This window comes from Arvicola amphibius, chromosome 11 (genome assembly GCF_903992535.2).
Source record: "Arvicola amphibius chromosome 11, mArvAmp1.2, whole genome shotgun sequence".
NCBI lineage: Eukaryota > Metazoa > Chordata > Mammalia > Rodentia > Cricetidae > Arvicola > Arvicola amphibius.
The window spans coordinates 24,014,817-24,303,174 of NC_052057.2; the positions used below are offsets into that span (position 1 = coordinate 24,014,817).

The 288,358-nt window shown below is 41.5% G+C and overlaps 3 protein-coding genes across 7 annotated transcripts; 1 reads left to right on the forward strand and 2 right to left on the reverse strand.

Annotated features, from left to right (window-relative positions):
- Positions 1-18,921: 18,921 nt before the first annotated feature.
- Positions 18,922-51,035, reverse strand: Postn (periostin). 4 transcript variants are annotated; one of them, XM_038347430.2, is made up of 23 exons: positions 50,876-51,035; positions 49,387-49,485; positions 45,767-45,831; positions 44,030-44,187; positions 41,323-41,487; positions 40,329-40,475; positions 39,737-39,878; positions 38,292-38,504; positions 37,576-37,710; positions 36,581-36,729; positions 35,252-35,388; positions 33,899-34,029; positions 33,302-33,432; positions 33,109-33,211; positions 32,933-33,000; positions 32,562-32,607; positions 29,917-29,997; positions 26,894-26,983; positions 25,970-26,059; positions 25,243-25,320; positions 24,804-24,887; positions 21,105-21,149; positions 18,922-19,710 (listed from the first exon to the last, which is right to left on the reverse strand). In XM_038347430.2, exons 1-23 carry the CDS (start codon positions 51,001-51,003, stop codon positions 19,673-19,675), a joined length of 2,523 nt encoding a protein of 840 aa, XP_038203358.1. In that variant the 5' UTR covers positions 51,004-51,035; the 3' UTR covers positions 18,922-19,672. The 4 variants fall into 4 exon arrangements, with proteins under 4 accessions (XP_038203358.1, XP_038203359.1, XP_038203360.1 ...); XM_038347431.2 differs by lacking the exon at positions 29,917-29,997 and having other exon boundaries at positions 50,876-51,034; XM_038347432.2 differs by lacking the exon at positions 24,804-24,887 and having other exon boundaries at positions 50,876-51,034.
- A 28,354-nt stretch (positions 51,036-79,389) lies between these two features.
- On the reverse strand, positions 79,390-207,929 carry Trpc4 (transient receptor potential cation channel subfamily C member 4). Its single transcript, XM_038347968.2, is given in 13 exon segments — positions 79,390-79,635; positions 79,637-79,680; positions 79,683-79,718; positions 79,971-80,100; positions 81,799-81,888; positions 81,977-82,018; positions 97,349-97,543; positions 100,519-100,714; positions 108,531-108,844; positions 117,392-117,531; positions 130,504-130,840; positions 178,516-179,034; positions 207,552-207,929. Coding segments are annotated over 13 exon segments (2,667 nt in total).
- A 67,718-nt stretch (positions 207,930-275,647) lies between these two features.
- Positions 275,648-276,112, forward strand: LOC119826856 (ubiquitin-conjugating enzyme E2 L3-like). Of its 2 annotated transcripts, XM_038348370.1 has the most exons (2): positions 275,648-275,674; positions 275,771-276,112. In XM_038348370.1, exons 1-2 carry the CDS (start codon positions 275,648-275,650, stop codon positions 276,110-276,112), a joined length of 369 nt encoding a protein of 122 aa, XP_038204298.1. The 2 variants fall into 2 exon arrangements, with proteins under 2 accessions (XP_038204298.1, XP_038204296.1); XM_038348368.1 differs by having other exon boundaries at positions 275,648-276,112.
- Positions 276,113-288,358: the final 12,246 nt, after the last annotated feature.

The following is a 288,358-nucleotide window of genomic DNA, read 5'->3' on the forward strand; positions in this document are numbered from 1 at the left end:
TTGTTGACGTGTCAACTGACGTATTCCAAACAAATGGCTGCTTCACTGTCTCTGGAAGCCAGTTTTGGTTCATCTTACTCTAAACCATTGAACTGGTGTGTGACTCTGTGTGTGACAATTCAAGACAAAGGGGTTCTGAATCTGAGAGAGAGTGCAGGAACGTGGGAGGATTTGGAGTTAATGAGAGAGTAAGGTGGAAATAATGTATATGTGCTTTTAAAAATTAAGAAATTAAAACTGTTTTGCGGACATGTGTTGCCTTTATAAATGTTTTGTATTAAGCCTTTTAATTGAAGCATAGTGTCTATATACAGAAACACTTGACCATAAGTTAGTAGCTATCTACGAGCTGAGTACATCAGTGAGCACTCTTCTCAAATCGAAAAACAGATGTTTCCAATATCCTCACAGCAACTCCAGCACCCTGAAACTCACTACTTGATAATTTCTTAGCGATTTTAATGCCAGTAGTGTGTAGAGATCATACATGAACATTATGGACATTGTACTTACATATGTATCAATCATTGAGTTCTTTTGAGAACATTCTCCTATAAATGAAGTATAAGAAATTCCAGATGTTTAACTGAATAAAGTGCTTATAAATGACCTTTGCAAATAAAAACTACATCGTGGAATGCACATGTTAGCAATTATTTCGAAGTCTCTGACTCAGTGAGTGAGCCCACTCTGAATCCTCTCTGCACTCTCTCTATCTCCTTTGCTCCTCTTCCTTGCTACAAAACCATCCAGCACACCCTGAACAGAGCCTCACATAGCCGTGGCCTTGCAACCCACAGACTCTAACAGACTGTAACTCAGGGTGCCTTGTACAATGGCCCTCCCTGTCCAGCACGGTGACTGGGTTTCATCATTTTAGTTCATCCCAAGTGGTTGACTAGCTTGGGAGGTTTATAGTTTGGTTTGGACGCTCTTTCACTGCAGAGTCTGTGTTTGTCAGCTTCCCAAGCTGGTCAAGTCAGAGAGCAAATCCTCGTGAGACTGTGCACATGTGGATGAGATTTGCAAAGGCTCTCACAGTTAATGGATGTGAAAACCACAACAGCCTCTCAGCTTGGGAACTGCTTTCCGCTACGGATGTCAATTTCAACCTAGTGATTGCTCCTCTGGATTTCTCCCCATCCCTCTGAAAGCCAAGCATTTTCAAAACTGGAAGACAGCCACACATTACTGAAATCATGACTCTCAAACTTCAAATTAGTAAGGGACAATTGGTTTGATTATTCTAATTTTGAAAATGTTTTTTTCGTTATTATATTTAGTGAATTGAAAGAAAGACAGATAAGAGACTGATCATTATAAACAACTAATTTTTTTCTCTTAAATAAAAGTTCGTTTTACTTGGCCACTCCTGGTCTATGGGGTTGTGTGGAGGAGGATAGTTTACATGTACACAGCTGAGGAACCTTTAAAAGAACACAGACTCCCTGCACACACTGAAAGGAAAGATCTTCAAATGTCACTATTTTTAAAGCCCACTATAGGAAATTTGTTTAATATATTTTTGTCTATTTTATGTGTATGAGTGTTTGCCTGCATGTGTGCATATGTACTACAAGTGTGTAGTGCCTTCAGAGACCAGAAGAGGACTTTAGCTCCCCTGGAACTGGAATTACAAACAGTTGTGAGCCACCAGCTCCTTGCTGGGAGCTGAACCCTGGTCCTCCGTAAGAATAACAAGTCCTTTTAAACAATGTGCTGTTTCTCCAGCTCCTAACATAGGTTATCCTTGATGTCAAGGATGGATTGGTAGGTTTATGCACACACAATACATATTTAATTATTCTATTTTCATTGATAAACATTGTTGATATATACTTTATATAGCACAATGATTTGGTCCATGTGAACTGCATGGGATGAACAAAGCAGCACCGTTATCATTCCTATAGCCTTAAACACATTTTATTGCTCCATCTTGGAACTCTTTCGGACTCTGCTTTTTTAGTTGCTTTGAAAGATCTCATGAACTGTTTTAGACTGTGTTAACCCCAACTGTGCTATACCTTTTAAGGTAATGTAGGAATTAGAAAAGAATTGCAATGGATAAGAAGCAGATTCATTTTTTTTTAAACCCACATGGTCATCTGTTCTCTGTAGTTTATGGCAGGCATCTTCATTGTCACTATTAACATTTGGGATGAAGAAGGCAAATACTCTGGACTGTGTAACTTGGAACTCTGAGCACAAAATCAAGCCTAAATGCCCTTGTGTGAAATATTTAGATTCTCTTTCCTATTGAGATGGTTTTCTTGTCACTTCACCCAACTGACATCCTTTTGGGACTCATTTTTAATTGTTGCTCCCCCAATTTTTCTGAATGCAACTGGATTGATGTCTAGTGAGACCATTCTTGCTGCAGGGCTGCTGGAGCAAAGATGTTAATGATGCAGTGGAGAGGGAGGTGTTTAAACTCATTACAGGGTTTCATTTGTCACAAAGGATGTCAGAATTTACATGCAATACTCAGTGTGCCAATCTCATAGTTTTTCTTCATAGATACCATATTGCACAATGGGATAAATGGTATCTTCACGTCCCATGTACTTTGTTCTTGCCTTTTTTTCATGGTGAAATCTTTACTATTATTTTGGATGGTTGGAATTCTTCTTGTTTTTTTTAATAAGAAACAAACTTATTTTCAGCAAGCATTTTGTTTATCAGTTCTGACCTGTTTATAGGTGATGACTATTTCAGAGAAAGCTCATTCACCTGCAGAGTTGGTTCAACGGTTAAGAGCTGGGGGTGCTCTTATGAAGGATCAGGGTTCAGTTTCCGGGGCCATGCTGCAGCTTACCACTCTCTGTAGCTCTAGTCCAGGGGACCTGATGTCCTTTTTTGACCTCCTTGGACACTAGTGACATAAGCAGGACACATCCATGACAGCAAGGCTCATACATAGAAAATCAACATAAACAAGTCTTAAGAACAGTAATCCACTAATCAAAAAATGATAGCATTATGGTTTATGTTCCCGTCTTCCTGCATGTTTGCCCCATGAATTTCGGTTTGCTGCCACTGAGGGCTCTTTTCTCTGGCTTCTTACAGCTCTGTGGGGTCCATGATTTTACTTTTCTATCATGATTAACTTTCAGATTCCCACATTATCTCTTCTTCTGCTATCTCAGTCACTTACGTGTATCTATGAAATCCTTTCCTTCCTCTTGGCTATTAATGAGCTGATGAAAGGAGCAAGTACACCAACTTTAAGGTTGCTGCCAGCATAAACATGTGATCTCATCCGCAGAGTGTCACCGAGCCACAAGGCTCTGGGGATGCTCACGTGGGGGAGGGTACAGGAAAGCCTTGTACACTATCGCATCTATCGAATTGTGCAGAAGGCTTTAGAAGGGATGAGAAACACATGAACTAATGGTACAGGGTAGGAACTGTACATGTTCCCATGTTTTCCCTCCTGGCACCCTCTGCCCGCAGAGACATTTGCTGACTGTGTGGAGAAACTAACGATTGGGTTTAGCACTGACAACGTTTCGGGGTGGGGGGCAGAGGAAGCTAAAGTAGCAATTTTAGTGGTTGTGCTGGCCTAAAGCAACAGATTGGAAACTTGAGTCTGTTATTCAGGAGTATTTGCTGACTCGGGGCAGAAGACAAGAGTTGGAATTTCCCCTCTGTGAAGGCAGAGGGGAAGCTCTGACAGTTTCACACAGTTTAAGAAGGCCACCTCTACTAACGGTAGGGCAAGAACCTGAATTTTACTGATATTCTCCACATCAAGACATTTGCCAGCTTTTATAGCTGTGTAGGCAATTAGCGGGGGAGCTGAGTTGGGGACCATTGATGTTTCAAACTCTATCTACTGTGGTTTTGGGGAATCATGAGCTAGAAATCTGCTGGGCTTTCTATATAAAGCAAAATAGTGTGTTAAGAACAGTTAGAAGGTGATCTATCCAAATCACATCTAAAGGAGTCCAGTACTAGGCTCAACCAATAAGGCTGGAACAGGAGAAAGAAATGGATGATGCATTTAATAAAAGTTCCATAAGAAGAAGAGAAAGGAAAGGATGCAAACATTGCTGACAAATTAAATGCCCAAACTCTTAAACCGTGCAAGTAGGCAGAATACAAAAATAGCCCCACCTATCAGGGAACTTAACTACTAAACACGGGGTTGAAAAAAGCTTGAAGCCATCAGAGCAAAGCTAAATACACAGTAAAATCAAAGGAACAAAACTGGCTAACTTTTCAACAGGACTTCTGGGAATTATAGGGCAATATAACAAAACCTTTGGTTGCCAAGGAGAGACATTCCAGTTATTTCATATGCTGTCAAGATGTCTTTCAAAGCTTAAACTGAAATAAATCATTTTTGGGAAAACACAAATTAATGCAATCCAGTAAATGAAGAGAACATTTTGGGATCAAGGCTGAACTAAAGAAAACAACCAAGGAACTTTAGTTTGTTTTATGTGGGCTATAAAGAAAAAGGTTAAGGAGAAAAGGCAGGAGAGGATAAAGAACCAGGTGAGAAGAAATATGCTGGGAAGTATAAATAAATATTCATACAAACAGTCACTATTTTATTTAGAATTAAATGATTAGATCGAAATTAGATGTAGAACTAAAACCTCACAACAACTATAATGTGAAAATGAAATATGGAGAAATAGCGCTTAAAGGTCAGAATATTTATCAGCATTGGGAAATCAATGACTCCTTCTGTAATTATTCCTGTGGCCCTTCTAAATCTGTACAGCTAATTTCCATCACTAAAGCCCTTCTAAGAGATGAGCTTGGTTTGCATTGACAAGTGCCGTGGTTCTTTTCATCTCGTAGTTACTCTGAAAGAGCAGACAGGGGCGTCTGCTAGTCCTCAGATGTGGCAGAGGGAAAAGAATGGCCCTCTCCACAGAAGGCAGCTATGAGGTGTGTGCTCAGAGAAACGACCAGTGTTGGATCCAGACCTGTCCACAGCTGACGCTGGCATTCCCGACGCACTTTCCAGACTCTTCTTGTTTGTTTTTCATATCTGCGTGTTACCACAGCGTGGATAGTTGTTGATGTCAGCTGTCATACATTCTCAGAGTGGCTTGAGTGGGCTGCTCCAACCTGAGAGTGATTAATAGGTGACCCCGAACACATGACCTCAGCAATGCTTAGGTTGTTTTCATCCCAAAGGGAACATGCCAAATTTCCTGGTGATGGTCCATCTAACTTTGTCGACGTTCCTATGTTTTGCTTTTTCCATCTATCTGGAACTTAAGGGTCTAGATATTTCCTGTGAATACTGAAAAACAAATCAGAGAGGGAGGATATTTCACAGAGCTTCTCCAGCCCAGTAATCAGGCAGATGAGGCCACTCGCCACTATCTCGTGAATTCTCTTTTGATGTCACTTCTAGTCATCCCACGTGCACTTTTTTAAATGTTCATTATTATTTTGTTGTGCATGGGTCTGTGTGCATGTGTGTGTGTGTGTGTGTGTGTGTGTGTGTGTGTGCGCGCATGCACATGCGTGCATGCACATGCCATGGTCATAGCTGGTGGTTGGAGGAGGAGTTGGTTTCCTTCTATTATGCAAGTTCTAACTTAGGTCAACAGGCTTGGTGACAACTATTTTCACCCACTGGAATATCTCACTGGCTCTCCTCTTACACTTTTAAAAAATTTTAATTTTTAAAACTTTAAACATTTTTTTGAGAATTTCATACACGAGTACTGTGTTTATATTATCATTCCCGGTCCTCCTTCTCCCTCCTCCCATACCCCTCTATACCCTCTCAAATTATTGACATATATATGTATATATATACATATATATGTCAATATGCCTTTCTTAGTTCATTTAGCATTGTTAGCATGTACATGCATTTTGGGATTGGATAATCTGTCTGAGGGCTCATCCCTGGATAAGACTGACTTTCCCTCTCCCATCGGTCATTGATTGTAGATTGTCATGTATGGATGGGAAGCTCATGAGATTTCCCTCACCTGCTTTAGCAGGTTGACTGGTGTTGTTATCTCGGGTCATGTTTAGGTGGCCATGCTGTTCAGAGGACCTGGGCGAAACTGCATCTTCCGTAAAAGACAGGGAAGTTCTTGTACATTCTATAGCACTGGAACAGGAGCTGGCTTGACTTTATTTCGTAATATCATTATCCCAGGAATCAAGTATATCTCACTTCATTAGATAGTGGTGTGCTTTAATTTTGATTAGGAAAAAAAAACAGTATTTATAAGGAGTCAGGATGTCTGGATAGCATAGTTTAAAAACTCTGAGTTTGAGCAAGGCATGGTGGTACATGCCTGTAATCCCAGGGGATTTAGGGCTTTGGGTCAGTTTGGGTTATAAAGTGAGATCTTGTCCCAAGCAAATAAAAAAAAAACTTGTTTGGATTGTCAAATGAAGATCTTGTTTGTCTCAGATGGTCCTGACCATAAATAAAAACAAACTGTTTTAATGTTATAAACACAACTCTAAAACCAGAACTACAAAACTAATTGCAATATGACCAGAGGCAACGAAACTTTAGGAAAATAATTTTAATAATTAAGTTCTTGATTTTTAATTCTGCTCCAGTAATAAGAAAATAATTTTCCATATATTTAGTTTTCTTTCTATAAATGAAAATTACATTATTCAGTGCTGTTTATGACATATACATCTCACAGTGCTGACACTTGAGTCTATGTCTTGGATGTGACAAATGACACCCAGCGTTTTCAGCATCATCTGTTGTGAGTGTCTCCAGTGTGTTTCTTAGTAAACTCTAAGTCTGGCTTAAGCAACGGCAGTGGGGCTGAGTGTGTGACCTGAGACTGGGCTGAGGTGCAAGAAGACTTCTTTATCCTTGAAAGAGAAGGGTGAAAAAGAGAGGTTTGGACCAATGAGTTTCGTGACCCCAAAGGGAGATGAGAATTAGTTTCAGATTCATCAACACATGTTCAGAATGAGAATGCTGGGAAAATCAAAACCCACTGACTTCACTTAAAAATGGCAGCTGCAAAATTCTGTTCTTTGGTACTTAATACAGGATCTCGCTGTGTAGACAAGACTGGGCTCAAACTCACAGAAATCTGCCCATTTCTGCCTCCAGAGGGCTGGGATTAAAGGCCATGTGTCCTGGAATGAGAGGGACATGTTCTTTCAAGAACTAACCATTTAATGAATATACAGTCATGATGAATAATTCTAACAATGACTTATAAACTCGTGAACAACCAGAAGCAGTAGCAGTAGATTGAGAGGCGAGTTCTCCTTCTTCTGCTTCTTCTTCTTCTTCTTCTTCTTCTTCTTCTTCTTCTTCTTCTTCTTCTTCTTCTTCTTCTTCTTCTTCTTCTTCTTCTTCTTCTCTTCTTCTCTTCCTCCTCCTCCTCATCTTCCTTCTTTTAAAGGGTTCCCTTTTCCTGATGTTTGGACGCATCTGCAGCAGACAGGTTGGTCTGTGACCTGATATTTGTTTGACGAGGAACACAGAAGGTCTGCAGATGAAAACAGGGAAGCACTGTGTTAAACAGAGGTGGGCAGATTGCAAGTTTTTTCAATAGTCAGTCAATCTAAAACTATGCACGCAGGACCATGCCAAATAAGCCCCAGTTTTTATTTTCATGCACTATTCAATTGGTAAAGTTTCTCATCCCCCTGTTTCCTTTAGTTTTAGTAAAGAAATCAAATCACGTGGATTAGCAAACCATATGGAAGTAACAGTTTTCTTCAAAAAAATGTGTGGCTCATTTTGAAGAAAATGTTTGCCATTAATGCTAATTTTTCCCCTCTAATGTTCTATCTGGTTCAAGTAGTGAATTTTTTTTTTGTTTGGTAAGTTTATTTCAGCTGTGCCAAAATCTGACATCTGCAGTTCTGAGTATATGCTAAATTGAGAAAAACCAAGTGTTCTTCTAATTAAGGGTGACTTCAGACCTATAAACACAACAGTGAAGTCAGTTTTCTCCTTCTTCCCAGGAATGGATGCTCACTCAAGCCAGTAGTAGTTCATGAGTTCGAATGTGGCAACTGGGATTTACTGGGTGTCTTCCAACACTTAGAAATCTCTGTTCCCTCCCCAGTATCCTCTCTCACTCCACTCCAGATATTTTTATCTGTCTTATGCCAAACCTTGTAAGAAGTCACTATCCGGATCTGTAAGAGTCGTGAAGCATTATCTGTCACCCGACAAATCTTTTAGTGTCTTCCAGTTGTGATAGGAAAATCAATTAATAGGTGAGATCATGGGTAAAATGTGCTTTTGGAATAAGAAGATCAAAGAAATTGAGGAATGATGGAAAACATGCTAAGGAAGGCGGCTCCTTGGCTGGCACTTAAAAGAGATGTTAGTCACATGAAAAGGGGGAGTTCTCTGTGAGGTGTACAGATGCGGGTGGTGGTGTGAGGTTGGGTATTGTTGAATAGGGTTTTCTAAGTGAATGTTCATCTTAAACACAATATAGAAGACACAAGGCGAAGACTATCTTAAGCTCTTCACTGTAGTTTTGGAAGAACTAAATAGATGGAGTGGAAAATGTTCAAGAGATAGGACTGATGAGGAGGGGCCAAAATAATAGTTTGGCTTTAATCTTGAAGTTGTGGGGTGACTTTAAGTGACTTTAAGAGTAACATTACATTACTCTTAAATAATAAACTGATAGCAGGGAACAAAAGGTAGAGACCTGGGGTATACACAGTAATTCATGTAAGAAATTATGGTGGGAAAATATCATGAGATAAGTGTTGCAGAACACTTTCACTGATAGTTTCTAAGACAAAATGCACTGTTTTTTTTTGTAACACATAATTTAGATTCCTCTTCACCCAAACATCCTAGGAAACCAACTTAATCCTTGTACTCTTCATTGAACCCATGTAGCCATTCTTGGCTTCTGTTCTGAATATGCCCACTGGAACTCGCCATGACATCTGCGCTGCAGTAGTCAGTAAGCATTCTTCCACCACCATGGCTGTTCTTCTTGTCCCATCTTTGGTTGACACATTCAACCCCTCTGCTCTTCTTGAGCTTATGTGTATCTCTCTACTGTCACCTCTGCAGCAATGGCCACCCTATCTCCATTCTAGTTGACCTGCTAAGGTGATTCTTATTCTCATCTAATAAAGTGTTCATGTGGCAATATGCATATAAGAGAAATTTTCTACTCTAGTTGAAATACCTTCTATACTGCTATCCTACTGTGTTCAAAGGTTTATCTGATGGATCCATCCGCACAATAGTAAATATTCCCTGAGTTCATAAGGGCATGAGTCCTACTCATGAGGACGCTATTCTCACAAGCTAATTACCTTCCCAGGGTTCTTATTGTCACTTCACTGAAGATTAGGATTATTTATGAATCTGGGACAAAAGCATTCAAAATAAGGTAAGAAACAATAGTGCCCTATGCCCTATGTATGAACATGCTTATGTATATTCCAGCTTTTGATAATATAGATTTAGCCATTTGAAAATGTGATTGCCTGCAGTAATTGGGTCAAAGTGCAAACATGTGACTCATAAACAATCAATCACTTTCTTTCTCTTTCTTAGCATTCAGCTTCCCTTCTGCCTGGGTAACGTATAGATTGTCAGTAGCCACCATATTATGTAGACACCCAAACAAGGGTAACAACCTCCTGCCAAAATCCCAAAACAACAATACAAAACTAATACAGCAGAATAGACATTTTTATATAGTCCTGAGCCACATCCCTAAATTGTGGTTTGTGGTTAATTCTTGAAATGTGCAAGTTACTTGATTTATTTGCTAGTATATAAACAAAGCATTGAATTATTCTTTTCCCAAGCTTAATAAGATTTAGTTTTGTGTTGCTTGCAGACTAATAGATTCTGGCTAATAAACACATGACTAGAAAAACAGGAAAATATAGCTAAAAATAATGAGTCATAGTCAGTTATTGATGTGCGCATATAACATTTGAAACGCTTCCTCCGGCCTATTCCCATCTATTCATTACGCTGAGAGAAATGCTATACTGAGTTATGTTGTAGCATTCTACACTCTGTGTCTATTCATTTGTCAGTACTCTGCATGGATCTGGCAAGCCTGCTCTAGGATAAATGGTAATTGCCACATTTGGATAATAAAACCCAGCAGGTTTACGAGTTATCCATGGCCTGCCTGTCTTTGTAAGTGGTGCTGTTATAGTGAAGTCAGCTACACAACGAGACAATCCTTTTTGTCAAGCACAATTGTTCATTAGCGATAGGCCCCAAAGAGCTAAATAACCATTAGCATGACAAAGAGAGGAGCAACCTGCAGTGACTTCTAGCCAACATTCTTGTTAAGTGGGAAGGCCCCAGAGAATACTTAAAACCACGTTCAATCCAATCAATGTCATTATGGCAGGAAGCAAAGCCTGTATTATTTACATTTCTGATGGATCTTTACAAAATAGCTGACAAGCGCAAGGGACGGACGGATGGGAGGAAGGATTCAGTCCCGCTAGTCATAGCGGCAAGGCAGGGCAGAGTCGCTCCATCCATAATGGCGGTGCACACAGCTGTTGCTGTTACATTCTGGTGGAATTAGAGGCAGCCATAGCTTCATGTCCTGTCTTTAGTAATCTTATCAGCAGCTGGGTCACTTCCTAAAAGTTCCACAGCCTTTAAAATAGCAGCAAACCCAGGGAAGGGATCTTTAAACTTGAGTCTATGGAAGGCATTTGCTATTCAGACCATGGGAGAGCTAGTGAAGTCAGCATCCGACAGTGGCTGGCCAACAGGGAGAAACTTTGAAGGAAGGAGAGCATAATGTTAACTCTCAGGCATTCTCTTGTGACTAATAACCACCAACAGATGTGCACAGATGAACAGCAGCTTGGGAGGTTTCTCAAGCTGTCTTTCCCTCCAAATGGGTTGTTTATAGCCTTATTGTTCTAGAATGACTCTTGAAGATGACAAGGAGCATTGCTGCCTGAGCAACTGGAAACTGCCATCTTGTTTTGGAAAAGCAGTTCAAAGCATTTAATAAACTTGTCGGAGAAGCAAATGAATGTGTTCCAACTACCCTTTGTCAAATACGATCTAGCTGAACTATGTTTTATTGGGAACTACAAAAATAGAAATTAAAAAGTATGGCATTTAAAAACCTTTAATTTCATAGAAACAGTGGGCAGGAATGTGTAGTTTTGTGTTTACTGAGGAGTAAATTCAGGAGCTAGGCGTGGTTGACTACAGTGTGCTGACAAGCGCTGCCAGGAAACACTGTCAGGTAAGAAGAGTGTGAAATTGGAACTGAGGCATACAAGCTGACAGACCAATATGAGACAAGAAGAAGCCTGGTAACTTGCTTTGAGGCACAGTCAAGAGATCAGGAGTGATGTAGGCTGTGCCGCACACACATCTTGAGGCTTGACATGGGGCTAGTTTAAAATCACAAAGATACAAAGCACCGTAATTAGTGAGAGCAAAGGGTAGCTTCACAGAGAATCAGGGAAGGAGATTAAGTGGGTTGGAGGTGTTGAGAACCAGACAGATCCAAGGCTCTCTCAGAGGCCCTGATGAAAGGCCAGAAAGGCACAGGGTTGTGTCCCCGGCTCAGGAGCAGACTTGGCAAGGCCAGGCGGGGCCTGGAGCCAGAGCTTCAAAGGAATGAAGCTTTCAGTTCCTGGGAACTTGGCCTTTCTCTGTGAAGAGGCTGGGGTTATCATTCCCAAGGCTGCTGTGTTGCTTGGTCTGTAATGCTCTTGAGATCTCACGGGTTCCCTTAGTGCAACACAGCTTGACAAGCCTACTGCAGACAGTCTCATCGTATGGTAGCTGCTGCTGACTCTGCCCCACTTCAACCCTGGAAATAGAACAGAAGATGCTGTACTTCTTAATAAATGTGCTTGGTGTAAGACAGCTTGTGCAAGGCCTCCTGATCTCAAGAATTTCTATCTTCTTACCTTCTGGGCTGGTCCTCTCTCTCAGGACTTGTCACTGAAGAAAGACCTGCTGGTCTCGGTCATGGAGTTGAAAACCTTTGATGTTAATGGTACCCAAGTGTTCATTACCATGCCAGACTTTTCTATCAGGTTGACGTAACATTAGACAAAACACATTAATAGTAAAAATCAACATTTATCTACCAGGATAAAGCAAGTGGAAAATGTGTCTTTCTTTTATATTGCCAGGTCAGTCGTTTCATTGAGATGACTTTGTTTCCATGTGTCTACATTGTCCATATGTGTCACACGGACCCTGAAGATTCATGAAAATAGATGCATAAGGTGTCATAAAAAATCACCAATCAACAGGCTCTAGAAACTACAGGGAAACCCTGTCTCGAAAAAACCAAAAAAAAAAAAAAAAAAAAAATCACCAATCAGGGCTCTAGAGATAGCTCAGTGGTTCAAAGAACAGACTGTTCCTTCAGAGTACCTGGTTTCAAATCCCAGCACCAACATGGGAACTCATGTAGTGGGGAGCTGCGGGCCTGCTTTTCGTCCTGCCCGGATCCCACATGGTTAGCTTATGCCCCGAAATAACAACAGACAAATTGTATTCTTTTAAATACTGCCTGGCCCATTATTTTCAGCCTCTTACTCATATCTTGACTAACCCATATCTAATAATCTGTGTAACACCACGAGTGTTGTCTTACCAGGAAAGATTCAGCATGTCTGACCTGGCGGCTGGCTTCATTGCATCTCGTTGTAGAGGCAGGGCAATTGTCTGAGCAATCTACCTATTAATTAACCAATGAAATCAACAGATTGATAGAAGACCCGCCTCCATCAAACTCACAACTGTCTGTCACTCCAGTTCCAGGGGATCCAGCACCTGCATACAGACATACATGCAGGCAAAAACACCAGTGCACATGAAATACAAACAACTTTTCAAAAATCACCAATCAAGACATTCACTTTAAAACGCTATCTGTGTAGCATCAAACCCAACAGCTGTGCTCAGTGTGATGAAATTCTTGGAGAGCGTAGCTGCCTGAAGCCCTTGGTTTTGCTTAGCTTGTCCACAGGAGTTGATTAACCTCTACATCTTCAGCAACTGATCTTATTGACTCAAAAAAGAGATGAGTTTGCATTTCCCAAAACTGCATCCTCCTTTCCAGATACTTCAAGACTGCTTCTCCTGGTTCACATTTGCATTCGCTATAGGTCTGTGATGCTGGCGGGGTACATCAATGCTGGAGCGAAGTCCTCTGGGCTTCTGAACCAAGGTCACATCAGTATGGAGATCTCCGTGGTGTGTTATGATGTTCAAAGCAGCATAGGAGGAAGTGGATGACCCAGCAGAGTGTCTTTCCTATTCAGATTTTGCTCTTTTGTCATGGCAGTGGCCTGCCTGACCCATGAGGATACCTCTTCCAATTTCTATTGTCACAATCTGGTCCCCTTTGGCAAAGCACGACTTCCCTGTGCCAGCATGTGCAGAAGGAGCTCAAACTCCAAAGCCATGTGCTATGTATTCAAATTTGGTTTCTTTTCTCTGCCAATCTGGATAAAAAATGTCTTTGGACAATGTCCTCTTCTCCCAAATGTAGATAAAAATTGCAGCTAACTTGAAGAATTATCAGGGGGATTCATGCAAGGTGCTTGGCAAGTCCCGTATCATCAATGTCCAAAAGATGGCATCTCTTCAGTGTTGTGATGTCTCTCTGGCTTCTGGTGCAAATGTGAATGGAGCTGAGTGAAGACTGATGGGTGGTGTGGGGAGGAGAGCCACACACAGTCTAGGATTCTGTGTTTGTTGATGGAGCAGAAGCAACAACCAAACCCAGACCTTCATGTGATGTGCCAGGAGGCTGCAAATGCTGGGTAGCAGAAAATGAAGGCCACAGTGACTGACTAACCAGGGAAATCGGAAAAAAATGAAATGGGATTTTTCTAGGGCAAATGATGTAGGAGGTTGGTGAAAAGAAATTCAAGAATGAGGCCCAGAATTGAAGCTGTCCCCTTTCTGAACTTGCAGTGAGCAAAGGCATGTTAACATCAAAAAAAAGATAGATTGCTAATAAATTCTTATCTCATCTAATCCAATCCAATGGCAGTCTTCCTTCCCTCCACTTCTCCCAGCATTGTCCCCCCTCCTTCTCCTGCAGATCCACTCAGAAGGAACACTAGCTCACTGGAGCATGGCTCTGGCAGGCCTTGCCCTTCTCCCTAATTTCCCCTTCCTTGCTAAAAGCTGTTAGATTACATTCCTAAAGCTAGCCCCCAAAGTCTGTTCCGTTATCTGGCCACTTCCTTCTCCTGAGGTTGACTACTAAGGTCCAGTTATCGAAGTACTGAAGTCCAACAATCAAAAGCCCTCTTTGGCTCACCTTAACTAGCATTCCCAATTAAAATTACACACCTCATTCTAACATGGGGTTTCCCCCTTTATCTTTATAAACTGCCAGTTTCCCCTGTGCCACATCTGTCTCCTCTCTGTTCCTCTGGGACAAATAGCCCTTCTCCCTCATCCTCTATCTCCTGTTTTTACCTCTTATTCTCTGCATAATGTCTGGCTATGGGTCGCTGCACCCAGCTCCCATCCGCTGCCAGAGGTAGCCTCTCAGATGAATCTATGAATCTATGAGTGTAGCAGGAATCGCTTTATTTATTTATTTATTTATTTATTTATTTATTTATTTATTTATTTATTGCCAGTTGTGTTTTGCTCTGCCCTAGGTCCCTGGGCTGCCCATTCTCCTGTTCTTGGCCATCCAGGTAGGGTAGGGCATTGGGTCCTTCTCATGGTGTGGGTCTCAAGTTAAATCAAACTTTGGTTGGCTGCTCTCACAAGTTCTGCACCCCAGCACATCTTGCAGGTAGGACAGATGATAAGTATAGGGTTTTGTGGCTGTGTTGGTGTTCAGGTTTCTCTTTCCATAGCCTGCAGAGTACTTTCTCACGCCAAAAAGACTAGAACATAGGGGTGAAGAATCCATGCCCTCACCAACTTGACCTCGTTACATTCAATGAGCTGTGTGGATGTTGTCTTCAGCAATGGGGTCCCACTGTCAATTTTGAGGAGTGACCCTCTTGCTTACCATCGGCCTGCATTGTTTGGGGATCTCAACAGGACTTCCTCAGCCAGCAACTCAACCGAATGTAACCTGGCTACAAAAGATGACCAGTTCAGACTCTATACCCTCCGTTACTAGGAATCCTCACTAGGGTCACCATTATAGATTCCAAGAAGTTTCTGCTGCACTAGGTGTCCTGACCACCTCCCAAACGTCCTCCAATTCCATCTATATCTCCCTGCACTCTTTCCCTCCATTCTCCTCATCTTATTCCTCCCACTTCTGTACCCACCCCAGTCCGCCACCAAATCTATTGTATGGCCCTTTCCCAGGAAGATCTATACTTCCCTCCATACACCTCCTCTTTACCTAACCTCTCTGGGTCTGTAGACTGTAGCTTGACTATCATTTGCCTTACCCATAATATCCACTTAGAAGTGAATACATACCATATTTGTCTTTCTGAGTCAAGGTTACCTCACTCAGGGTGATTTTTTTCTAGTTGCATCTATTTGCCTGCAAATATAATGATGTTACTTTTTTAATAGCAGAGTAATACTCCTTTGTATAAATGCACCACATTTTGCTTAACTATTCATTCGTTAAGGGACATCTAGGTTGTTTCCATTTTCTGGCTATTATGAAAAAAAGTCACAAAGAACATAGTTGAACAAATGTTCTTGTGGTAGAATGGGATGTCCTTTGGCTATATGCACAAGAGTGGTACAGCTGGGTCTTGAAATAGATCAATTCCCAATTTTCTGAGTAACCATATTGATTGCCACGTGGCTGTGTAAGTTTGCACTTCCACCAGCAATGGAGGAGTGTTCTCTTTGCTTCACATCTCCCCTCAAATGTCCCATGTGTTACTGATCTTAATCATTCTGTCAGGTATAAGATGGAATCTCAGAGTAGTTTTGATTTGCTTTTCCTGACGACTAAGGGCATTGAACATTTCTTTGTTTCTCAGCCACTTGAGATTCCTCTATTGAGAATTCTCTGTTTAGATATGTACTCCAGCCAGGCGGTGGTGGCCCACGCCTTTAATCCCAGCACTCGGGAGGCAGAGGCAGGCGGATCTCTGTGGGTTCGAGGCCAGCCTGGTCTACAAGAGCTAGTTCCAGGACAGGCTCTAAAAAAGCTGCAGAGAAACCCTGTCTCGAAAAACCAAAAAAAGAAAAAAAAAGAAAATAGATATGTACTCCATTTTTAAATTGGATTATTTGGGGCTTTTTGATGTACAGATTATTGAGTTATTTATATATTTTGAATTAATGAGATGTAGACTTGATGAAGATCTTTTCCCGTTCTGTAAGCTGGTGTTTTGTCCTATTGACAGTGTCTTCTGCTTTATAGACGCTTTCCAGTTTCATGAGGCCCCGTTTATTTATTGTTGGTCTTAGTGCCTGCACTATCGGTATTCTCTTCAGAAAGTTGTCTCCTGTGCCAATGGGTTCAAGGCTGTTCCCCACTTTCTCTTCTATCAGGTTTGGTGTATCTGGATTTATGATGAGGTCTTTGATCCACTCGGACTTTTGTGCAGGGTGATAAGTCGATATCTATTTAGATTCTTCTACATGCTGACATCCAGCTTGGCCAACACTGTTGAAGATGTTGTCCTTTTTCCAGTGTGTATCTCTGGATTTTTTTAAAATGAAAAATCAGGTCCATAGTTGTGTGAATTTATGTCTAGTTCTTCAATTCTGTTCCATTGATCAATGTGTCTGATACCTTGTGGTTTTTATTGCTATAGCCCTGTAGTAACAACTTGCAATCGGGGATGGTGAGACCTCCAGCAGTTCCTTCATTGGTGAGGACTGCTTAAGGTTTTTTCCCATATGAAGCTGAGAACTGTCCTGTTAAGATCTGTAAAGAGTTGTTGGAATTCTGATGGAGTTTTTGTTGAAGCTGTAGATTGCTTTTGGTAGGAAGCCCATTTTTTACTATGCTAATCTTACTGATCCATGAGAGGGGGAGATCTTTCCATTTGATATCCCTTTCAATTTCTTTTTTTAAAGACCTGAAGTTTTTTTTTATTATAAAAGTCTCTCACTTACTTATTTAGTTACCCAAAGACATTTTATGTTATTTGACACTATTTTGAAGGGTATTGTTTCTTTGATTTCTTTCTCAGTCCATTTATCATTTATACATAGGAGAGTTACTGATATTTTTGAGCTAATCTTGTATCCAGTCACTTTGCTGCAAGTGTTCATCAGCTACAGAAGTTCCTTGGTGGAACTTATAGGGTCACTTGTGTATACTATCGTATCATCTGAAAATAATGATACTTTGACTTCTTCTTTTCTAATTTGTATCTCTTGATCTCCTTCAGTTGTCTGTATTGAATTTACTAGTAGTGTGTGTGTGTGTGTGTGTGTGTGTGTGTGTGTGTGTGTGTGTGTGCCCACACAAGCACACAATGGTGCATATGGAAGTCAGAGGACAATCTTCAAGAGCTGGCTCTCTCTTTCCACCGTATGGGTCCTGGAGATTGTACTCAGGCCCTCAGACTTGCTGACAGGTGGCTTTAACTACTGAGCTCTCTTGCTGCTCCATACTCTTGTTAAGGAGGATGACACAGGTTCTTACAGTCAGGTTCACATTCGCTGCAGAGTTTGTCCTGACCTGGGCTCTCTATTCATAGGCTGTGTTGTTTGATCCAGGTAGTCCAGAGTCTGGGTAAAGCATAGATTTCAGTTCAGCTTTTTCTGTTGGGAATTTTTTTTAACACAATGTTAATTTTGTTGGCTATTATGGGTATGTGTAAATTGTTTATGTGTTCTTGATTTTATTTTAATATGTCATATATGTCTAGGAATTTATCAGTTTCACCTATTTTTTTTTAAAAAAATTAGAGTATATGTTTCCAAAGTGCTAACAAATGATTCTCTGTGTTTCATTAGGATTTATATTAACTACCCATTCTATCTCCAATTTTATTAATTTGGGTCTCTTTACTGTGATAACTAGAGATTTTTCAGTCTTGTTTATTAAAAGTAAGATCTCTATTTCCTCAATTCTGTGCATTGTCTTGTTGGCCCTTGATTCCCTTGAATTTCTTTGTTGATCTTTGATGATCCTTACTGCCTACTGCACTGGATCTTAGCTTGTTTTTGTTTACTTAGGACTTGGATGTCCATTGCTTTTTATTTCAGGTATTTCTGATTAATATAAATACTTGTAGCCTCTGAACTTCCCTCTCAGAACTACCTTGGCTATGTCCCAATAGTTCTGGGGAGATGTGTTCTTTTCATTATTATTTAGGAGCTGTTAAATTCCCTCTCTAATTTCCTCAATGACCCATTTTCCGACAATGTTCGTTCTCCATTTCTTGGTGCAGTTTCTGTAGTATTTTTTTAAATCCTGGTTTTGTTGTACTAGCCATGACTTATTAAAATAAGGGAGAGTATTTTGATGTATTGTTTTGATAAATTAAGGAAAATTCTGGATTAATTTTTAATTTAGAATTTCTTAATGCTTTCTATATTTTATGTGTATGAATGTAGACAGAGGCTGCTTGTTCATTCCCAGATGCCCAGATCCAAAATAATCATTCCTGTGTATTTGCATGCAGTGAGCACAGGCATATGTGCACAGATGCACACACATGACTAAAAACTGTTTTTTAGATGCTGGTGTCAGGTTCTGCATAAACCAGTGGGTTCCTCTTCTATGATACTCAGTTGATGCTCTGGTTACTTTCAGTTTTTTGAAGGGCATCTGGGACTCACATTACACCAAGCTCAGGAACTGTTAATTGATGTCATGTGTACTATGGCCTGTTTCTTTCATCTCGGCCTATTTTATATTATGAGTAACTGGTTGACTTTTTGCCTTTGAGGAGGATAACTTTCTAAATTTTAACAACTTAACACAGGTTTAGGGTTATAGTAGACACATTATTGATAATTCACGATTATCCCATTGTGTAACGATCTTTCATATCACATAATACCTTGAGAATTTTGAGCAACACTAATTTTATTTGATTTCCTTTATTGAGTACTTGTTAACAATAAAAAGGTAAAGAGTCCTATTCCAAAGTCGAAACTCATTTTTTAACTTAAACCTTGAGTTTTCTGAATTACCCAGTTTGAAGTAACTCTCTTTATACCTGAAAAATGGTTTTATTGAAATGTTTGAGACAAAACATGTGTATTGCAAGAAGCATATGACAAACATCTCGAGAGTATAAATCAAATGTAAAAATAACAAAATTTAGCAGGAAACCCACATTGCATGAGAAATATGTAACGCCACAGGTTGGAACGTGGTTGGTTGGTTTGCTTGTTGTGTACTGAACACCCCTTTTGACAGCCTAGCCTTCCATGGAGAGTCAACTGTATGCTTTGGGATTTTCCGTGAAGTGCGTTCCGCCTCTCTCTTCTCAAGGAGGTAAGAGCTCACAGAGCAGAGACAGCCGTAATGGTTCCGGCCACTAGGTTGATCTTCGGTTGATTCCCAAGTCAATCAGAACTCTTCTCATTGAGATAATAAAAGCCCTGCATGGTCCTATGTGTCTTTCAGTTCCTACCCCACTGGAGACTAACTACTGTTTCCCTTATGTTTCTCTTTCAGAAACAAAGGAATTATATCTGCGTTCAGACTTGCTTGATGAATCTTTTCTGCTTGTTGGCATTTCAGATTCTGAAATCAGTGTGGCTCTTACAATTCCCCCTTTAAAATCAGGTTGTTGGTTACATAAACTCTGCTGTCTGAACTCCGGATTGTCACTGAGAACGGTCTTCCCTCGATCGTCTTCTAGATCCTGAGTAGAAGGAAATGACAGCAGTTAAATAGGAGTGTGACAAAACCTCACTGGTAAGAACGGGCTGCCCGGTGCACAAATCTGTCCAAAGCCATCCTTGTTCCTTGTAATAAGATTTATTTAGATCACATTGTCTGAATACTATCTTCACTTTATTGTGAGAAAAAACATGCCTTAATTAAAGGTGTATGAAAGTATAAAACTGCTGATTTTAAGTCTCTAGAAGATTGAAGTGTGCCCGTAAGAAATTCATGATAAATCTTTTCTTTAAAAACATACAATTCAGAGGTGCAGTTGAGCCAGCCTTGAGGGCATGAGAGAAAGAGAGCTGGTGCCCCCGCATAGCCCCTGCATCAGTTGGAAGGGAGGGCCCTGCACCTCGCCTGGACCAAACGGTAGAACTGGCCCTGCTGGTTTGAGTGAGCAGTCCGGGTCTGAGGACCGGAGAGCAGGAGAACTGGCCCTGCTCCTTTCTGCAGGCTGCATTGGGTGAGTTATCCGAGGCAGTGCGGAGGAGCTCACCTGGGCAATCATGAAGAGCATAAACTGGTGGACCGATCAACCCATCTCCCGTCTAGACCCAGTACCAGAGCTATTAGTTGGTCCACCCCAACATCCACCTCATCTATGAACTGTTGGAGCAAGCGAAGGGGATGAACCTACAGATCTAAAACAGCAGTATCTCTGCTGGGTTAGAACAACAGCGGGATACCCAAGAGGAGCTCCGGAGAGAGCCCATTATATTAGTAAAGAAGCCACCAGAGGCCTTGAACCAGACCAAAGACTCATAGGAATGAACACTTACAAGTAAACATGGATGGACTAAACGGTACACTAAGTGACTCAATGGGCCACACTACAGCTTCCACACAAGATTCTTCTTTTGTTGTTTGGTTTGTTTTCAGGTTTTCTTTTAAATTTTGTTTTTTTGGGGGAGGAGGTTGCATGGGCCGAAGGCAGAAGCAAGGGGACAGAGAGATAAGCGGAACCATGATGCGTGATGTGAAATCCACAGAAAATCAATAAAAGTTGGAAATAAAAGAAATGGAAAAATATAAAAATAAAATAAAAAATGGAAAACAAAAACATACGCAATTACTTAGTGTCAATATTCTTTTTTTGTTTTGTTTTTTGGTTTTTTGAGACAGGGTTTCTCTGTAGCTTTGGAGCCTGTCCTGGAACTAGCTCTTGTAGACAAGGCTGGCCTCAAACTCAACAGAGATCCACCTGCCTCTGCCTCCCGAGTGCTGGGATTAAAGGTGTGCACCACCACCGCCCGGCTAGTGCCAATGTTCTATATACTTGGTTGGCTTACAGTCAAAGTTTCATATACTATATGACTTACACAACAGCAAAATAAGTCAAACATGTATTAGTATATTTGATACACTTACCTTGAACCCTTCTGGTGCTGCTTTGTATCTTCTTTGCAGGTGTGTCTAAAATTAAAGATCCGTAGTTAGAATCATTTTGTGATTTCAGGTAAAAATCAGGAGTCCATCGCCAAAGACAAATGTATAAAGTATAAGTAGCCATTGCTTAAATGTGTGGGTTCTGGAGGATTAAACTTACTGGTCCTAAGAATCTGACTCTGACCGAGAGGTTATCTGCTCCCACACATCATCATGAATGCACACAAAAGCACAGTGCTGTGTTGTGTCTTCGGAGTCCCTTCATTTGTGCAGTTTTTGCATGGAATAAATGATTTTCATACGACTGACTTTTTGGTAAAATGTGTCACTACCTTCTAAGAAAGCTACCAATATTTCAGTTGTTGTATGTCTTATGTATTCCTCTGTACAATTCTCATTATTGACCGATAAGCAATTTAGAAGTATTTCAATGTTCATTCTCCCTAATTCTATGACCCATTCTATGAAATCATTACGAAATTAAATAGCTACAAATAATAAAACTTTTCATTTTTTCTTTAATTTTTTTCTTTATGTATAGGGGTTCTTTACCTGCATGGATGTCTATGCACCACATGTATGCCTAGGGTCTGAAGAGCTGAGAGTGCAGAACCCACTAAACTAGAGTTCAGTTGTTCAGCCTACAACAGACCATTGTAGGCTGCCTTGTATGTGCTCAGTCTCAAACCCAGATCCTCTGGAAGAGCAGTCAGGGCCCTTAGACACTGAGCCCTCTCTCTAGCCCTGGCATTTTCATATTTAAGAGTTCCACATGTTTGTACAACTTCTGTTTTATAGTTGAAAAGTAATTCTCTAATCCTTTGAGTATAACTCCTGCTATCTATCTATCTAGTAAGCCTAAAGTTACATTTTATCTTCATTTTGTGGGTATTTGGGATTGAAGACTGATTGGTTCCTGTGGTGACTTCATTTTTCTGATTACCTTCATCTTTTCTTTAAAATATTATTTGCTTTCTATACAGTATCAATATTCAGCAAGAAAGACGATGTTCTTTATTGGGGATTTTTTTCAATTTTGTAAACTGATGCAAGCATCGTGTAAGATGCACAACAGCGAGCAAATGAGAAAACCTACAGTTTAGAGAATTTATGAGCATTTCTCCAGTCTTAGTACATTCCCAACCTGTCAGTTCTCCATGTCACTATTTGCTGTACCATGTTAGCACTCTAGTTAAACACAGAACCACAGAGAACCTTTTGAGATTGGATGACAGAGGGGAAATGTCCTTGAATAGCAAAGCCTATGTCATTCCACGTCAAATAGAGATTTTCTTTAGCTACAGGTTTATTTGATAACAAAATAATTGTTTATGAAGTCTCATCACAATGAGATGGATATAACCTTAAATACCTAGTAAAAAGGTATGGTTTGTAGTTAGTGAGCTTATTAAGTCTTCTTAATTGCAAATTGATTTCAGGATGAAGAAGAATCCCTAGGCTCCCCTTTTCAAATGAACAACTGCTTTCGGGTTCCCTTACGTACATTTGGTGGTGTCCGACAATGAGATTTGCCAATTATCATTATTCTGCCATGGCAGCATCCAAATCAGCAATATTCTGTTAGGTTCAGAAACATCTCAGGAGGAAATTATAATAAAGTGAAAAGCCTAGGTTTGCTCTCTAGGCCCTCAGATATCTCAAAATGAAAGAGCTTTAGGAAGCGACTCAGAGAGGTAAACAGATACCTGAAGTCAAGGGGCTGGTTGTGATTCAGAGGCAACTTGATGTTTAGAGCTAGAAAAGGACTAACTTTTCCAGCTAAGGGCCATATACTAGGAACTATATTGCAAGTTGTGAATCTCTACAAAGATTCATTTATTTATTATTTATGTGTATGTATGTGTGTGAGTTTATATGCATCACGTGTGTGCAATGACAGTGGAAACCAGAAGAGGGTGCCAGAGTCCCTGGAACTGGAGTTACAGGCAGTTGAAGGCTACTTTGTGGGTGCTGAGAACTGAATCCCAGTAGTTTGAGAGAGCAATACTTGTTCTTTACATCTGAGTCATCTCCCCAGGTCTACGCCCTCCTTTTTAAGGAAAGAAAAATCCTCAGAAACACTTTGCTAAGCTTTCTAAAGTGGCACGCTTTGAAAACCATGCCTTATAGATCTGTGGGTAGTTCACATCCTGAGAAGTGAAAGGAAATTCTGAGAGAAACAGAAATAGAAATAGCTCTCTTAAATTAAAGAGAAAACAGCATTTTCTTGAAAGGTAGTACATATATTCTGGTAGGGAAAACCAATTATCTACTGTTTAAGTGCTATTTCAAAGAAAACTTTGGAAGTATTATTAATTAAAGGAGGGGAAACATACTTACCCACAGTTTAAGCCTATGGGAATGAAACAATATAAGTAGGGGAAGATTCTAATTAATTCTCTAAGAAGCATTGCCATTCTATGAAGCTGCTGACTATGGCAAGGGTTAAAAGAAAAACAAAGAATTCAATTTACATTTCACAATCCATGCCCTCTCGTTTCAAGGTCTTTTATGTTTTTATGGCCGAGAGTTACTCAGTGAGCCCTGCACTCTGTTGTCAAGGACTGTTTGGTTTCGCTATGACTTAGGAATATGCCATCAGCTCCCGGCCTTCTGGAGGAAAATCTTGTATTTTTCAGAAATACTGAATATATACTGAAAAGAAGATACATTGTTGGTGGAGCAAAGAATCACTGTTGCAAATCCAGAAATGTCATCTATATTCAAACAAGCAAATATCACTTCCAGAAACACACACGATCTTCAGAGGGGCTATATTTTTGTAGACATAGCGATAAATTTTTTTTTAAAAAAAATTATAAGCAGAAAGCCATCTGAACTGGATTTTAGATTAACATCAAATTTCAGGTGTCTTTTTTGATTCATAATATACTGCAAAGAGCATATTTGTTGTAGACATCTCTTTACTGCTATTCTGAATCATATTTAGTCTTATGTTTTGTTTTTAGTAAATTGAACTAAAATTGCCTTTACTTAGGTGTCAGTGAGCCAAACAACTTTAAAACCCTTTCTAATTTTTGTTTGTTTGAATAACCATCACTGAGAGAGCATTTGTATATTTTGAATCCTTTCTTTTTCTTTTGAAAGTCAGTCCACAGACCAAGAACATTCCATATTTCAAAGATTAATTTTATATGCTGAAGAATATATAATCCTGAGGACAGATTATCACTGAAACAGTAAGCAGAAACGCATATTCATTCGTAAGAATGCAGTTTTGGAAATGCAAGTCGCTAAAAGCACTGTTACCCTTAACTGTGCACCTACAAACTTCCCAGTCATGCCTGTCTTTGTCACGGGGACATTGAATACGTTTTTTTTTTTTTTTTTTGGAAATATGAAACGCATTTTCAAATTTAGGCTTCTCTGCCAGCAAAATCATTCATCTTTTACATAGTCAAAAATATCTGCCCAATTTTCTGTGTCAAGGCAAAACAGTATTCATTGCTCCCCAGTGGATACCATGAAACTTTTTAAAGACTGTTTAACCAGCAATCACTTTGGGGAAGGACCACCTACGTGCACCAGTCAACACGCTGAAGACAGCTCACCGCGCCGTCTTTTTCATCTAATCAAAGGAACGGCCTGCACACCCAGTCTTTAAAAAGCCGAAGCCCTCCTCCACCGCCTGTTACGGGTTAGTTGTTGGTGTTTACTAACCTCCCTGGAGCAGCCTTTTAATATCCTCGTCTTCAAATAAGTGACCATCGCCACCTTCAATGAACTTTGTGACTTTGGAGACCTCTGAGAGGACACACGTTCACAGCAGAAATTGGTTCACTCAATGAAAAGGAATTTGACACGATACATCCTGCCATCTGCTCAGTAGAGAACTCCAGACCACCTCTCAGCCCCTTTTAAGGTTTTGGTGTTGGCTTTTGGTAGTGTTTTCGCCAGCTGTTAATCAGTGTACCAGCAAACGATCTGCATGGTTACCGTTTTGGCCTTGTCCCCCGTTTTGGACAAACACCTTATGCTGGTGTGGAATATGAACACTGGAGCAAGGTGGTGTGGACAGCGTGCTCAAGGCCTTGAAGCTGGCTGTAGCCAATGGGACAAGTGCTGAACGCCACACTCTTGCGTTCCCAGACCTACTGACCTTTCTGGAGGAATTTCTGCAGCGACTCGCCTGTTTCATCGCCTCCTGTAGAAATCCTGGTGTATTTTACCTCAGGACCTAAAGGACAGAAACAAGAGTGCTCAAACTCGTTTTGTAAAGGCTGAGAAGACTCCGGGCCACGTGGTGTGTGCTGCAGCCACGCCGCAACCTAGGAAGCGCAGGCAGAGGTGCTACGCCAATGATGGTCGTGGCTATGCCCCAGTGAAGTTTATTTTAAAATATGAGGCACAGACTGCGTCTGCAGAATGTCTAAGTATGAAATATATAAGGTGTTAAATTTAAAATTTTAGGTTCATTCATAGACGCGAGTCTCGTATAAAAGTTACTGAATTTGTCAATTCTTTTAGATAGACTCATACATCTTGGTATGTAGATGTATAGAATTTAACATTTATGGAACCTCAAAGAAAATTCCTTTTAGTACCCAATAACTCAGTAACAAGCTGTAAGCTAGAGGCAGAATATCATAAGGCGTACATGTAAACAGTATAGAAATGCATGTTTATGGACATATCTAACAAAAAGTCTTAGAGTTAAAAAATAGGTAACATATTTGGAATATTATATTTTTTGCAGAAAGAAAATGGGAAACAGTAATTTTAATAGTCACTATGACAAAGATTAAGCTTATATAATGCACATATTTTAGGGTTTGTATAACTTGTGTTTATAGCGAGTTCAGCGCACATATGGAATTAAAAATTACCTGTAATGATCCGCTCTTCCCGGGTCTGCTTTTCGGTTATTTCAACAGGAACCCCATCTATGATTTTGGTGTACTTTTTAATGACTGGTTCTGAAGGCAGAGAAAGAAAACCACACGTGATTTACCCTCTTATGGTGTTTATACCTAGGAGAGCTAGAGATTTTAATCAAAGACACGCTTCTTACAACACTCATATTTGAGAGTCAATTGTAGCCATTGTCGGAACAGACTATGAATTCGTTCCAACCAGTCTGAGTAACTCTTGGGACTCAGGTGAGTGGTGGGGGTAGTTGGCAAGGTGAGTCTGCCATTGGAAAAGAAACCTTACAATAAAACCGTCCCTGAAAAGTTTATTACATTTTTGTTTTGTTTTAGTGTGTGTGTGTGTGTGTGTGTGTGTGTGTGTGTGTGAGAGAGAGAGAGAGAGAGAGAGAGAGAGAGAGAGAGAGAGAGAGAAGCTATGATGTGCCTATGGAGGTCAGAAAACAGCTTGCTCCTTTTACCATGTGGAACCCAGGGATGGAACTCAGACTCAGACGTCAGGTTTGGGAGAAGCTGTCTTTTCCTACCGACCCACGGCACCAGCCCCTATTACCAGAGTCTCACAAAGAAACCACCAGTTCTCTTCTGTCCTGAGAAATGTCGTTTTGTGTTTACATAATTGTAATCATTATACTTCATGATTACTGTTTGCATATCCGTAAGAAGTAGTCCAGGGGCTTCACTGTTAAACTATGACTGAACCCACTTAAAAATAAGCTGCACTATATCCTTGATAAGGTAGCAAGAACTCAGACCTAGTAAAAAAAAAAATGCCTAGGTAAAATGAAAATCAAGAGAAAAATCAGCTCTTTGACAATTCTAAACTCTCTTTTCGAATGTCACAGGATGCCACCTAGATAGAAGAAAGGGCACAAGGCATACCTCCATGGATGACTTCTGTCACCGTCTCTCCCTCTTGAATCAGTCTGAATTCAGGTTCACCTTCAATGTGGATCTTTGTCATGGCAGGTCCTGAGACATTATTTTAGGGGACAGGTTAGTTCCTGAAAGCAGCCCCTTACATTGCCCCAATAAGAAGTTTGTCTCCACATTTCTTGTTGCTCAGACTTTGGTGTTTTTGGTTTTATGAAACTAGTTTTGAACATTTCCCGTTGTCTTTAGGTTAGACATACATTTAAGAGAACAAACACCTCAGCTGCATCTGTTAACACTGCCACCCCAACCCACCTTACAGTGATGCACCAGCAAGCTGTGCACACTGTCGTCTGTGTTAGTGCATGTAAGGAATGATTACGCCAAGTATTTTATGTGGCTTTCTCTGGGAATCAGACAGCATTACAGTTTGGAGTCACTCGGATGACAATTGTTTTAAATTACACTTTGCCATAGGATATCCTTTGCCAATCTTTACTGAAATATTTAATTTAAATTTTTTATCACTTATGACCTTGTATTTTTTTATCTAAGAGCACATGACTGGACATTTAAAAAAATCTAATATACTTACCCTGAAGATGCTGTGTTTTAGACTTTCTAGGAAAACTGACTTGAGTACTTACCTTGGCTAAGAGAAAGATGCACACAGCTATAGCGACTAAGTTACACAGCCCTTCAAATGCACAGCGGGCTGGTTGCATTTGACTTACAGAATGATTTTGTTCCCAGAGAAAATCAGCTGGAATGTTAGGAAGCTGACTGCTACATTAGTCGATGAGGGATGTTTTATAGAGGAAGGAGAATTATTCCGTTCAGTACATTTAACTTGCAACTTCTCGCCAGCTGAATGGAGCTATAATCGATTATCTTTGAGAAAATTGATTTGTTTGCTGAGAAATCATCAAAGCACACCACTACCCAGAGCTAAGTAATAAGTAATAAATAATGAGAGAGAGAAAACCGTAAGAATTTCAAGCTGTGATATTTTGTATGTGAGCCCCTTAGGGATGCCAACATGAAGGGTAAATCCTCAAAAGGAAGTATATACAATGACTCACGACAAGGAAATGAGTTAGCATTATGCCTAAGGGTTTTTTTTTTTTCTTTAGAAAAGTTGAATTGAAATTCTGGAAGCACCTTTGATTATTAACTATTACTACAAAGGAGGGAATTTCACTAAACTTCTTTTTTGTGTATTCAGATGATAGCTTGGGAGAACATCCAGCACAGGGACCTATTGCTCAATTTTAGTGGACTTATTCTTCATTCTGAATTTTGGTTTGGTGTCTTTTTGATAAAAAAAAATATTCTAAAATTATGTCTTGGACTCTCCTGCATTTAGTAAATGCTCATAAAGCATCAATGAATTCACGAAGTTCAAACCCTGGGAAGGGACTGAGAGTAGTGAATGGGGAGCTGTGGGTGTTGCCAAGAGGCTGCTGGCTTCTCCACTTGTGCTACCCGGGAGTAGGTGTCACTTTCTGGTTTCACATCAAAGAGTATTTACAGATGAGATGACCCCATCTTCATCCAGATAATAATGAGGAAGAACCTAAGTAGCCTGACTCAAGGATGCTCCCAACTAAGGTAATCATGACATCAAACCAGCTGACAAAGACTGAGAGGATTCATGAGTCGAATGAAGAAACAGGGAAGGAGAAGAGTCCTTGAAAATGGGAACACGGCACACGTGAATGGCTTTAGTTTTGGAAGCCGTGTATCAGAGTGACATTTTAGTGACTCTATTTTTTTTTAAATCTAATATCTTTGGTTAAAATCATCTGATCATTTTTTTACTGACATGATCAATATATACTGTAGTAAAACCTTTTACATTTAATTTCTACTTAAAATCTCAGTTTTTCCTCATCAACAGCTAGAAAATAAAATGGTTGGAACTGGGCTTTTGTTGTTGCTTTTTTTTTTTTTTTTAAAGCGAAGCACAGATTTTTAAAGGCTAACTCAACTGTAGACCTAAGAATGAATATATCTATAGCTAGCCAGGCAGAGAATTAACCTCTTGCTTTCAGTGAGTTTAAGTCAGGGTTACTTTAAAGGGAAGAAACATATATAAATTTGTCACAGAATAAAAATCAAACCCAAATCCAAGAATAATGAAAACAATGGTGTTCCCAAGATTCAATTAAACCCAGAATCTGCCTCTCTTGGGAAAGACTGTTTTCATCTTTCTAATGGAAGAAAGATGACAGCAGGTATGTTCTTTGTGCAAATTACTGCTGCAACATGCCAAAACAAGGACACCGGTACTTAGTTTTGATCTTAGAGATAATGAAAAAGCTTGAAACAAGCTAATATCTAAGAGATCAACATCAGCTAGCATAGTAAATATAGAGAGAAAGTGACGTTTGAAATATGAGAGGCATATATTTGATACATATGTATATAAAATATGTCCAGAGTTAAAGTGTAGGCTCCCGGGTTTGACTCACTAAACTGCGCTATTTCTTTTTCTGTCTTGGCAATCTAAGTTTTAATGTATATCATGCCTGTTTGGAATTTTTAAGGCTTTTGTTAACGTACATTGTCTATACTCTCTTAGGTTGCTCACTGGGAAAAAATGCATGCATATATTTGAAAATTTTTCTTTCAATAGCATAAAAGAGATGTGTGTGTGTGTGTGTATGTGTGTGTGTGTGTGTGTTGGTCGGAAAAAGAGCTACAAAAAAGTGTATTTTTTTGAAGGAATCTGCAGCAAAAATGTTTAAGGTTAATTTATGAAGTGATTATCTGGGTACTAGTGTCGACACAACCTCAATTAAATGAAAATAAATACAAGCAAATGTACTGAAAATATTAGGGATGCACCATCTACTTAGCTTTAAAAACATATTGCACTCCACAATCTGCAATTACACAAGCATGCCGATTGTAAAGGAATATTTAGCATGTTAGTTTCAAAAAGAATGTAGGTATATTCAGAGAAATGAATTGATTACATGGCACTTTCTTTCAGAGTGGAAGGAACCACGGAGGATGTTGGTTTTTACCTTCAATTTTGGTAATAGGCTGAAGACTGCCTTGAATGACTTTAATTTTTGGTTCCACGACTTTGGTTATAATTCTAGTTGCTGAAAATAAAAGTGGAGCATGAACGAAGCTTACACAGAAACAACTCAAAGGAAGTTGTCCTTTTTGGTCTTTCTGTGGTGGTGCTAAGTTATCAGCTATGGGATTGGGTTCAGGCAATCACCGGAAATATTCACAGTGCATTAATGTCTTCTCGTGTCCAGATGCTGAATCCTGCAGGCCAGTGGCTTGACTATGTTCCAGAGGGGGGAAGCGCTAACTAAATGACACATCCTACCTAGAAATCTACCACTACGACCCGCAGCACTAATGCACTGACTTTCCATTGTGCTTCTTGAAAACTGGCTGCATAGCAACAGAAGACAAATAAACATGATTAATTTCATGCAATTCACGATAACTCAAATTGCATTGTCAGATTTTCTCTCTCAGTGAAAAGAAGGCTATGGGAAGAAAAAGGCCCTTGGAGTACTCCCATGCATTTGGCACAGAGAAGAAAATACAGAAGATCAGTCACGATTCTAGAGGAGAATAAATTTCAGCCAGGAAGTCATGAGCTTTCTGCAACAAATAGGACATGGTCACTATTTAATTTTCAGCCTTGTTAGGATAGTTTTAAGGTGGTTTCCACACAAGGGTTTTGTGGTGAATGTTTACCACCTCCTCCTGAGTGAGGTTTCAGTGGTGCAGTTTGCCACATGCGCCAGTTCATCAGAGCTACGGGTCTCTTGATATTTTGTCACAATTGTGACCAAGAGTCAGTAGCCCAGTGTGCCTTCCCACCAGTCTCAACCATGGCTCTCACATGCCAAGCTGTGTCGACCTTCTGAACTGGGGTGTGTGCTAGGCCTTTAGGGGAACTACTTTCCAATCATAGGTTCTCTCTTGAAAACTCAAAGTATAAAACTCTACAATGTATTAAATCCATGTTTTTCTTGATCTCTCAAGTGGTTCTGCCAAACAGGACTCTTCCCCTGGAGCACACAGATTTCTCTGTTGCTATTGTTCAAGTGGAATAATTAAGGTGATGCATGGTTTCAAGGAATCTGAACGTCAGAATCTTGACATGGTCGGCAGTTTTGCTTTTGTGAAGGCTTAACTCATTTGAGCAGGTCTAACAATTTCCTGATTTTTTTTTTGGTCCTTCTCTACATGAAATATCTTGTATTGACAACTTATACCAAAGTGTACTCTCCAATAAAAAATGTAAAATGTGTGGTATTTTGGGGGAGAAGAAAAATGAGCACCAACAAAACTGAAGAAATAGTAGAGACAAGGTAACAAATGAACCCCAAAGTGGAGACTTTGCTTCAGTCAGCCTGCCCCTCTATGTGGAACAGCCCATCAAGGGCTGTAAACCCAGAGCTACTTAACAGCGCACGAGTGGGCTAGCAAGTTACTAGGGTTGCATAATTCTGAAAACATAATTCACGTCATACTGTAACAGCATTTTGGTTCATAATAGGCAAAATACTGTGTTGTCATGTACAGCCCATAGTGGAACCTATACAGATAAATTGGGAAAGACAAACAAGATTTTTGTAAAGATTTATAGCATGGGAGAGTCTCATATCTGATGAATGTAGGCCATGAGGACCCTGCTATTTTTATACAGAGTGTTTTTTTTCCATGGCTGGAATTTAGAACATGCTAAATCATCATGATCCAATGGAAAGAAATCCCTAAGGCATCTCTGAGAGCCCGGCCCCCGGATTGCAGAGGTATTATCAGGAAGAGAAGCAGACATTTTGTTTTGCTCCAGATATTGACTTTTTTCCTTTCTCATGTCTATCATTAATATTAAGGGAAATGTCCATAAATAGATAACTGAATGTTCACAATAGAAAGTAGAATAAATTTCTAGTCGGAATAAAGGTGAGTAAAGTAATGCTTTAGCATACTTGGTTGTTTCGTGGTAGAGTCAAAACAAAATGAAAAGAACTTCAGCTTTAAAAGCTGTAGCGAAAGAAATGGGGGGAGGGACCATAATGAAGAAGTTATCGGACGACTGACAGCAGAATTTACGATGAGAGAGAAACGTCTTTTGCCACTGTTTAGTAGTTGAGCTTTGATCTTGATAATCTGGTAGCATAGGGGATTACAAACAATCATTGGGGTTCCTTTGCCCGGTTTTGGATGTGGTTGCTTTTGAACCAAAATCTCCTAAGAATTAGGACTTGTCTGCACATCTTCCTGCGCACGGCTTAGGTCCAGGGCAGGATGAGTGACAATCCTTTACCATGCTATCCTGTGCCCACTTGTTAACATTTCCGGATAGCTCTGGGGTGTCTTCTAGCAGTCTGTCCTTGTGTATACCCTTTTTGTTTATTTTCCCTCATTCTAGAGCATGCCTTTACTCTCTGATAATGCATCTTTCTTGTTTCCAATTAGTAGAGAAGCAGTTACACAGAATTGGAGGGTGTGACCAAGCCTGTGCGGCCTCTTTCAGATCTCAAGCCCTGTTTGACGAACAATGAGTTTTACAGGATTTGGAATTCTAAATACCAGATTATCAGCAGTCTTTGTACATACAAAGAGATAATATTCTTTTTTTTTTTGCTTGCACATCATCCCCATTTGTAGCCCAAACTTTTCTTATACTTACTGTAGACAGTCATGGGGATCTCTTTGAAGGTGCTGCCACGAACAAACTAAAAACAAATGTTTATGTTTAGTAACATACAATGTATTGTACACCAGGGACACTATAATTCTACTTAAAATAAAAACAGCTAAGGTCACTCAGCAGAAATGAAGTCAGGTTAGGTTCTTTAATAACTATCAGGTTTGTTACTAAATATTTTAAGATTATAAAACAGTTCACAGCTAAGTATATGGGCTATGCTATATTTTCCATGTTTTCTACATTATACTAAAGGTATACTACTACTATGCTATACTAATTTCTAGTTTTTTATATTAGCCCTACAACATCTGCTCAACAAACTAGAAGTAAATTCCAACAGCATTCTGTACCTTGATTTGGATGTATTTTATCAGTTTGTTCAGTATTTCCAAGAGCCGATCATTGCCAACTGGGATGTCTACGGAGATAAATATTCAGTGGATTTGGTAAGGAAATGAATGGGTGATCAAAACTCAGTTCATGTCAAATGGTATCCCATCCATCAATACATTCAGTCAGTACAGACCTGCTGGGTAGAGGAGTTTGTCTACGACGTGAATGACACCGTTTGTTGTCATGATGTCAGATTCTTTGGACTTCAACTCATTCACCAGAAGCGTCTCATTCACCTTTCAAAAGAAGGGGTGATGTTAAGGAGAAACTATATGGAAACCACTTAATAATGATAAGTACATTGTAAATCCCTTGTAGTAACTTACTCCTTTCAGGTAGATTTTGCTTCCCTGTGTGGTCTTCAGGATGTTAGTGACTCCAGGCTCAAAGCCCTTTCCAATATAAACTCCTGGGGTCAGGTGATAAAGAATGATGTTTTGAAGAGCATTTTTATCTCCTGCAGGAAAAGACAGGTGTTGATTTAATAATACGCTGCTTTTCTGACATTTTGATACAAGACTGAGAGATAAAACACCCCGTTGTTTCTGTTTTCCCAGTTCTCTGTTTTCTCACAATGTCAAAAATTTTTTGAGTAGATACCAATGCTTTATCAAAATATTAGTCATTTCAATCAACTCAAGCTATGCCAATTAGTCTTGAAACTATGACAGTTCCCTTTTATACCATACAATTGTGAGTCTTTCGACAAATTATGGTATGGCAATGAGCAGTTTGTGAATAAACATTAACAAATGGCTCTCCGCACGTCCCAGCCACAGTAAAGGAAACCAAAGTTTGTTAAGGAAACCAGGGGGTGGGTTGGGGGGATTTCTTTTATTTTCTTAAATATGGGCAGAAAACCTGGAGGAAGAGCCAAGATTCTTAATATGAGGGGTGAATATCTGGCACCCGCCGCTACTCACTAATCAGAATCTCCTTCTCTTCGTTTGTCATCCCCTTGAAAGCATCGTTGGTTGGTGCAAACAAGGTCCAGTCTCCGGGCTGTGTCAGGAGATCTTTCAGATCCGCAGCTTCCAGGAGGCTCAGGAAGATGCTGAGAGAGAGCAGAGAATTGCGTTTAATTCGCTACGCGTCAGATGTAGGTTCACTCAACTGCACGGTACAGAGTAGGGTGGAATCCACGCGGTCTGGAAACTGAGAAACCACCTCACACATTTTCGTGGGATTAAATGTAATGTCCCTGTAAAGTAAGATGTCTAATGGGGAAATGACTAAAATAATTTATAAATTTCTCCACCTCTGTTTTTCTTGTAAAATCACATTATCAAAGTCACATTTTATGTGACATAAAATTTTGTTTCATTTGATACTTTATTGAAGAGGTCTTTTTATATATTACCATTTTTAAACAAACAATTAAAAGAAAAATCTCAAGGAGTAAGTCAGACTTTAAGGTTTTTTTTCTGCCCACGAAATCATACTTTGAATCCCCAGGAACAGACCAAATAGCTCTGAAAACATGTATTGATTTTAAAACATTTGTATGTATTTTTTCACTTTAATTTTTTAGATTCCTTTTAGAATTTCCTCTCTGAGAGTTGTGTTTACATCATTGTCCCCTCTTCATTGCCCCCTCCTGTGTTCTGTGTTGCCACCTCCCCTGGTTCTTCAAACCCAGTGTTCCTTAATTATTCTCTCTCTCTCTCTCTCTCTCTCTCTCTCTCTCTCTCCCTCCCTCCCTCCCTCCCTCCCTCCCCCCCTCTCTCTCTGTCTTTCTCTCTCTCTCTGTCTTTCTCTCTCTCACACACACACACACACACGCACACACACACACACACACACACACACACACACACACACAGTCTGATGAGCCCCTTTAGTGTTGCTGATCTATACACAGGTTTAGGGCTGGTGGAGAGTTGGAAAGCCTATTAGGTGACTCCCCACAGCAGAAAGTTGATTCTTCCTCTCATTGGCCATAGATGCCTGTAATTCCCAATCTAGGGGTGTGACCTCATGAAATGTCCCTCATTCATACTGATGTGTCACTTGGCATTGTCACTGTGAAGGTCTTATTTAGGTGGCCATGTTGTTGTTGAGTGAACTTCCCTGTCATATATAGACACCATTGTCTCACAGCAAAGATCCAGCTCCTACAACCTTTCCTTCCTTCTTCCATGATGTTTGTGGAGCCTTGGGTGTTGGGGTTGGGTTGCCAATGTATCACCGGAGTTAGCAATACTATGAGCCGGATGCTTCTTTGGATGGCTGCAATAGCACTTATTCTTTTGTGCAGGTACAGCTGGGAGACTTACCTAAAGCGCTTATCCTGCCTCAGTTTCTCATGCAGGGATTTCTCTGCTGGTTGGATGATCTCTCGGAATATGTGAATGGCACCATTCCTTCCCTGCTTGCTTCCTCTCACCATGCAGGAGTTCTCAATGCAGATAGCCTGGCCGAGGGAAGGAAGAAAGATGATGCCCTTTCCTGTGCTCCACCTGAGCTAGCCCTTCCAAGAGGCCAGTAGACTGATGAGGGCCAGAGAAGAGAGCTTCTTTCTTGTTTGTAATGTTATATAATTTTCCTGTGCACCTCTCATCCATTCCTACCACTAGCCAAGCTGCCTTATGCCTCAGGCCTGTGCATTCTGTCAGCAGAACACAGACTACATAAAATTCCACTTCCGTTTATTTTCCCTTGTCCTGTCTCATGTTTAGCGTCTCTGTAACTCTTGATGTTAATGTTGGCTATAAATATTCCGAAGTTCAGTACTTCTTGTAATCCTCATATCTAGTACGTTTTCTTGGCAGTAAGACATATGTCTTATATGTCTAGACCTTAATTTATTTCCAGTTTAAAAATTTAATAAATGCATAAGCTTAACTTAATATATGTGCATATGCAATTTACCGTAAGCAGAAGTCTTATTTAATGTGTGTGCGTGTATAATTTGCTGTATGCATATGTAGGATTCAATGTGTGTATATGTGTAACTTAATATATGTACATGAAGTGATTTTCTTAACTATTTAAAATGTGTGCCTTGCCATGGCAAAGCCTTAGTGAAGAGTCACCACGGGCCACATCGGTCTGTAGGTAATGCTTTCCTCCCCGGAAAGCCTTTTGGCTGCGTTGTCATACTGACAGTCAATGTTTCTAGGAAATTTGCCGCAGGATATAATACTTCCAATTCATTTCATGGGGTCCAGAACTCCGTATGGGCCTTTATAAATTCATTTTGAAAATCACTCAAATGATACCCCATGGTTGAATGGAGATACCATAATATGGATACCCTACATGTTTGACTCAGCATAAAATCTGCCCTTTAAACTACAAAGTACTCTACAAGGCAAAGATTGACTTTATAAGGACTTTTCTAAAATCTAAATGAATATTTCAGAACATAGTTTCTTGTTCGTGGAAACAAAGGCTGATTATCTGTCACACACAGCACATCGGCGTGCTCTCCTCATTGTCTTTCTCCGAGCTGTCCTCAACTCTGATCAGGTGGGCATTCAATTTTCTAATCAGCTTTACCAAAGTCTGAGGAGGAACATTCCCTGTGGCTCTTGGACCAGCACATGCCAGGTGACGCTCAAACCAGTGTAGAGACGCAGTAGACCCTGGTCCAACCCACTTACCGTGCGATACACAAAGACTCGGAGCTGTTTGCCTCCGATGGTCTCCAGTATCTGCCCGTTGTAGAGATCGCTAAGGCCGACTTTTACTTTCAATATGTGGTTCTGCAGAATTAGCTTAAGGAGGCGCTGATCCATGCTCAGAGTGTCGTCTGTGAAGAAAATTGGGAAGGAACATTGGGTCTGAGCAACATGGCTGGAGGAGAAACCTGAAAGTGGGCATCTCTCATGTTCTTCATGTGTGTCCCTTGCTCACATCATAAAAATGAGCTAAATACCCGAGGCTAGCAAGGCCATCTGACAGTACAAGCTGACCTGTCACCCTAAACTATGACCACGAAGCTCTTATTGAACAAACAATGGCTCCATCTACATAGGAGACTTTATTTTCATGATGGCCATCGGCAAAATCCAAATCTTTATAGTGGCCAAGGTTTTTCTTTGTTTGTTTTGTTTCTTCTTTCTTTTTTTCCCCTGACAATTAGGTGTCCATTAGTCATGTGGGTGGCTATGATGAGCCATTTGTAAGGTCATGCTTATTGCTGGTCAATGGGTCACAGCACACAGACTCCAAAACGCGGCTTTAAGCCAAAACATGCGCACAGTATTAATCTAAGGGAGATTCAGTATTTCTAGAAATTCTTATTTCTTTAATTAATAATGTCATATACTGCAACTTGACTTTAACACGTTTGACTTTTGGTCACTAAACTTTTCCTCAAAATTTATATATTTTCCTGTGAAGTAAGTTTCTAGAACAGACCTCAGCATGTGTTCTAAATATCGTCAGTGAGTAGCAATACCTAGGTGAAAAATGTACTTCCCATCATGATCCGGAAGCAACTGTCTCTTGTTTATCTTTTATGCGTTAACAATTTGACACCTGCATCTTCCAGACTGCAAAAGCCTCATTAATATTTTCTAAACTATCTATGACTTCGTATTCAGAATAATCACGGTCCCCCAGGGAGGAAGAAGCAGCAGAGCTCAGTGCTTACCAGAGAAGGCGTTGTTCACAGGTGCTAACAAAGTATACTCCCCATCTGGCTTCAGGGAGGATGCCAAGCCTAGCTGGGCCACCAGGTCTGTGAAAGTGGTTTGCTGCTTCCCAGCCAGCTCAATGACTTGTTTGGCTGTAAAATAAACCATTGCCATCTCAACAATTTCGTCATTGTTATGATCCGCACCCCAGGGGTCGTAAATCAATGCCTGGCTCTTTTCTACTCTTGTAAGCTATTTACTGGAGCGTCAATCTAGTAAAACATCCTTCGCCGCCTTAGTATGAAGAGCCTAGCTTCCAAGTGACGGACTTGATCAGCACAAGTAACTTTAGAGGGAATTTTTCTCTCCATCTTTATCGCTTTATAGTGTAGTTTTCTTTAACCCCCAATACTCACCTTTCAGCTCTTTCTATATTGTGAGTCACACACCCGTTCCTTTACCAGAAGTCTACCACCACTATCTCTCTTTTTATTGCCAAGAAACACACTAGCAGTGTGAAAACCTTTCATAAAGACGAGATTCCAGGCCAAGGTCCTGCTCGGGCTGCCCATGACTCCTGCAGGCCTCGGAGTTGGCACTCGTGAGCACATGGCCACTTTGCTAGGTGTACTTTTATAGACCTCTCACTAGCTCTTCATGGACTTACTCTCCAAACACCTTAACTGGCAACAGTTAACAGGTAACAGGGTGGCGGTTGGGAGGCCTTGCTCACCGGAATCAGGAATGAGGACTTCGTCAATCAGGTGGATGACACCATTCTTTGTCACAATGTCTTTCTTGTTCACCATCTTGATTCCATTGACGGAGATGCTATCCCCTTCACAGCCTATCTCAACCGTGTTTCCTTCCATGGTTTCAAACACAGCTCCTCCCGTGATAGCCTCGGAACACTGCACAGTGTTTAGGATGTGATACTTCAAGAGAGCTGGGGAGAAAAGGGAGAAGGGCAGTTAACTTCTGGTCAAGGGAAACAACATTTGATCCTTATATTATGCATCCGCCAAGGGTATATGACACAGATGTAAGACTTGAAATTCTAAAGTCTTAACTATACAGTTTCTAGGAAAGTGGGCGTTTTAAATCATTGCCTCAGTAGGAACAGATTTACTTATTAAAAAGGAGGAGAAGAGAATATGAGCTTCCAGAATTATTTTTTGCAGCACCAGGAGAACAAAAGAAAAGAGAAAAAGAAAAGTCTTTTAGACAGTCTCTGAACTTATCTGTTAGCATGACTGCTGGAAACCACTCAAACAGAGTGCTGCGCTCACCACCTTCCAAAAGATCATTCATGATCGGCAAACTAGTTTGAGAGCCTGAGGGCAAGGCAAGCCATTCCCCCCAAACAACACCTAGAAAATCCAGAAGAGCATCTGGAAGGAACTGCCTCTTAAGTCTATGATATCGAGACTTATATTCTCAAAGTCTGTCAGCTGTATTTGAATAAACATATTTGGAGACTGAGTATATAGAAGTAGTTAGCACAGTGCAAAACCCATCTGGCTGTTGAAAGGGAGGCAAGAAAGGGCTCAAATACATTTGTGAAGCAATGTGTGCTGGCCAAGGGGAGCCATATAAGTTCCTCTGCTCAGTTAGAACTTGCGGCATATATCTGGAGTCGAAAGTATTGCATAATATCATTCCATATTAAAATCAAGCCCAATATTACTCTGCCACACTTGATTAATCTTTCTTTTTCATTTGTAAAAAGATCTATTTATTTTGTCTTATTAGTATGAGTGTTTGCCTACATGTCTGCTCATGCACCACACGCATGTCTGGGGCCTACAGAGGCCAGAAGAGGAAATCATGTCCTCTGGAATCGTGGGGTCCTGGGAATTGATGGCAGGTTCTTCTCCGGAGCAGCCAGAGCTCTTAACTGCTGAGACATCTCTCCAGCCCTTATTAACCTTTAATACTTTAATAACCTCTGTAACTTGGAAACAGCATGAAAGGCTGCAACCTTGCAGCTGTTTTTTTTTTTTTTTTTTTTTTTTTTATCAAGAATGATACTTGGGTATTTTTCCCATCTTTTAAATGATGTTTTCTAGAGCACCCCACGTTTTTGTCTTTCCTATCACAACTGCCATTATTGGCCATAACTGCTCTTTTTCCATGGCCTCCATCCTAGGTCTCCATGAGAGGAAGACATTTTCCTACCTTCAGAAGCCACTTTGTCTCCCATGATCCTTTCTAGGACTCCCCGTGGGAGTTTCTCAAATGCTTCATTGGTGGGCGCAAAGAGCGTGAAGTGACCATCTCTTCCAAGGGTCTCCAGTAGGTCAGAGGTGATGGCAGCAGCCTGAAACACAAATGGCCTAGGGTATCAGGAGGGAGGTGACAGCCTCACCAGAGACATTTCCGCGTGTTAGATTGTTAAACTATTACTTTTTGGTCCAACCGATGAAGTCTTCCCCAGGTTTTATCAAACCATTGGCTAGAAAGGAAAGTCTGCCAGTATTTATCCAACTTTAGTAAAATCCAGCACCATGTTCAGTCACTGAATCAATGTGTTCTATAGACCCCAAACACTGTACTTACCCACCAAGAATATTAACCATCATATCCAAACATGTATTATTACTATATATGGGATGGTATCTCCTTTATGAAGTGGAAATGGTTATTTCGTGGAATATATTGTTGCACTTTGCCAGATTTGTTGACTAGCACTTTTGCAGTCTGCAGATCTTGCCAGAAAAGGAACCTTCCTTCTCTTTCAGAGAATCAGGGGAACCTGCCGGGTTCTTACTCTGAAGGATGAAAGGTCGTCTTCTGCATCGAGGAAGTCTTGGATGGAGGTACCAATTTGCGTCAGGACACGATCAATGACGTGGACCACTCCATTCGTGGCAATCTGGTTCCCGTGGATGACTCGGGCGCAATTTACAGTGACAACCTGCAGTCATTCGAGAAACAAAAAAAAAATCAGATCCAGCGCTGATGGCTAAGACAGCAGGGCGATTTTTGCACCCCCATGCACTAGCAATACGGTGTAAAGTGTCTATGTGCTAAGCGCATAATCTGGGGACCTAGTTGGTATAGTATACAGACTCTATATGCGGAGGGCCGTAGCTGTGGATTAAGACCTGAGTATTGTCAAACAGAAAGAACTCTTCAGAACCCCAATCAATTAAAAGCATTTCTGGACATTCAAGGCCAATAATTTCCTTCATTTGAGTTATTGATTTTATTTTTATTCTTTACTATAGTTATAAACTATTTCTAATGATGGTCAAAGAACTGTGTACATAGTTCTAATTATTTCTGAAATAAATTCTGAGAGAGGAATAAAAATTTCCGTTGCAAAACTGTCATGCGGCCTACTGAACAATAAGTAGCATTGCCTCATCAATGGGATTTTTTTCTCCTCTGGAAATTTGAATGTTGAAAAAAACCTTGAGACGACAGTTTGCCATAGTCTAACTAACTCAAAAACTCAAGACTCTCAAACAGCATAGCGTCCAGAGAGTGACCAGGGCAGTCACCACACTCTTAAGTGTGCATTTCACCATTTGTAAGAAACCGTTTAATGCACAGTGACTCCCAGCTGCCAACCATTCAGTCCTTAGGAGGAGCCAATTGGATTGAAGTTTCACAAGGGCCAAGTTGTTTTCTTTTAACTAATGCAAGTATTTACATTATAGTGACAAACACTATTATTTCTGTGAAGGTCCAATGATAGGGAACAGTTAGATTTAGGAAAAACATGCCTTAGAAGTGTGAAGTTGATGAATGAAACTCACCCCATTGGGATAATGGTTAATGAAAAGGCCCAGATTGTTGTACATTGATGGAATCACCATGCCGTGCTTCAGGTCCTTGGTTAACATTCTCTTGTTAACCATGTGGCTGTGTAAAGCATTCAGCAACTCGACATTGACATTGTTCTCCAGTCCTCTGCGAATGTCCTAGGAGGAATTTTAAAAAGTTCATTTGTTTTAGTTTACTTCTGAAGTTCTCCCCTTAAAAAAAAACCTATTATTTGTGTGTGTGTGTGTGTGTATGCATGTGCGTGAGTGCATGCATGTATTCCTGCCTGCCTGCCTGTGCACGTGTGTGTATGTGTGTCTGTGTGTATATATGTGTATGTGTTTGTATGTGTGCACTCACCATATGTATGAGAGTGCCCAAAGGTGTCTGGAGCTCAAGTTACAAGTGGTTGTGACCAGCCTGATGTGGGTGCTGGCAATGAACTTGGGTCTTCTACAGCATTCTTAACTGTCATCTCTCTAGCCCCATTTCTATTCTTTTGTGGCTTTCTGATTCAGTTATCAGTTGATCGTAGATGACACAAATAACAGAATTTTATTATTCCAAACGATTGAGGACTTTTGAAATTTCACATAGCTGGTGAAGGGCCTTAATTCTGAATGCTTGTACATTTTTAGGAATAAAATTTTCAAGACAATCTTCAGATAGGTTAACAACCAGGAATGTAACATCATCAGACAGTTACAATGTCAGTAGATTGTGATATCAGGTTCTCAATATGCTATTATATTTGCATACAACACTTGAGGCTTTTGTAGTTTTTATGCTTGTCTTTTGGAGACTGTATCTCATCATGTAGTCCAGCTTGGCTCCAAACTCATGGCAATGCTCCTAACTGGGCTTCCTGAATGCTAGAATTAATCCCAGGCATGCTCCACCACCCTTGTGATCACCTGAGCTTTTGCAAGGGTTTTATACTTGTTCCTAACCATCACCCTGTCTCTTCCCAAGCCTGTGCCTCACACCTTGCTGTGCTCGTACGATAGTGAGCGCAGTGATGGAAAGGAGAACATTCTGGCACTTGTCACGTCACACTAGATAAGGTGCAGATACAAAGAGCCTAGAAGGACAGCGGGCTTTACGGACTCCAGTGACGGACGCAGCTACTTTATCAGAGTGATTTGGAGGTGCATGCGCAGAAGCAGGTAAGACTAAAGCAGGTGAGGATAGTGTGATGTCATCCTGCACGCTGACAGAGAAACTGCTGGGCGAGCAGCTCATAACCATTCCATTGGGACATATTTCCATATCCTTGGGGCAATGATCGAAATTCGCTCTGCACGGCACAATTCTGTGAAAAGTGGGGAAGGAGTAAATCAAATCAACAATTAAACTGAAGCGTGTGCGGGGCTGGGACTCAGAGATCGGGCTTGGCTTCGGGAAAGCCAAACAAGGGGTAAGATTCTTCAGGAGCAAAAGCACAAGGAGGCTTACCACAGACAAACATGATAATCTTCTGGTTAGGTAATGTTTAAGGAATTGAGATGGGAGAGGCGGGGTCGCTTACAGTTTTTTAAATCTGAATGTTGACATTGATTCTGCCTATTATGGGAGAAAGGGTTAGAGAAATGCAGGGATTTATGGAGATAAGAAATGACTGACATTTTTGGTATCCTTTATTTACGTAGCCACATCATTTTTGGAGAGGAAACATTAATGTGGAGATTAGAATCGCTGGGGTCCTAAGGGAAATCAGGACAAACCCTACAGATTTTATGACTGTACACCTTAGAGTGAGAGGCAAAGTCAGCAAGGTGCAGGCAAAGGACTGGGTGCATTGCCAGGAGAAAACATCTAACCTTTGCTGCTAAGGCGAGGAAGCCCAGGTGTGCTGAAAAGGAATCAGGAGGGAACTGAGGTGTAGGGAAGCCAAGAACGTGACTCGGCACTAACACAGAGGGTGTGCTCAGAGGAACAGGGAGTGCGCTGAGGTGGAGGGAAAGACAAGAGTCCAGCCCCTGACTCAGCAGTAACAGCTCTGCCTGAGATGCTGCATTGAGTCCCTGTAGGATTTTTCAGTTCATCTCCACAGGAGCGGGAAGTAGGAATGTGGTTTTCTGCTAGTTGTATAAAATTGGAAATTGAAGAACATTTTATGAATTAATCTGTCCTAGGTTAGTCTGTTCACAAAATCAAATATTGTTTATAACGCTTGGTTTAACTATCCATACATATTTACTATTCTGGTAGCTCAGGAATAGCAATCTATATGGCATGTAGTTATACATCTATACACAAGTATAAACTATTTATATAGCTTTTCTTTCAGCAATAACTATGTCGTTTATAAACATAATAAAATATTGCTATATAATGTAATATAGCTTAGAGTAGATTTTTTAAAATAATGCTAGACTTTTTGACTTACCTTTCTAATGGGTATGTTATCTGAAATTACATGTATTTTTTCATACCCAAGAAGGTGAGAGGAAAGAAATAAAATATAATAATAATTACTCTTTTAGCTCATTCTCCTTCCCTTTAAAATATTATCTTCTGGGGAGTCCCACTATGGCAGTGTGTGCATACGCCACTGCCCAATAACTTGTCTTTATATATTCTCACATGTATGATAGAAAGATATAGCATGTTCTCTGGTTTATATATAAGTTGATCAACTAAAATGAAAACGGCTGTATTCCACAATAAATGTTTCAGATAACGAGAAAGGTTAATTACAGAGTCCAGGTTCTCCCAAGCCTCGTTACTCGGTGCGAAGTAGGTGTATGACCCCTTTCCTTCGATCTCTTCTCTCAGTTTTGAGACATCAGAATAGTGCTGAGTGGTAGTGGCTCCCACAATGCCCAGCGTGCCATAAACATGGTCAATAGGCATCACTGAAACAACCAAGAAATGAACAAATGCTTAGTACTTGATCTCCAGAATATATTTTTGCAATCATTCAAACTTTGCCCTATTCCCCAACATAGTGAACTAATCAATTTAAGCAATAACACCCCATGTATCACCCACTTTAAACAAAAATTGAACTTTGAGTGCATTATATAATAGCAGATCACTCAAACTCTTATTTCTTAGACTCTTGGTGTTAAAGAAGTGAGTTTTCAAAGACCAATCTGAAGTAACAGTCAGAAAATCCTATCACATCACTAATAGTTCAATCGGAATTTCCAGAAAATAAATCTGATTATTTTACCTAAAGACGAGCTGCTTGCTCCTTGCCACTCATTGGGACTAGCAAGGATAACAGTGCTGCGGTGCTGAATCTCCAAGCAGGATATTATGTTTACAGCTATAACTTTATGATTCGTGGCCACTAAGGCAATATATGGACACAGTTCTCTCCATTTTAATTTAAGGAAAATCTATCTAATACTTTCAGAATATTCTCTGGTCTGAATGTCAACCTGAAAAGGTATTTCTAGCTGTCTGTAGACAACTTGCTTTCCTGACCTTGTTGATTTGAAAATTGGTATCATTTACATATAATAATCATAAAGTAAATGACTACTTTGGTGGATTCCCCAAGACAGTTATTAAATTAAATCACAAAGTCCGCAAAAGAATCCTCAATATGACACAGCTGGGTAAAAGTGGAAAAGGTTAATGTTTCGTGGCAAGCCCATGCCTAGATTGAACAAAACACATCCCACACCAAACCCGACTCCACAGTTTCATTTGAGAAAACCTGTAACATAACTGGCTGCAGATGTGATGAGCTAGTCACAGGGCATCGTCACCACCAGCATTAACCAGTCACCAGGTTGCAGCAAGTAAGGCTCTTGATAGTCTCTCAGCTGCTCAGACCTAAGTGCTTTGGAGACATCAGCCTAGCATGTCATTCTGAACACAGTATTATACCAGGACTGTCTATGGGTTGGTATCCATCAGAGTCTGTGCTCTGGAGTCCACACCCACTTCGAGGCCTGGAGGACTTGTGTCCCAGAAGAAGAACCTTCTATTGAGATACGGGAGCCTGGGGAAGGGTGATAATTGGCATTGCATATCCAGAGGAAATGAAAACGACTTCTTTTTTTTTTTTTTTGTTGGCAAAATTATGGGCAGCCACATTTCAAAGTGAGCACATTTCAGAGCAAGGGCCATTACAAGCCCAGAGCTGGTCAACTGTAGATGTTGCCTTCTTAAAGGAGGCACCGTGCTTCTTAACAAGTTCAAAGATGGGGACTTAAGAGGAGGGGGAGCAGAGCTACTTCTAATTAAGCGTCTCATTTAGTGTCTAGAGCAATCAGCTTCCAGTGCTTATGAGAAGAGAGGTCTGCTATTCCAGCATTAGGGTAGGTAAGCATGAGATTAAGACAAAAATATGGAGAATTTGCTTGGATTTATGATTTGCTACGTATACGTATGCACACCCTATTGGCTTCCCCACAAGCTGTCTACCTCTTTCTTCACAAAGGAAATGTTCCCCAGTTAGTCTTGAAATGTAGATCTTACCTGCCGGGCAGCCTTTCATTCCTTCCATCTTCATATAGCCAGGACAGCATTCATATAACACAGTGCTGCATAGACGGGGCGGGGGGGGGGGAAGTCTCAATATTAAACCAGGAAAGTGCAAAAAGTGCACCTGTACATAAACCTAACAGAACATAACACTTATGCCCATGATTTGCTAAGACTGTTGAAGCCAGCTTTTGTTCCTGCCCTTCAGATACCAGACATTTTTCTCTGTACCCTCGTGGTATTGGGGGAAGGTTCCTGCATCTTCATCCTGAAGGACAGTTGATTAAGCAGGCTCACTGTGCAGTAGACAGCCTTAAAGAAGCCACTTGGTATATTAGAATTCAGTCTTCCCAACATTTTAGCATGGGAAGAGCAGTGGTAACAAATGGCTGTGAATCTCAAAAGAGTGGTTTTAGAATAACTTCGTTAGGTATGTGCAGAAAAAGAATACTCATTGGGATATGCTACCTTGCAACAACAGAAATACATTAACCCATTCTAATTTATATAATCCTGTCTCATGTGAAATTATTGGCATGGATTAATTATACAAAATAAAATATTTCTTCAATGTTTTTATGGACATATATATACCCGATATACTTGAATCACATTTTACTGTTTGAGCCTCTCTTGCCTATTGTTTCATTTTTTCCCCATGAGATAGTATCTCCTGCACCCGGGTTGGCCTTGAACTCCCTCTGAAGTTGAGGATGTCTCCAGACTGATCCTCTTGAGCACATCCTCTAAATGCTAGGATGCTGGGGATCGAACCCAGGGCTTTGTGTATTTAAGGCAAGCAGTCAGCCCAGTGAACTAAACTTCTAAGACACAGTTACTTAGGTTTTAAATTGTCAGTAGTTTTTACTAGTTAATTATTTATTATTATTATTATTATTAATTTAAGTATGATATACAAGTTAAAATTTTCCTATTCTATTTTAACTTTATCTGTAGTTCCAAGAGTTGGTTGCACCTGGAACAGGGAAACTTCATTTGACCTTAATACAAATCTTAATTTCCCCTTTGGTGACAATTTTACTTACACAGGTCTCCACAGAAATAAATAGACTATGTAGGAATTAATTAAATGTCCTCATAAATTTGATGTATGCACATTATAAGTAATAAATTGAGGTATGTCTAGCTATAGTTAATCTAGAGGCTAGAGGATAAATGAGAAGAGGACATGTCATTGTGAGACAAAGGTAATGACACACTAGTATAATAATAATGACACCGCTAATATAATCTGAGGCTCAGCTCTAAAGTAGGGAAGTCATGCAGCAGAGGAGTGAGCTTGTACCACAGTGGTCTGTGATTTCAACGGATAAGTGGACAATGTGTTTAACTGAGTTAGCGCTTCCAATACAACTAAAGCGTTTTGTCCCCGGACACCATGTATGCTACACAAAAATCCATTTTCCCATGTGACCAAGAAGTAGAGCAAAGCAAGAAGAAGGTACAGTCCTTGCTCTGCACAGCTTAGATAGTTCCTCAGTATCTGAGCAGTACCAGAAACATCATTGAAAACCAGCTGTAGCCGGGCGGTGGTGGCGCACGCCTTTAATCCCAGCACTCGGGAGGCAGAGGCAGGCGGATCTCTGTGAGTTCGAGACCAGCCTGGTCTACAAGAGCTAGCTCCAGGACAGGCTCCAAAGCTACAGAGAAACCCTGTCTCGAAAAACCAAAAAAAAAAAAAAAAAAAAAAAAAAAAAAAAAAAAAAAAAAAAAAAAAAAAAAAAAAAAAGAAAAGAAAACCAGCTGTAAACACCACTGGCATCACACAGGGAGCCTGCAGAACACTTTATGGAATGGATTCTCCATTATTCTAGACAATACCTTAAGCTAAGGCCCAGGAATGCTTGTGCTTTTCCTGAGACCTGGTCTGTTCCTTCTGGTAAACTCCCAAAGCAGCTCTTTAACCCGAAGCCAAGTTGAAAGCTGCCAGAACCCAGAAGGCGCTGGCAACTTGAGCAGAAGGGAAGGGAGGGCAAGCCAGGCTTCCTCCCTATCCATAGTATTGGTTCTTTGGTTATTCGAGATTAGCATTTGCATTTATTTCAGTGAAGAGATGTAAACCTGATTTGAAATGGAAGATACTGGAGGAAATTTTACTAAGGGGGGCATGGTTACAGCTTTGGTAAAATGTCTGGCTACAAGCAGAACTTTTGTTTAATGGAAAACAAGAGTCTTTTTTGTTGCGTGACAACTTTGGCATCTCTAATATAATTACATAGTGGAAATAAGACTGCCTTAATTTCCAGAAAGATCATAGAAACATTTTCCCTTCATACTCAGCGTGGGAAGATCACTGACTTCCCCAGATTCAATAGTTTTGAGTGTTTGGACCAGTAGCCCAAGGCTAGAAATAACATACATACATATATATACATATATACATATACGTGTGTATATATGTATATTTGTTTACATTAATTTTGAGTGTGTCTCATTTTGGAGCTCAAGTTGTCCTAGAATTTGGGGTCATTTTCCTGCCTCAGCCTTCTGTGTGCTGAGATTATAGACATGAGCTACCACGCCTGGCTGAAATAAGTTGTAGACCAATGTTTCCACTTTTTGGTGGGTCCCTGAGGTTCATCATGGTGTGACAGCAGATCATCAGACCCTGCTGCCCTCAAGACTACTGCTTAGAGGATGCAGCTCAGGTTGATGGAGTGAGAAGCTCTTGCCATGGTTTTCATCACTTCAAAGACAAGGCCACCCTGTCTGGTTTACTAAACTGCCCCCACCTTGGAGACAGTGCCCTCCTTGTAAAATAATGAGCTGGCATTAAGTGATTCCTAACCTTTATAGATCCATGGATTTTAGTTTTCCTACCAATGATGATGGTCAAATAAATCAATAAGGTTGTCTAATACATAGGCAATAATGCTTTCTAGCTTTAAGCTGATCAGTCAAAGATAAAACTAAGCCATAGTTGGATCACTAAAATAAAAGAAATCATCCGTTTAGTCACTGGGATATTCAATAGAGTGATGGGCTTCTGCTGCCTACTTCACGGTCCCCCGGGGATCAGGCAGTTTGTGAAAGACATCAAGGGTTATGAAGAAGTGGAAAACACAATTTATTTCTCACTTTATGCTTCAGAGAAAATTCAGGACTGATGTGGAACCTTTTCCATAACTTCTAAATGACTGGAGAAACATTGATTTGGGATTTAAAATTCTTATGTTTCAGATCAATTTGTTCTCCCTGATCTTGTGTGTGTGTGTGTGTGTGTGTGTGTGTGTGTGTGTGTAGATGTGAGAAGGGCAAATGACACACAGAGTTTAACTGACTCTCTTAAGACAAAGGAAGACCAAACAACAAAGAGGGCAAACGGGTAGAAACCATGTTTGTTCTAATGATTCAGGCCATATCTTTTGTTGTCCTGGGACTGGCTTTGGCCCCTCCAGCTGATGGACTTGAAGAGAAATCCACTCCTGTAATGGTGGAGATGAGAGCAGTTTCTCTGTCCATGCAGATGAACCTCTCTTTAAACACTCAGGAGATTGGACAGGATTTTCAGACTGGGTCGTGTGCCCAAGAAGAGGCTTAGTGAAATCCCTGCTCATCATGAAACTATCAATGAAGAAAAGAGTGGGACTCACGTTTTCTTCCCGCAGATAGCACCTTGATACCAGTTCTTACATGAGCTGAAGTACTTCTTTTTGGTGCCCAGAATCTGCTGGAGGGCACAGACATTGGGGCTGGGAAGGAAAGGGGAGGCAAAAAGAGTTAATCCGCATGGGCATGGCTACCATCTCTTCGCAGTTTCAGGTCAGGAGGCTGAAGAGAGAGGTTAGGACTTGACATTCCAAGATGGGATTTTAACTTTGTGTCATTTTAACTCCTGAGCCAGTCCTACTGAGTCTCAGGAAATGCAAAAGTCTAAGGGAGATAGGGAGGGAGGGAGGAGAAGAGGAATGGGGGAAGAGGGGGAGGAGGGAGGAAAGAAGAAAGGGAGGAGGAAGGGGAAGAGAGGGTGAAGGAGGGAAGACGCATTGTATATTTCAGAACAATATCAGCATTTTAAAAAGTTAACCAGATAGGAATATTCACACAGAATTTTATTTAGCTAAGTTTGGATTTATGTACACACTAATGTTAATAGTGACCTTACACACACACACACACACACACACACACACACACACTTGTTTTTAAACTAAGCATGTACTCATTGGAGGATGGGAGGCTTTAGGGTTCACCTAAACATGGGAGACTGACAGCCAAGGACACCCACCTTCTAACTCACTCTGCTCTGTGGTCCCCTTGGTACTTTAGGGAAGCAGATTAGTGTCCAAAGTAAGTTTGGAGCAATGCCTTTACAGAAATGAAACTTGTTTCTTTGGCTAGGGCAAATAAACGTGTTCCTTTATTGCAATTTCAAGTTTGCTTTCTCTTACAAGCTGGCAATCCTGATCCACTGTGGGGAGAGTGCTCTGAGAATTAAGAAAACCCTCCAAGGTTTGGGCATGACGCCAAAAGACACATGTAAAAAGTACAGATGTTTGCTCTAGTTGCTAAGTTGTTTCTCATAGCTTTTAAAATCCTACATTTCTCCTAAAAGATAAAAATACATCAAAGAATTCAGAGAACCAATTATTCAGATCAGAGTTTAATTTTCATATATAAATCAAGTAAAATTTGTGCTGAGATCCTGTGAGGCATTTCAAAGCCTTTAACATGACAACATCTAACAGCAGACTTTTAGAGGGAAAAAAAGCAGAGTTTTAGAAGGAAATAAAAACTCAAGAGAACTGAATGATAAAGGATTAGCCTATTGTATTTTGTTAATTACATTAAAATTAGTAATCCACATAAAGTAATAATAATTATGCTGACAGCAATTCTTATGCATTTAAAACATATATGTTGTAGTAGCCATATATATATATATACACACATACATATGTACACACTCACACACACACATATTTGCAGGAATACTCATTTCTCCTTCTCCTGTCACCTTGCAATAAGTAAAACAGCAACAAAAACCCAACAACTATCCTGAGGTACGTTTATAAAGAACTTCATACATATTTCTAGAAAAGGCTAAGTGGAAAAATAAACTGAAACAAGCCAGGGACTCACCCCTGATCTCGACCCCTGATGCGGCTGTGAGCCAGGACCTTGTCATAGTAATTGTTGGCGTTCGCAGGGCTGAGATCACACAGCAGCAGCAGCAGAGCCAATAAGGACAGGAGAGGAACCATCTTCATCCCTGAGCTCCGTCCGGGAAGAGAACTGGCCTGGGCTCTGGAGAGCTGAGTTTATATACCTCTGGGCGGTGGGAGGGAGCATGGGGCTGTGGGAGGGGGCGCTGGAGCAACCTGAGACTTCCAGACGCTGTCCAGAAGCACCAACTGCTCCGGGCTGCCAGTGAAAGTGTACTGGGTTCTGAGCATACGGAGCTTCTATTGGCGTTCATAGAATGCCTGGCTTTAGTCTATATAGGTTTTGTTTATGAACGGAGCCGTAACGGAGTTGTGAGTGGGGAACTCTGCCGTCTGCCGCTTTCCCACGGCGTCTCGGAGCTCAGTTGCTTTGCTGGTGTGATCTTATCACAACCATTCCACAACAGAACCCTGAGGTTATTTTTCACCAGAAAAGACATCACAAAGGGAATTTAACACAAATGCTGGTTAGATTTACAACACATATAAAGTATGGTTTCTACAATTAATATGCACGTTCCTTGCACACCTATAAAACTTGGGCTATGTCATTTTACATCTCAATAAACAGAGGGAGTTTCCCTAACTTTTGAAACACACACACACACACACACACACACATCTATATATGTATATAATAAAATTCTGCTTTTTATTGCTTTTTTATTACACACAGGCTGCGTATCCTGATAAGCCCTGGAAGCAAGTATTACTAACCCAGAAGTAATGTGGTAATTAAATGCATATTAAGAAACAGGGCTGCTGCCAAGTCTATCCTTGCGATTTTTTGAAAGAACAACTGAGCTCTCTTGGCGTTGGGCTTCAGCATCCCCAGCTGAGGGAAGGCGCTTTTTTTTTTTTTAACCTCTTCACACATGATGGCTGTGTCAGATGTGGAAGATCCTTTTGATGAAGAAGCCAGAGGACCAGAAGGGCCATTAGGCTGGGAATGATAACGGCCAGTAGTCTCTGGATGCATGCACAGTGTCTTCTGTGCTGTGTTGTTACGAATACCAGTATTGTTTTCCCACGAGCAAGATACGCGCTCTTTATGTTTTCCAGCTGGAAAAGTTTAAGGGGAATGAGTGCGCATTAGGCCAGAGAGAACTCCTTATCTAGAGAGATGTGCCTAGGCCTCCTGCGGGAAGCGCCTTGGAGTCTTCTGCCACAAGCGGCTGATTTATTATGGACATGATCGAGCAGCACAGTTTGAGCATGAGTCAGAGGCCTCTGTCACTTCTGAAGTCTTGGTATTAAAAGGGTTGAAAGTCCACAAAACAATCCGGGGAGAAGCTGGGGAGAGAAGGCATCGTGAAAACTAAACTGTGTTCCTTCCAGACTACTTGTGTGATGAATAACGCTAATCTCTTATTTATGCTAATCGAAATGAAATGATTCTAACTTTATATGCTTTTTGGTCTCGTTCGCTTTTACGATAGCGTTTCATTCCTCTTAGACTGGGCAAATGGTGGACTGTTGCAAACCGCTTCATGGATAGACAGACCTATCTCGTGCATAGAAGGTCTATATAATATTAATCAACTGGCGATTAGTAAGCTTTTGGTAACATGTAAGAGGTTACCGTGCCATATACAAACAATACAGGTTTAACTTCTTTGCACAAGGCAAAGCATATTCTCATATAACAAAAGGCATTCTGAAGCCCTTGTTAGAGTTTCCAGTAATAGAAATCTGAAATCTTTCCACCCCAAGCCTCATGTATGAGACTGACAAAACTCCCACGGAGGTCAACAAATGCCAGCCCCCCCCCCCCCCCAGATATTCACGATTCGGATCAGTGATGACATCAGGGAGGGTCTTGCAAATGAGATCCAGAAGACACACAATCCACCGGCAAATCCAGAGAACAAGGAGAGCCAAACTGAGGCCAGGCCAGAAAAGCGGTGCTGCATTTAATTAGCGGGAGAAAGTCCAAGGCTAAAGACGGGATTCTGAGCCGCAGCTGACAGTTCAAGGAAGGGTGAGGGGAGAGGGGGTGATTCTGAATCTGACGACGGATGTTGATTCACGTTGTGGAAAAGACTGGGGGGAAAAATCTGTGGAGGGTCACATTCTGTTCCGGGGTCCTCATTAGAAGTCACTCTCTCCACACAGGGCCCTTTCTCTTCTGCTCCACGACAGGACCCTGACCCTAGTGGACCTTGCAATGTTCCTAGCAGTTGGGAAGATGACGGAAATCAGGAAAATGAAGTCTGACTTTCCAGGGATGCAAAGTCTGACCCAGGGATCTAAGTCATTAGTGAGAAAGAATGGTTTATTATGTAACTGAAGAGCGATAGTGTGTCTGAGAGACAGGGCCACTTGTCTCTAGGCATGAGAAGCAGATTTATAGGCAGTTCTCTGTGGTCTAGCCTCCGGAGACCAAGAGGTCACCACACTGCCATGCTTATTCACCAGTGAGTAATCAGCCTCAAACTCCTGCACTTCCGGGGGCTCCTCGTGGACTCCGCTCTCCGTAAACCTGCGTGCTTTAGCCCAGAGAGCTCTGTCCACGGTCTCGCTTGTATCATGTGCATTTTTAAACGCTTCCTCTTCAAGGTATGATATGGTTCACGGGTTGTCATGACACTTGAGCTCCAAGTGGCTTGCGTGTAGATTACACAGCACAACTCACACTTAAAGTTTAGCCAAAACTTGAAGTTACCTCTGCACCCTGTTAGGGAAAGCTCCACCCTCAGCACTTAGGCACCTAAGCTAAGGGACTGCTAGCCTTATCTAATGCCTAGACTATAGCCCTGCAAAGGGAAATGCTGGGCACAACTCTGTGGTCTTTGGGTTCCTTGAGAAGACCAAAATTTTTCTTTAAAATTATTAGGTTGAAAGAATTTAAATTAAGTAAGAATCTTTTTTTGTTTTTTGTTTTATTTTTTATTAAGTAAGACTCTTATATTGATTTTCCATCTTTAAAATATGTGTATAAGTGAAATAAAATTGAACATCAGTGGTCATTCTGGAGCAGTTAAGAAGACAAGCTATAGGCTTGGTTATTCATATTCACACATTGCAAAGGCTGGCTATGCGAAGTGGGGCTCCGAAAATCTTCTTTTTAGTATGCTATTTTCATGGATTTCCACAAGAGCCCGCAAACACAGTCTGTTGTGACACAGGGAAGGCACTGGAACCATATTCAGCCTCAGAGCTAACTGCACACAAAAGAAAGAATCATAGTCTCTTGATTGCTAACTATGTTGGGCAGAAGCCTTTGGGGATGATGGGGAATGGGATGCTGTCTCCTTGCCTGCCTCCTTAAACTCTGCCTTTGAAAGCCCTTTATGTGGTGGATTCACTCTTCCATTAAGTAGCCAGCCATGTAAACTTCACCCTCACTGAATCGGATGAGTTTGTACATTTACTACTGAATATATTTTGTATCAGCATCATCTACTTTGTATTTCTCTGGAGACATCTAGTGGAGAAAATACAATGTGCAACTGTGTTTAGAAACGTATCTAGTATGTTCTGATTAAATTGATAAAATGAAATTCATAGAAAATAACCTAAGTTCAAAATGCCAGTCAAGTAGGAATTAATAACCCCTTCCAAGAAATCTTTTTTCAGTTCTTATTTTACATAATTTATTTTAAAATTCATTACTTTTTATTCAGCCAACAGTTATAACAGTTCAGATAACAACTATAGTAGTTTTTATGTATGCTTTCTTTTTCTTTGTCTATTCATTTTACATACCAAACACAGGTTCCCCTCCCTCCACTCCTTCCACTCCCTCTCACAACTTCCCTTCAACATGCTCCCCCCACAACCATTCCTCTTCTGTCTCCATTCAGAAGGTGTAAGGCTTCTCATGGGAGTCAATGAAGCATGGAGTATCAAGTTGATATAGAATCTGCATTAAGGCTGGGCAAGGCATCCTACCATGGGCAAAGAGGCAGTTCATATGTCAAGGATGTGTCCTGGTCACAATGCTGGGGGGCCCACAAAGGACCAAGCTACACAACTGTCACCCACAGGCAGAGGGCTTAGGATGGTTCCAGGCTGACTCCCTAACTGTTGCTCCAGAGTCTGTGAGCTCCCAGAAGCTCGGGTCAGCTGTCTCTGTGGGTTTCCCCCTCATGATCTTGAGCCTCCTTGCTCATATAACCCATCCTCCCTCTCTTGTACCGAACTGCCAGAGCTCGGCCCAGGGCTTAGCTGTGCATCTCTGCATCTGCTTCCATCAGTTACTGAGTGAAGGCTTTATTATTCTTTGGGAATTTCACACATATATACAATGCATTTTGATCATATTCCAGCTATCATCCAACTCTTCTCGGATCCCCCTCCCCTTCTCAAGGTCATGTCCTTCTGTCTGTTTGTTTACTTATTTTAAACTACTGAGTCAAAAATTGGCGCTACCTAACTGTGCATGTGTGTGAATCCTCCCACCAGCATGTCAGCTATTGCTTCCGTAGGCACATCTTGCCAGGACAATCATTACTGTAGCTCAGAAGCTTCACAGTTGGGATAAGCCTCTTGGCTTTTCTCTTCCAGTAGCCTGCATAGCAGCTTCCTGTACCGTGAAGGCTCCAAGAAGCGAAGACGCTTCAGTCCAGTGGGTTGTGGGCACTGCCCACTAGGGCTGTAGATGTGAATCACCACGCCGGGCCCTTTGCATTGTTTTGGAGCTCAAACTCGGGTTCTCACACTTACACAGCCAGTGCTTTCCCTCTTTATGTTTTTATTCAACTCCAAGAACCATTTTCTCCTAACTCCTTCAGTAGCCTGCAAGAGCATGTTGTGCAATATTTTATTATTTTACACCCCACTATGATCCTATAAACTAGCTATAAGAAATTGTTTTATTTATTTTTATTTATTTGTTTGTTTATTTATTTATCTATCTACCTATTTATTATTTATTTATTTATTTATTTATTTTTTGTGAGACAGGGTTTCTCTGTAACTTTGGAGCCTGTCCTGGAACTAGCTCTTGTAGACCAAGCTGGCCTCGAACTCACAGAGGTCTGCCTGCTTCTGCCTCCCGAGTGCTGGGATTAAAAGTGTGCGCCACCACCCCCAGGCTAATTGTTTCCATTTTTAAAGACATACTAATGGTACAAAGTATTTTAGAGAAAGTTCCGTAGGTTTCTGAGAAGACCTTCTGTTTCTCGGGTGTTTGATGAGTTACACTTTGGATGTCTATGGTTGGTCTACTTGATGAAATTTTTTTGCTGGTTTCTGTTGGGTGATTTATACACGGACGAGTGTGGGATTCTGAAGTCGCATATAATTATCGTCGTTGACCTGTTTGCCATTTTACTTCCAGTAGCATTTCCTTTGGGAAGCTAGTGTCCAAATATTTTTAAGATAGGGGAGGGACGTTCATTCAGTTGAAGCTGGAGTCTCTTGCCTTTCTTATCTTTTAGGCTGCTGTTGAAAACAGAACAGGGAACCATCAGAGGTCTTCCAGAACCATCGGTTCAGCAGTTTTCTTTCCTTTCGTGCCAGCACCCTCTGCTGGCCACACTCGGCTCTGCAGCCTATGGGCTAAGGCTGGATCCTCCAGCTCCTTGCTTATTAGACTTTTTACTTTGTAGAACTTGATAAGGCAAGTTATCGCAGAGGAAGGCTGTTTCCCAGGGTGAGGTACGCAAGCAGAGAACTCTCTGAAGTTAAAATTATGTGGGATACAATTGCAAATAGTAAGTTAAACAAAGGAAAGGGGTAGAGGAGTAGAAAAAAGTAAAGTTAAATAAAGACAAGGTCTGAACTGGAAGGAGAGTCTCTGTGTTTTTAAAACTCATGCAACATTAAATACCACACCAGTTCTTGTAACTCAAACTAGCTCATTTATTTTAATCTACATCTTGTCACGTGGTTCATTACCTCATCTCTCTCTCTACTGCTCATGTTGCTTTCTCCATGGCTGGCTGGCGACTCCACCTTCTGTGTCTCCTGGCATCTCTGCTGTACCTAGATTCATCTCCTCTTCCTTTCTTTCCCCAGAAATCTCGCCTATACCTCCTGCCTGGCTATTGGCCCTTCAACTTTCTACTACACAAATCATAGCAAATATGTCTTCACAAATATCCCACATCAGGGAGCGGTGGCAGAGTCTTTGGGAATGGAGCCTATTGGGAGGTATTTGACCTCTGGGGGCCACCCCATTCTCTTTGGTTCCTGGTAGTCAGATGAGCTGTCTGCGTACTCACATGTTTTGCACTGATGCCATCCGGCATACCTGCCAGCAGAGTCTAAACAATGAGCTTGTCTCACCACAGGCTGAAGTCTCTTAAGACCTAACCAAAAGCAAACCGTCATTTGTCTCAGGGTTTTGTTATTGTGATAGCAAACTGGCTTAGCGTGTGTGCTCTCTCTCTCTCTCTCACACACACACACACACACACACACACCTTTCTGCAGTATCATGGGTAACACTTGAATATTTTCGGCTAGATTTTTCTTTTTACTTCCACGTTGAAGATTAAATCCAGGGCTGTGCAGAATTTCAAGGTGATCTTTGCTATTTGAGCTTAGAGTCTGCCAGCATAGCTCAGGGTAAATCCTAAGTAAATCTTACCGCAAAAAGATTAGTGCCATGTCTCTCCCCAAACAAAGATCATTTTCTCTACCTCTTTTCTTTCTCAAAAACAGACGCATTACTTTAAGGCTGAAGGAGGTATCTGAATACTAATAGAAGCTAAAAGCTTAGAACAAATAAATTAAAACTAAGAACCTAAGGCCAAGGAAAAGACAGCACTATATACTTGAAAGAGGCTGTGATTTTGAAAGTCAATGACCTAGGCTGACACCTAAACTTTCCAGCCATTAGCTGCGTGTTCATCAGGGCAATAACTTATCCCTCTGTCTCAATTTCTTAAGCTAAATAATCAGCTAATAATAGCCATCCGTTCAGCCCCTTAGAGATGCTTTGAATTATTTCTGAAGCAGGAGACATGTTTTAAGGAAATTTCCAGATAATTCTTGGGTGCTGTTGAGTTTTTACAGAGGAGGCCATCATTCTCCAAACTGTCAGCCATGAACTCCCATCAGGTGAACCGCAGTGGTGACCGGACAAGTGTCTGTTTTTCAGCTTTGTCAGGCGTGGTGATCGGCCTGAAGCAGCCGCCACCTGAAAGCACCAAAAATAACAGTTAGAATGTCTCGGGTTATGTCTTGTTAAAGATGGAGTGAGTTGTGTATAAAAGCTGGTCTTAAATTGGGAGGCAGATAGATAATAGTTTAGCTATTGGGTTAGAGCAGCTATGTGGACAGGACAGCAGAGAGGTACCGTGTTCTAGGATGGTTCTGAAAGTCTAAAGCTGTAGAGGAGAAAAGGCAAGCTGAATGAAGGAAGAGACAAAATGCTTGCTAAATAATTTTATTCAAAGGGTTGACTATTAGGCTATTTTATTGTATCTTATTTAAGAGAAAAATACCTCTATGTTGATGTGAATATTGTGCAAATGTATTAAGATACGAGGCCCTAATGTTCCCAGTCTATTTATAAATACAGGAAAATTAAAATCGTAGGGGCTGGAGAGATGATAGCTTGGGTTAAGAGCACAGGCTGCTCTTGCAGAGGATCTGGATTTGGTTCCCAGCTCCCATATTAGATGGCTTACAACTGCCTCCAGGGCATCAAACACCCTCTCTCTGTGGACACACACACATGCACACACACACACACACACACACACACACACACACGTGCATATACATATGCACATACCAAGAAGTAAATCCTACAATTTTTAATGCCTTCTACTATTTTTCTCTATAAGGTATTAGATATTAATATTTTACTGCTTGTTTATTTTTGTTTAGTTTTGACGTTTTATGTTCAGCTACCTCAAGACTTAGATATGTGCTCCTCACTTAAAAGAACAAGCCGGGCAGTGGTGGCACACGCCTTTAATCCCAGCACTCGGGAGTCAGGGGCAGGTGGATCTTTGTGAGTTCGAGGCCAGCCTGGTCTACAAGAGCTAGTTCCAGGACAGGCTCCAAAGCTACAGAGAAACCCTGTCTTGAAAAAAAAAAAAAAAAAAAGAACAAGAGTCTGACAACCTGTTCTTCTGGGTATCCCGAAGAGCAGGTGTACCTTATCAAGGTGGAATACACAGTCAGATGGCAGAGTCTGATCTCTTTGTCTGATGGCTTTCCGGGTCAGGGTTCACACAGCCTCATAGTGAGTTCATGCTGAATCCTATTGATATTTGCCCTTAAAGTCTTTACAGGTTTTGTCTGTTTGCCATGTTGGCTTATCAGGAAGGAATCCTGGGTCAACATCAGCGTTGCTATTTTTGTTGATCGCGTTGCCATGGTAACACATTCCCGGTGGTTTAGAAAAGCCATCTTTTTTTTTTTTTTTTTTTTTTTTTTTTTTTTTTTTTTTTTTTTTTTGGCTCAAGTGCTATTTTTATTTTATTCAAAATGAAACAGGATAAAAACGCAATATTTACAGATCTAATGATAATGCCAGGCAGAAGGACTGAGATAGCCAATGCATGTTGCCTTTCTGCATCTTTTCCATGCTCTGGATCCTCAGGATTGCGGTGCTGTTAGAATGGCCAAGGGAGAAAATGAGTATCTGTCTGTTTTATTTCCAATTTGCGGTGACCTCTGGGTTGGATAAAATCCACTCATCAATATCTGCTCTGAGGTCATAACTTAGCCACACATGCCTCAAGAGGAATAGAAATTTATGGCCGACACACTGCGGCTTCTCTGGAGAGCAGGGAGGCTTCCAGGGAGCTTCAGCCGTGGCTGAGGAGAGTGGGAAGATAGGGGTTGACTTGGTTATTGGAGTTAATTGGTAATTAGCCTTCTGGATCACAGTGCATACGCTTGCAGGAGGTGTGGCTGTGCATGGCTTTAGCCTCGTGAGCTTTCTAAGGGGCAGGTCCAGGGGCCAGGCAGCAAGGGAATGAGAAGCGTGGTCTATTAGTAATCATGCATCAAAGATGGAGTCAAACTGTGAATAGTTGTGTTTTTAAATCATATTTTCTCATCTAAGCAGAGACTATAAATACGTGAAGTAAAATTCTATTTAATGAATTATATATTTATTTTTGATACGTGCGCGTGTGCGCATTTATAACATTTCTTTCTCCCAAAGCTCAAGGATCATTATGGAAGTGGGTCTGAGATACTATTGAGAACCAGAAGAGAAAGATGGCTACAAGGAAACAATGTCTTCCAGACACAGCACAGCAATTGCACATGTTCAGTTGTGACATCATGCAAAGCCATGACAAATGCTCAAGCCAGACCAAGTCCCAGCATGGAGATGGGAAGTGGGCACAAAGTCCCACTCCTGGCTGAGATGCTATTGCCTAAACTGCTAAGAGAGAGAGTCAATTTTCTCTAAGAGCGTAGCCTCCACTGTGGAAGACCGGAGAATATATGGGCAACACAAATTGAACTTTATGGGTTTTATTTTTAAAGATACAAAGCTGGGTGAGTGGAAAAGAGGGTTGGATAGGGGAGGAGTTGGGGGGAAAGGTGAGTATCACCAAAATACCTTGTACAAAATTCTCAGAGGACTAATAAAAATTTGCATGGACAGTGAACATTTTGTAATATAAAAACTCTAAACTCTCAGTAGCTGTGCTTTCTTACAGAAGTCTCCATAGTAGGGAGGGGCAGTGATGATTGGTACTGACTTTGCTGTAAGTGTTGAGTGATACTCTTGAGTAAGTTTGAGGACCCAGAAAGGCGTCTCTACTGAACCCGCAGAGGAAGAGGGAATATGTGCCAAACCCTTTATGGGATTTACATTTCATTGTGCTGGGGTTATTGCCTCATTTAAACTCTAGATTTCCATGGGCAAACATGGACAGAAGAGGGCCAGACTGAAGATGAGGGAGTGTGCAGTCTATTAAAAGAAATGACAGAGTTTATTATTAATATACCAGAGGATGTGATATTACAGGTATTCAAGAATCTATTGACTTTATATATTGTTCATTTTCTCATTATAACAAGCATAAGTTCCCCTAAAAAACTTCCTGGCCAGGACAAACTGGAAGCAGAGGAAGCTTTTAATTCCACTATAAGACGTTTATATCAACAACTATGTTTATTGCTATTGATGAGTTTTCTCCAGCCAGAAGAACTTCCTGAGAAGAATCCGTGTCAATGTGACAGGTGTCTATTTGAAGTAGGTTGTGTTTTCTCCCAGCTATGACAGGCACATGCATGAACCTGGGTACTGTCTATGCAGAGAAGTGTTTTCAAAGGTTGAAATCAGCGTGAAGATGTCCCCAGGGTTCTTTGTCCCCCACTGAAGATCATAATGCACCTTCCCTTTCTCATACACAAAGGGCTTGAGAGTTAGGCTTGTCACAGTTTCCATGACTCCTGAGCTCATCTATAGAGCAATTTTCACACAGATGCCAGTTGCCACTTCACAGACAGCGAAAGGCTGAAAGACTTGACCAGGGACACAGCTTTTTTTCTGGGATAGTGAGTGTTGTGGAAGTTGTTATATTTCTGTTGGAGTCAAGTCAAAGAGCATTCTGGTAAGAAGAAAATGCTACCATTATCCCACAGAACCAGTGGCTTAAATTGGGAGGTAGAAAGAAGACACTAACAGAGGGAGATTGAAAAAGAACATGTGTGTCCTTTTCTGTTCTTGCTTTCATTAGCCAGTTCTGTTCAATAACTGCTATGATGAGAATACAACTATTGTCATATCTCAGACAGACGAAAACAGCACGTCAAAAATTTCACGACATAAATTCTCTAAAATAAGATACTCTAAAGATTATCACTTGTTTGTTGTTCGTTAAATATATTCAATTAACCCTGTTAAATCTCATGTTGTGACAGCAGGTGATGTTTTGACTCTATATTGCTACAGTCTCTTCCCCCACGTGCTGTTTCTCCCTTTTACCCTCTCTCTCTATCCCTCTCCCTCTCTCTTCTCTCCACCTCTGTTATTCTGCACACAAAACTAATTTTGGTTGCTGTAGCTTTTGGCTTTCCATTTGCTTCAATTGTATGCATCACTAACCCAATAACAAAATGATAGAAATCTTTATCCTTGTCTGCAATGATTACTGTTGGTAGTGACATGAATCAAGGGGTCACAGATGAGAACCGTTTCAGTAAGCACAGCCGGTTAAAATCATTTTCCTATAATTAACTGAAGATACAAGAATTCAAATGAATCATTAATGAAAAATGCACTCATTGTCAGAGTTTACACATTTTCTACCCTATGAGTCTCAAGATACTGTTCATCCATTTATCCAGCCAGGACAGAGATCTAGGAATCTTTGAAATCTTTGTTATTCCCAGCTACATTCTTGGATTAGTCCTTAACATTATCTGTAAGTTTTCTTAGCATATATACTTTGTTTTAACTCTGCAGGTTTCAGAACCTAGCCTGAGCCCAAGTATTTGGTATTTGTGATCTTTTTAATTGCTGTGTTTAGGCAGGTGTGAGATGTGTTAGGGCTGGAGATTTGGCTTGGAGGTTAACATCCCTTTCTGCTCTTGCAGAGGACCCAGATGTGGTATCCAGTACCCACACTGTGGCTCAAAGCTAACTCCAGTACCAGGGTATTTCATGCCCTCTTCTGAGCACCAGGGGTATTACGTGCCTGTGGTGTATATAAGCTTCATGTAGGCAAATACTCATACACATACTAGAGGAAGAAATTAGCTTCAAAAACGTGATTTGACAGTGACAATTAGTATTTGAAGAGTAAAGGTCCCTGCATCCCTCAGGAAAACCACCTGGTTGTTTCCTAAGAGACCATGCAGGCTCCTTCTGCTGCCCTGAGGTGAATTATAGTTTCATTTTATTGAAGTTGTATTATGAGAAGGAAATTCTACACTACTTAGTCTCAGTTAATGGGCTTTCTCATTCTTACCCTCAGGCTGGCTTACTTGGATAAATGGGCCTTAACAAATTTTTTTTTTTGCATACAGACTCTGAATTCCAACTTTGTCGACACATGAAGCATGTTTCCATCCTGACACTTAGCTCAGTTCAGAAGTTTTCATCTTCCATCAAGATGCTTTCCTCCTGTTTCCATGGTTACAACCACCACAAAAACACCCCTAGCACATGTGTTTGATGAGTAAAGCTATACTGGAAGTCACTAGATTTAAACAGTGTTTAACAGAGGACCGCATGTATCTGCCTTCACTCCTTCATCCACACAGGTAGGTCAGCACTGTCTATTGGAGCCAGCGAAAATCCTTCTTCCTCCAGGAAGGGCGGGAAGGGGCCGTTCTTCTAAAACCCTTCCCTTCATCTGCTGACGTTTCTCTAGACTCTGGCTGTCATTCATTTTGACAGACACTTTCTTTTCTATCTAGATTAATACAGTAGATTAGTTTGAGCCTGTGGCTCATTTTGCTTTCTTATGATGAGTTATGGTTTTATTTGATTCAAGTTGTATGGGAGAATTTATTTAACACTTGATTCTTATTTCTTTAGGACTTCTCATTTTTATTCTCAAATAATGGGGACAAAATGTCATGATACACAGGCCCTTGAAAAGTCTTCTAATACACTTTCCATCTTTAGTCGTGCTGACACCTGGGTGACTCAGTCCAGAGGAATATAATGTGTCAGGAATGTATTAGTGTAAAACTGTAAATTGAATTGCTTATATCCAAGCCTGAGAACCAAAGAAGGAAGTTCTGACATAAATTTTAGATGGGTCTCCTTAATTACTATTATCCATTACACAAGATTATATCTAACTTCATTTCAGTTTAGAAATATCAGATTAGTAACGTGAAATCATGAAGGCTTGTTTAAAGCATCATCGTCTCCATGGAAACAGGAAAGAAGCATGTAGACCATACATACTGAGCTTCTGAACTTAGTTTACTTGAGTCTGTGGGTGCATAGGAACATGCTACAGATGCCGACAGAGTCAGACTGTGGAGTGTATCTGCATTTGTGATAAATCAGTCTGGTTTCCCCAGTGACAACTGGAAATTGCTTTGTCTTTAAGTGGCTGTGAATATGGCCCAGAAGAGCAAACTGGTGAGACGCGGGCTTCATCCATCTTCCTCCGAGGGACCTGTACAACTTACTTGACAACACTGACCTTCTCTTAGTTCCCAGTGGCTTCTTTGTTGTCAGCTGTCACGGACCTCACGTTCTCACACAGTCCAGCTCCCTTTTCCTTTCAATACCACGTTTTCAGTGAAAAGAGCCAATTAGTCTGATAATGACCTTTTCTAAAGAAGTAATTTGAACACTAATCCTCCAAAATGACAAGATTTAGCCTCTTCCTGTCTAATATAATAAGCTGGAATAATTTAATTTTAAAAGCTGGCAAATTCACGAATTCCCCACAGGCCTACTTTCCATATCAGTTAAAAGCCTGTTACTAAATAAGGTAAAACTTAAAGTGTGGAAATTGCAATCAGTATTTCAATCCACTTGTCGGTCCCTTGCTCCTCGCTGAACGGGAAGACTGTAATTTAATATTCATGTGAGGTACTATGTTGTAGGGTTATGTAATATGGATCAGCATTAAAAGACTGTAGCGTGTGCGTAGAAAAACACAGATTGAAAGGTCCTTCCTCAGAAGGATTCACGAGAGCTCTGGGTTTAGAGATGGCATGAGGCTGGTGATGTTGGCTTCTCTTGTAAATGCCAACTCCATATTATCACTCATGCAGAGATCCACAATAACGATTTTAGATTGACAAGATTTATTAAAATACTCTACGAGGTAACTGATCTTCTTAACTAAGTTGAACCTGTTAGCTAGAAATCTGAAGAGAGGGCCGAAGAGATGACTTAGGAGATAAAGGTGCTAATGGCCCAGCCTGCTGATGATGGAGGAGGGTCATGTCTATGTGTTACTTTCATTGGTTAATAAAGAAACTGCCTTGGCCCTTTGATAGGACAGAAAATTAGGTAGGCAGAGTAAACAGAACAGGATGCTGGGTAGAAGGCAGTGAGGCAGTTGCCACAAAGCTCTGGCCCAAGAAAGACATAGGTTAGAATATCTCCTGTAAGCCACCACCTCATGGTGCTACACACATTAATAGAAATGGGTTAATCAAGATGTGAGAGTTGGCCAGTAAGAGGCTAGAGCTAATAGGCCAGGCAGTGTTTAAATGAATACAATTTGTGTGTTGTTATTTCAGGTGTAAAGCTAGCCATGTGGTAGCCGGGTGGGACGAAAAGCAGGCATGCACATCTCCTCACTACATGATGATGTCCCCAAAATTACTCTGTGAAAAGAGAACCAAACCTGGTCATAGTCTTCTGAGGACCACAAGTACCTATGTGCCCACACATGTGCATGCACACATGCCATAGATAAATGCAAGGTAATAAAAGAAAAAATATATTTTATCTAATTTTAACTGACATATAATAGTGTTGGTGAATTGATTTATAGGTATATATTTACACAATTTAGAATTTTGAGGACTCTTAAAATATAGTTGTTATTCCGCTCACAATATCATGAAAATGATAAAATTTACGAAAATCTAAATAAACAGGAAATGTCATGTTTGTAGACAAGAAATTAGTATTCTCTTTCTTTAACAGATTATTTTGATTTTATAGGTGAATGTTTGTGCAGGTATGAATGTGCACCACATGCGTGTACTGGCCTTGGAGGCAAGAAGAGTCCATTGCAATCCCTGGAGCTGGAGTTACAGATTGCTGTGAGCTGCTTTGTGGTGCTGGGCACCAAATTCCAGTCCTCTACAGGAACATTCACCTATAATGTAGTTCCTATGGGTCTGATGCCTCCTTATGACCTCTTTGGCTACCTGCCTGTACATGGTGCACATATATACCCTTGGGCATAAACACACACACACACACACACACACACACACAACCCTTAAAAAGAAAGCCCGGTTCCTTTAAATAAATGATACGTGGTCAACATTTGGTGAGATTTCTTGAATTCATTCTTCCTGACTGATATTTTGTGCCATTTGACAGGATCAACTGACTTTCAAGAAACATGTCAAGACCACTCGATAGGTAAATAGCAGCCTTTTGTAAAAATGATGCTGTGACAGCACAGTTAATTGGATACAGACAGAAGACCTAAATGTAAGGGCAAACACGATTAAACCATAAAAATTAAAGGAAGAAAATACTCAGGTAAATACGTTCATGACTTTGGCAGAATATGAGCAACAATGCTAAAATGAGAAAACTGGACTCTGTAAATATTGTTTTAAATTTTCCAAGCTTCACAGGAGTGGTGGTTTGAATGAAAATGGCCCCCACGGGCTCACAGGGAGGGACACTGTTAGGTGGTGTCACCTTGTTGGAGTAAATGTGATGTTCTTAGAGGAAATGTGTCTCTGGGGGTGGGCTTTGGGGCTTCAAATGTTCATGCCTGGCCCAGTCTCTCTCTCTCTCTCTCTCTCTCTCTCTCTCTCTGTCTGTCTCTCTCCCTCTCTTCCTCTCCCTCTCCCTCTCTCTCCTCTCTCTCTCTCCCTTCTTCCCTCCCTCCCCCTCTCTCCTTCCCTCCCTCTCTCTCTCTTTCCCTCTCCCTCCCCCTCTCCCTCCCTTTCTTCCTCTCTCTCTCTCTCTCTCTCTCTCTCTCTCTCTCTCTCTCTCTCTCTCTCTCTCTCTCTCTCTCTCCCTCTCCCTACCGCCCTCTGATTCAGATGTAGGACTCTAGGTTCCTTCTCCAGCACCAGATCTGCCTGTGTACCACTGTGCTTCTCACCGTGATGATAATGGACTCAACCTCAGAAGCTGTAAACAAGCCCCAATTAAATGCTTTTCTTTATGAGAGTTGCCATGGTCATGGTCTCTTCACAGCAATAGGACATTGACTAAGACAACAGGGTGCCATCAAGAAGCTCCAAAGTCAATATGTATTCTATTTTATAGCTGGAGAAATTTACCAGTGATCTTTCAGAGGGGACCCAGCTGTGATGTATAGAAAACTCTTCAAATTCAATAATAAAAGCAAAATAACTCATGATTACAGTTCTTTAATATAGGATCTTAAATTTTATTTTTATAGAGAAATTATAGAAATGGCCAATGAAAAGGTTCTTGATATTATTGGCTATCTGGGAAATGTCAATCAAAGGCATATTAGCTGTCACTTCACACCCACTAGGATGGCTAATGGGCAACCTTGAAGAATAGCAATAGCCTGGACCGCTTTCTGGGAGATGTATGACCAATATCTTAAGGGGAGTTTTGAGTGTTTGAATAATAATGGCCTCCATAGACTCGTATATTCAAATGTTTAGGGACTAGGGACTGGTACTATTTGAGAAAACCAGAAAGATTCAGATTTGGCCTTGCGGAGGAAGTATGTCATTGGAGGTGTGCTTTGAAGTTCCAAAACCCCTATGCTAAGTTCAGAGTCTCTCCCTCTCCCTTCCCCCTTCCCCCTCTCGTGTGTGTGTGTGTGTGTGTGTGTGTGTGTGTGTGTGTGTGTGTGCGCCTACAGATCAGGATGAAGCTCCCAGCTGCTTCTTCAGCTACTACTCCAGTGCCATGCTCTCAGGTATGGTGACAATGGACTAAACCTCTGAAACTATAAGTCCCCAATTAAATGCTTTCTTTGAAAAGAGTTGTCTTGGTCTTTGTGTATTGTCCTAGCAATAGAACAGTGACTAAGAGAGGAGGTAGCCTACACCTAACGGTGGGCTTCTGTTTGGCAATTTAAAGGTCTTTGGTGGAGCATTATTTCCTGTGTAGGGTGACTATGATCTGGCTATAGCACCCGTGAGCATATTCCCAAATGACTCTCTATCCTACTATAGCGACACTTGCTCATTCATGTTTACGGCCGCTCTATTCACAATAGCCACAACATGAAAACAGCCAAATAAACGCCCATCAACTAAAAGATGGATAATGCAAGCAAGCATGGTGCTTATACACAATGAAACTTTATTGAGTTCTAAGAAAATAAAATCATAAATTTGCAGGTAAATTGATGGAACAGGCAATATTATCCCGAGTGAATTAATGCAGATGCAGAGAAAACAGCATCACTAATGTGATGAACAGTTCTCCGTAACATGGATTCTACACCTTTAGATGTGTGTGTTTAATGTGGGGAATCTAGAAGCCTGGAAACTAGGAAGGGGGCCGTGGAAGTGGGAGAAAGAGAGATCATACAACATGGCATGCTACATGACTATTGGGGGACCATGGAGATGGAGTTTAGACAGGACAGGGCTGCGAGGGTGGGACAGAGGAAAGGATAGCAGAGGAATAACTAACATCAAGGGTGTTTGAAAAGGCCATACGAAAACCCATTTTATAAGCATCCTAAATATTTATTTATCTGTGTGTGTATTCATGTAAAAGAATTTCAGAATGGGAAGAATTTCTTTTAACTTCATATTCAAATGTGATGACTGCTTTTCTATCTCCTTCCTTCTGGTCTTTAAGTGGGTTTTGTCATGACAAACTCCTATGTAAGACTGCCTAATGACAGAGCTTATAGCTGGGATAAAGATCAACTTTGGAGGAACTCTTACCCATCTTTTAAGCTCACTATAAAGGGCTTTAGCTTCTTTTTATCTAATCCTGGGCTGGATTTTCCATTTTCTCTCAATTTTCCATTTTCTTTCCATGCCTATGATATAAAACTGCAACCATTACATCCAGAGATTATTAACCTCATTTTAGATCAATGATAATTATTTCATTCTCAACTTGTCTTAGAATGCCTGTTGAAAGTGCATGCGTAGGGCTGGTCAGGTTGCTCAGGGGTTAAGGGATTTTCCTGGAAGCTGGATAATCTGAGTCCCACCCCTGGTGTTCATATAGGAGAAGGAGACAACCGACTCTGCCTGTCCTCTGAGCTCCACGTATGTGACATGGCATTTCCTCGACAGACACAAAGTAAACAAAGGTAATAAAAAAAAAAAAAAAACCTTTGTAAGCACATGGTTAGTCAATGTGAGTAAACACTGAGGAAATGAAAAGGCAATGTCTCATTGGACACAATATTCTTATTTTCCATGGCTTAACATGTAAGGACGAAAATGGAGGCACTCTTCAGACTCTAGTAAGCCCTAGCTGTTTGACGAACAGCACTACCATTAGATTCTGCTACAGTACGCGTAAGATTTTTCCAGATTTGACCTTGGGACCTCCCTAGAAGGGACTCTTCCACTTGCTGTCTCTACTGTACCACACAGCATACACTAACTCAGGGATGTTGCACGGCTTCCTCTGGAGATGTGTGAAAAACACGTGTTTGCCCCAGACAGGACAAAGACAGATCAAAGAACAGATCCGCGCAAGTCCAGGTGAGTCAAGGAGTTCCCTGGACCGACTTAGAGGAGCCGGTGACTCAGAACAGCGGTGTCACTGAAGCTCCTGTCCTCAGGATGTACCACGATACGGCGGGTGCTGCCCAGGGAGTCCCATCCTCAGCCAGCTTTTTGTCTGTTGTCTACCATCTGCCAAGAACGTGTGTAACTCAGGGGAGGGTGGGCAGGAGAGGAGTCAGGCTGGCATCTCAGGTGAGAGTCTTGTGACTCTCACTCCTTTTCTTAACAAGGGATTTGATTAATCTCCCAGCTCAAGCCATCACTACTGTGCTTTACTTTTTTGTTGCCATGACTACAGACCATGGTTGTCTATGCTTCAGGATGGCAAAGGATTATATGGCTATGCTGTGCCCCGAGGAAAAGGCTATGTGGCTACAGAGAGAGTGGGGGGACGACACGAAGTTAAAGAAAATTAGAGATCAAGAAAATCCTTATACATTGACTTAATATTTACAGCCTTGTACTTTGCAAAACTTAACAAATGTATTTTTGGAGAGCGCCATCCATATTCCTATCAGAGTAATAAAATACGGTGATACAATGTCTCTTAATGTACTGCTCCAAATCATAGTCTATATTTTACAGATGTGAGATATGGTTGTCTTTGCTAAGCTCAGAAGTGTTCCAGATGAGCATGAGAACTTTATAACTTTCATGGTGCAGGTGTGATTTTTATTCTGCACTAAATTGCTTTGTTCAATGATTCGTCCATATTGTGATTGTCTAGGTGGAATCTCCACCTCAGCTCCCACTCCTCCCATTCCAGACCCTGCCCCTCAGAAAGACTACCAAGCCTCAGCTCCTCCCCAGGAGCTGCTTAAACCCATGCCAACATGATATTTAAGACCTGGTCACCAGACCTACCTGTGATTCCTCTTCTGCCTTCCCGAGGGTCACCCAGGAGTGCTCTGGCTTGCTTTGCTCTGATTATTAAATCTGGTCTTATTAATGCAGTCTGATTTGGCTTATTGCATCAGTAAAAGAACCCAATAACTGGGAATCCAATACTTATTAATGATTATAAATCTATTATTCTAGCTTGGTCAAGTTTATATCAGAAAACTACATTGGTGTTCTTTCTTAGATACTTATTTTTTTGTTATGTTTGTATAACTGTCAAAGGCAAAGAGAAGTATTTTTAATCAAATGACTGATCATTTCCAGGACACCCATGCAATACCTTGAAAGTCAGAGGTGTGATTAAAAATGCAGGCACCATGTAATATCAAAAAGATTATTGTGGTAACTAGCTTTTCCTGGCTGGAATAAAATACCCGAGATCACCTTACAGGAAAACGGCTTTTGGCTCACGGTTTCATTCCTTGCTCAGGAGGTTTTGCTCTTTGGGGTCTGTAGTGAGACAGGGGACATAGCAGGGGGCACACGATAGAGGGGGCTGCTCACCTCAAGCGATGTAGAAGACAGAGAGGAAGGGGCTTGACCCCACATCGGGAGCACACACTCAACCCGACTCTTCTCCAGCCCCTACTTCCCATTGCTACAGGCTAGCAGGCAATCCTATTAGACCCCAGGCCTTTGATGACATGCAAGATTTAAATGATAATGCTGCATTTCGGACATATATTTATTTTTATTCTTAATATTCTTTTATTTCACTCTCATGGGATTGGTTTTACTCATCTTTATTGATTCTATGCTTTAAGAAGAACCAGGAGGGAACTGACAACCACTTGAGGTTTTTCATTTTGTAATTTCACCAAAGTCTAGCTGTACTTGGTAATAGGATCAGTCTTAGCTCATTAGAATAATTTCCTTTACTTTGTCACCTTTATTTCTCCCGTCTATGTTCTTCTTCCCAAAGCCAAGTTTTCTTCTGTTAATCTGTGTATGTGCTACTTAAAACATTTGGAGGAAAGGGAAGCAAACAGACTATGATGAAATACAAAGCCTAAGAGTGAGCCCTTACAGAGAAAAATGATCGCAGTGGAAATGCAGAGCTCGCTGGGTTCCCACACAAAGCGTAATTGGAATCAGGGGGGATGGCTCAGCTGGTGGAAGTGCTCGCTGAACAAGCCCTGCGTGACCTGAGACGGGACTCCAGAAGTTACACACAGGAGGAAGCAAAGAACTGACTCCATAAAGTGTCCTTTCCCGTTCACACGCACACTGCGGAACAGGACACACACATGTCATACAAGCGCGCACACAAAGATAATAATACGTTTGAGAAACTTTATTTAAGGATTTATTTTTATCGGTGTGCATGTGAGTGTGGGTGCTCTCATAGCCAGAAGAGGGCGACAGATCCCCTGGAACTGGAGTTCCAGGTGTGAGCTGCCCCGATTTGGGCGCTGGGAAGTTAACACCAGTCCTCATACAGAGGAAGAAATGCTCTTAACTCAGTCATCTCTCCACAGCCAGTAATCAATATGTTTTACGAGTGAGAAATTAGACCAATAAAAGTCAACGATCTTGCCTTGTGAAAGAGCATGAAAAGAGAAGCTATGAACTGGATTATGTTTGGAATCCAGGTACATAGCAGCTACCATCTGGGAGCTAACTTTCAAAAGCTGGTATTTAAAGTAAATACATGAAAAGTCTAATAAAAATTCCCAAACACATGGTGAGACATTTCCTCATGAAGCATTTAAATCATTATCCACCAGGAACACAAATTAAACCTCAAATGGGTTGTCATGCAACTATCACAGTGGCTAAAAATAACACCAGAGATGAACAAAAAGCAGGGAAAGCAAGTCATTTGTACGTTGTATGTAAAATGTTAGAGCGTGTACTAGAATACATATTGATCTTTCTCCCACTCAAAAAATAAAAACATGCTAATATTCAACTAACATACTACCTAGCTATTCTCATGCTGGGAGTTTACCTCAGAGAAGTAGATCTCATGCTCACAGAGTGACCTGTTCATGCATGCTCACAGCAGATTCATTGGTCACTGCCACAGCCTGGGAATGTTCTGGATATCTTGTGGTAGGTAAGGAGTCCAAACCATGGAATGAGACTGTAGTGAATGGCAAATGATAGAGAAGGGCTGTGGGAAGGCTTGGCTGACCTCCGGGAGTTTTCTGCAGTGAAAACCACTACTCTCTAAGGGATTTCTACTGTAACTTCATGAACACAACGTTGGGAAATATTCTGCCTTGAAAGAACTACATAAAACAAACAGAGGACAGGTTAGTGCTTAAGTTGGGGAGGGGTTGGGGATTTTAAAAATGTAGATATGACCAGGAAATCTGGATGAGGGGATTTTCTGCCTCTTGCCTGCAGTTCTGGCTTCATACAGATACATTTTATCCAATGTGCAGAACCCAGCGCCTTCCACTCCACACCCCAGCATAAGTAGAGCACTGAGGAAGAAAGGAGCACTGTGATTTTATACAACCTGGATAGCTGCATAAGGGGAAAGAGGTAAAGGCTACATAAAATGCCTCTGACTTATTTTTGTTGAAGGCAGATGCATAATGACCTCCAGTTTTTAAGATGTTTAATTAGCGGCTAATCGGAGGAAATACCTTAGGGTGTTTTTACTTGACTTATCTAATCAGTCGGAGCTGCCAGTTTCGGATGTTGTTTTGCTCTAGTTCTGTGGTTGTGGAGGTAAAGGGGACATATTCAGGCGGAAAATTTAAATACCAGCAGTTGAGGTCTAACAGACATGGAGCACCCTGCAGAGCTCCTGCCTTTCCCTGGTGCTTCGGGCAGTCTGCATTCCCGATACAGAATCAGTCCAGCAAGTTGTTTCCTGGGAGTAAATTAAATTGGTGCCCTCAAAGGACCTCAGTGCAGACTGCCTCTTACTCCTAGGAGGTAGGGAAACTTCCATTATTGACAGGCCCAGAATATCTCTAAGGGAAAAAGATTTCTCTAAAGGCAAAAAAAAAAAAAAGATTAAAACAATTGGGCCTAAAGGAGAATGTAAAAAGTCCATTACAATGACTAAATTACTACATCAGGGCAAATTTAAGCATGACATTAGCACAACACTTTTACTTAAGGCTGGGGGGAAAGAGAATAAAAACTGCAAGGTAGTTAATAAGAATTTGAGAACTGCCAGAGTTTAGCTTGAGAGAGAAGCATGCTCATACCACAGTCAGGCCACTGGGGGCGCTGACACTCACAACTGGGGAGGTGGGGACCCCAGAGGGCTGGAAACATAGGACAGAAATCAATGCATTTGCCTTTCAGAAGTGCCTGGTGTCTGTCCCCCAGGAAACTGTATGTGTACTTGCTGCAGTCGGGAAAACAGTCAAGCAAAGGATGTGTGAGTGGATTCAGATGCTCTGCCGTATCATAAGGGACCACAGATGGATTCAGTAACACCGTTGATGAAGGATAGCTACTATGTGCTGCAGAGAGGAGTAACTCATCCTTACAAAGCAACCGACCGTAACCAAACCAGGTGCATCCCTACATGTATTGATGTACTTGTACTTTTGAAAAGCCAGTGCAGAGACTTCTGGAAAACTACAAAAATCTCCAGTCTTTCCAAAAGATTAAGAACCTAGGAGAAGCTCTCGATTTCAATGGACCACACTGTGTTTTGTTTCTTGTTTGTTTGTTTGTGTTGAGTTGTTCAAATATATAAACTCACCCTTGTAATGCAGATTTGGGACTGAAGTGAGCCGAGTGAACAGACACAAATGTTTTGTTACACACGCTTGCCATATATGTTTTTACCTTGCTAGCAGCCACAATGAAAAGTAAAAAAGCAACCTAAAATTTAATTACTCATCAGTCACACCAAGCAAAATATGTTAAGATATCGCCAACAGGGTAATTTACATTGTTATCACACTGGATATCTCTGATGGGGGAGTGGGTTTTTAAATTTATTTTTCTATTGTTTTTACTGAACTGTACAGAAAGTGCTTTCAGGCTAATGGCCTACCTTGGTTCACGGCACTCTTAGCTCATTCCAAGGTCTTGAAGCCCTATCAGACTGTTTTTAAAATCCTGTTATTGGTTTGGTCCCTGTCCCTTTTAAGAGACAAGCCACACCCACTCCCTCCCCCATCCACTGAGGCAGGCTGATCTTCAGCTTCTGGCCTGAGCTCACTCTCTTTTTCATCTTCCCTTTTCTGTTTTCTCTCTCCTCTCTCATCTCTCTCCTCTCCTCCTCTCTCTCTCTCTCTCTCTCTCATCTCTCTCTCTCTCATCATCTCTCTCTCTCTCGGTCGTCTCTCTCTCTCTCCTCTCTGTCTCCCTCTCCCTCTCTTCTTAATAAAGCTTTATGTCTATTTCTGTGTCTGTGCCGTTAACCCACCGCTGCACCGCCTGTTCACGCGCAGCCCTGGTCACACGTGTTCCGCGAGTCTCTGCGCAGCTACGCGCAGCTGCCCCAGCTGCTAGCTTTTTAAGAACAAAATCCCCATCGCCAGTTCTAGGGATGGAGAAGGTTTGAATCTGGTTTCCCTTCAGACACCTCCAGTGTGGGGTCAGGCCAGCCATTGCCTGCCTGCACCCCACCCTGGCCCTGGTCTCAAGACCTCATCTTGGCTCAGCTTTCATCCCCAGCCCTGTCCTTTCCAGCAGAGTGGGTACACTTCAGACTGGGTACACTTCAGTGACACCAGGTGCCTTGAGGCTCATCACAAAAATCTACATTCAAAGTGAACCAAACTAGGTATGTTTCCAAACTCTAAGAAGGGGGGCTTTTAAAAAACCCGCTAAAGCGATTTTGTATGAAAGCGAAGGCTAAGTCTCTTTAGTTTTGCTCCTCACTGTGGAAAGCTTGGAAAACCGCAGGTGTCCTTCCTTCTACTTAAGGAACTGGAATAAGTAATTCTCCTGAAGGAAATTCCAGCTGCCCAAAGAATCTGATGTCTTCCCCCCCACCAACACCTGATAGGAAGTTGTAAGCTTAGTTGCTGTTTAAATTCTGATTTAAGCTTCAACTCAGCTCAGGCCACTGAGCATCAAGATAAGTTTAGTGTTTTCATAAAATCTCAAGAGCCTTTGTTTCTTCTTCTTCGGTTATCTATGGAGAATTTGTTTAAGACAGTTTAAATATTTAAATGTAAAATTCAAATAAACAACGCATGATAAACCGCCCGAGGAAACCGCCACCTAAGACTGTAAAAATCAACCGAAATTTGTGGTAGCTAAGGGAACTTGCCAGCGATGTACATTGCAATTTTGAGTTTACTAGTAGCTCTGCTGTCCTTAAAACCTTAACAAAACAAACAAAAAAAAAAAAAAAAACAAAAAAAAAAAAAAAAACAAAAAAACAAAAAAAAAAAAAAACAAAAAACAGAAGTGATTTTCAGCACGATACCTAGAGTCAGACAGGTGGTCCTTTAAAATCTGGACCTGTGCAACATATTCACACAGATTCTCAAGTGGTTTTGATCAGGCTGGCGTTGAAGGAGGTTGAAGGGTGGGAGGAGCCACCCACCCTGTTGCTAACAGGGCTTTGTGCCTAGGAATGGGCCTGCTTGGAGAGGGGTCACAGAAGGACTGGCCATGGACAACCATTTGCTCAGCTAAGGCCCTGTCTATCACGGACTAGTTAGTATCACAGGAGGAAGGCATTTCATGCCATGGTCCACCTATGGTCGCTATAAGCTGCTAGGAAAACCAACTGTGCTTTTTGAGAACGCTGTCTTGAAAATTTTCACCAACTTCTGTTATCCCTAGCATTTCTTTCTAGTATTTTCCTTCACAACCCCAGAGTTATTCAGCAGAGCGCTAGTGGATCTTGCAGGGATCCCTGAGGTAAGGCTGCTATTCATGCCACGGCGCGAGATGACTTTTTTTCTTTGCACGCTTTTAATCACCAGCCAGCAAAATATATATACATACCATACACACACACACACACACACACACACACACACACACACCACACACATATATAGATAATTTAAGAAGATTTTGATAGACCACATAGGAAACTCATGAAACATAATTTCTCCCAGGATTATAAACACTCTGAAAAATAAGAAAACATTTTACAGAAAAAAACTACCAGTTTTCAATAGCCAGTTCTCACTAAAGCTAATACAGATTTATCTATATGGAGACCATCAGGATTGCACCTCTGGTCCACAGGTGTGTGTGTGGTGTGGGGTGTGTGTGTGTGTCCTCATCACACCACACTTCATAGACAGGAGAAGGCAATCTGTGTTATTTCATCTCAGATCTTTTAATGTTCAGTTGGACTTTCCATAAAATACTCTATTAATCCAGCCTCACCCTCCCCTCCAATGTATATTTTTTAAGATCAAGAGGGAATAAACCCTATATATACATATATATACACTACTTAGATATTTATATCTTATTAACACAAATGGAAGGTGAGTTTTAAACTTCTCTTGAGTAGTGGGAATTTCTATGTATAGGCAATGGAACAATGAGGGAAAACCAAGTTGCTTACTTAGAGGCCCTGAGAGCAGCTTCCTTCGCCTGAGAGCCCAACGTCACTTTCCTATTCTTACTCTGGGACAGTCTGTTCTCCTTGTTAATGCTGCATAGTGATCAGAGCATAAATACCTTCAAGGGCATTGGACACCAAGGGACAATACTTCATCCTCCTACTCATAGGGGCACCTATCAGCGACTCCCAGAGCTGTGAGCGCACCATTTCCAGGACACTGAGAAGCAGATGAATCCACACACACACACTCGCCAGTCACCAGGTTTCAGGAAAAATGTTAGCTCTCCTACCCAATACGGAAAAGCTACCAGACGGGAAAAAGGATAAAGGGTTGCATTGGTTTTATTACCTTTGGTGTTGTTTGAAGCGTAGAGAGGATTTGAAATTCAGTTCTGCTAAAACATGCAGAATGGCATATACAGATCATTATTTAAAAAGCACACAAGATTAAAATTAGCCTGCAGAACTCCTATTACTGCGTAACTGGAATATTTTGATAGAACTATAGTTTTACGCTGTGCCTGATACACTGGAGATAAGGTCACATGAAACATTGCCCAAGTTCACCAGCTTGCGTTCTCCAAACACCCCCAGTCTGCTCTTAAATCCTCAGACAAAACAGATCGAGGGGTGATGCTCAATGTCTTGGCTTTCTAATACTTCAAGTCATAGCCGAGACACTATGCTGCTGGTTACTGAGACCCCACAATCATACTGCTGGGGACCCCACATTGCATACTGTTTACCAAGACCACCACGCTGTATACTGTTTACTGAAACCCCACAATCATACTGCTGAGACCCCACCACTGCATACTGTTTACCGAGACCCCCACGCTTCATAGTGCTTACAGAGACCCACAATCATACTCTGAACCCCACAATCATACTGCTGAGCCCCACACTGCATACTGTTTACTGAGAACCCCACGCGGCATACTCTTTACTGAGACCCCACAATCATACTGCTGAGACCCCACACTGCACACTGTTTACTGAGACCCCACGCTGCATAGTGCTTGCTGAGACACCCCACACTGGCATACTGCTTAAATTCCTCTAACTCCTGTGATGGTGATTTGGTCTAACAAGATTTAAATTTTGTGCATGATTCTTATTGTTGCAAGAGAAGGGACACACACTTGTGGAGTTTTACCTAACTAACTGTCAAACAGACAAACAAACAACAGAAAACAAGGCTTCAGAAGCGAAATCCCTCGGTGCAAGACATTGCTTTCCTCATGTTTATGTTTGGGGCGCTGTAGTGACCAGAATGGCCCCTAAGGGTATGGAAAAGCTCCTTTCACGAATGAGTTATCTTAGGTTATGGCTTGACTGGATTTCCTCATCTGGACATGAGATAAATATCTCTACCCATATTGCATACACAGAAGAGTGACTGACACCATTCCAGTTGCAACTTCTTACTTTCACCGGTCATATTACAGCTTGATCAGCCCTTAATTATATAATTCCTGGAGTCTACAGAGACAAACCCTACAGTGAAAACAGACTCAACAATTTTCACTGATTGAAGGAAAAGTTAATTGCATGTGGTGAGGGAACTTCCTGTGGCGGCTTAAAAGAGACAGGAGTAATTAATTTAAACTTTAAGAACTGCCAGTGCCATCTTTAGACTATGTGTGAATGTTTTCCTTTTGAAAATCTGGGAAAGGAACGCCACATAAGGAAAATTATCTTGTAAACAACAAAAGGGGCAGGGATCAGCCACTTCCCATAAGGGAAACTATACACCGTATTGATTCTGCTGATGAAGGTTTTGAGTCCTTTTCTTTGTAAAGAAGTATCTACCTGTCATTCGGGAAAGTGGGAGCTGACAGGCTTTCATTCCCCTGCTAACGCGATGATAACACTGAGTGCTCAGACACTGAGTGCTCAGAGCATCAGAAAACAACTTTCCTTGGCTTTGGGCTCTAGTGCGATATTACTTTGACCTGGATGTGCTCATTCTCTTGAACAACCAGAGTTTATTGTTGTTTTATTACTGAGAGCCCTGCAAAGAGCTGCATTTCCAAACTGGGGACAAAGACAAAGATCTACGTCTGTCTGGATGTCTGGAGAAGCAGTTGAACCTGAAACTCACAACTGGGTTTTTTTTTTTTTTTTAAGTTGGAGGTATGAACTTGAGGACAAATTGCCAACACAAATCATCAACCATCAAGACAAACCTTCTTCTTCGACTCTTGAAAATAGAGCCTAGAAGACTTGCAAACCGCCTCAGACTTTCTTGGTACCAAAGGGTTGGGATGTAGAACTCACGGGCAGATGGTAGCTTGTTTATTAACTGTGTCCTGATACGTATGTACAGGCTCATAAGAAGTAATTTGGTAATGGTTGCCTATTAGAGACAAGCTGTAGTGTTGCATGGAGTTCTTCAGTGAATAACCATCTCTAGCAATTCCCCCCCAGCAGCTGTGAAAATGTCCAGCCTTGAATATTTCCCTATACTCCGTTTTGCATATAAAAATGTCTATTGTAGGAGTCACTTACCACATGTAATCAATTGCATTGGTTTAATTGAAAAGATAGCTAGAAAATTTTCTATGGGTGGTTTACAGTACAAGGAGTACAAGGTGCTTTTATTTAACAGAAACATTTGTAAAATAAACTGTGAAAGCAAAAGCAGGCTACAAAAGAGGGGGGAGGGGTCCAGGTTGCCTCTGCTTTGTTCAAACATGGTACAGGTTGCTATGCCACAATGGATAAACACTAGAAAGTGCCAATTAGCATTTGATAATGGAATTTCAAACATTTTCCCCCACCCAGAGCACTATGGAAAATATGTATAGGTATGGTAAACATTCCCCCTCCGACTGTCACAATCTTGTGGTCACGTAGTCTTCGTGGGCTGCTGTGTCCGTGGGGCTTAAGTCATAGTCTATGCTCGAGTCCTCCTCGTGGGCATGCTTCTCCTTTGGTATGATAGGGACAGTGTCTTCCACCACCACCTTCTCTGACTTGAAGGGGCACACTCTCTTGCCTACCTGTAAACTCAAAGTGTCCGTATTCCTTTCTCTATGGTCTACTAGTACACACTGTTCATTGAGCCCAGGAATGCCTGAGGTCACCCCGTGAAGCTAATCCTTGGGATTCCAGTTGGATATTCTCTCAAGTGGTCCTGCCGCCTGTTGACGAGTAATTTCTTCTGAAACAGAGAAGATTTGGTTGGCGTTTTGCTCAGCAGCATTTTGTTTTGACCGTCTATGAAATAACCCGAAGTTTTTGATATCAGCCACAAAATTCACTTTTCTCTGCTTCTCCCTGGGTGGCTCCTGCACCACCAGGGCGGAACCATTGCTTATGGTATGTCTCTCGGAGGCAATGGCTGCTGACCTCGGGTGGATCAGAGTGGTTAAATCAAAGAGGCTGAGATTCTTTTTCTTGTCCTTGCTATTACCTTCACTGTGGCTCTTTTCGTCAGCGTCTGCTGAACTCGCCGCGTTGCCTGACTGGATTGTGGAGAGCTTGCTTCCTCGGAGCAATCCCAGAACTTCAAAGCGGAAGCTAGAAATGTCTTGCTTTAGTTCCTGAGTGAAATTTAAATGACAGATTAGGTGGTCACTTCTGGAAACATTGTATCCTAATGTCATATATCTATCTGAAATGGCCCTGCACCTTTGAAGACCTAGGGCTCTGCTCTCCTGGGACTCTACTTAGCAAGCCAGGCTCTTTCTGTGTCACCTAATGTCACTTTGATGTAACTTCCCTGTTGGCATTTTATGTCCTAGTATGACGGTTAGTCTTCACTGCCAACATGACTGAGCAGAGAGATCCCCAAAGCATGCTTCTGGGTGTGTCTGCGATGCTGAAGATACAAGCCCCACTCAATGGATAATACCATGGCACTTAGGGCTAGGTGGGACCTGCTGGGTAAAGGAGATCACAGTGACCATGTCCAGGGGAGTACATAGTGCCTTTGGCCCCATTCCACTCCTGGCAGCCATGGTGGGAACTATTCCACCTTACACCTTACCCTCTCTGCCAGGCAGATCAACACTTCTAAAACCATGACCCGAATACACACTTTCTCTTTTAAGATGCCTCTCTCTAGGGTTTTGTCACAATGAGGAGAAAAATGGCTAAGGCACAAACAGAAATCTTCTAAGGGTGACAGAAAGGAAATAGAAAGGATTGTACTCTCTGCCACTGTACAGCGGGTTTTTTGTTTTTTTTTTTTTTATTTTCTTTGAGATGGTGGTTTCAAATTATTTGCTCTCTGGAGTCTGCATCTAACTGTCAGGCCACTTCATGCTCTTGGGTTCACATGTCTTAAAACATTTTTTTTCTATGCAAAAGAGTATCCAAAGCAAAATAACATGGAGCCTACCCTTCCGAGAAACTTCCAAGTCTCGGTACCTTGGGGAGTGTCTTACGCCAACCACTGTGTCCTTAAGGCCTGGTTCCAATTCACATGAGACTCCTAGATCTTTTTCCTATATCTTTGGAAAACTTCTTTGCTCCCACCCTAACCTCCCCCCCCCCCACTGCCCTCCCGGGCAAAGAAAATCACTTAGCCTCATCATTGAGATTTACAGTAAAATATTCTGGAATTTAGGTAATTGACAATCTGTGCTATAGGCTTGCCAGTTCCTTGACTTGCTGACCTCAATGAGTGCCTAGCTGTAAAAGTATAATGCTTTGGTGTGTTTGATTTTGCCTGTCAAATCTTATTCACCTTAAACATTCCTCTAACGTTTCTAGACAGTCATGTGGAATAAAAGAATCACTTAACATTTAATCTGAAACTTCTCATTTTCCTGTCTTCACTCACTGCCAGTCACATGACTTTAAAATTAGAAAATCAAGTTCAAAGACTAAGCTTAAAATGAAAGCAAACCTTAAATCCCTGCCCCAAAGAGCGACCCAGGAAGTTTGTGCTATTGTTAGTGGGCTGGTTCATAAATGCTTCCAAATAAGAAATCAGGCTGACATACAGATGGAAGGCTTACCCAGTAGTAGGGATTGGGGTCATGGGTCAGCATGCTAGCAGACTAGGATTTCCCTTCCCACTAAGTTAAGTCCCCTTGACAATGAGTTAAGTATGCTTCAAGGCAATTTGGGAACTATCTCTACTTTGCTGTTGTCTTTCTGTCTGTCTTCCCTCACTCTAAACTCCATAGATGTTTAATTTAAGACACAGAAGGCATGACACGGATGTCTGTAAGAACACATAGGGTTGTGTTTGCAGCTCTGGTTTTAAAGGCTGCCTCCAGGTGAGGCCTTACCTTGACGTTCTCCTCTGTCAGGCCTTCTTCGGTTTTTGCCTCTCTGATCATGGCCGCCACGTACCGCTTCACCAGATTCCTCATGACCTCCTGAGAGACAGGATTGACATTCAGTTCAGGAGTTCAGTTGCTGCCCATTTTAATAGCAATCTGGGGACTGAAAACCAGCGTTACTTACTTGATATTGGTGGTGTCTCCTCAGGTTGTCAGCAGCCCGCCGCTGAAAGGGAAAAGATATTCCTGTGAGGTTATACAGGTCCGTTATTATCCGAAACATTACTGCTTCTGTAGATAAGGCTGTTCTTGTTGTCTTTGGTCACCAAAGTAGGAGGGGGGGGAATGAGCCATAGTTACAGAGAGGCATCACACACATCCAAAGAACCATTGGACAAAAGTAAAAAAGCACACATATTTAATCTACAGGACTCTTCAAACACAATCACAGTGATAGGAGCTTGGTTCTGGGGCAGGCCATGAAAGAATGAGCTAATCGCACTGGATACGCACTCTGAAACCCTGCAAATACCCCAAGATGGAGAGAGGAAATAACCAGGGAGGGACAACAGAGTTAATGCTTTTTTTCATAAATATCAACACAGAAATATATAGAGATCAGTCATCGTAGGTGGCGATACATACAGGGCAGTGAACTTGCAATCATATGTCTATTGAAGGGAATTCCCATTTTAGCTAGATGAGCTTTCATAAGATCAATGAATGAAGAATTATTCATCCACACCACTAATTAATCTTATGATTTTTAAGGCAGCAAGTGTGACTCTCAGCCACCTTTAACCATGAAGTTTTGGAGGCAGCACCCAGGGAAGCCAGGGCTGATGACCTGAGTCCTCCAGTAAGTCCTTCACCACTGAGTCACGCCCACTGTGCTTCCTAGGTCAGTTAGCTCTTCAAAGGCATTGTGATGTTTCAGGAGAGAGGTAGGTGTGTGCGCAATGATGGGACGGAAAGAGTGGAAAGAAGACGATGATGGGAAAGGTCCATTAAGAGCTGAGTTAAATAACAAATGAGATTAAAATTTTATCTTTTCGTCTTTCCCAAGTATTCTAAAAGTACAAGCAAAAACCTGACTATGGTGACCCCACATAATGCATTTTAATAAACTATAGCATTAAACCTGAGGGATGAACACTGAAAACAATCTAAATAAAAACACTTATGCGATAAAGGAATTAGTTTGGTATATTTTGAGAAGCAAAGGGAATAATAGTTCTGGGTGTCTAATAAGGCTTTGATCTTCTTGTTCCTTGGTCAATATTTAGTCACAGGCTGATAAAATAGAATTTTAGAAAGAGCTGTGCATGCATATAAAACGATCATCAGAAAATATATTTTAAAAGTCAAAATTCCATTCTACTGGTCCTAAGCAGTGTCTCTGTTTCAACACAAGCAGCGGGGTTTACAGAAAGGGGGGAGATAGGGCTCCGATTCCTAAAGCCACCAATCACTGTGAACATTGCTCAATGCCTGGGAATTGGATTCTCTCTATGATTAAGGCATTTGCCTCCAAACTAGATTAGACCATCTTGAAGAGTGTAATGTGGAGTTTTATGCCTAGGCTGCCAGATGGGGGTGGTGTCTGCCTCTTGTTGAGACAACGCTCAAGATAAAATCCAAGCGAAAAAGCACTTCCAGAAGGAAGCAGTGGCCTTCCAAGCTCTGTGGACCTGCTTCAGCTTAAGAAAAGTAAAATACTGTTATACGCCAATTTCTTAAAATATACCGAACAGATGACTTCCAGGATGCTTCAAGTATACACACCCTTAATTTGATACAAAGCCAATTCAGTTGGTTTGACTTCCCTGGTTTCTAGACTCGTTTTAAATTCAAAAAGACCATGCCAGAATAAGTCTGAGGTCATGGTTGAACTTTACAGAGCTCAAGACCAAGCTTAACGTTGATAGAGTTATGAATGATAAGCGAAGATATCACGGTGGGCTTAAATATTAAAACAGGCACGGTTTCTTTCAGGTTCTAGAACCTTCCCTAATAACTACAGCCAACAATTTACATTAAAATGTGAAAAGGAATGAAGAACATAGTTTTAAGTGGACCATAAATATATTTGGCTTGAGAAAACATTTAAAAAGCTTTTGTTTTTGTGTTTTGTTTTTTTTTTTTTTTTTTTTTTTTTTTTTTAAGAAGGGCATAGGAAAAGCTTACTCAGTTGACTGAGGATTTAAATTCCACTGGCTGGGTTTAAGGCTAACTTAAGGCGGTTCATATTTGTTCGACTGATTATTTCTGTCTCCTGGGTCATTACATAATACCCTTTAGTCTTGCAAGGGCCATGCAGGCTGCACCTCTCATCTCTTCCCTTCCCTTCTCTGGTGTCTCAGCAGAGATCCCAGTTTTTGTCTCTGCTTTTGCCTACCTGTCCCTCTTGTCTGCATTAGAAGTCGGTGGTGGTGGCAGTGCCTTGTGACTGAAATGAAACCAGGCTAGACACGGAGATGAGCTGATTGCACCTCAGACGGAGAGACTTCAAAGATTCACAGTGGTGACAAACTCATCGGGGAATTTGAAATATTAAACAAAAGATTTGATTCACAGCAGCTGTCATTGGGGTCAGCTTCCTTCACCTGTCCACTTCCTCAGGGTTTAATTGTGGGCAGACACAAATTAAAAATATTCCTGAACCCTCCAGCTTCATCAACTGACCAATCCTCTGGATTCCTTCTGTGGAAACACAATCGGAATGCATTTGCTTCTCTTTGTGGGGCCTTTATGGATTTCATCCTTGTCCCAGAACTTTGTTCAGCTAGATCATGAGGTAATGAGAGGTGGTAATGGGAAATTTGCTTTTAAGTGGCACAGCAAGAGAAAAGACGGTCAAACTCGGAAGTCAGCCGTCTTCTGTGGGAGCCCAGGATTTATGAAGTTCTCTGCACGGCATTGCACATCTTCCAGTCCCTGTGAATTGTCTTTTGTCTCTGCAGCACAGCTATTTGCTTGTACAGCCAACATAAGATACATTTATTAGGTGACGACATACATGTTCATATATAAAATTATTCTTTCAGAGGCAAGAAACCTTTGAGTATGTTGAATGAAACATACTTAAATGGCTTGTGTTCTGTAAGACAGAGAAGTGAGAGAGACACAGAAATGGAAAATATACCACTAAACACACACAGCAGGGAGACCTGTGAGTGGCCTGTGAGCACAGGGGAGAAAGAGGAAAGGATTAGGGACTAGGAAGGAGGTTTCCATCTAAACATGAGGCATCAAGATTTTGACAAGTCAAGAGAGATTGGCAACGTTGGTCTGGATTCTTCATGAGAAACCTTCCATGGCATAGTTCAGACCATGGCTCTTAGTGTCTGGATTTTTAATTAACCAAGTGTCCTGGGAAGGAAGTGTGACCTTTGTCTGGCATCAGGCAAGAAAGACCTTCACAGCTTCTGACCGTGGCCGTAGACCCTTGGTGTTCTTGGTCTGGAAGCTGCATCATTCAAGATCTCTGGATGCAGCTTTACACAGTGTCTGTGTCTGCACATGGCTGGGATCAAAGCTGGGCCTCAGTCTGCATGCAACTACAGTGAGCTCACACTCTGGGGGTACCGGGGGGCTTTGGGTTTCTAATTCACAAATCAAGGTGAGGAGAGCAGGACCTTTAAACTTAGGATTACTCTCTGCAACATACATAAAATTGTTGCCAGTTAGCAATATTGTTAAATGTTATAACAGACGCAGCATCAATGATACTTGGAGTATTTGTAACCTTTCTAGTGGGGAACCATCTTCGGGCTTTAGTTGGTCTTGATCTTCAGGGAAGGGATCACACCCTAATTACCACTGAAACAGAGCAACACTAGAGGTGACTGAAGTGTTTATGGCAATAATGTAATCAGGGGTATTTGATTTAAAGGCACTAAGTGAATACGGATAATCAGATTTCTGCAAGCTTGTGCGGGGCTGAGAGTTGCAGTTTGTAACTTTTAATTTTAATTCAAATGGTTGTCAATTCTGCCTGACAGGAAAGTGGGCTGAGATCAAAGACTTTGTTTAGCATTTGTCTAGGGAAGACATGCATGTGATGTTGCGGTTCTCTTTGTCAGTTATACCATATGTACCTGGATTACATGTGGACTACTTCCTGGAAGGATGGCAATTCAAGACGGAGGCTGAAGGCATACCTGCCTGTCACCTCAGTATAAGCCACAGCTCCACATGGTGTGCTAGGCTTGGCTGTGGCATTGGAATCATAGAACTAAGGGAGAGAAAACAACGAAGCAGCGAGAAGCCTTGACGGCTGCAAGGGAAGCTGAGGTTCCAACAGCTGCACCAGGCTCTCTCAAGCAGAGAGGGCTTTGCAGCCGGAGAGGTGCCCTGGGGAAGGCAGTGTAACATTTGCCGGCTTTTTAGCTTCTCTTCTTTCCAGGTCTACCGTGTGGAATAATGTCAGAGGCAATTCCCTGCAGTCAGCTCTCAGGGTCATTTTCTTTCATTTCCACTATGGTTTCTGTCTGCCACTGAGCTTCCGGCCCATGAATTATGCCGTTTAGCCTTTCCTCTGCTTAGTGAATCCCTGTAAGGATGCAACCTGCTGTGTTGGCAAAACGCCAACGCAGGACGGGCTCTTTACTCCAAAAATTGCGGTTTGACCCTGAGATGGATTGACTTAGTGTTCTCTCTCATGCACTTTCTTGTCATTACCGAATGCAGCTGTGAATTCTTCTCAGCAATCACACTTTGTACGTCTATGAAACACAGGTCCAGCGTTCCTGGGTATCATATTGTCAGACCGAGCACTCAGGACTTTACTCCTCAATTTCCGGGAGTACCAAGCCCTTTCTATACTATCTGCCATTTGGAAAAGTAAATTGAATACAAACTTCCTTGCAGCAAACCTTACAGTGGAAACTCAGGGGAAGCCAGGGTTTGCGTGGATGGCTGCTATCCCTTCTGCAAGACCCGGTCAAGCGTACCGGGAGGGGCGCAGCTCGATCTGTGCATTTTGACAAATCACCTCTAAAGATGAAGTGCAGGCGTGGACTACTAACTTCCTTCTTTTAAAATGCTACGCGGGGCAAGTGCACAGACTCTAATTCTCTTGCCCCGACTTACTTAATTATATTTCCGTGACAACTCATTAGACTTTCATAGCTCATCTACATCGCAGGGCTGAATGACACTCAATGGCCATGAGACTAGGCTTCATGTTTTACTACACACTAAAGAGAAAATTATCCAGTGGAAAATATGAAACTCAAGAAATGCTACGGTTTTATCAAAGATTGGGTAGTTTGGGAGTTAGTACGCGGCCCTTTAATTTAAGCATTCCAGTTAGAAACGCACCTGGGGCCTATAGCGTGAAGAACATTTCGCTTTAATTAAATGCTTTGGGGGAGCCATTGCCTTAGCTTCTTTGGACTTTAATTAAATGTAGCTGAACCTTTCCAGCAAGAAGCACAGAGGCTGGTTTTTATCTTATAAAGCTGAGCTAGGTCTTAGTGCTTTCCCAGAATAGGGATTCCTCATTAAAGTCTCAATCTGAAAAAAAAAAAAAAAACAATTCTAGATGATTCTGGTATAAGCAAGAGTCTGAGGACTAAAGCTTTAGTGCCAATGAAGGCAGGGGCAAGGCATTTGACAAGGGGCTGTAGAGACACAGCTTTGTGGTGAAGGGTACTGCATGCTCTTGCAGAGGACCCAGGCTTGGTTCCCAGTACCCAGGTGACAACTCACAACCATCTGTAACTCTATTCTAGAGGACTCAGCACCTTCTTCTGAGCTCCAGGAGGTCATAGACATAAAATTAAAAAAACATACTCTGACTCATTATTTTTTGATGTTATTATTTGATTAGTAGAATCTCCATAACTGTCCCTTGAGTGGGATTTTCATGATTGCCTAGGGAGAAGCCACCTGCTGGTAATGGGTTACTTCCATTATAAAAGTTTTGCTCAATAAAACATCGGTACTTCATTTTTGTTTTCCAGCAGAAAGTGGTCAAGTGAGAGGCTGATTTACCTGAAAATACCAATCATCCATCAGAGGAAGTCTGAGGTTAAGACAAACATGAACATTCATGGCTATTGAATTACGATTGCCAGGAAGCATGAACAACAAGATGAGATCAGCAATAATGGGCTCCCGGAGGGTGATAGGGCAGCTGCTCCCAAGCAAAGCTGGGGTTCTAGGCTCTTTCCGAGAGCGTGCACAGAATGACCCACAGTGTGAAGTCACACAACTTATGAACATCGAGAAGCTCTAAATGAACCACAGTAGGAAAGTTAGAGAGAATGCCTTGAAGAATATAATAACCTCTGGCTAAATTTACAGTTTTATGTTTCAAAAGCATGACATAAACGTACACACCTTGCTGGGCAGAGCAGAAAGCAAGGCAGCCTGTTCAGACCTTTGAGACATAGTCAGCTGAGATCTCCAAAGGCTTCAGAGAAAAATCAAAAGCTGAGTACACAACTTGGCAACCAGCCTCGGAATGGGGAGTGAGGGAGGGTGATGGGAAGCCAGGCGCACAGAGAAACAAAGAACCTATTTGTACCCCACCCTCCAGCTCCTGTCCCCAAGAAGCAAGGAATCCTGAGAAACTGGATAAATAAACAGGTTTTTTTTTTTTTTTTTAATAAAGTGGTTGGCCTGGTGACGGTAGCACACACCTTTAATCAAAAACAAAAAGGAAGAGAGAGAGAGCGGCAGAGAGAGAGAGAGAGAGAGAGAGAGAGAGAGCGAGAGAGAGAGAGAGAGAGAGAGAGAGAGAGAGAGAGAGGAGAGAGAGAGGAGAGGAGAGAGAGAGAGAGAGAGAGAGAGAGAGAGAGAGAGAGAGAGAGAGAGGAAAATGGTTGGATTGGATGATCTCTAAGTTCTCTTTGGAGGGTGATACAAACATAGTTTAAGATTTGATTTGGTTTTGCAAAGTGCATGTCCCCAGTCCTCTAGTGTGTGGCCTTTTCATAATGGATATGTGTATATGCAATGAACTGTCACAAAGGCTAGCCAAGTATGAGTGCCCTCACAGCAACACCAATGTCTTTTAACCTTCTTTCCTCATTTAAAATCTTCTATGGTTTCACAACCATCTTTAAAAAAAAATAAACTACATGCATTTATTCTGTGTGTGTGTGTGTGTGTGTGTGTGTACACATACACCATGGCATGTGTACAGAGGTTGGAGGGCAGCTTTTAGGAGTTGGTTCTCTCCTTCCACCCCATGGGCCCTGGTCTTCAGGCTAGGCAGAAAGAACCTTTCATCACTGAACCATCTTTTTGGTCCAGCTTCACAATAATCATTTTATTTTCTTTCATTTTGAAGATAAGAGCGTCTATATAAATTAAACATATATATTACACACATAGTATATTTTCTATAATATACACATATATATTCACAACTAAGAGCTCATAGTATATTTTCTATAACACACACACACATATATATATATACATACATATTCACAACTAAGAGCTCATAAGCCAATCAATTATGCCTTTAGAAAGCAGAGAAACAGTAGATTCCAACAGGGCTGAGTTGGGCTGGGACAGGCTTATTCAAAACCCTGAACGGAAGAAAACTGGAGCCATTTGGTGCTACAAAGAGTTATGAAGAGGAAGGTATGACTCAGAATATTTGGTTTGGCATAAATTCTCAAGTCACTAAGGTATGTACAATCAAAGGTCAGAAAAATGTATATTGCAAAGGAAAAAATGAATGGTTTGTGGTCAATTAGCTTAAATTAACTTTCCGTGAATCAGATTAGAGCCAAAGACGCAAATTTAAAAATAGAGACATCAGAAGAATTTTGTGTTTTGAGAACAGTAATCTCAGACAAAAAACTCTGTAACTCACATTATTTAAGGTCTCATGCTTAAAATTAGGAATTGTTCCTTTGATAGAAAACTGAATTTCATATGTAGCCATGCATCATCTGTGGCCACGTAATACCTGTGGTCATAAATCTGTGACTATGCATGTCTGGCCACGCATCTGTGGCCATGCATCTGTGACCACGCATGTCTGGGCATGGAGATGTGACCATGCATCTGAGGCCCTGAGTAAACTAAGTTTTTCTGACTTCAGAAGCAATGCAGGGTTTGTGCTCCTCAGCACTTAGACTGGGAGGAAGCCCAGATGAACTTCCAGAGCCTCCTTTCATCTGAGAACTGGAGATGCCACAGACTAAAGACTGTCACTAGTGGCTTTGGAGGCAGTTCTTATAATGATCCTCCAGCCTTGGTGTGCACAGAAAAGGAGGATGTAGTATTAGAGCAGAGTGTGGTAGGTTGTAACAAGCTTCACAAGCACCTTACAACTCAAGATTTCCTCTGCTTTCCATAAAATTGGAATATAAAAAAGACATTTCCATGAGTTGGCTTTCCCCTTTCAACATAAAAGCACTTGTGCTGGAGGCAATGTACTAAGAGGCATCTCTGTGGATTCCAGACCAGCCTGGGCTACATAGTAAGACTCCAAAAAAAAAAAAAAATTCTTAGACTAAAATACAGTAAATAGATTTTGATCCAGAAGGGAGTAATCTGGATTTCTGCATCCCAGAAACTATTTTGCTTTTACTTGACGGACAATGACAGTAATTGTAATTTCATGCATTGTTTATATAGCTTTTTGTGTGTGAATGCATTAGAATCTTGACTAGCTTGTTTAACAGATGCTATCATAATGCCATCACGGCTACATCTTTTTCCCACAGATGCCATCAATGATGAGGCCACATCTTTGCACCTCCTCTATGCCTCAGACTCTAGCTGAGTTTCTGGCCTGTGGAACAGCATGCCATTATTGCTTACTGAGCTTTATAAGACTTATTCTGTTCAAACCATTTATTCTACAATGTTTTTTTTTAAATGATTTGAATTTAACATGGTTTAGTGGACAAATCAAACATTTGGAGTAAAAGGATGCCACTCCTTTCTAAGGCCACTGATAGAGACGGTGAGTTAGTAGGAGGTTTTCTACGACATTTTCCTAATCCAGCTATGATTTGTAAGCTCAAATATATTCTCCAACTACAATTTCTCATGCACAGGAGTTGTAGTATATAGGAGCAAATATAACCACATCCCCTGAGCAACAATTCTTCCATGCCAATCAATTTCAATTTCCCTTTAGAATAGAACTGATCCTGGGTTGAAGGAACAATTCATGACACTCAAAGTAGGAAAGAGCCCCATGAGAGTCAATCACAAAGCCTTGTGAATGTCAAGTTAAGGGCAGGCAGGAAGAACCCCACATGTCAGCGCCGTAATTCAAGCCCTGGTTCTGGCTTCCCAGCTTCTGCACACTTTTCCTGGCGAGTTCCCCCTAAACTCAACATGTCCATGATATCTACCCATTCCCAGGGCGAGTTCTAGATATGCAGCTCCCACACTGGCCCAACCTGACACAGGCAAGACTCTCAGATCAGACACCATGAAGAAAACCACATGTCCAGGTCACATAGCAAAAACAAAAACAATAGGAAGGGCCAAGATACTATATCCCTGCCTCTAACCAAGGACTCCTGTAAAAATGGTCTCCAATGGGAAGGATCTGGATGAATCCCAGGACACAAATTTAAAAGAACAACCAGAAACTCCAAAGAACTCAAGAAGTTTTTAAAAAGACAAGAACAAACGCCCCAGTGAACTCAAAGAAGGTGGCAAGAAATGCTTGAGCAAAGTTCAGGAAAACATAGCATACAGCGGAAAGGAAATGACAAAGTCAACTGAGGATTTGAAAACTGATTTCAGTAAAGACATAGAAATACTGAAGAGAAAGCTCCAACAGAAATGAAGCTGGACTTGAAAAGCCCAACAGAAAGCCTTTCCTAGTACAATGGTCAAGTGGACGCTTTTAGAATACCAGAACTTGCAGTGGTTTTGAAGAGACAGGACTAAAGCCTTTTGAAACCTAGGCCCTATCCTTGTGAGAGTCTAACCTAGCAGGCACCCCACCCCAGGCACCCTAACCATGTACCTGTGAATTCGGAGAAAAGCCACAACCGTCTCAAAACTGCCTGGCTGCCCAGAGACTTAAGGACAGCCAATCAGAAGCTAGACAAACAAGAATTTTTACAGTTACCAGGTAGTTTTTTGGAAAGTTACAAAAATTCCCTCTCAACTTTTAGAGCCAACCATCCCCCTACCCAATCTGTTAAGGCCAAGGCACATAACTCCCCGCTTGTGGGTTTTTCCCTTTACAGACCCCCTGCACTCAGGGCCTTTCTCCCCCATCCGCTGCATCAGTATGTGGGACAGGTGCTCCTGATAGCAAACCTGTACAATAAAGAAACCTTGTACAATTGCATGGGAAGTCAGCTCTGTGGAGGTCTTGCTGGGGCTCTTGTGACTCAGGCATGATAGGTTGAGGAGTAATGGCACCAGGGGTTCATAGATTTGAATGCTGGGTTGTTAGGAAGTGGCACTGCTTGATAGGGATTAGGAGGAGTGGCCTTGATGGAGTAGGTGTGTGTGTGTGTGTGTGTGTGTGTTTTAACAAGAGCCTTTGGGGTCCAGCCCAATGGCCCTCTCAGGGTACAGAGAAGAAGCAACAGTCAGTGAAGGTCTGAGGGTGAATGAATTTCTCACTTTGTGTTTTCCAATTCAGTATCTTTATTTTTCTGCTTCTATTCTAATTTTTCTGTCCTACCTCTAATTCCTCCTAGCTTCTTCTTCTAGCTTCTCCTCTCTTGCCTTAAAACTCTTTTTTTTTAAACAAGAGGCTTGAAGAGATAAAAAATAAAAATTGCAAGAGTTGACTCTTATTGGTCAGAGTTTTTTTCCACAAAATAGAATACCGACTAAGAGAGGACCAGAAGAAAAAGTAGAAGAATTTGAACACTCAAACCAAGAGTATCAAAGGTTTTAAAAATACATGAAAGAAACATGTATAAAGTTTGGTATGCCTTGAAAGACAAGATATTCTAATTATAGGCACAGATGAAAGAGAGGAACCATGGGTCAATGGCATAAACTAGATCTTCAACAAGATCAAAGAAGAAAGCATGAACAGATTAAGGAAAGGCTTATCCATGCAAGAACACACAAAAAGCACACAGAACACCAAATAGAAAGGACCAGAAAAAGAAACTCAACTCCCATGCCCTATTATAGCTAAAACATTAAATATACATAATAAAGAGAAATGGTTGAAAGCTTCAAGGGAAAAAATTATAAGTCCTGTAGAGGAAAACCCATCAGAATAACAGCTGATTTCTCAATGGAAACTTTAAAATCCAGAATAGTCTGGAGCAAAGGACAACAAGTTCTAAAACACCACAGATGTTATCCCAGACTGCTGCACCCAGAAAAATTACCTGCCATAGTTGAAAGAGAAAAAAATAAATTTCCCCGGGCATAGGAACCAAAAGGCTATGTCTACAAAGTCAGCCCTACAGAGAACACTGGTGGGAATACCTGAACTGAAGATAAGAGTACACTTAGCCAAGAGACCATAAAACAAATGATGACAGAATTGCTAAAATACAAACCAGGACTTAGAACACAAACAGCAAAATCCCCTCAGAATGACAGCCTGACATCAATTCACCCCTTCCAATAATAACTTTAAGTCATAATGACCTCAACTTCCTAATCAAAAGACACAGGCTCATTGAATGGATTAAGGAAAAATCTGGGAGTGGAGAGGTGATTAAGCAGTTAAGAGCACTCGCTGCTCTCCCAGAAGACCAGAGTTTGGTTCCCAGCACCCATGTCAGGCAGGTGGCTCACAACTCTGTGTAATTTCAACTCCAGGGGATGTGGTACCTCTAGTCTGTGCAGGTACCTGGACTCATCTACACATACATACATGAGATGAGACATCATCCTCACCATCACCACCACCATCATCATCGTCAAGTTCATCTTTCTGTTTCCTACAAGAAACTCACTTTGTCTTCTTCTTTAAACAAACAAAAACAATTCCAAGGAAATGGAGTCAAAAAGTGAGCAAGTATTGTTATCCTAATATTTGAAAAAATATATATCAAATTTTGAGAGATAATAAAGGGCATTTCATTACAAACAAAGTAATGATTCCTAGAAATGACATTATAATTCTATACAATTATGCACCAAACTGTGGTAAACTGAATTTCATAAAAAATTACTAAAATTCATGATGGAAATAAACCCCAACTCAGTAACAGTTATTTCAATAGTCCTCTTACTCCAATGGACAGGCCCATCTTGATGCAAGACAAACAGATAACTAAGAATTAAATGACATCATACATCAAATGAACTAGACAGATATCTACAAAACATTTGTCCCAAACACCAGTGAATATATATTTTACTCTGCAGTCCATGGAAGCTTCTCTAAATTAGACTACATCCTGGAACACAAAACAAATATTAGCAATTTCAGAAAAATTAAAATCATTCCATGTAACCTCTTTGACCACAATGCAATAAGGCTTAAAATCAACAATAAATAAATTCCTAACAAATAACAAACTCATGGAGATATAACAATATATTACTGAATAATATATGGGCTGAAGAAGAAATAAAGTATTCCACAAATGAATGAAAACACATAAAAAAAACCCTCTGAGGCATGTTAAAAATACTTCTAAGAGGGAAATTTATAGCTCTAAGAAAGACAGAAAGAACATATATAAATTACTTAGTAACAAAACTCAAGATTCTGAACAAACCAAACTCAAATCCAGTAGACTGTAAGAAATGCTAAAAATCAGGGCACAACTTAATCAATAGATTTATTGATCCTTTGTATTGTTTTGTTACTAAAAACTTTTTATTTTTTAAGAACTTGTTCTTTGGGGCTGGAGAGATGGCTCAGCGGTTAAGAGCATTGCCTGCTCTTCCAAAGGTCCTGTGTTCAATTCCCAGTAACCACATGGTGGCTCACAACCATCTGTAATGGGGTCTGGTGCCCTCTTCTGGCCTGAAGGCATACACAAAGACAGACTATTGTATACATAATAATAAATAAATATTTTTAAAAAAGAACTTGTTCTTTGAGATTTTTTTTTAAACAATACTGACAAACTATTGACCCAATTAACCAAAATAAAACAAAACAAACAGAAAAAGAAATCAACAGTGCAGCATCAAAAGAGGCAGTGAAGATATTCAGAATATTAAGTGATTACTTTTCAACCTGCATTCTATTATTACTCAGACTTAAAAAATGAAATCATAAAATTTTCAGTTAATGGCTAGAACTAGAAAAAAAATCATTCCGACTGAAGTAACCTCGACCCAGAAAGACAAATCTGGTATGTATTCACTTATATGTGGATATTAGCTGTTAAGTCAAGAACAATTAGTCTATGATCTGTAGAACCACAGAGGTTAGGTATAGAGTAAGAAAAGGGAAATAGAATAGTTTTGGATGGGAGGGGGTTGGAATGGGAATATCAATTGGGGTGAAGGGGGATGAAGGAGGGAATGTTGAGAGAAATAGCTAAAATTAAGGGTCATTTGAAGTGTAGTATGAAAACCTAATATGGTAGAAGCTTTCATATATATATATGAAATGAAGCTTCCATTGGGTTACATCTAACTGAGTTGTTGGCCAAAGGGGTCAGATGGAAACCATAAACAGCCCAGGCTGTTGCCAAGACTGTAGACTGCTCTCCACAAACTGACCGTAAGGCCTCACTGCTGGAGACAACACCGCCACAACTCACTGCATATGGAGAAATCAAGCCAGTGTCTACATAGAGCCTTCACTGTTATGTTCTATCATCTTTGGTACGGGAAGGCACTCTGTATGCTACCAAAAGAGAAATGGAATCACCAAGCCAGCTACAAACCCTGTGATCTACAATGATGCCCTGCCTGCAAGACATGCTGGTGCAACGCTAGCCCAAAGCATGTGAAAGCAGCCAATCAATAACTGGTTTGACTTAAGGCTACTCCATGAAATGGAATCCACACTCAACACTGCTTGGGTGACCAAGAACCTGGGACTAGATATGCCAGGGGTCTGGTATATCTACTGTTCTTTCAATAGAGTACCAATAAAATGATTTCTAATGATAGTCTGCTATACTTATAGGCGAGTGACTTGCTCAGCCGTCATCAGAGAAGCTTCTTTCTGCAACAGTTGGGAACAAATACAGAGACTCACAGCTAGACCTTATGTAGAAAGTTAGATTCTTTGGAACTCTAAACCCTATACAGAATGTTTCCACCAAATTCTTCCAGTTGGGCTTAGGGAATCCTGCCGAAGAGGAGGCAGAAAAAAAATGTAAGAGCCAGAGGGATGGAGGACACCAGGAGAACAAGGCCCTCTGCGTCAACATGATCAAAGCTCCTACGACTCACAGGGACTAAAGCCACATGCACAGGGCCTGCATGGATCTGTACCAGGCCCTGTGCATAAATCATATAGTTTTCAGTTTACTGTTTTTATGGAATTTTTGAGTGTGCAATAAGTGGGCATCTCTTGTTAGTAGTTTTTTTGTGTCTAGTTCCATTGTGTTATTTTTATTTTATCTTATTATATTTTACTTTTAAAAAGCCTACAAGTTTTTATAATACAGTTAGAAAATCTAAATCAAATGATAGATTTCCAGGTTTTTCAAACCACCAATGCTGAACTAAGAAGAGATCTTCAACTTAAGCCATAACAAATAAAGAGATCAGAACAATAATAAAAAGCCTTCCAGGTTAAAAGAAAAAAAAGCCCAGGCCCAGTTGTATTTATAGTAGAATTCTACCAGACTCTCAAAGAAGATCTTCAAGAAGTACTTCTTAAATCATCCAAAAATTAGAAGCTAAATTTCCAAACTCCCATATTATTCTAAGCTTAAAACTATGTAAAGACACAACAAGAAAGAAAACTACAGGCACCAATATCCCCAATGAACACAGGTGCAAAAATTCTCAAAAAAATGCTTTCATGCCAAATTTAGGTACTTATCAAAAAGATCATCCACTTATCAAAAAAGATAGCTCTCACTATCCTGGCTATATAGGGAAGGCTGAGCATGTGTAAATCAATAAAGGTAAATAAATAAATAAAATAGATGTCTAAAAATTTTTCACAAGATCTTCTCAATAGATGCAGAAAATGCCTTTGACAAAGGTCCTAGAGCAGTAGGTCTAGAGGGAACAAACGTCAGTTTACTAAAGGCTATACTTGACAAACCATAGCCAGCGTCATCCTAAATGATGGAACCAGCTTTGGACACCAGGACTTGAACACTAAAGCATGCTTCATTTCTCACGGACTCAATAGTTCAGAGGGAGCATGCCAGATAAGTCGCCGCTGTAATTGCAGAAGAGCTTGATATCAGGGTACAAGAGATGGCTGTGTCCCCAAGACTAGGCTAACGGAATGAGGAGGCCTCTTTCAAGAGAGTCGATCCCATTACAACAGGCGTGATGTCTTTCACTCAGGAAATGGCCTTGTGAAGAGTCCTAGCTACCCTGATGGAGCACTAAACCTGAGTGACGTACAGTAAAACTTCACTGTGTATGATCAGCGAGAACAGAAAGTCAAAAGATCAGCCCATGTTCGGCAACGATTCAACTCTAGTCAGACAACTCATGGTTGACAATGTGATATGATCCTAACAGGACGTGAGCTTACCCCGATTGTCCCGAAGCTTTCTGGCTTCCTTCTCATCTTTTTCTTACACAGGTGCGTCCAGATCCACTTGACCAAGTACCACAGGGATTTGGGGCTTGGGATGACGTTGAAAGGCGTAGGCAGGGTACCTCCTTCTTCAAAGTAGCTCATCCAGAGCTTCGTTCGAGCAAATTTCCATTCTATGTCTGCATGGTCCTGAGCAAGAGAACATGACAAGCGCCGACAGTTTCGCTAATTAACAATGTAAGATCAGCCTCGCAGACGGAACCCGAACCTGACACAGCGGGGTTGTTGGAACATTAATTAGATGGCTTGGAAAAGCGCCACTAACTCCCAGAGACGGTGGCTTGCCCTGTACGGACCCACGTCATTGTCACTTAGTTCAACCCTCCTTCTTTAGGGAACCAGAGATCCACAATTGTGTGTTAAAGAGGCTGTGGTGATTCGTTCTGGCTGGAAAGCAATGCCGCAGCTCTGTCCCTGAAGACTGTACCGTTTGGTTTCATTAGGTGCTAGCCAGAGGCATGGCTTTACATCCTATGCCACCTGCATGAACGCTTACAGATGAGCTTTGATGCTGCAGGGGATGTCTGAGTGGAAATGTTTCCGCACGGGTAGTCCTCTCTTACCCTCAGACAAGAGATGCACGTTTACAGAGAGATCCCACCAACCCACAATGCAGCACAGCACCTCCATCACAGCCCTGAGCCTTGGTGTGATTGCACAGGAGCTATTAATCAGGGCATTTGTGTCCCAGAATGGTGACTAAATATCACCTGCTAGTCCAGCACAATCCTGAGACCACATGCTTCATAAACCATGGCTCAAGGAAACCTGGAGCAGTGGAGGACTCATTCACAGCATTCTCTACTCTCTTCCTAATACTGAAATGATTTGTGAATCTCTTTTGTTCCTATTATATGTTTTGAGACAAAGGACTTTTAAGAAATCAAGTATGTGACTAATGTACAGTAGATGCATAAGAAAATTTGGGACCTATGGAAAAGTACAAGAAGGCTTTAGTCATGGCTTGTGTTATTGATTCAGCTCAGCAACTGCTGACTTCCCGACATTGCTGTGATTTGCCCTACAGCTCTGAGGTGTCGGGAGCAGGAACTGAAAAGAGATCTCTGAGTTCATTCAGAGATTTTGGGGGGACACGAGGGTTAGATGCTCGACATGCAAACAGCCCAAGGAGCTTCCCTCACAGGACATCTGTCCTGATGTCTGCCTGTCTTACAACAGCTTCAGCATCTGGGCTAAATAAAAGGGGAGAATTGAGAAATGTTTTCTGTTCATTGCCTAGAAAAACAATATCCACAAAAAACGTGACGAGACAGCATCATGCTACTTCAGAGCAATGTTTTCTTCTGGACAAAGCTGGGGCATCTAGTGTCTCACAGGACCCAAAATGTTGGAGCGTCTTTGTCCTTAACATGATGGTTATGGTTTTCTGGGGTTTTGTTTGTTTGTCGGTGTGGTTTGTTTGTTTTTGTTTTGTATGCATGTGTTTCTGTTGCTCTGGATATATGTGGAATCTATCTATACAACTTCAGGCTCTAGGATGTTACTTGAAGTTCTAAATAACCACAAATTCTGATGCTCATTCCCAGGTCGGTAGAGCCAGAGGAATTCTTACACGCAGTCTCTGAACTAGTAACACGGATGCTGTAGTCTAATGTATTGCACTTTTTTTTTTCCACTGACGGGCATGAGAAAAATTTACCTCTGTAAAGGAAATTTAACTAAAGTGCAGAGTGTTACTTGACAAAAGTCATGGTAACGGCTCAGAAGTTCTGCTACAGATTCAAGGGCACGGCACAACTGCTGCTATGTGTGACACAAAGGACAACCTGTAGTAGGCGCCGCACACTAAGGTCTGACTGTGAAGGGCCCCGCACGCATGCTTGGTGCCCTGGTTTTTAGTTTGTCTCTCTAGCTGTTCTCAGTGGACTTAGCCCACTAGTCTGTAAGTTCCTGTGGATAAAGCATTTCATCTCAGTTGCTGGAGTGTTTCTATAACAGCCCTTGGTAACAAAGCACTTATGTATTCAACCATAATCCATCAGTTGGTAAGACATTTTGGTTGCTGATCTTGGGCTTCTCGACCCAGGCTCTCAGGTTTTAGCCCAGGTTGGACTGGAAATCACAATGTAGCTTCAGGCTAGCTTTGAATTCAAAATGGTCTACCCACCTCAGCCTTCCAAATGCTGGGGTTACAGATGTAAGCAACCGTGTCTAGGTAGAGGTTTTGAAATTTTGAGTAAATAAATGATGCTAAGTTGTTTGAAAGCCAGCATTTTAAATAATATATATTGTACCACAAACTTGTCTGGAGAATTCAAGATCATTTCTATATTTGTTGCTTTTACTAAGCTTTCAAAATTTTTATTTCATGTGCATGGCTATTTTTGCCTCTCTCTCTCTCTCTCTCTCTCTCTCTCTCTCTCTCTCTCTCTCTCTCTCTCTCCCTCCCTCTCTCTCTCTCTCTGTGTATGTGTGTGTGTGTGTGATATGTGTGTCTGGTACCAAATGAGGCCAGAAGAGGGGCCACTAAATGCCCTGAGACTGCAGTACAGACTAATGATAGCTCCATGTGGGTCCTGGGAATTGAACCTGGGACCTGCAGACGAGCAGCAAGTGTTCTTAACTGCTGAGCCATCTCTCCAGCCCCTGTTTTTCCTAAGCTTACAAGAGCTAGTTCCAGGACAGACTCCAAAGCTTCAGAGAAGCCCTGTCTCAAAATACAAACAAACAAACAAACAAACAAAAAACCAAAAAACGGAATATCTACGGCTTTCCTTTTACCAGATTTATCTCTGGGATTTCTTTTCAACTTCATAGCCTGGCATGAGTTTTGTTTATGATGAATTAGCTGATGGGCTGCTTAGAGATGAGCGACCTCTTTCTAGATTGTTTCATGGCAATGGCTCCCTGGCAATATGGGCTGACTTAACTGTCCGTGTTACTCTGCCTAGAAAATAGAATAATATACAGTCATTTATGCTACACTGTTGTTTATATACATCACCACTGATCATTAACTATTCTGATCTCTCTCATCAATATCAGATTATAGACTTTATTTACTATGATGATAAGGTAGAATATAGCTGAGAACAACACGCTGAAGAAAGGATATGGAATTAAAAGTAGTGTTGTCAACTTACGGCAATTAGTTGGTAAGAATTATTCATCATAGCAATTAACATGTTCAGTAGGACAACCAGAGAGATGACATTGTATGTCCCAAACATGGTGGCCCCAACAAACTCGGTGAACTCATGCTGGGCATTGACGTTAGTAACATACAAATTGATGAGTCCAAATATTGACCAAAACAGGGACTGTAGAGTTTCAAATAACCTGGAATAAAACATAAAAGTAGTGAGGTTATCTTATTTTATATATGCACACATATATGTTGTTAATTTTAACCAAAAATTACAATAATTAAACTTAATAAAATAATTTAAAATATTTTTATCAAATGAATACAAAAATTATACTTATTTTTCCTTTGTATCTTATTATCCAAAGAGCATTGATAGCTACATTTTGTTTGTTGGAGCAAAGTGGGTAAAGGAGAATTCAGACCCTGGAAGAACATGATTGCAGGGTTAAAAATAATTTTTAATTTCTCAAATGGTTAAGGGAAAATAAAAGGATCAGGATATAAATTTGTGATACATGTAAATTATGTATAATTTATATCTTAATATCTGTAAATCAAACTTTATGAGACATAGCCACCCTTATTTATTTTGCATTGTCTATGTTTTCTGCTGGTCACGTTGGCCAAAAAAAGCAATTACATCAGAGAACAATTGACTCGTGGTTTCTAAAATATTTGCTATTTGCTCCTGTTCATAGAAAGCTTGTTGATTCCCATCCTCAGTATCTGAAGCGTACTAAGCCTAAAGCTTACTAGTCCATGAAATTCAGTCATGCTTTTCTCTGCTTTGCTTTCAGTTATGGAAGGATTAAAACAAATTACAAATTTTGTGTTTAGATTTTTGCATTTGTAATTGGACCCACACATAGTATATTGCTTCAGAACAAATTGTCTCAAAATGCTTAGACATTATAGATTTGTTTGTTTGCTTTTTAGTTTCAAGGCCCATTTTACTCACTCAAGGTAATAAGTGAATTTCCTTTACTTAAACAAAGAAAACATAATAATCTTACAACCACCTGTAATCAAATTAAGAAATGTTTGTTTCATTGTACTATAGAACACAAATATGGTTGGTATATAGCAAAAGATGATAGAGCTTCTAGAGTCTTAGAAATGATTAAAATAAGACTATATTTACATCATATTAGAAAGATGAAGGCAAAACCCTTTGGGCACCTGGCACAGAGAGTGAGGAGGTGGGATTTCAGTCTTTAGAGGGACAAGGACTAGACTGGAATCCCATTAGGAGGACAGGTCACTAACATTCCAGTAGCAGGGCTCCATGACGCTCTCCTAAACTGCCTACCTAGTGTCTGAGTGTTGAGTCAGCCCTGGTCAAATGACCCAAGAAGATATAATTCATATGAGGCCTGCAGCCTGGAGAGAACATGAGCAGACATACTCAGTGCAGGAAATACCAAGGTGAGGTAGTTGTCAAAAGAGCCTGAAATAGAGTTTAGGAGGCTCACTGGGAACAAGGTGTGCCAGCGGTTTGCCACAGCATATACCAAGATGCAGAAACAAAGGAAGAATAAACCATGGGACAAGGGAAGGGAATGCATGGGGAAACACAGGATCATGCCGAGACTGAGCTAAGCCTCCTTGCCCAGCTCTGCATCAATTCCCTAAAGCTGGGCGTGTCCTCCTTGCTCAGAGGATCCGAGAGCTATAGTTCTGTGTCTTGTTCTTACGGCAGAATGTCTGGTACTGACACAATTCATTTCTAGCCGTCATGTTCAAAGCAGTCTAACTAAATATGTCTAAGCTGCCACTTAGACCTTTACTTCCACAAATCTATTGCTTTTCACAAGGGAAAACTTCATATTTTTAGTTGAAAAGCTGATTCTAGGTGTAAAATTTAATTTTATTTATATTTTATAATAGTTAAATGCTGTGACAGATAATAGTAACAAAGATGCTGTTTTGACCAAATTTAGCCAAAATGAGAGGTGTTCTGTTATGTGAGAAGGTGAAGATGTCTTCACATGAAAGAGACCAGTGGGTCTCCAAACTGTCAGCGAGACTGAAATGAATTCTTTGACTCTAGAAAAGTTCATGAAAATGTTTTTTTTGTTGTTGTTGTTGTTATTTTGAGACAGAGTTCCTGAAGTTTTAGAACCTGTCTTGGAACTAGCTCTTGTAGACCAGACTAGCCTTGAACTCAGAAGCAGAGATCCATCTGCCTCTGCCTACTGAGTGTTGGGATTAAACGCGTGCACCACCACCACCCAGCTGAGATATTTTAATTTGATTTATGGGTCAAATTTCTTATGTTTTAGTAACTTGTAGGCATCCTTTGAATCTAATGTGAGTTAACTGTGTCCTTTCGTTCCTGACAGTGATGACCCCTCACAGGAACATATTAATATACTTCAGTTGGGTTTGTCCTGGCATGAGGGAGCAACTCAGGAAAAGTTCTACACGACATAGCTAAGATTTGATTCGGTAGATCAAGCACCTGCTGCGGAAGCCATCACCTGGCGTCTGAATCCTTGGCACCCACACCAAAGCTGGGCAGGTGTGACTTTTGCCCATATCCTGTCTTTAGGAGGTGAGACTGGATGCTTGGGGGCTCAGTGGGAAGCTCCACCTCAGTGAAGCAGAGAATTATGGAGGAAGACACAAGACTTTAACTTCTGCCCTCCACATGCATATGCACACATGTGTACATACATACATATATACATGCATGCATGCATGCATACATACATCACACAGGAAAGAAAAGGAAAATTTACATGTTGCATAGCACATTTAATAAAATACTAACAAATAGATGACATTACAAGTGCCTTTCCATTATGGTTGCTTCCTCAAGCATTCTAATGAAGCAGCCATGCAAATCAAAGTTCTTCCGTGGTTGACAGTCCCTATTGGCTTCTATGTAAAAGAACCATTTTTCCATTTTTTCAAAGAACCTTCATTAATCATTCGGTGAATATCTACAGACATTTAAGAATTAAGATTTAGCATAAGAAAATGCAAAATGGTTTTCTTTTCTTTCTTTTTTTTTTTTTTTTTTTTTGGTTTTTCGAGACAGGGTTTCCCTGTAGTTTCTAGAGCCTGTCCTGGAACTAGCTCTTGTAGACCATGCTGGCCTCGAACTCAGAGATTCGCCTGCCTCTGCCTCCCGAGTGCTGGGATTAAAGGCGTGCGCCACCACCGCCCGGCGCAAAATGGTTTTCATGATCAACTATAGAGTTTTCTTTTCTTTTGGTGGGATGACTCAGTGGTGGAATTCACAGGACATTTTCCCTAGCTAAAATATATTTGCTTCACGGATGAACTAAGCGCCTGGTATTCAGGCATCCCTCAATGAGTTGTTCCCTCATTGGACTGTGATGTAGGTTAATATTTCGAAGCCAATGCTTCCAGGAAGGACTATTACTGCTTCTCAAATCCACTGAGACCCACATTGTCCATAAATTTCAGATTCATTAGCTGGATCACATCTCAGAAGACCTTTATGTAGCTAATATTTTCCATATTGTGTGAGCGAAAAGAAGTTATTTTTTTAAGGAAATGCTTATTAATTTCCCAAGGTAATACAACGACCTAATTAACTCACATGACATAATATCTGTGTTGATGTCTAAACTGAAGACCCACTTTATATGGGTCAGAGTTTTGCTTTTCTGAAAATAACATTTTATTAATTTCCCTGCGAATGTATTTTTCCAGTTGTTACTTTTTGAATGATCCTGTCCCTTCTTGGCTAAATATTTACGGCTAGAGACATGGAATAAGCAAGGAAAATAATATGTTCTGAGGCTGAGATTTCCTCTTGTCCTACGAGACTAAAATGATGATTGAACAAATTCATGACAAGATGCAACTCAACATTTGATTGTCTTCTACCCAAAAAATGTCATATTAAAATATGTAAAATATGACCTTAATTAGCCGGTACAAGACATTATGAATTGAGCTCCAGAACACTCAAATGAGCTTTGCTTAATCAGACAATGTCATAAGGTTCATGACTCCCACTTCCTGGGCAAATCCCTTGCCAGGGAAGTTAGCTAAAGCTTCTGAATAGATTTATTTCAGTCACCAAATAGTTCATTCCCCTCACCCCCTAGACCAGGTTTCTTTGTAGCTTTGGAGCCTTTCCTGGAACTAGCTCTTATAGACCAGGCTAGCCCAAAACTCACAGAGGTCCACAGCCTCTGCCTCCCGAGGGCTGGGATTAAAGGCGTGCACCACCACCGCCCAAATAGTTGAGATTCTTAAGGATGGAGTAGTTTTTCACATGTCCATAAGGAAACTACAAAACACAAAGGGAGTGGGAGATGTATCCATTTGCTCATGGAAAATGCAGTCTTAGCAGACCAATGTTGTGGCATAGTACTTTAACTAGGTAAAGGTGTGTTACATTGTTTCTGTGGTGGGATATTACTTTAACTGTGTCAAGGTGTGTTACATTTGTTTATGTTGCATTTGTTTAACTATGTAAAGATGTGTTGCATTTTTTTCACCTTGCCTGTCTAAGGCACCTGATTGGCCTAATAAAGAGCTGAGTGGTCAACAGCTGGGGGGGGAGGGACAGGTATGGCAGCAGGTGGGGAGAATAAATGGGAGGAGAAATCTAGCCTAGAGAAGAACAAGGGGAAGAAGGAGATAGGAAAGAACAAGGGATAAAGAGAAGGAGATTTCCAGGGCCAGCCAGCCAGCAGCCAGCAGATACAGAAAGAAGGGTAAAAAGCCCTGAGGCAAAACAGATAAAGAGAAACATCTTAAATTATAAGGGCTAGCCAGAAATAAGCATAAGCTAAGGCCAAACGTTCATAACTAATAATAAGTCTCCATGTCCCGATTTGGGAGTTGGTTGGTGGCCCAAAAGAAAAAGCCTGCTACAGACTTGGGTCATGGTCTGTGCTCACTGTGAGCCCACAGCAGGTAGGCATCAAGGAAGGAATCCTGGAAAAAAGTATCTCTGAAAAGATTAGAAGATTGAGAAGTGCAAAGGCAAAATAAAGGACCATGAAAAGGAAAAAGAGAATTATATACCGGGGATTCATAATCAATTTGTTAGGAAAGAGTAAAATAATGTTAAGAACTTGGGGGAAAAAATTGGGAATAGAAGCTAAGGTCAGATCACTGAAGGACTGGAGAGGTCCAGCAAGGTTAAAAGTGAATCTGGTAAGAGATAGGTATCCATTATGAACTTAAATGGTGGAGCCTCTAATCTTGGTCTAGAAAGGGCTTATGGACAGATGGCAGACAGACAGAACAAACTCAGAGACCAGAGGAAGTAGACTTGAGTCAGGGCAGCAAACAAGGAAAGATATTGGCAAGATGCTGCTGCTGAGGACGAGGGCATATAGAGTGGAGGGGGAGGGAAGCACAGCGACAAAGCCAAGGTTTTACTTCCCTAAAAGTAAGCAAAAGAGATCTGTGGCTAAGAGATCTAGGAACGAGGAAGGGGAGGTTTGGAAAGAGACTAGGGAGTGGTCCGTAACCTAAGCTTTTCTTCGGGCCTCCCACTGAATATGCTCTAAAGAGGAGAAATACTCACTAGAAGCAGTGTTGACAAAGCCCTACATCGCACGCAGGAGCTAAATGAGGAACGACTGAGAGGTGGAGGGAGATGTTGATACTGGGTGGCACTGAGGAGCGGAAGGGACACGAGCTTGTGCTGCTATCAGACAGACAGCTGCCGTCCAGGAGGGAGGGCTGAGAGGTTAACGAAATAAATGAGAAATGGCAGTGCACCAAACATAATACGGTTCAGGACGTGCTACTGTCTTTGAGGACCCACGAGGCTAGCACAGGCCCTGTGTGAGGCATGAACTGAGTTTATGTCATATGGACTCTAATCTCTGCAGTAATGGGTAGCAAAACAGTGAAAAAAAAATGTGGCAGAAAGACTGAAAGTGAAAACGCAGCTATGAAGGGGTAGATAACAAGAGACGCCAAGTGTCACCATATGTCCCTTTTAGGACGAGAGACATCTGTTACATCACAGCAGAGTCAGCTAGGGATAAGCTTAAGCCTAACACACCCTACTTACTAATATTCAGGGTTAGTTGTATCGTTTAGCTTTTCATATCACTGAGAAAAACATAATTGTCATTTGCCGGAAAAAAGTAATTTAGATGAAACAGCTGATCGTTGGGGGAGGGTGTCAAAAGATTTAGTCCTACAATATCTGGGATATGCAATTGTTTATTGCCTCTCAAGTCATGGAAGAAATCGTGGGTGCAGATCAATTAAAACCATACTGAGGTTGAAAGAATCTAATGTTTATTTTTGGAATAAATCTATGTCAGAATTTTATATTGGACATCTAACTATAGCGCTTTTTGGTCTCATAGTATGTTAATCATGTACTAATAAACCAACATTAGGAACAAGGGGATGACTGGGAATTTGGGGGTATCACAAACAAAGACAGTGTGACAGTATCCTTACTACTGGCCGGGGAGTCAGGCAGGTACCAAGGGTTCGGTTGTGAGTGAGATCTTTTCCGTTAAATTAAGAATGATGAGGGAGGGAGGTGACTCTGCTGTAGGTTCTGTATAGAAGCTCCTCCAGGGATGCAGCACACAGGAAGGACTTAGCAGCACACACAGGAGGAGGACCCAGCAAAGAACTTCTAATGAGATTGCACGAAGGAAGCAGCAAAGGTTTTAGGAGAGGTGGAGCCTGGGGCAGTGCACTCTGTCACAAAGCCACAGAGACAATCGTCCCCAGACAAAGTCCAGGAAGATTCTGACAGGTACAAGGGGAGGGTGGTGGGATCTGGGTCCTCCTGATTCTCTTGTCCTCACTGCCTTCGGCCAAGTCACAAGGAATAAACCACATACGGTCAGGAAATGGCCAGCCATCTAAGGTTATAGCAAACAAGGAGGAAGGAGATTTCACCACCTCCCTTCAAACCAAGCTGAAAGACAATCAAGGAGGAGGGCCAAGTTAACTGTCTGGGTCCAAGGATGATGAAGGTGAGACAAAGGGAGTCAGGGTCACATGGTTTCTTACAGCTGGGAGTTTGCATCAAATCTAAAAGGGAGAGATGGAAATCCTCTGTGCACACAAGCAGATGTTGGTTAATTAAAATGGAGTTTTAAATATCAGGATAAAAACAAACAGATGCAGGATTAAAGCAACTAGAGCATCCTAGCTCCGAGTGATGTAGGTTATGTGAAACGCGTTCAGGTTGGAACCTTGCTGTCTCTTTGGCAGTGTGTATAGTTCTATGAGGGCCCATGAAAGAGGCTGCTTATTAAAGTTACAAAACAAGCACGTGTCCAAACTGGTGCGGCTGTGTGCAGAGAAGTCACCCAGGGTCTTAACCTGCTAACCTTTTGTTTCTCACAGTGGGAAGGAAACAGACACAGGTAGAAAAGCCTGTGAGACGGTAGCAGGGCACACGAGTCTCTCTCCTGAGCATGGGCTGCCATCAGTTCTGCTTATGAGAGTCACCCGCATTTGACAGTGGCTGTGTATAACTGCTCATCCTCATGTAAGCTTACAGGAAACGTTTCCTAGGTAATTATAACGGGCAGACTTGAGTATCCGTTTTGGATAATATTTGCACGTTTATGGTTTTGCATACCACACTAAGAGTCAAAAGAAACGCGGAAAGGGCCACGTGGAAATGCGGAAAAACACTTGGACTTTCCAACAAGACTGACTGCACATGCATACGTGTAAGACGTCAATAATACATAGGCTTCCTTTTTGAATTCTACATTTTCAAACAGGATAGATAGTCTTTCCTTTTCCCGAGGTCATTTAAAAGAAAAGACCATTTACTAAAACTTAAAATAAATGTACCCGGTATTTTTTTTTCTCTGAATGCCAGAAGTTTACATTTCTATTCAAAGCCATGCTAATTCCATTTCCTGCATTATTCATAGCTTTAATTCTCCATTTCCTTTGTAACCACGGGGTGGATTTTTTCAAATCTGTGAAGGCAGGTACGCTTCACTCCGCCCAGTGTTTAACTCCGCCCAGCGTTTACCAAGAGGACCGCCTCTCCGATTTACGACTTAGACTTACGTGGAAAAGGCATTGTTCTGCTTCTCGCACCGGATGCCTTTGCAGTTTAACCCCTTTGTTTCTTCATAGTAGAAGTACAGCTGATTTAGGCCATTCGCAAAGGCGAGCAGCACGAGGCAGTAGATGAAGAGGAATTTTAGGATGTCCAGAAGCATCCGTCCCAGCGATATCTGCAGAGGTCCCAGGTGCGAATTGGCAGTGAACAGTGAGATCAGCCGCAGGGAACTGAAGATGTTTGCAATAGCAAATAGAGCCTCTGCCACCAGGGTGGGGTGCCACATGTCCCACGAGTCCCGTGGGTTCAGAGCACTGTACTGGGGAAAGAGAAAGGAAGGGGAAGTAAACACACACGCTGACAGAATCAAGTTCAGGTCTGTGGTGCTTTCCTGGGTCCACCTCTGGCACTGTTTGGAAGGTATATCCTTTACGATGGCAGTAGCTGGAGCAGTAATTCTCAACCTGTGAGTCATGACCCCTTTTGGAGGTTGAATGGCCCTTTCACAGGGGTCAAAAAGAATCATCAAAAACATATCATCAAAAACATGTATATTTACATTATAATTCATAACAGTAGCAAAATAAGTTATGAAGTAGCAGTGAAAATAAATTTTTGGTTGGGGTGTCTCTACAACCAAGGAACTGTATTAAAGGGTCACAGCTTTAGGAAGGTTGAGAACCACTGGGCTAGGGTAAGCTATACAAAGACAGAAATTCATTGACTTATAACTCCCATGAGCTTTAATTCACATGGTTGTACAGGTCTGTCCTTATTTTTAATTTATGTCCATGTGCTAAAATCTTATTATGCTAATCAATTCACTCTTGATTGTTATATTGTATTTTAAAATCTTGCAAAGGACACAACTCCTCAGCTTATTCAACTGACCAGATTCAACTTGTAGACTCTTGCTTGAGGGACATTATAAAACAATCAAGTCTGAACAAGAAAAAAATGATTATTTTTTAAAATCCTAGTCAGTGCTCTTGAGTCACAAACAATATACAGTGTGACAGAGGAAGTATATTGATAATGAAGGAAGCACTTTTCAAAACGTCTTGAAATGATCAGTACTCTACACTGCATACCACGAATGCTTAGGAGAGATTTTACCCATAACATCGTCATAGACTAGGACACAGACAGATACCACTAATTATAGCAGAAACACTTAAGGATGTTAGCGCAAGGCATTGTGGGAGTAGGGGAGAAGAGGTTAGAGATGTATAGGGTCTATATGTAGTCGAGGCTTTTAGAGTCCCAATAGAGAGGAGAGGCTTTGCCTTAACAGCAGTGCTACAGCAGCTGGAGACAACCTGCTGAACAAGACATCAGAATACTCTCACACAGTGATGGACATGGAACCTTTGTAGTGGGTGATCTTGGCTGTAACTGAAAGAATCCTAAGGGGAAATCTTCTAAAGCATGAGACTCTCGCCCGGCCCTAATATCAGCATCCATACTGGATTCAGAGTCTAGTAGGGTGGATAGCTGTTAGGAAGTGATGCCTTACCGACAATATCATGCCAGACATTGCCTTCTTGAGCAAACATGGATGCGATTTGGGTTTAATCGTGTTGTAATGGCGAATCCCCACTCAAAGTCACAAAGGCTCCTGAGGGACTCACAGATATCTTCCCTGGAGCCACAGACTTCCATTCTCTGGATAATAAACCCAGGGACCTTGTTCTCAAGAGAATATTTATTTACTTAAGAAAGTTCAGATCTCTCTGTCCCCAGGGGAAAGATGAGCAGCTAGCTCAGCTGTATCCCGTAAATTCTGAGATTCATAATTTCCGATTTCCTTTCCTGTTGTATAAATCCCTTGTGCACAGGGCACATCTGGCTCTCAACGCACACATCCGCATTGGGGAATTGGAACACGGGGGTGGATGTTCAGATCAAAGTGTAAATCAATACTTCATCTGCTTCCTGATGCAGACACCTTGGTTCTTGTCAGAGAGCAGAGACATGAGCAATAAGAGGTGCGTCAGCTCATTCATTTCCTCTCTGTTTTAATCCTGCCACACGCATGCATGCACATTTTCTTAGGCTTCTACAGAGGTCACTGAGTCAGACAGAGCAGCGTACACCTGTAATCCCAGCACCCAAGACCCAAGAGAGGATTGTGACTTATAGGGCGCATACGCTATATGACGAGTTCAAAGTCAGCCTGGACTGCACACTGAGATAAAGTGAATAAGCCGTTGCTTTAGGAAGCAATTAAAAAGCTTTGCAAACCACAATGGTCTTTTAATCCATAAAGTATAAAGTATTTGCCCACTGGATATATTCTCTAAACCTATTGTTGGATATCAACATGATAATTTGGAAATTGGATTTTGGTCCCAGCTCCTCCTCCTAGCCTACCTCCATCCCCTTGGGTCTCACTTTCCTGGTGCTGTGGGTCCAAGGTTCTTCCTTGCTGATCAATTCAGCCAATCTTCCAAGCCCCCAATATTTTTGCCACTTCCAGACAACCTGGAGGGACCCCACAGCCACCACATGTGGCTGGGGCTCATGAAGACCACCCCTATTTTTCCTCATTTGTTCTTTCTAGGGAATCCATACTCTAGCCTCCTTACAACCACCTTCATCACCGTAAGATATGCTGCCATTCCTGACAACTTTAGGGCACCTCTAGCTCTGCTTCCACCTCCCTTAGTGGAGGTGGACCTGTGGCAGTTTGGATGAGGATGGTTCTCAAAGGCTCTTAAATTTGAATGCTTGGTCACCAGGGAGTGACACTATTTGAAAAGATTAGGAGATAGAGTATTTTGGAGAAAGTGTGTCACTGGGGGTGGGCTTTGAGGTTTTAAAAGCCCAAGCCAGGCCCAGAGTCTCTCTCTCTCTCTCTCTCTCTCTCTCTCTCTCTCTCTCTCTCTCTCTCTCTCTCTCTCTCTCTCTCTTTCTCTCTTTCTCTTTCAGCCAGCCAACTGATCAGGATGCGGCTGTCAGCTACTTCTCCAGCACCATTTCTGCCTGTGTGCCACCATGCCTTCTTCCACGACAATAAAGGGCTAAAACTGTAAAACTTGTTTACATGTGAAGCTGTAAACAAGCCCTCAGTTTAATGCTTTCTTTTACGAGTTGCTGTGGTCATGGTGTCTCTTTGCAGCACCAGAACATTGATTAAGACAGGACCCAAGTCACAAAAGAGACCTTCAGAGTAGCATGCCACCCACTCCACCTACTGCATCATCATTGAGCTCATCAGTACTGCCTGGAGTCTGAAACCAGAGTTCTAGCCAGAACTTCAAATCTTGGAACAGTCAGAGTCTGAACCCTAAGACAAAGAATGGCCCCTACTGAAAAACAAGCACCATTCTTCTGGCCTATGACCTGTAAGGGTGTGGTAACAGCAACCAAAGAACTGAGCACATGCCCAGATAGCTACACCAAGAAACACTACAAATACCATAACTCCAGAGGTCTAGTTCCCAGCACAAAAATACAACCGCCAACAGCCAAGACAGTATGCTTCCACCAGAAGCCAGCATTCCTACAGAAAATCATTCCCCAAGAAAATCAGTTTAGCTAAATCGTAAGACAAGGACTTCAAAATAGCAATTATGAGCATGTTACCTCGGAAGGAGATAAGTGGACATTAGGATCCCAAAGGCCCAAGATGGTAGCCTAGTTTTGTAGAGTAATCTGTGAGGGAGCCAGCAGCAGGTGTTCTACACACCTCCTCCCTCTCCGAGGCCATCATGTGCACTGGCCACTCCACCACCGGTTTTCACTGGACTCCTCCTGTGACACAATTTTGCCTAAAGCCTCCCTTTCTGCTGAGAGTAACCTTTCTGAGAGAACTCCTCTTTGTTGTAGACATAACCAGCCATGTGTTGTGGGTTCCTAATGTCTCCTGAGTGGAGAACTGTCTCCTGAAGTTCTTTCCTTTTGAAGCTCTAAAATCACAAGAGAAAAGTCAGACATGCCGAAGGACAAGGAGCCCTGGAAGGTGAATCACTGGTAGGAATGTGGGCTTCTAGATGAAGCTGGGGGTTAGAAAACAGTGAGAGGAATAGATTGGACTTGAGTCATGAAGACCTTGGCAGGAGTGTTAGGAGCTGATGATGGAGTGAATCATAACATTGGATCATATATCCCTAGATTATAGGAAAATATGTGACTTTGTCTTCATGCCATTTATAAGCTGGTGAATATTCATAAAAGCCCAGCTGTCAATCAAAATGAGTTAAACTTTTAGGTAGATATATTATGAAAATGGCTGTTGCCGTAGATGGATCTAGAATGTCTTCTTAAGGCTGATTTGCTAAAAGCGTGACCTTCAGTTCTATGCTAAAGGGAGATGGTAAACCCTTTCAGATGCTGTGCCACCTAGGGAGATGCCCAAAGAGGAGATTAGGAGGCCCTGTTCTCTTCCTCATTCCTTTTGTCTCACTTATAGGTGGCTAATTTGCTCTGTCATACATTTTCTAACATAGTACAGAAGTGCCAAGTGACCATGGATAACCACACTCAGTCTGTGAACCAAAGAAGACCTTTGCTCTTTATAGGTTGATGGTCTCAGGTATTTGCTATAGTGTTGAAATATGACACACACATTCATCACACAAGGTTACAGAAAAAAGTATATTAATTTTAATGACTATGTTACGAGATGAAAATGTTTCTCCGTGTGCTAATAAAGTAGAAAAAGAAGAGAGAAAGGCTTAAGAATTTCTTCCCTAGCAGATAATTCTAGAACAAACAAGCAGGATTCAATTGTCTATAATAGCTCCTTGTTGCAAAACTGAAGAACCTTACAGAAAACACTGTATCCGAGGAGCTGACTCTGGTGTGAGATCCTCATAAGACAGAAGCAACACTCCTTGTAATTCTAACTGGTAAGAGGGAGATTCAGTGAAGTCATCCAGTCAAAACCGTTTATCAAAATGATGTAAAAACTCTACCATGGCTCAAAATCAATTGCTTGTATAATATTATTCATAATAATTTTGATGGTTGAAATTACATGTTACACAGTCAAGAGGTATAGAGATTTACTCATACCTGTCAAATGACTGAAGATAAACTTGCGAGACAAGCTTTGCTTGTGGAAATGGGCTGGGTGAAAAGTAGTTCTGAACCAGTCTCAATGATGCCAAAATAAGATTTAAATGGTGTTCTGGAGATCAACAAGCGATTGTACATTAGAAGACAAAATTTAAAAACAACCATCCCATAAGTACAAAAAGCACCAAAGCTCATACTCAAAGAGAAAAGTCAAGTCCTCTGTGTCTGTATGCCCAGTAACACCATTACTTTATATGTACGTGTGGGTTAGTTTATGTCAACCGGATACAAGTGACAGGCGTCTACAAACAGGCAAAAAGTGGTGTCATCTGAAGAATTTCCTTCCTCAGAATGGCCTGTAGGTCCGTCTCCGGGGCGTTTTTTTGATTAATGACTGACAAAGGCTGGTGCCGTCCACTGTGGGCAGTGCCACCTCTGTGCTGGTGGCCCTGGGTTGTGTAAGAAAACAACCTGAACAAGTTTTGGAAAGAAAGCAGGTAAGAAGCAGTCCTGCATGATCTCTGCTTCAGTGCGTGCCTCCAGGTTCCTGCCTGGACATCCTTTCCAAATGCCTTGTAAGTTCCAAGAGGAAATAAACCCTTTCTTTCCCCAAGTTGCTTTCAGTCTTGGTGATTATCACAGCAACAGAAACCAAACCAGGGCACTTTACAGAGTCAGAGTAAATACTTAATTTTTATATTAGCTCCTCACATTGAGTCTGATGATTCTTGCTGCTTTCCAGAAAAGGTGTTTGAGATATTGAGTAGCTTGCTTCAAGCAGTACAAGCAGGAAGTGGTGGATAAGCTGCAGTCACATCATAAGCAGCCTTGGTTTCAAAGGCTGTGCTGTCATTTGGATCTGCAATGTCCCTCAAAGGACCCACAGCTTGTGGTAACATTGGGGGAGGGGTCACAGTCTGTGGGAGATGGGTCTGCAGGGGTGTATACTGGGAACACATCCGAAACACTCTCCCTGTCTGTCTTTCGGTCTCCCCCCCATTCTCTCCATACTCTCCCCCATATAAAGGCTCAACTCATCTATTAAATATACAATAACACTTGAATTCTTACATATGAAAAGTGACCTGCATCAAAAATAGTATCGTAATAATGTGAATGGAAATTATCTTGCTTGAAGTGTTTTTGAAGGTAATTGTATTTAAAGAGATCTTGGCTGATTTAATCTTCAAAGTATCTTCCCTCAATCACACACACACAAAAAACCCCTCAGCAACAAAACCCAAGTAGCTCAGTTTCAAAAGTGGGTCAATGATCTGACTGGACATTTCTCAGAAAACGAAAACACAAATAGCCAGCGAGCGCATGAAGTAAAGTCCAGTGTCATAAATGATCACGAAAATGTAAGTCAAAATCAAAAGAAGACGCCATTTCTCCAAGCCAGAATAGTTATTAGTAAATAGGTCAAAAGATAACCACATGTGGTAAATACACAGATGAAAGGCAACTCAAAACTGCTGGTGGGAATATAAACAAATGCATCCGTCAGGTAGCAAAATATCTAAGGAACCTCCCTAAACTAAAAACAGAATACCATAAAGATTCAGGGCAGTCAGCTTCAGGGTAGGAAATGGTGTCAAAATATCAAAGTGGTGTGTTTGTTAAACTGACTCCTAATAATGTATCATTACACCCTTAGACAAATGCACATCTCAGTCCTCATTAGAGATGTTCCTTTTTGCAGAGACACAAGCCATAGATAGTGATTGGAATTGTCTGCCCTAAACGGGACCTCTATATTCTACTCTTCCTCCCTAAGGTTCAGGAGATGTTGTGGAAGAAGGCACAGGGAGATTGAAAACAAGAGGTGGCAGGTGACAATAATGGAATAGTATTTTCCAGGCATGGCAGGTCACTCGTACATACGAGCTCACAGTGTTTGTGACAGCATCCACAAGGCCTGCCCCAGTTCAAGCCAGACAAATCCTTTCATGGAGAAGGGAGGTCAGACTTCAATGGACAGGAAATCCTACCCCTAGCTGAGGAGCTATTGGCAACTTACAGCTTCTAAAAGAGGGATGGCCAGTTGTCTTTAAAGCTGTGGTTCCTGATCAACCAGTTACATTACAGTGGAAGACCATAACCTAAGAGGACTAGGCAGCATATATTAGGAAGAAGAGAGAACACAAAGTTGGGCTGGTAAGGAAGTGTCGGGTAGGGAGGGATCCTGGAAGGCACTGGGGAGGGAATGAATAGGCTCAAAATACAAAATTCTCAATGAATTAATTCGTAAAAATGAAAAATAATATCAAAAGGGTCCCTGTACTCATGGCACCATTGATTACAATAGGCAATGCCAGAGTCAACCGATTGATTAATTTATTAGAGAATGGAGAGATAAATAAAATACGGCACTCATAGAAGAGAATATTAATCAGCTGCGAAACGGAGTCATCTCATTTACAGGATGGAATCATGAATCTCTGCTGAGGGCAACGAGCCAGGCACAGGGAGGTCAGCAGTGCCCTGTTCTCACTTATGCACGGGGTTAAACACCAGTCTGAGAGATGAACACCGGGGACCAGAGGTCATGAGAGGAGGCTAGAAGCCAGTAGAGGGCAACGGAGATATGTAAGAGCAGTAATTAAAGAAGAAGTCATGAATTTTCAAGGAAGTGGGGGGCACAGGAGGAGGTGGAAAGGGGAGAAGCAGGATAGACATAGACATGATGCAGATACAGTAAGCATGTATGAGATCCTCAAAAAACCTTAGATTTAAAATTAAGAAAAGATAGAAGAGGAGCTGGGGAGATTAATAATGGTAAATGTGTTTCTTTTCTGATCCGGTATTGAAGGGTTAACTCTTAGAACTACTGTAATGCCAAAACCAAGATATGAGATATTTTATCTTTAATTATATATGGTTATATAATATATATATATATCTAAAATTCAAATTGTCATATATTAGATCATGTGAGTGTGATTGTAGCTTATAATGACAAACACACACATACACACACGCTGGAAACCATATCAAAACCATTATATTCTCAATTGGGGCAGTTTTGCTCTTATGATATATGAGTATTCACAGAGAATCAGAACACTGTTTAGAGCATCACTGAGTGAGTAAGGACCTTAGTGTGTGCATTTTTTAGTTGGGATCATAAATTGCATGCATTATTCATGTGACATCAATCAGAATCTCTCTTGCCCAAATCAGCAATTCACTAATCATTTTGTAATAATTATATTTTAAAGGAGGCAAGAAGGAGGAGACAAAACGAAGGCAGTCAAAGGGGCAATTCAACACTTGAGCCTGAAACAAATCCCTCCAAGTACGAAAGTAATGGTAGTTGTCACCGTAGAGCTAAATGCTCTGTGTGAACTAGGTGGCTGTAGCTGGGGCCGGTGCACAAACCCCGCAGGTGATTTCAGTCGGTGTCATGACGAACGGGGCAAGGACAAAGAAGTTCTAATTCATTCCAATCACGTCAAACTGTTACGTCAAGTATAAACAACCACATCAAGGCTTTCGAAGAGCGACCTTTTGATTTGCCAATGAAAATGTATCTATTTGTTATACTTGCAAAAATAAATTTGGGCTGACAAAATTTAAGCAGTATTTGAAGTAGAATTTCAGTGGGATTAGGAAGAACTAGCATTAGAAGGCTATTTCCTATGAGGCAGTCATCTTAATTGGCAGAAAGGTGATACCGTAGCAGCTCTGCCATGCTTACAATAACAACGAAAGGGCAAGCATTGTTCCTGTACTAGCAGGCTAGTAAATACCACACAAAGGTCTCTTAATAAAATTAGTACAACCAAAGATGCATCTTTAAGAACTAGATGAGTGCATTCTCCACAATGTAAAGAGCAATTACCTTTACGAATGCAACGATCTTCAGGGAGATTGTGGCCAAATACAAGGAGTTCATCACGAAGTCCATTAGATTCCACCAGTCGTGGATGTAATCCTGAAGCCCGCCGTCCCACATCTGCTTAATCTCTCCCCAGATAAAACCTGCAATTACAGAGACGTTCACTCTAAGTGTGACTTCCAGTCACATCACTAACAAAGGAGAGATGTAATGAAGTTACCACAGAGAGTGAAGCCACAAGAGACTGTGCGATTATCTTAGACACAGTAACTCTTTTATAGACAATAAGGAATCTCAAACAACATTTAGGACTGGAGACACTAAGCTAACTCTAGAAGATATTTTTAGCTCATTGCTTAATGTATTCATTTGACACATAAAATTTTACAAGTGTGATGTTTGGGGCTGTAGAGATAGACCAGCAGTTAAGAGCACTTAACGCTCTTGCGAAAGGATCCACCTGGAGGCTCACAACAATCTTTTCTCTTCATGTTTTCCTTTTCTTTTAAAGATTAAAATATAATTACATCATTTCTCCCTTTCCTTGTCTCTACCCAAACCTTCCCATATACCCTTTTGCTCTTTCAAATTCACAACCTCTTTATTCATTAATTATTCTAACATGAATATATATGAATGTATCACATATATATTCCTAAATATAACCTGCTCAGCCTATATAATGTGTGTTGCCAGCACTAGCTATTTGATATTAGACAACTAATAGGAAGACTATTTCTTCCATTCCCAGCATCCCTCAGGTGGCTGTAATTCTTTGTGTAGTGCCTTATGGGCTTTCCCATGTCCACTTAAGCATAACCATTGGTGCCATCCTCTCAGCTCATGTGTCCTTAAACCCACAGACACGTTTAGTCCTCAACCCTCATCAAGGAAACTTCTCTTTGAAACACATGGATCCCATTCCAGAAAACCACAACTAAGCAAAATTCAGAGTTGTGGAGCCCAGTCTCAATGACTCTGTCTACAAAGCACCCGACACATAGACTCAGGGGACATTACAGAAGAGGGGGCAGAGAGATTGCAAGATCCAGAGGATGAAGGAGTTTGCTGTAAGACTGTGTCTTCTGGTAATTGGAAGTTACACCCATAAAATCTCACAAATATCTTTCTCCACTTCTAGGGGATCCACCGCCCTCTTCTGGCCTCTGAGGACACTGCAGGTACATGGTGCACTTACACACACACACAGACAAAATGCCCATCCACATAAGGTAAAAATAATAGAAATAAGGTCTTTTAAAAAGCTCAAGTTTTTAATGTCTCTATAATCATATTTTTTCATGGAAATGTCGTGAAAGGTTCTTGTAAGCACGATTTGAACTATTATTTTCTCCTAAGTCAAATGATTTTAAAAATGGATGGAAAATAGTTTATCTGAAAAAACAAGCCAAATACTTGGCTTCAGTCAAGTGATCAAGGTATCTCACTTTGATTCTGTTGGTAATTGGTGCTTTCGGTGGTCTACTGTCAACCTTGAAGAAAGGATGCTTACAGCACTCATGTCATGTTGCTAAGTGACCTAGGGATGCCACACTAAGCAGTAACTTCAGTACCACATCCAGGGTTGAGATGAGTTATCTTCTCCTTTCTAACATTATGTAATCCTCTGGAATATTTATAATGTGTTTATAAAGGTCATTATTTTATTTCCATAATCTTATTAAAATTATAACTATTTTAGATCCTAATGAGAGCTTTCAAATGATCTACCATTATGAAATATTAAAGAGATAAATTCATTTATTATAACTGCGCTCATCAAAATAAATGAGACTCCTGTGTAATAATGATAGACAGAAATGCCACATGCAAAATACCAAGCTCGATAGCTGCTGAGAATACAGGAAGTTGAAAAGATCATAATTGCTTTTTACTAAATGCAAGAAAAAGTCAGATCAACTATAAACACCGTAGATTGTCACATCCTCATAAGAAATGTAGGAAAAGAAGAGGTGTCAAGTTCTTGGAAAAGTAAGCCACTCTTCCAGTCCCCTGTGAAGAACAAGAAGAGGGGCCAGGGAGATGGCTCAGTGGGTAAGAGGCCTCGCAAGCCTGACGACCTGGGTTCAGTTCCTGTAACCCATGTAAATACTGCGATGTGGTAGATTATGTCTGTAATTCCAGGGGCCCCATGGCAAGGTGAGAGTCAGAGATGGATTCCTCAGAAGATCCCAGGACAGCTCCTCTAGAGAATGGAGCCCCATGGCAATAAACAATAAGAGTGACCCTGCAGCAGAAATGAGATAGAAGGCAGAAACTGACACCTTCGTGTGCCTTCTCCACATGACCTACTCATACTCAAGAGGAAGATTAAACTGTGAGCCAGGAAGTGCAAAGGTTTCTCGTGTGGGAAAGACACAGGCCTGATCCAGGCATCTCTCATATAAGGGGCAAAATGCTCACCCTGAGGAAGAGGCCAGGCAGTGCCAGGAATCAGGTTCCTAAGAACACTCAGTGTTGTGGATGATATCACTAGGCGGGGAGCAGGAAACCACCCCCTCTATGACCTGCAGGGTCTGAGTGCAATAGCCTGAAGGGCATCACCACAGACCTCTCCATCCCTAGAGCTCATGCACAGGCCCCACTGTGACTCTGGATTAGAACAACAGGGTTCTTTGGTCCCTATGTCAGCATGACATCCTAACTTGATCACCCTCTGAGACCTTATTCATGAACAGATCCCCTGAGCTTTCACTCAGGGTTGGGACCATTGCTGAAGCCTTTGAAGAAAGGAGAAACCCAGAACTGGAAAAGATACAGTTCTTACACTGGATGTCAGAGCTGGTGGGAAATTACAATTTACCCCACATGATGAGGAAAAACACTTGGTACACATGACAAGACTTGCCTCTTGTACACAGGAGGTGTTTCTCTCAGATCCCCTGGGCAGGCTCTTGGGATCCAGCCCATCACCACAACCTACATGGAAAACCACAGCATATGGAGGCCGTGCAACTACTGCTGAGCTTGTGATTAATGGGGACACTGGGGTCTGAATCTCCAAATACAGTGGCCAGGACAACACGTTCTTACCAGGCAGATCTCTCAACACCTATTATTTATTTTGTTTTATGTAAAATTTTGCCAATCCCCAGAGATCAGAGATACGTGTTTGAAAGCGGAGGTTGGCAGATGTGTTTCTGGTTAGCCCGCAGTAGAGCACACAGAGTTGAGAACTGGACTGTGCCAGTCAGATGGGGTGGTGCCAGGCTGCACTGTAGGGATCAGCTTTATCGCATTAGCTATAGCGTTAGCCAACTCACCACCTGAAAGAACTCAGAGAGGATGCAATGATAGGCATTTCGATTCAAAGATTCTATCACCACTGTGAAAGATTCCCAAGCATCATTTCTTACTACTGATACTATTGCAATGTTTGACTATTAAAATATCTGACATGAGATTAAGATCTGTCATCTACAAGTAGACAAAGACCTGATTGGCCTGCCCCAGAACACACAAATCATATGACTGACTGGTAAAGTTGGAAGATAACATCCTGCCAAGTGTAAAGATTTCTCTGGAAACTGTGTTTCTATAAACTTGATAGCGGTAGACATTCTAACCTGGAGTCTAGAATCCCTTTCAATGTGCAGCTTCAGAAACCATTTAGTCAAGGTATGGAAACCCAGTCTATGTATATCTCTAGAGATCAGCATGTACTCACAACTCAGTCATCTCAAATCTATGTGTATTTTCACATGTAACAGATCTTAAAGCACCTGCGGAGTAATCAGGACACTGGTGCACTGAGGGCAGAGGAGGCCCTTGTCAGGTCTGAGAGATGCAGTTGCAAACCCACTGCACGGTAATATTTTTTAGCTTGAGAGTTCTTTAGGGTCCAAGGAAGGGAAGCTTCAACTGGAAGCTAGCACTGGATGATACCCACGGTTTCCTAAGACTAAAAGTTCTGAGGCTTCCATGGAGTCGAGACGGATTTCACATGATCTTCCCGACTGCCCAGCCTCTTACCTCACTTCTGACACAAAACTGAAAAAGGATCCAGATTAAACCGGTAACTCACGCCAGCACTCTTCAAGGGCTACATCAGCACATCAGCTTAGCTTTAGCTATAGATAACATTATCGATTAATGCTTGCTGGCTAATGAGTTGAAATATTTTTAAAAGACTTTTTTTAAAAAAAGATTCATTCATTTTTCTTTGTATGAGCATTTTAACTGTTTGTATGTATATATGAGCAGTATGTGAAGGCAGTGTCCACAGAGGCCAGAAGAAGGCATTGGATACCTTTTAACTGGAGTTACAGAGGACTGTGTGCGTTTTGGGAACTGAACCTGGGTCTTGGGAGTCAGCCCTCAGCCCTAGAACCTTTTTCTTTGTCAACCACCATGTTGGAGCATCGTCTCATAATGGCCTCCTCATGACATACCTGTTTGATGGCTGTTGCTTTTTAGCCTGCTGTAATCGTGCTAGTGAAATGCCAAGTTTTCTCTCCCCTGGCAACAGTCACCGCGTTTTTGAACAAACAAGCCATTAGAAAAATGAGAGGGTGCTAGCACAAACGGAGACGCATCCAGCGAGCTGAGTATTCATGGGAACTGAAAACAAAACGGGAGGGAACAAAGCTTCGGGGAGCTTCTGTCACAGTGTGTTTGTCCTGTCCCCGTGATGGAACATTTCAACATCTCGACTCTCTGTTTATAAATAGATGGCACAGTTTCATAGAACTGCTCTAGAAGCCTTATTATAGGCCTTGAAGTCAAGAGTGCGGACCCAGGATGGAAAGAGCAAAGGGGAATGAGTCCGAGAAAGAAATCCAGTACCCTGGATTTTTTTCTTTATTCTCTCTCTCTCTCTCTCTCTCTCTCGCTCTCTCTCTCTCTCTCTCTCTCTCTCCCTCCCTCCCTCTCTTTCTTTCTTTTTTTTCTTTCTTTCTTAGCTCTCCTATGGCATTTTCACGGAGAAACTTGAGAACTCTATCCTGAACATGGCTGTGAGGATTCCAGGGAGCAGGGAGAGTCTCTGATTTCACACTCAACCATACAGATTTCAAGCTCTGGGGAGTAACTGTGTTAGAGGGAAGGATCCTTGTCCTAGCCCTCTCTTGCTGTGGGTGGGGACACAGGTAGACAGCAACATCCCTAAACAAAGAGTGAGGTACCTCTTCATCAAAGTAACCCCCAGGGGCCTGCTGCTCAAGGGCAGAAGCTGCCGAGTTCTTTAGTGAAGACAGAAGCCTCTGGAGAGACATCAAATCAACAGAGATAAAAAGAACACAAAGAATTCCTCACTACTGGAATTTTCCTTTGCCTTTCAAATCATGGAATAGAAATGTGTCTCCAGGATCAGATGTCTGTCTCTGTGGAAGAATAATTGTATTACTAGAAGTTATTTTCCGTAATGGGGACTGACGTGATACCAGACCCCGAGAGACACTAAATTAAGGGCCACTCCTAAGGCCTCAAGATATATTTAAAATTTCAACAAAGTGGAAGACAAAAACCTATGACATCCGTTTTCTGAAGGCAGCTTTCAGAATACTATCTATAACCTTCTTCGGTAGATTACTGAAAGATCCGAGGGCACATTCTGCTAGCCCACACTTGCCCCCTCCATTGCCATAGTCCAAAAAGAAAAAACCCTGGAAAAGGGGTGGCAAGAAATACACATAGTACTGACAGTGCAGTCTTGTGCAATGAGGGAATAAATAGCAGAGAAGACCCAAGGGTGATTTTCCTTTCATACTTCCTTAGTTCAAGTGAAGGGATCCAAGAAAATCCCTCAAGCCTGAGGCTTATACAGCAAAGAGAAACTAGTACTCCCTACTGGGATGTCTTCTTGACAGTCAACTGGTGTGTCTCTCTCTTGGTCCAGTCCATCATGGACAAGGGGAAATTATGCAGCTTGTCAGTGGGGCGCTGGTAGCAGCCTGAACTCATATTGTTCCACATGCCTAGGCCTTCAGTAGAAGGTTGAGCGTGTGTCTCTTCTTGCCAAACTCAAGAGAAGTTTTAGGGACCACAGGAGACCACACAGGCTGACTTCAAGCTACGGGGGTTGAGGGACTGCAAGATGTCAGAGGGAGGCGCATCTGATCCTAAGAACCTTGCAGTGTGTGGGCACAACAGGAGCATCTAGAGAGAACAGCAATTTCCCCAGAAGGTCAGCATTCTCGTGTCTGGCACAGGTACTCAGTGATTCCCAGAAAGCAGGGTATTCAGGAAGAGGTATGGCCAGGGCACCAGTTGGTTAGTGAAGAGTTAACTTATGCTGCCATCTAACTTCCCTGAGGCAATGAGACTGGAAAGAGACTGTGCATTCTGGGGTTGGAGTTGAAGCATGAACCAGACGTAGATGAACACATCTAGGTCCTTCAAGACATGAACCAGCCTTTTCCTGAGAAGAGGAAGTCTGTAAAGTGGTTATAAGTTTAAAGTTTTTAAAACAGACCAGTCCTTTGCTGAATGAATTTAAGGCCTACTCCACAGAAGAAAACATGAACCTGGTATTGTAAACCTGACCAAGAACCCATAACTGGGGAGCTCAAAGGCACTGTGGGTGAACCTAGGACTGTTACTTTCCTAAATTGATACATAATATCAAACTGTCCTCTAAATTTTTACCTCTAAATTTTATCTCTAATACCCATGCATTAGTGCAGCTCTCAGGCCTTTGCAGAGAAGAAGGACCTTTATGTAACTGTTAACACGGAGACTCAAAACAGGTCAAAGTGAAGAGAATGCCACTGAAGTTACTAACCACAAATGGGGCATCTCTAGCACTATTCCTCCTAGGGCTCAGGGACCACAATGGAGGAGGGGGAGGAAGGAGCATGATAACCAGAAAAAACAGTGTTGTCTGGACATGACAGGACTTCTGTGCTCAGGAACTCACCGCAGCTGTGGGTATCTGCTCAAGACCTGCACAAGATGAAGCCAGTCGGAATTCTAGACAAGATCAGGAAGAAACTCTTGAGGTCTCTTCCTTCCTGAGGAGCTGTGGGCAGTGGATCTCCTCTTCTTGGGGAGGGAGAGTCGATTTTAATAAAGGATGTGGCTTTTGGTAGGTCAACCATGCCCCAGTGGATGGGCCCATGCACAGGAGTACATGACCAGCATAAATGGGACTTGATTGCTTATTTAAAAAGAGGATAAAAAGTTGGGGTGGGGGTTGAGAGGTAGAGACTAGATCTGGGAGAAGATTGGGGTGGATCTGGGAGAAGCTGTGAGAGAAGTGGGGGTGAATATGATGAAAATATATTGTATGGAATTCTCAAAGAATTAGTTCAAAATGTCACAATAAAATAAATGCTCTTACATTTTAATAATTCAAAGTTTCAGGAAATCAATACCTAAGAGCAATCTTATTCAAAAATAGAGAAAAGCTATCTGATTTAGGGGACAGGACAGAATGGCTGGAAAGGGTAAAGTAACTTTGCCTTAGAACCTAAGGAGCAGAGTTTCTCACAACTGTCATCTGAGAACTAAATCTATATGAAAATTTCTTCCATGATTATTTCTCAGTCTTGAGTGTGTTTAAGGACCTCGGCAATTTCTGAATCAACTAAGCAAGATGATCACTCAGAATCTCGATTTGCTCAAAAATAATTCCCAGTGGTTCTGACTATAGTCAGCAGACCATCAAGAATGCTGGATGTGATGCAAATGGCAATGAGTCTTCTGCATTTGAAGACATCTGAAAACCCTTATATCACTGTGGTTTTGACATCACTTCTTTATCATTGGGGGAAAGAGAAAGAAAACAACATGCAGGAAGCCCATAATTTTAGTTTAGTAAAAGGAATGTTATGTCAGATGGAAGTTAGAATGTTCATACTTAAGTATAATTATTTAATAGTCAATTAGAGAGTTTGAGCAATGTAGTAGTATTCTTTTCATAGGATCTTCTTTAATTTAAACACTTCCATGAATATTACAGAATATATTGAAACTGACGGGAAGACAAATGCTTCTTTGCTCCGGGCACCCTTTCAATGATTAGTAGAAGCTGCACAAAGCACATTTCAAAAATGAGCAGATTCATTATTTTCATTATGAAGATCATCATTTCCACTTAAGATACGCTCTCAGTATTTTTAAAAACAGTTGACTGAAACACCTTTTTAAAATGCATCTCCCTCAACAGAAGGGTAAATATTAATAATATTCTAAGAAACAAGGGAACTTAACTTTGTTCCAGAAAGTGATTCTTTGAATATAAAAATAAAATGTGTACATATTCTAGTACTTCCCTCCTTCCCTCCCTTCTTCCTTCTGTCCCTCCCTCCCTCCCTCTCTTCTTCTCTTTGTCCTCATTTTCTTTTCTCCCTTCCATTGCTTCTTCTCCTTCCTTTCTTTTCTCCTTCCACCCCTCCTCCATCCTCCACCCCTCCCTTCCTTCATATCTCCAAGATATTGCTTATTCCAGCACTAGAGAGTCACATAGACTGTTCTAGACCACGGGAAGGGAGGGGGGATGGCAGTGGCAGTGTGGTGGGGTGGTACAAAGGATTTATTGTGCACAGATGTGCTATTCAATACTGTTATAACCAAGGTGCCTCCTGGAATGCATCACCTCTCTGATGAAGCCCATGCGCTGCCCAGTTCCCTGCACCTGTGTAAAGGTGTAAGGAGACTGGGGGAACAGTGCATATGTAGAGGCCTGGCTGGTGCTTCCTGCCATCCTGGGTCTCCCACTCCTGGCTCAGTGTCTCATAGAGAATCGAGGTTCTTTGCTCGGGAGTTCTGGGATTTGTTCTACTAGCACGCACCTGCTGGCGCCTTGATTTTAGACAAGGAATTGAGCTTCTCAAAGCCTGCTCCATCGTTTACTCCTGCCAGATGGGACAGAGCTGCTGTGACATTCACAGGAGGATGTGCATCTAAACTGTTCAGCCTCTACAGCTTCTAATATTGTTATGCAACCATAGCTGTTGTAATTTCAAGCCAAGGAGAACTAATTCAAATGCCCATCCAACTCTTTGACCTTTTTATATTTTGCTCTCTGGCTTGCTTTTCCCATATGCTCCCCTCTTCCTGTCTCCACTAGGCACCACCATTCTTGGGAGCCCTGTAGCTTCCAGTCTTTGAGTCTTAAATCTGACCTACACTGTCACAGCCTGATAGAATTCAGTTTTTCCCCAGTAAAGAATTCAGTTACTGTGAGTTAGTAGCATAGACAACAATTTGAATATTTCTAAATATTGCATGTCTTAATGATTTACCATGTATAACTACATAAAAATAGCTTCTAAATAGCCCCACCAGCACAAATGGATAAACAGAAAGATGAGGGAAAAGTGTCATACTGCAATGGTTGTCTGGGTTTTTTTTTTGTTTTAATATTACAACAGTCCTTTAAAGTACCAAATGGATGTTTTGCCTGTACTTGAATCTGTACATGACTGGAGCTAGTCTGTTGAATTTACTTGAGGAGGAAGAGTAGAAGAAAGCTAAAGGGTAGTTCTTATCATTGTAACACTGCTGGGAGCTGACTGAGGTCCTAGGAGCTTTAGAAGTAAGGCTGAAATAATGAGTCATTGAAAGCCATATGATCTTAGTGATTATTTGAAAAAAAATGGGTCATTGAGGTATGGCTCAGTGGTAGAGCACATGCATAGTGTGCAAGAGACCCTGGGTTTACTCCCTAGCACCAAAAGATGGAAAATAAAAATGGTCACAAGAACAAAAATTATGTATGTATCTGTGTGTATATATACATACACAAATTATAGATGTATATATATATATATATATATATATATATATATATATATATATATAAAATGGTCCCAGTAATATGCTTGTTGGTTCCTATGAGTGTTGAGGTGAGAATAAGATCAACATTATTCGTTCCACGTTGCCTACTTGGCCGACTCAGTTGAAGATTTTCAGACTTGTTAATATCAACGTTCTAAGCTATAAATTACACAGCAAAGGATGGAAACGAGAAGCCAGTGTTGCTAAAGAAAAAGTGCTAAGGAAGCCTGCAATGCAGGCAAGCTGGGCACCGCGGATATTATGAGCACTTCTTGCTTTGTGGCTAGCAATTCCACAGGCTCTATTTTTAACAGAACTGAGATGCCTTTCTCCGCGCCATCATTGCCTCAGTTCACCCTTCGCCTCAAGCTCACGGTGCATAGATTCGCATGCTGCCTGACGGTGGCATATTCTCAGGCATGGGTTACTGCCAATCACTGCACAGACATCTTACTCCCCCTGAGGAGCAAAGCATTATTTCACATATGACAACTTTTACTGAAGAGCTACTTTTATTATAAGATATTATTGTCATAATTTTTATGACAAAAATTGTCACCATTTTTTTGCTAAGTTGATTATATAAGTGTATGTATGCATATATACGTGTATATATATTTATTTTTATGCCGTATAAAAAGCTATGGCATATGTTTACCAATCATAATGCATCTTGAGGAAAAGCTCAAAATGGCTTTTGAGAAAGTCTGAAAACTAGTATCCCAAGGAATTTTTATTTTCCTTAATTTTAATATATATAATATATAATATATATAATATATATTATATATATATATGTTTGCTGGCATGTGTATATGTGCACCATATGTATGCATTGCCTGCAAAGGCCAGAAGAGGGCATCAGATCCTCCTGGAACTGGAGTTACAGATAGTTGTGAGCTGCCATGGTGGTGAACCCTAGTCTTCTGCAAAAGGAGCCAGGGCTCTTCATCGCTAAGCCATCTCTCCAGCCTCAAGTCATTCTACCTTACGGCTATAAGGCTATAATTTAGAACCTTACGATGCATGAGCCAGGAAATGTTTGGATAAGGAAATGAAGCTAAAGATGTCTCACTCAGTCATCTAGCAGGGTAATATAATAGCAGGGTATAATCTTGAGCAAGGTAACATAGATGATCCACTGGTCCAGCCATCAGATCTGACCACACCCTTGTAATCTGTATCACATTTGTAGAGTCTAAGCAGCGCTCCCTCCCCAATGCCGTCTTCTACCCCTCTGTGAGAACAGTGATTCTCTCTCCCTAATGAGGGAAGCTCAGTAGATTCAATGGCATGCTAAATGTCATCAGGTGAAAATCCTTTCCCTTTATTGATAAAGGCACCGAAAACCCTGAGGGTTTAAATCCCAGAGATACAGCCTCTTCACAGCTTCCCAGCAACAGTTTACAGCCCTTTATAAGCCCGGATCCTCTAGAGCTCTTCAGACTCAGCCTTAGCAGTGAGGCTTTTCTCGATTCAACAGTATAACTATTTTGAGAGGTCTACCTGATACATAAACACCATTGATCCCATGCCCTGTTGCTGAAACGAGAGAATCATTCACGTACGGCTTTAATTCTATGAGATACCATTTACTCTACAAGTACCCAGATCCATTAGCTCCCTGCAGTCATATTACCCTGGAAATGTTGCCTCTAGCAGACACTCCCGACTGCTGGAATTATAGTACAGTTAAGCCTATCCACTAAGCACTGAGCAGTGACCATGGTGTCATCTCATTCATCGACATGTCAAGGAACATTCTGCCGCACATCTAACGTTATACCAGACAGTCAAAGGCAGTTTTAGCCACAAATGTTGCTCAAAGTTAAATGTTTCTATTTTTATAATATTTACCATTTTCTGCAGTTCTGATCATTAATTCATTATCCATTCCATCCAGTGAAATTTAAGCTCCACCTGGCCAAGTGCCTTTAGCTCCTTATGCAGCAGTCATACCCTTTGGCTCTTTGAAGGTATCCAGCATACACTCATTGGCTGTACAGAGTCTAGAGCTGCTACCTGTGCTTAAGACACACTGCCTCTGAGCATTTTCCTAAGGTAGGTGTGCCTTCCATTTGGCATGTCAGGATTTTCAGATAGATATTCAGTGAGTTATGAATGCTTATATACGACCTCTTAAGTGTTTTCCTAAGAATTATTCTAGAAAGCATTTTTATGAACAAAATTAACATAAATTATGTCCCTTATGTGAGATAATTTGGTGGAGAGCAATAATTTCATCTTACTATCAACTCCAAGGCTGTAGTGATTTTTTGAAAACTTACAGATCTAAGCTTTCCTTTTGGCCTAAATGAGGGCCTAGTGCATGCGTATCAGGCAAGTCAGAACTGATGCTGGGATGTACTTGAGGTGGTATTTATAGAAAAGAGTTAACATGTAAATACTATCAGGTCACTGTCCTTCTTTCTTAGCTGCTATTTAGGCTGCTCGTAAGTTTCAGGACTGAGGGCTAGTCTTCTTTCTCCCTGCTGGTTCTTAGCTTTAGTGACCGCTCAGCTCTGAAGTGAACCCAAGCAGATCTGAGATGTTGAGTCATGAAATCTGTCATGTTTCCTAACGATCTCGGTCCAGTACCACAGGGATCTCAAGCGAAGAGCTAAGCTGAGAAAATGTGATTTCTCCGCAAACCACAGTAGGATACAGAAAAGGGAAATTAAAATGCAAATTCTAAGCATGGCCACAGTAACAGGAAGGAAAAAAGAAAACACAGTTGTAATATTAATAAATAAGGTTTCTACTCTGATTTGTGGCAGTTCTAAAATGATTATCTATCTCTGGCAACATGGAGGTTGAAATTTTTCTATTGTTTAATATCCAAATTTCCTAACTACCACATGTTCAAAGAAAAATAAGTAGATAAAGTTTTTAAAATATTATGTATATATGTGTATGTGCATATATTGCATATATATATATATATATATTTCTTTAGAGAGACACATACTGATCTGTGGAGGACTTCTAAGAAAACTGGGGGCTGGGGCTGCAGCTCAGTCAGAGGTAGAGCATCTGCTTCCCCCTAAAAAGCCTGGGGTTCAGATGTCAGCACAGGAGAAAAATAGGTTATGTGTGGCTAATGAGGCCTGAGTCCTTTGTGGGACATGGAGTCATCAACACCTGTCATCCTGTATGTAACCTAACATTGCCTTTCCCTGGCTGCATTTTGGAGCAAGCCCACCATAGTTTGGCAAAATATCTTTGGTTTTGAGGATTAGGTCTCAGAGCAACCACGGTCAGAGCCCATGTGTCATTTCCCTGTGCTCCAAACATTCGTGAATATTCTTTCCAAGCAACAGAATTCCATGGCAGAAACACGTTTGGTATGATATTTTCTATAGTAACACATTTACCCAGGACCCACGGTAATATCATCCACTCCACGATGGTTGGTGGTGGACCTTGTCTGTTCAAGTCTGACCTGTCGATGTGCTGAGAGGCCAGCAGCAGCAGGAACAAAAAGGTCAAATAGGAGGCAGTGTGGCAGATAAACTTGATAAATGGCTTTCTGATGAACAGTCCAAGTGGGCTTTTAGGGGCTATCAGGTAGCACACGGAGAAGACGGGGAAAAGCAGTCCTATTATGAAACACGTCACCATCTTCACGGCCCAGTGTCTTCTCCTCCAGCCGGGGAACTCGTCGTACCAGCGGGAGGCGAGCAGCTGCTGGCAGTTGGGCTGGGCAACGAACTAGGAGGAAAAGGACAAAGAAAACTCAGTCCCTGTTAGAGGTCATGACCACAGTGCATCAGGAAGAACGCAGACTCGACTTTATCCTTAGTTTCAGGAAAAGATAATGACAACCTTTAATATATTCCTTAGTTCATACTTAAATGAAATTCATATAAATCAGATATTCTATGGTAAAAGCAATATTAGAATTCAAAGACACAAGCTGCAGCTCACTTGATAGTAAAGTAAAACAGCCCGGCACTGAGTCCTGCTGAGAAAGGCCATCACTCAGGGCACAGTGCTGAGGGGGAACGTAAGTGGAGCCAAAACCGGGTACCAGCACTTGGAGTGAAGACAGAGGGAAGGCATAAGGATATACACAGTGTCCTAGTTTTATCCTCGCTGCTGTGATGAGACACTGACCACAGAAGCAGTCTGGGGAGGAGGTGATTTATTTAGCTTACAGGTTAGAGTCCATTACGCAGGGAAGCCAAGGCAGAAACCTGGAGGCGGTAACTCAAGGAGAGACCATTGTGGAACGCTATTTATTGGCTTGCTCATCTGTCTTTCTTACAGTGTCCACGGACCCCTGCCCAGAGACGGTTTGCATAGCAGGCTGGGTCCACCTACATCCGATGTGGGATGTCCTTCTGTATATGTGTTGCTTTTATTTGTTACTGAATAAGGCTGTCTCAGCCAATGGCTTAGCAGAGTACAGCCAAGCAGGAAATCTAAACAGAGATATATAGAGAGAGTATGTGGATTCAAGGGGATGCCATGTAGCTGCCAAAGAAGTTTCGCTGGAACATTAATGGTAGGCCACAGCCTCGTGGTGATACACAGATCAATAGTAATGGGTTAATTTAAGATGTAAGAGTTAGCTAGAAATATGCCTAAGCTATTGGCCAAACAGTGTTGTAAATAATATAGCTTCTGTGTGATTACTTGAGGCTGGGTGGCTGGGAAATGAATGAGCAGTCTCTTACTACACACGCTAATTAGCAATTTAGAAAATGCCCCCATAGACATTCCCACAGACTAACCTGATGGAGGTAACTCTTCATTTGACATTCCCTCTTCCCTGGTTTGTGTCAAGTTCACACACACACACACACAAAACCTAAAAAACAATAACAAAAAACCAAAACAAAACAAAAACAACTATCCAACAGACAAAGGATACACAGCATAAAAAATATGGCCAGATAGTTAAGAAGACTCGCAGGGCAGGATGCAACGTTTTGTTGCTGTTGTTTGAATCAGGGTCTCTCCAGCAGCTCCGGCCACCCTGGAATACCTGGCTGCCAGAGGAAATCCTGAGCAGCTTCCATTCTGGGGACTCGGGACCAAAAGTGTCCCTGGCTGGAAAATTTCAGTGACTTGCATCTTGTTCTGCTTGGGCTGTTGCTCTGCCCCTTCCCACTGGGTGGGAAGGAGACTTTTTATGTGTGTGTGTGTGTGGGGGGGTGGTAATCAGTCATACTTCCTAAGTCATTAGGTGGGTATCCTAGCACCCTCAGGAGAAAGGGGACCTAAGGTGACAGGTCTTTCCTGTTCAGTGTCCTTGGGAGGAAAGTTTGACCCTGACCTCTTAACCTTGGACCTAAAGGTTCTGAGAGGATGAGCTGGGAGGCCACTGGCTCGGGGTGCATGGGACAGCACTCAGGCACCCTGCACCTAGACACGAAGGATATGAAATTCATTTGTTAACATCACAACGTCTTGGTTATTTATCAATTACGCATGCTTTTCATTTTACTTCTTCATTTAATATTTTCCGTCATAAACATGTATGGATTTTGCTATCATAAAAGATAAATTTACATTTAATTGGGTTGAGTTAATAGGCAAGTAAGTATAAAATATTACAAAACAGACAATGAAAGTCATCATAGCTGAATTTAGTAGAATCAATGAACCACATTAACATATACACCAATTATCACGTACAAGCTATTTCACAAACACTTTACCCCAGTAACATGCTCAGATGCAGCGCAGCTCCTGCATTCTGCTTTCAAATTAGGAGGCAGGAAAGCTATACGAAGTATCTATAATTAGACAATGCTTCAGACCAAGAGAGAGTGTTTAAACACACTGTCCAGATTTTCTACCACACGTTTCTTCACTGCGGCTGACACCTCAGCATCACGTGAATGGGGAGGAAGTTACATCTTCCGGGTGCAGTGGTCAGGGACGCCTTTCTGAGAGAAGAAAGCTGTCCACGGCGAGACATGGCAGGGGGGGTAACAGCTACACTGGTGTGTAAAGTGTAGCATGTGTTTGAGAAATGGCTGTGTAGTTCTGAGGCAGACATTAGCTTCCTTGAGAAGGACTCCGTAGGCTTCACAACTAGTTTGCATATACAGAAAGCTAGACCCCTGTCCCTTCGGAGTTCTTTCAACCCTTCCCCACAGTCTTCGGGTTTCTTATTCAGCTCTTTGCCGTAGGGATCTCCTGTAGGTGAGACTTAGCCCCACCTCTTTATTGATGGTGTGTAAGCAAACAATCCCTGGGTAACCAGAAATGATGCTTCCTTAAGAACAAAAAAGAACATTAGGCCAAGCTCTGGGAATCCTGCTGAAGAGAGGGAGGAAGGATTGTAGGAGCCAGATGGGTCAAGGACATCACAAGAAAACCCACAGAATCAGTTAACTTGGGCTCATAGGGGCTCAGAGAGACTGAACTGACAATGAGCGAGCCTGCACGGGACTGACCTGAGCCCTCTGCATACATGTGACAGTTGTGTAGGTTGGTCTTCTTGTGGGACTCCTAACACTGAGAGCAGGGGTTGTGTCTAACTCTTTTGCCTGATTTTGGGGCTCTACTCATACTGGATCACCTTGTCCAACCTTAACACAAGGGGAGATGCTTAGTCTGACTGCAACTTGATCCACCATGTCTTGTCAATTACCGAAACAGGAGTGGAGCAGATTGTGGGGGTGCACAGAGGAGAGGTTGGGGAGGGGGAGCTGGGGTAGAGGAGGGAAGGAAACAATGTTCCAGATGTAAAATAGATTTAATTTAAAAAGAAGAGCAATTCAGCATCAGGTGTTCAGTCACGCTGATTAGATGAATGATAGTTGGTCTTCTCGTCCAGCACACTTACTAATCAAAACATACAGTGGGCGGAGCGACATAAAACAAATCCGATTTTTATGATTATGGGCTGAGTAAATACAGATAAAAAGAGACTTTGCCTCCAGGCCGGGGTGAGGAGGGTGTTCTGTTTGCGTGGGGAGTAATTTAAGTGACTTTAAGGTGCTGTAGAAAGCAACGCTAAAATTTACATCAAGGAGACTTCCTTCCTTCCTTCCTTCCTTCCTTCCTTCCTTCCTTCCTTCCTTCCTTCCTTTCTTCTCTTTTTTTAAATCGTTTTTTGTTGTTGGTTTTGCTGACCAAGGCCAGGCTTTCAAAGCTTAAACAGATTTCTGTTGTGTTGGTTGCATCTGAGTTCTCACCAAGCGCATGACGAGCTCTTAAGAGGCTCTGTTCCTTCTCGACCCCCACTTGCCCCCCATGATCCTTCCCACGTAAACAAACAGTGTAAGGTTTATTCCATGTCCCATGACAAAACACTCTCGAAGAATTAGAATTTGGCCCAGGCTAAGAGATTCTTTTTGCTTAAATTGTTAAAAAAAGATTTGTTTGTTTTATGTATACGTGTTTTGTTTGCATGTGTGTATGTGCACCCTGTGTGTATTTGGTGACCACAGAGGCCAGAAGAGGTTAACGGATCCCCTAAGAAATGGAGTTACTGATGGCCTTGAAACCACAATGTGAATTCTGGGTCCTCTAGAAGCACAAAAAGTTCTCTTAACTACTGAGCTCTCTCTCTCTCTCCAGCCTGTTTAAAAAAATCTTAACAGGGCACAACTGAACCCAGTGAAGATAAAAAAACCATGGCTTTAAATGGCTATGATCTCCTCATCAGTCTTCACACATGAATAGACCAGTGGAGAGTGTATACAATAACACGTTTCCACACTCAAGAAAAGGGAACGAAAGGCATTGAGATGGGTCAACACAGTCTAAATGAAGTAAAGGACTCACAACTCTCCCGCTTCTGATCCAAGTTTCATGAGAGAACAGGGGACACCATCTTTATCTTGGCTTTTTCAGACCACCATCAGTTGGCTACCTTCCCTTCATTTGATGGCAAGATTATCTGCCATGGCGGAAGAGAATGAATGTCCCACCTTCCCCTTTGCTACCCAGTAGGTATCAGGGATAATCCACTGATACCCTGAGGATCCCCTTCCAACAGAAACAAGCTAGGGGCCAAGTCTTAAACACATGGGCCCTTAGTAAAGCTATAATGTTCACTTGAGATTTATTTTTTATTTTATGTGTATGCCTACATGCATGTAAGTGCACACCACTTATGTGTACCTGATATGTGCAGAAGCCAGAAGAATCTATTGGGTCCCCTAGAACTGGGGTTTCAGACAATTGTGAGCTGCCATGTGGGTGCTGGGACTAAGTAAGACATAACCTATTCCAAGCACTGGAAGTTTTACTTGGTGGCGTAAGATATCTAGCTGGGACACTGTCTCCCCTATCTTGTTGGTGACTCCATTATACATTTTTTGCATAGGTATATAAGTTAGGAAGCTTCTATAGTTGTAGGTTTCCACGTGGCTCTTCCAAAGATCTGTAATGTTGTTGCCCCTCCCCACATTCCCTCCTCTACTCCCCCTCATCCTATTTGGTCTTCCTGTTCCACTTTTCCCTTCATCTCTCTATAACACTCAATTCTAATTGTCTTCCTGGACGATCCTCTAGTCCCCTCTGCTCCTTCACTAAGTGCCTAATCTTTGTGGATGTTTGGATTGTAGCATACCTATCAAAAGCTGAAAGTTAACATCCATATACATATAATGAAAATCATATAATATTTGCCTTTTGTGTTCAGGACTCTACATTGTATTACAGGGAATTTGCTCATCAGTGTTCATTGATGCTCTGTTCATAATAGCCCATAGCTGTTATGGATAGCCTAGATGTCCATAAACTAAAGAATGACTAATTAAAATGTAGTACATTTACATAATGGAATACTATTTAGCTGTCAAGAAAATGAAATTATGAAATTTGCAAGTAAAATGAAAGGAGCTAGAAAAAAAACTCATCTGGAGTAGGGTAACTGAGAACCCAAGAGACACGGATTACAGGATTTTTTTGTATTAAAAACTTCTAATTGCTAACGTAGATGACCCCATCCTCTTCTCCACCCCCCACCCTCGTCTTTGGCTTCATCCTTCCTTCTTACCTCCCTTACTTCTTCTCTGGGTCTTTTTCTACCTCTTGTCAATGTGCTCAGCTTTTTCCAGTTCCTTCTGAAGGACTCTTTCAGAGAACTGACATTCTCGTTGACTGAGATGCTGCTCCATCCAGGGAAGCCCCAGTTCCAGACACCTTAACATTGCTCATGGGAAGCTTGAGGCCTGCAGCCTGGGCTCCTGACACAGGGACCACCACCCTCTGCACCCTCCTGGTCCAGGAGAAAGGGGCTTTTCACCACAGGTCCGTGCTTCTGCCTCTAGACAACCCCTATAGGAAGAGGCTTGCCAGCACCCCTCCAGCCACTGCTAGCATTCATAAGGAAACATTATAAGCATTCAGATTTACAATGGTTCCATACGCTTACAAAAGAGGCACTGACAATTTGCATTCAATAACCTTTAAGACATTTCCAAAGCCCGATCCTCGAGTATTTATAGAACTACTGAGACACAGGATTCTAATCACGGAAGACACTGAACATGACTGAATCTAATCTTGTTTTTACAAATAAATTGTGATCCAGTGTGAATGAATTATAAACAACCACACAAACACTAAAATCCCAAAACATAAAGAAAAATGATAAAATTGGAAAGTATATTTTAAAAAGTACTTGAACAATGCCCTACCGCCTAGAAGGGAACGGAAACAGTAAACAGTAACTGCAGATAACGCAAGCTGAGAGGAAGCCAGCAATGAGTGAAGCGCTGTAAACGTTCCGGCCTGATGTGGTTGATTTCATATTTTCAGCTTTGCATTATATATTTTTTTTCTAGCTTAAGAAACTGCACCTAAAATGTACATTAGAGCCACACTCTCAAGAAGAGCAGAATACGGTACATTCTAGAGGCCTCCATCCTGCCCAGGTTTTTGTTTCATTTTGGTTTTTACAAAACTGCGTTTTATAATTCTGATAACAGGGGATCAGGGCTCACTGGACACAGAGCGCTCCCAGGAACCATGGTCTCCATACTTGAAAAAAAAAAAATCTTTCTGTTCTATCGGCCGTTTACTATCCCTTCAAAGCTGCCCGTGACCTTCAACTCTGGCTCTTTTCAGAGGGACTCCCAGTCCATGATGAAGACAGTTCCTCTAGTCTGTCGTCTGCCTGTGCACATTCAGATCTGCTCCCGGCTCAATCTATTCACTTCATTAATCAAAGCCCCGTGTCCCCTGCTGCTTCCTGATGTGATGATAAAAGTCAGCACTCTCTGTCTATCAGACACTGGCTGGGAGTAAAGGAGACCACAGTCTCCTGGAACTAGTCAGTCCATTTCTGGGAACTCGCTGTCCGCCGAAGGTGGGCGGTGCTGTAGATAACCTCAGCCAGCCTTCTGAAACAGGGAGGTCCATGAAGCAGGGGAGATGATATGCAATGGAAATTGATCACCGGAAACAAAAGGCAGCAAGTTAAGCCTGGAACAACAGGCAGGATTTTGACAGATGCAAGCTGGCTGGTGCATATACCTTAGCTTCTGCTTAGAAAAGACCGTACTGAAAATTGTAAGTTGAAATCCACGGGCTAGGCTGTGATTTACTGCGGATTTAGCAGAGACAAAATAGAAATGGATGCTGTCACCATCTCTTAGCATCTATGTGGAAATATTGCTTCAGGAAACTCCTGAGTCCATGTCCTTGCTATTTTCAGGGTGGGCTGAGACTGGTAACATTAGCATTATCTGGGAACAAGTCAGTGATGCAGGGTATTGGACCCAACTTTAGACTCAATGAGCAACCATATGCATTGCATGACTCCTGTGGCTGCTAACTGTAAACACTGGATTAATGTGCTTTATGCCCAATGAAGCTATTTATAGTTCTAGTGTATAGCACTATAGTTCTATAGTGTATAGAAGGCTAGCTAGAATTCATTGCAAATATCCATTCTAGTGATTATAACAATATCAGGTCATGACCACTGAGAGAGAGAGAATTTGATAACCATATTTTAATTAAGATGTTGTAAAAAGAATAATTAGTAGAAAAGGATTTCTATGAGAAAAAGAACATCCATAATAATAATAGTAACTCAAGAATGAGGAAATGTTCATAAAATAACTACTTTTCAAATATCCAGTTTTCAAATTGTTTTCAGTAGCTTTCTTCAAATTAAAACAAAACAAAAAAACGAATGAATCTTTTATCAGATCTGAGAAGACAATGAAAAAAGTCTTAAGACTGATCAGAAAGACTAACTGAGAAACTTGAGAGCCGGTCCTCCACTGTTAGCAAGGAGAACTTTTTTTTTTTTTTTTTTGGTTTTTTCGAGACAGGGTTTCCCTGTAGTTTCTAGAGCCTGTCCTGGAACTAGCTCTTGTAGACCAGGCTGGCCTCGAACTCAGAGATCCGCCTGCCTCTGCCTCCCGAGTGCTGGGATTAAAGGTGTGCGCCACCACCGCCCGGCAGCAAGGAGAACTTTGAAAGCTGTCTAGCTGGCCATCAGGTTGTCTACTCATTGTCCTTCAGCATGCACAATACACTAGCCTTTCAGAACAGGATTCAAGGATGCCCGATCGCTTGGATACCACGTCTGTGTCAGTGAGGGAGAGCCAAACTCTCACTAATCGTGTTAGTCCGACAAGCACAGGATTGCATTTCCTAAAATACTTTGGGTCTATGTTCAAAATTGGTTTAGAAGGTGATCTGCAATGACTAGGAATAGTAACAGGAGGCTGGAAACGCCAAGCAGTCTTACAAAGGAGGGCCATGATGGCTCAACACTGAATACATTAAACTATTGAACTTCATATGGGCATGGTCATTTGTGCCTTCAAGCCCAGCATTCAGGAATCTGAAACAAGAAAACCAAGCGTTTGAGGCTAGCCTGGTCTGCACAGTGAGAAACTGTCTCAACACGCAAACAAAAACTAAAGAAACAAATAAGTCGAACCTAGAAAACAAAGCCAGCTAAGTGGCCAGAAACTATAATCGCTAGATAATGACATCCTTTGAAAAATCACAAAGAGAAATAGTTGGTACAATCTCCACACCTGTTTGCCATCACCCATCCGAGAGCACAAGCAAACGATGGAAATAATTTGTGAAAATGGCAGCTATTTTTGGAATACTACCTAAAGTTTTCTTAAAATGAATAGACATGGGGAGGAGGGAATTTATTGGCTGCTATTGATGGGACCATGCCTGGGTATTCAACTTCATGTGTTGAATAACCTAGGACTGTTACTAGGGGGTAACAGAGTGAGGTGTGGCTCACAGCTGGGTATTCAGGATTGATTCTCAATCACAGTCTCCCAAGAGCAAACCAGAGTTCCCGCACAGAGACAAGGCATATCCAGAAAAGGTATTTTAATCTCCATTAAAGGCAAAGATGGGATAGTGGTTCTATCCAGGGCAAGAATCCAGAGCAGACATGAGCGGATGGGCACTCATGTTCTTAGTAGACAAAGGGTCTAGTCAGTGTTCTGTTCACTGCCCTGCACGATTCCACATAACAGCCTATTTCTTTTAACAACTTTATTATAAAAACGTGGAAATAAAAAAAAATCACACACCACAATTAAGCAGATCGGTATCTATGCACTTCTGTGAACCTCTGTGCAGTTGGAATGGTCCTCCAGAACGGAAGCTGTGTAGCTTCACAGCGGAGTTTGCACTTTCATTGTCTTATATATTTTATTCACTTACCCACCGCCAAGAAAACGAGAAAGGCAGGGCAGGGTTAGAGGTGGAAAACCAATTCACTTTCTGTCCTCTTGCAGAACTCATGCCCCTCTCTTTCGGTCAGTTCTTCCTCATCTCCTACCACTTAGCCTTGCTTGTTCTCTTTCCACGTAACGCACTGTACCCATGAGCACATTCGCTTTCACTTTATACATATATTACTGGCTAGATGCTGCATCTGAGGAAGAATATGCAAGGTTTTTTTCTTCTGGGATTGTGTGACCTCAGTTAATATTACACACTCCAAGTCCATCCATTTTTCTGCAGATTTTTATGATTACATTTTTCTTTAGAGCAGAATAACATTCATATATATATATAAATGTGTGTATATATACAAATACATCACACACATATATGTGTGTATGTGTTTTGTTATCCATTTGTCTGTTGATTGACAACTAGGTTGATTCCAATTCTTTGCTATAGTGAATAAAGCACCAATAAACACAACGGGTGCAAAAATCTCTCTTAGACTATTGAGTTGTCTTGGTAGATGCCCAGAGTGAAATAGCTGGGTCACATGGTATACTTCCTATGCCTAAGAGGATGAAATTGCATAAGCCTTTGGAAAGCAAAGGACCAATTTCGCTCTTTCTAGCCACAATTAAAGTCATTTCCAGTGTAAAAATCCCTTTCTGCCTATCTAAACATTTCAGTAAAGCAGACCTCGTGTATTTGAAATGTATACACATGAGCTCATAAGCAGACTTTTGAGACAGGGTCTCTCTAGGTATCCCTGGCTAGTCTAGAACTTGATACGTAGATCAAGCTGGTCTTGAACTCGCAGATATCTACCTACTTATATGGCCTGAAAGCTGAGATTAAAGGTATGCACCACCACACGGTGCCTAAACAGACACTAACTTTTATCTAGGATCAAACTAAGATCAACTGGAAGACAGCCCCAAGAAACCACTGTCCTTATCAGGTAGACCTGCAGGCATGGCTGTGGGGGGGTTGCCTTGATTGTCTTAGTCTATGTGGGAAGAACATGGCTGGCACTGGCATCTTTTGGCAGGAGCCCATATAAAAAGGACATTGCAGAAGGCAAATTACTCATTTTTACATAGGCTTGGCTTTCACTTTCGCTGGGCGGGGGGTCCATTTACTCTGCTGCTGCCACTGCTGATTCCTTCCTGAGTATTAGGGATAGCCAGGTGGTAGTGCCCCACACCTTTAATCCCAGCACTTGGGGGGCAGAGACAGGCAAATCTCTGAATTCGAGACTGACTTGGTCTACAGAGTGAGTTCCAGGAGAGCTAGGGCTACAAAGAGAAGTGCTGTCTTGAAAAAAAAAATACAAAAAAAAGAAGAAAGAAAGGAAGGGGGTAAGAAAGGAAGGAGGGAAGGAAGGAGGAAGGAAGAGAGAAAGAAAGAAAGAAAGACAAGAAGGAAGAAAGAAAGGAAAGAAGAAAGAGAAACTTTCTTCTAACACAAACTGAAGTCCAGGAATCTTCTAAGGTCTTGGCACCAGATTGGGACTAGCAAGCTACCCTGTCTCCTGAATTGAGCAACTACTGGGTTCTTGGATTCTTCAGTGTGAGACAACCATTTTTGGATGACTCTAGTTGGGTAAGGCAATCTAATAAATCTAACTTTTAATATACATTCGTGCTGCCTGTTCTGTTCATCTAGAGGACCCAGACTAACACATTCTGTGATGTTTCTCCCTTCACTGAATTCCTGGCTGTTGACAATGCATAGCTTCGAAAACTACCTTGGCTATCCTGGGAAAAACAATAACTGCAATCCTTTATTACACTGCTAAGTTATCTGCTGACTGAAGCTGGAATCAAATTCTCTAGTTTGCAACACAGACAAAATAATGTGTTTTGGAGACAGCAGGGTTCACAGAGTTACTGGCACCTAGAGCGTTCTGTCTGTTCTCACTAGAACAGCCACAAAGGGGACATATGGACAAAACTGTACATAATGATTAGGGTGGCCACTCTACATCCCTTGCAGGAGGCAGAGAATGAGGGACAATGTGTTTTTAGAGGAGATGGTGCTTTGTCTTCACCGTTCAGTCTCTCTCCTGACTGTCACCAATGCCAGCAGCCTCAGCATCTGCATTAAACCTCAGTCCTTGCCAGTGCATCTCTCCAGCCTCCTGTGGTAGCAATTGCTGGAGAAGCAGAGACAGGCAGACTCCTGAGGTTTGCTGGCCAGTTAGTCTCTCACCTAAGTAGCAGACACTAGACCAATGAGACAATCTCATCTCAAACAAAACAAAACAAAACAAAACAGAAAACAGATTCTCACTAGGATTGTTGACTACAGGCTTAACACATTTTTGATTCTTTTTTTGTTTCTTTATAATGATCCAAATCATGCTCCTAAAAACAATCAATACACCATTTCCTCTCACTTAATCTTTTCAGGACTTCTGCTTGAAATGAACACAAACTCCGCTTGTTCAAGCCCTGGCTGGCACAACTTTCATCAGGGCATCCCAAGGCAATAATCGTCTGCAGTGCAAAGACATCGCTGAGACTGTGGCACTAGTTCCTGGCAGCTTAGACCATCAGGTCCTGCAGCTGAGGATTGGAGGTAGGGATAAGAACTTCACCGATAACTGACCTGGCTTACTAGCAAATTTGTTATTATAAAAATTTACATACATTGTATCATTTTCAGCTGTATGTGATATTGTTACAATGAACTTTCTTGTATTGTTTTTGAGAATGTTGTCTTATAAAGGTCCATACACTGGGCAGCTGAAAATGACTCACAATTCTTTCTCCTGGTTCTGGAGGCTCACAGCCTAATATCTAGGTGCTGATGAGAGCAACCTTCCCCTTGCCTCTTCCCACTGTCTGCTACATGTCTGTCAGTTCTTGGCATTCCTTGGCATGCAGGGACCTCATTCCAGCCTCTGCCTGTGTCATCACAACACAGTGATGCCTGGGTACCTCACTTTGCACCAACTACCATCTCATATAAGGAAAGCAATCGTAGCCACACAGGAGCATGGAGCCCGATGACCTCATCTTCCGATGTCTCATGTAGACCAATCCTATATCCAAATTAGGATGTGTTCTTTAGCACTAGGGCTAAGTTGCTAAAATACCAACTGAAACATTCATAATCATACATTTTCTGATAGTTGCCTAATATGTAGCTTTGACATGATAGGTTACATTGCAGCTACCAGTTCATATGCTCCCAAAAATATCAACTCCATGAATCATTTTAAAACTCCAATAACTCTATAAAACACTGTTAACTAGCTGTCACTACTAACTTAAATCCATATTCTTTTAAAACAAGGTATATATATATATATATATATATATATATATATATATATATATGAGTGTTAAATCTGCATGTACACATGTGCCCATGGAGGCCAGAAGAGGGTGTCATATTCCCTGGAACTGGAGTTACAGATGGATATGAGCCACCACGTGCATGCTTGGAACATATAATGTATACACACACACACACACACACACACACACACACACACTGTAAGAGCAGTCAGTGCTCTTAACCACTGACCAATCATTCCAGCCTCTAAAATCTCATCTTTTAATACACCGAATGAATCCACAGGGGCAAACTGTCACTCCCAATCTTTCTCTTCTTTTTGATGTTGAATCCCCTCCCCTTTCCTGTCTTTGTTGCTTTCTGTTTTATTATTCGGAGATAATCTATAATAATAAATGTTCAGGCTAACCCAGTCATAAATTTAAAGCTACCCCATGTCATTCCGCAGCTGTGGTTCAATCTTTCTAAGGGTTTTCAGGAGATTTACCTAATTCTAACTGGTATAAAATGCTACATTGTTTACACAGGTGAAATATTTACCAATCAATTCTTTATCATGTGAGTTAGGCTACCATGCAATGGAATTGGGAAAAAAAATCCATTTTGGTCGTTTGAAATGAGGGGTGTGGAACATTAACCTGGTCCAGAACTGTGCCTTTAACTGAAGACTCTCAGGGACACACATGAAGGCTGGGTTTTGGGTTTTATCTCACAGAAGATGAGGCCGTTTTATGAGAAACTGCCAATTTAAGCAAAGCCTCGACAGCTCCTGCTTTGCCTGGTTGGATGAGGCTTTTAAGTATAAATTACAAGCAAGGCTTTTTTTTTTCTGAAAAATTATTACTTAAAAGTCACAGACACTCAAAATTCAACACAATTCACACTTTAAATTATGTTCCATCATGTTGCTTATATAAGTGTGCAGATTACATTGGTTACCTCTAAACCATCCATGCAGATGAGACAGGAGCTATCAACTCTTTTCCTTCCCCATACAACATCAAGCAGCGTCTCTGTGAAGCTAAACTTCCCCTCCGCTGGGTATCATTCAAGCCAAATACAATAGCGAGAAAGCAGACAACACCCAAAGTGGGTGCAAAGTTTGCTCGGGCATCACCAGAAGGCACAAAGAAAAAGATGGCTAAGCCATGAGATGTAGAGTCCGTGCTACTATGTGTACTATGGTCCTATGGCGCCTGGACTACATGTACTACGATACTACACCTGTAGCACATAGCCTGCCACTAAGGGAAGGTTCCCTAGCTGGGCAAGGGGCTAGAGATTGAAACACACACACACACACACACACACACACACACACACACACACACCAGGGAACCAGAGAGAGACAGAAAGAGAGAGACAGAGAGAGACAGAGAGACAGAGAGAGACAGAGAGACAGAGAGAGACAGAGAGACAGAGACATGGGTCATCCTTGAATTCCCCAAGAATGCCTCCTTTATTGTGCTCAGGGGCAGCTTATATAGGGCTCTGGCCACGCCCCAGCTCTCATACTCTTTCAGCTGTAGACCCATCAGAACCCACGCCCCTGCCATCAGGGTCTCAGCTCAGAGCAGCTGCTGCAGGCTGCTCAGAGCAGAGGAAAACAAGTTGTTTACAGGAAATTCAGGGTCTGGTGGTCTGCAGTCCCCAACAATGAGACCCCAGCAATACACAAAGCTAAGCCGCATGGAACGGACTGTAGTAGAGAATGACAAATGTCACCCATAGGCTCTGGCATTTGAACACTTGGTTTCCACTTGGTGGTTGTGTCTGGGCAGCTATAGGAGGTGTGACCTTTGCGGGAGGAAGTACACCATTGGGAGCAGGCACTAAAGTTTCAATAGCCTAGTGCCAGTCCCTGTCTCTGTCTCTCTCTCTCGGTCCTCCTTCATCCCTTCTCCCCTCTCTCTGCTTTATGAGATGTGAGCCATGCCGGCTGCCACCTTCAGTTGCCATGCTGGCTGCCGTCATGCTGTTTCCATTATTGTGAACTTGAATCCTCTGAAACCACAAGCCAAAATAAAACTCTTCCAAAAGAGTTTATTATAGCCGGGCGGTGGTGGCGCACGCCTTTAATCCCAGCACTCGGGAGGCAGAGGCAGGTGGATCTCTGTGAGTTCGAGGCCAGCCTGGTCTACAAGAGCTAGTTCCAGGACAGGCTCTAAAAAAGCTTCAGAGAAACCCTGTCTCGAAAAAACCAAAAAAAAAAAAAAAAAAAAGAGTTTATTATAGAAATAAATAGTCTTGATCATGGTGTTTTATCACAGGAACAACAAGGCAAGTGATACACAGATTAGCTATATGTGTGGGAGTATTTGATGGAAACGAACTACAATTTTCATACACTGCCCATCAAATATAAATTGTTAGCAACCTTGGAAAATAGTGAAGAGTCTTAATTTTTAACTAAATATGTATTACTGATAATGAAGTTGTTCTAACCCTCACCAGATAGCCTCAGAAAAATGAAGAGTGTACCCATACGAACGTCTGCATCAAGACATGATTGATTTTTAAGAACTTCACAGTAGGACAGCTGAGCATCCATTAACCCATGAAAGGGCGAACAAAGGTCCACAAATGTCAGATTGCTCTTCAACAAAAAGAAGGAAGTGTTATAATTGACTATCACTGGATCTTAAAATAGTTATACTGGCTGTGTATGCTGGCACAAGTCTTTAATCTCAGCACTTGGAGGGAGGGGGTGGCAGAGACAAGGGGAGTTCTGTGAGTTCAAGGGCAGCTTGCTCTACACGGTGAGTTCTAGGTCAACTACGGCTATATAGCGAGACTCTGTCTCAAAAACCAGTTATGCCGAATGACAGAACGGAGGAGCTAAAACCAACCAGTGCTGTATAACCCCATTCATAAATGCCCTAGAAAACGCAAACTGATTCGGAACAACTAAAACCAGATCTTCAGGTGCTTGAGGGGTGGTGCAATTATTAATAAAGAACAAAAGGAGGCTTGCGAGAAAGGTGGATATATGTTCGCACTGAACCATAACAATGTTCTTGTGATGTTTGCACACATCCAAAAACTTACCAACTGTTCGGCTCAAATATGTGCAGTGGGTCAGTTGCCAGTTTTCCTGTGATACTATGCTATGAAAAACAAGCCTGTCCCTGTCTGCTGGGGCCACGGGAACCTTGAGGGTCACTGCTCTCTTACGTTGTGCTGGTTGGGGTTTTTGTCAACTGGACACAAGCTAGGGTCATCTGGAAAGAGGGGACTGGCCTGTGGGGCATTTTTTGGGTCAACGATTAGTGTGGGATAGCCCACTGGGCAGGTGGTCCCAGGTTCTATAAAATGCAAGCTGAGCAAACCATGTTGAGCAAGTCAGTAAGCTGATTCCTCCATGGCCTCTGCATCAACTCCCACCTTGACTTCTCCTTCCCTGACTCCTCTCAGCTGGAAGCTGAACTAAAAGTTCCTCCCTGGTTTGCTTTTGGTGATGGTGTTTCTCACAGCCATAGAAAGCGAACAAGGGCCCTCAGCAAAGCAGACTCTTAAATGTTCTTCTGTTTCCATCTCTCTGTTTCCCTTCAATACACACTCCAGTTCATCTCATCTCGAGATAACTTCATAATCTGACACAGGCATTACTTGAGATCTAAGTTCAGAAAATTAGTTGGTTCACACCTAACCCTAGTATCTTCTAAATTCTCTAACCCTCCTGATGATGCCTTAGCAGACCATACTAAAGCATTCTTTCTTCTCTCCTATTGATTAACATAAGCAGACCTATGCACACATATTGGAAGATATAATTAGAAAGACAAACGATGAATAAATAACCTTTTCTGTAATATAAATGTATCAACTATGTCGATGCACTGAGACGAAAAGAGCGATATTGGAATTTTATGCAAGACACATCGGTGTTCAAGCCATATATGAGAACAAATTAATTTTATAATGTTTAGTCTCTGGAGGATGGGTAGTTCTCGCTACTCATGGAAAATTGAAACACTAAATATAGCAACAATGATTTGTACCTCCATGTTACCGGGCATAACATGAAATAGAATATAGACAGCTTTAAGCAGCTTGCTTTTTTTTTTCATGGAATATTCAATACTTGATACACATGTCCTCAAACTTTATCACTGCTTCAGAAGAATGTAACACAAATTGGGGATTATCTCTAAATTTATCATCTCTAAAAGATTCATACTGGTTGCCTTTAAATATCAAAAAAAAATAATGTGTGAATGTGTGACTCTATAATCCCAGCTCTTGGGAGGCAGAGGCAGGAGGAACAAGAGTTCAAGGCCCGCTTAGGATACATAGTGAATTCATGTCTATCATGGGCAACACTGTGAGACCCTGTTTCATGAACCAAGGGCTGGGCAAGGGGAAGACTGCATGTCTAGCGTGCACAGGGCCCTTGGTTCAGTTCTCAACAAGACAATTAAATGATAAAAGCAGAGCAGAAGGCATAGGAGTTGTGTATATAAAACCACAAAGCTCACAGCAAAACTTAAAACAAGGCTAATGTAAAGGAAGAACTTAATATTGGTGATTTCCTTAAGATAACACTATGTCTGCTCCAGCCCTCCTCTTCCCACCTTGCCCACCACTGTGTTTCAATTAGCCTGATGGAAAGCAACCCAAACGCTCTTGATCCCTCTTCTAAGCAACGACCTCAGAACTGGTTATTCTAGATGGGAAGGGGCTGATTATCAGACAGAAGAATTCACGCAAACTTGATTCTCTGTAATTCCTAATTTGCTTACAAGAAATCCTAGGAATTCTGTTTTGTTCGACCCCATTGTTCACCTGTATTTTTGTTGCCGTTGTTATATCTCTATATCACAGACCCTAAAGACTTTTTCCCACTCTGTATGTTGCCTCTTCCTTTGAATGATCGTATCCTTTGCTATGCAGAAGCTATTTAGTTTCATGAGGTCTCAATTATTAATTGTTGATTTTAATGCCCGGGTTATCCAGGTCATTCAGAAAGGTTGTTTTCGCTCGTCTATCAGATTCAGGCTATTAGGTCCTACGCTGAGGTCCCTGATCCATTTGAAGCTGGGATTTGTTGTGGGTGAGAGAAGGCGCTACTTCATTTTCGACCTGTCATTGTTCCCCTGGACCACTATCTGTTAAAGATGCGGTCTTCTCTCCTATGTGTATTCTTTGTCCCTTGATACCAACAAAATTAGGTGGCTATGGGTATGTGAGCTTATGTGTGGATCCTCAGTTCTAGTTCATCTGTCTGTGAGTCTGGGGTGAAATAAATGACAGATACAGACAGGTGGGCAGACAGGAATCACACTCAAGAGTAAATGTCCTGAAGCTAGATTTCAGAGTATAAGGAATTGTTATTTATTTATTTATTTTGCAAGCTAAGCTTTCCTGTCAAGCTATCTCAGACTTTTTTTTTCTGATCTCTGGATCTATTGCTACCAGGAAAGAGGAAGCAAGAACAGATGCCATGTCCCTATAATCCGTGCCAGCATCCACTCTCCCCCAACATATGACTCAACAAACTGAAAAGGGGCTTTCACACTCAGTAAAATCTTAGCAGTATTGAAGGTGACTCAATGACACAGAATCTTCCTCTTCCCACATCTGGACTTTCAGAAATGCCCCACATTTCTCGCCAAATTCTCTGGCAGTGAAAAGTCCACTTGATGGCAAGCAGAACCTCCCTGCTTCCTGCCACACAGATATATCATTGCTAAGTGTGAGTGACTATCTCACCTTCTTTTAAATATTTACAATGCAGGTTTTGGTGGATACATCTGAGAAGGGTCATCAAAAATATTTACCTGTGTTTCTGTTAGCAATAATTTCCTTTATCAAAAGTATTGTATAAAGTGGAAGATTGTTCGAACCTTTTCTTTTTCCTAAATTCAGTTAAGACTGTCATTTATAGCCACGATTCTTTGTGGGTACCGCATTACTTGATTCAAAAGCATTTCAAACATTCCAGCAAGAATTTTCATACATCCTAGAGATTTAGAATAGCGTATTACAAACACTATTTAAATTATAAGTCCTCACTCTCAGGAAGCTGCATATTCAATAGTTGCAAGTCAAAACGACAACACTCCTATGAGAGGTGCAGGAACGCCGCTATGTTTTTCTGGAGAACAAACACTTCAGGCATAACACCTCAGGAGGCTGAAGGAGGATCGTTCCCATAGCGAACAGTGAAGACAACCTTTGTTTTTTTTTTTTTTTTTCCTGCTGTTGATATGGTCTCACTATTTAATTTTTACAACAGTGATCTCCGCCATGTCGAGTTAATCTTCCTGAGGAAGGGAACGTTCTCCTGTACCGGGACAAACTTTTCCACTCTGGGGAGGCGTGAAGGCAGCAAAACACCAGATGCAGACAGAGGTGGTTCCTCATAGTTGAAGGTGAGGACGGACCTTAAAAGGGTGGACGTTAAACCAGAGTAAATTTTGACTGGAGGACTTGAAACACTCACTAACTAGGAGGTGACTGGCTTCTGGCACAGAGGGCTAACTGCAGCCTGGTGCCCACATTGACAGGCATTCAGACATCACGCCTGTCTGCTAATCTCCCTGGAGATATGTGACATGAATATGAAATGGCAATAGTGATGCCCTGTAAGGGGTATGGAATTAAGATTTGATAATGAGGTTATAGACCATTAGTTTTAATTGGTAAGATTACCAACTAAATGGGGAAGGCAAAATTTAGTATAGCAAAAAGAAGAGGTTGGGAAATGATATGCTTCCACTGTCAATCTTTCTTCTTTCTCCATGTACACACTCAGAGTTCAGGAGCTGGGATGCAGCTCAGGGGCAGGTGCACTGAGCACAGGACTCACGCCCAAGTACCTTAGGAAGACTGAACACCTATGGTATTGGTCCCAGTCCCTCCTCCTCCCCCTTCAGTCATCTTCACTCTGTGTTCTTTGGCTGGCTTTCATCCTTTAGAATAACCTCCCTGGTTCTACAAAGTAGCTTCCTGCCTTTCTTTCCACGTATTTCACCTTAAAATCTTAGCATTATTATTTTGCCTAATAATATATATACATATTTATATATACACACACATACACACACATATATATTTAAAATAGAGCCTTGAAGTTCCAAGAAATACAATATGGGCCCTTTTATCTTATTTTCATTTTTAGATAATTATTTAAAGAAATTCATTTATTCAGTTTGAGATGTAGGCTCACAATGTGCACAGGCTGGCTTTGAACTTACAACCCTCCAGCCTCTGCCTCTCAGGTGCTGGATTGTAAGACTATGCCATCATGCTTGGTCTAAACTGCAGTATTTGAAAGGTGAACAAGACTAACAGAATTAAATAATGGATTTACTTTAATTAGGCATTTCCAAAAATTTATTTTGGGGTATAAATATTTGACCTTCTCTCCTCTAACCCCTTCTCTCTCTTCTTTTTGTACTAAGATTTTGAAATCACTCTGTATTTATGAATTTCCAGCATTCTTCGCTGTGGACAGACTATCCATCAAGCATCCAACCATTTCAGGAGCCAGAGGGTACTGCGTTTTACAGCACAGGTTTTCACAAGTCAGAGGGCAATGCCTGCCTTGTGGAATTTCAAAATTGGTTTCTATGTGGGAGGCTTAGTTCTGAACACAGACAGCAAATTTGGTGTCTGAGTGGCTGTTGATCAATAGCTCAATCCAAAAGACAGTGAGTGTGCCCATTTCTCCGGCAGCCTTTCCTTGCTTCCAAGTCAGGGCAGAGTGGGCACGTTCTTTCAATACCCTTCAGGTCTTTCCCCTTCACCTGCCATGGTGCATATGGCAGGAGCCTAGCTTCTGTCTTACTGATCTGAGAGGAGATTAGGCTATGAGGATCAGTAATACACCAGGATGAACTGTCTGGTCACAGCCTTCTGTGGTCACGATGCTCCTTAGAGGCAGCTCCCTGTCTAGGAAACAAAGCCTGACCATACACATCTGCATCGTCATTCACCAAATAAGCACTCAATGGCACTGGCAATTCCTGTTGTGCATGAGTGGTTCCGGCTCTCAGCTGAAGGCTGAAGGCACTCAGACCAGCTTCCGTTTTGTTAAGATGATCTAGCTACAGGACGAACAGCTGGCTGTTCAGTGTGTTGTGTGTCATTGGTTGGTTCTAAAAGAGGTTCTGCCAAAGGGTTCTTTGAAGCCTGGAAGAGGTGTCCTGGAATGCGTTAGAGCCTGAGTCGGATGAGAAGGTAAAAGATGTGGCTTCATTAGCAAATCTTTCAAGTATCTGGACTCAGTTTCACAAACACCTCAGATTCTTCATCCAGTTTCATTTCCCCGAAGAGAAAGAAACCCATGAGATTTGTTCCTAAGCCCGAAGGTGTCTGAGTTGGATACAGCAAGCACAGGAATGTTCAAGGATAAAAAAATGCCACAACAGACTCACTAAACGTTCTCTTCCCTTCGAAGTTCCAGGTGGAAGCTACTCCAGAACTCATCAGGTCCCAGCTTTTACAACTGGGAAACTGAAGCCCACAGAGCCCAGCTGGGTTTCCTAGGGACATCGGATGTTATCGCCTGATGGGACATACTGCTGATGAGGAGATTGGGGTTTGATGTAGGAGCTCAAGATTGAAGAAGACACCCAAATCAGGTCAGGGTCACAGAGACAACGTCTCAACTCAGCAATTACGGATTGTGAGAGCTACCTGCATGATGTGGGAGAGTCTTCTGTTTGAGTTGATTTCATTGGCTAATAAAGAAACTGCCTGGCCCATTTGATAGACCGCCCCTTAGGTGGGTGGAGTAGACAGAACAGGAAGAGGAGGTGAGGTAGAAGGATCAGTAAGATGCCACACCTCTCCTAAGTGAGACAGACCACTGTGCCTCTCCTGAGAGAGAGGCCAGACGCAATGAAGCTCCAGCCCAAGATGGATGTACGCTAGAAACTTCCTGGTAAGGCACCACTTTGTGGTGCTACACAGATTATTAGATATGGGTTAGTCAAGACGTGATTAAGAGGCTGGAATTAATGGGCCAGGCAGTGTTTAAAAGAATACAATTTGTGTGTTGTTATTTCGGGGTATAAGCTAGCTGGTGGCCGGGAGCAGGGCGGCCAGGAGCCAAGTGGTGGGATGCAGCCCGCAGCTCCACACTACACCTGCACGAGTCCCATGAATAGGGAGCATTTTGCATCTGTTTGCATACACAATAAAAGGTATAAGATAAGTAGTACTGACTTCACAAGCTCCAGAGGGGGAATAAGCTAGATATTCAGTTGCAAAGCATGGGCAGTTTCACCAAAACATTTTCCTTTTCTTTCTCTTATTTTATGAGTCTCTGAAAACTCTGCCAACCATCCCGTGTGCTCATCAGCCAGCACAGTCCCTTCAAAGAGAAAAGAACATGCTTGTCACCAGTCCTCTGGGTTTTATAAGAATGTATAAACCAAGCCCAGCAGCTCACATGTGTAATTCTAGCTATTTGCAAGGCTAAGTGACCTCAAATCAAGGTCTGTCTGAGCACAGAATGAGTTCAGAGCCAGCATGGGTAACTTAGTGTGACCCCCTATCCCGTCTTCAAATATTAAGTTAAAAGACTTGCACAGTATCCACAAGACTCCCATTCCTCCACACTGCCAGATAAGCCTGGTCCAAACTTCTCATCCCATTGGCTCTCTCAGCTTCTCTAGGACTCTATTTCTTGCGTTTCCCAGCATGCCCTGCTCCTTCTCACCCCATCACACAGATTCTGCACCATCCTCTAGGACTGCCCACCACGTCCATCAGGAAGGCTGTGTTTCTTCCCACACTGTCCACAGTCCAATCTGCTCTGTAGTCAACTTCCTTAGGCTTCTGGGTGGGCATCTCTGTGGCTCGCTTCATATTCCTGCTGGATCCTCTGGTGTCACCTCCTCTCAAAGTGTGCTAGACTGAGTGCTCTAAGATCTCCTGTCTCTATGTCTCAAACCATCCTTCACACAGATGCCACTTACTAGGGCTCCTAGGTAAGCCCTGCCTCTCCCAACCCCATCATGCTCCTGCGTGTGCCCTCAGGCTACACACTCAGTTTCTCAAGCTCTTCGGACTGCTGAACTTACACAGGGTACAATAGCAAGACCTGGGACTCTGCACCAGAGGACAGCAGAGGAAAGGACCAGCAGGGGTGTGCTGACCCTTGGATAGTGACCTTTAGTCTAGGCAGTGGTAGACTCTCCAGAGAAGCCTAGGAATAGAAACTAAAGTCCTCAATACCAGTGTCCCATGAGAAAGCAACATCACAAACAGCCTGCATCTCTCTCAAGCTCTGTGCGCACCTCCACTGAGAAAAGAAGGGATAAATAAAAATACAAAAGACTCAACCAACACGATTCACAAAATCCAGTGCAGAAAAATAAATAAAATTCAACACAAAAATCTATAACATGTCCCTTTCAAAGATTACTAACTTCATTTAAATGGCCCCCAAGTGAATGATCTGCAAAAATGTCCAGATAAATAATTCAAAACAGAAATTATAACTATGGTCAATCAACTCAAAGAGGATATGAATATACTCCAGGGAAACAAAAGCAGAGTGGAATGACGTAAGGAAGTAAATACAAACTGCATCATTAAAGGTCAATAAAGAGACAGAATTGCTAAAGAAAGCCCAAGATGGAATGATATTGAAAATGAAAAACTCAGTAAGTCAAAAAAATATCAAGGACCTCAATATAAACCCCAATATCCCTAACCCATTAGAGGAGAAAGCTTCAGCTTACAGGTACAGGAAAGGATTTTCTGCAGAGGGTCCCAAGTAGCACAGGCTTCAAGATCAACAAATCACAAATGGGACCTCATGAAACTGAAAAGCTTCTGTCCAGTGAAGGACATTGTCATTCAAGAGAAGAAACAGTCAACAGAACAGGAAAATAATCTTTACCAGATATATATCTGACAGATGATTGGGGTACAGAATAAGAATTATAAAAAAAAACCTTAAAAGAATGGCATAAACAAAACAATTGAATTTAAAAACAGATTATAGAACTGAACAGAAAGTTTCCAGAAAGCAAATGACTGAGAAATACCTTTCAGAAATGTTCAGCATTCATAACTACCAGGGAGTAAAAATGAAAACACATTGAAATTTCATCTTATCCAAGTAAAAATGTCTAAGACCACCCCCCAAAAGCCAACGAATGTTAGTGTGACTGTGGGGGAGGGAACACTTATTCACGGCCGGTGGGTGTACAAACCGGTGCAGTCACTGAAAACAATCAAGTAGATTCCTAGAGAAGCTGGAAATAGATCCACCACATGATCCGGCTATACTACAACTGGGCATACGCCCAAAAGCCTACATCTCCTAAAGAGATGCTTGTTCATTCATGTTCTTTGCTGCTCTATTCTCAATAGCTAGGAAATAGAAACAGCCTAGATGCCCATCACCGATGAATGGATAATAAATACGTGGAATATATGGAATGTTATTCAGTTGCAAAGAAACCCAAAATGATGAAATTTGCAGAAATATGGATGGGGGTGGAAATTATCATTCAGGGTGCAGTTACCCAGACTCAGAAATACAAATGTCATGTGTGGATGCTAGCTGTGAATCTTTAAATATGTATGTGTTTAAAGTGCAGTTCCTACAGGAGTCAGGAAATTAGTAAGAGACAATGGGGATGAATTTCAAGGGAAAGGGGATACCACATGAATGGTGTTAAGGAGGGTGAAGGAATAATGGAGCAGAAAATGATAGGTAGTATTGGGGAGGGCAAGGTAGATGAGGGACCGTGGAGAGAGAGAACTAACACTGAAGGCCTTTGAAAAAGACATATGGCTGGGCGGTGGTGGCACATGCCTTAAATCCCAGCACTTGGGAGGCAGAGGCAGGCAGGTCTCTGTGAGTTCGAGGCCAGCCTTGTCTACAAGAGCTAGTTCCAGGACAGGCACCAAAAACTCCAGAGAAACCCTGTCTCGAAAATAAAAAAAAAAAAGAAAAAGACATATTGGAAACCTAGTACTGTAAGAAGATTCTAAAATATGTACATATACTACATGCATAAATGCAGTTACTCTATTATACAGGGCTAATAATTACCCAGGCACCACAGCCCATTGAATAAAAATCTTATTGGTAGGTATGGACTACCCATTTTTGATACGCTAGTAGGTTGGGTCCCTTAGATAACCCTAAACATTACATGCTATTGCCATTGCCCTTGAGTACTCTAGAACTTGATGCTAAAACCCCATTGCTGAAGACACCACATACGTAGTCATAGGATATGAAAAATCTAAACTGGTATCAACTTGGAGGCTTCATCCTATCTGGATAGCTTCCATACTAGAAATATCTATGCATGCTACTTAGGGAGAAAAGTAATTAACAGTCTTACCCAACTGTGAACCATGAAAGATAAAATAACCAATGTCCAATCAAGCATTTCCCCTGGTGGAATAGTGGCACAGATGCTTTGGCAGTAACCAACCATTTTATGATTGGATTGAAAACCCGCTTCATGAGCTGGAACTCATGCCTGGGCCAAAAACCCATGGCTGGCTAGGCCACCAGGGAGAACCTAGTATCGCTATTCTCTAAATGGACATAGTCTAAAACTGCCCCCAATTTCTCATGTTCACACAAGACATTAGTGAGTCTTCAGCACTGGCTACAGAGGCTTCTCTCTGCAGCAGATGGTGATTAGAACATGGGTTCACAACTGGCCAGTGTGCAGAGAATAAGAGACCACGGAGTGCTCAGCTCTCAATGGTACAGCTGTAATCCACTCCTTTCCCCAAGAAGTGGAATCATCATGGAAGTGGGCTAGGAAGACTGTAAGAGCCAGACACAGTGGATGTTTCAGCAAAACAGTATTTGCTTGTCATGAGAGAGCCACCGCACACATGAACACACATCAGCAGCTGGGACAGCATGTACAAGGTCCACACAAGCTCAGGCCAGACAAAAATCACAGCATGGAAGGGGAGGGCTCATGAAGCTCCCAACCTTAGCTGAGGCACTGTTATCACCTGATGGCTCCCGGGGTAGAAAGGATATGGCAAACTCAAGCGTCATTAGATAAGGTGCTGTGCCCTAAACCAATAGGATGTGGAATCTGGGAAGGGGGCTGTGTTAGAAAAGCACCGAAGACTGTCTCCATCTGAGCTCCAGCCTGTGGGGAAAAGAGAGCAGGCATTTCTTGTAACCAGGGACTTTAAACACCTGAGTCTCGTGTCAAAATACCGCGTCAGCTCTTTGAGCCTTCACTTTATGCTGGTGCCCCTTTCTGAAAAATAGTATATTAAAACTATTTCCTAAATGTGATTGTAAAGTACAGGTCTTGTTCTTATACTCACTTCTATTTTAGTTGCTAGGAAGGGAGATGCCAGCCCGTGGACTCCTTTTCTGCAGCCCACATGTTCAAACAAGAGTTATCCAATGGGGCTCTACCTAGAGTTTTCAATCCTTCTCTTTCTTGTAACTGTGGGAAGAGGTGTTGCCATTTCCCACCTACCTCATTGCAAAGCTCAGCTTCACTCTGTCCTAAACAAAGTATCCAAACTGGTCTTTCAAAACACACACTTTGGCCTGGAATTTTCTCTGTTGAACATTTTTGAAGCTTCGTGTAGGGGGTGGAGGGATGGCTCAGCAATTAAGAACACTGGCTGCTCTTGTAGAAGTCCTGAATTCAGTTCCCAGCACCCACTTGGTGGCTCGCTACAATTTCTAACAATTCCAGGGCATCTGGCACCCTCTCCTGACATCTGTGGGCACCATGCGCAAATGGACACCTAAACTAAATTAAATGAATCTTTAAAAGGTTAAAAGCTTTGTGTTGCTTTTAGAGTAAATGAGGAAAAACTCCAGAAAGTCATCTAGGTCCTGGACCTAATGCTGCCCATCACCTGTCAGGGTTAGCCTATGCTGTTGCCCTGGCAACTGGCTTTGTGGTCCCTGGTCCACTCACTTCACATAATAGCTATATTGCCATAAATTCTCTATAACCCCCAACATGTCTTTCCTTCTCTAACTCCATGTCCTCAGTTGGCCATCTGATCTATTCTGGTACTGTTAATCTCATAATCCAATTTTAAAAACTGATTCTTCATGCTGTACTCATGCACTAAGCAAGAAATTCTTTAGTTTATCAATGTCTAAGATAGTTGGGAATAAATGGCTGCAAGTAGTATTTTTTTTTTCAGTGAGGGATAAACAAGTAAAGACATCCAAGAACAAATACATGGATCCAAGTGGTATGAATCTTATCTCTCTTCTCCTCAAACGTGTCAGTTCTGGGGATGGTTCATGCACACCGTCAACTTGACAGCATCTAGAATCGCCAAAAGACAAGCCTCTGGGTGTGTCTGTGACAGAGTTTTTGTTTGTTTGTTTGTTTTTCCGATTGGGTCAGTTGGTTGGGAGGATTCACCCTAAACGTGGGTGGCATCATTCTGTGGGCAAGGGTCAAGCAAGCTGAGTAGAAACTTTCACCTTCTTCTGTGTCCTAATTACAGAGGCAAGGTGGCTAATGGCCTCCACGCCTTCTCCACCAAAACAGACTACACTCAAACTGTGAACCGGACTAAGAACTCCTTCTCCTGAGTCGTTCTCATCAGGTATTCTGACAGGAGAGGAGTGACTAATCCGATTCCTGAAAGAATTTGCAGGTGTCTTGTGGTCGAGATCCAGAAGTACTTGTCGAGGCTCAACTTTGAGATGTGTTGACATTTTTTTTTTCTGGTATCTTGGCCTGGATGCAACTGATGGGCACAGCATGAGCCAACTGATGTCAAAGCTGCGAGTGACACTTTAGTACCAGCTTAGACCTCTCCTGTGTCAACATGCAGAGCTAGAAGAAAATCTGCAAAGAAGCGTGTATTAGTTTGGGCTGGTTTGCAGGAAAAAAAAAATAACGAGGTGTCATGTCGAAATGTCCAGGCTCCAGAACTGGAAAGGCCTCTCTCTGAAATGCAGATGATGGGTACAGCTGCCTTGAATTTTGAAAATAATAATAAAATAAGATCGTTGTGAAGTGCTTATCACAGTACCAGGTAAAAGCCACCATTCCTTTCCTTCTGTCCTCAGGCACATGCCCACACATGGGACATTGCATAGTAAAGAGCAACTGACAAAGAGTTTGGCATCTGCTCACAACTTTGGAGAAATGCCGGCTCACCAGGTTCAGTCAGATGTTGCTTCCTCCTGGCACGGTATCTAGCCTCCAAGGACGCTGCTATGCATTGGATTGTGACAACACAGGCCGGCTGTCAGCTGAGATAAAGGGAGCTCTGCTGGCCGCAATGTCATCTAGTCTTCACAAAGACTAGTAGCTCCCAGAAGTCACCCTTCTCTCCTCTCCCGTCAATGCCTATGGGGGTTTGAGTTCCTGGCTGGGAAAGATACCTTCTAACCTGTGACATACAGGAGAGCATGAGAACCCCTGGGAATGTGTTCGGGAACCCCTCTAACCACAAGAGCCTTGGTTGCCTGTATCATCTTTATTTTCCAGATATTACCTTTTTGCATGCCTGGTGTGTGCGTGTGTGTGTGTTCAAATTTTCCTGTATCTGTGCATTAGAGGGAGAGAAGTTTAGAAGTTGCCTTGGTTTCTGCATAGTCTTACATGGACTAATGCTTGGGTGACACTTTACCCCCCAAGGACCCAAGATCCAAGGGGTCTAATGATCAAATCATCTAAGGATTCTAAAGTACAAGAATGAACTCCTTCATTCAAGATCAGCTAACTTCAGGAGTGAGGAAAAGTGCCCAGGATGCACTGAAATAAGTGATGGACAGCTTTCTTAGCATAGTTACTACGCTACTAAAATTTCAAGTCTTACTGGTTATATAAATTAATTAGAAATTAATTTGAATGTAATGTTGTATAAGCATCAACTTTAGAGGCACTTGTTTGAATTTCCACTTGATTCATACCAAGACAGCATGTGGAAGATCAAGGGCTACTCCACATCATCAGAAGACTTTAAATGTCTGAGTTATTATCTTTTGAAATCAAATCGCCTTTGGAGCCACATAGAGACTTCGGGAGGCGGTTGACACTGGGTACTCTAGGAAGGGGGGTTACTCTGAGGGCTTGCGAGACACTGTTGTTGAAATATGAACACCGATTCTTAAATGTTCTTGACATAAAATGTCTGATAAACAGATCTTAGAAAAACATGACCTCTCTACTTATGAGCTATTTTTAATCATTACAAGTCTCAACACGGGTGGTATTTTTAAACTAGGAAGCTGGAAAAAAAACATTTTTATTTTTAAGTCGCCCTTTGTGAGTTTGTTTTCCTCATAGCTGCTTCTCTTGGGTATGTCCAACTTTTGTATATATTTTCATCTTCTAGATTGTTACAGGAGACTAAGTCTGAGGCAGGGAGAACATTGAAATGTCTACCTGAACACATGTCCACAGAGGCACCGGAGACACGGGGAGGGTGTGACATTGTCTGAAGATGAACTTGATGAACAAGACTTGAGGGGTTTGACACCTGAGAGTGTGTGGCTTATTTCCCAATGATCTTTTGTATTCATAAGATAGAGAAATATTCAACACTATTTTTTAAAGTTAGTAATAATTTATTTCTTACCTAGGTTTAAGGATTTAAGAGGTTAGAGTTTTTTTACCCTTAAAAGTAAACAGCCATTAAATGGAGATGTTAGAAAATGCTTTGAGAGGAAGCAGAGCAGGTAGCATTAGAAATGGAGTTTCTTTTCTGTTTTATCAGCTAACAGTGTGTAAATCAGATGGTCTCAACCTAGGAGTCGTAACCCCTCTGGCAAACCTCTATCTCCAAAAACATTTACATTCATGTTCATCACAGTAGCAAAATTGCAGTTATGAAGTAGTAATGAAAATAGTTTTATGGTTGGTGTCACCACAACAATGAAGAACTGTATTAAAGAGTCACACCATTGGGAAGGTTGAGAACCTCTGCTCTAAATCTACATTTCAAATGCTATTCATCCAAAAGATGTCCAAATAGTTTCAGTATAAAATCTTGTTTGTAACAACAAAATCCCAATAGCATCACTAATCTAAAGAACCATACATATTGGAAGAATGTTTCTTGCCATATGATTCATGATCTATGAAAAGAATGATTCACATCTCGGCGTTTGTTGTGATATTTTTCTGGGTTACTCATTTTCAAGAAGAGAATCCTGGCCTCTTGCTTTGATTAATTCAACAGCTTTGTGTTACTCATCCGCCAGGGTACAGCTGTGTGTTAGACACCGCAGATCTGGCCATGAACAGATGAGGGAAGGCATCTTATAGTTTGCCTTCTAACTGTAGAAGCTGGGCAGAAAAGCAAAACAAACCAGAAATAGCACACATTATGACAATATGTCATATACCTAACAGAAAATGAGAGCTATGGCGGCATTGTGAAGGCCATGGCTATCCTCAGAGTGAAACCCAGAGCCACTATACACCATGGCAGGGACCCCAGCATGTGACAGACCCCAGAGATGAAAGGAAAAATAAACTCAGCAGAAGCCATCATCAGTCATTAAGAATAAAGCAGGTATTTCCAAAGTAACACCCATGTTTGTGGTGTTGGTATTTTCCATTACGGTACAGGGTATGTAGAGACTGATATACACTTAGAATGTGGGCATTGTCACCACAGCTGATAGTGTAGACGGTGTAGCTTATAGGGATGGGAGCACATTTATCTTATATAGTAACATGAGTTCTTTGGGAATGGGGGCACAGAATATATACTGAATAGGTATAGACAAGTTTCTGTCTCGCCCTGTCCCACAGTCATTCAGTCCCAAATAAACAGACAGCAGCCTATATTAATTATAAACTGTTTGGCCTCTTGCTCAGGCTTGTTACTAACTACCTCGTACAACTTAAGGTAAGCCATAATTCCTATCTACGTATCTCCATATGACTTGGTATGTCTTACTAACTACCTCGTACAACTTAAGGTAAGCCATAATTCCTATCTACGTATCTCCATATGACTTGGTATGTCTTCTCAGTGAGGTTTTTTTTTTTTTTTTTTGCTTCCTCTGCCTTCTGACTGATGACTGCATCTCTGCCTTTCCTCTTTCCAGAATTCTCCTAGTCCGGTTGTCCCACCTATACTTCTTGCCTGGCTACTGGCCAATTAGTGTTTTATTAAACCAATACAACTGACAAATCTTCACAGTGCACAAGAGAATTACCCCACAGCAAATAGGAACCCTGGAGATTCAACTAGGACTCGGGAAATTCCTGTCCGGTCCAACATCTCTGCCTGTCGTGGTATCCTAGAACCTCCTTGTTGGTCCTGTGGCTTCAGGAGCGTGAGTTCTGAATTCCTGAATGTCCAGATGTGATTGCAGTCAGACCAGAGGTAGGCATGCGAAAAGAAGTAGGGAGCTAAGAATGGGAGCCTTACGAGGAAGGACTACCCATTAGCCACAAGGAGCAAACTCTGAGGAGTAAAAGACAGAAAACAAGAAACAAAAACATCTACACTGTGATCTGTTACTTCCAGCCTCTCTTGGCAGTTTTAAGAAAGTAATTACTAGTCTTTAAAATATCCAGCATGTGCCATCTTGTTATGGAGGCCCTAGCAGATCGACATGCTAGTACACTAGACCACGCTTTGCTTCTGAAGAGTAAGAACTGGACTCTGTATAAAACAAAATGAAAACAACCACGGGTCTGTAAATTAATAAAGACCAGGAAGATTCTCATGAAAGAACTAACGTGTGGAGCAATAGGTTTCCCTTCTTTCACTGTTGTTGTTAACGATGGTGTCTGAGATGGTTGTCAGCTTGAGAATGGTCTATATGTGTTCTATAACATAGAACAAGGAGATCTGAAATCCAGAACAATTCTGACCTATAGAAACAGAGGCCAGGATTCGGGCAGGTGGATCTGCTGGGAAACAGGGAGAAAATTCCATGGTAAGAGGCAAGTTTGTGAGGGCTCTTGAATTTTGCGTGTACAGAGCAGAGTCTGCAAGTACAAGGCTAAAGAGAGGCTGAGGAATCGAGCTGAGATTATTATAAGCCACCTTCAAAAATGAGAAGCAAAACCAAGATCACTTCAGAAGCAAATGGGAAAGTTCAGGGCAATCTGCCTGGGGTGGCTCAGAATGAACTTAGCAGATGAGGACTCCAGAGAGCATTAATGTCTTCACAGGGCTCAAAAAAGCAAAGGGAAAAAGTAACATATCAACAAATTCCAACAGATATATAAAAACTGTACAAGAGATATGCAGGCAGTTAGGAACTGAAAACTGAAATATCAAAAGTTTAAGAATATTACTAAATGAGTTCTAACAGCACAATGCGGGCGACAGGGGAGAACAAATCAATGTGAACACAGATGGACAGACATGATCCCATCTGAGGAAGAAAGAAAAATGCTAAACAAATATTAGTGTGTGGGGGCGATGTCAAAAGCCTCAGAACAAGAAAGAGCTGGGTAGAGTGGTGCCTACCCACGATCACAATGACCCCAGCATGCAGGGCTGAGGCAGGAAGATTGTGGATGCCGGGACAGTTTTGGCTACATTCTAAAACCTTTTTTCAAAACTCAAACCAATGGTAAACAGCAAGAAAGATAGAAAAAAGGAAGGGAGAGAGGGAGGAAGGAAGGAAGGGAGAGAGGGAGGAAGGAAGGGAGGAAGAGAGGGAAGGAGAAAGGGAGGGAGAGAGGGAGGGAAGAAGGAATGAAGAAAGGAAGGAAAACGGGAGGAAGGAAGGGAAGGGAGAAGGGGAGGAATATCAGAGGAATAACTAATTTGAATAATGTCTTAAAGTTTTCTAAAGTGGTGATAGACACAAAATCAAAGTTTTAGAAAAATCTAAAGCTTTAAAACAGAAAATTATGCCAAGACACTTTGATGGGGGAAGCCTTGTTAACCAATCACCTCTAAGAAGTGAAACCTGATTAAGCCGTGGCTACCTGGAGCCCAGGAAGAGAAACTGGGATGGACCAGGTGCTTGCTCTCTCTGGGTGATTCCCACGGGACACCGCAGAGCTTGGACTTCCCATTCTCGTGGCGTGAGTTTCCCCTTATAATAAGTAAAAATATCATTGTTTATCTTCAAGCTGGCCTGGTTATTTCACAAATCGAGTTAACATTTACAACACTTTATAGTAAAATTTCTGAAAACCAAAGAACAAAGAGAAAATAGTGACCCCAGTCTGAGAAGGATGCCATTTCAGAATGACCTCGGATTACTACTGAGGGCAGAAGTGAATGGTTTCAAACATCTACAGAAGGCTTAAAAGGAAACGAATAAAAACAATTGATTCTATCTTTCTGTGCCCTTCCCACAAATACACCCACCAACTCCAAAACCTTGTTCATATGTCATACCACATGGGGAATGAGAGTGAAGCTGGAGAAGCCATCTGACCTGAAAATGGGATTGTCCTGGGTTTCATGTAAGCTCAGTGTCATCACAAGGGAGAGGGGGTCAGAGTAGGAGGCTTTGCAGAGCTCTTGGTCACTCAGTTTGCTTCAGGATGTCTAGACTACAGGAAGGGCCATGGAAACAGGAACATGGGCACCCTGCGGGAGGCCAGAAAGACCAGGATGTCCCTGGCCATCCCAAGAATGGTTTGCTCCTTAAACATCTCAATTTTCACTCAGTGATCATGTCATACTTAGGTGCTTAAACCTAAAAAGAGCCATTTCCCTTTTATTCACCATGCAAGATAAATACTAGAGGAATATGGACCTACTTTTTCCAGTGATGGGACCCAACCACAGTATGGGGCGGCTGAGGCCAGTTCTGTAACATTGAGCCCAGCTCCCATCCCCACACGTGACAACCCTCATTCTGGGAACATTCACTAGATACAGAGAGGTACTGCTGCTTGGTGCAGACCCAAAGGGATGGGGTAGCAGACATCTTCTTATTTCTAGTTATAATACCCACATCTGCCCTTTAGCTGACTCGGAGAGACAAGCAGCTGGGCTGTTTTCCCCCTGAAACTGCATTTTCTTCACAGAAATAACTTTCTGGATGGTTTAATGAGTACATACTTACATGCTATTGTGTAATGAACATTTTTTATAAGAAATATTACCTATGTAGCCTAAAGTTTGCAAATTTTATAAAATAAGTATAATTAGTATTTAAGAAATGGTACAAATAAATGTCTATATGCCAACAGGCCAGATAGTAAGAGACATACTAATGTATTGAAATTAATATTTTATATTTTAATCCAGAAGTAGGTTGCTTGCCAAGTTTTATTTGAATACATTTGCCATATTAATAAAGAAATTTTTACTCACGTACATTCTTAATATATTCTTTTTCAATCCATTAGTATTAGGCATTTTCTTTTATATTTATTCTATTAGTGTTTGAGTTTTTGCCTTCATGCACGTATGCGTACCAGGTGTATGCCTGGCATCCGTGGGAGCCAGAAAAGGGCCTCTGATTTCCCAGAACCAGCATTTCAGATGTTTGTAAGCTATCACATGGGTGCTGGGAATCAAACCCATATCCTCCAGGAGCAGGACATGCTCTTAACCCATAAGATGCTCTTAATCCATCTCTCCAGCCTCAGGGTTGGGCATTTTATATTAAGAACAGATGCAGGTGAATTCCATCACTGGTGAGGCCTAATCTATAAACACATGAGCTTGTCGGACAAGTACAAAAAGATACACAGGACAATGTAAAAAGCTGCTGGCCGCTGCCTGGCAAAATATTTATTGTGAGTATTTGGAAGATTTTGAAGAATGGCCCACTAGGAGAGTCTCCCAAACAAAGAAGTGCCTTTCTCCACTCCACAGACTAAACACGGAGCTTGCCAAGAGACAGATGGAGGACAGTTTCTCATGACTGAAAACACAGCCTGCACATTCTTGGTTTACACAGTGCCAATATAGGGGCCAGTTGCTTATGGCTGACGAAGACAGAGCTCCACATAGGAGCACTGGACTGAGCTCCCAAGGTCCTGATGAGGAGCAAAAGGAGGGAGATCATGAGCAAGGAAGTCAGGACCGTGAGGAGTGCGTTTACCCATTGAGACGGTGGGACAGAGCTAACGGGAGACCACCAAGTCCAGTTGGAATGGGACTGATGGAACAGGGGACCAAACCGGACTCTCTGAATGTGGCTGTCGGTGGAGGAGGACTGAGAAACCAAGGACAACAGCAATGAACATGAACTCTACAGCATGGATAGGCTCACTGTGAGCCTTGTCAGTTTGGTTGCTCACCTTCCTGGACTTAGGGGGAGCTGGGAGGACCTTGGACTTAACATAGTGAAGGGAACCCTGGTGGCTCTTTGTCTTGGAGAGGGGTGGAGTGGGGGTATGGGTGGAAGGGAGGGGAGGGAAGGGGGAGGAGGAGGGGAGGAGATGGAAATCTTTAATAAAAAAAATGAGAAAAAAAAGCCAAACTATATTATGAATAAAGCTAGGTGTCAGCAAATATGATTGATTTTACTTAATCTTATATGTAGTAGTTACCTGATTTATTCATTATTAGAATTTACGCTAACATAAAATAACTATATTTTCATATATTATTTGCTTACTCAGTGTTTATGTAGCGCCTTACCCCAAATTCGTGGGAACCGTCCACTCTTGCTGTTGCCCTATCCACAGATCTACTAGTGTTATAGACACAGGGTACAGTCGAGAAAATGACACACACACTTTGCTGTTTTTTTCTCCAGTGGTCCAGTGATAAAATGCCTGCAGTGACTGTCACCAGGCATTGTAAAAATAGATTTTGACTTGAAGAAAGAAAAGAATCACCCAGAAAATGTTTTTGAGCTTATAGTAGTATCAGGGATATTGCAATTTTTTAAATATAACCACATCAAAATTCTAGTTTTGGTCATCATGGGGTCCACATTTTCATGAGGAGTACAGACCTGAAGTACAATGATCATAAAGTATGGGCAGTGCATTTACTTCTGAAATGGAGGGGGAATTACAAAACTAGCTCCAGAGAGGAAAAGCGGGGCTTGATCACCTGGGCTCCAAAATTCAGTGCCATCAGACAAAATCCATAGTAGCGCACAATCTTGTGGGGCAGAAATCTGAATAGGGCTGTCTCTGCTCCACAGGACTGTCACAAAAATGACTGAGCAACAACCCAGTAGCAAAGCTGAGCTTGGAAGAGCTGTGGAGAAGGGTGAAGAATTGCGTGACGTCATGCCGAGAGCACTGACATCCAGCTAGGGAAGAAGGGAGAGCCCTGAAGATGCAGTTGTTGGTAATGGATGCACAGCCTTGCCAACGGACTAGATCAACTGGACCACACACGGCAAAGATTTTGAGAGGCCCTGAGGTGAGAGTGCGAATAGAATGGGCCCCCTGGAAGGTGTCCCCCACAGAGAGCTGAAGAGTGTTTCTTCTTCACAATGTCCTTTCTAACGTCTTTCCTACAGAATGGCAATGGAGGCTTCTTCTGGTAGCTTCCCATAAAAGCTCTAGGCAAAGTTAGGAACCACTTTCCTGGGCTCTAGGGAGGTATCTTCAGGACACATCATCATATAATTTTAGTGAGAATAAGACTCAAGATTCTAGGAAAGTTCTGGAAGAAACTCAAGCTTGGCCCAGTGCCTACTAGCTTGTTTTTCTGTTCCTGGACTTTGGCACAGGGTAGACACTTTAAGTGTCATGAAATGTGTGCACAGGAAGACAGGACCCATCCCTTGACTCTCCAGTAGTTCCTGGCCGGAGCTCTACATGCTTCCTTTTCCACTGTGTTCTTTGCCACGGCAGCTACTGACAGGCTTCCCAGGTTCACTTCAGGGGGACCTGCAAAAGAGGCTCCAGGCTAGGTGTCCCCAGATCTAACTGGGAAAAGCACTGTGAACTGAGAAAGCCACAGAGAATGACAACAGTATCCAGCATTTAACGTTAAACTAAGGCTGCAGGCAATGAGAAGCAGGCTTTTGCAAACAAACAGGAGCTAGCTAGCACCTGAGCGGAGGCAGGTGGGGTCCCCGGACTTCTGCTACAGAGGACATACGCTGTCCTGATTGTTCCCCAGAGCTGACAAAGAAAGGGCATCATACAAACAACAAAAGCATGTCACTCTGGTGTGCCTCCTAGGAGCCATCTGTGAACAACAGCTTTGGAGTGTGGTGTCAGAATGACAAGGCACAAAATTATCACACAGGCATTATCAGTCCTAGGGACTTTTACCGGGGAGCTGGGCTTCCAATAATAACAACGCTAAATAACTTCTATTTAGAATGAACTCTCCTGGTGCAATCAAAGGGGAATGAGGGAGAGGGATAATTTGAAAACATTCTTGCCTGCATGACCTGGGAGAAAACTCAGGTGTTCGAGTCACAGAGAATTCATTAGGATTTGTATTTGTGTTTTAGCAATTGCCAAAGGAAACCCCTATTTTCTTCTTTTCCAGGGGGCCCAGAATACGGTAAGTTCATATGAAAAAAAGTAAGTCCTTAGTTCCACTTAGTGACGAGTGACAATGAAAACACACGTCACTAACCACGGACACTGAAATCTCAATGTGCACGTGTGTGCGGAAGAAAGGGCTGCGTGGTTCACAACCACTGACAGAGGAGACAAATGTGTCTCCAGAATGCAAACCACCTGCAAGCTCTTGCTTGTCAATCATCATGAAGCCTTAAGGATCAGGTTATGCACGAAAGCAATTCACCTGAGGAGCAAGAGAAGGCATCAAACACACAATGCAAGTTTTCAAGATCCTCATCATCAGCCTAGAGTTTGCTATGGGAAACTCTTTCTTACACACATATACCGTTTTAAAAATAAATCTTTAATCATTTTCCTATTTATGCGAAGCGATATTAAATATAAGCCAACTACTGTTTCTAATTTAAAGATAAGATTTGCTGCTTTATGCTTTTGGGGGTGTGGAATTGTGATTTCTTAATGGGTGCAGTTGAAAAGACTGAATCAACATTTATAGAGTATTGTAGATACACACAGTCACAAATTTAATGTGGAAGGAATAAAAAAAAGTAATTATGTTCAGATAAGAATTAGGAGAAAGTGTGAGCTGTCATTTAATTAGCTTCAAAGAAACCCACAGGGACTGAGTTCCAAGCTCTAAAAATCTAGTGTTAAATTAAATGCCTAATGACCTGTCATAGTCTGTCGGCTGCCTGACAAGCCCCGAACAGGCATTTGCTTCCTCCATGACTCGGTGGCAGGCACAGAAATGTGCAAATGTGTGATGCTCAGAAAGAAGCTGAGGGAATGCATCTGGGAGTTTGAGATCCATAGCAACAGAAGGTATGTGCAAACACATGGAGCAAGGAAGCTGGGCCCTGGAATTTGGTCCAGGAGCATCCACTACAGAGCAGCAGCAGAGAACGGGCAGCTAGAAGAAGGCTGATCCCTTCCACACATTTTCTATGAGTTACTGTGGTTTTGTAAACACACTAACTCCTGCCTAGTCTACTTCATTATTCACACTCAGGGGAAAGGACCATCGCTCACCAAGCCACCAACCACACTTAGAAAATTGCCAGAAGTGAGGTGATCACCGATTTCTCTATGACTTTATTTTGGGGGTAACATTAGATAGTGACACTTCCTCAAGGTAAGATATAGATGGATGGTGGATAGATGATAGATACGTAGATAGATGATAGATAGATAGATAGATAATAGATAGATAGATAGATAGATAGATAGATGGATAGATCGATAGATGATAGATAGATGATTGATAGATAGATGATAGATAGATAGATGATAGATAGACAGATAGATAGATAGATAGATAGATGATAGATAGATGATAGATAGATAGATAGATGATTGATAGATAAATAGATGATTGATAGATAGATAGATAGATAGATAGATGGATGGATAGATAGATAGATGGATAGATAGATAGATAGACAGACAGATGATAGAGAAATAGGAAGATGGAAACACAGACACAGAGGTGGTAATGTCCTCCACTATCTATCAAAAGCACTTGGTGACCTTTTGAGGAATCTTGGTGAGTTAGATTTTTGTTATAGAATATAGTGGCATTTGGGGTTTATTTTTAATAAGTTCATTGATGAAACTATCATTAGCAGTAAGTAGTTTATAAAATGATAAGTAAAGGCCTTATGTCCAAACTCTGGCTGCTTTCTGCTCTGTTCTCAGTGTATCAGGGTTCATCACCACGTGTCTGCAGATACACTCGCCATGGGTGGCCTTAGGGCTACAGACTTTTGTCCTTGGTCCCTCATGCTTCCTTTAAAATCAATATTATTTCTTGATCATGAAAGTTTAAATACATCCAGAAATATGAAGTCATAACTCTTAGATGCAAAGGTACTATCAAGGGTTGGGATCAGCTCAGTTCCCACACAGCAGACTCGTCTAACTGATAGGAATCTTCATATTTTCTTATTCATTTTAATAAAGGCTAGATGAAGTGGAAACTGAGGACTTAACAAACAGGGTGATCAAAACTTGGTTTCTGAAGCATTTACCTAAATTGTTCTATTATTAATAAACCTCAGAAGTCAGATATTGGGTTAAAATTCTGATAGAGCAAGAAAGTGGCAGAGGAATGACCAACTGACCTTATCTTCAGGCTTCCCAGATCAAAAGGGCCAGCGAATCCTTCCAAGCCCCTCCCTATTACATCCTGTGTCCCTCTATCGAATCCTGGATCCTCCAAAACCTTTATGGCCGATTCTGGTCAACTATTCACTGACTCCGCCTACCCTATTCAAGGTTAACTTTATTAATAGTCTTGGAGTGTCACAATGCAATCAAATATCCTGCAACAGGTTTTTCCCCTTTTACCAACCTTATTAACTTATTAACTCACAAGACCACGGGCCAGGTTATTCCGAAGGTATTCTACACCACTCTGATGCTGATGTCAAGGAAAAGGTAAATTAAACATAGGTGCCCATGCCATTCACTCTGCAGGGATTATTCTTCAGCAGAGTTTGCAGTCACGAAGAAGTTAATCGGTGATGCTTTTCCTCAGGAGGATGCATTTCTCTGCTTTCCATCATCCAACATCTAGGGTACTCGCTGGCTAAATTAGTTCTTCACAATGTTGCCAATGATGTGTGACTGAACCTAAGTAAGATTTTTGCTATATACACACTTAGAGAATCTGTCAAGCTCTCCACACATATTCAGGGATGTTATGAACAGGAGTGACAACATAGAAATAATTTTAACCTTCACGAATTCTACAACCATAAAGATCATGCCAGGGAGTGACAGGTTTCCTAAGACATGTCTCCAGTCACGCCCCTCTCTCCTACCTACTACATGGGAGGAGTCAGTCTGGCTATGGAGTCTGTGGTTCTGACTTTGCTCCAGCTGTGGGGCTGTTCATTCTGAGCGGCACTGGGATGCAGATGCCGGGTTCTAGCCCTCTCTCTGTCACAGCTGAGGGAGACGAAAGGGATTATTGTTTGACCCACATAATATGCAAACAGGAGATATATGTTTTGCCATTAGGATCTGGATTTGCACCCAGAGCTCAACATTTAATAACACTTGACACCATTTAATTCTCTGTAGTGGGAAATTTATATAATAAGATAAAACAAAACCCAAACAGTTCACACTGCTTGCTTGTTTTAAGATTCGTGTATAGCAACTACTGCAGTAAAGTGACCCATGACGGTGCAAGGTAACGTTTTTTTTTGTTTGTTTGTTTTTTTTTTTTTTCCAAAGGCATGGTTCTATGCCTCTGACATCTTTAGTTTAATTCACAGAAATGGACAGATTTCTGGCATGCAAGATAATAGACATCCAGATACTTGATATCTAGAAAAGCATTTGAACAAATCTTCAATCCAGCATAAATGATATTAAGGTATATGTTGCTTACTTCTTGCCAAGCTGACACAGGCTAGAGCTGTCAAGGAAGAGAGACTCTCAGCTAAGAAAATGCCTTGATAAGACTGGCGTTGGGCAAGTCAGATGGGAATTTTCTTGACTGATTATTGATGTGGGGCATCTCAATTCACTGGGCAGATGATCTTGGGGGGCATATATATATATATATATATATATATATATATATATATATATATATATATCTCAAAAGGCAAGATTAGCAAGCCAGCAAGCAGCCCCCCTCCACGGTCTCTACTTTAGTTCCTGCCTTGAAGCTCCTTGTCCTGACTTCCCTCAGTGATTGGACTACCACTTGGAAGTGTGAGATGAAATAAGCCCTTTCTTCCCCATGCTGCTTTTGGTCAAGGTTTTATCAAACAAATAGTAAGTAAACTAAGACAACGCATGCACTTGTAGGATGACTATTCATGAGGTTCCTGTAAACACTGCTGTTTAATCAGGCAAAACAAACAAACATACAAGAAAACAGGCTCAGAACTGTCCAGATCTGAGAGGTTCTTCACCTCACTCAGTTGTCTATGTTGCTGAGCTGCTACAGAGGCAGTTGAACATGGTGAGCAAGACAGGAGCACTCCTAACATAGCCTAAGAGAGAAGGAGATTCAGGAACACAATGCCATGTCAGATGTACATAATAAGGGTGTTTTTAGGGGAGCAAGCTATGCTTTTACAGTAATAAATTCCTCATCCAATTATCAATACATTAACTCCTTGAAAGGTTTTTAAATTGATATCTTAGATTAACATTCAACATAATGACGATCTTGAAACAAAACCCATTACTTTGAATACAGTTAGGATGTTCACCCCAGAGAAAGAATGCATTCCATGGGAAGTGGGCTGTGAGGTGAGAATTCAAGAATAAGGACTTAGCCAGCCTGAAGATGAATGGGAAATAATGAAACATAGACCTGAGGCTGACCTCAAATTTGTTTAGGCTAAACCAAGGAAAACCTATAAAAAAACAAAGAAGGCAAGGCATTCCACCAAAGCAGAGTTGTATTTAAGACATGTGGTCTTGCTCAAAAATTTAAAATCAAATATTTTGAAGGCAATACCTTCTGGATAATCTAGAATTATGTTTCATCAAATCCAATTTCTGATTTTAAAGGGTATACACTAGAGTAATATTTATTATGGATATTTTTATGCTGCTATCAGGCAAACAATATAACTCTGCCTCTCACAGTCCATCTGAGAAAAATCTGCTCCTTGAGACCGAATGAAGGATTTCATAAACTACCATATAAACATTATTTTTGCTCTCCTTCTGCAATGAAATATCTAGAGATGAAAGGAGAAAATGGAAATGTGATGTTTTTCAGAAACATTCATCTGAAAGGCCATTCCTAATTCTTACATTCTTATTACAGGTTCTATTTGGTCCATCTTTCATCTTGGTGTACTTACGGGTCCCATTACCTCCAACATCACAGCTGCGTATTAGCAGAGTAACATGGGAATCTAGAAAGGATGTTGGGAATGATCAGTCACCTTGATGGTGGCATGCCTAACAAGGAACTCAAACTGTGACTTTTGTTCCCCAGACTTTGAAGGTGAGTTCACTTTGTGAAGTCATGAAATATTCAAAGACCCAAGTTAAAGAAACAGATATTAAGTAAGCAATTTGCTTACTGTCTCTCTTAATTTAGTATAAGGTGTGTGGAAGAGCTGAGCTGTGTCACCACCAGGACCAGTACCTTGAACTCTCCCTGGAATCTATATAAAATGCATTCAAAAGGTTTAATAAATGAAGAAATTGATGAATGATTAAGCCGCATAAAACTGAGTTGTAAGCCAACATGCACAAGCAGATGTGTGTAAGAAATTCACATTAAAATACTTGTCTTGAACATTTTTTTAAAACTAGAATTCAGTAGCCTAAAGGATTAAGTCTCACTAAAGGCATCCTGTCATGAGGATACTGTAAAGTAGTTTATCAAAAGGTGTTCCTTCCTGGGCTTTCAAAAAGTCACTGGGGCCGAAGGCAAAGTAAAAACAGAAGGGCCAAGATCAGTGTAGGAAAATGATGATGATGATGATGATGATGATGATGATGATGATACTGATGGTGATGATGATGGTGATGATGATGGTGGTGATGATGGTGATGATGATGGTGATGATGATGGTGGTGGTGGTGATGATGATGGTGATGGTGATGATGGTTATGATGGTGGTGATGATGATGATGTTGATGGTGGTGGTGATGGTGATGGTGATGATGGTGGTGGTGATGGTGGTGGTGATGATGGTGATGATGATGATGGTGGTGGTGATGGTGGTGATGATAAATAAATGTGAGCTGATTTAAGGCTGCTAAGATGAACATGGGAGCCAAGCAGACTGCCTCTTTGGTTTCTGTTTTGTGATGTGAACATTTGGATGATTTTATGACACTTATAGTATAAAGGGAAAAACCGGCACTGCACAGATGACCTTGACAATCATAAGTCAGTCCTATAAACCTCCCACTCCTAAATAAACCAAAGAAAGGCAACCATGAGCTATGCAAACAAGGAATCTTGAGACCTGCCCCGAAATATGATTCCCATCATCATCTCACCCCATGCCACAAGCTATAATGTGCAGAATGGAGCTCCAGATTTCACGGTGGTACTAAGAACTTTCAAAATCATGTAAATTTCTCATCACTTCATTGAACTTCAGCACATTAAAATTGCTTTAGTCGATTATTACTATTTAGTTTATTATTATTTAGATATAGGCCCTTAATTCTAAAACATAAGCACCCCAAGACTCAAGTCAAAACAAAGACAGTGGCTTTCCAGTCAGAGGGAATGAGCAGAACCCCTCCTCCTATCTCTCTCACGGTGGGGGGAAGGGGTGGGGATGGATAACTTCGGTTAGTCTCTGGGGCCTTGAGAATCAGACAATAGTCAAAACTCAAGCAAGCAACTTCAGGTATCCTGAATCTGAAACATCTAGCAAATAGCAATAGGAAAGTTTTGAGGCTGATAGGAAACAGACAATGCCCAGCATAAAAGCAACTGGGCATTTTAAAACGGAGTCAGTTCAGGGCTGGAGCGACTGCTCAGCAATTAAGAGCGTTGGCTCCTTCTGTAGAATGCTCAGTTCTCAGCACCCACATGGCACATGGTGGCTCACAACCAGCTTCTGGGGGCTCTGACTCTGACTCTGCTTTCAGGCCTCTGCAGGCTTGGCATGCATATGGTTCACATATATTCAGGCAAACATGCATATGCATTAAATAAAAATAAATCTTAATAAAACTAAAATAAGATTGAATAGTTTCTTTTCCTCCATCTATCACTTCCATATTATGTAGTTTTCCTACATTTTGTTTATGAATAGATAATTATTTTCATGCAAGAGTGAAAGAAAACCAATATTGTATGGAGATTTAAAAAAATCTTGAGAACTGCATGTCAAAAGAATGTGTGACTGAGACAGATGTGAGTGGTCTAGGTACATATGTTGATGGAGGAGAGTTATCTGTCTATGTTTCTTTCATTGGTTAATTAATAAAGAAAACTGCCTTGGCCCTTTAAGAACAGAAAATTAGGTAGGTGGAGTAGACAGAACAGAATTGTGGGAACAAGGAAGTAGAGTTGGAGAGACGCTTCAGGCATTCGCCATAGTGAGTCTCCATGCTGCTCCTCTCCGAGATGGACGCAGGTTAAGATCTCTCCTGGTAAGCCACAACTCGTGGTGCTACCCAAATTACTAAATATGGGTTAAAGGAAGATGTGAGAATTAACTAATAAGAGGCTACAGATAATGGGCCAGGCAGTGTTTAAAAGAATACAGTTTCTGTGTAATTATTTCGGGTGTAAAGCTAGCCGGTTGCTGGGAACTGGGCGGCGGGAAAGCAGCCCCGCCGCTTCCCACTACAGATTGGCGCTCCAACGTGGTGACTAAATCCACTTAAAAACCTTGCCCGCTTGGTATCGGAAAGAAAGTACTCTGAGACCATGCCAATGGCTCCCTGCTCCCTGCCTGCACCTGGGCAGATGGCGGAATCAGGCTTAGGCGAGCGGGACAGTATTTGCGGATTCCTGCTGCCATAGAGAGAGAGGTGTTTTCAGACTGCGCCGTGCTCTGCGTGTCAGATTCGGCTGTGACTTGGATTAAAAGAGTTTCTGTGCTGCACGCTCAGTCTCAGAATTAAACTGCTGAGTGCGGCTCCAATGTCGACTGCTGTGTGCCTGGAACTGTGTGCGGCCCAGGGGCACCAAATGACTGAGGCAGGAGCGGCTTTGGCTCTGCTCCGCCATGCTGAACTGTACTGAGCTCAGGCAGGATCTATCGTAATTACCATGATAACAGCGCAGTTAAGGTTTAGACTTGGCTGGAAACAGGCAGTACGGTATTACCTATAAGTGGCGCAACTTAAGTTTTTAAGAAGTGCTTAACATTTTAAGAAATGCTCCTGGATAGTAAAAAATTACAGATTCACAATAGGACAGATTCAGACATATAAGACCCCCATATGGGTCACAATGTTGGATGACTGTACGTAGGCTTGAGAGAGAGAAAAAAATAAATATATAGAGAATAAAGTTAATGCCTTAAAAAAAAAAAGGTTAAAGTCTTTAAAGAGACAGAGTACAGATAGTTATAGATTAAAAGAAGTAAAGTGATAGAGTAAAAATAAGCCACGTAAAAATGGAAAATTCACAGAGAGTCTGGATTATGTATTTTGTTGTGTTTTCTTTGATTTTTTTGACTGTAAAGGAGCTAAGTACAGAGAGACATTTCATCATATGGGCTGCCAGGCTAGATCAGAATGGACATCTTAACGGTATGACTTCAGGATTTGGATCTAAGAACATGATGCTTTGGAAAAGAGTTTCTTCTTTTGTTTTCACAGAGGACGAGACTCTGTGGATTGCTTCTATCCCAATATGGTATGATAGACCACGCCCTCCTGAAAGGTTGCTGTGAACATCTTCAAAAAATTACTTCACTCAACTGCCAACTGAGAGGAACCTAGCACACAGGTTACACCATGAAAGACCTAAATAACAGCGCCCCCATTCAGCAGGAAGCAGTTTGGAGAGAAAAACTGCGCCCATTTTCCCAAATATTGCTTATAAATGTTCTTTTACATTTAAAGGGGGAGATGATATAGATATGAATTTGCATTGGTATAGATCTTAAGGTCAATTTTGTTATATGTATATGTATTTCTGATCTTGATTAAGCTATTGTGATTGTAGTTCATTTTAAAAACTGTAATGTATAATTAGGAAATATAGGTTGTTAATGGATAATCATTGATAATAGTTAAGCTTGTAGTCATGTTATTAGATGTTCTAGATATGTAGAGATATATTTCAGTTAGATAGACATTCTTCATATCTTTCAAAGACTGCAGAATATGGCATTTAATGTTTTAATAACTTAGGGTTTTTCATGACAATGAGACACGTCTGCTCCTGGCAGCACCAATCTACTTCGAGAGGAAGATGGGCATCGAAGAGGCTACTTATGGAGTTTGCTAGCAATTTGGGCAAGAAACTGCTCTTGGCTGGACTGTTGCATAAACTGGACACAAAAAACCCGCAGAGAGAGGACTGCTGAACTTGCCTAAAGGTGAGATGGTCTTTCGGGGTTCCTGATTCATGAAAGAGTCTGCGAGACGTTCTGCAGGACACAGTAGAAAGTGACTGAACTATCTTTGGAATTTTCTGCTTCATGGAAATGTCTGCTGGATACTGTGGGCCTGTAGGCTGAAGATGGATGCCCCAACAGTACAGAGGAACTTTGGGTGACTGTCCAGGCAGCGAGTTGTCTCTGTCATTTCTAGAGTTTTATAAGTTACTTATTTCTTGTTTACTTAGGTAGCATTATATCCTTCTGGAGTCTTTGATGGAGTTGAAGAATAAATAGATAGTTATAGCTTTCCTTAGTTATGATAAAAGATAAAATAGATTTAAATATTGTAACTGTAATACTTGCTTGATAACTGTTTTGTTAATTTTGCTATGTTAAAGTTGAAGCCTTTCTTTTTTGTTTAAACAGAAAAAGGGGAAATGATGGAGGAGAGTTATCTGTCTATGTTTCTTTCATTGGTTAATTAATAAAGAAAACTGCCTTGGCCCTTTAAGAACAGAAAATTAGGTAGGTGGAGTAGACAGAACAGAATTGTGGGAACAAGGAAGTAGAGTTGGAGAGACGCTTCAGGCATTCGCCATAGTGAGTCTCCATGCTGCTCCTCTCCGAGATGGACGCAGGTTAAGATCTCTCCTGGTAAGCCACAACTCGTGGTGCTACCCAAATTACTAAATATGGGTTAAAGGAAGATGTGAGAATTAACTAATAAGAGGCTACAGATAATGGGCCAGGCAGTGTTTAAAAGAATACAGTTTCTGTGTAATTATTTCGGGTGTAAAGCTAGCCGGTTGCTGGGAACTGGGCGGCGGGAAAGCAGCCCCGCCGCTTCCCACTACAATATGTGAGTGGTGTAAGTTGCCGATGTGAGGGGTCTAGGTGCAGATGTGAGGGGTCTAGGTGCAGATGTTAGGGGTCTAGGTACAGTTATGAGTGGTCTAGGTACAGATGTGAGTGGTCTAGGTACAGATGTGAGTGGTCTAGGTGTAGATGTGAGGGATCTAGGTGCAGATGTGAGGGGTCTAGGTGCAGATGTGAGGGATCTAGGTGCAGATGTGAGGGGTCTAGGTGTAGATGTATCTAGGTGCAGATATGAGTGGTCTAGGTGCAGATGTGGGGGGTCTAGGTGTAGATGCGAGGGATCTAGGTGCAGATGTGAGGGGTCTAGGTGCAGATGTGAGGGGTCTAGGTGCAGATGTGAGGGGTCTAGGTGCAGATGTGAGAGGTAAAGGTGCAGATGTGAGGGGTCCAGGTGCAGTTGTGAGAGGTCCAGGTGCAGATATGAGGGGTCTAGGTGCAGATGTGAGGGATCTAGGTGCAGATGTGAGGGGTCCAGGTGCAGATGTGAGGTGTCTAGGTGCAGATGTGAGGGGTCTAGGTTCAGATGTGAGTGGTCTAGGTGCAGATGTGAGGGGTCTAGGGTACAGATGTGAGGGGTTTAGTTTTTTTCCCTGGAAACACCAAAATCTGCCAAAATTCCATTTGGAAAGTTAGTTACCACCACTGAGTCTTTAGCCTCCTATACCTGACAGATCATGAAGGCAAGAAAACAGAAGAACAAAACACTTTTCTTATATTAATTCCTAATAATACATTCAAGTATAATAGTTTACAACTAATTAATAGTCCTCACCCCCACCCCCATGTTTATTCCTCCTATGAATCTGTAAGGAAAATATTTCAAATATATATATATATATATATATATAATAAAATAAATTTTATTAAGTAAATGAGAAAATTCAACAAGCTCCATAAGCGACCATCAAGTTTCTAGATTGACAAGACTTGTCAATGTCAGAGTCAAAATTCTCCCCCTGGTCTGGGAAAATCCAAAATTTGTTAGCTTTTCATCTTATTCCAAGTGAGCGCACGTGCCTTCCCACAGGAGCCAGAAGCAACTTCCAATTATTGAGCCACTTACCACTATTCTCCATTGTGGAGATAATTATAACTCTGGCCATCATGAAATGCCACCTGCTTACAAGGGAATTAAAATGCCGTTAAATGTAACACTACTTGGGAGTAGCGCTGGCTTGTCAGGGATGAGATTCTATCTCATTGATGGACCGTGTCTGGCAACACTCACCTCTTTTTGACGGTACTTAATGGCTAATTTTAGCCTCGCAAGATCATTTCCGCTCTGTTCTTCGATCAGACTATTGTCATCGCGGTAATTAAGAATGATCTCCAGCTCTCTGGAACTCCGAGTCTGATCTAGGAGGTCCTTAGCGAATTGTTTGCATTGTCTCGAAAGCTCCTCATATTCCGACTTGAATTCATTCTCCACCTTGCTCAGTTCCTGCAGCTCCCAGCTTAGCTGAAAGGCGGTGAGAAAAGGGTCTTCGCTTGACAGGGCGATGAGCGAGGGACTGGCCAACGCCTTGTAGATGTTGAGCCTGGACCGTGAGTGCCTGAGGCTGTCCACGTCCGAGCTGGAGACACACTCCACACAGTTACAGCGGACCTCGTGAGGTCTGGGCACTGAGACACCTTTCTGGACCAAAAGTTTGATTATCTCATAGTTATTTGTATGTGCGGCCAAGATGATAGGTGTTATGTCTGGAGTGAATTCCGAGAACTGCTTATCCAGGAGAATGGGCGGCACCTGGGAAGAGAGCAGAGCAGAGGGGTGGGTTTGTGCTCGTTCCTTAAAGCCTCTGACTTTCAAACAGCGCCGGGCAGCTGCGCTGGGCAAGGATCACAAACCATTGTCATGCTTCCTTGCAGGACAGACTTTTTTACAAAAAAAAAAAAAAAAAAAAAAAGAAAGAAAAGAAAAAAGAAAAAAAAACCAAAAAATTCAAGAAAAAATTTAACTCTAATATAATAAAATATCCTCCCTACAAAATAAATCGGGGTCGTTTTTTGAAATATTAAAATAAGTGGCTAATTATTTTTTTTCAACTCCTAATTTATTTTTCAACAGATAATCTTATCCATAGACACTAGCTTGCTAATCAAGAAATAAACTTAAAAAAATATAGAGATGTTTTTAAACCAAGATCCTGGGGCTGGAGAGATGGTTCATGCACCAGCTCATCTTTCAGAAGACCTGGATTCAGTTCCCAGTACCAACACAGTGGCTCACAACCATCTGTAAGTCCAGTTCCAGGGGATCCAGAGCCTCTTTCAGGCCCCTGGGAGCATGAAACACATGGTGCACATACAAACCTGCAGGTGAACACTCATGCAGAGTTTAATGTTTCCTTTAGTCTTACTGGAAATGTTTATGTTAGATGTTTCTGAGTTGTTTTAACATCACAGAGACCTGGAGTCACTGACACACACAGACTCCATTCCCTCAGAGGACAACGGCCATTCATAGAAGTCATTCATGTGCTTCACGGTGAAGCCACTTGGCTCCAACTTGAGGCACACAGAACTTTGCAAATCTATATGGGATACTTTACCCAAATTTAGAAATATCTGTCATAACAATATGCATTTTGTACACTAAAAATGCAATATACAATTTTAAGAGTGAAGTCCATCAAAATGTGACATCTATCCAGTCTAAGTCTGTGCCCCTTTACATGCAGATTTTGTTAGAATACGTCATACTTACAGAAAAAAATGTGCACATAGTATTATTTTGTGTATCATAGATGTTAAAAATAACATCCATATTCTTTGCTTGTTTGTTTATTTTTAAGACAGGATCTCACTATGTAGCTCCGGCTACCCTGTAACTCACTATGTAAACCAGCCTGTCCTTGAACTCACAGATATCCACCCTGCCTCTGCCTCTGGGATTAAAGACGTGTGCCACCACACCAGGCAAGTATCCATATTCTAATATGGATGTTTTTCTTAATTGAGGAAATAACAGGTGAACAGGTTTCTAACTCTGTTTCATGTAGAATAATTAGTCTAATAACATGAAGTTTCCATGATTCAAGAATCTTCTGCATGCTCTAGCAGACAGTACAAGAATGGAAGCTTTATAAAAACAGGCACTTTTTCTAAATAGTTTAATCAAAACTGCCTGGGTTTTGCAATTTCATTTTGTTTTCAGGTAGACTCTTACAAAGTAATATACTAACATATTTTTTTAAAAGTCAGAATATACTTTTTTCTCCCTCATACACGCAGATTTCTTTGACTTTCTAATTCAAATCAATTTAAAGTTAATTTTAAAATTCAAGTAATAGATGTTATTTAGAATCTGAAAATTCATAACACACCCAATTTTACAAGGCATATTTCTACATGAGCTACTTAGACAAAAACAAGTGGCATTTACATTAATGAATCAATTAGTGAAGGGATGGATGGGTGGGTGGGTGGATAGATGAATCACTTATGTTACAACATTATCCAATCAAATTCAACTATATCATTTCAGGACTAACCTACTGCTCCAACAGAGTAATCGATGTGCAATTGCCATGCAACAATCCAACTCTGGTTTCAGTGTAAGGTTAAGGATTTACCTGCATGCCCACAGTCAGTCCCTGAAGCAAAGATGACTGGGCCATCTGCATGGCTACAACTTTAAATGCACCAGCAGTTTGATCTGACATAGGTTGAACGTTTGATCTAGGAACAGGTATGAAAGACAGCTGAAAGAGAACTGACCACCGACAGCTAGCTCTAAATGCAGAGCTCTTTCATGTGTGTGGCATGAACTCACAAAATCTGAGGCTGCTTGTGGAGCCTAGTGCAGAAAGAACACCATTTCGAATAAGGGAATCTGCACACTGTGTAGGCGAAAGTATTTAAACACACCCACAACATGTAAAATGTACGTGCAAACATATGTACATATACTTCTCTCCTAATATCTTCAATGGATATAGTGAAAGGCAATTAAACTGATTGTGAATTAGTGATCAGCATATCAAGAACATAATATAATAATAATGCCAGCAAAATTGATTTTTGGCCTATATTCATAATTTAAGGGAACTGCATATGTCACTTAGGAGTTAGAAAAACTAAAATATCATATATCTCTTCCTAGTTTATATATGTATTTTTTAATCTATATTATTCTAAGTTGAATGACTTACACACAGGATGCACTCAGTGGGTTTAAAACAACACATGCAATTGGGAGATTCAAATGGTGGGAGGAGTCAGAGAGGAGGGAGTGGGTGTGGATTTCAAGACACGTTACACACATGTATGAAATTCCGAAACAATAAAAAAGCCTTAAGTCGCATTGAATCAAAGTCGGAAGACTCAAGGGAGGGTTTTGATTGCAAAGCACCGATCGAAGAAGAGCTGTCATTTAGAAAAGGACCTGAAAAACCAGACTTTCAGAAAAGGAAAGAATGTAGCACATTTAATTGCCGAAACAATGCAGTTATCTTTACTGAGGGGAAGAATGTCTACCCTTATGACTGTCAGAGACTAGCAGGAAGAAAAGTAGACCACAAGAGATAAGCCGGCTTTCTTCATAAAGAGCAACAACGTCTCATGTAAGTAAGAGACATTTAAGGAGGATCCAAAGGCAAAGGCAGCATAACATCAAGGAAGATTCCTATTCCTAAGACACGATCAGCCTGTGGAGGACTGACTGGACCTCTGGAGTGAGGAAACAACAGCACGGGCTTCGAGATGCCTGCGAAGACCCTGTGCTCCCAAGGTATAAAAACCAACGCAGCTCCGTCACCAGAGCTGCAGAATAGGTGAGAAAAGGAGCGACCGTTTTGAGCATCCTCAAGGCAAGAAAACCACAAAGGACTCAGGTGCCGGGTCTACTTAGTGTGCACACACGCTCCCTAAACTTGAATAATTACACATGTCAGAACTAAATTTTAAGAAGGAAATGAGGCCAATCTGTCTCTGCCAGCTCACAAGGTCCTGTGCTCGGTAAAGCTAGCAGACCCTGTGTTTGTCCCACACTCACAAGGTCCCATGCAAGGTTCCTAGAGTAAAAGGTAATGAGTTTCTCTAAATTTGCAATATGTAAAACAGAGCATACTACACAGGGAGCATTTAAAATGGAAATTATTAATAACAGCATATATAACAATGATGAATGAGGTAAAGAAAATGAAAAACCAGAAGAAAAAGTAAAATCGTATTATCTGGAATAAGATCTAAATATGGGAGAAATCTATTGGCAGTAGATGATAGTGAACAGACAGACCCACAAATGGCCACTGCACAAAAACCAGCATGGCAAAATGCCCAGCCTTAAATGGGAATATATACCTCAGCCCCCCTCCCAAGGCTCAGAGTTCCTTGAGGAAGAGGAAGTGGAAAGAAAGGCTGAAGAGCCAGAGGTAGTGTATGAACATAGGAGAGAGTGTCTGCAGGTCACAGCAAGGCGGGCGCACATGGGAATTCAATGCAGCTGCAAAGGCACGCACGGGACCCATGCAAGCCCAAGTCAGACCAAATCTCAGCATGGAGAGGGGTGGGAGGAGCCAAATACCCATCCTTCCCCCAGCCTAGGAACCATTAGCAGTTAAGTGCTGAGAGAGGAAGCCTCAGTTTTCTCTAGGAGTTAGCCTCTGGTAAGCAGCCACAGTCCAGTGGAAAACTCCATACATAGGAACACTTGGGCAGCACAAATTTATCTTGATAGGCTTTTTATTTTTCTCTCATATATTATTACATCTAGATCATAGTTTCCCTTCCCTCCTCCCCTGCCGGTCCCTCCTCCCACCTCACCCCGTCCACTCCTCCTCCTTCCCCCTTCTGAAAAGGCCAGGTGCTCCTGCGGATGTTCTTGAAAGGTTTCTAAACAAAAAACACAAAGTTGTATGGATGGTAAAGGGGGCATGGGGAGAGTTGGGAAAGGGGTTAACTATGATCGAAACGCATTGTACAAAATTCTCAAAGAATTAATGTAAAATTAATGGGTTTAACCAATAGAATTGAGAAAAATATAAACATTTCTGATCTTTAAAATATGAGAAAAATCATAAAATCATCATTATGTTAAGTACCATAAAATATACGTATTTGATACCATTTTGTTGGGATCTTCTTATATTAGAAATTGATAAAATGATAAACACCAGCTAATATGGAAGAAATATCTAAGAGTAATGAAAATGGTACAGAATATGCTACAAGAATATAGGAAAAAATATGAATCGCTTGAACAGCTAGTTTACCAGAATGATCCCTGAGGGTTATCTATAATATGTTTCCATGTGAATAATGGAGCTTGTACTCCTAAGGAAAAGTAGATCATTTATTAAATGACACAAGCAATTTTTCCACCCAAACTAAATTAGGTCTTTAATTCAGTTTATAACAGTAAATGTGATATGAAGTAAATATTTGAACATTAAAACAAGAAAGCAACATAGTTTTAGAAAAATAATAAATATTTACGTAGCTCTGGGGTTAAGGAGAACTCTCCCAGAAAAATGCAAACATGGAATTGAACCCTGAATATTTTATTATTCAATCCTTGCATGCAGTGTTGAAAAACACCAAGTTTAAGCTCAGAAAATGAACTGGTAAACAACAGTAAAGGACATGTACAACACAGGAAACACATTTCCTGTCCCCACTACCTAGAGTGGCAGAGAACCTAGAAGAAAGTTCTGTGTCATGGAAGATGCAAATGGATAGCTCTGAATTTCTTCCTCACAGAAGAAACATAAAAGCATCTGAAATAAAGAGTTACACAAAGGGAAATTAGAAGAATATCAAAATGGACTCTGCTCCTACCATGTTGCCAAATTTGAAATGCTATGGAGACAAATTCTGCCACTGACAGAATACGAATAGTTTCTGTAGTCTTGTTAGACAGTACCTGCTGCTTGTGTGAGTTCTGAAACCCACACTTTCTTGCCTGAGAACACTTCACCCAGACAAGCATGCTGACAATACTTCTCTACTCACAATCTTCCTTATTCCCATGTTCTATATCCAGATTCAACAAAGCACACACCAAAAGCTTTTGAAAAAAATGTTTCTACTGGGGATGGAGAGATGGGCTCAGGGCCTAAGAGCACTTAAGAGGACCTGGGTTCAACTTCCACCTTTTACATGGTGGCTCATAATCATCTCTAATCCCAGTTCCAGGAGATCTGATACCCTCTTCTAGCCTATACATGCCCTAAACACACTTGTGCACAGACACATATGCAGGTAAAACATTTATACACATAAAAATAATAAACAAATAAACAGATCAATCAATAAGTGCATCTACACTGAATATATACAGACTTTTTTGTTTTGTTTTCTTGCTCCCAAAGTAAAAATTCTAACCAATTGTGGATCACTTACACTACATTAGGTATCATAAACAATCAGAGTTAATTTGAAGGAGCGCGTGTAAATGCCGTACCCTTTTATATAAAGGACTGAAGCATCCTAGGGTCACACATGGCTAGGAGAATCCAGTCTCCCATGGATAGCAAAATGAAGCTGTATCACTGGTTGTCAGGAGCGAAACTGTGGAATCACTTGCATGTTTTTCGAAAAACAGACATTTGAGGAAGGCCCAGCTTTTCTATAATAAATATTACAACAGTAGATATTTGAAGTAGAAAAAGAAATATTGTCTGTTCTGGGGATACTCCCGACATCTCATGCTGTAACACTGGAGAACTGTAACATAGTTGTTTATTAAAAGCTCCCTCCCCCTTTTTAAAATCCTTCCTTAAACATTAGTTGAGCATCTACACTGTACCAGACACGTGCATCATCTTACCCTGTTGGACCATAATAGCTCCCTTGGTGAGCAAAGACGCCAATCATCAGGGGACCTTGCATGTCAGCATTTTCCCCAAATCACACTTCAGTGGCCAGGTCCTCGCAGCTCCACACGTCTGCTCCTAGTTTCCTCGTTAAGTTTTCCTTCTCTTTCCTCTTAACCCAACTGTATCAAACACCCAGAACACAGTCCAAACATTCTCACTGCGAGGATGGGTGTGGCAGAGGTTGACTCCATTTGCCCTTAATGTGATCAGGTGAAGGGAACATCATTAACTATCCATGAGAAGAGAGAAATAAGCACTTTAAGAAGCTGGTGGGAACAGAAGCACATACTATGCACAATTCCATTTTCCTTGTCTCCTAAAAGGCTCTTTAAAAACTGCTGTGGGCCACCCACGCTATGGTAAGCGACACACCTAACTTAAGCATTAAGGACAATATCCACGTGTGTCCATTTTCACCTTCGCAAATAATTTTAATTACTAACCTGAATATGTTTATTTTCAATGATATTAAACATACTATTTATGGTAAGTTTACATAAAGTCCTGTTTCAACTAAAAAAAAAAAATACTGACCAAGAGAAATGCCATTGACTTGGGGGAGTTCAGGGTGCACGTGGGGACACAGCACTGTGAGAACCTGGATGGCAGACATTAGAGGCAGGAATGCTTGTATCGAGTGAAGTAGGTTATGGACAAATAGGCCTTAGCTAGTTGACAGTATCTTGTAAATGTGCCTGGAACTGAAGGTAATGATATAAGTAACAGCTAACACACATGAAACACCATGGGCTGTGGCCTGTGCTAAGAACTTGGGTCTCATCTTGGTCAATCTTCAGGATTATTGTTTCGAGATAAATGTTCTGTTTTATACAAATGAGAATGGCAAGGCTCAGTAAAATCAATAAAATTCCTTTACCACGGTCACACAGAAATCCATAAAGCCTGACACTAGACTCTGAATTCTTAACAAATTATTCATTTCTGGTTTCAAATTTAGTGTGTGTACACACGCACATGAGTACAGGTATTGCTGGAGGCCAAAAGGGGCCACTGGTCCCCAGAGTTTTAGTCATAAGTAATTGTGAGCTGCTGGGCATGGGTGCTGGGAGCTAAACTCTGGTTCTTTAGAAGTGTAGCAAGTGTTCCTAACCTTTGAGCAATCCAGCCCTGAAACTATGCTTATTCTGGCTAAGGCAACTCTTGACAGCCTGAGAATTGCTCCAACACCAAGATAAGATGATACACATTAAATCCTGCCTCAGCCACTTTTAGCTGAATGAAAATGGCAAAACCAGCACGTATCTTTTTGCTTCTACTCTCCTGCTTTCTAACATAGACATTATTTAAAATCTTTCTCATTATAGATTAAGATTTGGAGAAACATACATTGAAGGTGGCTCTGAGTTTCTTCCCACAGGGCTGTGGTAAAGATGAAAGGTGAAAGCCTGTTGATTTCTACAAATCACTGAACAGCGGGAGGTATGTATGACAACCCTGGGACTGTTTGGAGAAAGAGCAGGAACTGTCTTGTTCAGTTTCTCCAGATTCATTTGCTTCTCCTCAGATAAACACAGCCCCAATTATAGTGCTGAATTCATCTGCAAGGTAGACCTGCCATTTCCTGGCGGGCAGTTTCATAAGCATGTATGTCAAGGTGTAGAAAGTTTTCTGTTGCTAGAATTGTAACCCATCTCCCCCAAAGCATGCAGGTCTTTGTGATGAACTGCTATGCCCGTGTTCAAAATAATAAGCTTGAATATCCTCTGTCTGTATAGGTACCGTAAGTTACAGTGAAGGAGAATCGATTAAATGACCTTTAACAAGATGTTAACAAGCTGAGTTTAAATGTAACTTCCTAGGAATTAGCAATTATACAGACTCTGGCCTATTATTTGAGTTTCCACTTATCTTGACTGTGTTTTGCCATCTCCTTTTTGAAACTCCCTGGCCCTTAGCCACGACGATTTTTTATCGGGATGGTAGTGTGTGGGCACAGGTATTGTTCCACTAACTGCAGCTTGTAGAATGTGACCTAAAGGAAACACCTGTTAACTCTTTGATTTTCTCATCAGCAAAATGCTGAGTATAGTCTTGACTTTAGGTTCTTTTAGGGACTAAAGTCAAATTTAGACAGAAAAGCACTCTGGGCATAGCCTATTCTCATGATTGTAGTTGGTATCCCCCCATCACTGCCATTTCTGTGGTAGCTCTCTTAGTCTCACCAGATGATATGACTCCATCATATCATCATATCATATCATATCATCATATCATATCATATCATCATATCATATCATCATATCATATCATCATATCATATCATCATATCATATCATCATACCATATCATATCATATCATATCAGCGTGTTCCTTCTAAGGATCAACAAACCCCTGTCTTTATTTTTCACACGTGTGTTCTCTTCACAGCGTTAGCTGTCCTGCTTGCATTAACTGTGGTTTGTATGGGTGAAATTCCATCCTTCCAGCCACTCACTAACTGCAAGGTGCAGTTGGGGCTCTTGCCACTCATTCTGTCAGCTTTCGGGCATCTAGCAATGAGACAATGTCCTTGTCTTCATTCAGAGAAATAATAAAGACACCGTCCCTGAGTAAACAAGTTGAGGGATGTATTAAGAATGGAAGAACGTCAAATTATAGGGTTCACAAAGAAAGCCACAGTGGAGGAAGAAGAAAAAAACCATAGAAGAGAGATTAATTGCCCCTTTTTATTGACAAAGAGAAATGAGGTTGGGATGTTGAAGGGTGAGAGGGTCAAGCACTCTTGGAAGAGGGGATGGTGGCTCTAAAGATGACAAAGCCTACTTAGAGAATTAATCCACTGAATAGCAGGACGGTTTGTGGTAGAAGAGCGCAGACGCCAGCATTGGGAGAAAGTAGGCAATGACACACATGCAATGTGACTCATTTTCAGAACTGTGGCTGTTACTTCATGGAGAACTGAGAAGGCATTGGGACAATTTGAGCAGAGAGACAACTGACATAGGCACCTGAAGCAGAACCGCTCTAGCATTTGCATTGAGAACGGACTAAAGGGATGCAGGACACACTAAAGAGGAGGAAGGCAGGCATCAAGGGAAGAGAAAATCACGGTGGAGAAATTGACAGGTGGGGTAGAACTGGATAGGTTACAAAAGTGAAGCCATTGGGATTTGGTAATGGAATACTATGGGATGTGAAATTGAAATTCCACACAGCGAGATCAAGGATGATAGAATTCCCAGACCTGAGAAGAGCGCAGGCTAACTTCTTGTGAGCATTCTCAGAGCAGAGGTTTAGAGACACAAAAGAGTTCATGTTATAGTCTTTTCACATTAATCTTGAAATGACACATGGACCTCCACATCTGACAGTTATCAACATACAAGTAGTATTTAAAGCCATAAGGCTGAATGCCATTTTGCAAGCGAGAAGTGAGCGCAGGGAGAAAAATAGTAGTTAGAGGTTTGAACTCGCTGACATTTCAAAATTTAGATTTCGAGAAGATGAGCAAGGAGCTGTAAAGGGCATTGAGAAAACAGACCGCCGAGCCGACGACCGTGCGGTGTGAGCTGCAGGATGCTGAGAGCGGTACAGCGGAACAAGGACTTGAAGCTCCTCTCAACAACCCATGCTATTAATATGAGAAGAGATGAGAGCTATTATGTGAGGGAGTAGGAAACATGTCTCACGGTCTTGCTGCATGTCTGGGAAAAGAAGGAAAAAGAGCTAATCATGAAGACAAGTGGGAACCACACACACTCACTCGCAATGAATCATCATGCCTACAGAACCAAACATAGTCCAGATGGCTGCATACCTGTCTTCAGCCCTCTCTCGGTTCCTGGTTATAAGACAGAGAAGGTGGAGACTGGGATTTTGCCAGATAATATTATAAAGGGAGTATGCCCATCAACTATCTGTTACTGTACCGAAAACTTGGGATAATCGGCTTAAAAAGACAAAGGGTTGCCTTTGGCTTGGGTTTAGAAGATTCAGTCCATGACAGATTTCCTGATGCTTGGGCCTGTGGGGCACATCATGACTGTCTTAGAGGCTCACTAACCTTATGGTATATTACCCGTGACGTAGCTCCTCTCAATGACTCCACATAGTAAAGGTCCTGGCCTTCCCACTAGCACTATGAGAGCGTGCCTAGACCTTGAACACATGTTTCAGATACATGCTACAGTCAGGCACAAGGGAAAGCCTGGGTGCTGATGAGAGGCCACGGTGATGAACTACTGAGTCTGTGAAGCCACAGCAAGTAGAAAGAAGTGGAATGTGAGTTCTAGAAAAAAAGGAAGAGGGACAAAATCATGAGCCTACATAATTCTGCCAATAATCAATGTCAGTTCTGTGTAGGGACCTGGGAGTGTGGTGAAGTCCAGGATGGTATTTGGCAAGCAAAGCAAACTGTAACTGGGGCAGAGTGTTAGGAAAAGATGAGCAAAGTGACGGGGAGAGGTGATGAAGACCATGCCAAGTGAGTGACAGGCGCCTGGCAAGAGAGGCTCAGACTTCAGATGAGCAACCACCTCCAATAACAAATAAGGGGAAGAAAATGACAATATCTAATAACTCCAGATATGATCAAGAAGCATAAGCAGAAGAAACCGCTGAGATAAACATGAAAGGCATAAGAAATTAAATAAAGCTAAGGTAGAAAATTACCTGGACTAGAAACAGGTAATCAAACACAACAGGTATTCAGAAACTCAGAGACAGGACTTGACAATCTCTTTAGGAGGTGCAACAAGAGAGACTTGTTGTGGGGCGTTATAGGCAGGAGGGCAAAACTACAAGGAAAGAAACAGTATTCAAAGCTGCAAGGGGTTGAAGAGACAGCTCCACTGTCCTCAGAACCCACATTAACAAAATAAAGACATGGTGACCTACATTTGTAAGCCCAGTACTGGAGAGGGAGAAAAAGTGCATTCCTGGAACTTGCTGACCATTGGCTTATCCTAATTGCCGGACACCAGGTCAATCAAAGAAAATAAAGAGGAAGATAACTGAGGAATGACATCAAAGGGTTACCTTTTGCATCTACACATATGGGCACACCCACATATATGTACTCAAATGAACATGCACCTAAAAATAAACATCATGCGTACAGACACACACATGCATGTGTGCATGCATGACACACACACACACACACACACACACACAGGCTATAAGTGGAAAATATCAAGTCACTAACATAAGCACAATTACCAATATAGGATCAGATCTCTGGTTGACAGCCAAAAATTCAAACCCAGAAAGTAAATAACAGTCAACTAAGATGTGGATATCCTACAAAACTATCTTTTTTTAATTAATAGGGAAATTCAAGTGAAGCTCATGACCACCAAGCAGCATACTGAAGTCTTAATAGAATATAATATACAGAAAATAATGATAGTGCCAATCACAAGGGCCCAGGAAAGAAAAATCTAGAATAAATGAAAGGGATAGCAAATAGTAATTCATCAGTTCTAACAAGCCAACCAAGTCTGATACTAACAGGAAAGAAAGTGAGGAATGGTAGTCTAAGCCACCAGAAAAAAATTCAACAAGAATTAGCAAATATGTGTCAATAATAAACTCAAGTGTAAATGCCTCAACTCACTAATAGAAAGATCCACAATGTCTGACTGCATTATAAAACTGTATCCAACCATATGTTGTCTCTAAGAATTGTACCCATTGCAAGAGGCATCCACAAATTGAAAGTCCAAGGATAGATTCAATCTTAGAAATGAACAAAACTCAAACATAAACCACTTTAGCTATTCTGATAGCTGGTATTGCAGACTTTGAGTCAAAATTATTATCAAAAGATTGCAAAGGCTATTAATAAAAAGAGTCATTCATCAGGAAGATAAAACAATTATGAAAATATATGCACCAAACATTAGTATTTCAAATTTCATAAAACAATAAGAGACATAAAATTTCAAATACATCCTCATACAACAAAAGTGAATGAATTCATTGTACCCTGTTCTCCTCTTTCAATAGAGCATTCAAAATAAAAAATACACAAAATAAAAAAAGTCAGAGTTAAACAACACCACAGATCAAGTGGACCCAACAGATATCTGTAGAATATCACATTTAAAAGAAACAAGATATATGCTCTTCACTGTAGCCAATGGAAATCTAGAAAATAATGGGTACTTTCCTAGACAAATACGACCTACTAAAATTAAATCAAGAATATAGAAATAATATAAATAATGACAAAAATTAAAGTATAGTTAGAATTTTCTTTGGGCCACCAACCAGCTCTCAAATAAAGACACAGAGACTCATTATTAATTATAAATATTCGGCTTTAACTTGGCCTTGTCCTACTAGCTCTTTTAACCTACTTTAATGTGTTTCTATTTATTACATTTTGCCTCAGGGATTTTTACCTTTCTCTCATTCTTTATGTCATACTTTCCTGCTTCTTCTGTGTCTGGGTGACTGGCTCCTGGCATCTCCTTGGTGTCTCTCTTTCTTTCTTCCTTTTCTTTCTTCTTTGAGCATAATTCCTCCTCCTATTTGTTCTCTCTGCCTGGAAGCACTGATTATATTTCCTCCATTGCTATTGGCCTTTCAGCTTTTTATTAAACCAATCAGGTGCCTTAGGCAGGCAAGGTAAAACAGGAACACATCTTTACATAATTAAACAAATGCAACACATCTTTACAAGGTTAAACAAATACTCCATAACATTAAAGCAATGATTAAAATGTTTCCCAATAAAGAAAGACTCAAGACTAGATGAATTCAACACTGGATTGTTGTAAGCATTTCAAGAAGAGCCAGTGCTCCTCAAACTGTCCCATAAAACACAAAGAAACAGAACTTTACCAAGCTCATTCTACAAATTTGGCATTATCCTGAAATGGAAAATGGAAAATACCATAACTAGAAATGGAAAAGACCAAACAACAAAAACTGTAAGTGAATTTCCTTGATGAATATATGTGTAAATTTTCACAATATAATTCCTCAAATTTAAAGAACACCATTGATAAGATCATACATCATCATCAACTTGGTTTCATTTGAGGAATGCAAGATTGGTTCAATATATATAAATCAATGAGTGTAATTCAGGACAAAAATATAGTTAAGGACAGAAATTAATGATCATTTTTATCAATGCAGAAAAGACACTCAACAAAATTCAATGCTTGTTAATGATAAAAATACCAAAGAAACTAGGAGTACAAAAAACATACCTCAATATGACAAAGATTATAAATGCTAAATCCACAGTCAGTATTATTCCAAACTCTTAAAACCTAAATTCATTTCCTCTAGGCCCTTGTAACAGCTTTATTCATTCTTATTTGGTGTAATGTTCATGTCTTTTGCTAGAACAACAAGAGAATAGAATAAAGTAGATTAAAAGATGAAATAGAAAAATCAATTTATTTTTATTTGTAGATGATATAACCCTGTATATTAAATAACCTAAACATTCTACCAGGACACTCTCTGACCTAATAAAGCCTTCAGTAGAGTTACAGGCCATAATATCAACTTATAAAATTAGTAGCTTCTATAGGTGTGAATAATAAACCCAAATAATGAAATAAATGAAGGGGAAACTTTCATTTATACTAAGGAAAACCTCAGTAGTAGGACTAAGAGGAAAAATATACTGAAGATACTAGGGCATGTGAAGAATTATTAAGGTCATAACTTGGTAGAATGAATATTGTGAAAATGTCTTTGCTGACATAGTTAATCTACAGACTCGATATAATCACCACCAACATTCTAATTCGATGCCTCACAGAACGAGAAGAAATAGTTTCAAAGTTCAAGTGAAAGCAGAACAGATAGCTGAAGCAACCCTTCGTGTAAGTGCGATGCTCAGGATATCACAACACTTGATAATAAAGTAGGTCACAGAGCCATGACAACAGCATAAGACGACACAAAGCATAGACACAGGACCAATAATGAGGACACAGAATAGAGATATATAGTTAGATTATAGATATAGATATATAGTTAGATTATAGATATAGATATATAGTTAGATTATAGATATAGATATATAGTTAGATTATAGATATAGATATATAGTTAGCTTATAGATATAGATATAGATATATAGTTAGATTATAGATATAGATATATAGTTAGATTATAGATATAGATATAGATATATAGTTAGATTATAGATATATAGTTAGCTTATAGATATAGATATAGATATATAGTTAGATTATAGATATAGATATAGATATATAGTTAGATTATAGATATATATATAGATATATAGTTAGATTATAGATATAGATATATAGTTAGATTATAGCTATAGATATAGATATATAGTTAGATTATAGATATAGATATAGATATATAATTAGATTATAGATATAGATATAGATATATAGTTAGATTATAGATATAGATATATAGTTAGATTATAGATATAGATATATAGTTAGATTTAACTGATTTTTGACAGACTTGTCAAAAACATGCACTGGACAAGCAACAGCCTCTTTAACAAATGGCTCTGAGGTCAAAGACCTTAGCATAGACCTGAAAATTTCTAAAGGGAAACAACCCAAACACATACAACAAAAACAACACATACAGGGGTTTCTGATACAGACTCTGACAGCACAGGAGATAATTCCATCCCTAGAACTGACTAATGGGATTGAAAGAAATTAAAAAAGCTCCTTCTCAGCAAAAAGGAGACTCTATGACAGTGGGAAAGAATGTACAGAACTGGAAAAATAATCTTTGCAAACTACATTTCAGACAGGAGATCTATATCTAGGATACATAAAGAACTGTAAATATTAAGCAGTAAAAATCGAATCACCCAATCAATTAATGTACAATTGACTGTATAGGAAGTCTCAAGTAAAGAAATATAATCAATTAAGACTGAAAAGATGTTCAACATACTTACCCATAGGCAAATTCAAATTAAAACCACCTTGAGATTGGATCTCATCAAGAAAACAAATGGTTAAAAAAATTCTGACGAAGGCATTAGGAATGAGAAAGACTAATTCACCATTGATGGGAATGTGAAATTATGCAGCAGCTAAGAAATTCAGTGTGGAAGTTCCTGAAACGAATGGAAGACCTCCCATATCATCCACTATATCATGCTTAGTTATATGCCAAGAGGCCTCAAGTCAATACACTATAGAAATATCTGTGCGCGCGCACATGCGCACACACAGAGACACACACACACACACACACACACATAGTGAGTTCTCTATTCAAAACAACCAGGAAATGGAACCAGACTGAATGCCCATTGACGTGAATAGATGAAGAACATGTGCACTCAAACAATAGACTTGCATGTAGTCACAGAGAGACAAAATAAAGGTATTTTCAGGCACATGGAGGTGAATGAAGCCACCGTTAACCAAAAAATAAACATAGTCCGATAGTGCATATTTTCTTTCAGCTTGTTAAGCTCGATTCAAAATGATATACTTGTGCACACAGAAATGGATGTACAGATAAGGATAATAATTGCCTTTGGCATTTCCTTCACTAAGTATAACTAACATTTTTTGTTTTTTGGGAAAAGATTCACTTCTGAGGTAGGGGTGTTTGCTTCACTGTGTTGGTGGAGTGCCCCCTATAAAGAGTGCAGAACTAGCTGATGCATTGTGACGCTTGCCATTCCGTGCTAAACAGAATTACTCTGGTCAGTTTTGTCCTATGAATTGTAGATTTCCTTTTCCAACTTACAATTCTATTTTAAATATACAAAGACACACATTCTATAAACTTAGTGTAGAGTTAGTTCACTTTAGAAAAACACATTTTAAGACCTCTGTTAGGGCTTAGAAATCTTTCCAAATTATTTTTTCCCAATTCATAGCTTCTTTATTAGATTTGTGGAAACTGAAGGAATGCAGATATACATTCATAAAGATTGATAGTGTTATGCCAAGTCCTATTATCTGAGATTTCAATGAAACCTCAAAACAAAAATATGGAACAAAGTACAATTTATGTTCATTTTTAATGTATATTACAAAGTTTCTCTATTAAAATCACATAGCTTGAGTCTCTTAAGTTGGTCACAACCATTACACTGGAGAACTGGAGAGATGACTCGGCAGTTAAGAGCACTGGCTGCTCTTGCAGAGAACTTGGGTGCCTGGCACCCAAATGGCAGCTCACGAACATCTGTGATTCCAATTCCAGGGGATCCGATGCCCTCTTATGACCTCCATGAACACTGAACATGTGTGATGCACACACACACACACACACACACACACACACACACATATATATATATATGCATGCAAAAGGCCCATACACAAAAATAAATAAATCTACATGGATTGTTCTATACAATGCAGGATAGTCAGTGGCAAGAAGTTAGGGACAAAATGTCATGAATCTTCACATTATAATGCTCCGTGATAGAGGAACTCTCTCAACATGGATGCAAACAGAATGAGACCTTGCTGATATAATATGGTGTTATACTACTGCATACTTTTACCAATAGCTTAATCTCTTTGAAGAAATGCATGATAAATATAGACGATTCACTCAAAAATTTTCTCAGTCACAGAAGATGTAAAACATAATGAATAACAATTACAATTAAAAAAAAAACCTATGGACCCTCTCTCTGACATCCAAAGGTACATCAATGTCTTCTAACGATAAAATGTCTAGAATTCAAATGATAAGGTTAGGAACAGAATGGTCCTGGGATATGCAGCGGAAAACTGATGGAGAGGCTCACACAGGACAAGGGCCAACTACCTGGCTATAAACTGGCTAACTGGGTATGTGATTGAGTCAGTTACCTTAAATGTGCTTGAGGGGTTAAGGGTGGGGCTGTTGCCTGTGTCTGCCTGCGGGTTGCCATGAGTTAAACCATTTTCTCTTCAACTCATTTCCACTACTGTACACTGCTTCACCTCAGGTTCCAGAGCAGCTGAGCCCACCCACCATGAACAGAAGACTGCTCTCTGAACAGGAGATTGAAAGCTTACGGAGAGGAAAAGGTGTGTTTTAACTCAGACGCTTTGCCACAGAGGTGGAGAGCGGACTAACACTGTATCACTTTCCAGGCGACACACCACAGGGAACAAATGAAGAAACCCACAATTCATATTGAGCCTTTGTTCGTTCTGCTTGCCCACTTTTTGTCACCGACAAGATGACAAGGCAGCTTAAAGGGAAGTCCCCTCCTGCTTCGAAACATTGGTGAGGTAATACCACCATGCCAGAAAATGCGGAGTAGAGCAAAGCTGCTCACCTCATGGTGCCCAGAAGCAGAGAGTAAACAAAAGGTCAGGGTATAGCCATAGTGATCCTCTAAAGATGGCACAGGCATAAGCTTGAGCTGAGGACCGAGCTTTCCACACCCTGCCCCTAGGAGAGTGCTTAGGATCCAAACCACAGCCTCACCCAGAACCCGTCATCTCCTTTAGTGTTTATCTCTCCACCTTTAGCTATTTCCCTCCCTGTTGATCAGATGCGGTGGAGGGTAAGGGAGAAACAGCGAAAACCAGGTATGTGTAATAATAATGCCCCGTGCTCCATCTCTAGGATCCGTTCCAATCTCACTAAGTCATCTATGCTTTTAGGGGAAGGATTTCCATTTCTGTTATTTTTATTATGAAGGCATATGCAAGTAACGCAGCAGTTCATGTTTTCATTGAAACACTTGAGGTGTACAGAAAAGGACAGAGACAAAGGGGGCGGGGCTTTAACCCCAATCTTAAAGGCAAATGAGGGAAAAGTCTGTGTTGACTGGTGGAAAATCCTCCTCCAGCAAGATGGGCAGTGTCTGTCCCTGGCAGAGGCTCAGCCATCAAAGATCAGCTCAGAAACAAGCTGCTGGCAGAAGCCCTGCCTTCCACCAGAGCGCTGATGTATGCTTGGCCTGACATTCATCACCCACACTCCCGCTAATGTGCCGTTCTCACCTCCCTCTTCCCAGCAATTCCTCAATGTGCCAGCAGCGGCTCCTTTATGACTGCCAGTCTCTTCCTGCAACCGTCTAGGAGGAAATCGGGCAAGTTCCGTGAATCCCGAGATTTAACGTTATCGAGAGATGCCAGGAGCCTCTCTGGCTGAATGGGTTTCAGGATAGCTTCTGCAGAGCCACGGTGCTCAAGATTACCAGGTTTTATTTCCAGGCTGTGGCATGCTCTCAATTGCCGAGGCAACGTATGAGATGACCAAAGAAGGAGTTTAATAAAGCCAGTGCAAGCAATCAAACCTGCGCTCAGCTCCCTCTCTGCATATCCCCTAACAGTTAAACGCTGACCTCTGACCCAGACTTTCTCCACTTAGTACCCATTGTCCCTGCATTTGTTCCTAGTTGTTGACCTCTACTACTTAACAGAGACTGCTTGCATGAAGTTTGTACAGCTCCCGTAAAGAGCCAGTAAGAATGAACTCTTAATTCAATGCTGTCATTCAGGAAGCTGAAAAAGGAGCCAGTTAAGTCCAGTTGGCCTCCTGTGTCAGTGGATCCAGCCAACCACAGTGGATTGAAAACAGTTGCAAAAATTAAAAATGGCCTCTGAATTGAATATAGTTTTTTTTCTTGATTTTCTCCAGACAATCCAAGAATTTATTAGACATGAAAATTACAGTAAGCATGGGGGCTGGGTTTCTGTTTCAGTAGCACTCACCTGACATACCAACCTGCAAAGAAATAAGTTCCTCTGGGCTCACAAGTTGGGAGAGCCAGTGGCTTGCACTCATTTGGAGCTGGGGTTGACGGCACAGCATGGCGCCATGATAGGAGCGTGCATGTACACTGGAGTTAGCCATTCCCCTCACCCAGAGCCAGGGAGAGAACAGATGAGGAAGGGCGTGTCCTCAGCAACCTAAAGACGGGTCACTGGGCTCCATCTCTCAGTTCCCTCCACCCCCAGATAGCTATGCAGGCTGAGGACCACACTTTTAACATACAGGTCTTCGGGAAGTTACAGCAAGTATTGTCTGTAACTTACAGATGATTCCCTACACACAGGTTCTATGCAAATATAAACTTCTGTCTATAAAAAACTTGAGCACGCACAGGCTGTGGTAGGTGAGAGAATCCTGACACCAGTCCCTTTAGATAACTGTAGTTAGCTACTCAGATTGACTCAATCAAGTTAGTCACTCTTAATCAAATGCCAAGGTCCAGTTGAAGAGCAGAAGGAGGGAGAAGATGAGCAAGGAAGTCAAGACCCGAGGGGTTGGTCCACCCACTGAGACAGTGTGCCTGAGTTAATGGGAGCTCACCAAAGCCAGCTGGACTGGGACTGAATGAGCATGTGATCAAATCAGACTCTCTGAATGTGGCTGGTAATGGGGGCTGACTGAGAAGCCAATGATAATGGCACTGGGATTTGTCTCTACTGCATGTACTGGCTTTTTGGGATGCTAGTCTGTTCGGATGCACACCTTCCTAAGTCTGGATGGAGTGGGGAGGGCCTTGGACTTCCCACAGGGCAGGGTACCCTGCCCTCTATTAGGACTGGAAGGGGGGTGAGTGGGGGAGTGGGAGGGAAATGGGAGGAGGGGAGGAAGTGGAAAATTTTGAATGGTATTATTTATAAAGCAATAAAAAAATTTAAAAAAGAAAAGAAATGCAAAAATAAAAGAACTGTCCATGAAGCTTCCTCTGGAGCTCACATGAGATAATAAGTGGTCACAGATATGTTCTAGATCTGCTGTGGGGTGCCAGTATCAGTTTAAAATGTGTTCTGAGGCTGAAGGGATGGCTGAGGGGTGAAGAGCACTTGTTGCTCTTGCAGAGGACCTGCGTTCAGTTCTCAGCGCCCACATGGTGGTGCACACCAGCCAGAACTCCAGTTCTAGGGGAATCAATCGCTCTGCAGACACCAGGCACACATGTGCATATATGCAGACCAAACAGTCACAGACAGAAAAAAATAAAATCCAGAGTATAAACTCTAAATAAATAGTTATGTCTATTTCATTTCCTTATGCTTGATGTTACTATGCACAAGTACGGTTATACTAGTGTTCCCTACTGATAAAACGTAATCGCCATCTCAAACAAACCCATGTACATTCTGTAAGGAGCCAAGAAGAAATACTGTAAGTCAGTTATCACGAGACAGAGTGAGAACTGTGCAGAGCAAAAGCAATCAGTCACCTGTTGTCACTTCATTTAGGCAAGAAGAGATTACACACCAAGTAATACATTTGCTGTTATCAACTTTTCTCAGCCTCCAATCTACAATTCGTGAGATAGTTTGAACCTTCTCTTAGCTGTGCTTGCTAAGCTCTGGCGTGCTAAGCTCAGAGCTCACAACTGGGCATATCTGCCCAGGGCTTTTAATAAATGATTCAAACAGTGCTGATGGAAAAACACGGACATCTAGACCTTCATTGATCCAGAAAATGAATCCATCAAAACAAATGTTGACAATGAAAATGAGAACACTTCCTGAAAGCTAAGAAAAGTGCTTCAAATCCTCCTCTCCTTGTGCCTCTCATATTAAAGCAGTAAGTTCATTCTGCCCATGAAGACGGAAGGGCAACAAGGCAAGTTGGAAAGGGGCATGTTCAAATTAGTGCCCGCTCCTCCTGGCCACAGCATAGACCTTTCTAGTTCCCACTTCTTCTTGTGCTAAATGTACTCAATTGCATCCAATGACTCAGTTTTAGTTTATTATTAGTTTAGAAATCAATGAACAAATTCTCTCAGAAGTCTATTTGTAGATTCAAATACAGGTTTTAGAATGATTTTATTTTTTATTTGTGTATTTTTATGTGTGTCTGCATGTATGTTTGCAATGTACATGAAGGTACCTGGGGAGGCTAGAAGAGGACATCAGAACCCATGTGAGCTACGTGTTACATGTAGAGTTACATGTGGTTATCAACCATCTGGCATATTTGTTGGGAATGGAACATGAGGTCACGTTAAGTCTGGTGAATGCTCTTAACCACTGAGCCATTTCTCCAGCCTTAATCACAACATTTCTTAATATGTTGGAGATCTTAATAATAAATAACCTCTCCAAATCTTTTCGTCAGAGGCCGTGTTGAAAGGCTCTGCTCTAGGTAACCACTTAGCATCTTGATGGACATAGACATTTTAATTAAAATTTCAGTATAGTAAGTCTAAAGTGATTTGAGTGTGAGAATATAGTAAACTTCAAATGATGTGTCCAAGTGAAGGGGCTTCCTTGTCTGTTTTCTTTAACTTTCAAATCTCTAGAGCGATTGAAACAGTGGGGCTGTCCACTTCTTCCTTCTTCATTATGAGAAAGTTAGAGCTTAGATGATTATATGACTTTTCTGACATTTGGAAACAGGATTTATATCCAGGCCATTCTCTTCTGAACTCTTGTGTCATGTTCTTATGCCCTCTTTTCCAAGAGTGACTCAGTTTCTCTGCCAGGACTCAGGCTTCTGTGCCAACAGGCAGGTGTTGTTTCTCTAGAAACTACAGCACCAGGTAAAAGAGAAGGATCTAACATACTGGAGACTTTTTCTTGCTGGAACCTGTGTGGACTTTTCACCTGATGTTTTTCACATGATGTAAAAATCACTCTGTGGGCCCCTGACATGTCTGGCAGGTTTTGCTTTAATATGTGAGCTGTGTGGTACTGTGTTGACAAGACAGAGCAAGGAAGGCACACGCAAGGGACTATGGGTAACTGTCGGCTTTCCCATGACCAGGGAAGTTGTCCACACATAAGCTGCAACTAATTATTGACGCTAGCTTATTATATTAACCGTGTTTCAGGAGTGGCGCATTCACGTGATTCCATTTAGACCTACTTAGTTCTTTCATGACTGCCATCTGCCAGCTGACTAAACACAGTCTATGCTCTGTGCTTTCAAGGTCCCTCTTGTGGAAAAACAAAACTCACTCTCTTTTTCAGACCTTCAAAGTACGTGCTCATATTGACCACACGGAGTTATAAGACACCAACCAAAAAAAAAAAAAAAAAATCCAAAGTGGAGAAGATTTTAGCTATTTAACTCTAGAGTCAGATTAAGAAAATACAAGGCAGTATTTTTATTGACAAACCTTACACGAAGATTTCAATAAAGCAGAATTGTTGATGTTACTATATCAGAAAGTGGGAAGAAACATTTTGAAGAGGTAAGAAATAGCACTGTTACATGTATTTTTGAGACAGGGTCTCACTCTGTAACCCAGGCTAAACCCGAAGCCACAGTGATCTTCCTGCCTCTGCTTCCCAAGTGCTGGGATTACCAGAGTATGTCAATTGCAATGGCTGGCTTCAGAAATGACATCTTTACTCCACATTATTTATGTGTGTTATGATATCTCATTCTCTTGCCTCCTGTGATGGTAGCTGATTATGGGGTCATGGATCTTCAGGCTCATTTCCTTTCCTGACAGCAGGCAGATTAACACTGTGTGCATACTGTTGCTAGCCCAGGCTACACCTAAGGCAGGTTGTCATGAGAACAATCAGGAGAAGCCGCCATAGGTGAGCCATGAAGGACAGCCCCAGAGTTTTCATTACACCAATGAATCCATGCGCCAACTAAACTAGACTGGCTACATCTTAGTCTACACGTAATTTAATAATCCCTGGATGAAAGTTAGGAGTGTGAACTGTAAATGGCTTTTGCTGAAGCCTAGTTAAAAACAAGTAAATAGACTTCTTCAGTGTCTGATTCTTGAAACAGAAAGAATATGGAGGCAACAGAAATATTTATTTGTTTAACTAACAGGTCTCCTCCCAGCACCCAGGAATTTACTTACTAAGCATCCACAGTCAGTGAGAAGGGTCCTATATTTCTAGTTATTGGTATTTTTGCTTGGACACGTGTTTTGAATTAACATGCCAATGCCAGGATTCCACTTCACAGTCTTGTTTTTTTTTCTGATTTCATAATAGTTAATGTTTCTAAAGCCACAGAATTGCAGTGGAAAGACTGCTGAGACTGTAAACCCATCCTATGTGCACTGGCGTGAAAAGGAAAGAGCAAACTGATTCCTCTGTGCTCACCCCGAACTCGGTTCCAATTGGGCAAAGACTATATTTTCAAATGAACAGAGAAGCCATGTGGTCTCTGAGGGTAAACTGGCAATGCTCAACTTAGCTCTCAGGACATCCTGGGTTATTAGTCTGTGTGGGTCTGCAGGAAGGGAGAGGTAATGCCATGGTCCGATTATGGCAGCCTTATTATGTTGGCCTCGCATCTAAATCTATAAAAGTGACTTTACAAAATGTAAGCTTTGAAACGCTGGTGGGCAGCCGCTGAACCACAGTCCGGGGAGATGTGGAATTCTCCACAATCAGAAGTGGAGAAGAGGTCCGAGGTCAGCCTTCTATCAATTCACCCTGCCGTTCCCTAATACTTCACAGCTCCTAATGACTATCTTTCAGATGCCATGGTTATGGCAAAAGAGCATTGAGGGCGCCACAATATTTATCAAGCAAGCAGACTTAAAATAGCATTGTAATATCAAGGACAAACATACAAACAGACCAGAGCATCTTTTTAATATGTCTCCTTTGTCCCTTAAATTAGAACAATTAACAATTCAAATATCTCCTATTCAAATTGGCACTTCGGCTAAAGCCAGGCCAAGTGAATGAGTACTTATTTCCAAGGGCCCAGTAGTTCCAAGGCTGATGATTCTTGGCTTTGCCACCTGGAAAATGTCACTCAAAGCACAGCCTTTCATTTCCTCGCCTATTAAGGGCGGTGGTGGCGCACGCCTTTAATCCCAGCACTCGGGAGGCAGAGGCAGGCGGATCTCTGAGTTTGAGGCCAGCCTAGTCTACAAGAGCTAGTTCCAGGACAGGCTCTAGAAACTACAGGGAAACCCTGTCTCGAAAAACAAAAAAAAACAAAACAAAAAAAAAAAAAAAAAAAAAAAGAGGATAACAGGAGGCTTACCTTCATAAGATGGAGTAGATATTTCAAAGAGATAACAGAAGTAAAACGATTAGTTTAGCTACTAACAATGCCGCATGTTACTGTCACTAACACCATCATTAGCATCTTCATTGTCACCATTATGACTATATCAAGCTTGGTAGGTAGCTATGGCATTACAAATGCTCCAAATCCCAGGCACTCTTTTCATCTTTCTGAAGTAAAAAAAACTAGATTATATTTCTTTATGATCTGTCCTGGTTATAGAGCCCTTGACTGGTTTGTAGTCGAGCTGTGGGATCAATGTATCTTCAACTGAACGACTCTAGGATCCCACGGTTGAAACTAATCAATAATATCATTCTAACAGGATTTCAAGGCATTAGTGGGAATCTCCTGGAAACCAGGTTAGCACCATATAGTTTAACATCCAACACAGAGAAGTGCGTGTGTTCTACCAGTTTCAGCATCCCCTAAGTCACAGCTTCTCTTAGTCTTATGTCAAGACAAGCACGAGCCTCTTCTGGGAACTTCTTAGAAGTGTAAATTTCAGAGCGTCATTCCAAAGTTGCTGTGTCAGGCCCACCCTGTGATTCTGAGGATGCTGAAGTCAAAGAACCACTGATGTGAATGAAGCGTGGGAAAGCCCGCTAGGCTTCCTGATACAGCTATACTGGGGCAAAGGTCACTGTCATTGATCTGGCCTCTGAAGACATCTATAACGGATGTCAGCTGGAAACAGTTCAAAGCTGAGTAACCAATCAACTGAGAAGACTGAGAAATCATCCCTGGCCACTGTCTCTAGGGAAGTGAGGTTCTAAGAAGGGTAGAGAAAAGTTCAGAAAACCGAAACATACCCGAGGAGTCTAGTGTAAGGTTGCTAGCAAGAGGGCTGTCCCAGTAAGAGGACACAGTGAACCATCTTCACACAGCGGTCGAGAATCATAGACTTGCTGTGCTCTCTCACGGTACCAAAAAAAAATCAACTATTGTTCTTTTCATCATTATGCCAATAGTTTAAAAAAGCTTGACATGCCAAAACCCAATTTATGAAGAGCGACACTTAATACAGAATGGGTTACGTGGCCATCTTCCACTTAACTAGGAAAACTAAACCTTTTCATTAAAAGCCACACTGAGAAACGTTACTTGATATGCTAAAGACCCATAAGTATATCAGTGCAGACTAAGAGTAAAAGGTGAAAAGCTGCATTAGGAGCTACAGAGATAGATCCGAGTCACTTATTTACTTTGCTGTCCTTATTTTTTTAATCTATCTACTTATCCAATTCCATTTTGACCTACAATTCTAATTAACTCTGAGTTTATCAATATCCGTTAAAAGCTAAATATATCCAATCCGGTCCCCTAGGCCTTTTCTCATAGAGTCTACTTCAGCCAATGCATTTTCTTATAATTTCCCAAGGTATTAAACCAAACATCGCTATTCTTTCCCTTTTATCTGTCTCCTGCCCTCACACCCCCTACCCTGTAACAGAGTATGTTCATCAAATTCAGTTATTTTCACTTCATAAAGATTACAGAATTTTTTTTCCTGCTATCTTTTCTGTTGTGACCACTTTTATTCTTAATTCCATAGTGGATTTTTTTTTCCATTTCTTTCTTCATAACTAGAGCTTAACACTCTTGAGACTAGGAACGCTTGTCTGTTTTTGGGCTCCAGCACAAGGCCTAGCAGGCTGAGGCAGAAATTGCTCCCCGGTGGGTGTAATTAAGAAGTACCCCAATTCATTTGATGTCTCCCAGCGCTGATGATTTTAGCATGCCACCAAACACTGCGTCTTTTCCAGAGGGGAAAAAATGTAGCCCATGACAAATTTGTAAAATAATAATATATCTATAACGCACAACATATTTCAGGATCTTAATTTTAGTGGTTTTATATTAGAACCACATCTTGGCCTCGCTTCAAATTACATTTACCAAACCTAGTAGATTATTACTGTCTTCGTGTTTAATAAACCAGCGACCTCAACATTAGTATTGGTGTATGTCAGAATATTTCAGGATGAATATGTATCTATACACCTAGAATTGGGTGTAGTACCCCAACACACAAGATAATTTCAATAAATGTAAGCCTTACTTAAAAAGTTAAACTTTATTGGGGGGGAAGTCCAGTAAAAATATACTTGTTTCCTACATCACATAATGTATGGAAAAGTGACATTCCAAGAGATGTTGTGTGTGTCTAAAAGATGTATTGTATAATGAAATAACCCATGCACAGCCAAACACTAACAATCAATGCGGCTCTCAACACATTGTTTATAGACTTTTATGGGTTAACTTTGTACATTCAAGATGCCGACACCTCATTTCCATGTGGACCACCCCAGGAACTCTGAGGTAGCCTAGTTCTTCAGAAATGATCAAGTTCAAATCAAAAAGGGCAGTGTTCCTTTATTATCCTTCCCCAGGGTGGAATTCTAAAACACACAAATAGAAAAGGAATTCTTGGCCAGAAGACTCATGTGAGAGACATCTTCCAGAAACACGCAGCCTGGGAAGCATCAGCGCCCTGGCAGACTGCAAACCTTTACTACTTTCTATTAATAATCTGGGTCCAAGTGCCTGTAAGGAGCCAGGACCTACTTGTGAGATGAGGACTTAGCTCAAAAGTTGAACACTTTCCAACAAACACTCTCATAATAGCGGGTACCTTCTCCAGACACCAGATTTCTTTGGTTAGCGCAAATGTCATTGTCTAAAGGAACACTGGAGAACCCTCTACAAAGCAGAATTGATGAGTTCCTTCAGTAACACATGAAAATCACATTTACTGGCTATTTGGTTCCAGAGACTTCTAGGCTACTGATGGTCTACATGGAAGACCTAACCCCTGGCCTATGGCTACCTACATGAAGTTAAACAAGAAGAAATATAATATAGTATGTTGCTACTAAACATGTAGATAGATGCTTTAGGGGTATGATGACATACATAAATTTAAAGCCGTAAGTTGACTTAGGGGTAACAGCTTGGGTCTTCAATGTTCACTAGAAGCTCCTGTGTTGAAGCCTTGGTCCCAGGGCAGGGTTAAAAGGCAGAGCTTTCAGGAAGCGATTGAGGTCTTTCTCCTCATGAATACATTATGTCTAGATTAGTGGGCTACTGGAAAATGACAGAAACTCTTGCAAGGAAGAGGAAAGAGATCATGGAAGCTGTGTCCTTGAAAGGTTTTCTCTGACCCCTCTGTCCTTTCTCTTGAGTCTTGTGAGGAGGTGAGCAGTTCTCTCTGTCATATCCTTTCCACCATGTTGTTGTGTCTCACAGCGCAGCCCACAGTGAGAAAACGGTGCAACCACGAGCTGAAATCTCTGAAACCGTGAGACTCTACCTTTGCCCCCCTGAGCTGGTTACTCTTCAATGTCGTGTCACACAATGCGGCTCTAACACTAAGAGTAGAACCTTATCTTTAAACCAGATTCCTCCTCTTTCCATCGGGGTGTTTGAAACCCCTTAGTGGTGAAACCCTGGGATCTAACAGTGAGCATGTCTCTAGGTGTGGCTACATCTTGTATGCCCCAATGTAGGCTAGCTCAAGTTTCCAAGGGCCAACGATCCTATCCGTGAAGTTTAACAGTGTAATAAGAAGACCCGCAACTGTATCTGAAACAAACAACAACCAAGACGGCAAAGCAATAAGCAGAGAACTATGATTCCTTTAGAGTGTTAGTTTATAAATATTTTGATTCAGGGAAGAAGCAGGAGTGAATGAGGATGAGATTTGAGAATGCACCATGAGACACAAGGTATCTCAGAACTGAAGAGATGCTCAGCTATGGCTGTCAACCCATAAACTGTGAAGATATTGATAAAAATGCTTCAGAGAAGCAAAGACAAGAGTAGACAGAGCACAGATTGGCTATGTGACTCCACACACACTGTCAATTTTCAGACACAGAAAACCATGTGATGTCAAAAGGGCAGAAGTTGCTAGAACTATTTAGACACATCTTTAAAAGATTTTGGGAGCCACAGTAGCATCTGCAACTAATGCATCATTAGCCTTGATGCAGGGAAGTCAAGGGGTCAAGGTCTAGGAAACAGGATCAAACAGGCCTTTCTGACACAGCGGTGGGCAGCGACAAAGCAAAAGATCCAGGCAGATGAAAGCATCCCTTTCTTGTTCCCATCTATCGTTGCTCTGTTTCTATAGTGATAAACACGCGGAGAGTAAGCATAACGGTCTGCGCTGTACCTACATTCATCTCTTTTCAGAGAAGAAAGCGTTGCTAAACTTCTGCCACTAATAAATGTCTTGTAATCCTCCTACAGGCAGAGATGAGCTTCTTTCTAGCAATCACTTCTTATTTAAGGATGAATTTACAAAGAAGCCTTGAGAGTGTGTAAATTTAGATGTGGGTATCCACTTTTTCCAGAAGACGCAGAGACCCACAACAGGCAAGGAGGTTAAACAGAAAAATAATCTAACAAATTACAGTTTGATAGCCCAGATTCTTGAAATGAAATGAAAGACCAAAAGGAAAACCACACACACACACACACACACACACACACACACACACTCAGGGTGTTTGCAAATCTAAAATGCCTTTCTACAGGCATAATAACCAGATACACCACTTTCATGCCTACCTGCTTCTCTCCACTTGGCTTTTTGTGGTTCAGCAGCAGCTCCACGGCTCCCACCACCTCTTTCCTAATAGCATGAAGCAGCGCATCGCCAACGTAGACGTTGAAACTCAGCAACAGTTCAATCAGCTCCAGGTTCTCGTTCTCAATGGCGATGAGAAGAGCAGTCCTCCCAAGGGGGTCGATGCAGTTGATGTTGATCTTAAAGTAAATCTCAGCTTCCTCAAGAGACTTCTTGACACTCGCATAGTCCCCCTTCTCCACTGCATTCAAGTAGGCTTTTTCAGACGGTGAGAGTTCAGACTCTGCTCTGACAATCCTCAGGGGGATGCGGTCTCTGTAGGGGGCGTTGACATTCCTTTTGTAATAGAACTGAGCCATGCTTCAGGCCATGCTAGTCCATCATCTCTGGAAAACACACAGAGAAAGCAAACTGTGAGCATCAGGATGGGTCCCAGGCGTCACACATGCTGTCAGACCCAATCATTAATGACAATAGTGTCCCCACTGATGAGTCAAAGATGCCTCTCCTTGGCAAGGGAAATAGATATTTACTTGGTTGCCTAGAAAGCAGAAGTTAACAGTTCTTTTTTTAAAAAATGTCATTGTGTGTATGCATGTGTGCACCTGTGAGAGTGAATGTATGTGCACCACACACGTGCAGATGTTCACAGAGGGCAGAAGAGGGCATCAGATTCTCTGGAACTAAAGGAATTACAAGCTGTTAGGAGCTGCCACGTGGGTGCTGGAAACTAAACTCAGGTCTTCTTCAAGGGCAGTCAGTTTTCTTTTTCTTTTTTTTTGTTTTTTTTTGTTTGTTTTTTTTTTTTTGTTTTGTTTTTTGAGACAGGGTTTCCCTGTAGTTTCTAGAGTCTGTCTTGGAACTAGCTCTTGTAGGCGAGGCTGGCCTCGAACTCAGAGATCCGCCTGCCTCTGCCTCCTGAGTGCTGGGATTAAAGGTGTGCGCCACTACCGCCCGGCTCAGTCAGTTTTCTTAACCACGGAGTCATCTCTCCTGGCCCAACAACCTCTAATCTAATAGGAGAAAGTTATCTGAAAAATTTAAAGTAACATTTAGCAGAGATTTCAGGTGAAGACTTTGAGAAATTATTTGCAAATATATGTATAAATATACATATATATATTTACATACACATGTATATTTGTGTATATGTGCATATATACCCATATGTATGTATGTGCCTGTACACACAAGTGCAAAGCACTTTAAAAATTAGCAGTCATACCTTTGGGTTCCCTTCAGGAGCATTCAAATGTACCATTCACAATGAATTCTGCAGATCATGAAGCTGCTGCTACGGTTGTAGAGAGTCTTTGTGTTAGAAAAAAGTCTTCTCATTTGTCATGTAGTCTGTTCTTAACACATCACATGTATTCACATCAATGTTAGCATGAATTACTGGAACTACTGTCAGTGAGATAACATTGAGTCTCATGAATATAACTTTATTTTTCTGTTTGTGAGCAAATTCAGTAAAGGAGAAAGAATGATACCGATGACATTAATTATCAAGATGAGACTGTGCAAGTCAACATGGAAAAAAGAGACAAAGCAGAGAAAGAATGTACTATGAAATGTAGTTTTCAATTCTACCCCTTCTATGAGATGACCCTGTGTGCAATGCAGAGATAGGTTCATTTGAAAATTTACTTTTATTTGGAACTCACAGTAAAGATATAGCTGAAGCTGACAAACTGAATTTAAAATACTTAACTGGAAAAAGCCACTGGAAGCAGTTACTGTATCAGCATAACCCTGGTCTCAGGAAAATGAATTCTATTAGACATATAAGTTCTTTTGTTGTTTTGGTTTGGTTTTTCGAGACAGGGTTTCTTTGTGTGACAGTCATCTGTAGCTTTCCTAGAACTTGCCCTGTAGACCAGGCTGGCCTCAAACTCACAGAGATCTGCCTGCCTCTGCTCCACATTTCTGGGATTAAAGGCATGCCCCCCCCCCCACTTCTTACATATAAATTCTTTGCTGAAGTTTTCTGCATCTCATACCTGTTATTTTATCTTCTGAAGACATATGTGTTTATATATATATATATGTATATATATAGTATAAAATTAAAATAAGTGGGTCATTTGAACCATTTGCATATTTCTGTTGATTGGTGTTTGTAGGTTAATCAGTGTATGAGTAAATTAATCTGATTTGAATATCAGTGCTTTAACTGTAGATTAAACAGACTTTGCACTTATAAATATGACCATATTTTCCGAAATTTATCTTTGTATTTTTAGTTCTATATGTAAATGTGTTGTGTAAGCAAAGACTGCTTGTTTGTTTTGCGGCTGCCCACACCTGAATAATCACAGAAACTATATTAATTACAACACTACTTGGACTATTAGCTCAGGCTTCTTATTAATAACTCTTACATCTTAAATTAATCCATTTCTATTATTCTGTGTTTGGCATGAGGCTGTGGTTTAATGGTAAGGGTATGGTGTCTGCCTCCTCTAATAGTTACATGGCATCTCCTTAACTCTGCCTACTTTCTCTCTACATCTCTGTTCAGATTTCCTGCCTGGCTTTGCTCTGCTAAGCCATTGGCCAAAACAGCTTTATTCATCAACCAATAAAAGCAAAACATATATAGGAGGACATGGCACATCATGTGTGTGTGTATATGTGTAGTTACGTGCACAAGACTAAAGGTGTCCACAGAGGGCATTTATAAAAGAGGGCATTGGATCCCCTGAACCTATTTGTGTGTCATCCAGCATTCAGATCCTCTGGAATAGCAAGAAGTAATCTTAACTGCTGAGCCATCTCTCAAGCCCCAAATACTCGCACACTTAACAGTTTTAAACTTGAGGAACTGAGTTGTTTTTTGCATCTAGCTTCATTCTATTGGTGATCCAAACAATCATGTAATTAAGTTTCCACGCTTGGCTTCCAGATTATTTATCATGAATTTTCTAATATCTAGGTAGAGGATAGTACCTAAGACCATTATTTCAGAACCCGTAGCTATCTAGCACATTAAAATTGGCATTTTCTTCTTTTCAGATATCTTCATAGACTATGTATGAATGAGTGTGTCACATTTATTAATATTACACACACAAATTAGTTAAGGAAAGCCTGAATATAATTTAATTATTCTGAGGCTGTTTTGACTTATTGTGAAATAAGAGAAGAATAATTTTCATTATATAAGGGCAAGAAGGTGTCAATATTCATCTAATATATTAAAAACATCTACAAATTAAAGCCTTTATGATCCCATCTCTATCTCTCTCATTCTGAGGATCTGATCTTGAAACCCCACTTTGCACTAGTGTCCCTATTAAAATCTTTGTCTTTAAGGGAGGGGTGAGTCATTTCCTTGGGGCCTCTTTCAGAGCCTGAAGTTTGTATCCGAAAAACTTAGGATCAGTGCCACAGACCTCACATGCTAGTTCCGCCTGGACCAGTCTGCACGTGTCCTGTTGGTGACAATCAGCATTTCTGTTCTATTCCCATGGTGTACAAACTTCTATTATTGCAACTTGTTCTCATATTTTTGTGTTTAAAGTTTCTTACCAAATCATATATTTTTGCTAAGAAAGTAAACACAGGTGAAATTAAACTACAAGTAAATTACACACACGTATGTCATATGGAAAATCTGTACAAATAATAATTCATCAAGATTTGGAACTGGTCAAAGGAATGGCAAACAACACCATTCCATTTCTTCTTCTATTAGTAGTAGCATTAACTACTAATAATGCCATAAATAAAAAATGAGGACCTACTTTTTTCTTCCCATTTACAAAATACAAATAAGATGCCAGTGGAAAGAACATTAGGTGTTGGAGAACTGGGAGAAAGAAGGGAGGCAGAAGAAGAGAAATTAGTTTAAATAAAATTTGTTTCATCGAGTCCAGTTAACTTCCACAAACAGAACCCATTCAAGAACATTTTAAAGTAATACTATCCTGAGAGAAAGATACTGTATTTCAGAGATAAAGTGAGTTTAAGATATCTAAGAAAACCTCTTTGAATATCCATAGTAGGTGAAAACCAACATAGAACAAAAAATAAGTGAGAAAATAAGAATCAAACTGAGTGCCTTGAAAGGTCTCTATCATCTTTCAAACTGTTGGATTTAAGAAAGTATATATAATAACTTCCATGAAACGTTCTGGACATATTTGAAAGACAATTAAAGTTTACATACACTAGATAAAAATCCAAATATTTAAGGAGAGGTATTAAAACCTAGAAGCAGAAGTGAGGCACAAGTCTGCCGCTAAAACCTTCAGGAACACGGGAAGGGTGTGCTGCCGTAGCACTGAACTCGGCCTTGTTGTTGCTGGAAATGCATTGTGTGCACGCAGGAGCAGGGGAGGCAGCAGATAAGGCGGATGGGCTCCTGAGAAAACACACTTATCAGCACCTGCAGACCTGCCACTCAAGGATGGGAAGAGCAGGGCGCTGAGAGCAGAAAATACCTTGACCAAAAATGTTGATAAAAGCCTGGTACTGTCCTCCATCTTTGTGATGAGCTTTCTGGTGCAAAACAAAAGAATCTTCCCCTCAAGATTACAGAACTTCGAGGTCCTCCCCCTTTTTAATGTCCCTTTATAAATGAAACAATTCTTCATCATGTCAAGCTTCAAAGAAGTAGATAGCAGATGAGGATTAACAGGTAAGAACTTAAATCCTGCAAAATGACTTTTGACAGAACCTAAAATTCATTTTTTCTTAAGTAGGTTAGGAGATTTAAGAACAAAATTAGAGATGGCTGGGATTTGACATCAACCTGAAAAGAATTTACAGCCATAATTAAACACCATAAACGTGCACAAAGAAACAAATTCTGGATATTCATGGTTCTGAATGTATATTCCCTGAAGGACCCGCATCGTTCCGCAGTGGCATGAACAGGCAATGTGAGTTTCAAATAAGACTAAGGAAATGCATAGATATCTCCATTTTCAATAAATATTGGAAAGCGCAACATGAATATTCACCGTCTAGCTACATGCTATGATCCCATGCTGTGAGAAGGCCGGCTTGAGTCTATGGGGATGGGCTACTACACATACTTGGGAAGTTGTTATAAAATAGTAACAGCAATAAAAAAAAAAACCACTTTACTAACTAAAATATTATGACACCCTAGGATTTTAAAGAGAGAAATAAAAATTATACTTATTTTTAAATACGAAGACTCTTGGGATTTAATAGGGACCAAACTTGAAGCCAAAAATTGGATGCAATTTTATTACATGCACGGAGAAACATGGCCTGCAATGACAGTTATTTTAGCTGGCTCTTTATCCTAGGGATGTATTTCAGAAATATATGCAGCAAAGGTTAGAATGCCACCCTGAGAGTTAAAACACATGCAGCAATTTCTCTTTTTCCTCAAGTTACCAAGCTCTTCTCTCTTGCATTACTTCAGCAATAAATCCTGCTGGTTCCATGCATTTTCCTTTTTGTAAATCGTCCCCTTCTTCACACCCTGCTGCATTGCATGCTGGACCACACTTCTCTAATGCTCCATCTTCTTCATCAACATGACCTCTCCCACTGGGCTCTCCTCTATTTGTACAAAGTTAAATGTTGATGTTGCCATGGCTGTTCTTCCCTCTGTGAATCCCTTTATACTTATCCCATAACACTCATTTAAAAATTTCCAGGAACTATAAACTTATGCTATAATATACTAATACACTATAAAATCTACACAACCATGCCACAGCTGTCCATTATTTTCTGAACCTGAGTTGCCCAGTGGGTAGCCAGTAGTCTGTCATTTGTAGCCTTCTGCTTATCAATTATATTAAATAGCTTTAAGAGTCATTCGTTCTTATTGGCCACGTGTCAACTCTTGGTAGCATTCCTTCTCTGTCATGTCAGCTTACTTTATTATGTTATCTCCTTGTCACCTTTTAGATGGACCTTACTAATAATCTCACTGATGCCCGCAATATCACAGGCCTACTCTGCCTAAGATGCCTATCTGATTACATTATTCTACCATTGATAATCTCTGGAAGGTAGACTTCATTAACAGAAAAGCCCTAATTTATTATAGTCAACACCCCCACCCTCGACTCAGATTTGAAGACTGTCCACGGTAAACCCTATTTTTGCACTAACAAGAATGCCAAACTACTTGGCTATGGTAACCCATGTTGCTTTTCCTAAGGTAACCATTGTAATTCCCTTTGAGCCCCTTGCAACTCCTGCCAAGTTCAAAAATGTTAACCAGAGCAGCTCAGCCTCTGAGAATTGTCCTTTTCTCTCTCTTCAAGCAGGACAATGTGGTCCTCTCTTTGAAAGTGTGCTTCACATTCAAAGGGGTCCCTGAGACTTAGGACCGTTCCAACGGAAGAGCATACAGATGGCCCATAGCTTTGCGTCAGTGCCCATTTGTTGAATCAATAGCATGCCCGGTAGGGTTTTAAAGCTATCCTTCTGCCATTTTAAATAGTGGAATGTAATTAAACGGTCAAATGACTTTAACCATGTGCCCACAGCTGGTTTAGCACTGTCAGGCAACAGCTAGGAAGCAGTCTGCACGAAATACTTTCTTGTTTTAATATATTGTTCTTCTCTGCATATTTTACTCCCAAGCCCTTATTAGTTAGATTCAGAATTATAATTGTGCCACATAAATTAAGATGTGTGTAATTCTTAAATCTGGAAGATTCAGTTCATCTCAATGACCTAACAACCTCTTCAAGAGGGAATCAGACTTTTGTCATTTGTTGGTCCTGGAAGAGGAATATGAGGACAGAGGGAGAAAGATAAAATATTTTTATCTTTATTTATTAAATAATAATAAATATTTAAATAATTATTTATTATTTATTCTACATCACATATAGGAGTAGAATTAATGCACCAAATAATAGGAAACTAAGACATGTGTGTTAATCTATAAAAAAAAGTGCAAGAAGATAAGAGAAAAACTTTGGGAATAACAAATCATTAAGAAGTAATTAAACTGAAAGAAAGAAACAGTTCTACCATGGAGAACAGAGCAAGTCAGGGATTGGGTCTTGGAAGTCTCCCAGTTTGTAAGAGATAAAAGTTAATGGGACATGAGATAAGAAATCAAGCGACAACTTGTACAGAGGGGATGCAGAAGGAAGAACTGAAAAAATGGAGAGCATCCGGGGTACTAACGGCAGATACTTTCATAATTATTACAAAGGTCGCTCATATTAAAATAAGACCCAAGAAGATAAGAATCCACACACAGGGTACATAAGTACAATTCAAAGTAAACAGAGGAGTTTAAAAGGAAAAACAGGTCCCTGTAAGAACTAGAGCTACCTCCTACCTGACTAGGAATAGATGTGCCAATACTAATTAGCTCTTTGAGCAGAGAAATACTGCTCAAACAAATACCAGTAAACAAAGATTATAAAACGATAAATGATCAGTGTTCCATTGCTCACGCTAATAAGTTCCTGCATATCTGTGCATCTAAGATGGAATTCTCCTCAACCATGCAAGCAGCTGTGCTGCTAAATAGCCATTTACTTCTCGAAACTCTTTCAATATCATCATCTTGTTAAATACTGAACCCTAAACCATGATGTCACGAAATTCCAGTCTCAATCACTGCCTGCCCTATGTAGTTAATTTTTTTTTTATCAATTTGACACAAACTGGAGCTATCTAAGAAGAGGGAACCATAACTGAGAAAATATGTCACTGTAAGATTGGCCTGTAGGCAAGTCAATAGGGGCATTTTCTTGACTGATGATTGAGAACCCAGATTGTTGTGGGGGGTGCCATCCCAAGGCAGGTGGTCCTGGGTTGTATAAAAAAAAAAGCAGAATGAGCAGGTTGTATTAAAGCTATTGAAATGTGGAAAGATAAAATTATTCTCATGCATATGGAGATTGGTCAACTTTTCCATTCAAAGACCAGAGAAACGAGCCCACTTCAGGGGAGGGGTAGGTCAGGAAAGGTAAGACAGTATCCTGCTATTAGTCAGGATATTTCAGTGTAGTGTAACCATGGATACAGTCATCATGCTAAGAAGATGTCTGCTCTGAGATTGCACCTTCTATATATAACAGGAGGGTTGCACTCATGAATTCTCAACAGCATGGTCACCTGGACAAGACTTGCACAATGAATATACCACATGACTTGCCAACATGGATGAGGGAAATTTCACAAAGCCCCACCCTTAGATGAAGAGCTACAGACAATCCATGGCTACTAAGAAAGGGAGACCCCGTCTTCTCCAGGGACAAGTGGTTGGTAGGTTAGTCAGTGCCAAGCAGTAAGGCCTGAATCCATACTAACAGAACTAACATGACTCTATGGTCATGGTTATAACTCATGATGAGTCTTTGGTCCGACACAGGAAAAAATAAATCCTTATAGCAAGGGAGGAGTAACATAAAATGCCTGCATTTGAATGCACACACACAATTTGTATAAATATACATTTCTGTAAAAGAGCAGCACTCGGGCCGTTTAGGTGATGCTTGGAGATTGATGCCATGTGGCTTTAGCTGTCACTGGTAGCAGAGGTAGTGTGCATCTCAGTAAAAAGACTGATGTGGAAAGAGGAAGTATCTGTCTGACGATGTAAACATAACAATGATGCTGGAATAAGTGGTCAGCAGTTTGGGGAACTGTTAATCTGTGTCTCTACTGAAAACGTGTTCCGAATTGGCCTGAAGTTTAATGCTGGGAAGAACGAAGTGATAGGCTAGGCAAACAGCAGTCTCTCCTGTTGATATGAGAGGGCTTTGTACAGCACAGCAAGAGAAAGAAGATTCTCAGAGACTCATGAGAGGCATGTATGAAATCTAAAAATCCTTACTACTGTATTAAAATTAACACGTAAAGTTAAAACTTAAAAATAAGGAATTACTTAAAATGAATTTGACAGACAAATTTTACTCAATAGAAAAGGAAGTTTGGCCATCTTGCCTGCTTTCAATTTCCAGGAGGATCTATATAATTTTTTCTTTGGGTTCACCTTATTACTTAGCTTCTCTAGAATCACAAACTATAGGCTCAATGTCCTTTGTTTATGGCTAGAATCCACTAATGAGTGAGTACATACCATATTCATATTTTGGGGTCTGGGTTATCTCACTCAGGATAGTATTTTCTATTTCCATCCATTTGCATGCAAAATTCAAGATATCATTGTTCTGTACCACTTTGTAGTACTCTAATGTGTAGATGTGCCACACTTTCTTTATCCATTCTTCCATTGAGGGGCATCTAGGTTGTTTCTAGGTTCTGGCTATTACAAATAATGTTGCTATGAACTTAGTTGAACAAATGCTTTTGTAGTATGATTGGCATCTCTTGGGTATATTCCCAAAAGTGGAATTGCTGGATCCTGAGGTAGGTTGACTCCTCATTTTCTGAGAAACTGCCACACTAATTTCCAAAGTGTTTGTAAAAGTTTGCATTCCCACCAGCAATGGATGAGTGTTCCCCTTACTCCACATCCTCTCCAGCATAGGCTATCATTGGTGTTTTTGATTTTAGCCATTTTGACAGGTGTAAGATGGTATTTTGTTTGGTATTATTATAAAATAATAATAATAATAATAAATAAAACATCATATCATTTTGATTTATACCATAAAACAAAATAGTTATAAATCCATCAAGATACATACAACACTTTTTAAAAGTTATTTAAACTTTTTTATTTAAAATAAGTTATTTATTTTAAAAAGTGTTGTATGTATCTTGATGGATTTATAACTAATTTAAAAATTATTTGTTTTAACTATGTTGGAGAAACCCACAGAAACATCTGACCCATGCAAGTGGGAGCTCACTAACTCTGGACTGACAGCTGGGGTACCTGCATAGGATCAAACTAGGCTCTCTGAATTTGGGAGACAGTTGTGTGTCTTGGGCAGTTTGTAGTCCACTAGCAGTGGAGCCATTATTTATCCCCAAAGAATGAACTGGCTCTTTGGAGCCCCTTTCCTATGAAGGGATGCCTTACTCAGCCTGGTTACAGTGGGAGGGCTTTGGCCCTACCTCAAGTGATGTGACAGACTTTGTTGACTCCCCATGGGAGACCCCACCCTCTCTGAAGAGTAAATAGGGGGGTAGGTGGGGGAAGAGGGAACTGGGATTGGCATATAAATAAAATTGATTTAAAAAAAAAGAAAGAAAAGAAAGTCACCGACTCAAATAGCAAAATTAATAGCTCCCTCAGAGAAAAGACAAATGCAAATAGAAAATGTCATTTGAAAAGTCTTTCAGCTTCACTGATCTCCAGAGTCTGGGAAGTTTATCAATAAGGTAAAACACAGTGCACATGAAATGCACTAGATTATAGACAAAAGAACACCCAGTGCCAGGAAGAATGCAGCGAACACCCTTCTCTCGTAAACACCGACAAGGCTTGCCACTGAAAAAGAAATAGAAATGCCTGTATGGTCTTTTGAAAGGTTCAAGTTGTTTACCAAGAATCCTTTGCTTCCACGAACCTGCTCTAGAGTCTCATTTTACAAGGCCGGCATTAAATAAATGGTGATGCTATTTACTGTTGGGAAAAAACAGAGACTCAGAAGTCTAAATCACCAGTTAGTCCAACTGTGTAATGAATACAGACTTAATGAAACGTCTTCACATACGGTCTGGAGAGATGCCCAGTTGGTAAGAATGTGCGGCTCTTGCAGAGGGCCGGTGTTAAATCAGGAGCACCCACATCTGGTGGCATAACTGTCTTCTTCTGAGGGCACCTGCACTCGTGCCCATAGACCACATGGAGACCCATGCCCATGTATACAACCTAATGCAAAAGTAAATGTTGGAAAAGGATCTTGAGATATTAAAATAATGTGTGCTGCATATTTTTACTGTCACGGGAAAACAATTCCACCATGATGAATGGTAACTGGGGATCAAATTTTAAATACATCTGTGACACGAACAACAAAAATCCTGTAATAAGAAGGCTGTAACTATGTTACTAATTCAGAATGATTACTTTCCTACGGGTAATTAGTGATATTGGTTTTTTTATGTTTAAATATTATAATGAGAATATAATAAATTTCAGTAAACACTTTTGAGCTACAAAAGTCTGCTTTGTAAAACAAAACTCTCATCTATTCTTAATATTCAGCAACACTCTTGTGTTAAATGATATTTATTTTTTATGGTATTAGAAACTACAGGCCAGATAAATGCATCGCAAATGTAAAGCTAAGCATTCTTTCCAACAAAACAAGTGAGGAAAAGAGAAATGCCTTTTTTTTTCTTAAAAAGAAAACCTATCAGAATAATAGCCGTCTATCTGACTAAAACGTTTAAAGAATTAAAGGAAGAATAAAACAAGCCAGGGAGTGGTGAACACACCTTTATTCCCAGCACTCGGTAGGCAGAAGCAGGTAGATCTCTATGAGTTCGAGGCCAGCCTGTTCTACACAGTGAGTTCCAGGACAGCCAGGGCTACACAGAGAAAGAAACCCTGTCTGGAAAAACCAAAAATCAAAAACAAGACAAAGCATTAAACATTAATGAAAAATTAGGAGGATCTACTAAATGATATTTATCAATCTCTGAAAGATCATAATTGTCAATCCAGACTATGATACTCAGCAAAATTATCTATTAAAGCTGAAGGAGAAATAAAATTTTCTCATGTTATCAACAATATCTCACATTAAGTACACACACTCGTTCTCTTGGGAACTAAGCAATACACCTCTGATTGATAAGTGGGTCAAAGAAGGAAATCAGGGAGGAAATTAAACACTCCTAGAACTGAATGAAAATCGAAATACAACATACCCAAACTGAAGAGGCACAAAGAAGATAGTTCTAACAGAGAAGTTTACAGCGATAAGTGCTTACATCAAAATTTATTTTGTTTTATTGGGGGGATAGTTGCAGGGGCAGAGGGGTGGATTTGAGGTGATGGGAGATGGGTGGGATCGGATGCATGATGTGAAAGACACAAAGAATCAATAAAAAAGAAAGTTTAGAAAAAAATGAGAAATTGAAAGATATAATCAGAATCAGTTCTGGAACTAATGGAATAGAAATGAAAAATGCAAAGAATCCAGAACCTGAGGATTTGGTTCTTTGAAAGATGAATATGATCAACAAACTTTTATTCAAATTGATGAAAATCAAGAATGAATATCGTCCTAATGAAACAGAAATGAAAAGGGAGAGATGACTGCAGGTAACAGTGAAATTCAAAAGATCTTAAGAATACATTTTTAAAACTTCTATTTGGCTAACCTGAAAAAGTTTAAGAAAATTAATTAATTTTTAGGTTCCTAAAATATACCAAAAATTAAACAAAGATAAATTAATAACTTTTAGTAAATAATAAACAGATCTAGAACCAGCAATGAGATTGATGTTCTACTAAAAAGTTTTTCAACTCTCAATATCCCAGGACCAGAAGGATACACTGCAGAATTATACCAAAACTTCAAAGAACTCATGCTAATGCTATCTAAATTATTCTAAAAAATTATAAAGGTTTCCAGCTACTTTTATGAAACCAGTATTACTCTGACACCAAAACCAGATAAAGACATAACAGAATAAAGAAATTACACATTGGCCTCTCTGATGATTAAAAAATGCAAAAATAAATGGCAAACAAACCAAATTCAAGATCATATCAAACAGATCATTCATCATGACCAAATTGTCTTCATTCTAGAGATGTGGGGATGATTCAATATAAATAAATCAAATAAGAGTTACCAATCACATAAACTGACTCAAAGAAAGAAACTACAGGACGATCTCACATGGTCCAAAAACAAAAACAAACCCTTTGATGAAATCCATAGAGCATCAAGAGATGGAAGAATCTAACCCTGCATAGTAAAGCCATGCTACATTGTTACATGTGTCAAAATTGAAGTCAACATCATGATTAAGGGGAAAAACACTGAGTGTTCCTACTAAGATTGGGAACACGTCAAGAGTATCCACTCCTACTCAAAACAGTACTTAAAGTCTTAGCCAAAGCAAAAACAAGAGATGGAAATAAGACATATACAAATAGGAAAGGAATAAAGGAAAGTGTTTATATATGATGTGATTCTATGTGTAAGAGACACTAATGACACCAGCAAAAACTCTTAGAGCCAATAAATGCTTTCCGCCTGGATACAAAATTAATACGCACAAAATGGTAGTTAGGTACTTACTCTTAGGTAAGGAAGCATTCTTAATTTGTAACATAGTTACAGCCTCCTTAATAAATATTGGAAAAGTGTTTCAGATGCTAAAATAACACATGTTGTATATTTTTACCATCACCGGAGAACAATTCTGTCATGATAAATGGTAATGGTGGATCCAAGTTTAAACACAGCTGTGACAACAAAAAATATAAAATACAAATGACAACAAAGGCTGCCACGGATGTAAGGAAAGAAGGACACTCACACACGGCTGATGGGAATCAGTCTAGAGTTTCCCTGAAAAGCTGGAGCTAAAACTGCCACAGAACAAGCTGCACCACCCCTGAGGAACGGCACATGCACTCGCTGCTGCCTAATTCTCATAATGCTGAAAGGCTAATTCTCATAAATAGCTCTCATGTGCTCTTCAGGTTGTTAAAAGACATCAGTAGTCTTCTCCAGCCCTGGACCCCTTCATGCTACAATACCAAACTGTCAAGACAAGATGTGTCTACTGGTGTCATAGTGGTGACACCACTTCAACCTTTCAATCTCAGTCAGTCAACACTGAGGAAGATGGGGACAGAAAGGAAAGGATCCAGGGGATGGGGAAGATGCTATAACATGCGGTCCTTGGGACATGACACGGATGTTGCACACATGAATTCACGGCAGCTGGTACTGCTTGCACAAAGCCCTCTCAAGGTCAACTTGGTTAAGATTTTCAGCATGGTGGTGGTGGGGCTCCCAAAGCCTCACGCCTCAATCCTCCTGGTCGGAGCTTCTCTCTTCTCCCCCTCTCCTTACAGGCTCCAGCTCAGTCCATGCCCAATCTGGACTCTGGAGATGTCTCTGCCTCTGGCTATGCTCTCCCATATACCTACAACAAACTTTCTCCTCCACCAAGCCTAGGAACAGGCAGGTCATTTTCTTTTTTCTTCTTTTCCCTTCCTTCCTTTCTTCCTTCCTTCCTTCCTTCCTTCCTTCCTTCCTTCCTTCCTTCCTTCCTTCTTTCTTTTCTTTTCTTTCTTTTCATCTGGTTTTGAAAACTGGGAGTTGTTGTTGCCTATTTTAACATTTTGGGCTCTTTTACTCGTTGCTCAGGAGTCAGGGGAGGCTGCTACCCAGCTCGCAAATAAACCACAGAGGCCCTATTCTTTCTCATAAATGCCTGACCTTAGCTTGGCTGTCTAACCAGCTTTTCTTAACTTAAATGATCCCATCTACCTTTCGCCTCTGGGCTTTTTCCTTTTCTCACTTCTTACTTTCACTTTTACTCCAAGGCTGGCTTGGTGCCTGGGTGCCTGGCCCCTTCTTTTCTTTCTCCTTGATCTCTCTTGCTTCCTGTTGCCTCTTTCTTTCTATTTATTCGCTTTGCCTGCCAGCCCCGCCTATCCTATCTCCTGCCTCACTATTGGCTGTTCAGCTCCTTATTAGACCAATCAATCAGGGGTTTTAGATAGGCAAAGTAACACAGCTTCACAGAGTTAAACAAATGCAACATAAAAGAAAGAACACAACATATCTTTGCATCATTAAAAGAAATGTTTCACAACATAAACAAATGGAACACATCTTAAAATACTAGTTTACAACAGGAAGTGGCATAAATATATTCCCTCTCATGGAACCTGGTTGCTCTGAACCAAGCTGCTGATCTGACTCTCCTAAGGGATGTACAGATCATCTGCGTCTGCTGGCTTTTGCCACCCACCAAATTTGAGGCTAGAGTCTGCCTCTTCAACCACTTCTTCCCTCCGTCTTAACTAACCATCAGTCTCTCCTCACCTGTTAGGTAAGTGCCCTTCCTTCCTCTGGCTCCTGGAGCCTACTACTCCCTAAGGTGCTCACCACCACCTGGACAACTTTCTCTTAGCTCTGGTCTCCTACACCTGTGTGGGTCTCCCTACTGAAGGTGATTACCATCTCCTTTCCCCCTGCTCTCTCCTGGCTTTCACCCTCCGCTAGGAACTTTAGTACTCCTGCAGCCCCACTAGGCTACATCTCTCTTGTGCCCCAGCCTGCAGTCCCACTGAGTTCTATCTTACCCCAGACTGCAGTCTAGAAGCTTCTGCTCTCAGCTCCCCCTTGGGGCTTATAAGAATAGCCGCTGCCCTGTGTGCAGTGTTCCATTTTGTGGCTCTCTCTCTGTCTGCATGGACTCAGATTTTATTAGCACAGCAGGGCCTCAGTACAGATCGATGGCCAAAAATTAGCACACTTGTTTTCTAGATTTTCACACACTGTAACAACTGCCACAGCACAAACGATTCCCCAAATCTCCTAGATCTAAACCTCCTGTGCTCAATATGTTCCAAAGTCTCATTTCTAAGGTTCTACATCCCACTGTTAAAAATCTTTTATCTCTATGATTTCGGTGCACTATGCACTCAAAAAAAAAATTCTCTTGAGACTATACTGTAAACTCTATCTCAAAATTTGTAAGGATGTTGGGTATGGTTAAAAAAATCTATAAAGTCTAACAGAATTTGGTTTAAAACTTGTAACAAAAGGCTTATAGTCAATACTTATGCATAAGTAATTTTAATTTGCTACAACATACTATATATGTGATTGAACTCTAGTTTTAAAATATACTGTATATGGAACTTGGATTCAACTCTTTTTTAGAAACTAGATGTTTTAAACACCAGCCACATAACTGGTAGCCATCTTTACTGAGATTAAAGGGTGAATGCCACGTGACTTCACTATCTTAAAATAACCTCATGGCATAAAATAACGATTATAAAACCTATCAGTCTTACTGAGTTCTCTGCTTATTTCTGTATCCTCTTTTAGACCAAAAAAACCACAGCAAGTCTCCAAAAATGCTTTGAATTGATATGGATTTTTATGATTAAATATAATCAAAGTTTATAAATTTGTAAGGTTATAAAAGTCCACCCAGATTAACAAATGCTGACTTAGAGATTTTCATCTAACTACTTCTATGTCTTTCCAACTGTTCAACGCAAGGCTTCCAAAAAGTTTAGATAAGTAACAATGTATGTTTGATAATAAGGTATATTTTATAAATTCCTAAGGCCTACTCAGGTTCACAGTAGTATTTGTCTAGCTTCTTTGTCTTTTCTTACTTTGTTAAGCTTTAGCTATTTGAATAGGTTAAGCTATACAAAAAACTGTGATATTCTACATTGGTACACCATAAAAAGATGAGGAAAGTTTCCTGTTTCCCTATGGACTACATGTATGTTTTAAAGTTTATTGCATTTATGGTTTATTTTGATGCTAAAGGATCTTCAATTAAATATGAAACTCAAATTTTAAGGACCAAACCTAACAGGAATAAAGCAATAAAAATTATAATCTTATAAAAACTACTGACATCATAAACTGTTAAAGGTAATTAAAACATACAAGTTAATGGTAAGTTAAATTCTTTAATGTTTTCAGAACTATACTTACAGTCATGTTAAATACTAATGTAATGAATTACAGAAGTAAGCCTTATTTAGTTTCCTGTATGTGTTTTCGAAGTTAAGCCTAAAACAAGTAAATAAGGTATACTTAATATATAGATGGTCCTTGGACTCTTTAGAGATCTGTTGAATATAGCATTTAAAATGTTTAATAATTATAGAGACAAATGCACCACTCCTAACAGGAGCCCAGCGGTCTCCAAAGAAGACATATGGGGCAGAAGGACTCCATCTGAATTGCTGTGACACTAGCCACTGGGAAAATCTGCCCCCACACCTCACCTGCCTCCAGGGCTCTACTTAAATGGTGGACTGCTTGGGGTTGCTGTCCCACTCTGTCTGTAAGGTCAGTCCCCCAAGTTCCTCTACAGGAAAACTCTCTCAGACCTGGGTCTGACGACCCAAGGCCCACTGCCCTGTATGGTAGCTGAAGATTGAATGTTGTCCTACACAACAACCGGAGACCTAAGTCCCAAGGAAGCCATGGAAATTAGAGCTTAGGGCAACCATTTTGGTAATGGGAAGGAAAGTCTGTGTTATTTTCATTGCTAACAGGCTATTTGGATTATACCCCCTAAAGTAAAGTATCCTTCTCAGACCTCAGATGACATTGACAGCTAACTGTAGCTTTAACTGCTACAAGCATGCTAGCTCCTCCCCTGGGGCTACAACTGCCTTCTCCTCCTAAGTAATAAAACAGGCCTAGGCCTTGGGCCTCAGGGACAGTCTCCAGCTGAGAAAGACAGTTTCCCTTTCCCCCCCCCCCATACTCTGAAAAGAGATAAAACTCACAAAATAACTTTTTAGTATTCTTCCTCCTCCCCCCACCCCAGAAAAGAACTTGCTTTACAATGGCTGCTCTTGGCAATCAGCCACCTGTGTCTCATAGTCAATGACTGGATAAAAAGGTTTAAAGTCTATTTTAGTTCTGAGAGTCTAAGAAAGTGCTCAAAGACATAAAATACAAGCTAAACAGGTCTGATAACATGAAAGATGAGGTAAGTTGTGAAGGTCTAAAAAGGTGTTTTAGGATATGTAAATACAAGTGGTCAATGTCTAAGAGAGTGATTTAAGGTATATTTTTAAAAATGAAAAATATTTCAGATATCTTTCCCTCTCTACACTATTGCTATCTATGTTAAGACTTCAAAAGTTTAGAATTTTAGCAATCAATGGAGTTTTAATAAGCTATTAATCTAGCCTGATTAAAGTACTCCCACTATCATTGTAGTCACAAGCTGAAAATTTTTAATTTCCTTTGCTCGTCTTCTAAGTCCTTGGGTTATCTTCTAAGTATAGACACTAAAGTGCTTCATATTGTGTTAAAAAAAATCTGCCCAATCCATATCCACCCAGTCTTCTGGAGAGAGGAATGCGTGTTCATGTTTTTAACCCCAAATCATTCTTGGGTTCCGAAGCTTTTACTATGACTCAAAGGCGTGAGACTTTTCTACAATGTAGATTTCAGTACAGATTGCAGATAGTGGCAATGCCAGCATATGGAAAACTTTTATCCCTTTTTGTAAAGCAAATTCTTGTAAACTTCAGGAATCCACCTCTCACAGGTCAAACAAACATGTTCTGTCAATCAACAGCCTAAGTTTTCCTGCCTCCTGTCTTTTGCTGAAGCCAGACTTCTTTTTTTTCCCTGGTCTCGGGACTCCTCTCCCCCAGCTATGGAGACCATGAGCCTAAAAGTTTCAAGTGGACATCCCAGATAAAATTTCCCCCCAAATTCCTTTATCTTCTCTTTCTACTCTGTCTGTCTCAGTAGACTTCAACTGCAGACTGCCCCAGTAACTCCCCCAGCCCCAGGTTTTCCCTTAAAATCTGCATCCTGGACGGCCTCAGAGTGTCTAGTCCCACTCAGGTGGTCCAGCATCACACACTGCTCCAGGGCTGCCTGCACTTACTTCCCAAGCCCCAGATGGTCCTGTAGCGCTTGGACAGCCAGTGGAATAGCCTGCTCTTCCTGGGCTCCGCCAGCATTCCAGCTTTCCCCAATGACACCCCCAAGTCAACAGGATCTAGGCACAGAAGATTATGTAGCCCCTTACCATTTATTATGAATAACGAGGCTGGGGTGTTAGGTCTCAAGCCAGGAACAAATGAGATTTGCCTACTAACATATCAAAACAGAGACTGATCACCAGGTTCTCCCTGTATCCCTCAATTCCTACCTGTTACAGGGTGCTCCTGCCCTTTACCCTGAACTCTCCAGCCTAGGGTCTTGCCTGCCCTTCCCCCAGCTGCCCTTCCTTGTATATTCCAGCCATTTTAGTTATGCCAGTCTCCTGGCCAGGCTGCCCCTCTTGGTTGGCAGTTCCTCTCCCTCTCCCCTCCTCCATCTCCTCACATGGTCCAGCTCAGTCTGGTCATGTTCAGACTCTCCCAGATGTCCCTGTCTCTGGCTGCCCTTTTCCTCATTTATCTACAGTAAATTTTCTCTTTTATCATACGTAGGAGCAGTCGTGCCCTTTTCTTTTTCCAAGTCATTTATGCCCTCAGAATTATTACTTTAAGAATAATTGTGAAATAAATCAAAATCAATTTCTTAAACCAGAATATAATTTCTATTTTATACATATTTTACATATACATTATATATAATACAATGTATATTTTAGATGTACATATAAGGTAGATTTTACATCATATGTATGTATACATATATATGATATAAGCTGTAAAATCCAGTTTCCAGAAGCTGTGATAAATGGTGTGGCATATACCTGTAATTCTAGCACTTGGAAGGCAAAAGTCAGAAGATCAGAAATTCAAGGACTTCCTCAACTACACAGTGAATTTGATGTCAGCCTGGGATTTGTAAGATGCTGTTTAAAAAATACACACACACACACACACACACACACACACACACATATTAAGAATATTCTGGTTTAAGAAATTTCTTTGATTTATTTCATAATTGATACCTTGTCTCTGCCATGCTGTAGACTGAACCCAGGGCTTCATGCAGGCTAGCATATTTTCAACCAAATTCCATTCCCACTAGCAGAACATTGTCTTAGGATGTTTTATTATAGGGAATTAGTATCTCCTAGAAACGCAAGGTTTACACTGTCTTGGCAGAGCCACTGTCATAGGGTCCTAGTCTTCTATAGATAGATGTGGTGGCTATATGAGATAGTAAAAGGGATTAAAAAGTTTGATAGATTGTCAAAAAGATAATTCAGACTTTCTCAGAAACACTATCTTTTGTAATCCGTATTTGATAAAGGCCTTTGTGAGGGAGCTACACATCATAGGAGCATGAAGGAGGAAAAAACAAAAATACATTTTCCCGCAAAAGTGAGGGTTACCAAATAGGAAAAAGAGAAAAAATATAATACATAGATGGCATTCAACCTTCTATTGGAAGTAAACAAATTAGGCCTGGAGAGATGGCTCAGAGGTTAAGAGCACTGGCTGCTCTTCCAGAGGACCTGAGTTCAATTCCCAGTAACCACAGGGTGGCTCACTGCCATCTGTAATCATATCTGGTGCTCTCTTCTGCCCTGCAGGCATACATGCAGGCAGAATACTCTATACTTAATACATTTAAAAACAAAAGGAAACAGGTCTTTATTTACTTGATCAATGAATGCACATTGAGCAGTTAGCAGGTGTCTGGCCTTATAAAATTCTTGAAAGACTATATAGTAAGCAGACATGTCATCTGCTTTAAGGAAACTTGTGCCTTGCAGTGTGGGGGCAGGGAGTAACAAGAAATTTAACAGGACCCCAACGAACCCCATTGCTCTGTAGCAGCAGAAGGGCTAACAGGACTGACTGTCTTGTAGGAAAAGTTTGAGCCCCCAAAGGACCACAGCTCAGGCATGGCAAGCTGGTCAATCTAAGGGTCTGGAGTTAACAGGAAGCCTGGCAGAAACACCTAGGGATGTGCGCAAAGGCACTGTGAGGACCATCCTCACGTTTATCCTATCCGCCTTGGATTTCAGCATCTTCTAGCTGAGTGCCACTCTCTCTCAAGGATACAAACTAAAAGCCAAACATGTCATAACTATGTGGAACGTGTGAACACAAACCGTAGCATTCGTGATGGCCCAGATGTTGTAGGTACACTTAACACAGGCAGGAATGGGCTTAGTTCCTCTTTATTATTTTTTTTTTTTAATTTTATGTACAGGAGTGTTCTGCCTACAGTGTCTGTCAGTTCACTACCTGCATGCGGTGCCATCAAAGTCCCCTGGAGCTACAGATGGTTGCGAGCCACCATGTCAGTTCTGGGGATTGAAGCCAGGTCCTGCGGAAGAGCAACCAGTGTTCTGAACCACTGAACTATCCTTGCAGCCCCCAACAGGATCAGTTTTTGAGGGAATAGATGAGAAACCTCCCAAGAAACACAACAGTGACTGCGAACACTTGCTAGATTTTCGTGTGTGCTGGGCACGCTGCCAGGCTCTTTACATAGATCATCTTCTGCTACTCCCTCCACAAGCGGCAGAAGTGTTTAAGTACCACACAGATGCAGAGACACACACTGTTAGACTCAAGTGTTTCCCTGAAGCCATAGAAATGGTAAGGTGGAGCTGGCCTGGAACCAAGGTAGGGTAGCTCCAGGCCCTGTGTACTTCACCCCTGCTCTCTGCTGCTCTAGAGAGTCTGGAAGACGCTGCTGCTGTCGTGGGGAGTACTTCACACAGTGTGATTCCCATCTGTTCACATCGATATCAGATCAAGCCGCCAAGTAGCTTCCAGCATAGAACGAGATGATTACTGCATCTTAGATGAAAGAATGGACGTATGTACGGATGTTTGTCACTGTGCTCCAGAGTTTCTACCAGGCTTCAAGTCACCCTCATTAATAGAGAAATTCAAATAAACTGGATGACGTGGTGTGTGGCCTTTAAACCCAGCAGTCAGGAGGCAGAAGCAAGTGGATCTCTAAGTTCAGGGCCAGCCTGGTCTACACAGCAAGTTCCAAGCCAGTCAGTAATATGCAGTGAGACCTCAAAAAGGAGAGAAAAGCACAAATGCATGCAACAGAAAACATAAATCCTAGGAGTTTAAAACACAATAATTAACTCCTTGGGTAACTTAGGACACTAATTTACCTGTGTTAGTTTCTCGTCACTGTGGCAAAGTACCTGGGGCCAATAGCATAACCTACAGGAATGAAATGTTTGTTTTGGCTCAGTTTCAGAGGTTTCCATCTGCAGTAGATGGGTCCAGCGGCTCTGGGTATCTAGAGAGGCGCAGAACCATGGAGACGCAGCAGGGGGACCATCTCAGGTAGGGCAGGAGGAGGCGAGGAGACGGAAAGTGAAGTTTGAAGTCCAACATGCACGCCAAAGGCACAGTCACCTCCCACGAGGCCCAACATCATTAAATTCTGTCTCATGCAAGCTGTGCCATGGGCTGGGACCAAGTCTTTCTTTCAAGGCATTTGGGAGGCATTCAAGATTCTACATCTGACATATCTCAAATGTTCTTCCCCTTAAGCCATCTTGTGAGTGCAGCTCTTGTGTAAAGGGGGAAGTACTTGTGTTTGGGCATACGGAACCCTTAACTTGGGAGGAGCCATCTCCCCAGCAATGATGAAAGCTCAACAGGATAACTGTGACCATTGCTTTCCTCAAAGGAATCTAAAAAATGGGGAGAGAGAACACTCTGAGCACCACGTGTCAAAAGATCCTGGTCAACCTCTCCTCATAAAGCTCCAGGGACTCTGGCCCTTCTCTGTTAGCCTCTTGGGCTCTGAGACACAGAGCAAGACAGGCCATAGCCTATTCTTCAGAGGGCTGGGGTTTAAGGTTCTAGTCTCAGAGAATGAACTGTCCAATGAATTCCTCCAGCGATACCCATAAACACAGTAGCAGACCACTTCAAGAAGGACAGGGACAGGGACTTCAGGGACACTACTTTGCTTCTCTGCTGCTGTGAGGAAACACTGACCAAAAGCAACTTTAGGGAAGGGTTTACTGGGCTTACAGATCACAATCTACCAACAAGCAAGCAAAGTCAAGACAGGAACCTGGAGGCAGGAACTGAAGTAGAGACCATGGAGCAATGTGCTCACTGGCTTGTTCTCAGTGACTATCTCAGAGGGCTTTCTGATAGCACGCAGGACCACCTGCCTAGGGTTACTGCTGTATCTCCAAAGGTAATGAAAATTTCATAATCTAAACACCTATCTTGTCTCTCCCCATGCCCACGCTAATAGCGTACAGTAATTCTGCTTAAGTTTCAGGCCCGTTCCTGCCTGCCCGCAATGCTCAGAACTGGAGATGTAGCTACAGAGGAGTTACTGATTCCTGTTCAAGCATTTCAGATTTAAAAAGTAAGAACAAGTAACACCCTAAAATACAGATGTTTAAAAGTATCACATCTGGGACTAAAGAGATTGATCAGTGGCTAAAGAACCCTTGCTTCACAATTATGACGACCTGAGATTGCACCTCGGCACCCACCTAACAGACCCACCTCGTCTCCTATGCCTGAGCCTGCACCCCAGCATTGTGGTGACTATAAGGACGACAGGGGTATTGCTGGGGTGTGATGGCTAACAACCAAGCTGAACAAACTGAACTCCAAGTTCAGGGACAGAACTTGCCTCAAAGGAATAAGGTGGAGATGGAAAGAGGAGATGCGCCATGTCCTCCTCTGGCTTACACACACATGGAGAGGTACACACACACACACACACACACAGAGTCACATCCATTTTGCAGCCCCAGTGAAACAGTAATGACGAGCTGGGAAATTGAGAACTTAGAACTCACACTTGAGTCACAATCATAAACTTTAGTTTATATTTAGCAAATATATTAGCGCTCTGAAACCCACCAGACCCCCTGAGGACTTGTTTCTCTCCCTCTGCCGCCAGCATTTCACTAGGGAAAGGGCTTTGGCTTGTAACTATCCTAATGCACAAAGGGAGCAGTCCATTCCCTTAGGCTAGCTCAGTAGATTCTCAGCACGCTGCCGTCAAAGGAAAGGGAAGAGAGGAAAGAGAGGGAAGAGAGGGAAGCGTTTCACCTTCCATCCAGGATGGGCCAGGAGCCCTCGTTGCCTTTATTTTGGTAAATTCTGTTCCTGAAATAAGTGGGAAATTGTTTTACAGGAGAAAAAACCAGTGCCTAAAACAAGGCGATCAATGAAAAACTTTAACAGCTCAAACATTATATTAAGAGAGTGTCAGTTAATTAAAATTCTCAAATTGTTGATTTCATTTTTTTTTTTTGTATTTTTGCTTATTTGTCAAAAGGCACTCTTGATGCTCTGGTCACAGAGCCCTTCCTCCCTCCCACACCCAGGGGAAAACAGCCATATTTTTCTCACACCTCTCTCCTTTGTTCTCCTCTGACGGATTTCTCCTTCTTCAGAACCGAAAGAAAGCAACAAACACAGTTCCAGAGGAAACAATGGTTTTCATAGTCAAAGCTTTGTTTCCAAATTACAGCCTTAGTGTTTGATTGAGCTGATTCCATGAAGTAGCAAAAGGGCCAGGGCCCTTTGAAAAGCATCTGTAATGAAGCTGAGAAGGAAAGGAAAGCATTGGCAGATCTGCCGCAGGGCGCACAGGTAGATGCTGTGTGAATCATTAGGAGCGGGCATAGGGTACCTACTGCAGTAGCCAACGCACAAAGGGGCACAGCGCATTAATGAACCAACAGCCCTGCTGAGCTCAGGGTAAGTAAGTGAAGTTAATGGCTTGGGGAGGACATTCTGGTGGACCTCCAATGCATCCAGATCTCGTTCAATGACGCTTTACGGCATTAGTTCCGGGCTAGAGACAACCCTGAGCTGTCAGCTTCTTCAGACATCGCCTCAGCTGTGGAGATCCGTCCATGCAGTTCTTACTGCGGTTTCTAGTCCAGGTACCACGTTCTGGGTCCAGAGGACCCATGGGTTACACTGCCGTCAGCTCCAGGGCTCAGCTAATTGCTTCTGCCAATCTGCTTCCGACTCCCCTTTCCTCACGTGTAGACATCAGAACCTCCCTTCCCCCCAGCAACAATTTACTCTAAGCCTCCTGCTCAGTTCCTCAAGGAGAACGCTGCCTGCAAGCGCCGTCCTAGTGATGGAAGAATCAGGATATCACGTGGTTATTTTTTTTTAAAGTTGACATAACATTTTGCAATTTATATAATTTTCTGTTAACAGAAAAAAAAAGGCTTAGGGAAAACTTATACATTTCCAATAGGAAGTCTTGGTATGGATTTTAGTGCTTGAACACTGACCTTCCTGTAACTGGAAAAGGTGAACTGATAAAATTGTGCTTGCAGGGTAGAGACTGGGGAGTAAGGGCAACATAGGAAGAGCTGTCTGTCCTTGAAAGACTCGGAGTAAGCCCTTAGCAACCTAAGTAAATAACAATGTCAGAATATTGGAAATGTGATAACACTGTATAACTTAGCTAAAAGACAAAGATCTTTCCTTAAGTTAATTTATTCTATTAAAACTATTTACTGGTCCTTTTGTTCTAATAACAAATCTTTTAGATTTCATATTTGAGTATGAAGAAATAACAAAGGACTTAATTTATTCACGATAAAGTTCTCAAGATTTCTTTGAACAAGTGACTGGTTTATATGCTATGAAAATGCTACCATAATCATTTCCGACGCACCCCTACAACGCAACCGTACCACCCCAGGAGAAGTAACACTATCTCAAGGAAGTGGAGACACAGCACACACCACCTAGATTATATCTTGCTCCGTTCATAGCTCACATGGGATCCCATTAAAAGTCCATAGTAACAAAAATTAAGCACCATCTCTTCATAAGGTTGGCAGACTCCCTTAGTGAGAATAAGAGAGAGAATTTGGGGGAGAGCAAGAAATAGGCTGGAGGTCACAGGCTATTGCACCAGGAGGGAGGGGGACATGCAGAAGGAAAGCGGGCACAGCCCTTACTGTCCAGCACAGTTCCTGCCAGTGTAGAGATAACCAAAACAGGATTATGAGGAATTATCCGAGGCCAGGGGTGGAATTGTCTGAGAGTATTTGAAGGAGCAGTATTCAGCATTCATACAGGGCCGGGGATGGTGTGTGCTCCTTCTTGCAAGGGTGGAAAAACACAGTAATCCATTGGTTGGTTGAAGGTAAATTGCAGAGATGTTGGTAGAGTAGTGGCATGTGGTTAGCCTTTGCCCCCAAGTGTGTGTCAAATCAAATCAAAATCAAGACCCAGCGAGGTCCAGTTTGCTCGTTGTAATTTAAGTACATTGTAGAACGAAATTCAAAATTACTTACAAGGGTATAAAAATGCGGAGCATCCAAGAAAATAAAATTTTCAATGATTATCATCTAATCAAAGTCGAAAATAACCAAAAGATATCAAAATTGCTACAGCTTTATCGCAGACAGTGGAAATGAAAGAACAGGTGAACAGAATCACAGAAGAGTTCAGAAAGGATGGAACCAAAACCCTGGGCATGGAAAACACATATGTGAGAAGCAGCATATACTGGAATTTCTGGCAGATGGGAGCTTAAAGAAATTACCTAAATACAGAGTAACAGAATTTATGCCAATCAGGGAGCAGAAGAGATGGCTCAGCAGTTAAGATGTACAGTCTTCCAGGGGGCCCAAGTCCATATCCACCACCCAGGACCTGCCTCAGGTGGCTCATAACTACCTGCAACTCCAGCTCCAGGGGGCCCAACGGCTCTGGTCCCCATGGGCACCATTACGCGCACACACACACACACACAATTATAAGTAAGTACTTTAAAAGAAATTACACAAATCAGCATAGGTGAAAATAATTTTAAAATAAAAAACCAATAGTGAGTTAGGGAACACAGCCAATCACCCAAATATATTTTTAATTAAAGTCTCTGAAAGGAAGAGGAAGAAAGCTAGAAATATATTTTTTTAAAAAAAATGCTTTTGTCTAGTTTTGATAGAATTTTTTTTCGGTTAGGTTCATTCTATGACAATTTCATATGTGTATATAATGCATTCTGATTCCTCTTCCCCTACCCTCGTGTCCCTCCTTAACAGAACTTCTTTAAAATTTGTCTTAATATTTATTTATAGTTTATGTGTATAGGTGTTTTCTCCGCACGTATGTCTGTGGACCACATGCATGGAGTGCGTTGGACCTGAGGGTACAGTTCTTCACGGTGGCAGGCACTGCAAAGGTCCCGGTGACAGGACATATGGGTGAGCATACACCTGAGACTCCTCACATCTCAGTGAACCAAGAAGCAGAGAGCTAGTGGTTATTGGGCTCTTTCCTTTTAATGTAGTCTGGAATCCCAGCCTGTGGAGCGATACCAACTCCAGTCAGGATGGGTCTTCCTTCTTCCGTGAATCCCTCCTGGAAACTTCCTCCCAAACACACCCAGAACCATGGCAGCCTTCTAAAGTCTTCTAAATTAACAGTGACGAGCAGCCACTGAGGCATGTAAGGGCACCGCCACGTTGCTCAGATGTCACTAACCAAAGTGGTTACGTCTGAGTCCAAAATATGATACTTTTATTAGTTAAGTCTAAATGATGATTTTTTTCAGACCTTCATTTTACCTTACACAGAATTTATACCACAAGAAGATAAGATCATCTTCCTTTGTGTTGATGTTTATGTTTTCTTCTGCAACTCTGTAGCTGGAATATGTCAGGGAAACCCCGAGATGATAAAAATTGAATAAAATACAGGCTGTTTCTAGAAGAAATGTATCAATTATTTAATCCTGCTTCTTTATCATTACTGTCAGGTACTTGGTATGACAATGTGTGTGTGTGTGTGTGAGTGTGTGTGTGTGTGTGTGTGTGTGTGAACATGTATATAGTAAACATATATAGTACCTGGTACTATAAGGATGTGTGTATGCATATATACATATATATAGTAAATGTATACTTTAGAGTGAAATATGTGTATATATATAGATATAATTTTATGAGAAACCTTATGTCAACAGAAGTAAATGTATCTCGGTGGTAAAGCATTTGCCTCACCTAGTGAATCCAAGGTTTAAAGGTCAATCCCAAGAACTGAAGAAAAGGGGGGAAAAGAAAAAGAAAAAGAAGATGATACATGTGGAAAAATGGTAAGATGGATTTCATCGAAACTAATACACTTCCCAGGGTCTTAGGATGAGAAATGACAATCTACATACTTGGAAATATTTGCTAGATGGTATCTGGTAGACAATTAGTACATGGAATATATAAAAACGTTAGGGAATAGACAAAAGACAAAAGTGGACACTGAGCTGAAGACGGGATCTATATGGCAAGGAGGTTGATAGAAAGGTGTTTAGCATCATTAGCCATTGGAGAAATGCACATTAATGCCACACTGAAGGAGCACTGGTTGAATGTTTGAAACTAAAAATAATTTTAAAAGCCCAAGGCTGTGGTAAGAGCTGGGAATCTCAGCTCCTTCAGGCTTACATGGTAGTCTCTGAAGAGGAGAGACACTTGGGGAAATGTCACTTTATTAAAGACACAAACATGATGAGTTAACATTTACACACTGGGCAGGTAGCCCAGATAAACGAAGATATTCCCCCACACAGATGGTTACACCAACTTTATTGGTGAGAGGAGGGGAAAAAAAGACCTGGAGGGAAGCCAACGCCAATGTCTTTCAGTGGGCGAGTGGTTAAATATAAGCTGGTCCACCTATACCGGTCATAAAATAGACACCAATCTTCAATACCCGAGATGCCCTGAGGTGACTCTCACAGGCACTATGCTGAGGAAACAAGCCTCAAAAGAATACATATCATATGATTTTTCTCATACGATAATCACTAACTAAAAAAAAAATACACATATAAGCGTGGAAAACTGATTGGTGATTTCTCACTGTTGGAAGTGGTGCCCAGGCAAAATTTAAACAAGAAAGCAAACCTTATCTGAATCAAGTTTAAAACATCTGAATATGAAAGAGATAAAGAGCTGATTATGGATATAACACGGAGTAGATGGTTTGAAAGTGACAGAATTCGTTTCTCCTGTTTTGTATGTATCTGTAACGGAGGGTGGGAAGTTCTGAAGGCTGAGGGGAAAAGCGTCTGCTAAGGCGAACTTCCTAGTTCATAGAAGGCACCGTACCATCTCTTAGGAAGTAGGCTTATCTCCCTCCAAATATATCAGGAAGGTGGCTGAGATGTCACCACAGACCATTGCCAGGACCTAGATGAAACTTGTAAATCCCCTGGAAGCTGTGTGTGTCACCGTGAGACTCAGGATGTTACCAGAGAAGCGCAAGAGTTAAGTCTTCTGATTGATGTGACTTCCAACTTGCCCATGTTGTATCACAACTGTGGAACTGGACTTTTCCCCCACCAAAGAGATTGAAATTATTAGTCCCGATGCCACTGTATGCTTGATCTGTGAGGCACTGGAGATAGCCTATGTTCTTTTTGGCACAATATTGTTTGATTAGCTTAGTGTTGACTTCATCCCATTATAGACGAGCTTTCTGCTGACTCTGAAAACTGCATATAAGATGCTGTAGTTCTTAATAGACTTCTTTGCACGAGCCATCAGCTTGTGCAAGATCTCCTGATCCCAATCTTTCTTAGCTTCTTCACTTTCTCATGGCTGGTCCTCTTTTGCTCTCTCAAGAACCAGTCACTGAAGAATGACTTGGAAGTCCAGGTCAATCAGCAATTGCACACAGCTGGGATGGATATCTGAGCTGATGACCAGGGTTTCCCTCTGGAAAGGAAGCCTTGTATCTATGCTGGGTTCTCCAAGGTTTATGCTACTGACAATGCAATGAGCTCTATTGTGTGGTGGTACCCATGGTTCCGAATGGTTACGAATCATTCTCAATCAAGACCCCACGTTGTGGGCTGATGATAAGTTAAGAACATTATAGACACGATCAACCAGCGATGAGTCTAAGATCTAACTCCACATGGACCATCTAGAAGAGTTTCATTGAACTTGACGTATATTAAATTGGAAGGGAGAGGGGTAGCCCTTAGTATACCCAGGTCTAGAATATTAAGACTCCCACCCTAACTCTAGCTGCATCACTTTGAGCTGAGGCCATGCAGAGCAAAATGTAATCATAGCAAAGTGTGTTTTAGGAAGACAGTATCCCCAGTTACATGATATTATATCTCTTTGTCACAGATTGTAACTATACTTTATATTTAAAACCATCAGCCAATGAACAAACATGTCAATGACAATCCACATTGCACACAGTATAAACAGGATCTTATTCATTCAAGTCATATTGCGTATACATAGTATATATATATATATATATATATATATATTAATAATGATATTGTTGGTACAGACAGGATGGATGGCTGATAGGGAGGTTTGTAGAGTATCATTTAGTCTGCCTTCAAAACAGTGTTTGGTCTATCTGTAGAAACACTTTGAGGAAATACGTCAAGCTTTAACCATCACGCCTCGAAGAATAGCGGTTCCTAGTACATTCCCATGCTTTCGTACTTACTTCCAATGAAGCTCACTCACTGGATAACAGGCCTCTCAAATCTCAACTCAGTGACAAAGAGACCCAATTGCCACTGTTTTCATATTGCCGCTGCTTTTTGTCCAGTCAATGGTGTGTTTGCTTTCCGAAAGAAAGAGCTATTACTTAAAACTTAGAACTTATTTGTGCTAGATTAATAGGGATTCACTTGGAACTTAATTCAAAATATTACAAATGGTTGTTCAGTTATCAATGTCAAAGAGTGGGTGACTTTTTATATAGGACATTCCTTTCAGTGGCAATTAAACTAAAATGACAGATTAATGATCCCAAAATTATGTTGTTGTCATAGTCATCTCTATGGGTTGGGATTACAAATTATTATTTTCATTTGAATATTTTTCTTTTAGCCATTTTAACTTAAGGTTTTTCCAGTGATGGTGGTGCATGCACTCGGGAGGCAGAGGTAGATGGATTTCTGTAAGTTCAAGGCCAGCCTGGTCTACAAGAGCTAGTTCCAGGACAGTCTCCAAAATTACAGAGAAACCCTCTCTCAAACTTATTTGAGATCCACCTGCCTGTGCCTTCCAAGTTCTGGGATTAAAGGCGTGCACCACCACTGCCCAGTTCATGCTTCTGACTGTGCTGGGGTGATGAAATAATTCTTTTTCCTGAAAACATGATGAAAAACAACTTAGCTAAAAGCAGGGCTAGTTTCTGACTTACCTGGGACTTTTAATTCTAACATCTTAGAAGGAGGAAAGCCTCCGAGAGAGAAGGACTTTCTGCAAGAATCCCCCATGTCTCTGTGAGATGCTAAATAAACAGGAGTGAGTGCTAGGTTCGGGAGGTTTGGCTTAAAACACTAATTTAAATTTTTAAGATTTTCGGCAAAAGGAGGACAGAAAACTGAAAAAAGTTAGGAGAGCAGTTGGTGATCAGTTTCACCTGCAGTAAGTTAGGCTTCCCACATCTATCCTCAATCAAGAAAACACACCCTAGGCTTGCCCACAAGCTAGGCAAGTGGGGGAATTTTCTCAACTGGGGTTCCCTCTTCCAAAATGGACTATAGTCTGTATCAAGTTGACGTATAACTTGCCAGCACAGTATGCCTGTGTACTGTGTGTGTGCAGTGTTCAAGGAGGCCAAAAGAGGGCACTGCATCCCCTGGAACCGGAGGTCCAGATGGTTGTGAACCTCCATATGGGTTCTGGGAACTGAACCTAAGTCCTCTAGAAGAGCAGCAAGTGTTCTCAACTACTGAGTCATCTCTCCAGTGCCCCACCATATTCATTGATCTTAAAATTAAAAAGAAAGAAGGGTCCCTTGAAAATATATCTGTGTGTAACTTTGTCACTGGAGGAGTCCATACTCATTTGAAAGCACAGCTGAGGCTGATGGGTAGTCATAAGGTAAGGGGAAACGCATGAAGGCTGCAAAGTATGAGTAACCAAATGAAAACCTTGAAGTAAAAACTCAGCAATGAATTGAAAGACACACAGAACTCGTTTAACAGAAGGTACAATAGAGTGTGAGGAACTGCCATTTGGGAACACAGGGCTATAAAAACGCTCAGAGGAAGACAGAAAGAGCTGAAATGGTTGGGAAACACATTAAAAAGAAGAATTAAAGAATATTAGTAACTCGTCGTGGAGTACAAAAGTCTGGACATCGGCATTTTGTTACTTTAATGGAGAAAGAAATAATGATAGAAAATTATATATGAAGACATAATAGCCCTGAGTTTTAAAATACACGGAAACATATCAAATCACACTATAAAGTGTTCTATGAATTACGTGGGAGAAATACAAGACATATTATTTTATAATAGAAATAAAATGTTGGGAGCTGGAGAGAATGCTCAGCAGTTAAAGGGACTGGCTGTTCTTGCAGAGACCTGGGTTCAGTTCCAGCACGTACATGATGGATTGCTCGCAACTGTTCGTAATTCCAGTTCCAGGGGCATCTGGTGCCCTCTTCTGGCCTCGGAGGGTACTACATGCACATGATGCTCAGATATACGCGCAGCAAACACAGGCATAAAACCTTTTTAAAAACTAAATAAAATTAGGCTGGGTATGGTGGTCCAAGCCTTTACTCCCAGCCCTTGGGAGACAGAGGTAAACAGATCTCTCTCTGTGTGACTTGGAAGCCAGCCTGACCTACATAATGAGTTCCCAAATAGTGGGAACTACATAGTGGGACCCTGCCTCAAAAAACAACAACAAACAAAAATATACTAAAGAAAACATTTAAAACGACAAAGTAAAGATAAAAACAACTAAAAATAGATAATTCAAAAATTACAGCTGGCTTCTCAACAGAAATGACTGAATTAAGTATGAATTGAATTCCATAAAAGTGTGAAAAAGAAATGAGTTTCCAATCCATGACATTCTAGCAGATTGAAATAACTTTCAACATGAGAGAAAATATTTTAAAAAGTCAGCCATCAAAACCAGAAAGTTCATTGCCAGCATATACTAAAAGATGCACAAGAGAGAACACTTGAATCCCCAGCAGGGCCAGATAAAGCAAGGAGCAACCAGTGTCCAGAAGGAAGGAACGAAGCCATCACAACAACCAAAAACAAAATCAAAATAGCAAGCAAAATACATTAATAATTGCTTTTTCTTTTTAAATATTCATTTATTCATTTTATGTGTGTGTGCAATTCTGAATGTGTTTTGCACAGCATACATGTAGGAGCCTATAGAGGTCAGAAGAGGGCGCCAGAGCACCCGGGTCTGGAGTTACAGGCAGTTCCGCTGCTAATGTAGGTGCTGGGAACTGAGACTGGACCCTTGGCAAGAACAGCCAGTGCTCTAACCACTGTGCCATCTCTCTGGCACCCATAATTGTTTTTCAAAAACTAAAACAAACCTGTCAAATTCAGCCTTTGTCCACCATATAAAATACACATGGATTCTCAACATAAAAAAAAAAATGTATTCTCCAAAGGATAAACATACTATTCTTCTAATTTATTTTGTCTATTCTGGAATGATGGTAAAGAGAAAATAGCTCATTAAACAGATATATATCCTAGATTGGTTAATCTTACATTTACACTTCAAATAATTACCAAACACTCAAAGTGTTGCTAAGGGTGTCAAGGGAATAAGTTAAATTATTTATTGGATTTGTAGAAATTAAACTTTTAAGCTTGTAAAAATAAGATATCACCTATGATCAATGGCATCAACAATACGTTACCATCAGTAATCTCTCAGGATGACCTTACAAAAATTTCCCGAGTGTTCAAGTGCATAAAGCTGTACCTCATCACTATACATGGAAAGGCCTGACGTGGTGGGGGGAGGGAGCAGGGAGTAGCAGCTATGCTGGCAGCTCTGCCTGCTGCTCTCTAAGCAACTGAATCACAGGACCTCCCCATCTATAGGCAGAGGGCACACAGAGATTATCCAACAGTGTCCAACGTTACCGACAAATCAACCCTTTCAACGGCATAATCTCTGATTCATTGCATGCTTATTTCACTATTATTAAAATTGTCCACCTGAATTCCACACAACCCAAGAGATATTACACGAGGAAAAGATTGCAAATCTGCTTCGTTAATAGAACTAATTAACCACTTTCAATATTTGACACATAATCTCATTCTATGTGTAAGGTGGGAGGAGTTTATCCTGCCTCTAAACCTATCTAAGAAAGTAACCCACACCCTGAAAAACTTCCTTTAAAGAGATGGGAACAAGTACTGCTCTGGTTCCATATATATCTATGTTCCCCAATAATGGATCATTTCAAACACTCAATTTCTTTAGGATTTTCTCAATGGGTTGCACGTTTTCTTTGCAGATTTTTTTTTAATCAGAGACTAAGACACTATAATTTGCAATGAGTCTTCTGTATTTTGTGAGTAGTAATGGCCATTAACCCAAAAGGGAGCAACTTTTTACATATAATTGTGCAGAACTTTCAACCACAGCGATGCAAAACCCAAAAGGAAAGCACTTGAATGTTTTATCCAATGATGTTTTAAGTTCTGGCTTAGTATTTGGTTCACTGCAAAGTCCAAGCAGAAAGCAAGGTGGCTCTTCCTTTTCAGGCTGAAGCTACTGATGTTTTCACACGACGGAAAGATATTTATCATAAGCACCATCATAATGAAATGCTTTTTCATTATAGCGTCTTTTATTCCTGAAAGGGCACAATCATTTGCTGGCTCACTTTGTTCCAGGAACATGCTGGAGGAGTGCTAACTGAAAACGTAGCTCAGCTCTCCAAGCGCCAGCGCACTGCAAATCAAAATGTTAAGCTGTGAGGTTAAAATGAACCTGATAAACAAATAAGCCCTTCCTCTCTGCCAACATTTCCATTTTACGCAGCGCAGACAGAGAGGTCTAGCTGTAAGTGTTCCCTCTCCTTAATTTTAGAGGTCCTCAGAGCCTTCCTTACAGGTGACACTCTGATCACGCTGTATAAATCACAAAGGAGAAAAATTCTGGCAAAGTATGAGCAGGCTCCTATCCTTCATTACTTAAAAAAATCCATTCAGTATATTCTTTTTAATGTTTTATTCAATAAATTTATTGTGTGCGTTTATGTGTGTTTCTTAGCACACACACCACGACACGTATGTAGAAGTCAGAGGGTAGCTACTGGAGCCGGCTCTCTCCTCCTACCATGTGGGTCCCAGGGAGATAACGGGGGTCATCACCTTGATGACAAGCGCCTTGGTCTGCAGAGCCTATCTCCCCAACATTGCTTATTTAACAATACACATACATGTGTATGCACACAAATGCATTAATATACGGTATGTGCATACATGTCTGTATGTATTGGGCGAGAGGTGAAATTCAGCGTGACCCAGATGTGCTTGTCTAACTACTATGGCTACAGAAAAGCATTCAATGTGTGGCTTTCAAAGAAGTCCTTGGGGTATCATCTCTTCTCTTCAGCATGAACAATGCTTTTGCCTGGTAGGATGCTCACCGTGGCGACAATAGGTAAGTCACAATGAGTTCTCCCCCCCTGTGGCTGCCGTGCAAACACTAAGCCTCTTGCCTCATCTTTCCGTTGTATTTTTGAGAATTCATACTGGTATTGTGACCAGTTACTAAAGACAAATGCTTTAAAAGAAAGAGGTTGAGTAGAGCAACAAAGACAAAAATCAATCCTTACATACTGATTTATTTGACTCATCAAAAAAATAAATCCTAATCCACTGATTCTGAAGGAAATAACCTTTGATTTGTAGTTTCCAAAGTTCAATGATACACAGTAAAAAAAAAAAAAAAAAAAAAAGACCAAAAGCAAAACAGAACTCATGCCACCTACAATGGATCATCATGGTCTGTCAAATTTGGTCATGAACTTTCGACTTAATTTGCTAAATATAATCATGGACAGAGGCTAGGGCTTCTTTTGGTTCAGCATGCGTTCCTGGGAAAGAGCTGTGTCTGGGCTCTCTCACGTCTGACTTCTCCCTTCAGAGCACAGTGGACGGAAAAGGTTCGGAATGCCAACGTGGCAGCTTTTAAATCAAAGCGGCTGCTGATCGGGCTATAAGGAGTTCCGTGATGATGGCCTCTCCACAACAAGAGGTGAGTGAATGCTGGATCTCTTGAATGACAACTGGAAGATTACGTGTTAATGTAAGAAACTGTGTGGCATTCACCACACGTGTATATAAGGGGAATATTATTATAAGTGGGCTTCATTAAACAAGCATGCTCAAAGTCATCTGTCACAGGTATGACATTATGAAAATATGGAAAATGAACTCTGCTCAACTGCAAAAGCATAATATCTATAGAAATCTTATTCTGTGGCAAACTCACAGTGTTGTAAACATCATTTTCATTTTTCAAGGTGTTTACTGTCTAGCCCCAAAGACAGGCCTTTACGCACCTGCAAGGCAGATCTAACAAGCTTTGCCTGTGTTTATATTTGAGACGTCAGGACAAAACTTCCCAGAGAAGGTGATAAGGGCTCGTGATGAGAGACAAGTCTGCCAGGGAACAAAGGGGGAAAAGGTATTCCAGGCATGGGGAACGCTGCCTGAAAATCCGGGAACCCAGGAGCCATTCATCGGCCTACCCAACTGTCCATTTACAAATAAGCAGTAAATGTGTGTGTGTGGGGGGGGGGGTAGTAGTTCAGAGTTAAGTGTCATGTTAATATTATGCACGTTCAACAGTGTTACCTTTCAGGGCAATGTCAATAGATTCTGCACATAATGTTTTCATTTCGAATGCATGTATCCACTTAAAAAAAACCATGCCATAGGTACTAAAATGTCTTACCAAGGGTCATGAAATAATTAGTTAAAATTTCAAAAATAATGAAGACGAAGCCACTTGTCTTAACACTTTACATAACACTGACAAATGGAATATAAATCTAACATGCCTCACCTTGACGGTTTTTCCACAAAGGGGTGTTATCGATAGCTATAAATGTGGTGAGGGTTGAATGTAAGGAGCTCTTGTCTCATAGCTTCTTAATGGAAAATGTGTAATCTTATCATTTATTCATTAAGGAAATGTTCCTTTTCATGCGTATTGCATGTAGACTGAGGAATAAGACCAGAAACAGGGTGCCTGGGCAAGGTCTGTGGCTGGGCCAGAGCATAAGGATTACATGTGCAAAGCCCTGGGGTCAGTGTCCAGCCCAGAAGAGAAACGGGGCAGCCTGTGTGAGCCCAGCAGCTCAGCTCCTGCTGTTTCAAGGCTGTTGTTTCTAATTCTGTCCCGGTGAAAGGAACAGACATCTTATTCCCATGTTATAGTATTTGGAAACTTAAAAGAAATAAATAGCTGGAAAAATACAATTCACTTTTAGGAAATAAGTAAAAATGTAATTTTTCTTTTTCAGGGGTGTTTGGTTGTTGTTTATTTCCTTTGAGTTTTTTTTTTATTTTATTTGGGTTGTTTTGTTTGTTTTGTTTTTCATCAGCTGCCCCTCTGCAGCCCAGGCTGCTCTTGAACTCAAGACCCTCCTGCCGCAGCCTCCCAAGTGCTTAGATGACGGACAGGCAGGTATTCATAGGGTTGTGTTTTTTTTTTTTTTTTCAACACACTGATTCACTATAGAGTTAAACTGTGGTGTTTGATCAGTTTACTTTTTCCAAACGCTAAAACGCGATCGCATTTCCACGTCCAAGCAGAAGGGATGCTAGTGAGTGACTGGCACAGGTTGGTGCCCAGAAATATCGGCCCCTTCCTTTGTCCCTCCTGTCCTCTGTCCTCAGTAAAAGCCAACTCTGCCTGCTACTGGCTCAAAGAAGTTAGGGTAACTTCGTCAACATATTTTGAAAAGATAAGAGCAGACTACAGACAGTGTTTAATCTATCATTAATTTTACTGCACTTACTATTTCTCAAAGAGAATGCTTTGTGCTAGGTAAAAGCATATTTTTATATTAGACTCTAATTTATATTTATTCTAGTTTGAAGCATAAGACTATGCCCATGTATACGCTGTCATATCTTCGGAGCTATCATTTGAGGCACTGTTGTGTTGTGCACAAACTAATGTTGGAAGGAATACTATATAACACTTGGCAACAGTAATTGGTCAAGTAGTTGGACTGCCATCCTTCCTATCCTACTTAAGTTGAACTTTCAGACACATCACAGGGACACTTAAAAGGTTTAAATACTTCATTGCATTTGCCAAATAGTTCATGGAATGAGATCACTTCAAATTAACATATTTTCAATAAAAGTAACCTTCCCTTTTAGTTTCCCAGATGATTTTCTTCCTAAATGTCTTTCTCTGTCCCTTGGGTATTTTGTTGCTGCCATGGCTGTTATATGAAAGCTCTCCACGATCAGGTCTGGATTAGTGTTCATTTAGAAAGCACAGCCATGCTGTGTCTGTCTCTGCTTTAAAAACAATCCTCAGCTCTCCTGAAATGCCTAAGCTGTGCATCAGAAAGGGTGAGAAACGGAAAACTTAAGGAGGACAACGAAGCCATCACTACGACGAGACAGAGATAAACATCCAAGTACAATTGGGTTAAAGTGAATGCTTATTGGTGGGAGGGAATGGGCAGAGCACACCCAGCGTTTTCACTTTGGGTTGTCTCAACTTCAGTTTTGATGAGAGTCATGTTAATAAAAGCTCATGGTATTTGATGGGCATTAAATAAGTCAGTGACACCAGCTTCTAATTAGCCCAAACAACACCACGATTTAGGAAGGCAAGATGCATGCTGGAATCTGATCTCATAACCGTCTGGAGCTCATGATTTTAGGAGGAAATGTAACAGTCTGTTACTCCTGTTCACCCAGTTTGTTAAAAAAAAATAATATGTGATATTTCCAAAAGGAAATTCAGCCCTAGTTTGTGGTCTGGTGACTGCTCTGACATTCTTATGTGTCCATCTTCAATTACAAATTTGATTTCCCTGAGCATTGTTCTTTAAAAGTTTATTATTGAACATATATGTGCCTGTGTTTATCTTGGCCCTAGTAGATTCACTATGTAGAAAAGGGACCTCGTTTTAATCTTCAGTCGATAAATAGAATGCTAATTTATTGAATTGACACAAGCCATTCTGGAGATTAAATGTGTGGGAATAGAAATAGAGTGTTTCCAAAAACAGAGATTTGATTTTAATTCAGAGAGTCAGCAAGCAGAGACTCTTAAAGGGACTGTAGCTCTTCAGACACCGATGGGTTTAAAATACAGAAAGTCGATAGTATTGTCCTGGATGATCAGAAATGTTTACTAATTTTGGGTCATAAAAATGATGATTGTACCAAAAATACAGTGATTGTATATAGTTTCTGCTTGTCACCTTCAGTTCAGGAACAGCGATGTTTAAGGCTGATTATTTCAAGTAAAGTTTTAATGCCATGTACTTCATGCACCTATCAGTAGGCATGATCATAGAGAGCTGACATTCCATTTGCCTTTTACATCCATTATGGCCTGAGATGACACAGTAGTCTGTAAGCCTTGAGTTGCTGCCGAGAGCTGACTGTGCTCTGTCCTCTGGATGAGGGTATTGGACCAGCTAGGTCTTTAGCTCTTTGGATGGATGTGGTTCTCTAAGTTTGAAGTATATACACCAAACAAGATTCACTAAACAGAAGGGATAAGCAGACAGCTTCTGGGATTTCCAATCTCCATAAAGTATGAACCGACCCAGACTCTATTCTGCAGAAAGCTATCTGGCCTGTTATTATTTTGATAATAAAAATAGCCATCTTACACAGTTCGATCTTGGCCTTCTAGAAACAAATGCAACACACGAATAAACAATATAAGATTGTAAATCTAATTCCTCCCATATCTTTGAGAATGGCTATAAAGAGGAAAACTGAAATGTACGTCATTTCTTAAGATCGGAGATATTCACAAAGGCCACCCATGCTTGACAGATCTGGCTAAAGAGGTGTTTGCCTTCTGGCCAGCCTAAATAGCTGATGCTCGGATAAAATGTGCATGTTCCTTTCAGATCTAACTGATAAACTTCTCAAAGTTTACACGTGCACATCTTCTCATCATAATCATCCACTCAAAGGGTATGAGAAACTCGGATGCATCCCTCTCGCCGGCAACCTGTTCGTTTCCTAATTCTTTGCCTTTCTTGGCGTAAGTCTACCCTTCCTCCGGTCAGGCAGTGTAGAGATTCCATAGAGCTGCACACTACAGTCTTTCCCGGAAACCATACCAGTGCATTCTCTCGCCATCTGTCCTACCCTTTATTAGTCGAAGATATCCACAAATCCTTTGGTAAATGCCCATTTACTTTGCCCTCTTGGACTGACTGATCTCGGTAAACAACCGCACTCTTAGCAGAGATCGCGGAGAGAGATTCATTGACTTCAGCCACATCAAACCCAATTTTGATCCTAATTCTGAATTTCCGACAGAATTACGCTTATGTCTTACTACGCTATCTTTCTTAAATACTTGATGTTTCCTGGTTTACTGTCCAGAGGAACAGAAGTAGGCGTCACAAATATAACTTTAAATAGCAAATCGTAACACGGTTAGCATAGCCACCAACTCCTACTCTCGGTGTCTGAGTCTTTAAAAGAAAATCCTCTGCTAAATCTTTTATTCTCCTTAAAGAATGTTTTAGAGCTTTGCGTTGTGATAACTACGATAGAAAAGCCAGCAATTCTATGAGCCTCGGTGGTTTATTTTACCTCAGTTTTACAAGTCTGTTCTAAATTTCATTTTAAAGGTACAGCGCAGGCTTTTCCTCCCTGTTTCCATTCCTTTGGCTTGGTCGCTTGCTCCGTAAGTAACTCGCTAGCATTTTCTAGCAGCGGAATTTAACTGGTAGGGCTCCCCGGAGAAACCGTGTCTCCAGGGACACGCCACAGTGGCTGGAGAACATTGGACACCGTGACGAGGTCTTCGGTCCCTCTGACCAGCTCTTCCCAACCCTTCCCCCCACGTCCCCCCAGTCACAAAAGGCAGCAGAGTTCGCAGTTGGAAACAACAAGTTGTGCCATGGATCCAAGCAATCTACTCAGGTAACAAGCAGGGTCCCTGGCTCAGTTGGAGTCTCGATTTCCAGGAGAACTAGGAACCACCAAACCCGGTCCAACCACATGCGTAAAAGTGCTTTTGCTGCCCGACAGAAGGAAAATGACGCAGAGGGGAATGGACCCACAGAACAGCAATTGCTGTACTCCTTCCTGCCCTGTCTCGGTGCCTGCTGGAGAGCCTGAGGGTTCACCGTGTGTGCCCAAGGACCGTGCCGTTTCCATCCTCTCCTAACGCTTAGAGGCAGAACACAAGCACCAAGCTCCCTAGCACCGCGGGCGGAGAGGCTGATCCTTTGTTTACCATGTAAGTCACACCAGGGGTTCGCTCCTCGCCCTCACCCACCCGTGCCTTACAACGCGATGCAGAGAGAGCCTGGGAGCGCCCCCAAACTCCCCCTCAACCCGGATCACCCAAAAGAAAGCTTCGCAAAAACCTTTCCCCGAACCTTAAAAAGCAACCAAGCTGCTGCACCCTAGTGACTCGTAACCCCTAAGGGATGCCCGCCTCCCGGGAGGGAGCCTGCTTCCCAGAAGGCTAGGGAAACTTAACTGGTATCCCAGTTGCGTGGCCAGCGTCTGGAACCCGGAGGCTGCACCCTCTCTTACCTGCAAAGTTGTAATCCGGCGGCTGAAGTGACAGAGGTGGTCTCGGCTGGCGCGCGGCACCAGTGTTGCGCCCCGTGCTAGCGCAGCCGGTCAGTTCCGATGGGGTTTTTCGTAGTCGCTGCCGAGTCTTGGAGCATTCCAAGGGGAAAAAAACCCGCACGAAGCCGGAGCCCACGCAGCTGGCACGGAACTGGGCGGAGTGAGGATGCTGGAGAGCCAGAGCAGGGGCGCGGGGGAGGGGCGGCCCGGGAGGAGGCGGGGTGCCCAAGACTACAGCCTCATCCGCCCGGCTCTGATGCTCTGCCTCCCACCCCCACCCAGACAAAGTTGCGTTCCCAAGGGGGCCACAGAGCAGCCTGAAGGACCGCCCCCACCCACCCTGGGTCGGCCCGACTGCCGCGTATGTGCATCCCACGCACCTCTCCAAGAGCGGGTGGCAAGGACCCACACACCGCGACGCGCCACTCCAGGAGCATCGCTCCAGGTCAGCCAGTGGGCAGGGTGACCGGCCGCATTCCCCCTGTCATCCAGCTAAATCGGTGGCCAGGACCGACCCCTAGGTCTAGTATGCCTGGAAGACACGAGTTTGGGTTTAGGTGGTGCCCCCACAGGGGTGCAGAACTTCACTTAGCAACCCGACCCAAATCTGGAAAGCACTGTTCCCACCGTAGTAAACAAACATCCATGCCGCGGGTCAACCGGTGGAGCAAATTCTTTATCAACCCCCTACCCAGCCCATGCAACTCTGGTCGCTGCCCTGGGCTTCTGGCACCCCCTCTCCTGTCCTCAAGGTGTCACACTTCCCTTGCTAGTTAGTGCAGGGATGTGGCTTGCCACTACTGTGTCAACAATGCAGACAGTGCCAATAAATAAATGATAAACCACAGCGTCCCATCCACTCCTACCCCGCGCTCTCTCAACAGCTGGGCACAGGCACTCAGCACGTTTTCCATATACTTAATCCCAAATCACGTAGCAGCCTGGGACCTGGAGGTCCCAGCGGCTGCAGGTGCCTGGTGCCAGTGCATGGGTGCCTGGACTTAGCCTATCTAACTTTTACCTGGAGATCTCAAGATACAGGTTACCCTTTGGTCGGTCTGTGTAGTGTTCACACACAAAAATAAGATCAAAGTAAAGAGGTGGAAAATTACCTATAGCTTACCACACTCAGGGACCGACCGTTGGTTGATCATGACCTCAAGACTAAGGGAAAATCTTAACAGCGCATTTGTAAAACAGCAGCAGCCCTCCTCCCATCCCTCTGCTCTAGGTTTCTGTCTCTTAGGGGCACGCGGTGAGCTCCCCACTTGCCCATGGCATCCCAGCGGCAAGCATTTCCTTTTCATTTACTCCCGTTCTGTGTCTCTGAAGTTCAGATGAGTGGAGGATTTTTGGGGGGGTTGTTTTGTAAAGGGTAATTACAGAGTGAGGAGCATTGCTGGCTTACTCATTGGGATGAAGGGCCAGGTGTTTTGTTTTGTTTTTTTCTTTTCAAAATGCTGCTCGTAACTGTCAATTATTCTTTCTCCCTAGCTAACTGCTCTGCTCATGGGTCAGCATGACCCCTGTTCTGGTCCTGAGGGAACACAGCCCACAGGCCATCCCACAAAATACCCAGGCCTTTACAACATACTATACAAACCTGTACCAGAAAACCAGATGAACAACAGAATAATTCCCTTCCTTCCCTGACTCCTCTTTACAGTTTGTCACAAATATGTGTCAACATTTGCAGGTAGTTTTCTTTTATTAGCATTAAACACCGAGTTTTATATCATATGCAAAAAACATACATCTATAGACATGCCAATGAACTTGACAATAAATCTAAACGCATTTTGTATCGAAAAGGAAAACAGAGAGGAGAGAGAGAGATCTGCTTTTTGTGGTACAACCGAAATTATTTTTTTAATATTTCATAAAACCTGTTTTCTCAATGCTCAATCAATGTATAAGAATCAAAAGTGAAGCTGACAATGGTTGGAGGAATGTTTCAGCTAAAACTAAGTCCTAAGGGCTGTGATGAGTGTTGGCCCTTATGACATTTTTAAAGATACTTGAGGAAAAAAATACGATTTGAGGACAAGACTTTACATCACCTGCACAGCCCTCTCGGGGTTCTTCTTCATAGGAGAATTTTTATCACGATATCAGAGGCAGACATTTTACTAGTCGTCCCTAATTTGTTATTTTTCCCAGAAGAAAGATGACTGTGAGTTCATAATAAAAAAACAAAATAGAAAAAAATAAAGAAGAAGAGAAAAACCACGATAATCACAAATTACACACAGTGCTTGATTTTAGTGGGCTGTGTTTCCCTGGAAGGAAGAGCCATTGATCACAAACCCTCCTTCTCAGCCTCATGGGTGATTATTGATTAGGGAGCTTATGACACACAAAATGATCAGCAATTATACAACACCGACAACAAAAACCCTACAAACTTGTCTATTTAAACAGTCTGGTGAGACGAATATCATCAGCACTCTATTGACTTCATTCCGTTACAGATAGCGTGTTATCATTTGAGGAAACTGTAAGTCCTTAAAATGTAGCTTGGCAAGGCCAAAGAAATTTATACTCAAATGGATTTGCTTATTTAGAATTTAGTTTTAATGTTTGATTCAAAAATACAAGAAAGTACTCTTGTTTTCAAATTAGCAACAGAAAGTAGGCCAAGCAATGATGATAGTGTTTAGACAATTGTCTACGCACTGAGAGCAACAATTAATAAATGGGAACTTCTAAATCTGAGAAGCTTTTGTAAAGCAAAGGACATGGTCAAGCCGGGTGGTGGTGGCCCACGCCTTTAATCCCAGCACTCGGGAGGCAGAGGCAGGCGGATCTCTGTGAGTTCGAGACCAGCCTGGTCTACAAGAGCTAGCTCCAGGACAGGCTCTAAAGCTGCAGAGAAACCCTGTCTCGAAAAACCAAAAAAAAAAAAAAAAAAAAGGACATGGTCAACAAAACAAGACAAGACGGCAGACTACAGATTGGGAAAAGATTTTTACCAACCCCAAATCAGACAGAGGACTTATCTCCAAAATATACAAAGAACTCAAGAAACTGGTCATCAAAAGAACACATAATCCAATAAAAAAAAAAATGGAGTACAGACCTAAACAGAAAACTCTGAACAGAGGAATCTAAAATGACTGAAAGACACCTAAGGAAATGTTCAAGATCTGTAGCCATCAGAGAAACACAATTCAAAACAACTCTGAGGTTCCATCTTACACCTGTAAGAATGGTCAAGATTAAAAACACTGATGACAACTTATGCTGGAGAGGATGTGGGGTAAAGGGAACACTCCTCCATTACTGGTGGCAGTGCCAGCTGGTACAACCACTTTGGAAGTCAGCGATTTCTCAGAAAATTAGGAAACAAGCTACCTCAGGACCCAGCACACACCCAAAGGACACTCAATTGTACCACAAGGACATGTGCTCAGCTATGTTCATAGTAGCATTATTTGTAATTGACAGAACCTGGAAACAACCTAAATGCCCCTTGACCAAAGAATGGATAAAGAAGATGTGGTACGTTTACATAATGCAGTGCAACACAGTGGGGGAAAAATGACATCTTAAAATTTGCAGGCAAATAGATAGATCTAGAAAACACCATACTGAGTGAGGTAACTCAGACCCAGAAAGACAAATATAGTATGTACTCACTCATAAGTGGCTTTTAGACACAAAGCAAAGAAAAATCAGCCTACAATCCACAATCCCAGAGAACCTAGACAAATAAAGGAGGATCCTAAGAGAGACATACATGGGTCTAATCTACATGGAAAATAGAAAAAGACAAGATCTCCTGAGTAAATTGGGAGCATGGGGACCATGGTGGGGGGTGGGGGAGGGGAGGAAAAGGAGCAGAGAAAATGCATAGTTCAATAAGAAGAATAAAAAAGGACAAGCAGCCGGGCGGCGGTGGCGCACGCCTTTAATCCCAGCACTCGGGAGGCAGAGGCAGGCGGATCTCTGTGAGTTTGAGACCAGCCTGGTCTAGTTCCAGGACAGGCTCCAAAGCTACAGAGAAACCCTGTCTCAAAAAAAAAAAAAAAAAGACAACCATCTACAATGCCTAATCTCAGTTAAAGGAGTTCATGAAATTGAGATCTCCATTGTTTGAGGATCTAAATTTTAACCTCTAAAGCCCTTGTTTTCTCTTTAGGAGCTCAAATACAGAATGCGTGAAGTTCTTTCTTTCAAAAAGTGGAAGAAGGAAGCAAAATTACGACGTTGATTTTTGGAAATTTTACTTCCACCAAAGACCGTTGTCTTGATTTTCCCTGCTGGTGAGTCATGCATGAGGAATGCCATCATCATGCATGTGATGGCTGACTTTCCTGATCATACACATAATCATGTGTTAAGATGCCAAATGTTCTTCCAGAAATGGTTGTTATAAATCATTGCAGAATTCTATGAAGTAACACTGTTTAAGTCACGGAAATACAAACTGTTTTAATACTCTTCTTTCCCGTGAGTTGTCAAATGATGTGAGAATTCATTTCTTTAATATTAGCTGTGATGTTTGCCTATGTGTATATAGGTATACCCCATGAGTACTTGGAGCCTGAGAAGTCAGAAGGGGACATTGGGTCCCCTGGAACTGAGATATAGACAGTTGTGAGTCACCACATGGGTACTGGGAATAGAACCTAGGTCCTCTGAAAGAGCAGCCCCATTCTTACCACTGAGTCACCTCTCCGGGCCCTGACAAGACATTTGTGTGTGTATGTGCCTCTGACTGTAATTTTTCGGGTGCATTTCTACTAAGGGAGTCATGGGTCAACATGCAGGAATACCACCTAGAAAGCTTGTTTGGGGGTGGGGAGCATAGGAACCCTAGCCCACAGAGCATGTACTTACTATGTGTTCCCTGTTGTCTTTCATTCACTTTCGTAGATTATGTATTTGAGGGGAAAGAATGCATTTCTGTTTATTGCATTGATTATCAAAAAAGGAGAGTTATATTTTAATCTTTTAGTCTTTGTTCCTGTTTGAGATCTATACTTAATATAAATGCTTCATAAATTCTAGTGCTATTCTTCTGCTCCATATTGATAGCTCTTAATACATTAATGAAGTAATGCTTTCCTATATTTATTTTAATGAGGCTCTGCAGACCTTCAGAGGGAATCATTGGTCACCATCTCAGCCCAGCTTCCTGATTCAACTTTTGCGTTTCCTTCAAGAATTCTATTTCAAATGCAAACACCTCATCAGGCCTGTTCTTCATTCCACCCTTATTACCTGTTCTCTCCACAAACTCCTGCTTGTTTATGGTCTAGAGACTGCAATATCTGCGTAGACCTGGAATGGAAGTATGTATTAGAGTATGGACAAACCAGAGGGAGATATTTCCTGAGGATATTGGGTATATTGTAGGAGAGATGAAGTGTGCGTTTTCTTTTTTTTCTTTTTTTTAAAATATTTATTTATTTATTATATATACAATATTCTGTCTGTGTGTATGCCTGCAGGCCAGAAGAGGGCACCAGACCCCATTACAGATGGCTGTGAGCCACCATGTGGTTGCTGGGAATTGAACTCAGGACCTCTGGAAGAGCAGGCAATGCTCTTAACCTCTGAGCCATCTCTCCAGCCCAAGTGTGCTCTTTCTAATAAGGAATCAGGACTTGTCCACTGACAGCACTCACTTCCACAGTCCCTCTATTGATGCACTGGGGTAGATTAGCTTAGTTATACAAACTTTCTTGCATTCTCTGATAGAGCAATGGTGAAACCTGCATATGCTAATTAATTACATGAACGGTAACACTGAAGAAACCTCTCTCTGATGTGGATTTGTAGAAATTGGAAAGAAACTATAAAAATACTATTAAGACATGATGTTTTAAGTTGGAGCATTTTATCTGAATTAATTATGAGACCTTAATGATTTTTAAGGAAAAAAACTATTATTAATTAATGGAAATTATTTCTCTTGCCAATTATAAGCCATAGTTTATTTGATTCTGTCCTCATGTCTTTGTTGGAGGAGTTCTAGGAATAAAAACATGCTAAGTAACTGCTTAACACCCAAGTTTATATCCCCATCAATAAATTTAAATTTTTAAAATAAAATTATGTTTTTTTCAGGAGTGAAAGGTTAATTTTGCCCCGAACACCCAAGTTTATATCCTCATCAATTAATTTAAATTTTTTAAATAAAATTATAAGTTTTTTCAGGGGTGAAAGGCTAATTTTGCTCCATGATTTAAGAGTACAGTTTATCATGGAAGAGAGCACGGTGGCAGGAACAGCTTTCTGCTGTGAGGTAGATGGTCACATAATGTCCACAGTCAGGAAGCAGAGAGAGCTGATGATCACAGTGTATTCAGCCAGCAAGCCTAGAAAAAATGAATACTGGTACTCAGCTCCCATTCTTTTCATATAAAAATTAATTTTTAATGATTTAGTTTGTTTTCTACTATTGTGATAAACAGCATGATCAAAAGCAACTTGGGAAAGAAAGGGCTTATTTGGCATACTCATCCTGAGCGCTGTCCATCACTGAAGGAAGTCTGAGTAGGAACTCAAGGAAGGAACCTGGAAGCAGGATCTGAGCCAGAGGCCACGGAGGAGTGTTGCTTACTAGATTGTTCTCCATGGCTTTCTCAGCCTGCTTTTTTATACAACCCAGAACCACCTGCCCCAGGGATACATACCCACAGTGAATTGGATCCTTCCACATCAATCATTAATCAAGAAAATGCCCCCCACAGACTTGCCTTTTTGCAAATCTGAGAGGCATTTTCTCAGTTGGGGTTACAGTTCCCAGATTTCTGTAGCTTGTGTCAAGTTTCTCCCTATTAGCCTCTTATATTTGTCTCCTAATCCTGCTCATGAGAGCCATGTTTTTTCTTTTGTGACCTATCAAGGTTTTTGAGTGTTGCTTACATGAACGTGGGCGGAAGGTTATTTTCTGGAACATGGACAACAAACCAGAGGCTACATGATTGACCCAGCAACTGTTGACTGACAGTAACTCTTCAGAGGGCGCTAGAGCTACCTGGGTACTTCCCACCTTTATAGAATATTAATGAGCTCAATGTGTAGGTCTCATGAAGAGTTCACATGTACAATGACCAAGGCAGATGCAGAAGACATCATTCCATAGCTCTCCTCTACAGCATCTGCCTCTTATATTCTTTCTACTTCCTCTCATCTGATGCTCCCTGAGCCTTGTGGTGGTGGTGGTACTAGTGGTGGTGATGGTGGAAGAGGTGGTGGTAGAGGTGGTGGTGGTGATGGTGATGGTGGTGATGGTGGTGGAGGTGATGGTGGAAGAGGTGGTGGTGGAGGTGGTGGTGGAGGTGGTGGAGGTGGTGGAGGTGGTGGTGGAGGTGGTGGAGGTGGTGGTGGTGGTGGTGGTGGTGGTGGTGGTGCTGGTGGTGGTGGTGGTGGTGGTGGTGGTGTGGTGGTGGTGGTCTGTGGTGGTGTGGTGGTGGTTGTGGTGTGGTGGGGTGGTATGTGGTGGTGGTGGTGGCGTGGTGGTGGGTGGTGGTGGTGGTGCTGTGGTGGTGTGTGTGGTGCTGGTGGTGGTGGTGGTGGTGGTGGTGGTGGTGGTGGTGGTGGTGGTGGTGGAGGTGGTGGTGGTGGCGGTGGTGGTGGTGGTGGTGGTGGTGGTGGTGATGGTGGTGGTGGTGGTGGAGGTGGTGATGGTGCTGGTGGTCGTGGTGGTGATGGTGGTGGTGGTACTGGTGGTGATGGTGGTGGTGGTACTGGTGTTGGTGGTGGTGGTGGTGGTAGTGATGGTGATGGTGGTGGTGGTGGTGATGGTGGTGGTGGTGATGGTGGTGGTGTTGGTGGTGATGGTGGTGGTGGTAATGCTGGTGGTCATGGTGGTCATGGTGGTGGTGGTACTGGTGGTGGTGGTGGTGGTGATGGTGGTGGAGGTGGTGGTGGTGGTAATGTGTGGTAGGTGGTCGAGGTGAGTTATGGTGGTGGTGTTGATGGTGTGGTGGTGGTGGTGGTGGTTATGGTGTGCAGGTGGTCCCGTGGTGTGATGTGGTGCAGGTGGTGAGGTGGTGATGGAGTGGTGGTGTGGTGGTGGTGTGCCTGGTGGTGGTGGTGGTCTGGTCGGGCTGGTGCTCGTGGTGTGGTGATTACCTAGTGGTGGTGGTGGTGGTGGTGGTGTTGGTGGTGATGGTGGTGGTGGTACTGGTGATGGTGGTGGTGGTGGTGATGGTGGTGGTGGTACTGGTGATGGTGGTGGTGGTGGTGATGGTGGAGGTGGTAGTATGAGGCGTGGTGGTTCTGGTGGAGGGTGATATAGATTTTTGGGACTGAGCCTTCAACATTCGATTATCCTTAGCACCTTGGTTAGGTCTGAGCCTCTGCATTAACCACTGCAAATAGAAGTTTCTCTGACCAAGGTTGGGAGCAGCACAAGTCTGTAGGCATAAACATACTTAGACTGCAGCTGGACATTGTTCTAAAACCTCTGACCTCACCAATCATACAGACTTTAGGTTTCTGAGGAAATAAATTACTGATAATGGGCATGGCTATCAATTGTTAAACAGCAATAGAACACTGATAATTCAAGAATTAAAAATGATAGGTAAGTAATTCATAACAGACTAAAATAAAGCTGAGTAGTTAGTATTTTGTTTCATGATCAATGACTTTTGAAATGTTTGTACATATTATTTTTAATTATGTGCACTTTTTTGTGGATATATGCACATGAATGCACTTTCTAGAGAACAGAGGGGTCTGCGAGCCCTGAAACTAGTGTTGTGAGCCGCCTGAGGTGAGTGCCGAGTGGAAGGACAGTAAGTGCTTTCATCCACCTCAAATGCCTTCTAAAGCAGTTGAATAGGCAATAGAGTACAATGGTAGGCAGCCGTGCTACGGGTAGATCGGATTGAAATTGCGGCCTTGCAAATGACTGGGGTGTGTGAGTTCACACATGCCACATAAGCTTTCTACCTCACTGTATTCGTTTCTCATTTAGAAACATAAGACTATCTCTTTAATACAATTGTTACGGAAATTATACAAATACGTGCAAATTGGTGGATGTGCACTGCTATAGTTGCAGCCTGAGTCTAACAGGCAGTTTTTGAAATATTCATGTTACTATGCACTGAGTTTCTGGTCTTTCAGAGGGTGACAGTGTTTCTTTAAAATTTTATCAAAAGGTATGGCCTATCCAAAAATTTAAGACTCATTTTGGTTGAGTCTTCGTAATATGTCAGTCCAGAACAGTGGAGTGAAGATTTCCATCCCCTTCCCCCATAAGGAACAAATTCAAAGAGCTCCAAGCTGCCCAAGCAATTCAGCCCTGTGCCACATTCTCCTAACTGTGTTGAGAGAGCAGGCTCCCACTGTGCAATCAGCAAGGTCAAATCAGGGGAAGTGCTGGGAGAACGGAGGCTGAATTCGCCATCCTTAATTCACTTGCAACTATCATTGGGGCTTCAACATTTGCATATACATTTGTCCCGAGAATAAAGAAAGTCGGGTCTTATCTTTCAAGAGTTCTTGGTCCTGCAAGGATTTCTCATTTTGTTTCCAGGTCTTTGATTTTCTGCAGTGCCCACAGCACGTGTGCTGTAGGATTGAATAGCAGCTTCAAATTTTGACTTTGCCCCTTTCTGTAAAAGTGACCTTGAGCTTGAACTATTCTATGACTTGCAGCTTTCAGTTTTCTAAATGACTCTGTAAACTTGCCTGGGAAATCTCAGAAAGAAACATGACATTGGCTGTAATTTATACACCTGAATACGGTAGTTTCCACACGAGCAGAGCTCATCTTTCAATAAAGAAACCAAATAAAAATGAGTCAACTATTTGGGAAAAGGGGTGTGTACATATTTCTCTGTGGTTTGAGGTAAACAGACAGCTAACTGTTGACAGTGTCACTGAAGTCCCTGCTAGTGTCACATGTGTCTACCTGTGTTCTGCATAATGGAATCAGATAACTCCATTTGTTCCTGGACCGAGAAGCACAGACTTCCTCCCTGGCAATTGAACGTACTTCCAGAGGAGGCCATCTCAGCAGCGCGAACGTGTCGCAGGGCTCTTAAAGGAACTTCAGTTTCTGTCTGAGCTGAGGAAGATGCTTCTTGATGACACCCATCTGAGTTTCCCAACCATTTCCCGAGTTTAAAAGCTCAAAATTCTGTAGCCCTTGAGCTGGAAAAACCACTTAGCAGTGGCTAAGAGCATCTACTGCTCTCGTAGAGGACCTGAGCTCTAGTCCCAGTACCCATGCCATGCAGCTCACAACTGCCTACAACTCCAGCTCCAGGGTATCCAAGGCCTTCTTCAGGCCTCTTCAAGCACCCACACAGGAAGTCCTTGTCTTCAGCAAATGAGGATACCTGGACACCTTGCTTTTCTGTCAACAACCCCATCCTAAATGCTCTCCTTGAGCACCTGTTTAATTCCTGTAAAGTCGCTTTAATTACAACAGCTTGAAGGTCCTTAACTCTTCCTGGAATCGAAAGCCTTCAAGTTGTAAGACTGGAGCAGCAGGTCTACAACTCAAAAAAAAAAAAAAAAAAAAAAGAGAGGTATGTATTAGCAAAATAACACAGCTTAAAAATAAATCCTCATGGCAACCCCACATACAATATAAAACCCAGCTTTTCTTCATAAAAATCAGGGGGAAAAAAGCTTGCTTTGATCAACTAGAATATGAAAGATGATGATTTGGCCGGCAAGATGGATAAGAGGATAAAAATGCTTGCTGTTCAAATTTAACAACATGGCTTTAATTGTAGTAACCCACGGTGAAAGAGAACAGATTCATAAATGTTTTTCTCTGTCCTGCACATGTGAAGCGGTGCGCACACACACACACACACACACACACACACACACACACAGTAATATTTTTAAGAGTAAAAGATTTTAAAAATTCAGACAAAATTGAAAGCTATCTACTTGAAATATTTAATTTATGCACTCCACTAGCAATATGTTAATAAATAATACAATGTCTTTAGAAATATGATTTTTTTGCTCTCATATCTCATGAAGGAATGTAATTCGGGTTTTCATCTGCAATTTCAAAATCCATTTCTTAGCATCATTAGACTTCTTACTTGAGTCACATAACCAAGCTTTCTTTGCAAAAATGCTTATTCACCTTCCCCATAATATAAAGCTATCCCATAATATTACCAGACACTTACTTTATGAGCACATTATTAAAAATAATTACTCATTTCTGTTTAGTTTATTTGCCTGTTTCTTTTTCCTATGAACCTTTCACAGATGGTCTGTAGAGCATTCGTCACCTGAATTAACTGAGATCATTTAAGATAAATTTATACTCTCTAGATATTGCCATTACTAATTAGTCCAAAAGAGGCCATTGAAAGACCTCTGAATTACCTGCCTGAGTTCTTAGGTTTGTACAGCTATGACAGATCACCCAGACTTAATTAGTCCTCATGTTCCCAAGGCGGGCACATCTATGATCAAAATGCTTGCGTCTTAGGACTTAGTCCCTCTGCTTCCAAAAAAGACTTCCTGAATAATGGTGTCTTCCAGAGCAGTGGGCAGCCATGCCCTGCCCTGGCAGCAAAGAAGATCATAGAAGTTATTTCGCACGCTCTTTTCATAGCAATACCCATCCATTCACAACACTGTAACATCTCCCTACCCCACCCCACCCAATAGGCCCCACTTCTTAACACTGTGGCATTGGAGTATTGAATCTCTGTCCCATGGACTTAAACACCAGATCACTCACCACTACTGATCAATAGGACAACATACTTATGGCCTCCGACTGAGAGGGGCTAGCATACGTTTTACAAGTTATAATTTAAAGATAGAATTTTAAATAATTTAAAATTTTGTTTTGCTTATATATGACTGTGCCAAAAGTAATGGCCAAAGTCAGAATAGCTTCTTTTTTTTTTTTTCTTTTCTTTTCTTTTCTCTTCTCTTTTCTTTCTTTCTTTCTTTCTTTCTTTCTTTCTTTCTTTCTTCTTTTTTCTTCTTTTTTTCCTGGAGACAGTGTAAGTTGTTTTGACTGCACCAGTCTTTAATTTAGGAGGAAACACATAGGTCATTGTTATTGGTCCTAAGTAGCAGAAAATGTGGAGGAAGAGGAAGAAGGGGAAAGGAAGAGGGAGAGGAAGAGGGAAGAGGAAGGAACAGGAGGTGGAGAGACTTGTTTTGTAGAATCCTAGAATTAGCCCCCACCCCCACTCCTCCCATTCCTCCTGCCCCCACCCTTGTGAATGATAGGAATCCCTCAAACTCTTCAAAAACATAAATATTTATTCTCACTTGTCTATGAATATTTTTTCTTTTTTTTTTTTTTAAAACAAACTTCACTCATTTTACATAACTATCCCAGTTCCCACTCCCTCGCCTCCTCCTTCCTACCCCATCCACTCCTCAGAAAGGGTAAGGCTTTTCACCAGGAGTCAGACAAAATCTGACACTTCACTTGGGAGGCAAGACCAAGGCCCTACCCTTATGTCTAGACTGAGAAAGATATCCTTCCAAAGAGAATGTGATCCAGGATGCCAGTTCAAGCACTAGGGATAAATTCTGGTCCCATTGCCAGAGGCTCCACAGACTGCCCAAGCCTCAAAACTATCCTCCCCATTCAGTAGGCCTCATTTGTTCCTAGGCTGGTTCCCCTGCTCTCAGAGTCGGTAAGCTCTCTCTAGCTCACTAACTTTTTTTATAGGTATCGCCATCATGGTCTTGACCCCTTTGCGCATATTATACCTCTTCCTCTTTTGGACTGGTCTCCGGTAACTCAGCCCAGTGCTTGGCTGTGGATCTCTGTATCTGGTTCCATCAGTTTCTGGTTGAAGGCTTAATGATGACAATTAAGGTAGTCATCAATCTGGTTACAGGGGAAGGCCAGTTTTGGCTTCTTCTCCTCTGTTGCTTGGAGTCTTAGCTGGGGTCATCCTTGTGGATTCCTGGGAATCCACACTAGGGAGTGCCATGTTTCCTACTAGCCCTTAATGGCTCCCTCAGTAAGATCTCTTTCCTTTCTCTCCCTCTCTGTCCTTCCCTCTTTTTGAGCATCCTGTTCCCTCATGTTCTCCTCTTCCCTCCCCTTTCATCCTCCCTTCTCTCTCCCCCAACTTTTTTTTTGTAGAAGTAGTTACAGTCACAGAGGGGGATGCTTCTTATTGACAACTGGCCTTGAGTAAAATTCAAGTTTGCTGTTGGAGAGATGGCCTCAGCCACTTCTGGTCACATGCAGCAGCAGACAGCTTGCCACTAAGAACCAAGAGTTTGGTTATCTGCATCTGGGGATGAAGAATGTTACATTGGGAAGTGTAGTTGGAATTTTGGAGAGACTGCCAAACATCTCCCAAACAGAGACACAGAGTCATTGCGGATGTCCTACTTTCCTGCTTTCTCTGTATCTAGCAGGTTGGCCCCTGGTATTTCCCTGGCATCTCCCTAGTATCTTTGTCTCTCCCCCTCTCTCCCCAGCCTAAATTTCTCCACCTACTTCCCTGCCCAGAAGTCCCACTTATACCTCCTCCCTCACTATTGGCCATTCAGCTTCTTATTAGACCAATCAGATGCCTTAGGCAGGCAAGGTAAAACAGCAATACATTTTTACATAGTTAAACAAATGCAACACATCTTTGCATTGTTAAGCAAATATTTTACAACAGGGAAGAGTTGGGTTATCGGCCTCCAGGAAAGAGGAACATGGAATCAGTTTGTTTCCTCTTTTCTTTGGAACGTATTTTCCTTTATTGAGAAAACAGAAACTTGGTTCTGTTCAGAAGCGTGTGTAGACAGTTTGATTTGAAGAGAATGCAGTATGCATGTTAATGTACAAAACAATTTGTCTTCTCAGAAAGAGAAGTTGAGCCCTTCCTAAGGAGAATTTAATCTATTCACAGCTTCTGCCCCTGGCCACCAAGATGATTATTGCTAGAATAGTCTGAATTTCTAAGGAAAGCAGATTCTTTTCTAGTGGGTGCTCATTCCTGCAGGTAGATTTTTGAAATATATTTCTGTAACAAGACTTCATTTATTCAAGTATACTGACATAGACAACAGCTGGTAAATGTTCTTACCCTGCTTATTAAACTAAGAAACCTTCAGATTTCTCAACTTCAAACAATAGCTTGATAGAGTCACAGATTTTTTTCATGTCAGTGATACAGTCTTGAGACACACAGAAATAACCCACACCTTATTTCCTATCAATCTATCTTATGTTGAAATAAAATTGCATTTTATTTAAACACGTAAGCTTTCCATGTCGATTTTTATTTTGACATTTTTCACCATGTCTTGTTGCTTCAAAACCCTTTCGGCACAATGTCTATATGTAATAAAACTTTCAGATGGGGTACCTTGAATGGTGTTGCCACTTAACCCTTATTCATGAGAGAAGAGGGAGGCATAGGATTTATATTTAGGAATCTGTAGTAGTAAAGATCTGTAAACATCTCTTTAGTGAATTCCGAGTAAACATAGTGTTTTTTTTTTGTTTTGTTTTTTTTCTTTTTTTTTTTAATATTTAAAAATTTCCATCTCCTTCCCTCCTCCTCCCCCCTCCCTCCCCTCCTCCTCCTTCCCTCCCCTCCTTCTCCCCCTTCCCTCCCCTCCCCTCCACCCACACCTCCCCTCCCTCCCTCTCAAGGCCAAGGAGCCATCAGGGTTCCCCACTCTATGCTAAGACAAGGGTCCTCCCAACTCCCCCCTGGTCCAGGAAGGTGATCGACCAAGCTGAGAAGGCTCCCACAGAGCCCGTCCATGCAGAAGAATCAGAGCCCAGAGCCATTGTCCTTTGCTTCTCAGTCAGCCCCCGCCGTTGGCCACACTCAGAGAGACAGGTTTGGTCGCATGATCCATCAGTCCCATTCCATCTGGAGTTGGTGATCTCCCATTAGTTCTGTCCCACCGTCTCCATGAGTGAACGCACCCCTCTCGTTCCTGACTTTCTCCCTCATGTTCTCGCTCCTTCTGCTCCTCATCAGGACCTTGGGAGCTCAGTCCAGAGCTCCAATGTGGGGCTCAGTCACCTTCCCCATCTGTCGCCAGCTGGAGGTTCCCTCACGGTCCTGACTTTCCTTCTCATGTTCACTCTCCTTCCGCTCCTCATCAGGACCTTGGGAGCTCAGTCCGGTGCTCCAATGTGGGGCTCTGTCATTTTCTTCATCTATCGTCAGGTGGAGGTTCTATGGTGATATGCAAGAAATTCATCAGTATGGCTATAGGAACTGGCCTTTTCAGGCTCCCTCTCCTCATCTGCCCAAGGAACTAACTGGGGGCGTCTCCCTGGAAACCTGGGAACCCCTCTAGGGTCAAGTCTAAACATAGTGTTTTGTCAAAGATCTAGAGCTTCCCAGATTGGATAGGAGGAATCCAACTTAAATCTGCTTCACGGAACCTTCTAAACAAGGGTAAATTTCTAACTTGGAGGACTGAGAGCAGCATCCCTCAGCAGCCCAAACTAGCGCGTCTGCTGGAAGTGTGACAAGCGCATCTCGCCCCTGCTGGACGGTGGGGATCCGGTTCCGATGACTTCATACAGGGCTTGTCACTTCTACTCTACCGTGTCCCAGGGTCCCTTTCTTCTGGCTTTCAGCGCCTCTTCCCACTGAATCTCAAACGGTCTTTCTCAGCGCTGAGCTCCTCACCGGTAAAACTGAGCTAAGGGAAAGGCATAGCTAAGGGGCTCAGTGTTTCCTTTCAAAAACGTCCTGGACAATCTGTCCGCTTGTCTTCCCTCCGGTAGAACTGTGGGGTTTGAGGAGGCCGCGGGAAGTACTGCACATATTTAAGCTTCAGGCAACGCAATTTCTAGCAATGTTACCGAGTCGAGTTATGGAATAAGAAAACCCTTTTTTCAATGTCGCAGCAAATGCTAAAATGTTCTTAACAAGTGGAAACGGGTGAGTTTTAATTCTGTAACTGGAAGACAATGCCAGGAAGGAGGGGCCGCCCTCTACTCATGGGGCACAAAATTACTTCTGAAAGACAGAAAAGTGAAAGATGACAAACATCATATGGACCCATCGCTGAGAATTAAAGTTCTGGGGACTGGCGAGGTTGCTCAGTGGTTAGAGCACTGACTACTCATGAAGATGACCAGAACTCAGTCCCCATCCCCTACACGGTGGCTCACAACCATCTGTAACTCCAACTGCAAGGGATCCAACACCTTCTGATTTTCTCAGGCATTGCACGCATGATACACAGATATACATGCAGGTAAACACTGATATATATAAATCTTTTTTAAAAAATTTAGTTGTTTTTATTCTAGGACAGTATTATTTTGCTTAAAAATTATTTGGCATTATTCATAAAAGGGCCTTTGGGAGTAAGCACACTGCTTCTATACTTGGCTTTCTTACCAGAGTGATTAGGTAATGGAATCAGTTTTATAACTTGAGAATTAAATTCATGTAATTAATATTGAGGCAAAGTGATTACTGATTTCAAGCTATAAAATTAAGAAATGCTAATGACAAGCACCAAGGTTCCTTGTAGTTAACTGATTCTAGAAGGAAGTGCCAGGTAGAGGTCGCAGGAAGGCTCATGGGGCTAGAGATGATGATCTTACAGTTTTGCATCTAGACATAACATTTTCACAGAAAGGGAGAGACATAGAGAGAGACACACGCACCCAGGGAGAGACAGACAGGTGGAAAGAGAGAGACAGACAGGTGGAAAGAGAGAGACAGAGACACTGGGGCCGAGATTACTGACTCAAAATAATTTATCACAGGAAAAAGCCCTACTCTAAGTCCCCATCTAGAGTGCAAAGAGGATAAACTAAAGGAAACAGCTCACCCAGGATCATAACGTAGCAGTTGTTGGCTCAGATGCCAGCCTTTGAAAACGAAGAAGAGAAGAGCAAAGGCTGGCAACTCTGATTTGGAATACACATGATACATGTGACCACAATCAAAGTCGCTTGGTGACTGGGGGAGAATACCAGGTCAAAAAGCAGGTGGAAAATTTGGCGATATTTGGAACCATTCTATAGGCCAGGTAAGTTTGCATGAATTTGTAAATAAGAATTTATTTTAAATGAGAATAAGAAAAACAAAAGGAGAATACACTCATTATGTGAGCTGCGTATGCCTCACTGGCCAGCTTCCTGCTTCCTGCATTCCTTCAGTTGACCTTTGAATGGATTTGGAAGAAAAGTTGACTTCCTGAATTAAAAATGTGCTATTGGCAAATTTTTTACCAATACCATGTTTACTTACAAAATAACATTTCTGCTACTCCACAGTTACTGTTGCCTGGCATGTTGAAACGTAATCTAGCTGTTAGATTAGCTTGGCGAGTAGATTAGCTGTTCCAGGGAAGACCAATCTCAAGACTTCTCTCCACTCTAAGTGTATTGGGGGAGGCTGAGACAAGAAGACTGGAACTTCAAGATCTGCCTGGGCTACAACATGATCTCCCTTCCAAATCTTGGCGGTGTCGTGGGAGCCTAGCACAGGCAAAGGTTCAAGCCCCTTCTCTCCTTCTGTTACCAGAATTTCAGAGAATTCCATCATCACATTAGAAAAATCAGGGTCCACCTTTGGGGTTCTCAGTTTCCTTCCTTAAAGAATTTAAGAATGGGCCCCAAGAGAAGCTCAAGGACAATTTTTATTATTTTTCAAAGTGAACTACCCCAGAGCAGGCTAGCTGTAAATCTCCACTGTGTCCTGGCAGGGAGAAGAGGCCACTCTGTTTGAGTTACCCGCATGGAGGTCTGCCGCATGGTGGAAATAGGAAGGAGGATAAACACGACAAACCTCCTGGCAAACTCATTGCATCATGAGGCAGGAGTTCTGGGAAGGAAAAGTACAGTATTTCATTAAAGGAATGATTATCCCACCTACCTCCTTATCATACCTTAAGGTGAATCCAATTAAGGCACAGTCCCTCCTAAGAGTGATTGACCTGTCCAACCTGAAAAGTTAAGTCTACTCAAACCAGATTGCCCAGGAGGGTTTTCCTTAATAGGCTTTTACTGTTATTCTGAGGCTTTTAGCTCCTACGAGGTCTACTGACTTAAGTCCTGACTGCATACACAGGCATCTTGTTTCCTTGAACAAAAAAAAGCACGGAAGACCCCACATTGAAACTCTTAAGGAAGCTTGGCTTTTGCATTCATTCTTGTTCGCAGCTGATCATCACAAATTGTTCCCATTTAATATGGAACATAACTCTCCTTATTTCAACTTTTAGTTACTTATCAGTGTGTTGTTTGTGATTTTATTGACTTTTAGTGGTTTCCATTAGCTCCGGTCTCTACAGTGGACAGTTGTCATGTATCTCTGGGGATAAATGCAATAATACCAATATTAGTCTATTTTATGAGTCTAGGGAGCATAACAGCTGTGACATTCAGGAATGGAATTTTACCTGTCATATCGATGCTACTGTTAATGTTTTAATAACTGCTATAAAGCAGCATGTGGGTGGCCACATGTTTGCTTGGCAGAGCCTCTGCCCCGGCTTCTGTAGCCTATTTATTTATCTGCTCTAACCCTTTGGAGAACAGGACACTGCTTCTCTTTGTAGTTTGATTCTCCTGGGAAGACAACACATGTGGGTGGAAACCGGACTTGGGGAAGGATGCTAACAGTTCTTTCCCATGGCCCATCACTTAATCCAGATCCAGCAGGTGTTTTCCTGTTTGTAGCAGTCCCCTTTCTGCTCCTCAAGCATCCTATTCTGAGATTACAATATTAATAGGAACTAGGTGTGTGGTGGGGGGTGTGCTTGAGGAAGTCTGCAGCTGAGACCCTGAAAATCGTCGTTTCAGATGAGTTCTCAGAGGAGGTACCCCTATAGCACCACACAGTTTATGAGTTCTCAGAGGAGGCACCCCACAGCACCCCACAGTTCTCAGGCCTTCCTAAATCAGGAAAACCGTTCAAATCTAGATAGAGAATTTTGGTAAATCAGAAAATGTCTACATTGGGTAATAGAAAATGGATTTCTATAGTCTAATATTGAGTTAATGTTACCAGAGGTCTAGGTTTGCTTTCTAGAGTGAGTGATTTAGGCACTTACCCAGTGAGGGCACAATAAAGAAACCATTGAAATGGCCACTCCATAATTTTGGGGGAAGGTTTTTGTTATAGGTAAGTGTCTCTGTTAGAGTTTCTGTTGCTGTGAAGAGAAACCATGACCACAGCAACTCTTATAAAGGAAAGCATTTAACTGGGGTAGCTCTGTAAGCACAGAGGTTTAGTCCATTGTCATCATACTGGGGCAAGGCAGCATGCAGCCAGACATGGTGCTGGAGAAGGAGCTGAGAGGTCTGGCGTCTTGACCTACAGGCAACAGGAAATGGTCTGAGATACTGGGTGTGGCTTGAACAAATATGAGCCCTCAAAGGCCACCTCCACGGTGACACACTTCCCTTGACAAGGCCTTATCTACTCCAACAAGACCACACCTCCTAATAGTGCCATTCCCTTTGGGAGCCATTTCCTTTCAAACCACCGCTTTCCACTACCGAAGGCTTGTGGCCATATCGTGATGCAAAAAACGCATGCAGTCCAATTTCAAAAGTCCCCATAGCCTATAATAGTCTTAAGCACAGTGAGAGAGAGATGACATCCAGGGGCATCTGGAAGAGTCCGGAGCAGAGAGAAAAGGAAGCAGACAGGACATGACCGGTGCTATCTGTGGGAGGGGAACACTTTGCCATCATGCAGAGACTGAACAGATATCTGGAGAGGGGGGAACAACCTGTGAACTGCAGTAACCTTGGAGCAAGCGTAGTGGCCGAGGAGTTGGGGAGGTGAGAAGGGTCAAGAAGCTGGGGTGGATTTTGAGACACTTGACAAGTTCATGGAAATAGGGCCTGCAGGGTGCGGTAGTCAGTACGGATTTAGATACGCAACCACAGCTAAATACCAAGGGAAGCGTCTTTTTTGGCAGGCAGAAACCCTTTTAGCAGGTTCTCGAGAGATGTTGCTGTAGGCTTCGAGCAATCCTTCTCTAGTCCAGCTTGAGCTGAGCCAAGGCTGTCATTTCTGTTGTTGTTTTTTTTTTTTTTTGGGTTTTCGAGACAGGGTTTCTCTGTGGCTTTAGAGCCTGTCCTGGAACTAGCTCTTGTAGACCAGGCTGGTCTCGAACTCACAGAGATCCGCCTGCCTCTGCCTCCCGAGTGCTGGGATTAAAGGCGTGCGCCACCATCGCTGTCATTTCTGAACATAATCACTGACTTTCGGAGTTTGGGGAATCGGCGTTTCTTGTAGACCTGACACAACACACATCAGGAGTAAGGGAAAATGATAAGCCATGGATGAAATGGAAAAGCGGATTTGTTTACACATGAGGGGAAAGGAGGAGGGAAGTGCTAATTTTTGGATGGAGCAGGTGGTCCAAGAGAACACTGAGATGGGAGACTGGGGACAAAGGACTTTTTAATGTCATGGTAGGCAGAGAGAAGGGGCCACAACAGTACAGTGGAGGCTTGGAAGGGAGTTTGTGCCCACCATCAGAAGCAGGCAGCGTGGAGAGAGTCTGGGAAGAGAATCAGAGCCATGTGGCAGTGGCAGGCACCTCTTCTTTTGTGAACAAGGAAGTTTAAGGCAAGAGCCCGCAGCCAAGCTCTCTGATTCCCAGGCAGGAGTCAGAGGCCAAGGGTGCATGCAAAGCAAGCAAAATGTGTGTGGCACTGACACCTTGACATTGACACCCTTGGATGGTAAACCACTTCAGTGTGACAAATCCTGTCTTCAGGCTCCCATCACTGTCTGTGAAAGGGAGAGAAGGCAGAGCAAGCAGCAGTCAGGTTGTGATGTTACTTCTCACGGTGTGGGGGCAGGAGCCATTCCTTCCCTGTCTGCACTGCTCCCCACAGAGGCTTTACAAATCAGGAAGAGCCTGATTTTGTGGAACCGGTCTGACTCCATTTTGAAGGCAGGAGTCTTTATGTTGCATTGTTAAAAATAAGTTTTCACTGACTGTAAGAGCTGAGTTGCTGTTTTTAAAATCTGTTTCCTGGAGTTTGACCTGCTCTATCCCATGACCTTGACTTGTTTTGAGAAGACCCTAACACTCCCTAACCCTCCAACCCTCCCTGATCACCCTCCCTAATCACACAGTGACTTCCTTATGGCTCCATTGTTTCTCTTCTGAAAACCTGCTTTTACTCCTTAAAGGGGACACAAGAAACAGGCCAGACTTAAGAGACAGTCACTGGCTAGTTCTTGGATGTATCCAAATAAAAATCAATCTTGCTTCAAATTTGGATCAAAATTGTGATAGTGGTCTTAGTCCCATCTGGTGGGATTAACAATTTGAAGGTGATTCCAGCTTCTCTCCCAGGCTGCAACGGGCAAGTTCATAGAAGTTCTTAAATATTTTAAATTCTTAATTGTCAGCACTGCCCCCAACCCACACAACTACATTATTCTAGTACTTTGTTTGCTGAGGGAAAGTTTTGACTGGCAATAAAGGAACCTCAACAATATGTTGAAATGAGTCAAGAGTTGAAACTGAAAACCCACCAAAAGGCAGTGAACTTGTCTGTTACTTGCTTTTAAGACCATCTTTATGTTGTTAATCTTTCTATGATATATTTATATTCCTATTATTGCTGCAGGCTTTCTTGTTGCTCTAACTCCTTAAATCACCTTTGTTTTAAGGTCTCTGTCCACAGAGTTATCTCAGGGGTTTGGTTTGGCTTTGGTTTTGTTTGCTTGTTATGTTTTGTTTTTTATTTGTTTGATTGATTAGGCTTTTTGTCTTTGGTGATGAGATGAAAAAGCAACTTCAGAGGAATGGGCTTATTTGGGCTCACAGTTTGAGGGTGCAGTCCATCACGCTGGGGGAGTCATAGTGTCTGGAGCTTGAACCGGCTGGTCTCACTGTACCCACGATCAGGAAAAAGAAAAAGGTGACACACGCCACTGCTCAAACTCGCTTTCTCCACTCTAAGCCACCCAGGACCCAGGAACCCAGGATCCAGGATCGCTGTCATAGGGAATGGTCTCCACCCACAACTAAGACAGAGCTTCCCACATCAGCTAATATAATCAAGAAAATCCCCCACTAGCATACCCAGAGGCCCATCTTCCTGGCAATGCTAAATTCTGCCAAGTTCACAATTATAGCTGTCATAAGAAAGTAGTGTGTTATATTTTCTCCTTAGTATATCGCCATGAATACATGGACAAACTTAAATTTTGTCTATGAAGGGAAAAGGTGTATATCATACTAACTTTGATGAAGAAAGTAAAATGTATATTTGGATGTCTCAAAAGTATAGTATCTATTAGTAATGAAGTCCGCACCTCCTAACATCTAATTAAATGAATGCTTCATAATTTGGTAATAAGTAATCCTAGTATAACTGACTTTTAAATATGGAAAAATAACTACTTCCGCAGTTCCATTCCTCCCCTCTTCAGGCCGTATCTCTAACTAGAAGGGCCCAGTAGGATCTTTTGATGCTTCCACAGCGTGCCTATGCATTACTGAGTCACAGCTAACAACAATTCTGCCCTGCAGAAGCTCTTTCCCGCTTTGCATACAACTGATTCAGACAACTGAGACTCAGAGAATCCAGGGAACCCTGTGAGACCAGACAGTGCTGCGCAAAACCTCTCAGTATTCAGGGAACACTTATTAACATCAACAAGGCTGTTGTCCGTTCCTCTGAAAGACTTCATACAGAATGTGTCTCAATCTATAGTGTGCTTTAGAATCACGTGGCAGACTTAAACTGGAAAAGGAAGGAAGGAAAAGGAGAAGCTAGAAGGAGGGGTAAGGAAGAGAGGAGGAGGAGACAACAGAGAAGGAGGGAAAGCAAATCTGTTAGTTCAACCACCAGTTAAACTAGAGCAAGGTATGCAGTCAGACTTCGGGACCCTTGTTCTAGAAGATACTCAGTGGAAGAATTTGCTGGTGAAAGGAAAGAGTCGCAGACTGACCCTCACTGCCATGGAATTCTAAAGGTGACCCTCTGCTTTCTCACCAAGCCTAGAACAAGAGAGCGAAAGTGAGGTCGTAACTAAAGTAGAGACGCAGTGAACACAAAACCCAGGGTTAAAGGGTGAACAAGTCAGTGTTTCGTGCTGTGCAACCCCAGAGAAATGTCCAGTTTTGGTCTTGAGCCTATCTGCAAGGCTGTCTTGAGCAAGAAGGGATGGATATACGCGTAGTTAATATAATGAAAGTTATATTTTATTCCTCCAGGGCTCACACTAGGTTCACACTCTAAATTCTAACTATGGTCCTAAGCCTATCTCTCCAAGGCTGCTTACCTGTGTGATGTCCCCTAGCTGAAGGTCAGGTCCAGTCTCTAACGGAAGTTTCTGATCCAGGGTCACCATCCTGGAGGAGACTCTCCAGTCACAGGACAGATCAAGGTGACATCTTTCCAGATGTGCAGAGCAGAGCATTGCCCTTGGTCTCTGCTTATATACTGTGCAGTGGGCGTCATGGGGTCTAGGACATATCTGGTTACCTTGAGTGAGTGATGTCACTGGGTTCTGGCTATGGGTGTAGCCTTGGTTGTAGTGGAGATCCTGACTAAGCTATTTTTACATGCCTAAAAGTCATTTTTTTAATGCTCATTACAAAGGCCTCCTTTATTTAACTGCGTCCCTTCCTGGATTTGCATACTATCTGCCAAATGAATTCATTCAGGGTTATTCCTCCTCTATTAAAAAAATCCTAATTATTTCCTCATTCCAGGTAGTTGCTGGAGTTCTATGAAGAAAAGCCCAAAAAGGAAAGCCAAAAGTTTGAATCATCTTTAGGTTGCAAGCCATCTTTCTGAATGCGTAGCAGCTGCAGGCCCAATCCACCTGTTCCGTGTAGTGGAACACATTCTCCATTCTGTAGATGCTCATAATAATCTCCCTGTGTGTTTTATAGGGGTGGAGCAGGCAGTGAAATAAATATCTCTCTGAATACTCTTCATGTATCTTCATAGCAACACACGTTTGTATTCTAAACAGAGAAGAGAGATTTGACAATTCCAGACAAAGTCAACAGGGAATTAGAAGAAAATTCTTTCATTGGATAATTGCAGTGAGTCCTGCCTCCAGGCTCTAACTGGCAACTGAAAGCAACACAGAGACAGTTAATACACTCGATGTAACTGTCTCGGGATCACCATATCGCCATAAGCGAGCTTCACAACTACAGATGGGGAGCCAGCTGGGGCCCTTTAAAATCTCCCAGCCTATACTTCATCGGGCTAAATGAACACTGCCCTTCGATTCCGCTCAGAATAACATTGTAGAGGCCTTCCAGGGTGTCTATCATAGGGAACAGCCCCTGGAAGAAATACTTAAGTCATCTTCCAACCGTAAAAGCTAATTAACTCCCAATCGAAACCACAATTGTATACAAAGTAACACCAAGCAAACTGTAAGATGCTTAGCACAATCTGTGTGTTTCTGCCCAGGTTTCTGAAACAATAAAATCACAGCAGCCCTTTTCTAAGAAATTATTTTACAGTTCTTCTGTGTCAGCGAAGATTCTGGAACATGTTAGAGAATGATCATATGATAAACAAACCAAATGTTTAAAAGAGAAAAATAAAGGTAAAGTATTAGTATCCATTCTAAATTAAGAGCAGAAACGAAGGGATTTGGGGCCATGGTGAATTTCTGCTTTGAATGGCATTGTTTCCTGATAGCCCTGCACTTTCAGGAGGCTCAGCCCTCACTGCTTTTCACTACAGGGCCCCTGGCAGGCTCCATTCATCACGAGCAGCTGCCTCCCAAATCTGTTTTTCTTCTCTCTTCCTGCTACAGTTTCAACCCTGAGCGACAAATTCGTATTCGCAGATGAAACTCTCATTGGTATTCCCTTGCTGATAGCAAGCAATGAACCTCTAAACGGGCCCATCATTGTAAGCTCCTGAGACGCACCCAGGTCCGCAGTGGCCCTGTCCGGGGTTTTCCGTGATAGCTAATCCCTTTCTGAAGCGCTGATGAACATAGCTGGTCATACATCATCCGCTTCATCCTCTGCCTTGGGCACAGACGACTTCCCCTCACGGCATTCATTTTTTATGCTTTCTTTCTTCCTCGTGCACCTAGAAACACGCCGTGTGGAGCACAGGGAACACGGCAGGTGATGCTCTGCCAACGCTGGCTTTCATTTCCCCCGTGCAAACAGAACCTCTATTGCAGCTGCGGTCTGCGGTTTCTCTACTGGGGAAAAAAATTGCGGGCTCCAGCAACCACAGCAACACAAACATGCTTTACTTCACCCTTATTACAAAATTTAACTTTGTAGGAAGTGCCAAAACGTAAGGTAAAGTTGTCTTTGGGAGTGCGCTAAAACTGGAGAAGAAGGCACGGGGGTCTTCCCTGCCTTGCTTCTAGTTCTCCTGGAGAAAAGGGTATCAACAAAACGTTTGTTCTAAACAAAATATAAAGGTTTTTCCATCCCTGTAGATCAAAATACATCTTAATAATCTTTAAAAAATGCATTATAGTGTATGAAATGTGGACCTAGGCTGACAATAGAAAACAGAGGGTTACACTGTACCATGAGCTGAAAGACAGAGTTTTGAAAATTCTGACTATTGGATACCTTTTTAAATTCCTCTGTTGTTGGTTGTTTAACTCTCTATCCTTTCTTGGTTCTTAGGCTCTTTTGGGGGCTCCCGCCACCCTGCTCCCAAATAAATCACACTTGGAGGCTTTTTCTTTCTTATAAATACCCGGCTTTAGCTTGGCTTGGTTCTTGCCAGCTTTTCTTAAATTAACCCAACTACTGTTTGCCTCTGGACTTTTTCTTTCTCTTTTCTGTATAGCTTACTTTCACTCTTACTCCATGGCTGGCTGGTGGCTGGGTGGCTGGCCCCTGACATCCTTTTTTTCCTTGATCTATCTTGCTCATTCTTCCTCTTCCCAGAGTTCTCGAGTTCTCCTATTTATTCTCTGTCTGCCAGCCCCGCCTATCCTTTCTCTTGCCTCGCTATTGGCCATTCAGCTCTTTATTAGACTATCAGGTGTTTTATACAGGCAAAGAATCACAGCTTGACGGAGTTAAACAAATGCAGCATAAACAAAAGCAACACATCTTTGTATCATTAGACAAATGTTCCAGAGCATAAACAAATGCAACACACCTTAAAATAACATCCTACAGCACTCTATTTACATCACTCCTCTGCAAGTTCAGAGCACTAAGTACCTACATTAAAAAATTGGAGATCTCATACTAGTAACTTAATACAAAGAATCAATGCAATGAAGAATTGGTTCTTTGAGAAAATAAAACAGAGAACGACAAACCTTTATCTAAATTAACTAAAAGCCATAAAGATAATATCCACATTAACAAAACTAGAGATGAGAAGTGGTACAATAACAGCAGACACTGGAACCCCAAACAACCCAGACTGTTGCTAAGACTGTAGGTTGCTCTCTACAAACTGACAGCCAGGTCCATTGCTGAAGACAACACCTATACAACATGGAGAAGCTCATGGAGAAGTGAAGCTGGGGCTCCATGGAGCCTTCGCCCTGTGTTCTAGCATCTTTGATAGAGGAAGGGACTCTGCACACTACCAAAAGAGAAGCCTAAACATTGAGCCAGCCACAAACACTTGGATCCATATTGGTGTCTTGCCTTTAAGATATGCTCATGCAATGGTGGCACAAAACTTGTGAAAGTAACCAAACAATAGCTGATTTGACTTAAGGCCCTCTTCAGGAGATCGAACCCATACCCGACACTGCTTATGTGACCAAGAACCTGAGACGAGATAACCCAGGGATCTAGGTACTACTATTCTAAAATAAACAAACAAAAAGAACCAATACAATGATTTCTAATGACATCCGGCTATGCTCATAGATCAGTGTCTTGCTTAGCTATCATCAGAGAAACTTCCTCCTGAAGCACACAGGTACAAATACAGAGACCCACAGCCAGAAGTTATGCAGAGAGTGAAACACTCAGAGATCTTGGAACACTCAGGCCTAAATGGCATGTCTCCATCAAATCTGTCACCTCAGGGCTCAGGGAACCCCCAGAAGAGGAGGCAAGAAGAAAGTAAAGCCGGAGGGGATGGAGGAACCAAGAAAACAAGGCCCTCGACCAGATCCAAGATGGCGGCCAGCAGGAGACTGATGAAGGAGCTTGAAGAGATCCGCAAATGTGGAATGAAAAACTTCCGTAATATCCAGGTTGATGAAGCTAATTTATTGACTTGGCAAGGGCTTATTGTTCCTGACAACCCTCCATATGACAAGGGGGCCTTCAGAATTGAAATCAACTTTCCAGCAGAGTATCCATTTAAACCACCCAAGATCACATTTAAAACCAAGATCTACCACCCTAACATTGATGAGAAGGGGCAGGTCTGTCTGCCGGTAATTAGTGCTGAAAACTGGAAGTCAGCCACCAAAACGGATCAAGTAATCCAGTCCCTCATAGCACTGGTGAACGACCCCCAGCCTGAGCACCCACTCCGGGCTGACCTAGCTGAAGAATACTCTAAGGACCGTAAAAAATTCTGTAATAATGCTGAAGAGTTCACAAAGAAATATGGGGAAGAGCGACCTGTGGACTAAAATCTGCCATGAGTGATTCCAGCAAGTTTGAGCAGAGCCCCCGAGCAGTGCATTCAGATACCCCGCAAAGCAGGACTCTGTGGAAAATTGACACGTGCCACCACCTGGCATCTGCTTGTGGCAGTTACTAACTTTCTACAGTTTTCTTAATCAAAAGTGGTCTAGGTAAAAAGAAAACAAGGCCCTCTAGATCAGCATGAGCAAAACTTAGATGAACTCACAGATAGAAGCACCAAGCATAGGTCTCCTGCATATGGATCATGACTTCCAAGTTAGTGTTTTTATAGGATTTCTGAGTGTGCAAATGCGTGGGTCTCAGATTATGGTGCCTTCTCTTGGGCTCATTTTCTTCTGTTGTTTGTTTGTTTGTTTTTGTCTAATTCCAATGTGCTAGTTTTTTTATCTTATTATAGTGTACTTGATTTTATTAATATCCCTTAGAAGCTTGTTTATTTTCTAATATATTTTCCCACTCTGTAGGATACTGCTTTATCTGCTGGATCACAGAGTTCTTTGCCATGCAGAACCTTCTCAGTTTCATGAGGTCTTATTTATTTACTTATTATTTATTTATTTGTTCACTATTTTACATTGTTTGTATTTTTAATTTTTTTATTTATTTTACATGCCAACCACAGTTTCCCTTCCCTCCTCTCCTCCTATTCCCTCCCCACACCTCCCTTCTACCCCCTCCCATCTGCTCCTCGTCAGTCTCCATTTGGAAAGGGGCAGGCCTCCCATGGCAGTCGGCAAAGCGTGGAACATCAAGTTGAGGCAGGACCAAGATCTTTCCCCTGCATCAAGGTTGGGCCAGGCAACCCAGCATGGAGAATGGGTTCCCAAAAGCCAACTCAAGTGCCGGGGACAAGTCCTGATCCCACTGCTAGGAGCCCCACAAACAAACCAAGCTACATAACTGTCACACACATGCAGAGGGCCTAGGTCAGTCCCATGGAGGCTTCCTAGTTGTAGGTCCACAGTTGGTGTGTGGTGAGCTCCCATGAGCTCGAGCCAGCTATCTATCTTTGTGGGTTCCTCTGTCATGACCTTGACACCCCCCAACCCCCGATACAATCCCTCCTCTTTCTCTTTAACAGGACACCCAGAGCTCTGTACAGTTCTTGGCATGGAACTCTGCATCTGCTTCCATTAGTTACTAAATGATGTACTCTGATGTCAGTTAAGATAGTCACCAATCTAATTACCGGAGAAGGCCAGGTCAGGCACACTTTCCACTATTGCTTGGAGTCTTAGCTGGGGTCATCCTTATGGGTTCCTGGGAGTTTTCCTGGTACCAGGTTTCTCCCTAACCCTAAAAAGAATCCCACTATCCAGATAGCTCATTCATTATTCTCCCCATCTGTCCTGCTCCTAACCTGCCCAGCCCAATTCCTCATGTTCCCATACTCAATCCTCCCACCCCTAGTTTGCCCGGATCTCTATTTCCCTTTCCCAGGGAATCCATGTGTCCCTCTTTGGGTCCTCCCTCTTACCTAGCTTCTTTGGGGCTGTGGATTGTAGCCTGGTTATCCTTTACTGTTAATATCCACTTATGAGTGAGTTTATCTTTCTGTGTTGGGGTTACCTCACTCAGGTTGATATTTGTTCTAGTTCCATCCATTTGCCTGCAAATTTCATGATATTGTTGTTTATTACAACTGAGTATCAGTGTGCAAATGTACCACATTTTCCTTATCCTTTTCAGTTGAGGGGTATGTAGGTTGTTTCCAGGGTCTGGCATTATGAATCACACTTCTATGAACATAGTTCATAGAACTATATGAACAAGTGTTCTTGTGGTATAATTGAGCATCCTTTGGGTATATGCCAAAGATTGGTATAGCTGGGTCTGAGGTGGATTGATTCTCAATTTTCTGAGAAACTGACATACTGATTTCCAAAGTGACTATACAAGTTTGCGCTCCCACCAGCAATGGAGTAGTGTTCCTCTTATTCCACAACCTCTCTAACGTAAGCTGTCCAAGTAAGTGGTCAGTTTGGAAGAAAGTTTCATGAGATGCTGAGAAGGTATATTCTTTTGTGTTTAGGTAAGACTTTCTATACCTCTCTGTTAGATCCATTTGGATTATAATGTCAGTTAGCTCCAGAAATTCTCTATTTAGTTCTTTCCTAAATGACCTTTCATGGCTGAGAGTGGGGTTTTAAAGTCTCCCACTATCAATGTGTGAGTCTCAATATGTTATTTAAACTGTTGTAGTATTTCCTTGTGAAACTTAGGTGCCCTTGTGTTTGTTGTATAGATGTTAACAATGGAAATGTCATCTTGGTGGATTTTCTAAATCTTTGATGAGTATATAGTGTCCTTCCCTGTCCCTTCTGATTAGTTTTGGTTTGAAGTCTATTTTGTCAGATATTAAAAATGTCTATTCCAGCTTTCTTTTTTGGTTCATTTGCTTGTAATATCTTTTTTTCCAACCCCTCACCCTAAGGTGATGTTTATCCTTGATGTTGAGGTGTGTTTCTTGGATCTTCTTTTCACATCCATTTTGTTAGTCTTTGTTTTTTATTGGGCAATTGAGATATTGATGTTGAGAGAATCAATGAGCAGGGTTTGTTGATTCCTGATATATTGTGTTGTTTCTGTTGCGATGGTGGTGGTGGTGGTGCTTGTGTGTCTTTGTGTGTGTATGTGCACATGTGTTTTTCCTGTTTTGATTTGCTGCTCTGCGATTATTGATTCCTTGTGCTTTCTTGGGTGTGGTTAACCACTTTAGGTTGGAGTTTTCCTTCTAGTGGTTTCTGTAGGTCTGGATTTGTAGATAGATATTGTTTAAATTTGATATTATCATTGAATGTCTTATTTTCCCCATCTATGTGATTGAAAGGTTTATTGAGTATAGTAGCTTGGGTTGGCATCTGTGGTCTCTTAGAATCTATAGAATATATGTTCAAGTCTTCTTTTAGAGTCTCCATTGAGAAATCAGGTATTATTCTAATGGGTCTATCTTTATAAGTTACTTTATAGGAGATTTTAATATTTTTCTTTGTTCTATATATTTAGTGTTTTGATTACTATTACTTAGGGGGACTTTCTATTCTGTTCCAGTGAATTTGTTATTCTGTAAGCTTCTTGTACCTTGTGCCTTTGGCCTGGGTTTGTTTCTTCTCCTTCCTTTTTTCCTATTATTCTTAGGTTTGGTCTTTTCATGGTGTCCAAGATTTCCTGGATGTTTTGTCCCTTGAGCTTTTTAGATTTAACATTTTCTTTGACTGAGACATCTATTTCTTCTGTTGTGTCTTCAATGCCTATGATTCTCCCTTCCATCTCATATTCTGTTGGTGAAGTTTGCCTCTTTGGTTCCTGTTCAAGTTCCTAAATTTTTCATTACTAGATTTCCCTCTGTTTGGGGTTTCTTTATTGATTCTCTTTCCACTTTCAGTTTTATTCATTTCCTTCCCCTGTTAGGTTGTGTTTTCTTAGATTTCTTTAAACAATTTGTTCACCTTATCTTTATGGACCTCTATCATATTCACAAAGGCTTTTTAAAGGTATCTTTCTTGCATTTCAGCTATGGTACAATCAATACCCAGGGTCTACTGTTGTAGGGTTGCTGGGCCCTAGTGGAGACCTATTGTTCTGACTGATTTTGTGGTTTCTGGACTGACGTCTAGGCATCTAGGTTTGGGATGATTGTAATTCTAGGTGCTGATATCTGTCGTTGCTGGATGGGTGTTTTTTTCCTTGGTTTCTGTTGCTCTCTTTGGTTCTTAGGAGATTTTGGTGGCTGTGTGCTACCTGGTATAGAACATCCTTCTGAGATCCTGATGACCATGGGGGTGGGAGGTTCCGGGTTTATAGGTTTGGGGAGCTGAGCTGTGGAAAGGGGGATGGGTTAGGAGGTGGGAGCTGAGGGAGTCTACTGGGGACAGGCGAGCAAGGATCTGTTTGTTCCCCTGGGAATGGGGGCAGAGAGTGAGAGAGGCCGCAGCAGGTTGGCTACAGAGCCGGGAATGAGGCTGGGGATTGGAATGAGAGGAATGGAGAACAATGTGAAGATCGACAATTTTTCCTACCTGTTTCCCTGGTCAGAGTAGCCTGTGCGCAACCAGAGAGAACCTGCTAGGGTGGGGGCCCAGATAAAGCAAGGAGTGGAGGGAGGAAAGTTTGGAGGAGATAGGGGTGCAGGGGGGAGGCCCCAGCAGGTGGTCTGCTGTAGAGGCTGATGAGATTGGGGGACTGGATTTGGCAGAAAGGAGGGAGGGGTGGCAATCTAAGGTTAGCCTACCTGTTTTCCTGGCTGGAGGAGCCAGCAGGTTTCCAGAGTGAAGCAAAGCACCCTTAAGGGTAGGCTGCACGCCCAGCCGCAGATGGCCAACAGAGAACGAGCACAAAGGCATCTCTGGATGCCATGTCAGGGCTTTCCCTTGCATTTTTAAATATTATTTCCTATTTTTTAAGTTTTAAATTATGTATGATTTTTCCATCTCTCTTCTTCTCCTACAGGTCCTTTGAGTATATATTATGGTTTTCAGTTTAGTGTTTGTATGGGATTCCTGAGTGTGCAAATGGGTGGGTCTTTGCATCTTTATCTGTTTCATGTGCTTTCTCTTGGACTCTTTTCCCTCTGTTTGTATGATCCTATTCTGATTGTTTGGTTGGAGGCCTCACCCCAGTCCCTGGCATCCATTCTAAAATGTTTGGGTAGAACTTTCCACCGCAAGCCCCCTCCCCTGGGAGTGGCTGCAGTCCAGACTCCACCTCCTAGAAAGCCCTTCAAACGGTGACCCCTCCCCGGAGAGGTCAAGACCACTCCCACGGGCTTTTTAAACTGTCCCCCCCCCCCCAAGACCAAACACGTGGTCTTCAAGGTTCTCCTTTCCCCTCTCCATGTTTTCCTGGTCTTTCTTCCCTTGTGGCCTGGAGGACCACCCACCTCTTCTGAGCAGTGGCCTCAAGTAAACCTGGGCATTTTCTAATTCAGCTTGATTTGGTCTGATTTGGATTATTGCCTCAGCAGAGAGGCTTATGGGTCCATAAATACTTTACACTGATGTGTTCAATATTTTGATTTATCTTATTATGTTTTGTTTTATTGTCATTCCTTAGAAATCTGTTTGTTTTCTAATGAGAGACAGAATGAGTGGATTCTGATTGGGGGGAAATTGGGGGGAGTAGAAGGAGAGGAATGGTAATCAGGATATATTATGTGAGAAAAATATTCTATTTTTCAATAAAATATAAAAACATCATTCCTCTTATTTATTATAAAACTGTAAAACATCCAAGAAGCCATAGAACAGTATCTACTTCAGCAGCAGAGCAACAGGTAGCAGCAGAGACTGTTGGTCATCAGCCTGGGCATAGGTCCCAGCTCTGTCACCTGCCTGGTGAGTTCATCTGAGCTGCCAAACTCACTCTCTGTCCAACCTTCCTCACATAGACATGCAAAGTGCGATCAGCTCATTGTTATGGATTGTTGCACTAAATGACTGCTTTTGTTATTAAGGAGCGATCATTAGAACCACAGATGACTCATCAGGTAAAGGCACTTCTGTGCCAGCCTGCCTACCTGAACCCCAGTCAAAGCCTGAGGTGGCTGTCATCTGTACCCTCAGGGCTCCTCTGCTGAGAGGGGAAGAGGGGAAGCAGAGAGCAGCTGGAAGAGTCCTTGAGGGTCCTGCGTGCCAGTGAGACCACAGAATCAGGCACAGTAGCAGAAACGACAAGAAAGACCCTCCCTCAAAATACGGTGGAAGGAAAGAACCATCTCCTAAAAACTTGTTCACAGATCTGCTCCTTGTTATGTTTATGCACACACGCACACACACACACACACACACACACACACACACACACACATGCACGCAGGCGCGTGCGTGCACACGTGGTGAATAATTAATTAAAAGTGATTATTGTCTCAAATAATATGTTATTTTCTGGCAAATCTAGAACATAACCTACCAAAGAAGGTGCTAGATATAGTTTACTGGACAGGCAGCTGAGTCCTAGGACTCTAATCAAGACATGTTTGTGTTTAAATTAGGTTCCTTTGCTTACTACATGAATGATTTCTGCCAACTGACTTACCTGCCAATGGCTTGTGTTCTACATCTGTGCAATGAAGCTGCAATACTCACCTTGTGCTCCCAATAGAATTAATGACTGTTTATAAATAAATTATGTATGAATTGGATAAGACTATTAATGGTTATTCTGTTTTTTTTTTTTTTTTTTTACCCCGTCTTAGGGTTACTGTGGCTGTGATGAAACGCCATGACCAAAAGCAACTTGTGGAGAAAAGAGTTTAATTAGCTCATACTTCCACATCATAGCCTATCACTGAAGAATCAGTACAGGACAGGAACTTCAGCAGGGTAAAAACCTGGGGGCAGGAACTGATGCAGTGCAGAGGATGTGGAGGGGTGCTGCTTACTGGCTCACTCAGCCTGCTTTCTTACAGAATCCAGGGTCAGAAGCCCAGAAATGGTACAACCCACCATAGACTGGGATCTCTTCCTTAAATCATTAATTAAGAAAATGCCCGACAGCTGGAAGTTGTGGGGGGCATGTTTCTCAGTTGAGGTTCCCTCCTTCAGATAACCCTTGTTTGTGTCAAGTTGAGATAAGACTATACAGCACAGCCTTGTATGTTTAACCATCCAATTAGACTTTTTTTTCCTTAACCTAAATATACGTGTAGAGAGTAATTCTTTATTGTGTCAGAGAAACTTGAAAATATTTTCATTCAAGTTTGTGAGAAGAACTCATTACTATTATATATTTGTCAATTGTGCAGATTGTCTTCCTGAGATTGTAAATAATGAACCGAGAAGCTAACTCATTTGTATAATGTAGATGGGAAAATGAGGAAATGAAGATTTAAATTGTTTCAACTGATATTTTAGTTTTGCTACATATTGGTGAGATACCTTAATTAGAATGTTGTCAACTTTAAACAGAGTTTCAATGATTAATATCTCTAATTCCTACTTGGTCTGGGGCATCTCATAAAATACAGGGCTTGAGAAAAAAATTTAACCATTATATGCTATGGGACAATGGTCTTTTATCCTGTCACTTTTATTATTTTTAATAAAATGCTGATTGGCCAGTAGCCAGGCAGGAAGTAGAAGCATGACAAAGACAATCCTGGGAAGAGGAAAGATTCAGTCTGCAGTCGTGACCCAGACACAGAGAAAGCAAGATATGACTGCCTTGCTGAAAAAGGTACCAAGCCACGTGGCTAACACAGACTAGAATTATGGGCCAATATAAACTATAAGAGTTAATAAGAAGTCTGAGCTAATAGGTCAACCAGTTTATGATTAATGTAGACCTCTGTGTGTTTATTTGGGACTAAATGGCTGTGGGACCTGGTGGGACAGAAACCTTGGTCAACAATTATAGAGGATCACCCAAAAATATCCTACCAGAATCATTGAATCTGACATAGAAATTGGTTGATCTGAGTGTGAATAATTATTTCACAAAAAATTCTAATTTTTTTTGTTCAAATGAGAGCTAAGCAAGGAGATAATAAGGGTTCAAATAATTTGACTGATTGATTCCAGGAAAATTATATTCAAGTAGTTTATATGAATAATCTTCATTTTATTTTTAGTTCTATGAGAAAAATAGTAGCATGTTTACCATAGTCTAATAGAATGACAAGTTTTGTGAATGTTTCATGATCTTTTTCACATTTTGGTCAAAATACTAAACAAATTCTCTCACTAGTGATTATAAATGCATAAATAAGTAAATTTTAAGAGTGATTTTATTTTTATGATATTCTTCAACAATTTAGCAACATTTATTTTTAAAATATTTTGTTAAGTCTTAGAATTGCACAAACCTGTGGGTAGTGAGATGAAAATTTAGAGAACAGTTTAATTCCAGGTACTTTAAGCAAAGTAACAGTCGTAAGTTCACTCCTTGGGCCTCTGGGGTCACTAACCATGAGTCTGGCTAAATGTACAGGCATGGCTTTCCTCCCATGGAGTGGGTCTTCCATCCAATCAGAAAATGGTTGGTAATTTCCATAGTGTTTGTGCCACTATTGTTCCCATGGGCATATCTTGCCTTACTTATTTACTTACATTATTGTAGCTCAGAGGTCCAAAGCTGCTGCTTCTTCTCACTCATTGGCTTGTGTAGCATTTCCAGTACTGCAAAAGCTAGCCAGTGGGAAAGTCATGCTAAGTACCGACTTTATTTCTTCATGCGCTTGGACCAAAGTGGGTGGTGTTTTCAACAATAGGATCTTAAAATCAAGTTCTTGTGGGCAGTGAAGAGCAGTAGTAATAGTCTATCTTGTTTGGGGCATCTCTGGGGCATCCCTGACTATCAGCTAGAAGGGACGCATCCCACACCTGGCACTGAAGTTTTCCTTTGGAAAACTATAATGGTTGGGAGAAGCATTATTCCCTGTGTATGGTAACTTCAGTTGAACTCCCCCCGCCTCTCTGTCTCTCTCTCTTTTCTGTTTATAAAATAGTAGATTTCATCTGGTTTTTCAACCATTACTAGCGTCATTATCTCCCTCCCCAGCTGTCTTCTACCGGATCTTCTCATCCTCTCATGCCCTAACCTCCCCGTCCTGTCCGCCAGTCCCCCTTTCTCTTTCTCATCACCCACGTCCTGCTCTCCCTCATCCCTCGAGACCTTTATTGCCTTTCCCTGTCGATGGCCCCTTTCTAGTTTCCTGGATTGTTCAGGAATCTAAAGATTCTCTGTTTGTTTCTCATACCTTATCAGGGAATCCTTCTTCTGGGGATGATCTCCGCTTCCGCTACCAAGAACAAAGTAAAGGACAGTTGTTATAGTTAAACGAATGGACAGGAACTGATTTGGAGAGACAACTCCAGAGAACACAGAGACTCTAGGAGGCGAGGAACAATGCAGTTCTACACCCTGGGGCCTTTCTTTGTGCAGAACAGATTCTGGCTTCAGAGATGGAGACAAACAAACACGGAGGGATAACAAAAAACGCACCATAAAAATGCCTGCTATTTCCAAATAGAGGTCCAGTAAAAAAAATCATCCCAGCAACACATAAAACCTTAGGCTGTAACTTTTGCTTCAGGTTTTTAACCACTGGAAAATCCCTGCTGCTCTCTGCCACTGTGTCAGTCCAGACCAAGCAGGTATCTGTCCTGTGGTGACCTGGCACTCTGTCTCCTCCTCTCACTATGAGGGAATTAGAGCATGAATCCCTCCAAGGTAGACACAGGGGCTCCCGAGCCTGTGTGGCATCAGAAGAGGCCACAGAGGCTTAGGCCTTCACCAGCACTCACCACGATCTCGCTAGAAGGTAAAGATGGGGGCCTTTCCCCAGTGGTCAAGGAATTCACTGGCTCCTTCCCTGGACAAGTCGGTGGAGAGCAAAGTCTTTATTTCTTGGGAGTAACATTCTGTGTTAGCCAGAATGAAAACTAAACACAAACCATCAAGTGCTGTTCTGCAGGATAATGTATGAGAAAGAAATGAGTGGTGCTTAACAATTTTATATGGGTGATCCTTGGCAGTATGCATGGTCGTGTGTGTTCAGGTGGCTATAAATTCCTTCTGTCAATATTTACAATGTTGCCGCCTTAGTACCAGGTTCGACTCTAGCATTGAGGTCACAATGTTGAGCAAGCCAGATAAGATCTATGCTTCCTTTCGATTTACTTTCTGTATTAGTCAATGTTGCTATGACAAAAACACTCAGGGAAATCAATTTAACAAAGAAAGAAGTTTGTTTGGGCTTGGGACTTGGCCCGGCTGCTTGGTGCCTGTGGTGGCACAATACTTTATGCTGGGTATGTTTGGTAGAGGTGGCCTGCTCATCTCATGCTAGCCATCAAGCAACGAGAGTGACAGAGAAGAGACCCCTATCCCAATGCTCCTTTCAAAATCACATCCACAGTGACCTAACTTCCTCTAAGGAGAGCCCATCTGCTTATGGTTCCATTATGTCTCACCAGTGTCAAAGGCTGTGGATCAAACCTTTTCTTCATAGGCTTTCGGGAAGGTTCTAGAGCCGCATTCCAGCAACCAGTAAGTGTGACATTCTGTTGCATAATCAGATCACAGACAGAGACTGAACATATTTTAAGTGTTGTGCTTGGACCCTGATCGCATGAGAATTTGTAAAAATCAATCAGTAAAAGTTGCTTTCATTTGTATGTGAAAAGAAACAAAGAAAGGATAAAAAGCAGGTGAAGACACTTGATGTAGTTATGCAAACTAGTACGCTCTACAGGAATCAGCTTCTATTTTTTCCCCAACACGGTTCTTGAAGGAACTAATTTCCCAACTTTATATGTCAGAATGAACCGAATTATTATGGGTATTATGACACGATGAATTACCTACTATTTAGAAAACGCTTCCCAATCCCACCCACTTTGTAAATGTTTAAGAAAATGGGAAAGCAAATTATTCTCCCCCAGATCAATTACAGTGAATTCACAGAGAACTTTGAAGTAAATTCCACCAAACAAGGAGGTGGGAAGCAAGGGACAGAAATGCCAGGCAGGGAGAATGCTTTCAAGGGTGGATGATCTTCCCAGCCCCTTAGCTGCTGCCATCGTCGACCTCTGTGGTTCAGAATATCAGCCACACTGGTATGTCCTCATTCCTTGGACAGTAAAGATTCTTGGTGTCACATTGTTACTATGTGGGGTGCTTTCCGTCATAGTTCCTGACAGATTGTCACAGGGAGCAAACTTCATCATGGGTGCCTTCAACCAACAATGTTTCCCAGGGATGACCAGCCTGATCTATACATCGTCCCTTGTCTAGCTAAGGGCTTTTCTAGCTGCAATCAAAAGGGGAATCTTGAGATGGGAGATTTTCCTGGTTTATCCAGATAAGCCCACAATCATCACAAAGCTCCTTCTAAGAAGAACACGGAGGGCCAGAGTGAAGGGAATTGCATTGGTAGGAGCGGAAGCTAGCATGCTGCGCTGGGAGGTGGGTCTAGCTGAGGATAAGCTGAAACAAGCAAAACCTCTTGACTTTCCCTGAGTGAAACTGAATTAAGATCTGACCTCGGGAAAATTAGAGTGAATGCAGAATAGTCAAAGCTACTGAATTGATGGTGACTTTTAAAACAGTGGATGCAAGAAACACATAAGATCAGTATAATGCATACATTATATGTATAATCCATATATGTGAGAGAGATATATGAAAATGTATATTTATTTCAAAATCTGAGCATTTGTGATCTTTTTGCTGCTGAGATGATTTCTTCATGACAATTTATATTTTATCCACAATGAATTTGTAAGATAGTTTTTATGGCCCTGGAAGTCTTAGAAACAAAGGCAGGCTCAAGGCCAATGTTTTCCCCATTCTGGGTTCCCATTGGTAAAATGCTCTGTTGCTTTGCTTCTCATCTTGATGCTCTGTCTGTTTATTGTTTACATAGCTTCTTTACTAGAGTCATTGTTTGAGCAGCTACCTGTCTCTTGAAATACTATTTATTTGTGGAAGTCCCTTTATGATATCATGCAAGTATCTCCCCATCCACTTCCCCAGAATATCAGTGTTAGTGGGGCGTGGTGGCTCATGCTTGTAACACCAACACATGGTAGCTATGGCAGGAGGAACACTTGAAGTCTGAGGCGAACCTGAGATATGTGTGAGTCCCAGGAAAGCTATAGCTATATCTTAGGACACTATCTTTAAACACACACACACACACAAGCACATGCATAAACACACACATACACACATACACTCAGCCTCACACACATACGCATAAAAAAATTTAAAAATACACTGTTAAAAAGAAGAAAACAGAAGGTTTTGCTTAGCTGATTCCCGTATCCTCAAATTCTACTTTTTTTTACAGTTGTGCAACATCTTGCCTGGAGGCTGTCTTAGGGTTTCTGTCGCTGTGAAGAGACACCATGTCCATGGCAACTCTACAAAGAAAACATTTAATTGGGGCTGGCTTACAGTTTCAGAGGTTCAGTCTATTATTATCATGGTGGGGAGCATGGCAGCATGCAGGCAGATATGGTGCTGGCTACATCTTGTCAGAAGGCAACAGGAAGTCAACTTAGAGTCACACTGAGGGAAGCTTGAGCAAAAGAGACCTCAAAGCCCGCCCCTATAGTGACACACTTCTTCCAACAAGGCCACACCTCCTAATAGTGCCACTCCCTTTGGGAACTGTTTTCTTTCAAACCATCACAGGGACCTTTTATAATGAGTGTGTGGCTCTCCTGATTCTTTCTGTTATTACTACTATTAAGGTTTCTAGGTTGAATATTGTAATCAGTCTTGTA

What these genes read in the sequence shown, in the direction of transcription:
- LOC119826856 (XM_038348368.1), top strand. Translation starts at nt 275,648, where the DNA reads ATGGCGGCCAGCAGGAGACTGATGAAGGAGCTTGAAGAGATCCGCAAA.
- Postn (XM_038347430.2), bottom strand. Translation starts at nt 51,003, where the DNA reads ATGAAGATGGTTCCTCTCCTGTCCTTATTGGCTCTGCTGCTGCTGCTG. An exon ending in TTAACCATTATCCCAATGGG is followed by an intron (nt 40,476 to 41,322) that starts GTGAGTTTCATT and finishes GAATGACTGCAG; the next exon opens with GTTGTCACTGTAAATTGCGC. An exon ending in AGACAAAGTGGCTTCTGAAG is followed by an intron (nt 38,505 to 39,736) that starts GTAGGAAAATGT and finishes TTTTCTCCCCAG; the next exon opens with CTCTCTTGAAGTATCACATC.